Source organism: Hirundo rustica, chromosome 5, assembly GCF_015227805.2.
Source record: "Hirundo rustica isolate bHirRus1 chromosome 5, bHirRus1.pri.v3, whole genome shotgun sequence".
Taxonomy (NCBI): Eukaryota; Metazoa; Chordata; class Aves; order Passeriformes; family Hirundinidae; genus Hirundo; species Hirundo rustica.
In genome coordinates, this window is record NC_053454.1 from 43460088 (window position 1) to 43696954 (window position 236867).

General features: G+C 38.3%; 1 protein-coding gene across 7 annotated transcripts; it reads left to right on the top strand.

Annotated features, from left to right (window-relative positions):
• The first annotated feature begins 3126 nt into the window (after positions 1-3126).
• RAPGEF2 (Rap guanine nucleotide exchange factor 2) lies at positions 3127-187415 on the top strand. 7 transcript variants are annotated; one of them, XM_040063645.2, is made up of 30 exons: positions 3127-3246; positions 60485-60555; positions 64059-64115; positions 77849-77932; positions 97408-97483; positions 99601-99768; positions 102424-102441; positions 140155-140286; positions 149471-149648; positions 151344-151480; positions 152042-152200; positions 153836-153988; positions 154335-154499; positions 157400-157507; positions 157601-157804; positions 157907-158015; positions 160203-160449; positions 164576-164733; positions 169175-169415; positions 169643-170026; positions 171571-171782; positions 171863-171986; positions 172602-172625; positions 173661-173884; positions 174706-174891; positions 176593-176745; positions 178753-178978; positions 180699-181258; positions 183835-184140; positions 185300-187415. In XM_040063645.2, exons 1-30 carry the CDS (start codon positions 3178-3180, stop codon positions 185323-185325), a joined length of 4959 nt encoding a protein of 1652 aa, XP_039919579.1. In that variant the 5' UTR covers positions 3127-3177; the 3' UTR covers positions 185326-187415. The 7 variants fall into 7 exon arrangements, with proteins under 7 accessions (XP_039919579.1, XP_039919582.1, XP_039919580.1 ...); XM_040063648.2 differs by having other exon boundaries at positions 180765-181258; XM_040063647.2 differs by lacking the exon at positions 3127-3246 and adding an exon at positions 11778-11795.
• Positions 187416-236867: the final 49452 nt, after the last annotated feature.

Below are 236867 nucleotides of genomic sequence, written 5' to 3' on the forward strand. Positions count from 1 at the left end.
ACTCCCTCAAAGTGGCAATGTTTTATTTCTTACCGGGGCAGACTGGTGCATGCCAAGCAAACCAAGCATTTAACTGTGGGTGACTAACTACAGGTGTAAGCCATGTGGCTAAGCCAAATGCAAGTTTTTTGAAGTGTGCATATCTTCTTAAAAATGAGGTTTAGCAAATGAACAAAATGCTCCCAGAACTGCTGAATTTGTTTCCTTAGCATTTTAGTAACTGTTTGACCTGACCATTTCAAATTACCACTCGAAAGAAATGGACATATTTGGGGGGGCAGATATCCTGTATTTCTAAGGCAAAATACTTCTATAAAATAACATAGTGATTACTTATAGCAATCCAAAAAGATGTTATGCTGAGCTGTCATATTTTGTGTTGCAGCCTTTTCATACTGTTGAAATATCAACACTATATGTACTGCATATGTATAGTTAACTCTTGGTTTCCTGGTATAAGATGGGTAGGAAGCCTGTGTAGTGTATAACAAGACCAGAAAAACAGCTCCCCCCGCACCCCCCCCCCCAAAAAAAAAAAAAAAAAAATAAGGGTAAATAAGGGTAAACTAGATAATACAGCCTGAAGAGTAACCAATAAGCAAAATGAACGGCATGTCCTGGAATATATGTGTAGTTTAAATCATACTGATTTTTTTTTGTTGAGGCTGGAAAATAGGAAGATAGTGAGACTAAGAGGAAAAATGTAAGCCACAAAAACATCTGACCCTGTAAATTATATTTTTAAAAATATTTGTAGTGAAAAGTTTCACTGCAAGGGGAGATAATTGCATGTTTTCTCTAAAATTAACTATCCTTACTCTGAATCTTGATGATTATTTACTGATTATTTTTTTTTTCTATTCAGAAATAACTAGACTAATTTCAGCAAGAGAAAAAGACCAGCACAAATAAAGGACAGGCTAATATCCGCCATGGAGGATATGAATAATCAGACGTATTTGCATTATACAAATATGTTGCTTACAGACACTAAAAAAAGGTGTTAACACAACACATCCTTAAATATTATTGAGACATTTTTGAGTATATTTGTACATAGTTCTTTATGTACAATTCTCTTCTTTCATTCATTCATTCCCATTTATAACAATACACGTTGTGTGTAAATAGGCCTTTGACAGATCTACAACCATTTGTGACACTGCTCAGAATACAATGAGAGCCCCCAAATCCCATCCTCTGAAGTGAAATATCCCTATGAATCACAGGTATTGTGTCAGCAGGCAGCACAGCAAAAAATTAACCAGAGCAAAACACTCGACTTGATGCTGTTACAACTAATAGCACTGAAATGAAAGATAATTGCATATTAAAATAGAGTGGGTAGCTCTGTTTTGATGTAGAGATATAAAGATGTCAGGCAAGCTAGGCTGCAACAGCAAGCAATGGGTGCCCTGAAGTAATTGAGGAGTGAAGCCCAAGAGAGCATTCCTCACATTCCTGTGGCACTCCTCCTATACATATGACCCCCCAAAAAAAGGAAATTCCAGCATGCCGGATTGGTAAACTGAGCTTCAGAAAACTGGCACTTTTCTATAGCTGCAGGCTTGATTAATTTGAAGGAATTATTATCATCTCTGGATGATGAACATGAGGCATATTTAAACTGTTATTTTTTAGGGCAAAGGACATGACATTTCCAATCTGTTACTAAAAAATAATAAAATAATAATAATAAGAAAAAAAGAATCCCCCATGAGGACTTCTAGTAAGCACCAATAAGCATCATGTAGAGAATGTGGAGCACTCCCTAGTATTTTCCCAAGATCTTCCCAGAATAATTAGTATTGCTGCAAAAATATTTTGCTGACACATATGAGTGGGATTAGCCCAAAGAGCTATCTTTGTTAATGAGCCATATCTAGAAATTCAGTAGGTTTAGTAGTTTACTGTCTGAAGACACAGCATTTTTGAGAGCCACTTATGTCTAAAAGTGTAATATTTTTTCTCTTGAGACTAACAGTGTATGTTTTGCAAGGAAAAGATGGTTATCCCTGGGAATTTTCACATATTTTTAAAAAAATCAAATAAAGATGACACTACGTTACTTGGAATTGAAATGTGACTGCTAGTGACTGGGAATTAAAGAGATTTATTAGTGTTGACATTATTTACACTGCGTGATCCGTATCAGCGAAGGGTACACATCACTTGTGAAAGCAAATACATTAATAGTATTACCCCGCCGTTAATGACACGTTAATAATACTGCCATGGTTCGCGTTCGTCAGGCTGCGGCTGAGACGTGCTCGGTGTCGTGGTAAACAAAGAAAATCAGCCATGTTGCGAGACCCTTTATTCTTTAAAAACTTAAGTTCACGTGAGAAGAATCCGCCGCTAGATAACCCCCAGAACAGCGATAAATTAACGATTTCACACCCTTCCTTTCCTCGTTTTTACCCCACGTAGCAATGACAGAGGGGACAGCCGGCCGATACGGATTACTTTCGAGAAGCGTGACAACAGGTGGCCTCCCCGAAGTCACTAGAGCCAGCAGATCAAGCCTTTATTTATTTCTTTTTTTTTTTTGGCGTCCAGCTTGCCCGTCACCAGTATCCACGCACAGGGCGCACGGCCGAGGCCGCGACGATGCGCGTCCCTCGGGACCATGGCGGCACCGATCGGACTTCTTTTTTTGCGGTTAATCCTGGCGAGGACGCGTTCCCGGGGTGAGGATGCTGAGGCACCGCAGCCGGAGAGAACCCCGCCGGTCGCGACCCCCGGCGACCCGCCCCCCCTCTCCCTCCCTCCCTCCTCCGTCCCGCCTCGGCCCGCCCCCCGCCGCTCCGCCTCCCCGAGCCGGCAACTTCCCCGTCGCCGAGGCGGGCGCGGAGCCCCCCATCAGCCCGGATGGGAGGAGGAGGAAGAGGAGGGAGGAGGCGACGACGACGGTGCCCGGGGGGATGCGGCGGAGCGGGCCGGCGGGAGGCGTAGAGCCGTGTCGAGAGGGAGCGCCGAGCGCTCGTCGCCGCCGCTGCCACCGGCGGGGCTCGGCCGCCGCCTGCAGCTCCGGGCGGCGGCGCTGCTGAGCCCGCGGTGCCCGCGCGCCGCCGCCGCCTCCCCGCTCCTCGCCCAGCGCTCCGGCCGCGCAGCGCCAGGCCGCGGCCGCCTTCCCCCGGCGCCTCCCGGGCGGCCGCGGGAGGCAGCGGGGGCGCGATGGCGTCCTACGTGGATAACAGCTTCCGCCAGGCGGTGATGAAGAACCCGGCGGAGCGGAGCCCCCAGGTAAGCGCCCCTTCCCCGCGGAGCCCGCGGCTCCCGCCCGCGGCCGGGGGGGCCGCCCGCCGCCCGCCCCGCGCAGCCCCGGCCGGAGCGCCACGGCCCCGCTGCGGGGCGGCGCGGCCAGGGCTGCCCCGCTCCCGGCCCCCGCCAAGCTCCCCAGCGCTGCATTCCCGGCCCGCGGCTCCCGGGAAGGGAGGCGCGCATGAACGCGACAACTTTCATCCTACTCCCTAATTTTGGGGGAAGGAGAGGGAGAAACGCCAGCTGGGTTTGTTTTGAAGGTGGCTTCCGGTAAAAAGAAAATGAACTTAGAGTATGATTTTTCGGAGGTGGTTTTTTTATTTCTCTCTCTCTTTTTTTTTTTTTTTTTTTTTTTTTTTTTTTTTTTTTTTTTGTCTCTGTGTGCGAGTGTGTGTATTTTGTTATTGCCCTGGAGTACGGGTGGCTCGGGATTTGAATTCAGTCCCTACTTTTACATAGCTGGCTGGAGCTGGCAGCGCTGTTTCATAATGTAGGGGCTGAGGTCAGTGGTATTCTTGGCAAGTCCTTGCTCTCCAAAGTAGGGTGAAATCCTTACACAATGGCACCAGGCAGGAATTTTTTAGATACCTGCGCCGGGCTCCTGGAGCCCTTTTTGTCAGAGGAGTGTGTGAGTTGAAGCTGTTTGTAAGCGTAGTTGCGCTTAGAGAGGCTGGGAAAGGTTAAGCTGGGGACTGGAGTGCGTACAGAAACATTTTGACTTAACATGACCTGAAAAACAACTAAACTGAATGAGTTCCTTCTGCTCCCGAACGGTTGCTGCAGTGGCTGTTGCTGCCAACTGTCTGAAGACTAATAAGCTTTACACTGATCCCCACATCAAGCCGCGGTTCAATAGCTAATGATACAAGGAGTTACTTTGCTTGGAGTTGTAATGCCATCTGTCCTATTTTCTAAAGGCTTGTCCTGCTCTCTGAGCAGTCCCTGTGTTCGGGTTCTGGGGAAAAGATGCTGTTATTGATTATTTTGGCAGGCGTCTGACTGGCTGGTGATGATTTCAAATTGGGGCAAAGAGGAAACCTTGACTTTTGGTCAGCACCCATAAGTCATTCCTCCTACTATAGATACGTCATTGTGGTAATGTTATTTTTATCCCGGTGCTCGTGGAATATGTGTGAGAAAATGAAACTTTGCATGGAAAAACATACTGACTGCATAGGGACCGTATGTGGCATGCCTTTTTGGCAACTCTGTTTTTGTTTTTTTCTTCTTCTTCTTTTTTCTTTCTTTTTTTTTTTTTTTAAATAAAAAAAAAGGAAGCTGCTTCTGAAACATGTTTTTGTGGTGCTAAACTTGTTTCTCTGTCCTTGTTTGACCTTTTCCAAATGTCTGTTTGCCTTCAGTGCTGGACCCAGCCCTTCAGTGTGTTGTGAAAGCTGAAGGAGGCTGAGTGCTCTCTCCTGGGGAAGACAGTCTTCTGCAAACTTGTAGTGAGGTTGCTTGACTTGGTAGAGGCGTAGATTCCAACTGGGAGAGCCTACCAGCAGTGTCCAGCCTCAGGATATGGTTTTTGAAGCACGGTGGGGTGCTCAGGAGGAGAGAAGAAATGCTCAGAAACCACTAGGTCAGGCTGTGGGGCCACCAGGCTGGGTTTTGGGGGATGATGCTTCCCCTGTGGCATGATCTGTGCCATGTGAACTGTTAAACTTTGTCATGCCCTTGCTATTTGGCCTCGCTGTCTAGAAGGGATAATAAGGAAACACAAAAAGGCAGAAAGTAAGAAATGACGCAGTGAAGAATCCTGCCTGAATGCAGGGATAAAGGCCAGTGAAGGGCATGGAGCTGAGAGCTAAATTGGGAACACCAGGGTTGTGTTAGTGCTGTAAAACTTCCCGAATCAGCACACCGGCAGCCTGCTGTGGCAATCACTTCAGGAAAAGAAGCCCACCCTTAAATCCATGAAACTGACACTGGCCCGAAATAATCCACATATAAGACCAGATAGGTGGGAAATCTAATGTGTTGTTAGGACTGGAAATACTTGAAACTGGTGGTGCCCTCCTGTTGCTGCTGGGGAGACTGGGCTTGCAGCAGAAAACTTGGTTGATGTTTTTGTAAATGGCTCATGTTGAATTGTGTGTGTTCGTTTTCTACTGTTGGTTCTCTGTTCAGGAAGTTTGATTTTATTTTACAACAGTATTGGAATTTGAAAGAAATATGCTTATGCACATCAGCTTTCATTATTACGCAAAAAGGAAAAAATATATAGAAGGTACAAAGACTTTGTTTTTCCTTCTTCTCTTAAAGTAACTTATTGCCTCTTTACTTGTATTTTCCTGTCCTTGCTATGCTATCTCCAAAAGATAGCTACTTAATTTTGGCTTTTGGGAAGTCATGAGGCTTCTTTAAAGTTGAGAGAGGGTTGGAAAGAAAAAATATATTTATCATATTTATGTCAGTACAGGAAATAGTAAGAGAAGTATGTTAGTAACATATTTTCTTGTTTCTTGCATTAACAAACTCTTTGGGGCTCAGCTTCCCCTAAGTCACGATGAGGTAAATATCTGTTTGACGTTGCTGTTCACCCTGGACTGTCAGGGTGCAAATTTGGCACCGTGCCTTCACTGCAGGCTCAGAGGACAGGAGTGACAAAGTGATAGCCAGTATGCACAACTTTGAGAAGTAGGTTTGATAAACATTGTTGGGGAAAGCAAACTTAACTTGGCATGAACTTTTGTAATGCAGAAATCTCTGGGTAATTTTGAAGTGGATTGATTTTTTTTTTTTTTTCCCCTTGAGGTAAACAGTGTATTCTGCAATTGCTTTCGTAAATTTATAACCTTATAGCTCTTTGGTATATCCTCCTTTACAGAGTGTTCCTGAATTTTGTGAATCACGTCTCAATATATTTTTGGCTAAAGAAAATGAAAAATAAAATAAAAGTATATATATGGCCTGTACTTTAATATGCCTATTGTGTAACTCTTCTCTTTAATTGATGTATTAAACTATTCATTTTCTCTTTGAAGACATGAACTAGGAAGTTAATGTAACTACTTTGGGGAATCTAACTTTTAAATGTTCATAAATTACAAATGGTTTTATGCCCTTGAGCTGTAAGTAATAGCAATCTATTTCTTCTCCCTCCTAACGTCCTCTGGTGTGGACTGTTATAGCTTTAAGTCTTTACAAGACTAGTTCTTTTTGGCCATTTTAGAAAGCATGCAGTTTTATACTGGTGTAGCTTGGTCTGAAAAAAATTTGCTTTTGTTTTCAAACAAGAGAAACTGAGCCCTAGTCTTTCTTTATGCTAACAACTTATTTGCATGGCATGGTATGTGAAGAGCTAGTTGCTTTAGAAACTGCATACTGTTCAATGTTTTGATGCCATGTGGTGGCGATGGCAGGAGGAAATTTTTTGAATGTGTGCCTTATATATGTTAGATGCCGAAGGTTTGCTTCTGGAAACTGCTGGTGTGGTACATGAAGGCAGTTCAGTACATCAGTACAGGAGAGCAGAGATGTAACAGCATCGGACCAGGTCTTCTGGGCAGAGAGGCGAGCTGTGCAGTAGCCCTTAGTTTGATACTAATGCGTCATTTCATGTCAGAAGACATCTAAACAGGATGCTGTTGTTGAGCAGATACTCCCTTCTTGAACACTTGAGAGGAAAAATGGTTTAATTATAGGATGTACCTATGCTTTTTCCAAATAAATGTTCAGCTTGTTCCCCAGTTGTGTTATTTTTATACTTGTAACCAGTGATAGCATGATTGTGTGCAATCTTCAGATAAGCCAGAAACGAACATTTCCTTCTTGCTACAGTGCTCTCTTAAAAAATAAATACAAGGCTGTGTAGTTTAATGGAATCAAAGAAACTAAGCATTTTATATGTGAGTCTAGCAAAAGAATATTTAGTCTTTAAATTCAGGCTGATTGTGTGACTGTATATCAAATACACTAAATACTAAAATGTTCTTTTTCAAAAGAGCTTATTTGGGATTTCTTTCCTTTGGGGAAAAAAAATATTTTGGAGCTTGTGTTTTGCTTTCAGATTTTCTTCACTGTCAGCATGGTATTTTGTTGCCATCTTTTTGGGGTGAGCATTTACAGAGGAGGATAACCCCCGTTATCAGGCTGCTAACAGCAGTATAATGCTGAGAACTGGTTTTGTTGCTAAATTCTTCTCCTGCTCCTTGGTAGCTCTGAGAAGTGAAGGACTGTGACAGCTGATGCCTGGTATTTGGCTGTATTGCGCTGATACAGTGGTCTTTCCATGATGCATCTCAGGGCTTTGTTATGTGGTTATTCAGGAGCAGCCTTACTTTGCAAGGTTGGACATTCTGTTTCTTTCTGGGGAGCCCATTTGGCCAACAAAATTAGATTCCTAACTGTGCTTCCCATGGTGGTGGTCAGGTTTTCAGCTGACTGCAGTGACTGATTCTGAAGTGGGGTCATGAGCCTGGTGTGTTTTGTGTCAATGTTGGGACCATCATTAATAATGCAGCTTAATGAAGAAAGGTTGTTGCTGGTTCTTGATCTGGGCTTTTTTCTTGCTCATCAGTGGGCTTCAAGTAGGATGGCCATCGTAAAGTCAGCTGTAAGGCTAGTTGGTCTGAACAACAACAAAAAACACCCCACAACAAATCTTAGACGCAGTAGGGTTTTGGAAACTTGTTCAAAATAGTTAGCATACCCTGAATGCGTCTGAAAAACTGTAGGTTAAGTGGTGTCTTGGGCTCTTGGGCTGTAAGTAGGGGAGGTGGATACAGGTGAGACAAGCTACAATAGACTATCTAGAGACCTTTAAGCATAGGGATTTTTCCTGCTCTATTTCATAAAAACCAAAGGAGCTATTGGGAAAAAGTGAGACCTTTACCTGACAAAGCAAGCAATTTATTACAGAAGTAATACAAGAGAATGTATTTTGGAAGTAAGTGTACATTTTTTTTTCTCTTAATGTTTTTCTCAAGCTAGTATTACTATGCAGCATTATTTCATGCCCAGCAAACTTACTTGTATGAATATATCTTTTTGTGGCTGATAAGTAAAGCTGAAAATCCTTGCATAGCTCAGATTTTCTTGTGAACTCTCTAATCTCAGTCTATTGAAACAGCCCTGGAATGTTTGATACTGAACTTGTGGTGTCAATTTTCATGTAATTTTCAAAGCTAAGGGTACGTACTGAAATTGACTGCTTAGTATCCTGTTTGTTTTGAAAGAGATTATGCTTATTTCCCAGTCTTTCTAATGGGGGGGGGGTGTGTGTGTGTGTGTATTTTCCCATAGCCACTCATATGTTCATGGCTAAGAGCTTTGAAAATGGCAAGAGTGTTGACTTTTTAATTTCTTTTGCAGTAGTTCTCCCCTGTCATAGGGCTAATACTTTCTGCATTAGTAGATTTCTGTATCTTTTAAGCATATGAGTTTTGCCAGCTCTTGCAAAGACCTTGGTATGATCCGGAAGCCTTCACCTGTAGCATAGAAATAGCTGAGTTGAAGCCTTATCCTAAACACTTGTGTGCTTTCTCATTGTATCAGAAGATTGCGGCTCGGTTAGCTGTGCGTATCTGAGCCGGTCTGAAGCTGGGAAAGTGAGGGTTTAACTGTAGCGCTGATAAGCTCTGTGCAATTTCCTTCTTGATTAATTATCTGTTTGGTAGAGTTTACTTTTGATTTCTGCCCTGCAGTGGCTGCAGAAGTGTTTGCCCTGGGTTTGGGCTGAATATGTTCCTGTGAGCAGGTTTTTGTCAGCCTTTGTAGACACAGTCTCTTTCCTGGACCTGAAATTGGGAGCCTTTCCATGGCATTTTTGCCTAGGAAATGTACTGAAGTGAGCAGTGCTGGGCCCAAAGCCCAGGGATCTTCTACTCAGTCCAAGCTTGTTTTGTCCACTTGCTTCCTGAGGTGCTGTTCAGACATCAGAGCATGTGTCTGTACCGTGGTGCCAAAGGGCTGGGACCTTCCCACCCATCCTCACCCACCCACTGGTGCATGGCGTGTAGCCCGTGGTGCTGCAGGAGGGGCTTTGGTGGAGGAGGATTATTGTAAAGCAAGACTTGCTGGGGACAGGCTTGCTCTTCTGGCAAAACTAGTAACGAGCAAAATCATCTCTTGGGCTTCTGAGACCAAAAGGGCTGATAGCTCTTTCATGTCTTGGGTGTAGAAGTGTAGGTCAGCAGAAGTAAAGGGCACACAAGCATTTTCCCAAGATTGTGTTTTTCTTTAGTAAGAAGTTGGAGTCTCCTGTGGGTTATCTGTTTATTCACAGAGAACCCTTGGTACCTGAGGAAAAAAAAAGATAATTTAAGTGTAACCTGTAAAGATGATTCATTTATTTTGCGCTTATTGCAATATCCCTTAGCTAAGTTGTTTTTTTTAATAAGTTATTGTTTCTTGATATCATTGTTTTAAAAAGCCTGTATGCGTACAAGTTTTTAAAGTCTATGCTTATGCAAATTACTGAGTAGCAACTACTAGCAATAGCTAGCTATTCCTTCTGTTGAACTACTGATCTGATTTTAATATTTTTTCTCTAAATCAGAATGTTGCTGCTTAATCTGTTAGCATGTTTCAAGAATAACTGTATGTACACTGAACAGTCATTGTAAGAACTTTGACTTCCTCATTGAGGGTTTTTTGTATCCTCATGAGAAAATATATTTTGGCTTGTGTTTTGGGAACTTTCCCACAGTAGGAGATCTAATTTTTGCGAGGTATTGTTTGGGAATTCAAAAGGAGCACTGGCAGAAAGATAGCTCTACAAAGATGCTTTGTGAAGGGCAGCTGAGCCTGCGCGCCTTGGTTGCTGCAGCCAGTGTTGCAGATTTAATTTGCTGGGTATATTTTGCATGAAGGGGTGTATTTGAATAAGTCTCAAAATGGAATTGGTGCTCTGCTTCCCTTTTTCTGAAGTTGGTGGAGTTGGCCACTTTTCTTGAAAAGGGAGAGAGAGGAGCCCTACTGCAGTGCTTTTCTTATAGCTTTGTTTGCAGTTAAAATTAGCTATTTGTTCTCTCTGGGTATCTCTGTTACGCCCATAGAGCAGTAGATGTGTTTCTTTGTGTGTCTCTGTCTTGTCTGACCTGAGTAAGAGTGATTAAATATTTGATTTAGAGCAGTTCTAAGGAATTCTAGTCAACAATAAAGAGCAGCATGCATATCATTACTTGAGCAAAACACTGAAGGAATAAGAAAATTAAAATATTTAAATATTTTTAGCAGGGGGGAAAAGGGCATGAGTTTGCTTTTCAGCACTTATAAAAATTGAAGGAATATTCTGATATTAATATTTCTGTGGGCAGCATGATTTTCCTATTTTTCCTCTTACTTTTGTGTATTCTGATGAACACGAACCACACAATGAAACAGCATCTGGTTTCAATGTAAATTACCTGGGAATGGGTATTAAGTTTCCTGGAAGACACATTTGTGGAGCTTGCCTGTTGTTGACTGTCTTTACTGGGCTGTTTGTTTCTGTTTGCTTGCTTTTTGTATGTCTTAGAGTTAAAATAAACTTTTCTTAATAAAAACATCTATTACTTAGTCGTTTTGGGTTTCTAAAAGAGAAGGTGGTTCCTGTTACCTGGGGATTGTTTGCTTAGTCGTTTGTTGTTTTGTTTTTTAATTTATATTTGCAGTTCTGTTGTTAGGGATATTGTCTATTGTTAGGGATACTGGTCTCCTGTCTTTATTTTACTTTTACTGTTGGGAAAAAAATATTGATACAGCCTTTTGCATCTGAAAAGTCATTCACATTAGTCATTCACACTTTTTGCCCTGTTATGCAAAAAATAACTCAAATCGTAGAGGGGTGAGAAAGAATGTTACACAAATGTGGTTTGTAAGCAGTTGATGGGAAAACAAGGCTGTACCACCAATATCTGCTTGAGGTTTCTCTTGCTGAAACCAGAGGCTAAATCTTTTGTGGTACACAGTATTTCCTTAGCAGCAAAACTAGTTGTAGTGGGTTGATGCTGGCTGGATGCCAGGCACCCACCAAAGCTGCTTACTCACTTTGTTTCCCCTGCTGATGTTCTCTGCTGCCTCATTCCTGCCCGTCCAACTGTTTGCGAGGCTACAATAAGCACGGCATAAGTGGTACAATCCTGTTAGCTGAACAGAAGAAAAGGATCTTAATTTTGAGATATAGTGTAGTAGGGTTTTTGCTTTCTAAAATTTAAGTGACCCAGTTTGGTTAAGAGTATGGCTTCAAATGTTTATGTTGGTGCAGCTGAAGGTGCGAAGACCTGTGATACAAGAGATTGAAAATAAATGCTTATGGCTGTGTGTGGGAACCTCTGAAACAGCTTAACCTCTCCCAGAGGTGCTCCATATTCAAACACTGTCTAGAAGTATTAAAAAAGTAAACTGGATGTAATGTTATGACATTATTTATTCTTGATGAATTTCCTAAAATGAGATTTTTTTTTTTTTTAACTTAAGAGGCACGTGTGTGAGATGCTTCTTAAGAGAGATCTTCTATTTTTGTTTGTTCTGAGGTTTAACGTCAAAAGAAACTTTGGTAGGAATTTTCTTGCTCTAAGATTTTTCCCTGGTGGAATATAGCAATGGTAAGATGCCTGGGTTTTAATGCTACCTTTATATTCATTGAAATGGGTAGGGGAAATGCTACGGCCTGGGGTTTGTTTTTGTATTGTTATATTGAATCTTGTCTGTATTTACATTGGTTTGTTATATAGTAGTTGAAAATTGTATGCTGGTGGGCTCTCTTCCTGGGGGCAAAACAAAGAAGTGACACTTAATTTTATTGGCATGCAAGTTAAAAGATGTACACATTTTTCCATTTGGTATGTGAAGTCTGTTGGGACGTACCTAAAATATGTATCCTCATTTGTTTTTGTTTTGACTTTGAGGTAAGTGCTTAATCTCCTCAGGAAGCCATTCCCTTGCCCACACAGAGCATTTCCTCACAATACGTGACCTTGCAGAAGTCAGTTACACATTGCATTATGTGAGTAACCAGCGCTCAATTGAATGGTTCTGCCGAGTTTTGCTATTTGTCAGAAGACATGTCAGAGTACACAGCCTACATGGCAGTAAATATTTAGATACATTTTGAACTGAGAGGCTTGTCTGTGCAGTATTACAGCCTTCTTTTGTCCTTTGCTAGTGGTGCTGTGGGTGTTCAAAATGAATTCCCTCACCCGTGCTGTGGGACAGGCAGGCGCTGCCAGAACACAGCACCCCATTGCTGACTCCTACTTGCGTGCAGTAGCTCTGCCAGTTTTTGAAGGTGCCACAGATGGGCTTTGGTTTAAATACCTATGTCAATATTTCAAAGTTGTGGCATTTTATTGTGTTCATGGATGGTGGTGCTGTATGTTGAAATAGCTTTGAACTTTATATGCTGTCAACTGCAAAATTAAAATGTAGTTGTTCTTACCTCGTGATCTCAACCCGTGGTCTTTACCTTTTGTGCCTCCAATTCCCCTTTCCATCCTGCCACAAGGGAGGGGAAGGGGAGAGTGAGTAAGCCCTATCTGTTTTGGAATGTTTGCATAAGAACACTAAATTGAGGAATACTATTCCTAAACCACAACAGGAGTTCTCCTGTGGAATTGTTCTTCAACTCTGGAGGAACCACAGTCTCCAAAAAGTGTCAAAAACTGGAAGAAGAAAGCAGGTGTTGAATGGTGCCAAAGCCAAGGTGTGCAAAGGCGTGTGATGTGGTGGGACTTTGATCCCAGTAGCTAAATTCCTAAAAAGATGCTGAAAGCTGAAGTGATGTAGTTGATCGTGAAACATTTGGTGATTTCCTGTTGAGGATGGCTGATAACCAGCAGTTTCACCAATGAAGGCAGTAAGCGGCCCATCAATTGAAATTGTATTATCTTAAGAAAAACAGTAAGTGGGAGTGTAGTTCATAGATGATGCTCTGAGTATGAATCAAGAAATAAGATTTTGCACCGGTTAATGATGAGTGGTGTTTAGGTGGTGTCTCCCTTGAAGCTTGATTAGTGCAGTAACTAAGTAGCTTGAATATATTCACTGCTGAGGAGCTGGTAAGCAGAGGGTAAACACTCCCAGTGAGGCAGTTTTCACTCTGAGTTACAGGGAAGTTGTTGTGAGGGTCTGTCTGAGTTGTGTTTTGTGTTCTCCACTGATCTTATGGTACACATGGCTGCATAGCACATCAGATTTGTTGTGGTTCTTCAGTGGATTTGTTACAAATTTGTACAAAGCACAATAGGTCAGACCTCTGTGTGAATGGCCCACAGTGGTCTGATCGGAAGACTGAGGTATTTCACATGTGCCGTAGATACAAAAAGGCAAGTGGCTCCGCCAGCTACATGCTGACCGGGAACAGGCGCTCGTTGGAACGAGGGTAATTGCGTTTCCGTCCTTGTCACGCTTCTCCCTTACTGCTGAAAGCTGCTAATTGGCGCCCAGGCCTTGTTTTAATTCAAGATGACTTAGTTGGAAGATGCCAACTCCTTGGTCGTAGGCCACTGAACAGCTATCAGATGGCAGCATAATTCCAGCTCAGCTGTTAAAAATGGCTTGAGGTAACAGTGCCAAGGGAAGGGTGGTAGTTGTTTTAGCTCTGTTGTAGGTGTTTGCCAAGGTGGAAGAGAGGAGTATATTCCATCTCTGCTGTGTTTTAGACAGCCATTTATTTTAGTGCTATTAGCTTGTATTTTACCAGACTGAGTATTGATAGATGTCTGGTCCGCACTAGCCCTAAATCCTTTTTAAGAATCCTGTTCAACTTTAATTTAAGAAGAGTTTTAGAGTAATATCACTTTAGTAGTTGAAAAACTTCTAGGCTACAGGATATTGCTGAAAAACGTGATTGATGCAATGTGTGACACAAAGGGGGGAAAACGCGCTCTTATCTTTGTAAAATGGTTCTAAAAAGCCATTTTAACAAAGAAAATGGAATTTTGGGATAGAATACTTCTTCTTGAAGTATGTTTTTCAATGTCCAGGCAAATTATGAGTTGTCCTCTTTTCTCATAGTCATTCTTTGTATTTAGCCTTGTGCTATGGTTTAACCTCTGTCTTATTAATTTGATGTCCTGTAGTTTCTCCTTTCTAAACCCTTTCTGGAGTGCTTTTTGAATTTTGTGCCTTAGTCATTACTTCAGGTATTTTTTGTACTAGGTGAGCACTTAGAACAGGGTGATTTGGCTAATAATTTATTTGACATTTATTTATTTCTAGGTGGGAAAGAAACTCTCTTTTATTTATAAATTGCAATAGAGTTTACCTTGCACAGGTTATTTTTCACTTCTGAAACAAAATGTACAAATACTTTTGAGTCTGTCATCATCAGAATTGTCATATGTCAAATTTCTGCCTTTACCCGTTTTGATAAGCGAACACTGTTGTTTAAGGTCTGATGTTCTTACGTGAATGTGCATTTTCTATGAATTTAAAATTGAAGAGAAAATAATGGCACTTTCTTACAATCCATCTTGTCTTGATTGTAAATGAACATTTAGCCATGACGAAGGTAACGCGGTTTATGGTGACACAACCTACATAAATCCAGTTGGATTTGCTGTTGACATTGGCCCCCATTCCAGCATGCGAGTTACCTTACATTTCTTTTGAACAAAGGAGGTCTGTCTGAAACAGGTGCTCTAATGGTTACTCTGGCCTTCATAAATAGCTTTTAGGTGAAGTATTGCTTCTGTTAACCATGAGTAACTTCACAAGGCATCTTGGTTTACTGCATGAAGTTTCCATTTTATATTAAAAAAAAAAATGGCCACAGCTTTATGATGTTTGGTGCCTCATAAGTTGCTGCTTATTTTTAGAGCAAACTTATCACAATTTGTCAGCCAAATATTGGCCTGTCCCCTCTGCTATTAGGTAGCTGCTGAAATGCCATTCTCAAGATAACTTTGCCTACCCTGGTTGTTCCAGGGTAGTCTAAGTTTCAAAAGGAAATAATCTAAAACTTGCCAACTCTGCAGAACACATAAAATAGTAGGAGAAGGGCTTATTAAATTTGAGAATCATATCATAATTCGTTAAACTTAATGAAACAAAATGGTTTTGAGAGGCTGTGGTAAATTACCTGAGTGTATTGAAAAGTTTGAATGTTACTTATAAACACTAGTAAAGAATAGTTTTAAATTGGTTGTAAAATGAGCCCGGAGATAATGAAGAAATAGCCGGCCCAGTCTCTAGGCTGGTGAGACACGGCTGCTTAGACACTGTGCATTGCTTTAGGAAAACTGTGTCACAGTTTCTTTTAAGGAGAAAGGAAAGTTCTGCTTTAAACAAGTGACATTTGATATCTTACTTGATTTCTTTTCCTGTTTCTTCTATTTATAGATGTCTTCAGTTTGGGATTTATCTGAAAGCTAAAGTCAGGAAGTGCCTTCCTCCAAAAATGCTACTTGTTGTGGTTTTCTGGCATGTCCTGTCCCCTCTCCTTCCCAAAAGGAGCTGTACAGAAAGTATTTTTCCACAATGAAACACAGATCTTCAGCTCTGCAGTGTCATGCTGTGACTCTGGCATACGCTGGTTCACCTCTGAAACCAAAACTTTTAAAAATCATCTCTTGGTGTCCACAACATGTACGTGACTGATTAAAACACAAAAGACAGTAACTGCTTCAGCTTCTTTCAATTATTTCTCATTTTAATAGAGTCTACATGTGGAATGGGATGTGGAGGCAAAGGAGCATAGGCTGCATCCTATTTGGTAGGACTCATTTCCCATTTAGATTTTCATATGACCTTAATGACTTTGCTTTAGATAGGGATACATTTATACTCAGGGGAGGTGCTCATCTGTTCCCTGCTTCTACCAACCATGTAAGGTCTTGGAGGGTCTTAAATATGAAAGGTCCTTCCACCTCCTTTCACCTTGGAGGTCATGGAAATAACAAGCAAATGGTCATTAATCATGTACTTTTTTGTGAGTTCTGGTGTATGTTTGTCTCCCCAATTTAAAACCAAAAGGCTTAACCACTTAAACTAGTCCTCTGAGAGAGTACAGCAGTCATGAGGGCAGCAAGTATGTTGGGAGTGCAGTGAAGGCTTTTGACGAAACTTTTTTCCAGAGTCAGGGTTTAGTGCAAGGTCTTAAATTCAGGATTGTTTTCTCACAAACAGCCCTATTTAGTCATTCAAGTTAGCACTATTGTTTATGCAGCAGTACAACTGAACTTGTATGCTTGTGGTATGACCACTTAGCAAGCATGCCCTGTAAAGTACATCTGAGGAATAAATAAGAAACTTAAAATGAAGTTATATTTGAAGGCATGATTAAAGTCTTTAACAAAACGAGGGTCACGCACCCAGGTCGTCTTGTGATGTTCCCCTTTTAAAATTTATTTAAACCTATGTTACTTATTGAAAACTCTGATGGCAAGTAACTCCTTTCTGGAGTATGGGTTTGACAGTATGTTATGTAGTCTATAATGACTACTTTGTCATCTGACTTGGTTTTTATGTTGTTTTGTACTTCCATATGCAGCAAACTATATTTAGAATCAGGACTGTCAGCAGTAGTTGAACATTCTGTTTAACTTCATATTTGTGTATCTGTTTTTTGTATAGCTTTTCGTAATGGGCCTGATTAGTGTTTAATACTTTGCATTTGCTTTGGGAGACTTTGCAATGCATTGTCTTCAGCAGGTTTCAGGAAAACAAACGGTGAGTTTAATTGTCGCTGTTAAATTGTCTCATCCTCAGTGTGCAGTGCCAGTAGAAAGAGGCTTATGAAGCAAGCTCTGTATGTCTGAAAGTTTTCATAGCTGTTGAAATTCAAAGTACTGAACAGAATGTTCTAAATTCATTCTAGAAAGTAGCGTGGCACTTCTTAGGAAACAATCACAAACAAAATATTTTTCTATATTGACCCTGTTTTTAACCTTTCTGGTGCCCTGATAACTGGGATATCAGTTTTTAATTCTGTATTTAAGTAACAGAGGGGATAAAACCCCAAGTGTCATATGAGTTCCAGTAATCAGAGGTTTTGTGAACCAGTAGGCTTGTTCCTTTTTTTTTGTCCATAATATTCTATGGACTCTGCAGACAGAGAGTAACTTTTTGTTTTTACAATTTTTCTTTTGCTTTCAAGTACTCACCATAATAATTAGGCTGCTTTCATGTTTTTCTTCTATTCCAAATGCTAACTGTTTAAAATAACAGGGACCTACAGCTATGACAAAAAGAACCCTTTAACATCTACCTAACTTCTGTCTTGTCTTCCAGCTGTAAATTGTTGAGGGATGGTAAACATCTTTTTAAGAATTTTGCTGTCTGCTAAAAGTTGGCCTGGAAACGACTGGAAGTTAGTTTCATGTTAAAATGAGTGATTCTGTATTCCATTTAATGAATGGATTTTTTAACTTTAAGGCTATGTGTTGTGTGCTGAAGATGATCAGTTTTGCGTCTGTTACCGGGTTTCTTATCTGCTGTTTAGTATCTGCTGTCTAAAACATCAGAATGGACATTTGTTTTTCAAGATGGATGTGTGGGTTTGTATTTTTTCTTTTCCCAGAAGAAAATGACAAAATAGTGTCTGTAAGGAGTGAAAAATGACCAAGTAGTGTCTGTAGATGATCTATGACCGCCTCCAGTGACAGACCATCAGACGTGGTGGTCTGCAGGCAGCACCACGGTGTTCAGCAGCGGCTCCTTGGCGTTGAGTCATTTCAGCAAATTCCAGCTCTAAGGACAGCATGGCCCTGCAGTGCCTGCATTGCAGCTTCTCTGGAAGGATAACCTGCTCAGAGTACACTTACAAAACTTGGAGATGCTGCAATCATGAGTCATTTAGAAAATTTTAGTTAGGAGCCTGCTGTTCAGGGACAAACACTTACATGCAGTAGCTTTTCAAATGGATTCTAACTTAATTCATTTATAAATTCTTTACTTTGACAATACTAAAAGGAAATTATTCCTGGGGGATTAATTTACCATTTTAATTAATCTTCTCAGAAGATCTTCTGTGAAGTTCTTGCTAAAGGTCTTTCCTGTAATTAAAAAAGTCTGAACTAACTAACCAACCAACTAACCAACAAACAAACACAAAAAGGAAAAGAAGAAAAACCACAAAAGGGATCTCTTCGTGTAAATAGGTGATGTGTAAGACCACCTGCTAACCAGAAAATTGTCTTTTGATCTGAGACAGATAAAGAAAATAGTGAGAACCTTCCAGGTAGGTGTGAGATAATGACCTGATAAGAAGCCAGATGCAGTAAAAATGGTTGCACTAGTTAATACAACATCGCACGCACAGTGGGTCATCTTTTGTGCGTTTCAGCTTGCATATCATACCACTATAACCCAATTTTGTGTCTTTGAGGAGCAGAAGGCTTTTTTTCCTTTTTTCAGCTGAGAATCTCCCAGTTACTATCAACTGTAATTTTAAATTTTTTCAACCCCTGTTGCTCTTCTCATTCTACTGTTTTATGCCCTCTGCTCTTCTTATTCTTTTCATAGTTGCAGTCTTTCTGCGTGTGGAACTTTATTTCTGACTGGTTTGTCCTGCTAGGACTCAGCTTTCTAAAATTGCAACATTATTCACTTTGGTAATGAACAATGCAAGAAAAATGCTTTAAGGGGTGAAAGGAATTCAGCCTGTCATAAGCACTAAAGCATACTTGCTCCTTATGGACAGATTCCTCCTTCAGCCTAAAAGCTATATGAGATTTATAAATCCATATAGTGTCAAAATCTGAAGGGTAGTTTAGCAATTGCCCTGACATCTCTTAGTATGCTGAAATTAAAAACAAAACAAAACTACTTTTTTTTTTTTTTCTTAGCTTGTTACTTATGACATTGCTATTTAATCAATAGTTTGTAGTTTACATTTGTTTTTTATTAAAAAATAAAGTTTCCAGTAACAACAACACGATTCTGAAATGACATACTTTAGAAATGGTTTCTGATTGTGTTTATATTAAAAAAAAAATACTCTATTCAAACATCTGTTTGCACTTGGATAAAATTAAGAAAATGACCTTTCTGTTCCGTGGGGTGTGTGCTGTTTCTTTGGTTTTGTTTTATTTTGCATTATGAATAAATGTGTTAGGGCAACTGGGACTAACACAGCTACACTGAAATGGTATTGCTTGGCAGTGTGGAATGTTTGAAACAGCAGGAATATGCTCTATATGTTCACTTGTGGAGAGTTTTTTGTTATTCTCTTCTCATGATGCTGTCTTCAGTTAGTGTGAGTTATAGTAACTATTAATACAGACCTAGCATTTCATAATCATGCTCAGTTTGAACAAATAAAGTATGTGTTTCAGAAAGGAAACAAAACATCTCCACTTTGTGTAGGAGGACTATAAAGTACCTTAAATGAATGTAAGAATGAGAATGTACTTTCCAGATGATTATTTCATATTTGGAATTGTGGGTAGCAGTTTGTTGGTCTTTCCCCATGTCTGTTAAAAGATGTAATCTGGAAAATCAGCTGACACCTAAATTATTCAAATGCCATATTCCAGCTTTAAAAGTATAGATGGCATCCGGAATCAAGTATTATTAATTTTTAGTAGAACCCTGGAGGAATTTAGTTGGGTTTCCAAATAGTTTTGAGAAATAAAGCTTTATCTTGTAGATTTTCTGTGAGCTGCTGCTTGTTTGACAAAGTAGGGGTGGGAAAAATTGTGGATTTGTATACTAAGAAATGCTTTAATAGTCAGTGTTAGAATGGAAGGTAAAGATATATTTTTTTGTGTGTAAACATATGTTTATGCCAGGCTGCTTTGCTGTCTACTGCCATTAGAGCTGGGACATCAAGCTGAGGACCTGAGTGCTCTTTTTTCCAGATAATTTGACTTCTTGTAAATAAACTCTGGCGTGGATTTTTGTGTCCAGCTCCTCTGAGCATCTTTGGAAGTTAGAATACTTCCAGTGATAGCAATGTAGAGAAAAAAAATCTTTTGGTGTTTTTGTGCTCTGACTTGTCTGTAATTGCTACGCTGTGGACAGCTGAAAGATGTTGCCTGTTTCAGAAGGCAGATCTTAAGGCTTTTTTTGTGATAGGCTGCTGTTTGGAGTCTCCTCATGGCTCTTTAGCTGAGTAATTTCAAAATTAGTTTTAAAATACCACAATACCTTTATCTACCCCGTCTGACTGCCACCCATGTGCACTTATTTTCAGGAGAAACACACCCAGGAGAAAATTATTTTTGTGTATCTTCCAGGTCCTGCAGTTTGACTTGGTAGGTGAAGGTGTAAGAATCGCAGTCTTGGGTAGCTAATTCAGTTACAACCTATGTTTTTGTCGGTTCTTAGTTGTCTATGGTTAGTCTGTAAAAATAAACAAAATTGTGAGAATGAGATGAAAATTTTCGCCAGTCAATCTTGATAGTGACAAAAATGATTAGTGAAACTATCTTTGCAATCAAGGAAACTTCAGCAGATTTTTGTTAGGGAGCCTGCTGCAGTTTCAGGTAACTCTGACCTTTTTTTTCTAACTAGAGGGAGGGAGAGTGTTTTATCACGGTTATGCTGGCTGGGTTGAGGTGTGCATACAGACGTGGTTGCTGACGGAAGTGGATCTTTTTCTCTTGCTGTGCATCAGCCTGAGCATCACTGTGCTGCTGTCTGTGGGAGGCTTTTGTTGAAATACCCATCTATAATTCTTTCCCCCCTTCAGAATGAAGAGACTGTTGTGCAACTCTGTTGCATGCATTCTGTATACAATTAGTGCTTTTCCATGTTAATGTGACATTTTCTTCCTTAAGGAATAGTTTCCATAATCCGAACCCCAGAAAGGTAATTTTGTATCAGTATTTTGTCCTGTTTCTCTTAAGAGGAATTTAGTGTGGCTTATTTAGGGGGAAAAAGTGTTTATATGCAAAATAAATGTCAAGTCCAGCTTGAAAATATATGTTGGATTATATCATATGACCAAGTGCTAATATTTAACAATAATGTGGGCGATAATTACTGTCTTGGACAACTTGGAAATATTAGCTGCAGGCATTTTAAAATGTTAATAACCTTCAGTCCGCTAGTCCAGACAGTTTCTGAATGCTGAGGAAGTTGTTAAATAATGAAGTGCAGTGATGTTTGCCAGAAGCAGCCTAACAGCCAACAGAGTAGGTACTACCGTATGTGACATTTTCACGTGTAGTAGATGAATATTAACCACTTTACCAGAACAATGTCTTTTTAAGAGGTTGGTGGTTTTTAAAGGCTAAGCCCCAGATGAGAAGTACAGGAAAAGGAATGAAGCAGAAGAGGATAGGAGGTCAGAGTATGTGGTGCATATTTCCAGGTAGCTTCTTTTTCTGCCTGTTAACTGTCCCCTCCAGCACTTGGCACTTGATCTGCAGTTCTTAAGAAAGACATACTGTTTCATTTACTGTAGTGGCAGAAGAAACTAACTTTCAGAGGGAGGTTATATAAGGAGAAAGAAGTAGACTTCAACTTATATTGATTCATCCTATGTTTCTGGTTAAATACAACTGAGATAAGTTTTAAGGTAACCTTATTAATTTTCATTTACAGAAGGAAATATGTGAATATCTTTTATTGCAAAAAATCGTTTTAAAAGCTTTTTCACTATGACCAGGTTTTTAGCCTGTTTCTACTCTTTTTCTTCTCTCCACTATTAGTTGTTTTCATTCAGATTCAGGTAGAAATGTGCTTTAACTGTAACTGGATTTGAGCATCTCCATGATTTAAATTAACTGTATTGGCAAAGCTGTTCATGCACTGATTTAATAGGCTCTAATGTCATATATAAATTGCATGTAGTAGATTGTGGGAGTTTCTCAAGTCCAGACTGAGATGCTCAGAAAGAAGAGGAATGTCAATTATGCTCTCCTGTACAATGGTACCAGTCTAGTTTATGCTCCAATCAAGTTTTCATGCAAGCAAAATTCTTCTGATCGTGTCATATCACCAGATACTCATTTTGTTCTGAGAAGAGATGTAACTGGCAAAGCAGCTTTTGCAAATGTCTCCACTTGTGTCAGTTAGGTTTGACTGCTTTGCAGGCTGTTACTTTTATAGACCTGCCTGGAGAGAGTGTAGGTGTGATAATAACAGCTTTCATTTTAATAAAATGTAGTGAAGTGTCTGTAGTCTCCTTGCTCTCTTTCTGTACAAGTATTACTTCACCTATGAATTAACTGGCTGTTTAGCTAATTAATGACTAATTAAATGACTGTTAGCTAATTAAGCTAATTTTTGGATGTCTATGTGTCAATAGCTATGTCTCATCTCAGTATGCAGTTATTCATACAGGGAGCAGTCTATAACTTTCTGATAGGTTACAAAAACATGGTGCAACTCACTACAAACCATGTTTGGAGAACAGAAAGGGTGAGGGAAGAATGCTGAGGTGGTAAATATTGCTGTACGAAACCATTAGGCAGGCTGACTTAAAAGTAAAGCTTGGAATAGTGACTGTATTTCAGGAGGATGAGCAGGAGCATGGATTGACTGGGCCTTTTGTATTATTATTTCTGATTTTACTACTCTAGCACATCTTTCAAAAAGAAGGGCTGCTGTTGTAAGGGGAGAGAGGGGAATCCATAGATCCATGATTGTATGGTTTGAGGAGGATAAAATTTTCCTATGGGGAGACCAGACATACTTTTAGTGAATTAATAAGAAAAGCAACCTTCCTATACGTTTATGCTTGGCTACCAAACAGTGCTCGTAGAGAGAGCTAGTTAACGTTTTTTGTCCCACTTTCATTGGCAATATAGTACCTGCAAATACAGGTTTAAAATATTAAAATTATTTTGCTGCTTAAGAAGTGGTTATGCCAATTTGAAATTGAAATTAACACTGTCAATTAAAACAAGCATGAGCTTCCAATTTCAATGAGACGTCCTTACATGGAATAATTACATTTTTAATTCTTTACTTAAAACCAGGCAAACTGAAAGAAAACAGAAGGAAATTATTGGTACTGGCATTGGATACACTGCTAGAACTGCTTCAAAACATGAGCAACATTAAAAATTAATGCATCAAATAAAACTGGAAAGTATGAGAAAAATAAATAACACTTCAAGATGCCCATTATCTCCAATTTGTTCTTTTACAGTAAAGCTTATAGGCTCTTGTATTTCTGTGCAGGAACATATTCTAAAACCTGACAAAGACTCAACCTTTGGTTGCTATTGGAAATAAAATGTATTTACTCCTTAGTATCTTAAGACAGCCAAGCATTTATTTGACTTTAAATGATCTTGAAGTGTTAGGAGTAGCATCTGTATTTGTGTTTGGGATGTTCTTGTTCTCTGAAAGGCTGTATTGCATGCATAGGCTTGAAACAAAAATCATGGCATAATGTTCTTAAATACATAAATCTCTCAAGTAAAGTTTTTCCTAATTCTTGGTTCCAGACTGTACTCGAGAGAGAAGTTTTATTTTGGTAATCTGAAAACAGATCTTTTTCCATCGTGGCTACACAGTAATTTTAGAGACAATGCTACTTGTGTAAACTGTGGAGGCAAAAAATAGACTTCCAGTAGTCGTAAGAGCTTGTTTTTCATGGCTGCATTGTTGCTCATAGGAAGGTTTGCAATTTGTTTAATTACATCTTATGCTGTAGACAGTGGAAAAAGTTACAACTCTTTTTTTTTTTTTTTAACGTGATGGTTCTTTTTATATACTTCGAAAGCTGACATGCCATATTTGACAGGAAAAATATTTGTTTGTTTTCTACACCTGCAGTTAAGAAGCAACTTCTTCAAGCAGTCACTATCTAGATTTACCACGTTTAAAAGTGAATCATTTTAGCACCTTGGCAGCATGCATTTAACAGCACGTGTTAAGCGTAGCAAAGAGGGAGAAGCAAGTAGATGGAACGGTCCATCAGCAGCTGCCAAAACTGTACATTGGATTTAAGCCATAGCTATTAATCATTTCTTCTGTGAAAAGGAAAAAAATGCATCAAAAGCCTTTAGGGCGTTGGGAGGGGAAATTCCTTCCCTCTGCTAAGCAGAGAAATATACTTTATTTAGTCATACAGCAGCTTCTTAAGTTGTCTGAACCAGTGGAGTTTGCTTATGAGATGTTTCACTTTTATAAGTTTCATTAGTTGCAAATATACTAGCAAAATTTTTTTCTGAAAATGCAGCTGTGGCCATTAGAATTAATTTATTGACTTTTAAAAAAAGCTGCAAAAATTTAATCTATTAAATGTTCTTTCTGTCTTTCCAGAGAAGAGAAAGGGAGGACACGAACCAAAATTGCTTCTTTTGCTTCTTTCAGGCATTGAAGATCATTTTCTCTCTGTTGTAGCCTGAAATTTATTTTTTTTTTAAGCCTCCAAAAATAATGTAGTGGTTTGGGTTGGAGGGCACTTCTAAAGGTCATCTAGTCCAGCCTGGCAAAAAAACAAGGCTACCTTTAGCTAGGTCACGTTGGTCAACCTGACCTGGAGTATGTCCAGGGAAGGGGCATCTTCCACTCCTCTGGACAACCTGTGCCAGTCATTCACTGGCCTCATCATCATAAAAAAATTCTTCCTTATATCTAGAAGATAAATATATAGTATTTCTAAATCTGAAATCTTTGCAGCACTTAAAATGACTCAGACAACGTCCTTTACTTGTGCGCTATCACCATCAAAGCATGAGTTGTGTTTGATTAAAAATAGAATGCTAGAAATGGGCGTGTTGCTGGAACCTGAGGAAAATGTTTTTCTTCAGATTTATATAAGCTACCCAGACCGCCTGACTTGCTCAGATTTGAAGGGATGTGTCTTGCAAAACCCCTGCAGTGAGTCACAAACATTTTTATCTCAGGAAACTTTGAATTTCCATTTCAGGAAGTGGAGTATAAATAACCTTCTGTAAGAAAATCATAAATTCTTTAGCTAATATAAAATTTTAATAGTAGGTAATATATAGCTGATATTTTCAAGGCCAGGAATTAGTCAAATGCAAGTCAATGAGATTTATAAAATTTTCAAAAAAAATTTTAACATGTTAAATGTTTTTCTAGATCACAGATACTAAAATAATTGCAAAGCCTGGAGCTGGATATAGCTATAGGCTATAGAGACTATAGCTATAAAGAGTCTCTGTTTTTATTTCCGTCTTTAAAATTTTGAATTAGGGATTTGAAAGAGGGGTTTGAGTTATTTAAAAAACATAGTAAATGGCTTAGTATGCGTCAGTATTTCTCATTTATGCTTGCACTGGTAAAAGCTGGACTTTCAGTCAGCGTAGACTGAAAAGAAAATGTATTTTGGGTCCTGTAAGGAATGGATGCCTCCCAATAGTCAAAAATGTCACTTCTGTTGCACCATGATTTGCAGAAATACCTGCACAGATCATGATTCCAGAAAAGTTCCTGCTCCTTCGTGCTGCAGAGCTGTTCAATTACTTTCATGAACTTAAATATTTACTCGAGTGCTATGAGGGGTGGTATTATTTCACATGAGACAGACACCTGAAAATTTTTTGAACAAATTTTGCAGCTAGAATACTAAATTGGCAGCAGGAAAATGAGAAGAAAGATGCCATTTATTCAGTGAGATGTAGTTTTGTTAGGCATTCACGGAGGAAAACTTGTATGTTTGCTCAGGCTGAGAAAGGGGAGTGTGGACCAGGTAAGAAGTTAGAAAGCAGAATCTTGGAGCTGCTGGTAAAGACAAACCAGTTCCTCGAAGATGAGATGTCTATTGGTGAATGATGCTACTGCTTGCTTTTGAAATGAGTAGGAGTGGTGCAGCCCAAGCTTATTTGGCAGTGCTGGCTTTTAAGGCCTTCTCAGTGTTCCTCTATGGATTCCTTGTTTTTGCTCTAATAGCGACTGGAAAGGAATCTTAATGAAGCAGAATCCTAAATTAATACTAACGTGTGGCAAGGAGGAATGTTGCTGGTATCTCTTTTGGTCCCAACCCTCCTCATGTTTTTCACGTTCTCTTCAGCAATTACACTGTCAGGGATGGTAACTGATTGACAGCTATGCTTTGCATATTGGACAAGTGAATGACAGAAGAAAAGCGGTCTTTGTGGCTTTGGGGGAGGCCTGGTTTGTGTTGGGTGGAATTGATGCAATTTTATGCTGTTATTTAAAATGCAGGATTTAATTGCAAGAAGTAATGCCAGCTCACTTGTGAAGCAAATAGGAAGGAAGTAAACACTGTAAAATAAGTATGCAAATATATTCTTGTGCTCTGGGTTTATTAGCTTGCTATAATATCTTTACGGTACTGCCTAGTAATGGCAAAGTTATCAATCCTAGCAGTCTCTTTGAGATGGACTTTTTTGTGATACTTCCATTGTCTCAGCCCTTAAAGAAGCTAGAGAGTATTATTGTGGGAGAAAAATTAGTAGAAGTTTAATATTAGAGTGTCATTAAATAACAAGTTAACAAGTCTCAATGGCAGACATAGAACTCTTAACCTGCAAAAGTGAAAGACTTAATTCTGTAGTTGTTGATATTGACTTGATGAAAAATGCCTTTCTTATGGCACCTTCCCTATACGTGATAGTTTAGGAGCCTTAGCTGAATTTTTTATAGTACTGAAGTATTTTGTTGTACGTGTTTCTTCTGTCATTTTCCCAGGGGCAGGACCTTCCAAGCGGAACCACCCTGGTAAACAGAGCTCTTGAAATGCCAGTGTCTTTCTTCATTGGAAAGGCTATGCTGCATCCTACAAGTGCATTTTTCATGTTACAACCTTGATACTCCTTAGATGCATGTTCAGAAATATTTTAAATGCATTGAAGAGCATAAACGCCCTTGCAATTTCTCTGTTTACAAGCTTCAGGTTGACTTAAAACCTTTAGTGGCTAATTAATTTGAATAAACGGACAAGAATTTTTGCTAAGTACTTGCAGAAGGGCTTCTTGAGCCATGTGGTGTGATTATGCCACTGTATTAAACACAATATTGTTAGGAAAAAGGATGTGTGTACACTTTTTGTTGGATAATTAAATAAGGCATAAAAAGATAGCCCTCTTTGGTCCAGATCTTGTGAATTCATTTAGCTTGCAGTTCTTTTAGTTGAGATGTTGTAATGCTTGAATATACTTTTCTCAGAATACCTATATACCTTTCTCAGAAGCTTTCCAACACTATAGTGGTTCTTGAATATATAAATTTTATATGCATTTGTTGGCATCTGCCATCTATCACCTTAACCTCTGAGCTCCTTTTTTCCCAAAACCTGTCCTTTAAGTATTTTTTTTTCCCCCCTCTGCTTCCGTAGTCCATTGTGGATATTGTGGGCATTGACCTGCTAAAGTTTATAATAAACTGTGTCAAGTCTGTAGCTTGATTTTGTGGCCTTGTTTTATACAAAATGTTGTAAAAATGAATTTTCACTGAGAGAGAAAGTGAGATATTTTACCCCAAAATAATGTATGTAATGCACACTGTCCAAGGGAACTTGAGTTCATTAAAGGTCATTAGTCAGATATCTTAACTTCTTGGCTTTCATTGTCATGAAAATATTTCCATGTTGCTGTGGCATGTCTAAAAATACATCCCCATATTTTTGTGCAGTTCCAAATAAAAATGCATCCTGTTGATCATATAAAAAATATCCAGTGGACATGTACTTAAAAAAAAAAAAAAAATCAGTTTTGTTTTCTTGAAGATTTATGGGAGGTTCACCGAGCAGGAGGAGTTGTTTGCAGATGGGAACTCTTCAGATTTTAGTGGTAAAGACCTATCTTTCAAGAAAAAGGAGTTCTTTTATTCTTTCAGTTTAGTTCCTTCAGCCTCAGAATACTATACAATCTAAATGACAACTGGCAAACAATGTAATGGAGGACATTTTCTTACAGTGTTTTTTTTTCTGAAAACAAATGAAAATGATGCATGGGGGAGAAGTCCAACAGACAAGGACTTCAGTGTGCTCAGACAAAATGCAGCTCATTACAGGAGTACGGATGTTGTAGAGACTATAACTTACTTTAGGGTATGTTTATGTTCAGTCATGGCTTCATCTTTGCTCAAATTTTGTAATTTTTTCAAACAACAAAACTTTGCTTTTCCCCCCAAAATATACAGTCCAAATAATGTCATAGTCAAGAACATATTACCAATATCCATCATGATTGAGGAAGACTGGGGTGGTATGAGTGCTGGCAAAAGACGTAAACCTGAAACTGGAAAGCTGAGTTGTGTCATTGGGATGGGCACAGATTTGTTAGGAGGTATTAGGATTGCAGAGTGTTGGAAAATTGTTGGTAGGTGTGGTAGTGTAGGAAGGTGGGTGAAACAAACACTTGTAACAATACATTTCAGTGTATCAAATGTATCTTTTATACTGTGCGTGTTTCCGGCGGGGCTGTTGGAATAGCATGGGTGAAGGAAAATTAATTTCTACAGAGTAAACAAAAAATGACCACTAATTCCTGTCTCCCTTGAATGAGTTGCTGCCAAAGATAGTTCTGCTGGTCTGTAACCCATCCTCTGAAGGCAGACTTGAAGGGCTTGTCTAGCTCCTACTCAGTCTCACCTAGAATTGTTTTGCTTCTCCCCTTCTCATCGTAACCCTTTATGTGCTCTTACCCTCTAACTTTAAATACTTGTTGTAACTTATCTGATTTTCCTGGTAAGGTGTCCCTAAACCTCCTCATTCTGAGTTTGAAATTTAGGGAGGTAGAGTGAGGATTGACTTCACTGGATGCTTATCTGGTATATTTGCATAATTTAATAGAGGGAAGGAAAGAAGAGAAGGATGGTTGTGATGACCTGTGAGTTTTCCAGCCTGGAATTTGGAAAACCTTAGAGAGGGGAGTGGTGGACAAAGAAGTGCTTATAGAATTAATGAAAAAGGGGAAGGAGGACAAATGGAATTAGAACGTTCAGAGACCGTATTTCGAATACTGCGCAGAGAGTGCTGCAGAGGACGTGGTAAATAAAGCAGGTGACTCACCAGCTGCCTGGTGCACGAGGTGGCCAGGGCCCTGCTGCAGAGGCAGCCGCCGTGCATGTGCTTGTGGAGGATGTGCCAGCTGATGCTGTGGGCAATCTTTTTGGCGCTTAATTTCTCTGATTCAGTTTTACGGCACAGCTGCTGTGTGGGACCAGCTCCTGGGTGCAACTGTTGCTATATTTATGAAGTGCAAATTCACAGGATTCATCTTTGACTGCGGCAAGGAAGGTTATAGGTAATAAATGCTAATTGTTTGGTAATGAGAGAGGTGTCACTTCCCACATCAGCTTAAGCTGTGCTTTTCTTATAAGCAATTGTGGTCCGTTTGCTACAGCAAATAACTTCTACGCAACAGAAAAAGATGGTGTACAGAAATTATCCTAACACCAATACTAATATCTTCAAGTTTTAGTCTTGTTCAGTTCCCCAAGTGGATTTTGTCCTTACGTCTAAGGCAGCAGCTGGTGGAGCTGAGGAGTTTTGATGCCACCGAACAGTGGCCTCCCAGAAAGTACAGCAGTGCAGATTTCTCCCTTCCTGCGCCTTTTGGAGCTTTTGCCTGTAGCAGGAGTAGTTATTTGTAAATGAACTGAACAAAAACATTCGGGATTTTTCTGATCATAGTGAAACCTGGGGAAAAAGAGGGGTAATATTTTTCTTTTAGGAGTAGTAATTCCAGGTAATGGGACTCATCACTCAGTTGCTATGCAAAAGGTAAGCACTATGCTCTTAATGTCAATATTTTCAGTGTTGGGTTCCCCGTGCATACTATTTAATGCTGAAAAATTAGTTTAATAACAGGAAATCCTGTTTGGGTGCTGCTGGGAGGATGGCAAAGGAATGTCTATCAGAAACAAACTTCTTCAGCAGAACCAACAGCTGTTTTTGAGCCTCATTTGACAGATATGGATAGCTCTGACTGTCAGGCTTTGGTTTTGTTTTTTTGGTCCTCTAGTTTTGAAAAAAATCTCAAGCTAGTAATGCCTCTGTATTTGTCAGGATCAGCTGGTGTCTGGACTTAGTGAATGAGTCTGAATTATATTCCTTCTACATTTCTCACTTCAGATCTATAGACTCTGCTTATAACAAATCTGGGCTTTTATTAGCAGCTTAGTATTTTAAATATAACTATCTTTACTAGCTTTTCTAAGTTTGTAATTGTGTGCCTAGTCTCATTTGTGGGCACTGAACTTTGAATTTACAGAACCATCTCTCCTTCCTTCTTTCAAAGGAGCTTATTTATAGTTCAATAGTGCAAGCAGCAATGTTTTTCAAACTGTATAACTGCTGTGGAGCATGAGAATTAGAGAGCTGAGGAAATAGCGTTACTATTTTCCTAACTGTAATTGATTTTCCCCTTCTCTCATTTCTTATGAATAAGAGAACCAAATTGTAAGCTTAAGTGACAGCAAATACATTCAGTAGAAATAATAAAAAAAAAAAGGATAGATTGGGGAAGTAATTCTTTCATCTTCAAAGAAAATTTTCAGGATTTTCCTGTCTTGTTGATTGTGATGGGCTTATTGCATGCTGAATGGCGCTAGAGTTACCTGTGAGGCAACCCTGCTTCTCTGTGATCTTAGGTGTTAATCAAAAGGGATATAAATATATTAAGTTAGTTTTGGTTTCCTTGTGGTTGAGCAAATATTTCTAGGTAATACTTTAACTCAAATTTATGAACAAATCGCTATTTCTGTGACTTGTTCAGAAAGTTGTTACATGGACAGCTTATTTTTTTTCTCAGTGGGTGAGGCCTGCATAGATACTTCTCCTGATCATTCCTCTCTTATCTTTTTAACATTGCTTAATACGCTAAAGATGCTCAGCTAGGAAACATGAATTTAACACAATTGCAACCATTCTGAGTTCTTCTGAGTCACTTTGAATAGCCCAGAGCTGGTGGGAGGAGGAGGCAAAGCGGGAGAAACAATACTTTGTACCACCCAAATTGAGCAATGAGTTATCGCTGCATGGGGTTTCTGAGAAATCCAGAATTGTTGGTCTCCAGAAGATGAAGCTTTAATTATACCCTCTGAAATATTGCTTGCCCTTATTTATTTTCTCAAAATTCTGGTCTAGGTTTTCTGTCCAGTTTTATTCCAACTTTTGAACTCCTTTCACAAATGCGAGTGGACTTAATACTAAATGTCTTACAGAATTGGTATCAGTTCAGAGTTGCAGAAGGAGAAATAATATGCTTGGCACACAGTGTATCTTGACATAGGCAGCTGATGAACAGTGGGAAAAAAAGGGCATTTGAAACTTAATATGTGCTCATCAGAAGAATCCTGTAATTGAAATTATTAAGTGGAAGTGGAAAAACCCCACTTACATTAGGTTCAGTGTTGTTTGCTCTACTGCATGCAGTGAAGTTTTTCCTTCTCTTTCAACTGTTTTCATTCAGTAGTTGCTGCAGTCTATGAAACTCTGTTCTTGCTGACGGCATCAGGTAGGCATGTTTATTATGGTGGGGTGTTTTGAAAGCTTTAATGGCAAGAAGAGTTCATTCACCTATTTGTAACTCATGGCATTCAGGGTGTGGGTGAAGGGTGAAAAAGGACTCTGTCTCAGAGGTATGCAAGAACTACAATTTCTCCATTTCACCTTATGGAAGAAAATGTTCTATGGTTAATCATGGTGCCTTCCTTCTCCTCATTGTGCTGCTGAAAGGTAGGAAAGATAATAGGTGTGCCAGTGCTGAAATGGCAAAGAGAATCCAAGGGAACTCAATTACTGGTTTGAGAATCCTGAAACCAATTACCGTGCCTGGGCTGGTACTAAAGAATGAGGAACTGGGGAATACCTCTCTCCTTAGTAGTATTAACTTCATAATTGTCAAATTGACACCTGAGTGTATTCCCAAGTGTCTGTCACTTGCTCATCTGCATGTCCTGTTTCTTAACCTGAAAACAAGCTGCTTAGCTTGGGACAGACACGGGGCAGGGACTGAAGAGGAGTGAGTGGTACCATTCAGCAGCAGGCAGCATTACCCTTGGTGAGTTATACAAACTTCCTACCTAATCTGTTTAACTATGTTACTATTCCAAACAGTAAGGTATGCAATATAAACCTTTACCTATTAAACTCCCCTGAGCAAGGCATGGCACCATTCTGCCTGCTAATAGTACTAATAGCAGGAAATGAATGACTTAATTTCCCTCTCTTCTGCTGACAAATTACTCTTCTAAAGTGGCCTGGGACATTGAGTAGGAATGAAAAAAACCTTTGCTAGTCATGGTGGTTTTTATGATTTTTTTTTTTTTTCCCCCCTCCCTTTTTGTTTTTCAAACTTTTAAAGAAGTCTTCCCAATACTACAAATAGTTAAATATGCTGTACTTAACGCTCTTTGACTTGGTAGAATGCTTGTGCTTGGTCACATGCTCTCTTTGTTCCTTTTTATTTTATGGCAAGGGTAACCATAATCTTAAAAGCCAACCATTCTAATTATTGAGGTAATAAATAGTTAAAGTAGCTGTAGCCCAATGATGCAAGCCATTGTACCATCTCCTACAGGTGTTTTCTCATAAAGGGCAGATGGCTGATATGTTACTGACTCCTCAGGGACAGCAAATTAGGAGAAGGCAGATATATTTACTACTTCTAGAAAACAAATTTAACTCCATGTAATTTCATTCTTTTAGAGGTTTCTCCTTGTTTCTGTCCTTGACAAAAAGGTTTATATAGCCTCTATTAAAAGTGCAATGAAGAAAAAAATACAGAATTTTGATCTTGCTGTTTAAGTTACAAGCCTTTAGAATTGTTTATGTGGGTGGGCATGTATAAGTTATAATGGTTTATATATAGAATTTGTAATATAAGTATTACCAAATCTAAGCAATCAAAAATCACGTGGTAGTCTTCAACTAATAAACTTATTTATTAATAAAATGAGAGTTTGTTTTGTTTTTCTACATGATACACTTGGGCCTTTTTTTAGGACTGAAACAGAAGAAGCCACTGGGTGACTGAATCCATCTTTTGCCCTGTCAGACTGCTATGCAGCAGAGTATTTCCTAAACTGTTTGTATTCCTTTCCAAATACCCATTACAGTGGTGCTTGTGTTACTAGGTCAGCTTTGTCTTTTAATAGCCTTGTGTATATTCTAGTTAACTTTATTTCTAGAGAGCTGCAATAGCCTGTGACCTCTTCTGTGTTTTACCAGAGCCAGTGTTTTGGGAATACTCTCTTGCAGAACAGATTCTTTTCTGCAGCTCTCCTGGTTTTGAATTAATCTGAAGGAAATTACTGGATTGGCTCTTGAGAGCAATTTGTAGAAGAGCTCAAATAGTTTTGCTGTTATCATAGTATTTACATCTCTCATGGCCACATTGTGGGCTCTCAAAACTGTCATGTTATCAAATAGTAAGCAAGTATTTTTTATTAGTTCATAAAATGCTTTTTCATCATGGTTTTTAAACTTGTTTTTTAAATGCTTTCATTTGTCATAGGCATAATTTGGAAAGAAGTTTAATAATGAAAAGGTTACAGTGATACCTTTCTGTACTACTTTGCTGTATTCCTTTTTAACTAAATATTTGGATTTTGTGTTTCTTTGTAACTTGTTATGTTCTAAGTGTTCTGTGTGGCACTACAGCGGTAGTGGTGTTCTGTGTGGTGTTTGGTAGAACCAACTGTCTTTCTGGATCCTGTCTAAGGAAGCAACAAAAAACCATAACCAAATGTAACTAAAAATGTGGGTTTGGGTATATTGTTGTCTACGTGTTCTAATGACTTTTATTTCTCCCTGTGACCTCTACATTTGGTCAAAACCCCTATATTCTTGTATATGATAATAATAGTCGATGAGACTCTTCTGTGCCGTGTCTCAGTGAAGCTACTGCAGGGGCTCTGTGCCCTGTGTGTATGTGCCCATCACTTGACAGACCCACTGGAAGCCCAAGCATGGGTGAACTTGGGCTTGATCAGCCTCTCAGATTTAGAACCTTTGTCCTTTGTGCCTTTTGCTTGTGCTTTGCATCTGGTAGTTTACACTTCTGTATCCATTTTTTTTTTCTTTTTCTCCTAATGACTGTTATCATACAATCCAGTGTTGTGTTTTGTTCATGGCTATAAGTAAAGATGTAAATAAGATGATTTCTAATCTCCCATTAAACATTTTGGAACAGCCCTGTTGCTCCCTCAGCAGATTTGCAGATGACACTGAGCTGAGTGGTGCAGTTGACACGCCTGAAGGATTGGGATGCTGTGCAGAGGGACCTGCACCAGCTCGAGAAGAGGGCCCATGGGCACATCGTGAGGTTTAACAGGACCAAGGTGTTGCACCTGGGTTGGGGAAATCCCCAATACCAACACAGGCTGGGGATGAACAGGTGTGGGGCAGCCCTGCCAAGAAGGACATGGGGGTGCTGCTGGGTGAGAGGCTGGACATGACCTGGCCATGGGCACTCCCAGCCCAGAGAGCCAAACGTGTCCTGGGCTGCATCCAGAGCAGCGTGGGCAGCAGGGGAGGGAGCTGATTCTGCCCCTCTGCTCTGCTCTGCTGAGACCCCACCTGCAGGGCTGCATCCAGCTCTGGGGGCCCAGCACAGGAAGGACATGGACCTGCTGGAGCAAGTCCAGAAGAGGCCACCAGGTTGATTAGATGGGTGGTATACATCTTCTGTGAGGAAGGGCTGAGGAAATTGAGACACTTCAGCTTGAAAAAGAGGACTTCAGGGTGACTTAATTGCTGCCTTCCAGTATGTGAAGGGAGCCTACCAAAAAAGATGGGGCAAGAGAGTACTTGCAAGAGCATGTAGTGACAAAACAAGGGGGAATAACTTCAAAGTAAGAGTAGGTTTATATTATATATTAGGAAAAAATACTTTATTGTGAGGATGGTGAGGCACTGAAACAGGTTGCCAGAGAAGTTACAGGTGCCCCATACCTGGAAGTTTCGGAACTAGATGTTAAGGTCCCTTTCATCTGCAAACCATTCTATGATTCTTTCTTTACTGTCTACTAAGGTGCTTGAAGAAGCTTTGGATGTTTAGTTTGCTTTGTAATTTTCAGCTCTGTTTGATTTATGATGATACTACTTTCTGTCACATCCAGGTGACAAACTGTGGCTGCTGTTGTGGAGCTGCTTATGCAAAGAAAGAGAGGAGATGAGTTCTTGGGCGTGTGGGAAGGTAGTAAAAATATATTAGCTAAAAATACCTGTCAAGATTTGTTGTCATTCTTTTAAGACACCGGTATAGCAAAATGAGTTCTGAAACTGCATTGGTAATGTTTGAGCACTGAAACATCTGTAAATGGATGTAAATACATGGTGGCTGAAAGTAAAGAGATTTTGGCAAAATAGGGATCTGAAAGCCACGTGTCTCAGTTTGTCCTTGGTCTCCAGTATACTCCTTCCTTTCTTCTGAGGGATAAATAAATGATCAAATTGCACCTGTGTATGTCTTAGGTGTTGCCTTGGGATCAAATTTTTGAGCAGGCTGCATTGATTCTGTCAGTGCTTTTTTCAAAACTATTGTTATCTGGAGCATATAGGCAAGCTGTCATATAGCAAATGCTGTAGGCTAAGTATTGGTGGTGCCAGATAAGGAGAAAAGTGTAGACTTGTTCAAATATTCAATTTTGTGTAAAATGACTTATTTTTTCCAAATTCGTCTGGTAATTGTAAAAAGAACAACAATATAAGAGTTGCTTGTTAAAATTATGGTAATTCTTAAAGAAATTAAAGAATGTTCAAGCACTTAATAGTGAAGATAATGTACCTAATTTCATTTAGTAAAATGAATTGTAGTGTCTTTGTAATTCTTGGGATTCTAGGTTGAGTGCAAAATCTTGAATTAGTTGGGCAGGAAGATTTCCTTTTTATGGAGGATCTTAACCACCTCTGTCACACCATTTCTCAGAGTGTGCTCCTGCAAAATAACAGTAAGTCTTAAATCCTAACATTTTGCACTTGCAAGTCTGTGTTCCAGAAGATGAGTGGGAAAATTTAAATTTGAGCATCTACAGAAGTCCCTTCAGGAGATAATGCCTATTCACCTTGAAAAAGGAAAGAAATATTTCATAGAAAAGGAACGAAAGATGCATTTTTTTTTTTGTTCTCATTCTGGAATAGCAAGTTTTCATTTTCATCTTAAGAGACACTAACTATTCAGTGTGTGCAGCATGATAACTGTACAGAAAACTTGCAAATGCTTATCTATTGACCACAAATCCAGTGACAGGTTGTATGGCTAGTAATCATCTCTATATTCTCTGCACCATTTCAGCATTCAGATCTCAGATGCAAGTACAGAGTAGATTTGACCTTAAATATTTGTGCTGTTTGTGAGAAAATTACGTAGTATGGGATTTTTTTTTTAAAGCAGGGTCAATAAAAATATATAAATGCAAAAGGCTACATAAACATGTGTGTAGCAAGCCGATGGGGGTTGGGAGCAGAGGAGAGGAGGAAGGAGCGCTCCTTTAATTTGCTGGTACTGTGATACCTTTGGGAAATAACAAAGTAGGGAGAACAGTATAGTTCATGATCTTTCATAATCCTGTCTTTGCTGTGGCGGAAGTGCTCAGAGGGGTTGTACTGCTATAGCTGTTCTTCCACAGAGCTTGTTTTGCTGGGAAGAAGGTGATATTTCCTTATGCAGCAAGGAGGGTGCTTCCTTTTACCCCCGTGCCTTTGTGTTTGTGCTGCAGCTGACTTGCTCCAATTATGCTCTCTATTTTAAGTGGCTATTACAGCGCTGCTTTCTTTTGGCAGTAGCTCATACCTAACAAAGCAACCTCAGTGTATACAATATATGGCTTTGCCTCTTTTATGCTTATAGGGGTTGGAGTAGGAAAAAAAACAGCTGGAGGAAGAGGAGGACTTGCTTTGTACTGGAACACAAGAAATATCTGCATTAAAATCTGCCCAGATGTCACCTGGCAGCTATAGATTTGGACAGCCTGAAATAGTTATTTCTAATGAGAATGTTGCATGGCCTTGTTACAGGGAGCAGTCTTAGAAAAGGACTTCTAGATACTCATTTCAGTCATGCTGTGTATGGTACCTAATTCAGATTATGAATTTGGTGCTGCAATACCTTCTCTGGTATTCAGTTAAAGTAGACCCACCAGACTATTGCTGTGCTTTGAGCGTATGCTAAAGCAATAATTTTTTTTTTTCCTTTGTTGTAATACAACTTCTGTCGACTTGATCTGAAACCAGAAAAATACCTCTTTTTGTTTTATGGTGGATGATGCTTCTTGAGCATTGTAGTGTTCTTTGTTTACCACAGCATTTTTTTCTATGTGAGGAAATGGGTGCTACGGGCAGTTGGGAAAACAAGCAAATAACCTTATTAAAAAATGCACTTTTGAAACCTTGTCCAGGGCTTTGTCCAAAAATAAGAATACTTTTTTTCAGGAAAAAGATTAGTGACAGGTAACTAATATGTTAAGGTAACTTTTACAAGGTATTAAGAGTCTTTACACCAGAAAGTTAACATTTGACTGTCTAGCTGATGAGCTTGTGTAACTACTGTATACTATTGATATATCTGCGAGCTATGGAAGTAATTGAAATCCTTTAATTGATACTCCAATGTTATTTTTTTCATGAAGAATTAGAAAGTTATACTCCTTTCTGGAAAATGATCTGAGAACTTAAATAATTCTGAGTTGTATGATGTGCATACTGTTTGCCCTTAAAAGCCAATGAGTGACTTAGCCTGTTTTGAAATGGGATTTTTTTATGATAGTTCCAGATGTTTGTAGATTGAGTGATTCAGCACTAAAAGGATTTTTCAAAGGGTTTTAGCCGTGACTAAAAGGGCAGTAGATCATCAGTAATCTGTGGCTGTGTGAATTAGTGCAGACTTCAGTTTTGAGTCTAGGCTTGTTTCTGTTGGAACTTTTGTCGGAGGCATGAGTATGTGTGCAAGTAGCACAACTTTCTGTTAGCAGCCTTTAATGCTGTTCTTTAATTAAAAAAAGCAAGTCTATTATCTGAAGAATAGTGTAAAGCACTTGGTGAATACCGATGTCACTTTGTTACTGTTGATGGAAGTCACATTTTTCTGCTAAACACAGTCACCGATGCTGGAGGCTTCTCGCACTACTGTAAAAATAGTGTAAAAATAGGGGTTTCCTGCTAGCAAGCACAAAAGCTTCCTCCAACATAGTGCATGTAAACTTTTGATATTAAAAAGCAAAACAGAATTGTGTCCAGTGCTGTTTTTCCTATATTTATGATGAATTCACTAAGTTACGAGCCCATTCTGGGTCTGTTGGGTTGTGCTTTTTACTCAGTCAGAATTGCCTACAGTTTTCATTCTGACTGCAACGCTTGTGTTTGGGTCAAGTGCTTCTAAAAATTCTTTTCCCTAAGAGAACAAGGAAAAAAAATTAACTATTTTTAGTTATTTTTTTTTCCTTGCTGACCCGACCATGTTTCTGAGGAATTGCCTGCCTTTCAAATCCACGAAGAAAACCCAAAACTTAATTCAAATTTGCCACAGTGGTATGAAGCTTAGTACAGAAAAAAACACCACCAAAGGTTGTATATGGTTTTTCAGGCTGTTTATCTGACTTCCTTATACACATATAGGAAGGTACATCATATATATCTTAAATTGAGGCTTTGTGGGAAGGTACAGTATTTTTCAGCTCAGGTGTCCCTGAATTTGGAGCCGGATTGGAATTTAATTGCCTGTGAGTGTGTGTTCTAGATGCATTATGAAAGATGGAAACGTTTTTGTCGGAGGGGCTACTTTCTCTGTAGGTTTGGGGTGCACCCCTGCTGTAGTAGCCTGGCTGGTAGGAGCTGCTGGGAAGACGGAGCTAGAAGACATCTTGGTGAGGTGTACGAGCTTTTTAAGGAGTGCTGCTGCTCTTCCAACTGTCTTCTGTGACCAACAGCTCCAGGGTGGCACACAGAGCAGCCAAATCCCAACAGTGAGCGTACTGTAGCCAGTGCAGTACTGTTACCTTAATACATTTTTTCTCAAGAAAAACTTAAATTATACTTTTGTAAACTAAAGGTACTAATGAAATGTCTGAGTATTTCTAATGTTATTTAATTTACGATAGTGCTAATTTGGATTGGGGGTGGTATGTCTTAACAGAATTGGTATCATCACAAGAAAAAGGTACATCAGAGAGGAAATCTGACAATGGATCAGTGAAGTTTTATTATTTGATGAGGGTAGGAAGTGTGGTTTTTTGGTTTGTTTTTGTTTGTTTGTTTTTCTCCTTTCTTTGTATGTCCTCTGCTACTCATGACCCTGGGATCCATCCTTACCTTCTTGAGATGCAGTTTTACCAACCAGTACTGAAAGCAGTTGGATTTTCTTGTGCTTCCCTACTCTTGTCTCCCTTGTTCTTTTCATCAGTCGGGAGTGAGCTGAAAGTACTGAGTACCTGCAGATTGGACTGGAGTGTGATGTATATTAAACCCATCCTAAACTCAGGTTCCTAATAAAATGTTCCTAAACTGCCATCTTGGTTGATGAGTAATACAGGCTTTATTCTATGCTTCTTCTGTGTCCTCCTTGAAAATCTGAGGTATGATTTAAATACAAGTCAATATGTACAAATAGGTCATTAACTAAAAAAATCTTAATGAAAGCTCAGATTTACATTTTCCCACCAGTGTTTTTAAACTATCACTGGATGTACAGTATGTGACAGTTCTGTAATCTCATAAATTATTATTAAAATCCAAAGCTAGTTCCACTGTTCAGTGTTTTTTTGTGTTCCAGTTCAGGTTTGTCTTATGTCAAGAACCTGGAAAATATGAGACTTGGATAAACTATTGCGTTTCTCTTCTGTTCACCTTTTTGGTCTTTGGTTTTGGGTTTTTTTCTTTTAAGATAGTGGTCCTGTCAATTCTAAGAAAGGAAGAAGTACACCTTGACCCTTACTTCTAATCTTCTCATGTAACCGATGAACTGCTGAAACAATAGCAGTCACATCTGATGCAACATCTTATTTATAGATGGAAGCAGCTGCATCCTCTGTCTTTGCATGCAAGAAGACCTATTGTTTTCAAGTCTCCTGGTTAATGAGACTGTGCGAAAATGAAGGCCTACCATAAAAGCACTATTAAAGATAATTATTTAACACAAAAAGAAATGGAAGATGTGGCTGGTGCAACTGGCTCTTGAGCTAGGTGTAAATGAAGAAGTTATCAGTGCTGACAGTTACGGCTTTACTCATGGATTCTCATGTCGTATTTAGCATTTAGCTCATTAAAAATACCAATATCCACGGGCCTGCAATTTCTGATGACTGAGGCCTGAACATTGAGTAAGTTCAGTTTGTAGGAAAACCCCCTGCCCTGTTACATTCCTTTGCCACCACTGAACCAGTTCTTCCTTCCACACTGCCCCAGGTGGGTGATGTGCCGGCAGCAGGCGCCTCTGTCCAGGGGCAGGCGCTTGTCAAGGTCGCAGTGGGGACTGGGTGGCACTGTCTGGTTGTACTTTTCACCTAGGAAATGCTCCTCTGGGACCAGCTGGCTGACCTCTGAATCTGTAGCATGGAATTTGGGAGCTGTAATAGTTTGTTAATCCTTCCGTTATCATCCTCATTTCCCCCCCCTCTATTGGCTGTCCTAAATGGACAGAATGATCTCTGTCTTCATGGGAGAGCTCTGCCAGGCTGAGCAAGGTGTCTGACCTTCATTATAGGTCCCTGGAAGTCTGTGGATGAGCAGCCAGATATTTTTCTGACCCATTTCAGTCAGGTGTTCAGTGGTGTCAGCACAGCCTGTGAAGCACAGACTGCAGCTCAGTGCAGTGCGTTCTCCCGTCGTGGAGCACATGCTCCTAGGAGCTGCAAGGTGTTTCTCATATAGTTCATGCTGTGCAAATTAAAAAAAATACAAATTGGTAAATGTAACTATAAGATGATAGGAGCATTAGGAGTGAGCATTTATTTCTTTAGTGCAAACTCAAGTGACAACAGTGCTAGGTTGATTTAAGGTCTTTTTCTTGTAATACTCTTTTTTTAAAGGTCATACCTTTGAAATCTGTGCAAGTGGAAGGCTCTGACTAAATAATTGCGTGGAAAGATCAACCAACATACAGGAACTCTGGTGTCTTCTGTAGCATACATGTAGCTTACAGCCAGTTTGTCTTTTGGAAGCCATCTGTCCTGGTGTAAGCGATAAAATCTGCTGAAGTCCTTGGTAAAATGAGTGAATGTTTTTAAGCAATCTATACAACAAAGACTCCAATAGCCCTTGAAATTTCTAGTTTGAATTGTCTTGTTCCATGTTCTGGGTTATTGAATTTCACTGTACCACCTTTCATTGAACTGGGATTTGGAAAACTGATACCTGATGCTTGCTTGCAGGCAATCATCCAGTCTGGGTACCTCTGAGCCTTCTCTTGGTTCAGCTAACTGGGTCATCCTTTTTAAAAAGGCTGACCAAAATTAATTTTATATTAGTTTTATTTTTATATATATATTTTAACCTTAGTAATTTTTGTGTTCTAGATCTGACACTGATTGTTTTTCTTTCCTTATAAACTGGTAATAAATATTTTTGGAAGAGAATCCAGTTGTGGAATATACTGAATAAACAATTTCTTACAATTAGCGTTTTAGACCTTTTGCTCCTATTAGAAATTAAGTTTTGGCTTTATTTTACTGATTGGTTATGCTGTTTAGTACTGATGGTCATGCTTTTCCAACACAGAGGATTTTTTTTTTTTTTTAAATGGGGAAGAGGATGGGTGTTGGGTAGGGCCTTTTAAATTTTTTTTTTTGCCTTTGGCATCTATTCTTGTACTTTTAAGGTAATTAAAAACAAAGGACTTATTTCACTGGTCAGCTTCCTACTTGGCTTACATTGTAATGTGTTTATAGTAATTTTGGCTCTTGATTTAATTCATCTTGTTGAATTAGACATTTTAAATGGAAGTCATCAAGGTAATATCTTTTTCTTCTGGAACTTATTTTTGGTTTTATAAGAAGTCATTATTAGGGAGATGTTTTGCAGTGTTTAGGTCTCTTGACCCTTATCTTGTTGAAAATCTAGTTTCAGTAATCTCAGTATTAGACTGCTTTGTTGCACAGATTCTTTGGTAAATAGATTAATCTCTGGGTCTTGTGACTATTAATCTTGCTCTGCTGCTTAGGTTTGTTGAGGGATTTCCAGTAATTAGGACATCTTTGTGCTTGGTCTCAAAACAGTTACTGTTTTTTCCTGGTGTTGTAATGGTGAAGTAGGACACAACCAGATGTATTATTTGGTTGCTTTTGCTTTTCATGTTGCATAAAAAGCTTATAAATACCTAAGTATTTTTTTTTTTCAAGATACTGACCTGAGGCAGAACCTTCTAAAACCATATTAACTGTGGGATTCGGTGTTGAAATGTTCATGTAGGGGATATTAAAAAAATAAATATACACTTTTTAAAAGTGCAGGCACTTCATTGCATTTTCTGACACTTCACAGTGGTTGCTTGTAAACAGTGAGCTACAGCAGGGCTAAATCAAGAACTTTAATGATGTCAAAATGTATTTCTCCAGTAATGTGTTTCTTGTTGAATTGTGCCTCGGAGTTCAGACAACCACACGGTCTCTTCTTGCTGAGAGTTTATACTTATCAAAAAGGTGTTATTTGATTTGCCTCTTCATGCTTTTTATTAATACAGTGTTCTGGAGAAAAGTGTTGACACCAGGGGCAGTGGAATACTTCTTGTTTGGAAATCTTGTGTGTGTTTTGTTGCGTGACTCTTTCAGTGTATTGTTTCCAATTATTGAATTTTCAACATTTTACCATTTCCTTCAGGCTACTTTAGGGTGCTTTTTAGTATCAACTGAATAGAGAATAGAAGAAAAGTTTTGTGTGATGCTGCTTGGTCAGGATTATTGTGTTCATTGTGCAAATAGTCCACCGGTAACCCTTTTTCCATACATGATGCATGTTGTGGTTTTTAATGAGGCATGTACTCACCAACAAAGCACTTTCTGGGAGTTAAGTTGGACTTACATGGGCCATCTCAGTGTTGTGAGGGAATCTTGAGACTTTCTTCTGCTGGCTTGAGGTCAGAAATAAAACTTATTCTTGGTAATAGTCGTAGTAACTAGATTCAAACAGCAGGCTGTTCAAGTGAATGAAATGCTGTTAACCAGAAGGGCAATGAGAGCATTTTTTGTTATTTTAATTTGCTTAAGAGAATGAGATTACAGGCAGAAAATTGTCTTGTCAGACAGCCAGATACTGACTTCCTGATCTTCCATTGCCAAATGCTCCAGCTTCTCCAGCTCCTCCCTCCCACAGCCCTCTGCCAGCTCGCCATGAGAGCCAACAATGAGAGCTTGGGCTAGTCCCTTCCTTGTTTGTTGGGCAAGATGTTACCTACCAGGCATCTAAGCGTTGCTTTTTTAATAAGCTCTGACAATTTGCATAAGCTGTCTCTACTTAAAAACTAGCAAAGCTCCATTTTTCTTGAGGTTACCTTTTTTTTTTGTTAACACACAAAAGTATATTCATAACTTGAAAGCAAGTAAGATGCTCTGATTTGCTAACATAGAACTCACATTTAGTTACTGGACTAAGGAAAAATCTGTATTAAATATTAACTTTTATTTAGAAAGCCTGGAAAAGCTGATGTTTTGTTTCAGGTCATTTGTGTTGGTATGAAGTACTTTACAGGTTTGGGTTTTATTAATATTTAAAGAGTTATTCTGTGAGTTTTAGAATCTGTGTAAATATTTGTGTTTTCAAGTGTCTGTTCTCAACTTGTGTCTTCCTTGTGATTCTCAGCCTCTAAGGTTGCTGCTTCCAGTTTATTTTAATTTCTTCATTATTTTGCTCTGTTGTAAATCTTCCCTGCTGTCAAAAAAGTTTGCAACTAGCTAGTGGACTCATAAGTGACAAAAAGTGAGATATATACAAAATGTGTACTAAAACTTTCTTTCTTCTATCAAAAGAATAAATATGTTGTAATAAAAGATGGAGTCCTTGCTTCACTGTTTTGATATGTGCCTTTGAAAGACTGGTTTGTTAGGAATTTCAACTCTTACTGTTTCATTTCTCTGAATTATGTTCTGACTTTTTCAGATCAGGTTTGCAGGTTTCATCAGTTCCTGTAAGGCTGTTACCATAGTGCTTTTTTGTTGTTGTTGTTTTTCCTTGACAGCATCTAAAATTAAGCCTGAACCCAGGTTTTCTTCGCTGGTAAACCTTTATAATTCCAGGCAAATTTCTTCTGCAAAAGGTTTCTTATTTCAAGACTTTGTAGGTATAAGTGAATGAAAAAGAGAATTATAAGAAACTTGAAAAGTTTCTGAAATCAGATTTGCTGCAGCTCTATTAGTTTATTACTGTGACTTGTGCTAATTTCTTTGGTTATGTCTCTGGATCAGTATTGAATGCAGTATTTGTTTCTCTTCCCCTGTCCCTTGGGAATTCTAAATCACTTGCAGCAAAACTAAGACCAGTTTGCCTTAGATAAATTCCCAGTTACCAAGTGAGACCGTACCAATGCCACAGGGTGATCAGCTATTGCCAAAGCTTCAAAAGGAGAAATGCCTAAGGATCTATTGTACAACCCTGCTTCTCAGAAAGTCCTTTATTCAACTGTTTAAAACATCAAAATGATGTTGTTAATGCCCCAAACGCTTAATACCTTTGAAGTAACTCCAGAAAGCACAGAAGGAAGAAAGCTGCAGGCTTTCTTACAGTAGCCTGAGCCTAGCACTGTCCTGTCACTTCCCTGCACCCTCACAGTTGTGACCATTCCCCCAAATGCTGCCCGACACCTCCACCAGCTCCATGATACAGTAAAGGATATCAGCTGACCCTGAACTGCCTGGAATTATCAGCTGGTTCCCTGAAGGGCAGTAGGTCTTTTCTTACGCTTTTGTGGCTAATTGTGCTCTATATGTGCCCTGTGTGTGACTGTAACCTTAACCTAGTAAATAGCTAACCTCAAATAGCTACCCTCTTACTTCTTACTCAGCTGGTACCTTCTGTAAGCTCACAGTGCAAGTTAATAATTTCAGAGAGCATGTGTTTGTGCATTAAAGCTTGAGCTTAGAGTCTTGTCATGCGCCGTGGGAAAGAAAAATGACATATCCTTGGAAGGAAACTGCTCTGTAATTTAAGGTTAGAAATCTATGACTTCTTCATATACTAAAATGAAAATGTAGTATTTCAATAATTAACTGCCTCCCCAAAACACAAAACAAGGCATTTGCTGTTTTTGAGTTGTAAGTTAACTCCTAAGTCTTAAAAACACAAAAAAAGAAAAAAAGAAGCAGAAAGGGAAGTGCAAGTCAATGGTAAAAAAAAGTGCAGACCTTGACCCCTGGGTTAGACAACTGTGCAGAGGCAGCTAAATCATGATTGTAACTCTGGGGAATCTCCTCTGGCAAAACTTGCTGTTGAAACTGGAGGAACAACTGTCCCTGTCTGTCAGCGTGGTCTTTCATCTGTACAGTACCCACCCGAGCAGAGCTGGCAGAAGACAGCACATAGTACATGTGCTGCATCAGTACATAGCTTGCAATCATCAGGCAGTCTCTGGGAGGTTGCAAAAAGGCCTTCCCAATCCTCCAGGGCAGAATTTTAATTTATCAGGGCGCTTGTGATTGCAGGTTCCCCCAAACTGCATGCAAGGCAGGTTTTGAGCCACCGTGTGCGCTAAATGTAAGTGAGCAAATAGTATTTGGCCAAAGTGGAGTCAAACTGCAGATAGCTTCAATTTGTTACATGTGACAGAGATCCACACCAGAATCCTGCCTTATTTTCGGTCCATTCAGCTGTGGGAGGATAAATATAAAGCATAAGCAGTGCAGTCTCAGTGCACTCCAAGTACAGAAGGCAAGGAATCAGAGAATACTTAGAGTTGGAAGGGACTCACAAAGATCATTGAGTCCAACTCTTAAGTGAATGGCCCATATGGGGATCAGACTCATAACCTTGGCATTATTAGCACCATGCTGTAACCAGCTGAGCTAACTGAAGCTGCAGGGTCCCCTATTTGAGAACAGACATAAAGTATTTTCAAAATTTACAAGAAAATGATTGCATTGCTGGTTGTTTTTATGGACACGTCCAGCTTATGCGCTTGTTCTAGAGCTCCTGGCTGCTCTTTGTACCTTCACAAGTGCCAAAAAGCTTTAGTTGAAAGTACAGCTGGAAACTACGTAGAACTTTTACCAGATTTTGCAGGATTTGGCTTGCCATTAAATGTGTGGGGTCTTGGAGCTGCTGCTGGATTCATTCAGACTTTTTCTAGTATCTGAGACTGCCAAGAGAGGTGACAAGTTCTTTCCTCCCCTGGTAATTTCTTCAGGGCTATTTTCCCTCTAGCAGCTGCTTTGAGACCTCTAATTCATTTCTATGCTGACCATCAGCTCTGTGTCTGCCTCTTAGAGCTAAATGCTAGTATAACTGAAACTACAGAAAGGAACACTAGAAATATAAGAAAATAATTTCTTTGAATTAAGGATGAGGGGGGAAAAAAAAAAAAAAAAAGTAGATGTATTTTTCAGTCTACAGCAATTGATAGTTTCACAAAGGAGCCCCAAACCCCAGCTCTTTTTGAAAAAAACAAACTTTTGAAATGGGTTGAGAATGCGGTGAGGGAGGTAAGGCAGAGGGGTTAATGTGACAGGGTAAAACCTTATTTTGTCAGAGGTTCTCAGCTGTAGTGCATGGGTCTGGTACATGGAAACAGTGACTTTGTAATCTGGAAATGCTTGTGTTGTGGACGAAAAGTTTGCTGTCTGACTACTGTTTCTTCAACTAGATAATTTGTCTGAGACTGTTGACTACTTGCATATTAAATAGATAAAATCTGACAGACAAGCCACTCCTTGATGTGTGACACTAGAAATAATAAACATGATCTGTGTTAAATGTAATTGAGAATGTTGTCTTCAAAGGAAAAAGTCTTAACACTTACAGGCTTCCCTGTCAGTTTATGCATGCTGTGATGATTTTTCAAAGAGAAGTCAGGTCTGCTCTGGTTGAGAGGCAGCAGGCACACTGAGGAAAGCTTGTGATGCAGGGATGGTGTAACTACAGGGCTTTATTTTTGGACTTGGGGGTAGTGAACAGGATGCAGAAAGCACCTTGGATTTCCACAGAGCTAGTTTTGATCCAGTTCTGTTGCTCCTGAGCTGACTCCATGTGGATCTGCCTTCTGCATCTCACTCCAGGGTTTCTGTGGCTTATTTCTCCAGCAGAGGAGTGCTGTCTAAATGTAGTGGAGGCTGTTGTGGGTATTGCCTGTCTCCTGACTTAATGAACGCTTCCAAGTGGGGCTGGGGAGCTGAGAGCAGAAACAGTAATTAGCTCTGTAGGTACCAACAGACAGCCATGGAAGCCAGAGCTAATAATAAACCTGCCTGGATCTCAGTTCCTTGAGCTGAACACCACTGGTGTGTGGTGTCCTTGTGCCTCACCTTCCCATCCCTCTGCAGCCATTTGCCCCAGTCACCATGGCCAGCCCTTGTAGGAGTCATCTGCTGTTAGTCACTGTCACTAGTCATCCCTCTTCCTCTGTGCCTAAAGCTCAGAATCACTGCTGGTGCATCCACATATCCCAACAGATGTTCCTGGAGTAAGGCTCCTGGATACCTACCACCTGTCTGCCTCCTGGAGGAGATGGCAGTGTTTCCCATTTTTTTGGTCATCCAGCATCACCATAGGCCATTGTATCTTTAGGAGAGGTTCACTGCTGTTTGAAATTGTGTTTGTCACTCCTATGTTCTTGTGGCAGACAAGGGAAAAAAAAAGTGGAAAGGTGTTTGTTTCTTCCATGTTTTAGGAGATTTGAGGGCTGTGCAAGAAGCTAGTTAACTTTGGTAGTATTCATTAGTACAGGCTTAGGAATGCTTAGATAGTGATGTGGTGCTGAAACCTGCTTCGAGTTGGGTTCCTAATTGCAAGGGCTTCTTGCCGCCGAATGTGGTGTTCCGATGGCAGAGATTGCACCTATTGTCCATCTGAGTGCTTTTGGGAGGGTGTGGTATTTCGCTGCCGTGCCTTACCTGAGCTCTGCTTGGAGTTGTTTTTAATGTTAAGAGAGAGTCGTCAAGCTCAGGAGATAAGCAGTAATCTCTGATGAGGAATGTGCATACCTTTAATGTCTGATTTTGGAGACAACACATGATTTTGAGCTGCTGTGAAGGTATGCACTTGGTTTAAGAACAAAATGTCCTTTGCTCAGGGGTCGATAAGCAGTATCTTGTTGAGATTTGGTAAATGGATGGCTGTCATATGCTCAGTCTAAATTAGTTTGTAAATCAACTGGTAAGTTTTTACATATCAAGAACTGGTTTAAAGTTTATTTAAAAAGAAAAAAAAAAGATGTTTAAGAACTAGGCCAAAATACTCTGTTATGAAACCAACCGTTTTATTATACAAGAGGAATTCTGTGTTATATCTCTAACACGTGTTTAACTTGCACTGAGCAAAGTCTGTGACATATGGTCCTGCTCTGGAAAGACTATGGAAAACCCTCTTTTCCCTTAATATGGGTTGGATTAAGATCCTGAGAGGCTGCCTGCTGTTGTCCTGTGGACACGGTTTCCATGTGTCGGTGTGTTGGGTTTCTCGATCCCGCAACACTTGCTGTTGGTCCTTTGGAGGCTGCACCACCTGCTGGTTTGTAAATGTCCGTCTTTGTTGGGGCTTCTGTATAACATATGGAGGGACGTTTTTGAACTTGAGTTAAAAAAAAAAGAAAATCAGCGGTGACATGACAGCCGCTCACTCACTCTCACTCGGAGTTGGTAGAAATGAAACTCTAGTTCAGTAGATGGTTTGTAGGCCAGCCTAGAGCATCACTGCTGTTGTGATGCCTTGTGTTCTTAGCTAGGAAGTCCCTGGTCACAAAAAAAACAACTGTCAATATTTCTATCTCTTTACGGTTGGTAGTAAAGTTACTGAAAAACACAGAGTCAGCCAAGTCCCGGAGCAGAATATGCGGCAGATCAGCTTAATTCAAAGCTTCCAGCCTTTTCAGAATCTCCTCTGTGTGTGATAGTGAAAATCATGTCTATGTGACCAACTCTGTACTCTGTGGTACAAATGCATTGTTTAAGGCACGGAGCTGGCTATTTGACAAAGGTGTAGGTGTTAGGTCTTGGTGTTGAGCTGTCTGATGCATGGAAGTGGATTTGGATCTGATGGATGCTTTCAGCAGGTGTGATGAGGTGAAAAGGATTTCAAAGAGCTGAGAAAGAGCTATCTAGTGCTGCTAATGGGGGATATTTGAGAAGGGTGGTTCCAGATTCTCTCCTGTGGTTTAACGGTACAGCCCAACCAGCTGAATGGTTTGTTCCCCCCAGAAGGGATATTTTAGGGGCTGGCAGAGTGAAGTTTCACTGTGTGACTTCTCCTGTATTCTTTAAACTTCCGTGCGGTTTCCTGATGGTTTTTCCCTTGTGGCTGCTGTGCCAGGTAAGACTGAACCAAGACGCTCAGGTCGGTCCCTCTAAGGACAGTGATGCGTTACTTAGCTGCAGCTGCACTGCGTCACTTCACCTTAACAGGCACAGGCAGAGCGGGCGGGCTGAACCCAGCTCGTTCGCCCAGCCAGGATGGTCCCACATGCCCTGGCGCTGGTGCGGTGTCTGTGGGGGCCTGCATGACCTCTGCCTGTTGGCCTTGGACCATTAAAGGGTCCCGGCAGAAGCCCGAGACAGAGAGCGGGCGGCCGTGGTGACAGATGCTCTCTCTCCCCGTGCCCGAGAGAGATCTTGATCTCAAAAGCGGCGGTCGCTTCCTTCCAGAGCTGACATTACTCCTCCGTGTAAAGGAGGCAAACAAACAACTGAAGTTCTAAAGTACTTTCCACAGAATAATCATCAAGCCTGAATTTATGAAAGCCCAATCCATTCAGAGATGGCAGGGCTTGTGTTTTCCGTCTGGTTTGACGGGACTCGGAGCTGCAATTACGTCTCGGTGCGGTGGCCGGAGAGGGGCCGTGCTTCACCGGCACCGTGATCCGGCCGAAGCTCGGCCTCTGGGCGTGTTTGCCCTTTTGAAGTGCAAATCTCTTAGGTGATCGGTGTTCTGCTCCAAGGGTGAAAACGTGTGCTGAAGTCAGATCAGAGCAGTGTCCCCAGTAAGCCCATGTGAAATACGGAAATTGATTCAACCCCGAGTAATACTTAAAAAAACAAACCTGAAACTTAAGTCCCTCTCAGAATTCTCAAACAAACAAAACCAAAAAAAGCAAGCAACCAACCAAACCCCTCAAAAAATCCCCAAAGGTAATAATTTAAAGTTAGGCAGTCTCTATTTCAGAAAATACCCGAGATAAGAAATAAATCCAGGCTTGATGATTACTCTGTGGAAAGTACTTTAGGACTTTAGTTAGTTGTCTGTTTGCCTCCTTTACACAGTGGAGTAACGCCAACTCTGGAAGGATGTGACCACCGGTAGCTTTTGAAATACTAATTTTTGGGTGAAGAATGATTGGTCATGTACTTCAGTATGATCATTTCCCTGATAGCCTGGGAACAGTTTTCATGTGACCTACTGTTGATGCTTCAAGTAAGATTTATATCTCTTGGAAGCAATGCTCTGAAATATGCTTGAAATGTATCTGCTAACAACAAAAAAAAAAGAACGTGACTCTTGGCTGTCTTGTGTGTTCAACTGGAAAAAATCTGCTTGTCTAAATGAATTTTAATGCTTTCTTTAAAAACATTAATATAAAGGATGTGTATTGGGATATAATAGCTTTTGCAATTAGTTGCGGTGTAACGTTTTCTCCCTCTTCCTTATGATTTTATCATATCTGTGGTTTTTTTTTTTAAATTCATAAATACTAAGAAACTGAGCAACATAATTTCCCATTAAAAAAAACCCCAAACTCTTAAAAGCAAAAAGAAATAGTGCAATTTTACTTCAGCGAATACCCACTGTCGCCTTTGTGGTTAGAAAGGGGAACTTTATTTTTGTTTTGTTTGTTTTGTGTTTTTGCTTTGGTTGGTTGTAAGCCAGCAATATAAAATGATCGCAAGCCAGCCACAGAAAGCAAGTCACTGTATTTTCTGTTGATTATAGTACTACTGAGATATTTTCGTAGTAAGTTCTGGCAGAGCACATTTCTCAACGCGTGCGGGTTCCTTTTGTTTCTGGATGTGAGTCGTCATGGTAATAAGCCAGGAGCTGCAGCCTGGAGCTCCTCTTTGCTTAAACCCAGCTCAGTAGTTCGTGGCAAGTAACCTCTGGAGGAGGGGTCAAGGTCTCCCCTGGCATCGTGGGCTTCTAGCAGACTCTGGTATACAAAGTGGAGGTGGCCCAGATGCTCTGGGTAGTTCTGAAAGGAGTGTATTGCTGGCTGGGTTGGAACTGAATTGTGCCTCGGAACTGATTTTTCTTGGTGAGCGTGGAGCTTGTGTTTCTGGGTAGTTTTGGTTGGTGAGGGAGAAAATGCACAAACCAGAGGGTGGAGCGTGATGACATTCAGTGCTCGGGACAGTGCTGAAACCTCCATGTCATTGCTGGGCTGCTCCTTCCCAACAGCACGAGAAAGCTTGCTCCAAGGTCTTGTTTTAAAAGCAAGGTATAATGCAGTTATGTCGGAGAAGTTGGATAAATGTGAGCAGCTGGGACTGTTACAGCTTCAGATGATCACAGGAGATTGTGCAGAGGTGGCTTAATGGGTTACCCCATTCATCAGCTCAGACACATTTCTGCCTTATCCTGAGACTGAATTTACAGTTTGTTCACGATGGAAAGCTTAAAGTATTCACAGGAGCAATTACCACATATCAGCTGATGAAAGGCACCTCTTCTGTGTCACTGTGACATTTTTGCCCGTGAATTGGAATACCCGCCCCGTTTAACACATCTGGTCCACCATGTGTTCATCCACTAAGAATACCAGTATGCTATGAAGGGTACGTTGTTGGGATTTTTGTAATGATTGCAACACTTAAAATGATGCATTTTGAAGAAAGAGTACTGTGTAGCTGTGGCTATGATGTTGAAGTACCACGACCTAGGCGTTACAGAAACTTTTTTTTTTTTTTTTTTTTTTTTAAATAGATTGCCCTTGCCCACTATAAGGGAGTTTGTATGATGGTTTCGTCTAGGTCAGGTTTGCAGTGATGTGCTTCCTTCCTGGCAAGTTGTTTGACTGGCTTAGTTATTCCGAGGTTGTGCGGACTATAGACCTTGTGAGTAAACTGCTATCATGGATATTAACCTGCCTGCTTTGAAACCTATAGACTACTTAAGCAGTCTTAAAAAGCCCCCCAAACCCACCACTGAAAGTATCTGAGAACTGTCATATCCTAATCTTGCTCTCACAGCTCTTGAGGAATCCTCTAAGTGCAGGTAACTACTGACCCCTTTTTGGAAGGCAATCTTAGGTGATACACCATGGTCTTCTTTTTGTGGCCACTTTAGTTGCTCTTTGTGACGTTGAGCTCTAGGCTAATGTCCTTTAAAGTGCTTCTGCCATCACAACTTGGTGCCAACTAGGAGTTACTTTTTGACTATTAACTCCATGACATTTGTGTATTACTTCATTTTTACCTTTTTAGTTCCTGATTTTTTAAAAGAATATTTTTAATTGAAAGCTGCCAATCATTATAGTACTGTATATTTGAATAAACTTACATAAAATTGGTCTCTGCTACAAGTAGTTGTTTACAAGTAAGTACCACCATATTTAGTAGCTGATCTATTTATTAGTGCAAGATTGATTTTTGTTTAATAGGATACTGGGTGCTGTTTCATAGAGTGAATGAAAAATATGAGATAAATAACCCTATCTCAAAACAATTTTAAACTCTCCTTAGCATTAAAAAAAACAACAAACCCTCTACAACAAAAGATATGAATATTAGTTCAATGAATGTGAGAATGGATTTAACAGCCGTAATGCAGACCTGCAACTACTGGCAATAAATATTAAAAAGGTGCAAAAAGACAACTACATATTTATTTTAATGGTGAATAACTGAAGTGCCTTTTATAATTATGGACTGTGCTGTCAACAGGAATGATCTTTTGTGGTGGAACTGTTTTTCTTGCATTTGGACATGCAATCAACCTTTAGATTTCTGACTACAGAACTTGGGCTTTTGTGTTAAGCGTTTAATTGTCTGACTTCTGAGAGTCCAGAAGGCAGGAAAGAAATGCACTGCACTACCCTGTAATTTCCTCTGCTCATTAGTTTGCTCATCGACTTCTATGGCATGGCAGGCTTTAATTTCCCATCTACCCTTTCCATGTTCATCCCCCCATCTTATGGGATGATTATAATAATGAATGTCTTTTTTTTTTTTTTTTTTCTTTATTCTGCTGAAAGCTTTATGACCAGCAGGATATGTTGAATCAATTGGACTATTCTTGAGACAGTGTTAAAAGTCTGTTAGTGTGGGTGGGTCATTGAACCTTCCAACTCCTTTTTGTACACTTCCAGTTATTAAAAAAAATTCTAAAATGCAGAAATGGGCATGTAATGAAATTGTCTTTTGAGGGAAGCTCTTTAGAAAGAAAATAATTCACAAAAGAAATAAAGTAGAAAGAAAATAATTCACAAAGGAAATAAAATATCTTTGAAAGACGGGAAAGTTGATTTCAGCAGCTAGCTGAAACATCGAATTTCTCTGCAGTTATTTTACTGTGATCCTATGGTGTTTCTCCAGCATCTGACATTGAAGAAGTAATTCAGTTAAGTCTTTGGAAAAGCGTGTTTCTGTTCTGTACTGGAACTACTCCCAGGAAAACGGGATTTCTCCTTTTTCTTCATAGAGTTTTGGAGTCATTCCTGATTAGCTTCATGCATGGGTGCTTCAGTTCCAGATTAAAATCACCTGTTCCTCCTCTTTCTAATCCAGTTTAAAAATTCTGCCCGTAACCCAGAACACATATCCCCATCCTCCCCATGATGGAGTTAAAAAATAACAATTTTTGTGTGTCAACAACTCTTAACAAGATCAATACAATATCTCTTTTCCACTGCCTAGAGGAAGTGAAGGCTTGGGTTGGCTGGATGGCCTGTAAGCTCCCTTCTGGTGAAGGCTGATTCCCAAGCTTAGTCATGCCTGGTTGCTGTGGAGTGATGTTTTGTCGTGAATTTCCCAGAATATAATGCATGTTAGTTGAGATAAATGCATACAGGTTAAGATGGTAAGATTTTTCAAAACTTTCAGTTAAATTTATAAAACTTACGTTCTTCCTTAAAACATAGCCCATGGAATTTCATTCATGTGAGAACCAATGACGGCCATTAAACGTATGTAATTTCTCTTAATTTTCTCTTTAATTTCTTCTCATATAGCTGTGAATTCAGCATCAATAAATTATTTCCAATATTTTCAGCTTTAATTTATTTTAAGCCACAGATCTTTATGTACAATAGTAAGAATGGCTTGCAGAGAAATGTTATTGTAGCTTACAGTAAAATTAAAAAGAAAAATTGATCTTAAATTGATAGTATAATAAGTTGGATACTGGCAGGCTTCCCTTGTGGCAGTGCCCCCACCTGAATTTGAAGCTCCTGGTGTAAGAAAAAGAATGTTAAAAATTTGCAGACAAATACTTCTTTTTAATCTCTTTATTGGCTCAGTGATAAGCGTGTACATACCTGGGCATGCTCCTGCAAAGCAGTTATGAGTGTGTTCAGCTTTTTTTCCACTGCTGGCACACTGGAGGCAAAAATGAAATAATTCGCTTTCTCATGTGCATGGCAGTGATTTTGGTATCAGCAACACTGGATTTTTCTGTCACTGTGGAAGTCAGTTTTTGTGGTTTGCTCTTGTATTTTGCAGGTCAGTATTTGCAAGATGTGAGCTCACCCTTAGGTGTTGAGTGTTCAGTCCCCCTCAGGTCTTGCCTGCAGAGGGAGGTTTGGCTGGGGTAGCTGATGTGCTCCCCTACCACATGCCCTGCCCTGCCTGCACACCTTTCTGTCTCTGAAGGCAGTGACTTGTGTCATCTCCTGAGCTGCCTGGCATTTTAGTGTGAAACAGATGTGAACAAACCTACGTGGGAGGTGGCCATAGCTCTTCTGTGCACATGGAAGTTTTTGTGTAAGCCAGATGGGATTGATGTTGCTGTAGTTCAGTCTCTTTCTTTTGGTGATGCTGGCACTGCTTTTGCCTCAGTGAGCCAGTACAGGCAGCTAGACAGGCCAGTGCTAAATCAATAGCAGAGGGAAAAGAAAAGAATGTAAGTGCTTGGTGTATCTACCTTTGTGGCCGAGAGTCATATGATTTTAGGTGCTGGGTGTGTGAAGAAAAGGGAAGAAGACAGGATCCTACAGCTCTAACGAAAGAGAGGCAGGACATGAACAACCTGTATTTGGATTGTGGCTTCGTAGCTCAGCAAGAAGAGAAAACTTGGCATTGCTGCTCTTGTTAGTACATCACAGTTTGGGGAGGTCCCAGTCTGAGCTAAAATAACTATTCAGTCAGCCATAGAGAAATGCCTCTCTTCCTGCCAGCAGTTTCATGGTCTGTTGAAACCCATCAAAGACTTTGAGGTCCCACCTCCTCCAGGCTGCAGGAGGGTTGTCTCCACGACCTCGACACTGGAGCTCATGGGTCTCATGCTTCCAAGAGAGTGGCTCGAAGTTGGGTGCCTGCGAACAGGCGCTCACCCTGGGGCCGGGGAGGTGGCAGGAATCAGCACGGTGGGACCTCCTGTCTCCACAGCAGTGAACTTGGGCTTGGGGTGTGGTCTGGAGTGGCCACGGGTGATGGGGAGCGAGTACACCCCCTCCCCTTGGAGCCTGGTTCTCCTGGTGGTTGGCTGAGTGTGAGCTAAGGATAGGTTATTTTTAAGAGATCAGCCTTTCAAAATACATTGTACTCTCAGCATGCAGATCTTTTTGAGCCTAAGGTGAATATTAGGTGCTTTGAAAAGTCTTTCTTTTTTTCGGTCCTTCAAGACCGTAAATCAAGGTGTTAGCTTGTTTTTTATTTTTTGCCTTTTTATTTGAAAGAAACCAAACTATTATAAGATGAAAGCTGCCCTCTGCTTGTTTGCCACATCACAGAAATGAGTCAATTTCTTACTTGGAGAGAACTGAATTTCTCAGGATTTTACTTAACTGTGACAAGAATGAATAGTTGAGTTTGGCCTGTATTTTCACACCTTAATGCAAACCAGGACTGAAACCAGTGTAAGCTTGCAATTTTTAGAGAGATTTAAGTTTTTCAGTCCAAACCAGCAAATTTTCACATCTCTATCATCTTAATAAAGTAAAAATGTCTTCATTAAGCTAGTATGAATTTGGGCCTGGTGTTCTGGTTTGGGTTTCTCTGGTTTGTGTAACTGGCAAATATGTTTGAAGCACAAATCAAATGGATAGAAAGTCTGGGCATAAACATAGACAGATTTTTATTAGAATGGAGAGCAGAGGTAAGATTGCAGACCAGTATGTTTCTGCAGCTCTAATTGAAGTTGAACTATGTTAAAAGTTGAGTGTTTCTGTTTTGTTTCAAAGTACAGTCAGAAATTTAAAGTGATCCATCTGACACCATGCAAACAAGTAAATTAAGAAATAACACTGAATTAAACAATTTTCGTGCTGCTTCCCACACAGCAACCCAAGCATATGACTTTGGCTGCGGTACAGATTTAAGTGTGGATTCGATTTCAGTCTTTTCGCTTTCATTTAAATAAAAACATGCTTTAAAAGCTGCGCTAATACGGGCCTTGCATTTTAATTTTTGGGTTTGGAGTTTCCGTTGAGATGTTTTTTCAAGCTGTTGAAAACAGCCACAACCTTTGCGTAGCAAGATCAGCTCAGCCTTTGCATGTTTTTTGTTTTCTTTCTTTTTCTTTTAAAAGATGCTGCTGGCTGGCTAAAACTAGAAAGCAGAGAGCTGGTAGTTCGACTGCACTTTTGGATAAGTAGTCCTGCCTGTAGCAGAACATTTAACCGATTGTAGCGGTGATGATTGGCGTCGCTCCTCTTGGCGTGTTCGAGCTCTCACAAATGGTTCTATCCGAAACAATGCAGGGAGAGCCTGGAGGCAGTGACGTTCTCGGAGGTTTCCGTGGCTCAGTCTGCCCTCCGGTGGTTAGTTGGGCACACGCCTTGTAAGAGCAGCGTCCCGGGAAGCGTCTGCGCTGCTGTCGTTTGCCCGCTTCCGCGCATCCCGTGCATTAGCCAGAGGCAGCTTTCAGGGACACTGCGAACTGGCAGAGATGTTTGTGTAAGTCACAGTGGGCTTAAATTTAGCTGCTGCTTTAAGGGTTTTGCTTAACGTCGGCATAAATCACGCAGGCATGTCATGTCCTTCAAAGACAGGGTTCTTTTCCTGAGAAATTTAGAAGTTTAGCTTTTGTCAAGTGTCTTGAATATCAAAATCAAAAACTTTCATAGCTTGAATGCTTATGTGTGTGTGTTGTTTTTGTGAAATGGTTTCATTTCAAGCACTTGGAATCTGCTTATGATATTGCAATTCTTGGCGCAGATGTTTCCAAAGGACTGTTGCTTTCTGTCAATTCACTTTGAACGAAGAAGTTGAAACAGCTATTTGCGTTCGATAATGAGTGTTTTTGCCAAGTAGGCGCAGTGTGATTTTTCCTGAGATAAATGGAAAACTGATGTGACCTAGCAACAATAACTTGACATTCTGATTTTATTTATTTAAAATTGCCTTTCTCCTCTTTAATGCTGCATTAATTACTGGAAGTGTGCAGAGCCTACTGACCATGTATGAATATATATTTGCTCTTGTGAGTCTACTGCATTTTTTTGTACTTTGCAGTATTATGGAGAAGTTGATTGAAAGGGGTGTTGTGTTGTTACTTCAATTTCAATGCCGAACTTTTGGTGCTAGAGGGAGCTGTTCCCTGCCAGATTCCTCTGGAAAGATACTGCTTGAGGAATGGGCAGTGGCTCACTTTGGCGCTTGTTGGAAACATCCAGTGCATGGCAGCTGAGATGTTAGAATGTTTTCTTGCTGCCTTTTTTTTTTTTTTTTTTTCCCCCTAGATCGAACAAAAGCCCCTCTATTAGTTCTCTCAGTGATGAGGTATCTTTCGCCGGCAATTACGGTGGAAACACAAGTAAAGACTTCATTAATTGCATTTTTTTCGTCACCTCTTCCTTTTATTAAAGTTATTTAGATTTTTTTTTTTAATCTCTCTTCATCCTTTTTTTTTCAGTCAAGGGCCTCCATCATCTGCAGTTCTTCATCTGGGGACCTATGGGATGTTGTATTTGCAAATATTTGACAAGTATGCTTGTATTTTGAAAGGGAATTACTTAAAAAAAAAAGAGTTCACTAAACATACATTGTTGCTTGTGCAATTGGTCAGAATGACTGAAGGCTGGGCTGGATTAGGGTTTGAACCACCTTATCTAGCGAACGAGGACCCTGCCTTATGACCCTGTCCAGAATGATGATCTTTAACATCCCTTTTAACCCAAAACATTCTAAAATCTCCCTTCCCTTAATTAATGCATTCCCCCTGCACTGAGTCACTTGAGCTGCATTCCTCTCAGAGCCCAACCTGTGTTCATCACTCCTTTGTACACCTGTAGGGTTGGTCACTAGGTTTGTGTCACCCATCAGTTTTGGAAACTGCATGCCTGTGGGTCCTGGGTTTGTATGCTAGCATCCTTAATGGTTCTCTATCCTTCTGTGAATACTTTACAGCAGATAGTCTCTGCCACTCCAGAGAAACCTCTGGTGGCAGAAGGTTACTCTCCCTTTTTCTCTGCTTGTTGTTAGAGCCTTGCTGGAAATGAGTTAGAGCAGCGCTTTCTGGTCAGGCTCTTTTCCATGTACGATGCTGCCACGAGCATCTGATCCTCAGTGGTCCCCTCCCAGCTTCCCGTGGCAGCTGTTGGCTTGTGCCGTGGAGTCGGGCACGTCTGGATGAGCAGCAGCGGTGCCACGGGGACTGTCTGGCTTGCGTCTTACCCTGCCGCCAGCCCAGGGCTCCCGGGAGCCTCTGCTCACCTCCAGCCTGTCTGGCGAGCGAGCAGGTCACTGACTACGGCAGGCATGTCTTTGCACACACTTTTATTTGTATGAACAAACAGTAAAAGGGCGAGCCACTGCTGTATTTTTTCTTCGGAACCTTGTATGTGCAGAGTCCCTCCATCCCAATACATGCATAATTACTTTTGTCTTTGATGTGCCCTCTCCTCTTTGAAGGACCAATGCCTCTAGAGGGCATGGGAACAGAAGGGCCAAAATTGAAGTGAAATTGCAGCACTTTGGCTTGTGTGTTTCTTCTGCTTTCTCAAACTGAACATTTGCCTTTTTCACTGTGAGAAAAAGACATTCTTTTTGTTACAGAATGAGCCTTAGCCACTGTGTGTAACTTGGGTATCTTTTCTTATCTGTACCATGGTTTTAACAAGTACGGCATGTTTCTGCACTTAATGTATTTAACGGGATTTTATTTTTCTTTTTTGAATTCAAGTTCTCTCTGCGATGTCAAATCTTTGCCCTTCCCCAAAGAACATTCTTTCATTGTGTCTGAAAACAAGTATTTCTGTACTTTCTAGATAGGGTACAATTTTGAATTCACAAATACTTCACAGTGATCAAATCTTTCATAAATTTCTAGTTTTGATATATTCTATTACTTGAAAAACATCTCACAGTAAGTTATGAGAGTTGTGTTGGTGTTAGTTTATTCTCAGCTTTGTCAGCCTCAGCTAGTGCTTGTGGACAGTTGCTCTGATTTTTAATGAATTATGGGTCATATTTGTCTCTCAACTAGAAAGTTTTAAAATAAGAAGAAAGATGATGAAACAGCATGAAATCCATGAGCTAAAATTAAATCATGCTAAATAGAGGTTGTTGGCTTCACTGAAGCTTTCTCTGAAATGCTGTAGTTATTTTAAGTATAACTTGAGCAAAGCCTCTAGCCTGGCGTTAGTGTTTCTGCAGTTGCATTTTAGGATGTTTTAGTCTTGGGTGTTGTTTTCATATCTTTATTAATGTTTTGTCAGCTGGATATTGAAGGCCCACAATGGCTGAATGTAAAACTTCACCATATTATAACTAGGATCATGTTTGTTTTTTCTTATTATCTCATGCCAATAATTTTCTGTTCTTGCCAGCTTTTTTTTTTTTCATTTAAGATTGTGGATTATCTTCTGTTTGAAGAGGATACAATTTTAGAAGTATCTCTCTACAGTGGGGTATTTTTTTAGACTGTTTCTTTTCCCTTGAGCGTGAAAAGACCGATTTCTTATGACCTTGCTTTACAAAGTAAAGGAAAGTTTTGGGGATGTTGGCTTTGGAAAGTGGGACTGTGGTGGTTGTAAAATAGTTCACTGTAATTCTGGACTAGGCTTGTTTCCTAGACACAGAGTAATGACAGCAAAAGCAGAAAGGTTTCTGCATTTGACATTGACATGCCATCATTCTTCCTCCTGTGTGGTTCCAGATTAAAAGTGTTCCTGCACTTTGCCTTTAACCTCCTGGAAGTGTCCCTGCTACCTCTGTGAGGAGAGCTTTGGATGCTTTTAAACTCAGTATTTTAACAGCTTGTACCATGAGAATGCTAAAAATGTTTTCCTTATTTTTGTAGGACTTGGAGATTGTGTATTCATATTTACATGGAATGGAAGCATTGTCTAATCTGAGGGAGCATCAGCTAAGGTATGATACTTTGTCATCAAAAACCACATATGTTAATGCGCTCACAAGGCAAAGGAACAGTAATTTTGGTAACGATAAACTATTCCTATGTACCCTACCTCAAACTGCCTATCACTGCATTCTTTTCTTCCCGTCTTTATTTTTCTAATGCTGCCTCCTTGTATGCCTGCATAATGTATCTCTATCTGTTCCTTCCTATTTCTGACTATTATGGATGCATTTATTTTCTTTTCAAACTTTTGGGCTAGAAGGAAATGCTTTACGTACAGAGTACAATACCATATATTGATGAAATCATTTATGTAATATAGTAATCATGAGAGCAGAGTCTGTTTTTCAGCTTCTGTTTCAATTTGTGCTTGTTTTTGTGTAGAAATTTTAGATGCATTATGTACAACACATGCAAATAATACTTAGTAAAGATATCCACACTTATTAAAATGCTTCATGAAGCAAATGAATTAAAGTCAAAACTTTCCTGAGAGCTTCCTTTTTTTTTTTTTTTTCTTTTTTGTAAGAACTTGTGTTTGTTTGATTTTTTTAAGTAATTGTTTCAGTTGTCCACGAGCATCTTACAATAGAGGTTTCTAAGGGTATTTGGGCATTAGTGTGAGGCTGGCAGCTAGAGCAGGAGGCCAGCACATCTCCTGTATGCCCTGTGGGTAGAGAGGGTGAATTACTGCTGTTTTATATCCTGAGCTTTGCCAACATTTGCCACATCTGAAGATGCTGAAGCAACTTTGACTGGATTAATGCTGGTTTAGGTTCTAATTTCCAGCCTCTTGCTTCGTCATTCTGTGGGAGTCCACATTCCCAAGCCAATATTTTGTAATTTGGAGAAAATAAAAGGCGGGGTTTTCTTTCTTCCAAAGTGCTTGAGACATATTTTGCAATGTGGATATTAACTTCAAAGAAGTGTCTGTAATTACTTTTACTTTGGAAGGAGGTCATGGTTACATTCAGTTGAAGTATTTTGTGTTCTGTTGTTATATGCAATACTTTTAGCACGTGAAGTTTTGCATAGCTGGAGTTGAACTGATGTTAACTTGTTTACAAAGATCAAAGTATGCACATATGATTGTGTGGTATGTCAATGTGTGCTTCTTGGCTTCCTGTGCAGCATGAGGTTCTTGCTGAGGAATGTGTGGAACTCGCGCTCCCAGTGTAGCGAATTCCTCAAAGAGAGCTTCTGTTTACAGTACCATACATGGAAAAGGCCTGGCTCCAGGCAGATGTTGGACTGAAAGCTTTTATAGTATCCTTTAGGATACAACTCTTCTTGTGGCAGTGGAATGCCAAAAAACCTCTGAGATTCATTAAAACCAAATGTATTAAATGTAGCCTCTAGTAGTGAATAACTTAGCATATGGCTTGCTGGTGATCTCATCTGTAATTTGTTACACTTGTTGAAGAAGCAGATAAAGATCACGTTTGAGTGACTGAGCAAAAACTGGACACCAGTATTGGTCAGAACTAATTCTTCAAATATTTGAGGGAGCAATCTAGTTTGTACTGCTTGGTCACTGTAATTTCTAACTGTTCGACTATAACACAAAAATTGAAATGTTTAGGCTTCTGAAAGAGGCATTTTCTCCTCTATTGCTCTATAATGGGACCAAAATGCTGTAAAACTTGGTGCCAGTGGTGAACTTGCATGACTTTATCAAGAATGTGCTTCCTTCTGTCCCAATTCAGAGAGGAACAAAACTTGCTTGTTGAAGTGATTCTGTTTCCTGTGACTCCTGCTCTTGGGTGGCACATTGCCCAGCATCGTTCCAGACCAGTAGGGCACAGACTATCCTTGAGCAGTATTTAAATTTTTAAATCTGATTCCTAGCAATGACTTCTCTTCTGGTATCTTCTCACCAGTGACTTCATGTCTGTGCTTCCTTTTCCTCTTGAAACAGGATCAGAGGGGAAGATGAAAACCCAGGAGGCAGAAGCAGGCAGTAGCTTTTCAGTGTCTGTAAAAGATTTCGACAAGACCCAATTTTACGGTGGAGAGAAATATCTGAAAAAATGGTTCTGTGCTTCAAAGTTTTTTTGCTGTGCCAAGATGGAAAAAGATTTTTCATTAGCTGAAATTTATACGAAATACATGATCTTAATTTCATACAATGGAGACATTTTTCTGTGTGAAAAGTTCTCCAGCATGGTCCAAAGTGTAGATCTAAAATACCAGGGTGTGAGAAAGATACATATAAAAATTAAGAATAAAGTTTTACTACCACAACCTATCTGCAAACAGAATTAAGATGTCAATTTTCTGTTAACAATTTTCTGTTATCAATAGTCATGATACTACAAGCCTGGCACTTCTGAACGGAAGAAACATTATTTCTTAGTGTGCTCAAGTAGTAAGTAAAATCCCGTGAGAGATGAGTGCTAAGGTGACTTTTGTAGCAGTCTGTTGGCTGTTGAAATGAATGATCTAGTAAATGGCAATTGATTGTGATGTCAAACCCAGACCAACTCTTACAGGCCTCAAATCAACTTTTTGGAGACTTTTTGCCAGAGCAGCAATTCCTAAGTGCTTTTGCCTGCTTATGATTACTGGCAGCTGGTCATTGATACACCGAGATTCTCATGATGGATTATGTGAGGAAAGAGAATTTATTTCCAGAATTTAAATATAGTTCCTCATTTGAATGTTCTTATGAGCCTCTTAGGTAAATCTGTCTGACTGTCAAATAGCCTTGGGGTTTGCAGTCTGCTTCAGAGCTACAGAAAGGCCAAGGGAGGCAGTGGGATTGTTTTGTCCCCACCCCCCCAGTAATTCACAGGGCTGTTTCCTTGAGGCCACAGACAGAAATGGCATTGTGATTTTTCTGCATCAAGTTAACATTGCATTTCCTAGTATGTGGTAAGTTCTGTTAAAGTTGCTCCTTATTATGCCACATTTGTCAGGCAGACAGTGAATACGAAAGCACTTTAATCCTCCCCTCCAGACAGAGGATTTTCCTGCAGGAAATTCTCTCCACTTTGAGCCTTCTGGGATTTCAGCATTAAAATCTCATGGTAATTTTCAAGTTGCTGAATTTCAGCAGAATGAGAAGCGTGCAACATAATTTCTTGTTTTATCTATTGGGCCTGACTTGAAAAAGACAACAGTTATTATATTGTATCTCTGAGTAGTGTTGCTTTGCACATAGTACATTTCCAACCATTTCTAAAATTCAGAATTGTTTTTATAAAACTACTTGCTTTTATCACATCATTATGGAAAATGAGATCAATGTAATTTTTACTTATTTTTATAGAATTTGTTATGGGAACAGCTACATCTAGTGTCCTAAACCAAATCTGATCTTGGATGAACTAATAACTTAAATGTTCAGATTTTACAGTTTGGTCTCTTGAATTATGAATCAGCTTGGATTTAAATTAGTGGTTGGCTTCTGTAAGTGCTGGAGTTACCTGTGGAAATGCTGAGTAACTTTAGAAAGTGAAGTCTTTGTGATGCTGATCGGAATCATAACTAATATTGACTTACTCTCTTTCAGGCTGATGTGTGAAACTGTTAGATACGAAAGACATGAAGCAAATGAAGTGCTGTACTAGTAAGTATTTCTGCTTCCTCTTGTATGAAGTTCAAAGAATTAATTTGTATTAAAGTGAGTTGAGGACTGTTTAATGCCAGAATTCCTTGCTTAGCATGCACAGTCTGTAAATATAAACGATCTACTTCATTTTCATCATCAAACACCAAAGAAATTTATTGGTGCCAGGGAGAGAGCCAGCAGTGGCTCTTGCTTGGTGGTGCATGTTGTATTAAATTTATATAAAACTAATATATGAATGTGAGATGTCTTCTCATTAATTGTCATTTAGTCTTACTTCAGTTTTGTGAAAGTAGTAGTGATCAGCTCTTCGTGCCAGTGGTGCCAAATTGACGAATCTAACATGGTTTATAATTAGCAGGGATGTGCTTTAGTGTCAACTCAGATTTACAGTAGAGATCTGAGAATTGTAATTGCTTCATTTATGGAAGCAATTCATTGAAACAAAACATTTATCAGAGTCTTACTTACTGCCCCTAATCCAGACTGTAAATTTTTCTAAGTTGTTTGGCATAATTTGAACATTTAAGCACACAAAGAATACACTTCTATGCCTTCTTTTGTACGAGTGTAATTATTTTCCTATATGGAACATCAGGAGGAAGATGTGATTGAGCAAACTGAAATGCTGGGCCTTGACCATTCAGCAAAGTTAAATTAAGGTCTAATGAAACCCAGTAATGTTATGTATGGGAAATACACAAGGTCAAACTCTGTAGGTGGATAGATAAAATCTATAGGTAGATAGATAATTTTAATTGGACTAATATCGTCTTTATTCATTTTACACACTAATTTGCTAGGGACCATTGTGCTGGTGATTTGTCCTTTTCTAGGCAGTTGGTTTGTGTCTCTCACGTAGGAGAGTTTTTGTTTAAACCCAGTATTTTTGTCGTTCTAAGCACTAACTTAAATTTGAATTATATGCTGAATGAATCCATACTGCTAGCTAACCATATACTCAATGCAGGCAAAAATCACAGGAAGTATGTGCCTGAGAAAATACATTCACAAAGAGGAGACAGTGAAATCTGGATTAACTGGAAGTGTGTTTTGCAGTTCTTTTGCACTGATTTCCTTTGTCACTCCTTTCATGTGACTTCATCTTCACTTTGGTTGTTTGCCTGTCATTCCTATTTAGTTGCTTCTTGACGTCTCTTTCCCCATGATTTATTCAAAAGATTTAATGGACAGTTTGGCAGTTTCTGGATATAGATGCTAATGCAAAATGTGCTTGCTCTAGCATTTCACATCTCTGATTTAATGTTTAATGGGCTAAACCTGAAAGTTAACAATATTTTTTATTTTAAAAAAAAAGGAAAATATTATGGAATATTTTGAAACTAAAAATATGTTGCTCTGAGCTGTAGCTTTACACATTTAATGAATAATTTGAGATCTACTTAGTAAGAAAATCCCATGAAACCTGCAGTCTAATTTCAGTGGTCTATTTTTAGGATAATGAACTCAGAGGGTTCAGTTTTTTTGTTTCACAAATTCAGCCTGTGTGTTGAAGACGTACTCTTCTAAAAAAAGGAATTTCAGTTTTGTTATGTACATGTTTGGAAAAATTCTTTGAGTACTGCAGGAGAGAAGCAAAGTGATAGCCAGGCTAGGATTGATCCACTCAGTTATGAACCATAGGAAATTACCTTGGAACATGCAAGCTGGTTAGTTTTTAATGAACTTAGCACAGTTATCGCTTGATGCTCTTATTTTCATCATGAAAGCTAAGGTATTAAAAGAGCATTAGATTTTAACATTTTAGATTGGTTTTTTTTAAGTTACAACTTCTTGCCCCTGCCCCGTGATGGTGTACTTGCGTTGATGTCTGAAATTGGGTGCTATATCTATTAAAATAGCTGCAACTGTTGGAGCTGTCAATTGACCTGTATGTTTGACCTCCCTGAGGCAAAACTTAATGTCTCAGTGCAGAAAAGCTAAATCTTTATCCCTAAATGCTAATGTGCAGACTAATGCAGTTGCATGTTTGTTTGATCAGAATCTTTTCATTGTGAAAACGGTGTGTCTGTCTGCTTTGTCAGCGGTATGTATAAAAAAGTAAGTTTCTGTTGTGTGTATGCAGTGCTGAAAGTACTTATGTGCATTCCTTAAAACCACAGCAATTGTTTTATCCTACGTTAAAACAAAAAAAAAGTTGCTAATTTTCATGGTAGCGATATAGATTTTTTTTTTTAATGACCAAAGGGATAAAATAGAGTACACTGCTTAAAATTGGCTCATCTCATCTACATTTACTTTACTATCAGTGGGTGTACATGGTAGTGACAAATTCTCAAACCCTACGGCCATCTCACTGTTTAAATGGAAACTGGGTTATTAGAAGTGGCAGTTCAGCTTGAGTTATTCTTCATTTGCCAGTCATTCTACTTCTTTCATTTGATGGGAAGTTAATAATAATAATAAATAATTATTACTAAAATAATATAAATAATAAATAATAAAAGGGCTTAAAACCTGCAAAGCAAACTTCAGAATTGAGGCCTACTTGACATGCATATTTGTTTCGGGGTTTTTTTTTTTTTAAACTTGCTAACTTTATTCAAATCTACTTAGAGATCTTATTTAAAAAATGTTTATTTTGGTCACTTAATATATATTTCATCAGTAGTCCAAAGGAAAAAAATGTTCTGTTTTCATGTCTACATGGTAGTATTTCCTGACATCACCAACAGTGAGCTTCCAGTTAGCATTTTCTTTGGAAAACAAAGTCCTAGCAGGTTTGTAGAGGGTATTTATACCTCTGGACAGTTGAACAAAATTTTTCAGATCAAAATTAACTTTTGTGCTATGATGGCAGAGGAATCTTTGGCAATAAGTCCTTTGAATATAAGCAAATGAGTATGTGTCTAATAAAACAAGCACCTCCTTTTCCTCCTCATTAGTCGTATGAGGGCAGTATGTGTTTTTCAGCCATGCTGTTTGATATTTTTGTGTGTATGCATCAGTGGTGTTTGGCTTACTCTTTCTGTAAGGAAGTATTGTATATTTTTAAGCTTCCCTTATTTTCTTCGCTAAGAATATTGGATTGGCAGAAAATATGTTAAGGTTTGCTGACCTGCAGTCCCAAGTCATTCAATAATAAAACCTTTTTCTGTATTGCCAGGCTGTAGCACAACACAGTTTTGTGATTACATTCCTTGTAGCTTGAGCAATTTATTCTGGAACTAACTTAGTTACTGCTTATATTGTTTTTAAAAAATATGAAGGGAACCCCAGTCCAAGTTATTGTGAAGTGTGGTTTGTTTTTTTTAGAGATCCTTCAAATGAAATCCTAGTAGGAGATATACTCCTACCTCCCACACGTCCCTACTGAAAAGATTTCATTTTTGATGAAAGTTCTCAACAATAACATATTTTGCAGTCTGTAGGACTTCAGCAGTGGACTACTGGTTGTGATAGTGGTAATTCTTAAAAAAGGAAAAGTGTTTTAAAAAAAGAGTAGTTATCTCTAGGACATCTTGACCTGGATGTTAGTGTTAATGTCTCTGGCTGGAAAAAGCTCTTGTCTAATGTCAAAATGTTTGTGTGCTTTTATGTAATTCGGTTTGCAACCTTTAATAAAATTCAGTGTGGAGACAGAAAAGTAGAACTTCTTGGTAGCTACTCAAACATTGATTGTTTTCTTAGATGAAAATGTTAGTGTCTTTCATGAGGTAGAGCAGAATGTCTCAAAAATGCTGCAGGGCAGTAGTTCTGTGCAAGGACAGGTGGGAAATAAATCTGTAAGTAGTCTCTCTAAGAGCGGGAATCCAAGAGTCATGCTTTAAGTCCTACAATAAAAGTAACAGTCATTGGATTCATGGTTCTTTCATGATAACATATTGCCTTGAAGACTCCTCAGGAGGACAGAAGCAGTGCATGTAAACCAACAAAAAATTATGCCAAAGTTGCTGTACATTTCTGCATAGCCTGACTTGAAGTGTGAAAAAATAAGCTGAAAACTATCTTCTTTTCTTCTAAAAACTTATCTTCTATTCACACACAAACACACACTTGTTGTTCTGAGTTGGAAGGGACTTGCAAGGATCGTCATGTCCATCTCTTAAGTGAATGGCCTGTACAGGGATGAAAACCACAACCTTGGCATCATTAATACTCTGCTCTAGCCAACTAAACTAATCTCAGAGTCTCATGATTTTTAAACAGAACAGCGCTGCTGAGACCACCTGAGACTGAATTTGTGTTAAGATGGAGTGCTTTTATGGATGCAGTGTACGTGGTCTATAGGTATATACGTTTATATCTTACAGATATAAAACTTAAATCCTAGAAGACTGCAGAAGGGATCAGCTGCTAGAGAATCTCCCAAGCAAGAAGTGATAAGACCAGAGGAACTGGCCTCAAGTTGTGCTGGGAAGGTTTAGATTAGAAAGCAGAAAAGATTTCTTTACAGAAATGGTTGTCAAGCACTGGCACAGTCTGCCCAGGGAAGTGGTTGAATTACCTTGCCAGGGGTTATATGAAAGACATAGACGTGGTACTTGGGGACATGATTTTAGTGGTGAGCACGGCAGTGGTGGGCTAATGGCTGGACTTCATGGTTGTAAAGATCTCAGCCTAAATGATTTTATGATCCCTGGGTCAGTATCAGAATTTTCAGGTAGATCTCTGCAGGCAATATATGTATTCATTTGTGCTTCTTCTACATCCATAAGTTTCTGTGGAAGTTCTGCAGCAGTATATTTAACAATGGAAACAAGTGCTGCAGCAGGGCTGGCCTCTTCTATTTTGTCCTGAAAATATTCCTAAAGGTGTATTGTACCTTCTGATTGTTGGGCAGTTGCCAAAATATCATTGGGATGCTGCCAGTTCTGGACTGCAGTAAATCAGAAACCTGATTCATGTGTTGTGGATACATTTTCTGTGGGGAATTTTTTAGGCAATGTCTATCATTAAAATAAACACATTCAAGGACTTGGCAGTTGTCTCTGTATAAACAGACACTGAATCAAGGCTTCTTAATAGTGTCAGTGATCAATGTTACGGTCTGTTGGCTTTTGCGCAGCCAGTTCCAGATTTGTGTCATTTTTTGACCTGATTTTGAGATTACGTTGAATGATGACTGAAGTAATGTTTTTGCACCTTCTTAACTGTAAATGTTTCACTATGTGAAAGCTCTATCATATTTTTGTTGCAATTCTGAGAACTTTGAGGCACTCAAAGCTTTGGTTTTGGAGATGCATTAGGGAGCTGTAAGATACAAGAACAGTTTTTTCAGTCTTGACCTCAGAGTGTTTTGGATGCGTGATAATTTTATTTTGCTGCTTCTGTAATTGTTTTCTGATGATTTAGGAGACTGTAATTTTTGTTCTGAATTTTTCTTCTGATACAAAGGGCTAATTCACTGTATGAGTTTAACATCAAGACTTCAATGACAATAGGTCAATTAGCTTGTGTGCATATATTTGTATGATGTATTTATTGATTAGCTGTTTAATCCGCTGTTTTAGACTGACTGGCATTACTGACACTCTGCAGTAATCTCGAATTTGACCAAAATTCTTGTTTTATTTCACTGATATTCTTTCAGAAGTGAAAAAAATTACAAATAACTTAAATACTCGAAACAAAATATACTTCTGAATATTTGTTTTCATGAATATTGAGGAATTGTTTCCTGTGGTTCTTCTGCATTTCCCATTGTTGCTAGCAGGAGTCAAAACACCAGTTTTCATCTCATGCCTATTTGTAAAATATAATCATGGACATAAGTTGAAATACGCACACTGCTCAGTGAAAATCAGAAGTTCAAAATTCTGAGTTATCAGTTTTGTTACTGAATATATTTTAACTCTGTCTTAAATTTATTGTTATTTCTAATCCTCACTGTAGATATAACTTCAGTGTGTTCATATAAGAAGAAAAGTATTTGAAAATTGTTTGTGGTTGACTCATCAAGTGCCAATCTTTTATTTCTGTGTTTGGGATATACCTCTTAATGTGATCAAGAGCATCTCTGGCAGATGTCAGGTAACTGGCTTAATAAGGAGGATGAGAGGCAGTGCTGGCAATGTTAATAAGCAGTTTTTTGGTTATTCTGTGTTTGAGCACTACAGTGGTGGTAAGCAGGATCTTTAGGCAGTGAGATGTCTACCTGAGAGAATTGTTCAGCTTAGACATGTTTGACATCCCAAGGCACTTCAAGGCTAATGTCTAATTCTGGCAATGATTATTCAGTTAAAACAATAAACTACCTATAGCTCTCAGCATAGAAAGGATAACCAAAATGAGCAAAGAGAAACAGACAGATTAATCTGCTGGAACGATATTCTGTGGAGCATAAGCTTGCAGAGCAATGTTCTTTGGGATTTCTTCTTGTGTAGTGCTTAAATGTCTGAAAGAGCTCTAATTTCTGACATGTCAAATTTCCATTGTTTCTGCTTCTCCCAAGTGGAGACCAGGGAACATGAGCAATGTCTTTGGAATTACTCTGCTTACTTTCTGGAGTTTATTCAACTTGAACAACACTGAATATGATTACTACATGAAAACGTAATAGGTACACCTCGGTTTGTGGAGTCCTCTCATCAAAATAATTACAAATGTTATAGCTTGTAGGATGATGGTATTACTTACAGTTTAAATGTAAGTCTTGAATGAATCCTTTAGTGGATGGAATTTTAAAGAATTATTGTCTCCATAAATCAAACTACCTTTTTCACAACCAAGAAATTTCTCTTGCCGAATTCATGACCTTGTTATGATGCAGCTTGAAAATGGCTCTGAATGGAAAGCAGTTCTGGATGTTGATGATGAGTTAAGTTAGGAGTCCTTCCAGCATCTGGAGTTGCTGGAAGTCCAGTGTTGGGGAGAGAATGACACGTCTGTTGCTTAGATCTCAGCATAGACACAAGTGTAAAATGAATGTTAAGCAGTGATTATATAGAAGTATTTTCTGTGCTTGATTCCACCGAGACCTGCATGGTACTTAGCTTTTTTCACATGCTGTTTTAAAGGAGTTGGCTGAGAAGCCAATGACCAGAAGGTGGACAGAAGAGCAAAGACTTTTGTTTAGCATGTGCTTTCAAGTCCAGGTACTGAATTTTGCACTGAAGTGATGTCTTATTGGACAGAATTAAAGCATGTTTGACAGCAGTCATCACAAAGACCTGCAAATTCTTGCCACTATACATACTTACAATGTTCATTATCTCAGGTGAACCTGAGTGAGTAAGCATGTGCTGAATATGGTTCATTATTCCAGAGGTTTTAGTAGTCCTCTGTCTCATCTTGATGGAGAATGAGAATTAAATAGATTGCTCCTTTTAAAATCTAGCTATTTCTAAAGAAGTCTTAAAGAAAAGCAATGTATCAGGACTTGTTAGGCTAGAGGAAGACATTACAGATGGTATAGATATTTGAGATTTTTTTGACCTTTTAACAGGTTAATTTGAATCTATTGTAGCTGAATATTTTGGAGGGTTTTTCACTGCCTTAAGTAATTAGGAAACCTGAAAGCTAAAATTGGAACACCCGTGCTACTGTAGACAGATGCCTTACAGAATTGATATGTATGGTGGACATGTTTTCTTGTGAAGAATTTCTTTGATATGCCATTCGTATATAATTCAGATATATAGTTACAAATGTATGGTTGCAAACATGGAAGTGCTTTATATAGAAATAAAATATTTATAATTAGAAAATAAAGCTTTTCTTGTAAGTAGTGTATATGTAGCTACTTGCTGATCTGGGAATAAGAAACTGCCCCGTCTTGGGGCTTAAATAGATCATAGCATGAAGACTTTGGTACAAGTGCTGGAGACTATGAGAAATCCTGCAAACTTCTTGGATTTTGTCATTCTGAAGATCTATAGGCATGTCTTGATTTTTGAACTTTGCCTCTGAGGTCTCAGAGAAAACTGTCATATGCTAGAAAATGTGAAAGCCTCAGTCTGAAAATACTGTCATAGCTCATCAGTGCTGCCAACCTCATGATGTCATAGGCCATTGCATAATTACACAGTTGAAGTTTCCAGACAGAGCAGTTACTGACAGCTATGAAGTTTATTTGCATTGTTCTGTCTTCAGTTTTCTGTGTAATTTTCAAAGCAGAAATGTGTCCTGTCTGGCTGCAGTTTGTAGTTATGTTAAAGGACTATGTGAAGGAAGCTGGACAGGGAAACACAATGGGAAGGCATTGCAATCCAGTTCATGGCTTTCCGTTTCTAGCTTCTGAATTCCTGTAAATCAAGTTCTCTGGCATTCTGGGAAATTATATATGGATTCCCCAGGAAATCCTCTGCTCTAGAAAGTGCTGGAGTACAAAAGTCAAGATTTCAAGCAGATTTTTCAAATTTTGTTCAACTAAAGTCCAGACTGTGAATAAAACCTGCACATTGATGGCTGTTTTGGTATTGGCTTTCAGTTTTGCACCACTGTAAGGCTGTGGCTAGAACCTGAATATTCTGGAAACTTCATCAGTAGTTACAGCAGTTACAGCAGAAGAACATAAAATCTCGCTACTGGAGTCCTTTTGTTGTTGTTTCTGCAGAACACAAGTCATATTTTCAGGATAGAATGAGTGTGTATTGATTTTGCTGTTCTTACTGCCCATAATGAGTGACTTTGGGGTTGAGTTCATTCTGATTCTCTGCAGGATAAATTGCTTGTGTCATCTAACTTTGCTGGTAATAAATCTTGTTTTCTGTAACTAGGGAAAGTGGATAGCTTTGTTGCTTTTGGTAGGCTATATAACTTTTAACAATCCTACGTTTCATCCAGATGAATACACAGAACAGTAGTTGAGCTGAAGAAAGATCCCAAAACAAACAACTTTCCCCCAGTATTAGGTATTTGCAGCAATGTATTCTGTCACTTACGGCCAACATGTGGAGTAAAATCTTGCCTCCAAAGGTCTGTGTATGACTGCTTGGAAATGTACAGGTATCAATAGTTCCTGATTTCAATTATTTCCACTCTCACTGTGCATATAGCTCTGCAAGAGTGGAGGGAGGGTGCAGAAAGGAATTCAAAACTAGGCAGGAAGTGCTATCTGACTGGGTTAGGTGACCTCTGCATTCAGCCTGATGTGGATCATGCAATCATTAAGGTTTGAAAAGACCTCTAAGATCATTGAGTCCAACCAGTAGCCCAGCAGTGTGAGATCTGCCACTAAACCTTCTCCCCAAGCACATCTGCACATTTTAAAAATACTTCCAGGCATGGTGACTCAAGCTTTTTCCTGGGCAGCTTGTTCCAGTGTTTGACCACCATCTCAATATTCAGTCTTAACCTCCCTTGGGGCAGCTTGAGGTTGACTCTTGTCCTTTTGCGTGTTGCCTGGGAGAAGAGGCCAACCCCTATCTGGCTACAGCCTCCCTTCAGGCAGTTATAGAGAGTGAGAAGATCTCCCCTGAGCCTCCTTTTTTTCCAGGCTAAACACCCCCAGCTCCCTCAGCCACTCCTAACAGGACTTGTGCTCCAGACCCTTCACCAGCTCCGTTGCTTTGTGGAGCTTTCATTGCACTTGCAGTCTCCTCATGTGTGACAGCTGCTGCTTCAGTGGTTGTGGTGATGCTGGATGGCAGTGGCATCCTTACTAAACTAGTATTAGGAAAGATCTTACCTCAGCAGATGTCTTTCCTTTTTACATCAGCTTGACTGACAGGTGTTATGGACCTTCCCTTCAACTCTCCTTAAGCTAAAAAACTCCCTTGAAGGGTTGTCTCCTCAAGGGTGTCTCTGGAAGGATGCCTTTGTGGAAAGGTCATCAGCATCAATCATGCTTCAGCTAATTCCTGATGAAGTGCTTATGTGGACTTAATGCCCTCCTGCAAACCCAGTCAAGGAAGTGTCCTGTCCACAATAAAGCCTTTTAAGAACAGTTTGCTGTTGTCTCTTCAGCAGAAGAAATACCTTTAGGACGAATAAATTTCTAGATTCTTCTCTGGGCTGCTAGGAGTAGACGCTATTCTAGTAGTGAAAGAAAACTTTATAATTAGGCTTATTCTCTAGAATGCAGTTTTAATGTTTAAAATAAAATGTAAAATGTGAATACAAAGAAAACCTTTCAAATGTGAGTGCTCTCTATTGGGTGAAATGGTATTTGCATGAGTCCTCAGGTGGCCTGAATATGTACTTTTATAGTTCAGCACCAGCTTCTTCTATAGTTCCTTCTGTCTTTCATTACAGGCACAAAAGTCCTGAAGAATGCAGATGCATTGTTAATGAAGAAATGTCAAACATAGTACAGAAAACATGGAAGCTTGATTGAAAGCCACATGATGTTTGAATAGGATTGTGAAAAGCCCAGAATCCTTAAAATGAAAGAACTGCGCGTGTTTCTTGTGACAGCACTGTCTTGCAAAAGCTGGCTGCCAAATGGCTTTGTTGTGGCTTAATTCTAATCAACTGAGTGTACAGCAAGTGTTGAAAGTGCAGGAGTTAAATATATTTTCATATGAATGAAATAGATCAGTGTTTCTTTTTTTTTTTTTTTTCTGAGAGGAGCATAAGACTATATTAAGATACTACTGGCTGTAAAAATGAAGAGAATCAATACCCTGTGTTCTTTGCTCTTGAAGACTGTCTTGGAAATGTTTATGATGTTTTGGCTGACAGTGAAAGTTTTAGAAGAATACAGAATGTACTTCAGGGAAGATACCTTGAATACAGACACATTCAGTAGTAATATTCCACTACTGTGACACAGCAATACTGAAGTTTGTTTTATTCAAATAATTGAAAGTGTTGAGTTCAGTGCATGCATAATGCAAATAGCTCAGAGCTTAGAAATTCTCAAATGTAACTGTAAAAATAAAACCATTTATTAAGTACACATAAAACAAAGGGAAAACATCCAATTTGACGGTATTCCTCAAGTTTGATTTATTTTTTGTATCAGTTATTTCAGCTGTCAAATGAGCAGATGCTTCATTTGATTATATACAAAGTGAATAAAGTATAATGTTCATGACATAACTGAGAAGGAGCAACAAGATTTGAAGAGCCAGCTTGCAGAGAAAGAGAATAAACCTGTGAATTGGCAAAAAACCCCAAAAGATAAAGCTGAGTTGGATGGTTAACTGAGTGAAAAGTCATGGTGTGCGTGATCAAATAAAAAAAAAAATGAAACCACTGCAGCTGAATGCATAATTATTCTAGGTGTTTGTTAAATGATTCAAAATCAAAAGTAGCCTTAAGAATTCGGATATTGAACATACTGACTGGTGCTTGTGAAAACCAGTAGCTGGTTTTTCTCTTTGGAGTTAAAAGATCTCCAATGAGAAAAGATAGCTGAAGCCCCTTACAAATAGGTGGTTTGAGAAAGGATTTCATAAAGTTAATCAGCTCTTAAAAGGAGGAAAGTAAAAGCTTACATGTTAGCAGATTGGAAAAAGTTAAAATGCTTTCTTCTGGCTTAATTTTTTTTCTGCTTCAATTAATTTATCATTGGAAATGCCTTTCTGGAAGCATGAGATCTTCTAGATTACTTTTGCTTTGGGTTTATAAAATCTGTGACCCCAGGTAGTTCTGTTCTATCAAACTACACTTTAATACTTGGTCAAACTGCCAGTTTTTAGGAAAAGGGGGGGAAAAAAAAGTACCCCCAAGACCACAAAAACCTATTATGTGATAATATAATGTGCTGTAATCCACATGGCAAAATGGTTATTCACATTCTAGTACAGTTATTTCCCACGTATTTGGGAAATCACTTTGTCAATATCCATTGCTGAAAATTTCTATTTCAAAAACTTTTAACTGTGCTAATTAGTCCAGATTATTGGTGTTGTAGAATGACAGCTATTAAAGAACGTAATAAAAGCCTAACAGACTCGCAGTTCAGCAGCAATGCTGTTGTATGCCTTGTTATATGTTGTATGCTGTTATATGCCAGCATAGGACTTGTGGGGAAAGAAGGAATGTTTAAAGATGTGTAACTTAACTCAGGTGTGTGTTTATGGTTTTAGGAATGATATTTTTGTTGGAAGTGCTGGTTTTCTTGAGTTTATCTGCTTTAAACTGGTTCTCTGCACTTATGCGCATTGTTGATTTTTCTAGACCCACAAGTTTGAGGGTGATACAGGCCCATGTGAGAAGCAAATGAGGCACATTTCAGAATAGGCAGCTTAGAACACTTCAGCTATGTGAATCAAAATGCTGTTGTTTCAGCTGTGGGACTGTGTTATTGCTTTATTTTCTATGGTCTATCAGTATAAAGAAGTATTCCTGAAACCTTGATTTTGAAGATGTTGTCACTTGACTGGTGTGTATGGCTGACCAGCATCACTTCACTGGTCAGGACATTGAAAAGAAAATACAAGCTCCATCTTATTTTTCAGCTCCTCTGTTCTTGGCTGTGGATTGTGTCTCCTCATTCCCTCTGAGAATTTTCTATGTTTCTGTCCTTTCTCTCATGCTTATATTATACAGTGGAAAAGGAAAACAGAGTATGATTTTTAGATTGGATGGTTTGCTCTCTACTCTTTTAGGCTAGCACATTTGTTTTGAGGACCACTGTGTATGTACTTCTTAAATTGCTGTTCTTCAAATGAAAAATACCCTGCTAACATGTACATTGCCTACTAACATTTAAGATTAGATTTTAATACTATGCTGTCATCATTGTTAAAGGATGTGGGCTGTTCTTACTTGAAGCAGACCTAGTTGTTGCTAAAGACTTGAGACATATAATTTAAAAAAATGAAGGTGCTGCAAATTAATTAAGTAATCTACATCTCTTAGTGTCACTAGGGATGTGGTTTTTGATGATAATGCTCATTCAGTTCATAACTATGAACTCCATTGGTCTTGAATTCAATTAGTCAGTTTCTCTGGAAGCCGCAGGAGGGTACAAACTGAAGTACAGTAGAGAGATTCTCAGCACTGACTGTCAACACGGAATGAGACTTCTACTGCTGCTATTTCTAGTAACCTTAATCTATTTTATTTTCCTGTCCAAACATTATTTGAACTTACTTATCCAAAAAGAGTCTAAGCATATGAAAAAGATTTTGTATTACTCAAGGAGCAACATCAGAATCTACAGCAGAATGAACTGTGACTGGATAACAAAGTCTTCCTCATCCAGTTCCTCTACAGATTGAAGAGAGGGGAAAAGAAACTTTTTGCCTCTTTTGTAGGGAATTCATTCTGGTGTCAGGAAGAGACATGAAATGGGCAGTGCTTAGCAGCAGCAGATAATGATGGCTGACAAATGTGACGTAGGTTTGCCATCTGCAAATGTTTCCGATGGCCTCTTACCTTGCAGGAAGGCATGCTGATACAGAAAGGAAAATTTCTGTCTTGAAGAAAGGGTTGAGAAGAAGATGGCAAGTATTGAGGAAAGATGCCTTTATTTATAGGGGGAAAGATGCTACAGCTCTCTTCAGCAAGAACTGAAGAACTGTCATTCTTCTTCAAATGCATTCGATAGAATACAATACAATATATTTACTGTAGCTTGGCTTCCTTTAATTACGTACAGTTATATTTAAATTGAATTAGACTGTTACCAAATAGATGCTTTTAATAAAGTCAAGTAAAAGAAATTAAGTATTCTAATAATGTATGCATTTGCAGGTGGAAATAAGAATAGTTTCATGGAGTTATTTTTTAAATAATTGAATTGTGTCTTCCTTCCATAGTTTGGAGCATTTTTGCCTCTTTGATGTTCTTTGTAGTGCATATTTGGTACTGCTGTGAGTAATCTAAATCAAGTGTTTTAAACTGTGTTATCTTTTTTTTTTTTTTTTAAATTCCAGCCCTGATGATATTGGTACCTGTTGGTATATCCTGCTGTCTGGTTCAGTCTTCATTAAAGAATCCATGTTTCTTCCAAGGAGCAGGTATGTCAGCTATGAATGTACTGCATTCTATATTTTAAACATAAATCATGAGATGTAGAGAAATTTTAGGATTAAAAGGTGGTGTTTTATATTTAATGAAACACAGAAAAACAGGTCTAAATACACATATTCTGCCTTTACTAACTGTGGTAACAGTTTCATGCCCATAGCTAGAACAGTGTGCGACTGTCCAAGTGTCATGCAGATGCTGTTGATTTAAAAAAAAAAAACACAAAAAAACCTGACGAATGGAGTGAAGTACTGAGTAGTTGCTTCCTGAGAGTACTCAAACTTCAATTTATAGGATGCAGTAGAGTTTGGATGTGGATGTTTTCCTTTACTTACTGTGCACAAGTCTTTGGTGCATGTTTTAGCATATGCTTAGGTCAAGTTACTGCAGGTTTTGCTGCTTCTGTATAACCTTGTGCTCCATGCAAATGGATTTTCAATGAAGAATGGTTTTTAAATAAAAAAAAAAAAAAATTGAGTGTGAGGAACTCACAATTTATATCACTCCTGTTTAAAAAAAAAAAAAAAAAAAAAGTCAAGTGATTGCAATGATTTTAGTCTAAAGTGACCGAACTTGATCATTTTAATGGAAGCAGAGCAGAGTTATTTTAAAATACTGGTTCAGTGCATATTCATTCATACTACTGTAAAAGGCTCCTTTGAAGTACATGGCACGTAATAAAATTTGTGAGGGACAGAATGAAAGAATGACCTGCCACTGTACAGTATCATGATAATGAAAGCACTGGGAATTTTTTTATAATTTTAAACAGTGGGAAACCACTTCATGGCCAGTGTGGGTTAGCGTAGGAAACATTAGACCTTCAAGTCTGCCTTCCAGTGGGAAGGAGAGCAGTGCGTATCTTGGGACTTCCATTTGATGATGGTGGCATGTTCTTGGTGCAGTCAAGTGTCTTGTGTCTGTCAGGCACTGCTGATAAAAAGGTTTATTAGATGTGCCATCTAATAGTTAATGTTAAAGGTGTAAAACTGATTACTGGAAAAAGTATTGCAACAGATTATAGGGCCCCTACTTCTGGAAGAGTGAAAATCGTCCCCTATGTCATCCATGAGCAGGCAATGCCAGGAAAAAAGCTGGCAGAAAGTGCTATATTTAGATACCAGGAAACAAGATATATAATACCTGAATTAATTGGGGGGATTGTATACAGTGCATGGCAAGAATCTTCTGTTCCTCTGAAATACAGCAATGCTTGTGCCTCACTCACTTGGACACTTGAAGAGAGGGGATATTTAATAAGATAAACAATGAGCTTGAGACTCTTCTTGGGAGAATGAACAAAAAATTAGAGCTCCTGTAAAAATAAGCAGAACATTTAAGTGCTGTTCATATGCAGAAATGTGTAAAATGACATCTGGGACGGTGTCTGATACCTTAGTGAAGTACAGGCTTGGAAGCTGGCATGTGAATTGGTTTTACAGTTGTGGATGAAGTCAAGTGGATGTCAAAGCTGGTGTCTTGGGAAGCAAATGCAAGAGAGACAATTTGTTAATTAATAAAGATAACTTAAGCCCATGAAAGCAAAATAAGGAAACTTTAATTATATAAGATAGAAAGTATTTTGGGAGAGTAAAACGAGAGGCTTTGTGCTTAGAAGCTGTAGTCATTGAAGGATAGGTGAGGGCCTTATTAAAATTTAGGACAAGGTTAATCAGGATTTTTTCTTTGTAAACGCATAAGTTGTGACTGGGCTTTGGGCTCACCCATGAATAAGAAACTTGACAAAAGTGAGAGGGCACCCAGGTTAAATTTCTGATTTGGAATACTGGTGGCTAATAAATATTTTGTTGATTTATTTATTTAGTAAAAAAATGGCCTGAGAAGAAAATTCAGTTTTTCAACTTTACTTATGCTGCCAGTGAACTGCTGGGAGAGAAATAACAAGCTGCTCAGATATACATACTGAGCTGAAGAGACTGATTAGCAGAAATGCTAAAATAAAATTTTACGGTGCTCAGAAATAAGGGAGCGAGACCTAAAAAGGCTGCTGTCCAGAAAGAGCTGATAAGGTGGTATTCTGGAATCTAAAGATTTGGTTTGCTGTAAAAGCTGGTTGGATGAAACCAACTGTTTATCTATACGGGGAGTAACAATTTCTAGAGATGTTTTGACCATTGCATAATTTGTGTGTCGTGATGTCCTATTACAGTTACTATTAAAAGGAACTGGCTATGGTTTAGCAAGTGGAGCACATCCTCATGCATCACTGACATCAAGTGATAGAAAGAGACCTAAACATTGCAAAGTAGAGAGCATCTAATTTTGACTTTGTTTGTCATTTGAGTAAACTAAATTTGCAATAGCAAATTAATATTTACATTATTTTAGTGTGTTTTTTTCAGTTTAAGCCATTATCTTTGCCCATCTAAAAAGCCACTAAGATATTATTTTGCAACATGTGAAGCCTGTGATTTAGAGAGCAGGATGGAGCCAAGAAGTCTGTGTAAGAGCAATCAAATATGTAGAAAGCAGGAAGTATGTGCCTTTCTCCAAATCTGATTTACTCAGAAAATTCTCATTTCCCTTTCTTTTCCCAGAGCTGAGCATAATTCATCCCTAAGCATCTCACCATCCAAAACTCTTTTTTTCCCCCCACTTTAAAACTAATCTCTCTTTTTTTGTCAGCCTGCTCCATGCACCTGTAGTAGGTCCCTTTAGACAGGTTCTCTGGGTTGCTGATCCTGCTCAGACTGAGAACTTCCCCTTGTTTGTCTTCCTGATCCTCTCAAGCTCACCTTCATTGAATGATGGCTGGACAGTGGCTGACCCAATTTAAAATAAGATACATGTTGTCATCCCACAAATTCTACCCCCACCCGACCCTCTGAATTTCAAGAATTTCTATTCTTTGTTGGATTTCACTCTTCTAAAATGAATGTCTTTACATGCCAGAGCAAAAGTAGTATCTCTGGGTAATTTAGACAGACCTAGTGGATAAATCTGCCTACAACTTTGCAGGTTTGTTCTCAGTCCTGTCCAGAATTCACTCTTACTCTTCATGGCAGCTGGCATGTGAGTCTGTACAGAACAGGATAGAGGGCTGTCACTAGATTTGAGCTGACACTTGCAAGTACCTTAGTGCATTTGACTGCATATGCTCAGCATATTATTTGCATTTGGGTCCTCTATTAGCTGATTTGCTTGCATTAGTTTAGATACAGCATCCCCAGACTGGTTGCCAAATAACACTGGAAATGCTCTTTTGTTATATGAGTTATGTCAGGTAAACTTCCTGTATTTCTTTCTTCCAAATCACTTTTTCCATGGCTTTCATTTTTAGTGTTAAGATACCATTTAAAACTCTTTCACAAGAGACAGTAGGTTTGGAAAATAGTTAATATACAGTTGGGGAAGAATAATATTTTTTTAAATATCCCCTTTACCCACCATGAAGCTGTGTGAAAGCATAAGAAATGACCACAGCCCTGCTTTTGCACGGCTGTGGTTTAGAAACAGCACACCCTAATTTACTGCCTCCCCTCTCAGGGAGACTCCCCCAAACCAGACACCTCTCACTCTCCTCCCCTCTCAGGTGGGAGACACAAAGGCAGAGATCACAAGCTGGGAAAAGAGCAATTTACTGGAATCAGCAATGAGATCAGAAAGATGAACAGTACCAGCAGGAATGCTACTAAAACCCATGTAAATAAAATATAGTACAGCAGTCTAAAATTAACTAGTTTTGTAGTTTATGAGATATAGGCAAGTAGCTACCTGTTGAAATAGTTTGAAATGAGTGTCAAAGCTGCCAGTTTTTGACGAAGTTTTATAATGTACTGGATGACTTGTAAAATTATTTGTAAGTAGCTACTGGACATACCTTTCATTCCAAATTAAAAAAAAAAAAAAAAAAAAAAAGGGTTGTTCAAGATGGGATATTGGAATACATGAAGTCCTAAATTGAGTATTTAGCTTTGGAAACTTTAACATCTAAACAATGTCTGTTCTTTTTGAAAATAGCATGAGTTTAATTTTATTCCCCTATTGTAATACAGTTTAGCTTGTATTTGTTCTAATTCCAAGCCATCAGCTAGCAAATAGTGTTCATAAGATAAGACTGGATTTTATTGTCTTTAATTTATTGTTTTGGGAAAATATACAATCCACAGTTTCAAAGAATTGTGCTCTGAACAATTAAATCTGCTGTTTATTTAGTGACATAAGGTAAAGCTTTATCTTGTTCTCCTATTTAATTTCTGTGAATTACAATGGGGAAATTTGACAGTTTAATATGAGGAAGATCATCTCTCTTCCCTTCTACCTCTTTCCCCTCGATCTCCCTATTAATATTTACAACTTCTTCCTTTACTTTTGCGTATCGGGCGTGTATTATGTTAAATTTAACATTCCTAAATTCTTTCCTCCCACCATGACCATCAAGCTAGCACAAATTAACATTCAGTCCCCTCTTCATTTCCCCTGAGCATGTGTTCCCTGAAGCAGTTCACATGGTAGAATGAGGTTTATGTATGAACTCCAGAAAATAAATGAGCAGAAAATGCAGTTCCCTGAGGGCTGTCGTGGTTCTCCTGTGTTTTCACAGCAACTATGTGGCAGTCCCTCAAAACGTCCTTTGGAGTGGCCTGCAGCTTGCCTTGGCCTGCTCCATGTTCTGACCACATTTGGCCATTTGCTTGGCCTTGCTGTGTGGTTTTTGTACCAGAACTTTGCTCCTAGTGTAGACTCCACTGGCTTCTTTTGTATTACTTCAATGGGAGCTGCAGTACCAAAAGGCCTCCTACACCTCCCAGGGCTCACCTCTCCCACTGTTTGCTCTTGGCCTCCACAACCAGAGGATGCAGCTGCCTCTTAGCAGCAACAAAATACAGAATTGCTGGCCCGTTTTTATCAGACTGTTGGCTCTGGTACTTGGGGACTTCAGCCTTTCTCCTGGAGTGCTTCCGAGCCCGTCAGTGTCCTGTGTGCCGTGCTGCTCACACATCCCGCTGTGCCGGCTGGCCACCCGCAAACCTGGCTCTGCGCTTGGTTTCCACTGCTTGCTCATCCTCTGTTCCCTCGCTGCAGCCTCTTTTCCTTCGCTGCTGCTGCATCCAACCAGTTGTGCCCTCGCTGCCTCATGTGGCGGTGGAGAGCTGCTTTCCCTTTGGCAAGTTCACAGATTTTGCATACAGGAGCAATTATTTAAGCTTTTTCCTCTAATTTAAAGATTTATGTTTTGAGGGTGAGAGAACATCCGTTTTTCACTATTTTTAAAAATAAAAGGGATGTATATGTTTAAATATTGATGGTTTAGCCCTCTGGTCTTTCCCATACTAACGCAACTTAAAAATGGAGTATCTAATCATACTGGAGAGTCATTGAACAAATTATGGACTTCTTTTGAATATGTGTAAAGGAAGAGCAAAATTCAGTTTATACAGAAATGTTTTGTCTTCATCCAAGCGTATCCTGATTAACTTATGAAAGTAACCTTTCAGGATAAAATTTGTTAGGGATTTTGGCTGACTTTTTAATTTTGACAGGTAATGAATGTGCGTGTAATGGTGCTGGAGCAGAACCTTTGGCTATCTACATGTATTTATACAGCTTTATGTATCTGAAACAAGTTTTGTGATGTCTGAATCATGCTCTTTTGTGTGGTTTACATATATCTAACTGATGGTGTGTTTATATTCTGAATACAGAATTGCCTTTGATTGATCATTTGAGTCAGTAAAATTATGCTGATAGCTTTAATCACAATGATAAAATCCTTCTCTCAGTATGACTCATATATTTGCAACTTAGTGTTTATTAATAATGGCTATTACTGGCTGAAATCTATGAGATAACAGAATGAAACTGGGTTTTTAACTGAGAGTGATCAGTATACACACATATTTAAACCATGATAAAATCCCCTAAAAAGGGATTTTTTTTTTTTTTTTTTTTTTTTTTTTTTTTTTTTTTTTTTTTTTTTTTTCCTTCAGCAGGAAACAGTTTTAGAACAATGGACTTCTGGGAGGCTCAGAGTTGTATTTTAGGGAACTGCTAGTTTAGTTGTTTAAGCTGCAGAGGGAGTTGATCAAGAGCTGTGTGGAACTTACTTAGCTTTTTCCAGGTTCTGAGTTGCTTATGGCTAAGGATTTGCAGCATTGTGATGGAAACATCAAGACCTTACATTGGATATTCATGGAGAAGAATAACTCCCCAGGTTATAGCTTCAAGTCTGTTTTAGAAGTTTCTTGGAAATGTATGCTTTGGATTTAGTTTGCCCTTGTAACTCTGTCTTGAATAGAAAACTTTGCTAGATTAGCTGCTGCTGGATTTTCTTGTGACCTGTTTGTTGTATTGGCATGTCTGTATCAAGCTGGTGGTGTTCTGAAGCCATGCTCACGATTATCTCTGAGCTGGTGGGAAGGCACAGAGCGTGGTACTGTTGTGGGCTGACCCCTCTGCTGCCTTGTGCTCTGTCTGGTTTGAATGCCTTGGTTCAGTTCAGTCCTATCAATTGAAACTGAAGCATGAAGGAATATGATCTTAGGGTTTAATTGAGGAAAGACTGAGATCATAAGCTAAAGGAGGAAGTTGGAAGTAGTAGTGATGTCAGTCCATTTATGATTGTGTGGCTATCATTAATTACTCACAATGAATTTTAAACAGACATTGAGAAATAAACACTAATTGCTTTGTACTGTCTGCATTTACCCCAAAGACTGCATTTGTCCTTTTGGGTGGAGATGTTTAATGTTACCTGTAAGCAGAAAATTAGACTTACCACAGCACGTATGACTGTTTACTTACTGAGACTCAATCTCCTAGAGAAAATAAAATCTTGCTTACAAGAGGTAGCATTTTACTGGGGGTGCCTGATCTGGCGATCTGCCTTGAATTTGTTAATCTCCTGTTGGTATCACGATCAGTATAACCAGTGAAATCCAGCACTTGCTTGTGTGTGCCATTGTGGGCTTCCTTATGAGGTGCTGGAGGAGCTGGAGCTGCCATGGGGCTGTGCCTGAGCCCAGCTCCCTGAGGGCAGGCACGCAGGCAGGGCATGCAGGGAGGGTTCCAGGTGAGTCTGACTTCATCACGTCAGCCACAGTCAGCTCTGGCTGTAGCTGAATTAGCTGAGCCGTAAATTGATGGGCCTTGTGATGTCACCTGCTATTTCAGCAAAATTTGGGATTCAGAGCACAGGCTGCATGTCACCCAAAAGTGCCCTCAGAGTTTGAAGAAAAATGTGTACAGGTTTCTTTGAATGTGAATACTTAAAAATATTTTAATATTTTTATAGCTAATTTATCCTTTATCCCATCCATCTTCTGTTCTGCTGAGTAATTGAAGGGTTCATTGAGGTCTGAAACTGATCATGACAGTATCTGAGGTGTTGGGGAACAGAAGAGGAGACAGTTCCTAAATGATTGGCTGGTGTCTGGTGTTGTTCCTGTCATATTTCAGTGCTACTAGATTTTTTTTCTTCTTTTTTTTCGGTGGGGATAAAATGTTAAGAGACTTAATCTATTACACTGGCATCCTTTGAAAACAAAAATAGAAATTCAGCGTTGTGTGTCTGGTGCCACCAGGCTTCCTTCCAAGTTTGTAATGACAAGATAACAATGAAGCTGAAAGTGTCAAATGACCTGAATATGTTTCCAGTGAGCCTGGGTTGTTTTGATTCCTCTTCCTTAAGAGGAAAGCTTTCAGGGATGGAAATGCTCCTGGTAGGAGAAAAGCAAATTTCAGGAGCTCTCACAAATGCAAAGCTTATACCAGTTTCTAGCTGTATATACTTAGAGCTACTGACTTCTGTCTCTTTCAGTGCGAAAGATTTGATGATGGGCTTGAGAAGGTCTGTATCACCTGCTGGTGCTCAGGGACATTTGTGGGATGTTCAGAACAATTTCATTATGCTTTCTGTAGGGGAGACACCGTTAATTGGTGTGCAGAGCTTGCAGATTCAAGAAATCCTTGCGTTTGGTTTTTCATTGTTTCATGCATGGTAATTGTAAGCTGAGTCAGGATGACACTTCTTGCCACTGTCGGTACATTTCAAATAAGGAAAGAAGTTAGGCTTTTCTTACATTGTGCATTATTCACTTCAGTGGTGTTTGTCTTTCCCACTGAAACTGTGAAAATATGTAAAAGTTAAGGGTATCTCCTGTAATGAAAAAACGGCATTTGTAATATACAGCATAGAAACCAAGTACGCAACATTATAAATCCAGACCACTGCTTTTATGGAGAGTTTTGCCTGTGAACCAACTGAAGTTATTTTTTATGTTTACTGTACAGATTAGTTATAATGAAAATTTTTCAGTGGAATATTGCCCATGAAAAAATCTGAGGTAACACGGGCAGTAGATTTTGTCTGTATAAGCATGAACATATCTTAATAGCTCAAAGTAACTGAAAAGGACCATGAGGAAAAAATAAAATTAGGCAGAAGAGTTTAACAGCCTAGATTCTTGGGGCATGATTTTTTAGCAGAAAGACAGGAGAGAAAAAGAGAGAATCCTTTAAGGTAGCCAACAGAGGAAACGTGGTCTTTGACAACTCTGACTGATGCCAACTCTCAGATCCCATTTCTTTAAATCTTAGAAAGTTTGGGTTAAAATTTTGACTATTTTTTAAAAAAAATATGCAGGAATACTGGTGGGTTTTTTTTGGCTTTTTTGTTATCATCTCCCCCCTCTACCCGCCTGGGTGCAAAAAAGATTAATTCTACTGAAAACACTCACTTTCTCCCTGAAGATATTGTATTCTCATTGTTGAAAAATTTTGGTGCTGTTTAGTTGATTATCTGGTTTCTTAGGTGTGCTGCAGTAAAAGCTGTCCTTGAAACAGTGGGGTTTCATTGCTGACTCTTTTTTTTTAACGTGTGTCTCATTGGCTAGAGGCACCTTTCTAATCCCAGCGTTAGAGTTTCTGGTGGAGCATGTAACAACTTGAAGTCATTGAGAACAACATCTAAGCGATCTTGGAAACATTGTTTGTCTTTTCTTTTTACTGCTCTTCTATCCATTATAATTATGTGATATATATATATATTTCAACTGTATTCACACTTGTATTTTCTTTCTGAAGTTTCAGTTTTGATTTAATATTAAAATGCTGTATTCTGAAATTGTAGTAAATTGCTTGCATACAAATGGGGACATGGAAAAAAAATTGAGAGCTCTTTCTGAGAAATCAAGGAGGAGAAAATTCCCTGTGTAATAAAGTAAATGGTTATTTAAAAGTTGAATGTGAGACCTATTACATCGGGGTATCCACTACTGCTTACATTGTTGATTAGAGGTATCTGTCTGAAGAAAATGGTTACTTTTTCACAATTGATATTGCAGCTTGTGAGATGTCCTATTATGTAATATCTTTCTTCTGATTTAAGAGTTCCTCTGATTCAATTTAATTTTACTTAAGGTTTTGAGTTTTAGCACAAACTTGCAAAACATCAAAGCCCCCTTCAATTACTTGGGAAAACTGCATTATAGGATTCTTGATGAGGTCAAAGGGAAGACCCTGTTTGTTTTACGTGCCCTCAGAATCTCTGGACGAGTTTTATTAGTGAAATGAACTGAAGTAATCTGGTCATTGCTTACCTCAAAATAACAACAAAAGGAACTGTGTGCAAAAATATCATGAAGAATACCAAAGTGAGAAGTTATACCCATGTGGAGAGAGGGGACAGGGGACACTGCCTTTTCTTTGCCTCATGTGAACCTCTCAGAATCTAAACTTTGATAAACTTAATTTTGCTGAAGGACAATCTTGATAAACTGAAGTAATGGTGTTTACTTATGTATTTGGAGGACTGTAGAATAACTGAAAGGAATTAGAATTACTGTCTTGATTCTTAGTATGAGGCCACTACTGTAATTCTTCCACAAATGGTCTTTTTAACAAAATGTTGCTCCATATTGTAGAAGATTTGAAAATGTCTGAGAGTTTTCTTTCAGTTGATACTAAATTTTTCAAATGTGTTTGAAAACCAAATCCAGGGATACAAGAGGTGCTGTAATATTTGAAGTGGGGAATAATTTATTTTTCAAATTTTAATATAAAACAAAATTGTCACTTCTACTCCACTGGTTTGTTTTGTTTATTCATTCACGAATATACAAATTCATCTTGAATACATCTGCTTTGTATGCTAATAGATTTTTGGAAACCCATTATTGAGGTAATGTGTTTAACTCTCCATGTGAATGAATTAGTTGTATCGAATGAGATAGGGGTGTGTGTGTGGAAAGTCTCAATATATATGATCTTGTTTTACTTCGAAAAACCTAGATGACATGTCAAGTTATTTTAGTAATTTAAAAAAACTGACAATCTATAATACCTTAACGATAAAAGTCTCTAGGGGGACTTAAAAATGCTTATTATGTATTTTTCAATATAAAAAGTCTTCATTTAGAAACTAGCATCTAAAGTCTTTGTATGACATTGGAAAAATACTCCTCTGTTTTAATGAATTTCATGAATGTTAATAAGCCAAGCTGTGTTTAGACAAGGTCTTGCCTCTTAAGTAATGTTTTCCAACAACTTCTCAGTCTTTGAGACCATTATGTAGATCTTGTGATGTCAGAGTAATCGCCATGGCAACACAGACGTCATTAACATGAAGCATAAGCAAAGCTGTCTTCATTCAAACCATTTATTTATTTGAAAGAATAAGAAGAAAGTAGGTTAGGAAAAAAACCTTTAATCTTTGGATGTTTTCTGAGATAAAATAATACGAGAACTTCTAATTTAAAAATAAAATTAGGATAATTTTCCCCAAAGAAGGATCTATTCCCAGATGTTCTCATGATGTACCTGCCTTCTAGCTTTCTGTACTAGAGGTGTTGAAAAGCTGAACTGCTACAACAAGCTAAGTTTGTTGTTGCCTCTACTAGCAGGTTCCAGTTATTGTTTGTTTATATGATTATATATTTAGTCTTTGAACAGAGATCTTGAATTCAAGAGAAAAGTGCCATCCAAACGTTAATATTGTGTAGTGTATATAAAAGGCTCATAAAGGAACACTAAGTGGTATTCTTGTCTGAAAACTATTCAGGATCACCTGCTGCTATAAAGACCCTGAGTGTCTACCCTTTTTAGACTAAATTTGCAAAACAGTTTGTTATTTTTAAAAGCACTTTTTCAGATTGGGTTTTTAACCATTTTTCAGCTTAATGTTTTAGTTTTGATGTTACATTATGAAAATATAAAGTGAGAAGCAACAAATGTGAAACTTTACACAATTACTTATTTTTTTCTGTCTAAACTGTCAAATTTGCTACCATATTCACACTTGTAACCAGGTAAAATTTTAACATTAACCTCACTTTTCAAAACAGTAGTCTGTTCTAAAAGAAAAACTGAGTGAAGATAATAAAGCTTTAGTTTCAGTGTTGACTGAGGGGACTTTCTATGGAAACAAACCTCCAGAATTTAGCTCATTTCAAGTTATTCAGTGTGGGTTTTCAGGAACTTCTTTTGAAGTGCTTTCAGTAATCAGCTGTAAATGAGCAAATTAATGCAACCTCTGATCTGGGTTGCATTTGCATCAGAATTAAATCCCTATGAGTATTACGTAGCTAAAGCACTATAGTCTGTCATCTGTAAGGATGCTAACTAAAAGTGTTCAAAATACTGAAGAGGTTCTCTAAAGTTTTCAGCTGGAGTTTCACTTCTACACATTTTTAGGAGGAATTATTTAAAGCATTAATTTACTATAAATGTGCTTATTCTATAATTTTAATATGGTCTGGTTATTCATCAGGCATTCTCTCTGTCTGGCTTGCTGGGTTCTTATCACCTTCCTGCTGCAGCAGCACTGTGATTCCTCTTCCCCCACAGGCAGCGGGTGGTTTGGGTCCCAAGTCAAGCAAGGAGCTGCAGTGATGTCTGAGGCTTTTTTCTCTTGTGAAACACTCCTCCCAGGTGTTATTAAGTGGTGTGTACTTAGGTGTGATATTGAAAGTGAGCCCCTTCCCTGACACATGAGCTGTTGTATATGAGACTGTAAACATCTAAGCTATCCTATGACATTGGATAAGCCTAATCATCCTTATCCATGGTATGCAGTGAGCTCATGTCTCCAGGATTTGCAAGTAGTGACAGGTCTGCAAATGCCTCTTCAACTTGCCAGCATCTCAATTTTCCTTTCAACTGAAAAGCATTTCTGTAAAGCAGCTACTTGCTCTTGCTGGGGGAAGAAAAAAAAAAGCAATCTAATCTAGTTACTATTTTGATATGCAGATGACCAGTACATTTTAATTAAAAAGAATAGTTATTACAAGTCAAAAGCAGCTTGGGCTTCCCTTGCCATTTTTACTTGCTTTTCCTAAAAGACAGGCACTAATTCAAATGAGAATCAGAGAAGTCAGCCTATATTATCAGATAATTTGATCTTCTGTATAATGATGCCCTGTCTTTTAGTTGACAAACTCTTGCTTTCATAGTTTCCAGTGTGTAGCTCTAAGAGTGGGGAAATCTGCTGCAGCCTTCCCTGCTTGCATCATCCCCAGTGGAGTGCTGTTCACGTTAGAGCGGCTCTGCATGCATGAAGGGCTCTGTCTTGTTTTCTGAGGGGTCAGAAAATGGCCATGCCAAATTTAGTTTTCATCAGAGCACTTAAGCGTTCCCCTGGGAATGGCTTGTGCATGTACAGGAGCTTAATTGTAATTTTCTTCTTTTCCTTGGCAAGGATGAGTTGTGTGGGGGTCTGGGTTTCAGAGCACTGATGTGAAGCCCAGCTAAAGCTACCTAGCTAAACCTGGCTAAAATAATCATGTAGAGGGACTAACGCTTTTAATTCTGGACCTACCAAAATGAAATATAGTAGTTCTTAATGGAAGAGATGCATGAGGAGAAACTTGACTGAATCCCTTATTATCTCTCTGAATGGCAGATAGAAAGTAGCCCCATTTTGTTTCTCATCTAGACATCTACTTACTACTTGCTCTATATTTCATCAAGGAATTCAGTGTGACTGGTTGGCTTTACAGCTAAATCTGACTAATTAATGTTTTGGTGTTGTTGCTAGCTGAATGTTGATTATTACATCAAGATTTGATTTGGGTATTTTTTTTTTTGAGACCAGACAATTCTGCTCATGTTTATTTCTGTATAATCAGATAATACCTGATGCAGTGATTGAAAGCAGGTGCCTGCCATGACCTCCTCAGTCATGGCACTGCTGTGAGGAAATGGCATGTGCAGGTGGGACATGCAGCACATGATCCATCCAATGGGATGGGGATTCCTCTCTGTTCTGGTATTGAGGATAGCGGGAAGATTGGAAATGCAGTGGGTGGCACTTGAATGTAAATGGTGGTGGTAATAATAGCATTTTCAGGGTGAGGGCTACCCAAGAGCAAATGAAGACACTTTGGCTTAACTTCAAATTCTAAATATGCTTCATGCAATACCTCTGTATTTCTTTTTGTTAGTTTTCTATGAGTCTCCTAAATGTGGGTGTCAACTGAAGCAATGTAATTTTCACAGGAAACGCTTTGAAGTGTTGGGTTTATGTAACTTAAGATCCATTTTTACCATGAATACGTTAAAAGTTTGAGAAACTAAACTGAACCGTGCATAGCCTTGTGCTTACAGATTTATTCATATACAGTCTTGAACCGGTACGGATTGGTTGCAGTGAAGGTGGGAGAAGGATAATGCGTACTTTAATCTCCATGTTTATTTAGATTTTCTGCATTGGGAAATATTGCACAGTTGTACCTCCCGTTCGAAAAATTAAGATGAAGAAAGTTTTTAATATCTTGATTTCTCGAGTTTTGGGATAAAATATTTCAATATTCATGGATTATATTTCTGGTTTAATTATATTGTGAATTTACTTATTAAAAAAAAAAAGCAAATTCTGTATGGAACTTGTTTCTTTCCATACATATACCGTATAAGATTCTAAGAACTTGAGAAACAAGAAAATCTGCTACTTGTATTTTTCCTTTCATTACAACTTGTCTAAGTAGAATATTCTTTTTGATTCAGAGGAAGGGTCGATTAACTAGATTTTATTCTCACTCAACCAGCCGCTTTCTTCAAAATATTGCAATGACATATATATAAAACTATAAAAGTATTATTTGCTGAAGAATGTGCACCATAGAGATGACCATCCTTTGTGGTTTTCTCTGTGAGACTTAGAAATAGTTTTACTAAAACCTTAAGCTAATGTAATGTAGGGAATATCAAAAGAAATGAAAGTTAAGATTACATTGTAGAGGAAACCCTAATTTTTTGTCTGTCCTTTTTGCAAATTAATTGTCATTAGTGAAATTGCATTTTCTGTGTGAGTAATCTTAGATTTTTAAGAGGAAAATAGAAAAGGGTTTAACACTGAAAACCCTTTTCTTGGTGTTGTGAGGTTTCCTTCAGATTCTGCATCACTTTTGATGAATGCATTTACATTCCAGTGCTGAGAAATAACTTTCCATTTGGGAGCTGGGTTGACGTGAAAACAGGAATGTGGAGGCCCAGGGTGAGGGGACAGGACTGAATGCTGATAGAGAAACATTCCCTCTTCAGTAGCTGCTGCCTCTCCTGCGAGCTTTGCAAAGAGCATCTGTGTGTGCGTGTATGAGGATGCCTGGGGACCTGGGGAAATGGATGGGTCGTGTCTGGGGAAAACTGCCTTGTCCTCCAATGTCATGATGATAAGAGAAAGAATAGAACAAGTCACCTCAATACCTGCAAGTTTTTGGCTGTCTAGACGTGTAAGTGCTTATAAAAATTCCTGTGTTACTTGTGGCTTTATATGTTTCATTTAATTGAAGTACTTTGTTGTTTTGTTTTATTAGTAAATCTATAGTACATTTGAAGGGGAATAAATGCATGCAGTGGTCCTAAATTATTCTGTTGTTGTTTGTTAGCCACAGGCATATTTAAACTACTGTAGTTTCATAACAGCAAAGAGGTTTTTTAATGAAAACTGAGAGTGTAAACTTGAGAAAAAAGAAAAGCCTTAATTTCCATTTAAGACTTGTCTTCTGTTATCAAGCATGAAACCTGAAAACTGATACCTCTGTTCTTTAGCCAGCTATGTATGTGTTCAGTATAACAAGTTGTAAGCTGAGAAATGCATGTAGTAAGATACACTTATGGATAAGGGAACTGTCATCTCTGATCAGTGTAAATTAAATTTAAGAGTGCATTAAAATGCAGATGAAATTGTAAACTATTTACATGGGTTAAAATACCCGCTTTTAATACATGGCGAGAAAACCAATTTTTTTAATACTAATGACTTTATTTGGAAATAATGCTTTTGAATAGTCAAGTGGGAAATTAGACTTTTGTCAATTGTTTAAAGGAATAGTATAGTTAGGAACAAATTGCTTGGGGAAAGTACCTGGCTGTCCACTGTAAAGTGGATTCCTGTAAATAATATTGTTTTGTTAATGTTTAGGTTGTTGTTTGTGTTTGGGGGTTTTAGTTTTGGTTTGGGTTTGTTTGTTTGTTTGTTTTGGGGGGGAACAGGGACGACTGTGTTGTTGGTGGTGTTGTTTTTTAATTAAAATAGGTTTATATTCACATCATGCATTCAGTATCCCTATGGGAATACAAGTACTATGACAGAAAAGGACTCCAGAAGTGAAATTATCTCTAGGACAGGTACTGAGGAGGAGGAGAGCATCTGTGAAGCTTAATGCTTGGGGAACTTCAAGTCAGAGCCTATGTGGTAGAAGGGAAGCAAAGTGTTGGAACAGCTGCCGCAAAACAAGGTTCTTTGGGGAATTTAGGTGAGGCAGCAATATCCTGACCAGGCAGCTCTTCTCGCTGTCTTGAGTACTGTATCACCTCTGCATCCCATATTTACAGGCACAATTGCAAAGATACCTTTAAACTGCTTTATCTTCCTTCGGTGAAATTCTCTTACGCACATCACCAACTTAGAGAAGATAGTTGCAAATCTGTGATTCTTTCAGGTGTAACATTGACTTAGTAGTTGCAAACAACCTATATTTAGGAGTTGAAATTAATAAGACAATTTTGATTTGAATTATTAGGGAATGGTATGATCCAACCAAATGTGAAGTGTATATCTTGTAAATTTCTCTACTGCATTTTAAAAACAAAAATGGGGTTTAAGCTTAAGCTCTCAAATGCACAGGCTTATCTCACCCTACAGTAAGGGAAGAATAAATTTGTCAAATCCCTGATCTATTGAAACCTGCTAATGAAGGCTCTCTACATTGTACTTTAGCTAGCCAGTACTTATGTTGACTATTTTGTGAGAAATCTGGGTAGTCAAAGTCACTTTCTATGGAAAGTCTGGCATCAAAATTTTGTAAAGAATATTGTTTAGTCAAAGTTACTGAAATAGAGTGGATATTAAGAAGATAATCTATAATTCCTTCCACTGAAACTGTATTTGCTTGGTACTGTTTCTGTGTGATGCCTAACTTCCCACAAACCAGCTCACAAGCCTGCTCATGGTCCCTTGTATGAAGTTCTTCAGCTGGTATTTCAGAGAATCACAGAATGACTTGGGTTGGAATGGACCTGAAAGACTTATCTGATGATAATTCTAAATCCCCTGCCATGGGCAGGGACACCTTTCACTGGACCAAGTTGCTCAAGAGCCCCATCCAACCTGGTCTTGAACAATTCCTGGGACGGGGCATCTACAGCTTCTCTGGACAATGTTCCAGTGCCTCACATTCTTATAATGAAGAATGTGATGGAAGGTTTTACATTTTGGACTTTTATCAGCTCAGTAAGCAGACTGTATCGTGTGTTGGGTATTTGCTGCTTCTTATTGCATGCTAATGTTTCAAATAACATGTTTCCAATAAAACTGAGTTTGTCTGATGGCTTCCTCTGCTGAATGGCTAGTAGAGAAGCAGCTAAGGCATTTTGGAGAAGAGTGTCAGTGAAGTACTTTTTTGTTCATCTTTTAGTTTTGCTCTTGTGGGAAACTCTAATTAATTCAGATGCAGCTTACTGACTTTGATGTCAGTCTTATGAACTGAAACAGCAGGATTAGCAATGCCCTAAGATGCCAGTTGTTTCTCAGGGCTGCATGTCAAACAAAACCTTTGTTCGAGTGTGATTCTGCAAGAGATGGTATGCACTACTGTGATAGATATTCTACCACAGTCAGAGATGGACAATTCTGAAGTGCCCAGATGTAACAAGAGAGTTCCCCAATTTTCACTGATTATGTGAATTCCTCACTGATGATGAATTTTCACCAGAGATTGGAAGTCAGGAAGTTTAGCTGGTGTGGCCGTCTGAGAACAGCAGTGCTTGAAAGGTCATTTAACTTTATTGTGGCTTGATTTAGTTGTCTTCTTTCTTAAGCACTTCACAAAGTTTAGAGAGTTTGTTTGCAGCCTGAAGTGCCTTGTGATCTTTGGTCAAAGATAATATGCACATGTGATGCACTGTCTGCTCTGATAAATTTCATACTGTTGCAGGAGTCTGAACAGTCCAGGAATGGTGTAGTTATTTTCCATGAGAACCGCTGTGTCACTTGGGGCAAAAATTGAGAATTTTCTTTATAGTAACTGAATTCATGCCTTCTATCTTAATAATGTTGACTATTTGTTCTCTGGTGCTAAAAGGTGAAATCTAAACAAGTTATTCAAGAATAGGAAAGCATATCTAAAACACAGTTTTTGTTTTTACTGTGTTTGCTAAAGCTTAAAACTTTTCCATGTCAGCAGTAATTAGCAACAGACAGAAGTTTAAAGTGGATACTTACAGACAGCAATAGAGGAGGAGGAAAGGTGGAGTTGAAAAGTGTATATACATTTTCTGTTGAAATGAGTGCTTGCTCCAAGGCTACAAAAATGGGTTGGCAAAAATACAGCAATATGTGTTTTCTAAGTGGGAAGAGAATATTTCTGTGTGCTTCCAACTAGAGTATCAAATAAGTTGACTTATTAATTGCCATTTTTTTCATTTTTGTTTTTCAGTCAGTGAGTTGATTTACTTTCTCCTTCCTTTACTCCTCCTTTCTGTTTCTAGGGAAAAAGTGGGGTATGAATCAGGCTATTGGCCGAGGAAATAAGTTTTGACACTTGTACAACAGTTTAATGGATCGGTATAATGGCTTCATTTTCTGGTGTCTTTAAGAGTAGTTGAAATAGTATAAAATTCAAGTTGGTATTGTAGAGTAAAGAGCCCTGTGTTTTGTTGCTGGACTGTAAGATGAAGCATGTGTTTGCCTCCAGGAAAATAAGCATTTTGTCCAGAGACTTCTTTACTGAATATTTCTTTTTAAGAGACCTAGTATTCTGGAAAATTTTTTCTATTGTAAAAGTCCCATGTACCATTAAATGCGATTATTATTTTGATGAATAAGCACAGCTGGCATTTCTTTTCAATATCTGACTGCCTTCTTTTTGAGCCTATAAATGTGCTGTTGTCAAGAGATTAGCCTTTGGGGTAGCAGTTAAATTGTTCATTTCTACTAAACGCCAGGCAGGACAGGAGCACAGATATGAACTGGCTAGATAGACTGTTCTGAATGATGTGTGAACTGCAGTTTGTGAGTAAGGAAATAAAGCTTAAAACAGTTACCTTTCACAAACACCATAGCTTCAGTGTGTTACCACAGTGTGTTACAGCAGACTTAAACAGGGGTCCTGAAGTTGCATCATTTTGGTGTCTGTTTTGCCCTCCAGTCTGCGATGGGCAAGGTCTGGCGTTGACCTGGCATTCTTACCCAGAGGAGGAATCACACACCCCTGAAACAAACTTCAGCTGGCTGCCTTTCTTCCACTGTGATGGTGTATGATTAAGGATCTAACTGTAAAGGTCCTGGATTTCACTGAATCATGTACTAGTTCTCTGCTCTCCGCCTTTATTATGTGCACTTTGGGGATTCTTTGCAGTGGACCCTGCAGTGCACAGATTCATCTAATACAGGCAGAGCACTCCAAAAACTAAAATAAAAAACCTTTCAGTTTTTTTCTTACAGGGAACAAAATAGTATCATGTTTAATTATTGCACTATGATGAGAATGTCTCAGGAAAGGGCAGAACAACCTTTTGTCCTCAGCTATTTAATTTGGGAATACACTCATCTTCTTTATTTTATTAATTCATTTTAAGGAGAAAAGATCTAATTGAAGTTGATCAGCGTTTTAATTATTTCCTTGGTATGCCAGTTAGCTTTTGTTAAAGAAATGCAGATAGCTTAGGTAACTTAATACTGTAATGTCAGAAGATAGTAGATCAAACTCTGATGCTGTTCAGAATCAACTGCGCCTCTTCAGTTGGCAGCTCTTGATTGACACTTGTTTTGGTGTTCATAGACTTATTTAGCAAATACTCTTAGGGAACTATGTAAATACAAAATAGACAACTCTCAGTGTCCTTGAGTCTCAGTTAATTGTTGAAGTATGTATGCATGGAACTTGTATTGTGCACAGGTATGTATGTTTTTTCTCTGCTTTACAATATCTGGATAAGATCTGAATATGCTTACGACTTCTGTTACTGCTCTGATTTATTTTCTGATTGAAATATTTTTGTTTTCCAGTTTTGGCAAGCGTTCTGCCGGCAGCTTCAGACGTGGATGTGAATGCATTGTTTTAGAGCCATCTGAAATGATTGTGGTAAGAATATTTTCAGTCAGTTGCATTCAGATTTTACAGATGGGCTTTGGTAACGCTTCAGCTTCCAGAAAGATTTACAATTTTCTGGTTTCCACATGATCTTTTAATAAATATAAGGTGTCATACTTATAATTTATTTTTTCAGATTTCTTGTAAAACTAAATTTTTCTTGTGCTGGCAGAATAGTTTGTGGGGAGTTTTTTTAAAGCCGCTTTATTATTACTGGTAAACATAGGTGCTTTAAAGTATTCATCTCAGGTTGGTTTAAGTAATTAATGTTTGAATTAAATGTAATCTCAACCGTCTCAGGTTTTTAAGAATAAATTTGAATGTTTTTAAATTCTACCAGCCTCCCTGGGTGAAGGTGAGGGTCTTTTGTTAACAGCATCTGCTGTAGACCAGTGGCAGAACATTGTCTCTGAGGGCTCACAGCCTTAAAAGTTTTAGTTGTTACCCCAGGGCACATCATTCGAACAAATGCAGAATCAATGGGCTATTTTTTTTTTTTTTTCTTCTCTGTCACAGAGATAAAGATCAGTTCATAATACAGGCATGACAGTTATCTAAGCCGTATAGATAGCTTAAATATAGACTGTGATACTAACCATTTTTTTTCCTAAAAAGTAACAGTTTCTGTAAAACTTGTGGAAGCTTGGAAAAACGTAGTATTACTTTAGGATTGTACTTGTTTATTACCAGTTTGTGTAGCTTGCATCTGACTGTTTGGGAAACAGTTTGTTGCCCAGTTTTGTTTTCTAGAAGTATACAATTTCACTGGTTGTAGCTGTGTGAATGTCTGTCTGCTTCACATGAATTCCTTGTTAAGTTATAAGGAAGAGTGGTATAAAGAGGGGCATTGGGAAAGGAGATGACTAAACAACAAGAAGTTCTTTTGGCTGATGAATAGTGTTGGGTCAGAGGCACGTGTTTGCCAAAAAATGTAACTTGTACAGTTTTGGAAAGATTAAACTGAATGCTTCACTCAGGCTTTCAAAGGAATAATTGTACTTTGTATAGAAAGAATCCCATCCCCAGAGTTGTTTAGGCACACAAGAGGTGTAGCAGGGTGTGAGTGTGAAGGTGTCAGACGTAAAACAGGCACTCCCTGCGGAGGGGGTGAACACTGCCTGCTCTTCTGGTGAGCCAGGGGCTGTGCTCATCCATTTCAGTCAGTGCAGTACTGAGTCACATGGGCTGACTGATGTGTGACGCTTCTGACTCGGGTAAGCTGCAAATACATAGGAGGGTTTTGTCTTAACATTTCCTTGTTGAAGAATATGCAGGAGTCTTGTGAGGTGCCTCATCTCTCATTCTGAGGGATGGAATTGAATAACAGGAATTAACTGAATCCCCCTATATAGCCAGCGCTGGAAGCTGTGATTTTTTTCTTCATTTCCTTGTTAGTCTCAAATAACTCGAGTAAGGTTTCTATAGTAGGGTGAACACAGAAGAAATGTTGTATTTCAGCCAAATTACTGCAAAAGTATCATTCTCTTTTGAGTAAACCAGAATTATTAGTTCAAGTATTTTCATCACAGCATAGTGTTGTGTAGTAAAGTAGTCTTCAAACTCTAGACAGTGAAACCAAGAAGACTAATTTTATACTAGGATATGCCTAATAGGTATTTTTTTATTCTCCATGTTGTGATTTTGAAGTATACAAGTAAATCCAGTCTATTAGAAATCTTTTTATGCCTTCAAAATATTTGAAATAATAAAACCAGTCCTGCCTGAAGAGTGAAGCTTTTGCCATGGATCAGTTAGGGAAGATGCTGAATAGATGTCAATAGGGAAACAGCCAACTATTCTCTTGTACCAGTTTTCTTTCTGTAATGTATTGATTGGTGAAATGTTTGTATTTGTGCAAGAATACGAAAGGGGTGAGGAAGGAAGAATTTTTCTTCTGTCATTTTTGAAAAGTGGTCATATTCAGTGATCCTTTTCATACTCATGTTGTTCTATTTTTTTTAGTAGTGATTTCACACTTAGTGCTGAGAATGCAGGAAACTCAAAAGCTGGCTGCTGTTTTTTGAAAATAGAATTTCTTCTGTTTCAAACAAGAAGAAACATTTTTCTCTCTTGAGGGGAAAGACACACTGTCTTGCGTCTTGTTGTAGGTTGATTACATGGAAGAAAATGAGGAATATTTCCAGCGTCAAGCATCTCACAGGCAATCTCGAAGAAGATTTAGGAAAATCAACCAGAAAGGGGAGCGGCAAACAATTATTGATACTGTTGACCCTTATCCTGTGGGGAAGCCGCCTCTGCCTAGAGGCTACCATACGGTAAGCTGTCTGTATTTATGGTTCACAAAAAAAAACATAAACAGGAAAAACTACTGAAAATAACACAGTCAAAATGGCTAAACTCGCTGATATCTTTCAAGTGTGCTTCTGTGGGGAGGTTTCCCTTCAAAATAACTGTGAATGTGGCTCCATCAGTATGTGAACATGTGTGCTGCTTGCATCTTAGCTCAGAGTTGAAAGTATGTTTCTTATGACTGTGAATGTTGTGTATTATTTTTTAATGTTGCAATCATTATGGGAAATGGTTAAAGAAATTCTGTTCTCATTTCCTTTTGCTATTACATTATAGAAGAATTAGTTTCGTGTACTGTGTTAAAAAGTCAGTTAGTGTAGCACTCATTCACATATGTGATAACAGGTGTTGCCTGAAAAGGACTGTGCTGCATTGTAGTACACAAGATTGGGTTAAATCTGTAGTTTCTTTTTGGAATTGAGAACTTAAATGTAAAATTTAAATTAACTTCTTCTGGTAGTTGCCTTTATACTTGGATTTTAGTGGATTTTATGTTGTTGGCCCATCATGGGAGAAATCATTTGGTCATTTTACTTGACTGCTTTTGGGGGTCAGGGAGGGAATCTGTCTGTGTTTCCAAACCTTCTCTTGAGATTAAAATAAACTAATAATTAGAACTTATTCTACAAAATATTTTATATGGCTTTTAAACTGAGAAAAGCTCTATTAGATTAATATATTTCTTTTGTATTGATTCCAACTGTGAGCAAAATACTGGAAAAGCCTGTTTGTCTTTGGCTCTCATTTTTTTTGTTTAAGCTCTAAATCTGGTACAACCATAAAGGCATAGGAATAAATTACTTTGTGTATATTTAATCTGAGTTCCAAGGGCTGAATTTTGTACAATGTAAGCCACATACATATAAATTTGCAGGATGAGAGCTTTAGTGTTTTTAAAATGCCATCTTTGGTACAATGCAGTTGTTAGCTTTTTCAATTTTTCTTCCTTACCCTTATTCCTTGATTTGCTTGCCAGTTCACTGTATATTCAATGTGTGTCTATAAGTGTGTTGATGTTTGATTACATCTGTTAATTATACAGGATTTTCCTCATGACTTGAATAATTACATTTTATGCCAACAGTTTGGTTTTGTTTATACAACAGCTTTCCATGGTCTAATTTTCAGTGCAGTTTTAATTGGCTCTAAATTTAAGGTGAATTGAGCCAGTTCAGTTGGTTTGAAGATAAACACTGTACTGGCCTGTTTTTGCAAAAGAAAAAAAAAAAAAAAAAAAAGGCATTGTACTTTGTAGGAATTACAGAAATAATTACTCTTGTTCATATTATTTAGATCTGTGTGTTGTGCTTAGCAAACAGTGGTAGTGTGATTTGTACCTAACTCTAGAAGGGGCAACATTTAGGTTACATAGTGCCATTTGCATTTGTAGGTCCTTGCCTGTTGTATAAATTTCACTTTAGGTGTGCCTGATGAGTTTTTGTAAGCTTAACTGGTACTAAAAGCAAAAGTCCATCCTGTGCTGTTCTGATGTGCAAGTTCATAATGGTTTTGTGTATGTGCTGGGAAATCCATTGAAAGCGAGATTTCATACTAAGATCGAAGAGATTGCCAAATAAACTGTAAAATTTACAATAATTGCAGTCAAATGTTGCTTATCAAAATGTATTATAATCATATGACTGGCTTTATTTTTTTTTCAAGGCACATAGAGTCAAGTAAGCTCAAATGAGTTTTAAAATGTATTTAAGACTTCATGCTGGTCCATTTCCTCCTATTTTTACAGTATTTGGTGATCTTGTAGACATTATTCTCTCATTCACTTCTACTAGCAGTGTTATTTCTATTGCTTTAACCATACGTGTTATAGGCTGCGTTGTCTTTTCGCCCTTCCTATTTCATGTCCTTTGACCTCATTTTATTGGTCTTAATTTCTTGAAAATTGACTGAAAAAGCTGGATTTTTTTGGAAACACATAGGAATTCAAGACCTATTATGACACATACCTTGTGGATTTGTTGCCCATCCGTTCTTTGGTCAGCAACTGTCAGGATGTCGTCTTTGTTTCTACTTTATAATTTTTGACGAAAAAAAGGTTGGAGGCATTAAATTAGGTTAAATTGAAAAAGTATTAATACGATATATTTTTTCAAGTTTGCTCTTCCATGTGCATGTATTCTAGTTCAGGTGGTATGTATATGAAACTCAGAGTAATGAAGCTGCTTTGATAGTATCCTCAAAATCTTCACCATGTGTAATTTTCTATTCTGTTTTATCCTAAATCCACAGCGTTAGCAAGTAGAATTAGTATTTTGCTTGTTGATAAATAATTGCACTTTATTAGCAGTAGTCTCTGAATGCTTTTCTTCAGAAGGTTCAAACAGTATTTTCTGAAGAAAGTTTTCTATATCATAAGAGCATAGAGCGAAATGTAAAGATGAAATGCAGATGCATGGTGTGCTTTTCAAGAATTAAGAGTTAAATGCAGTGCTCTCAGTTGCAGCATGGCTTTCTGCAGTAGAGCCAACTTGTATGGGATGGTGGACCCTCATTAACATGATTTTAACATTATCTTCATAGTGGTGGAATGTACTATGGCATGTCTGATAATGTTCATCTTTTCCTTTCCTCCTATATGGCATTCATTTCATTTTGGCTCACAGGAATGCACTAAACCTCAGGTATTGTAACTTACTGTGTATGGTCCACTAACAATGTACTCGTGGGTTTGCAGTGTGATATCATACTACTGACGTGACATTAAGACTAAAATTGCCTTCTAGCCTTTGCTTTGATAGTTCAGCAATCTCATAGTGATACAAAAATACTTATGTAAGGGTGAAGTTTACTGACAGCACAGTGTCTCTTGCCCAGCTTGATTGACCTTCCTTGCTTTGACACCCTGTGATGTGTAGGAAATGAGAACTATAAACAAAGGGTGTATATCAAATATTTAGTGTTTGGCAGACACTTTATTCAAGTATCTTCTTCATGACACAGAGGACTTTATCTTCAATTTTCACTTAAAAAATTGACCCCTGTCACCATTTAGTACCTGTATGTCGGTAAAATGGGGAAATGGAGCGTGACAGGATGAGCAGTAAAGGAACAAAAAAAAGCTTTGCAGTGGCATTTCTTGCTTGTCTTCTGTTCTGATGGTTTCTACTGACTCAGTATAAAGAGGCTGGATTTTGTAGGCAAAGTATGTCTGAATGGCCATTATCTGAAACACAGCTCTGCCAAGCTAGGGAGAAGAAGGTGCCCAAATAAGTCAAGTATCTTGGAATGGTACCAAACCAAGCAAAATGTGGAAGTTTTTTCTGATATCAGACCTCAAATGCACTCACAGTGCTCTGAAGATTGGAGTGGCATCTTTTAAACTCAAGTGGCATTTGCAGTTGCACTTGTCAATGCCAAAATAAATACTGAGCACCTATCAGATACAATATTTGAGAAGAATGTGTATTATCAAAATGGTTAAATTTCCTCACTTTTATGCTTGAGAAATATCTTGTGATAGAGCTCAAAACAAATTGAAGCTACTTAACTTTCTTTAGGTTAAAAGTTCTCCCTTTCTTCAAACATTTCTATGGTCAATTCTAGTGATATTTTTTTATCAGGAAGTGTGTTTATGTTAAAAGTTACTCCTGTGTCACATTGTTGAATTAATTTATCTAATACATGTATAGGGTTGAAATTTCAATATGTTTCCAGTATCATAGACAAGTGATTTCTGGGCTGAAATGTTCTTTTTCTTCAAAATATATAGTACACTTATTTTAGGAACTCAGTTCCTTACCTTCAGATCACTGCTCCCCAGTTTTTCAGTGGCATGATCCTAAGTAACCCATGGTTACTAAAATACTGTGTTTGAGTGATAACGTACTTCTCAAATTATGGTAGGAATTTGAAAGACTTTGCAGTATTTTATAACTTACCCTAATGTTTGAAAGATCATTTGAAGTGTAATCTAATGTCGAGTATTGGTACTTAGGCATGTTGCTTTTGGAGCGAGTATTGGTGATTTCTAGGGTAAGGAAAACAGAAATGTCATTGTATATAGAAATAATATGAATGTGTTTTATCACACAGATAAAATTACATCCTTTTTTTTACGATCTTTATAGTTTTGTAAAATTGTTAAGTTCATTTTCAGGGGAAAAAACCAAAACTGATAAGTTTCAGCTGCTCTCACTTGAATCAAGAAAATGTTAGTTTGTGCTTCTCATGTGTCAGAAATATCTTTAACTAGATTAGTTTTAATGCCTCTTTACTTAATAGCAGAAATAGGATTTTAACTCCTGAATGCGGATTTTCATTCTATGTGTACCCGTACTTAAGGCTACATCGTATTTTCTGTGCAAAGCCTTTGTTTAGAAGGGTTTGACTGAAACAAGTGTGAACCCATTCTCCTGAGAACCTACATGGCTTTACCTCTGCTTTGGACTATTGTTTTGATTTTTTTTTTTTTTTTAAATACTTTCAAAGTGAATAATCATCTGTGGAATGATTTTAGAAAAGGATAGACTTTCTTGTAATATCTTACTGCCACTAAACTTTGTGGCTGCTTCAGTGCATCTGTGAAGAATTAGTCAGGCTCGGTCTGAGCGTTGCTGGGCTGGCTATTATGTATATAATGTATGGAATATTTGGCATAAATTGACACAAGCACATAAAGGAAAAATCACTTTGTCCAAAAATAAGGTGCTGAGCTTTAGCGACATAGAGATTCCAAGTAGTGATTTGTAACTCCCTGTTTTGTGGTAGTCTGTGTCTCTAGACTTGATATGTAAACTGAGATGTGGGCTTTTACTAGTCTCTGCTATAGTCTTTAATTTGCTAAAGACAGAGTATCAAATCTTACTGGAGCATGTTTAAAGATGCAGGTAGGTCTGTAAGAATAATGGCTGAAGCACCTGCGGATAGCCCTGAACAGAAAGATGGTGTGTGGTGTTCTACTCTGTGTGAATCTCTCTAGATTTGAATTAGTTAACAGGCTTATGAAATTTGCTGCTACTGCATTCTCAGCTGGGCTTTCTATAGCCAGCTGCTGAAATCACGGCAAAAGGGCTCTCTGCCTTTAGTAGCCTTCCTTATCCCATTCAGCTTGAGGTTCACGTGGGGTGACAATCCGTTTATCCCGTGTTGGAAAGAAAAGAGCGGTGGGCACAGAGCCATCAATAACCCCGGCTTCTACCCCAGCTACAGGCATGTAACAATTTTATCCTCACACACTGCTGTGGAGCATTGTGAGATGTGTTTAGGGCAGACAAGTATTCCTTCTGGATTTTATTTGAAGGAATTGACTGAAAATGTGAATGAGAGGAGGGCTGGAAATGATACTGTGTCTAATGTTGCTGAGTCAAATCTGATCTCTGAATTGCAGCCATGACTCCCTGAAAAAATAGGCCTGAGAGTTTTTTCTAGTTTTTTGGTGTGTGTGTGCTATTTTTAGAAAAGGGTAAGAGCCTACTCACTTAGTAAATTGTAAAAAACTTTCTTCCTGCCCCTATCTTCTTTTAAAACTAACAGTGCAAAGCATTGGCAAAGTATTTCTTTTTTCCTGATAATGTTTGGATTCCCATTGTCTGCCAAGAATCTAAAATAACTGGACTGAAAATTTATGTTCAGATTGTTGTTTTATAAAACAAGTTTGACTTTACCATTCTTTTTTCTTCAAAATGACATTCTAAAACTGTTGTATATCATATAGCTACATTTAGGGAAGATTTAAAAACCCATGATTTTTTTTTTCCTACCTAAATTGGATGCAAAACCCTGGTTGCTTTCCTTTATTCAATGTGTGGCTGCTGAAGTGATGTGGAAGTTTATAAGATGACAAGCAGTGTTCTCTGGTTGATAACACAGTAGATGAGAATTACAAGAAGTTGATTCAGTTTTTAGCTCTTTGTTACAGAAGTCCAGTATAATTTGGGATGAGGTTTAATGTTTAAAACCAGCAAAATACCATTGCTTCTCTGCATGTTTGCTATGTTGTAAAATACATGTTGCTGCATGTCCTTCCATGGACCACACTACATGCAATCATGATCGTGACATACGTCCTATGTACTTGCTTTTCAACAGTGTGGACTTTGCAGTATTCTGATGTGGCTTGATAAACTGTATTCATGTTACTGCATTGCATTTTACATAGTAAATTGATGCCAGTGACATAATGTACTTAGTTGTCTTGTGGAATTTCAGTTGTTTTAAATTAGTTTGAATCAGTACAAACAGTTGCCAGATACCCAGTCTACAGGAAATCTGTTTAAAGGAATGCTGTCAATCTTTCAAGCCTGTAAATAGCTGCAGCTTTTAATGTTCCCGATGATGTTTAGAAATATCTAGAACTGCCATTCTAATACAAGATCACTTAATAAAACAAAAGGCAAACAACAGACTCAGTCATGAGTTATTCACATGAACAGTAAGAAAAGCTTGCTTTAAGGAAAAGGAAAGCACATCTAAGAAAATTATGTGATAGGACAGTGGGCAGAAAGGTGTGGTAGACACAATGAAAGCTTGACTTTGTGAAAAGGTGTAAAGGATGTGGAGAGGTCAGAGGAAAAAACATTTTTTTAAGCATCCTTGACCTTAGAAGTGTTGCAAGTGTATTTACAAAGGAAAAAAGTGCCCAGAGAAATGAGTGGGGACAAATACACTTGGTTGTCAGAAATGTTTGGTGCGCAGGATGTTCAAGGGTTTTGGCTTTAGAGATTCATGAGTTGTGGTACGTGGACCTATTTAAATAGATTCAATTTTGGAACTTGCTGGTAACTGATTTTTCCCCAGATAGAGGAAAAATGTGAAGAGAAAGGAAGCTGAGAAGGTTCTGCTTTGTGGCTTATGCAAAATGAAAGCAAGAAGGTTGCCTCACGTAAATAAAAGTTGAACTGAACTTACTCTGTTCCTGGTTATAACACAAATTAATTTAAGTAATGTCAGCAGAAAAACATAATTGTGTACGCACCTAAATTTTCAGAGTATTGCTGATGAGAAGTAGCATGGTATGCAAAGTTTTAAACACGTTAGCATAAATAATGCATGCTTGTTTGCCCAAACAAATTTGTCGCTATTAATAGCAAAACCGTATACAATTATTTAACATTGCTAGTGTTCATGTTGAAAATAAAATACACTGTATTGATTGTTCCATTAATAAAAGAAAGGGGCTAGTTCTTAACACTGCCGAATGTGAGTGTCCTTTTATCAGGAAGGATATTTGTTAAGTTGCTTTCCTTCATCTACAAAATCCAGTGTGTAATTTCAAAAGCAACTGCTTTATTATTCCATGATGGGGATGATCTACTCGTAATTTCAAATGAGGTTGGTGTGTACATCATAATGGGAAGTAATACAAAATACTTAATAGATATACATAGTCTGTATATTTGAATACATCCAGTAACATTAATTCCTGAAGAGTGTGACTCTGTTATACATGTTAGGTGCATTTTGAAGTGAGACGCTAGAAAAATTGTGGGATAATTTACCATGAAATGTGAAATGCTTGAGATGATTTGGGCAGCTCATGGTAACCATTTCTTTTTTAATGGAAGTTGGGTGTTTCTTCATGGGGACATTCACTGAAAACTTTATAATGGCAATAAGTAATTCCCATCCCTGTGTTGTGTGTGATTTGGCAAAACACCACCTTTTTAACCTCACAGCTTCTTTCCTTCATCCATGTTTTAGGGGACCCTTACTGTTTCAAGTTATGTATTAAGTTTTATGTTATTATGAATATATGAGCAATGCTATCATTTTATTTTGTGTAGCACCCAAAGCAAAGCAAAATTGTTAGTTCATCATCCTTGTAGTAATGACTACTGGCAAGCTAATGTAAAATTAATGACATGCAGTGTGTTATTTACTCAACTTGCAGCTTCTGTCAGAGGCTGTCTATTTTTATAAATTACATCATCCCTACTGCAGAACTCTTACATCCATTGGGGTTTACTGTTCTTCCATTCTCTTTGGATGGACTCACATTGATGTCATAACTGGACTTGTAATTGTGATTAGATTTGGAAACTCAAAGAAAAACATTGAAGCTATGCAGTATTTTCTCCAACTGAAGTGTCAGTAATATTTCCGAGGGTTTTTTTTTTGACGTATTAATGATACTAGGTCCTGTTTATGTCTTGTAGAGTTGCCAGTGACCACACATATTTAAAACTTTGGTTAATAACAGCCTAGATTTTCCAGAGTACTGTGATTTTATTGCTGCTACTGATTTGTGATGCACTCTTTTATTCTATATAAAGGATTGCTTTTCTGAGATGTAGGGTATAAAACTAAATGTGAGGTATGTCATGAAAGCAGAAAAATGTTCGTGCAGCAGAAAAATGGATTGTGTAAAACTCTTTTCTAAATTGATCATTGTAATGTGTAACTAAACACAAATACTGAATTTCTACCAGTTGGACTCGATGATCTTTGTGGGTCCCTTCCAACTGAGCAGATTCTGTGATCAGAGCTGAGGAAAATTTTGAAAGGAAATATATACATGTGTAAAAGGATATCCTCATTAACATGGGGTTGTTCAGTTAGAAACTCTGTTTGTATATAAAGTACATATGGGGAAGGGGGATCTGCCATATTATATTTGTAGAATGCCAATACAGATCCTTTCAATGCCGGGATTTCTGTACAGACAAGTATGAGTGATAGTAGTAATGCAGTTATTTGCCCTTGAAAGGATGGAAAAAAGCTGTCAGTTCACCTTTTTTCCTGAGCATCTGAGCCACTATTATGTGACCTCAGCTTGACATAGTGACTTAGAGATAAAATTATTAGTGTTATTAGGTGTTTCTGAGTACTTTTAAAAAAAGCCTTGTATTTGACTTGACTATTTCAAATTATCATTTTGCTGAATGAATTTCAAAGCTCTAAAAAAATTTAACAAATTTAGTGGTAAAAATATCCTAAGCAGCTAAGAAAGTATAGAATTGAAGCATGGGGAAAATGTACTGTTCCAAGAAGGCAAATGGCATTCTGGCCTGGATCAGCAGTGATTGTTACCTTGTACTTAGAACTGGTGAGGCCACTCCTGGAATCCTCTGTTAAGTTTTGGGTCTCTCACTACAAAAAGTACATTGAGGTGCTTGAGCATGTCCAATGTGTGATGGGTAAACCCTTTTCAACTTTATTGGGTAGATATGTGTATTACAGTGCCCAGGCTAGATCCTGCTGAGTGTAAATGCCATTATCCATGGCATTTACATTTACTTGCATCCTTCATTGGGTGACAGTTCAGTTCAGGAGAGCTAACAAGTCCTAAGTAAAGCAAGGTAGTTACCTTGAATTATGTGTAATGGGCATTGGGATCTGGGCTTTAGATTTGAGTGGTTAGCCTTAATTGTATTCGAATTTCCAGAAAGTAAAGTTTTGACATGCAGCTGGAACAGCTGGCAGGTGTTTGTTATGTGTATTGTTGATGTGGCTGGCAGAAAACCTCTACAGATTGTGTTCTCTCTCTGTTTTGCATTATTTTATGTGCCTCTATGTGTGCACGTGCTAAAACGTAAAATATTTTACTTTTCCTTTTTTTACTTCTAAGTTATGTATTACTCTTGTACACTGTAATTTGGCAATTATAAAAGCCTCCAGCTTACTGGTTTTAAAGTCTTCAGATGATCTGTGGTGTGCAAAAGACCACTTTAAAAGTAAGAATTCTGACACCAGTCTTGGAATACAAAACAGTGTAGAACCAAATTACAAGGGAGACTCAGTCTGGTAGGTGCACTTTTACCTATTTTTCTTTAACACTTTAATGTCTAGGTAGCTGATCTTGAAATTGCAAGAAAAAAAATGTAGTGTTACATTTGCAAAATGGAACGTCCATCAAGTGATGGTTGTTGGCTTCCTGATTTATTTGATTGGGGAAGAGGAAAAGGAAAGGGCATTTCTTAGAATTTTATATTAAGTTCTCTTTATTTGAAGGATATAATCTTGTGGTTTGACTTTTTTCCTATACAAAACCAATTTGGCTCATTTTGCTTGAGAATTATTTTAAAAGTAAAGGACAACTGAAATTGCATGGAGTTTGTTATTGGTAAAAGGTCTGTATAAACTATTTCTGTACAGTTGCTAGAGGCAGGGCACAAAGCTTTCAGGGTATGTTAGTGCATGGTGCATTACACAAGAGGGGATATGCAGGAACACAAGAAGAGAGTTCTCCCAAAAGAAAATGATCTTACAGTGGTGAGATTTTAATTGGGAACCCATGGAGTAGGCTCTTCAGAGAGTCTCCTGGCATGCGACTGTGGCTAGGGACAAAACCAAGAGTTATTTCCTTTCAACAGACAACTGAAGTGAGTGAAAATTCTCAGTAACAGCAACCAGCTCTTTCAAAGTTAAACTTCCTCAAAACACCAGAGATAAGTAGTAAGTTACTCTGGGAGATGTCCAAATACGCATTAAAAAAGATGAACAGTCTGGTGGTTTTCTCCTGGCCCTATGTATGTCTGCACCCTGAACAGAATTTCAGATTCCTCTTTAAAGCTTCTAAGTATGGAACTTAGAAAGCATGTTGTATAGCTTACAACAAAAATACTGCCCCTCCACTACTGCTGAAGTCACCCAGTGAAGAAATAAACAACAAAAACCAACAGAAAACCAGCTAGCATTTATAGGAAATCGAAAAATCTGGGATTTGTTTGTTTTTAATCCATTAATATTTCATTTTGAGACAATAATTGTTCCCCTGTCTTACTTGGTCTCAGATACATTCAGTCCTGTGCCACAACAATCATCCTTGTTATGCAAATATGTCAGCATCTTTCAGGTAACAGGTTTCAATGGGACTGCTACTGACCATAACAATATAGAATTTGGACAGTTGATTGATATCAGAAAACTCCCTGAGTTTTATTTTTACCTTTTAACAGTGAAGCAGTAGGGATACACATGAAACAGTTATGCAGTCATCCACCTTCGTTGAAGTTTTCCTACATTGCTCTGCAGCAAAGAATGTAAAATTTTAGGGTTGCCTCACAATAAGTGAAGGACTTGTGTTCCTGGATTCCTGCTGTGATATTGGTATGCACAGGATGAAATGTGGGAGTTTTTGTGGATATTTTGTTAGTTTGTTTTTCCTCCAAGAGAGTGGGCCAATTTGTTTCTCAGTAGTGAACCTTGTCCCCAGCAGTTCTGGATGTCAAAGTGCTTTTTAGATCTGGTAAAGACAACTTGCTACTCCTGTATGCTTGACATCATGATTCTTGACCTTAAAAGTGTGTTTGCTTTCATGCTTTTTCCCCCAGTTTAAAAACAGAAAGCAGATCCTCACCTTCTCTGATGTAATTAATGTGCCATTGTTGAATCTGGTCATTACACCAATGTGAGAAAATTTTGTAAATGTTAGGAAAAACTTCCATCTATCCTGACATAAAGCATTTTTTTCCACTTCTGAAGTACTGAAACAGTTAAGGAAATGAAGCTAATCTGTGACCATTTTGCCAGCTGAAGTCATTAAAATTGCATTAATAAATTTTATCCCTAATTTTTAACACGTGATAACGTATAGTTTTAAAGCCATGTTAATATGCATTCAGCTTTAGGCTTGTGTAGGAACGAGCTCTTTGTTTTGTGTACAAATCACAGGTAAATCAGTTAAATGTCACGTTAAGTGCCTTCATAAACGTACATATTATATATGATTTTGAAGGAACACAGAAGATTTTTTTTTTTCCCCCCCTAAAAGCATTGTTAGATGACGAGCATAAATAATTATGGAGCTCAGAGAAAAGTTTCTGTGCTCTGGTGCTGTGCTGAGTCTTTGCTCAAATTAGTTCTACACACTAATTTAGATACTCTGGAAATAAGATGTCTAGTCGCATTTTGGATGAGTGACCATCTATAGGTCTTCTTCATATTTCTTGTAATATAGTTGTTGAACATCAGAGAATTCAATAGCAAGTATTTTAGATGAATACTATGCCTTTCTCCCATTTTAAGGTGGATGGCATGCAGATAAAAAGTTTGCTGTGCTGAAAGCAGAGCTGTGCACAGAAGGTGACAAATGAGTGTGCTGTCAGAGGGAAGATTGGCAGGCTGTGGCACATACGCCCAGCTGAGGCACCAGCCCGACTGCTCTGGGCCTGTCATTATTTTAAAGATTTGGCTTATAGATTCATCTGCAGCAGCAGTTCAACAGAAGGGCATTTGTTCAAATGGTCTGTAACATTAGTAAATGTGTTATCAAAACAGCACACACCACTCCATTATAAGTCTGGCTTTGGTGTCACCAGCTGTGCAGTGAACATGGTTACAGTGATGGCAGTGCCACAGCCTTACGAACTAAAAAAATAATGTGGCGAATACTGGCATTACTTTATCTGGTGTTTAATGGCGTTACTTTATCTGTATGTTTTGGCCAAAGTGGTATTTTAGTACCTTGGAGAACATACGTGGTAATATTCTTTTATTCAACCATTTTATTTAAAGTTCTCTTAAGTTCTTGAGACAGTACTAATGGGGATAGGTATGCCTGGACCGTTCCACGTCTGCTTTATGCTGATAAATAGGAACTCGCTTGCTTGAAATCAGGTCATACGGCCAGAGATTTAAATTGTTGGCAGTAAATTTGTCTGAATACTTTAGAATGAGACTTATGTATCGTATGACATTTAAGTGTGTCGTAGCATTTTGAGTGAATTATTGTTCTGGGTTTTTAGTGGTTTCAGTTGGTGTTTTTAAATCTGATGGGAGTGACAGATTGTTACATAGTAATCTCTCTGGTGAGGTTAGTGAGAGGCAGAGAACCACCAGCATAATAAAATTCAGAAGCATGGTCTTGGGAGCTTAGCACTTTAGTGTCCAATAGCCCTGAGCTTAAATTTAAGTTTTAAACTTCCACTTGTGAGAAAGTGGGGAGGATGGGGGAAAGAGAAGATAGCTTTGCCTTATTTCCCTTAAAATTATGTACTCCATTCTTGCACTCTTCAATTTAGCTGTTACTCTGCCTACACAGCTGTGTAATATCTGTGTAATTGTCCCTTCACTGTGAATGTTTTTTCTAGCTACTGGAGTCATGCAGTGGCAGTAAATTCAGTGACCTTAGAGTGTTCTGTTGGTTTTTGACTAGGTATTTGAACGTGAAGGAAATGATACTTTACATTGTGTTTAAACGGAAGGGGAAAATGTGCTGATAATTTCTGATTTTGAGGTACTTCAGGAAAAGAAAGGTCTCTATGTATGCAATCTGTATAAAAAATTAAGTACTTCTGTAAATAGTTGTGAGTTAAGGTAACTGCTTGAGACTGAAGAATTGTGGTCATCTGTTACAGCATTTGTCATTAACCTACAAAGGTTTAATACTCCAGGCATTGCTGGCACTGCTTAGAATGATATCCATGTGAGATGGTGTTCTAGAATGTAAAATAGTAGAGAGACATTACAGTCAGATGATACATGCTGTTGAGATCTCTACCAATTTCTACCTAGGATTCAGTTTTGTTTGTGAAACCCTAATTCTATGGGGTAGTCCTAGGATGTCCATACATTTGTAGTAGCTTTTCAAATGGCTTTTTAATATTCTTTGCTGTGACTCATAAAGGGACACTAGATTTTTAAAATAAATACAGTATTTTGAGTGTAGCCAGGGATACAGGATAGATTGCTCATAATGTGCAATTATTGCATGTCGGGTTTATTAACATTTCACTTTAATAGCCTAAAAACATTTGCAAAACTGTCTTGCCCTTTTTTTCCCCCCCAAACTTAAGTCTAAGCAAGGAGTTTTTACATAGGTTTTCAAAAACCCATGCACAGAAAGTTGCAGGTTGGTTTTCTGTGATGTATTTATACTTGTTTATGAAAGTTTCCACACTATATTTTTCTTGTGTTATACACTGATTTAAATTCCAATCATTTTTCACTGTAACCTATAACAATTCCCTGGACTTCTACTTTAATTATTTTTCATGAAAATAAATGATACGTAAGTATTTTCTGAACTGAAAATGGGCAGAACATACAATCACACCATACCTGGAAATGGTGGCAGTTGGGGAGCAAAGAGTAGGGAAATGGAATCGACCATTTATTTCTTAAAATTGTTTTGACTCACAAATTGTCTGTGAGTGGTGTTTTCTTCACCTAATTTCTTAAATGTCACTTTTCACATTTTGAATGCAAAGAGGCTTATTTTTCTGTTTTGGAAACCACGATGTTGTAGTCGGTCTGATGCATGTGAACATCAATTAAACTTCATTAGGTAAATAAAAAGTTTTGCATTCATATACTGGTTTAATGTACTAATAGGATGAGTAGGGGTATATGGTGGTGACGAGCATAAGTAGTAAGAATGGGTTTAATGGCAATGTTATATGAAAGTTTTGTGTTTCACTTCTGTTTTGATGGGTTTAATAATGTTTTCATGTTACTTGTGAAGGCTTATGGCACAGAAACCTATGCTGGATTTTAGTTGGAAATACCAACTGGTGCAGAGAGGATGCGTGGTGATAGCTGTGTGTGTGACAGAGTTCAGAAGGTGGTGTGCTGCCTTCCTGTGCTGGGGAGATGTTTCTGTTTTGGCAAAACTTCATTTTTTTTTCCTGACATGAGCATAAACTACTCAAATTCTGCTCATGGTGTTAACAACAAGGCGACCCAGTCAGACTGAAGAGGATTTTAATTGCTTTGTCAACAAGTAGTATTTTTAAATTTTGTATGAGAGGGGGTTTGCCTAAGCTTCCTAGAATTCAAAACTTCTGCTACTTCTAATCAGCACTTCATCAGAAAATTGATTGTGCTCAGCATTAAACTGTTTTACAAGGCTTAAGCATAATTTAATATTTTAAAATCATCTGTTGCACTGGCACATGGCAAAGACTTTCAAAATTCTGAACTAATTGTTGTAACTGAATAATTTAAAGAATAACTTATCTTTTAGATTATACTGAAGACCAAGGGTATAAGTGTCATTAATCTCATGTAAATGTAAATACATTCTATTTAAAAGGTGTTGTATATGAAACTGTGTCCATTGAAAAAATGTGCAAAAAATAGACTGGATTATTTCAGGATCTTCTCTGCTGTTACTAGAATTCATTTCCAGTAATTTTTATAGCCTCATTTGTTAGCAATCATTGCCAGAAGTGAAGGAAATCAATGTGTAACAAACTAAACTCATTATCAGTGTACATGTTAATTTGGGGGAAGGCAGCTGCAGATTGTATGACATAGTATTCTGTAGCATCCAGTTTTTTTCTTGTGCATTTTGCCTCTGTACCAACTGTTAAGTCTTTTCTTCTATTGTCCTTGTTGGGGAAAAACAAACAAACAAACAACTTTGAAATTACTGTAAGGCTAGATGGTCTCTGATTTTAAAGAATGTGTTGTAAAGATGTTACAGGGAACGGTACTAAAGTTGAAGCCTAATGGATGTATGTCATGTGCCTGGCTTGGTCACTACTATGTCAAGTGACACAAACCTGTAGCACTTAAGAGGTGCATTGTATGGGGCTGACAGTTTATTACTTTGGCTCATCCCCGTTGCATTTCAGCTCCTCTGCAGCATGATTTTATTAATACAGCGTGAGAAGGGATGTAGTGTAAATGGGAGTGACTGGGCACATTTCTGCATTTGAGATACAATTACATTCTGAGGGGAGAATTATCAATGCCATGTTTATGTCAGTCTCTTCCACAGCCCATATACCCATGTGCTTTTAAGTATAACTTGTGTATTCGGTGTGCAAGGAGCTCCATTCAGAAAGGCTTGAAATGGTATGTTAAAGGTGTCTGGACGTGTACCTCCCACACCCCATGGATGCATGTCTCTGGCCTGTGAAAGGGCGAAGCTGCTGAAAATCTGAGAGAGCTCATCAAGTGCACTGTTTTTAAATACGTGATAAAAATGCTTACAGCTCTGCAGCAGCTCTCTTTTGGGTGTGGGGAGGAGGGAGGTGATGTCTATGCTCTAGCATTATCCTCTTGAAAAGTCGTGTTCAGTTCAGGATTTGGCGAGGTAAACGTGGGTCCTCATTCCCACCCTGACTTCAGTGATTTTCTTAGGAGCCGGCAGCAAACGGATCCCTCCCCTCTGGGGATGCCTTGATCTTCCGAGGCTGATACCAGACACAGGCAGGAGCTTGCTGTTTTATCTGCATTGTCCATCTCTACCTTAATGAGTGAAACAGTTAAGTATCACAGGGGGCGAGCCTCTAGGAATGTGTCTTCCATTTGACTCGAAGAATATTTCGGTGGATAAAGGGAGAGGGAGGGAGAGGAGAGAGAGAAATCCACTTACATCACTCGAACTGCATTGAGTGTGTGCCTGTGTGCAGGTTAAGAGACAGACTTCAGTGTCTTTGCTTTCTGCAGGAAGCAGCAATGCCGTTTGTATCCTAAGAGGAATTTTTTATTTAGAAAAGGAAGCATTCTTTCTACCCAGGAAATGGCTTTCCTTGTGCGTTGCTATGCCAACTGCCTGCAGCCATGGTCTTCCAAAGTAAGCACAATAACGTAATTATATTGGCGTATTGCATTCAGACTCATGATTCTCTGGGTTTTTGTGTGTGTAACTGTGTTGTATTTTTGTTGCTGACTTTTTGGGCGGTAGAAGTGCTTGTCTTGATTGTGAGGAACAGGCATCATAAAATTGAATGTCCATCAATGTCATGCTGCTGAGATTAATTGTGCAAACTTGGTTAGCTGAGTGGAACAGAGATCACTGGTCACTACTCTGTCAGCATCATTAGCAGCCAGGGGAGGAGGTCCCTATTCGTGTGCGCTACCCTGATTTTGGGGGAGTGGAGGGTAGTGGTGGCAGGAGGGGGGAGGCTACATTTGTGAGTGTGCGATTGCAAATGAAACAGGAGTGTTAACAATGCTTGGCTGAGTGCTGGAGGCTGGTTCCTGCACCCTGACCAATATAATACTGTATTAAGCCTTTTTGTGGGAGTCTCTGTGCAGTCAGCCATTTTAGCTTTTTTTCGTCTTTTTTTTTTTTTTTTTTTTTTTTTTTTTTTCCTTCCTTCCCCATTTCCCATTCCTCAGGCTCAGGGAATGGTTTTGTTCCCTTGAATGGATGCTGGATATGTAGGGTTTCATCAGGCTCCGTACGTCCTGACATGCTTAGACTTTCAGTGTTGCAAAAATGGAGACTAAGGCTGTCATTTGGATTGCTGCTCTGCACTACAAGTGCGAGGGGGGTTTTGAGCTTACCAGTAGTGACACTTTTAGCTCCAGCTTGGTTTCACCCCCTCCGCCTCTTTTTAATTTAATGCTGTAGAGGGTGACTTGCCATCCATAAGAAATTGGTACATGATGTGTAAATTCAGTTCAGCTTATGTTTCTTCATTATGAAACCACTTGCAATCCCAGCTAACCATGGAGTTATGGGCCAGCAGGAGAAACACTCAGTAAGTATTGCAAATTCTGTTTGTTCTATCAATAACCTGTCACGGGCAAACTGCATGGGGATTGAAACTGCTTGTCGTCCTGCTCGCTGGCTTTCCTGCTTGTGGATTTAATAGCGGGTTTGGAGGGAAAGCTGTACCTGAGGTGGCATTAATGTCGGTGGCTGTATTTGAAATTGTTTTTAGCTTAGCAAAGGCAACTCTGTAGGTTCTTTTTGAATGTTAAAAATTTACTGAAAAAATGCTGATGTACTTAGGTTGGGCAGGAAGCTTTGAGCATTCAGTTAAAATCATTATGCATTTGTTAAAACTTTAAAACAATATGTAAGCTATATAACAAGTGATATAATTGTAGGTGATGATAAGAATAGATTTATTCTGTCTAGTGTGTGCTACTAGTGTACTGTTGCCTTGTAGCATGGCATTTAACATCTGTGATACACTTATGCTGAAATGCAGAAACTGTTAGTAAAACATGGAATGAACAAAAGGCATAAGTACTGATGCTTTCTAATTGATCCCATGAGTCAGCTACACCTTTGTCATGCTTTAATCCCATAGGCTGCCTGTGTTTATTGTTTGGGAAAATGCATTCATAAGCAGAAGAGCAAACATTATTTAACAAGGCCTCAGGTGTCAGGAATTAGAAATTCAGGTTTTGCATGACAAAAAAGGTTCTGTAAGTTCTATAAAAATGTCCAGAACCTTATTGCTCAGTTAAAATGTTTAAATCTTCATGCAAGATTTTATATGGTTCAATACAGTTTTCAGTCTTAAAATTTGTTTCTGGAGAAGATATTTATATGTTCTGTGACTACGGTGTCTTAGAATGTGCCTGGGTATGTGAACAGGATGTTCAGCAGATACCGTTAAAGAATCGTAAATAGTGGGAAGAGGTGATAGCAGGAAGTTTTTGAAGGACGAACATTTTTTTTTGCAAGAATTCAGTGTTGATTGTGTAGAAATACAGAAAGTAATCTAGAAATGTTTTAAAATGTGTCCAGTGAATTTTTCTTGCACATGTAGCTACATATCACAGTTTCTTATTGTACACTGTTTTGTTCCTTTCCCTTGTTAATTACACTCTAAGTATATGGGAGTTCATGTAACCAAACTGTTTGGTGTTCATGAAATATTTAGAACTTAATCTAAAAAAACCCCAAACAAGACCCACCTTCTTTCCTCCTGAAACTCAAGCACTGAAGAAGTTGAAATAGAATAGGATACTTTGAATTTGCAAATAGGAATAAAATTAAAAAGCTGCATTAGGTTTTCTGGCTCCTTCTACTCTCCAGAGAATGTCAAATGGAAAGTTCTAGATTTATTCTTGTAGCACAACAAATTTAACTGCTATTAAAGAAGTGCTTATAGATAAAGGGAAAAAATGATCTAGTTTTTTAGAAACTCTACATTAGAAACTCTGTCATATTCTAGTTGTATAACTTAGAGTTATTTAAATCACAGAGATGAATTTCACCCTCCAGAATAGAGAATGGACTACAGTGTAGGAATAGTAAAAGGAAAAAGGTCAGGGTATTGCTTTACAAATGTTCCCATATATGCAGGAGAAAGAAATCATACTGTCTGACATGCAGTTGCAGATTTTGCATGAAAAAAAGACATAGTTTAAAGACTTTATAGAACTTTAAACTGTTAGGACCCAGACTAGCTTAGCAAAGACCACTGCTTTGACAGTGCCTGTTCACCAGGTAGACGTTATTTTCCTTGGAAGGTAAGACTGAAAGATGTAAATTTTTCGTGGGGAGGGGAGGGAAGCTTGGAGTTCCAAGGCATAAGACTTTCTCTTACTTTGTCTAAGAGGAAAACTTCTTGAATTAATCATTTCTGGTAATGAGTTAGTTTTATGTTAGTATGTTCCCAGAATTCTAAATATTTTATTGATGTCTGACTTGAACTTATTTCAAGGAGAGAGGCTTAATTACTTCTGTGACATCCCCACCCAGAGTCTCACAGCTTGATTTGCTGGAACTGAATGCAAAATTCAGTTCCAATCTGAAAATGAATGCAAAAATCTCCTGTGCAAGGTTTAACAAATTTCTGTGAATTATTTTACTTAATGCTGTTAAATCTTAATTTCACACTAGTTTAGTTAGGGAATGAGGGATATGGTTTAAATCTACTGTTCAGTGAAAAAGGTATGCAAACTGGCCATTGTGTTAATCATGGTGAAAATGGAGAGAGGAAGAGTAAAAAATGCCCTTGGGTTTCCTAGACTTTTTTAATGCAAAAAATAAAGTCAGCAGCATCAGTCAAGTGTATTGGTCTTACATGCCTCATGTTTCATAAATTGGAAGAGTTTGAAGCAATGCTACAAGCCCATATCTGAAAGGGATGTTCTTTGATACACAGCTACTGTTGTCTTTTTAACAGGGAGTAAAATTATGCTCTGGATGAAAGATGGCAGAGAAATGAAAGCAGGATTGTCGCAAAAATACTAATGCTTAGTTCTTGTATTTGATGTACTTTACCAGATTTTGTGTAATTAAAGGAACCGTAGAATGGTTTGGGTTGGAAGAGTCCTTAAGACTCTTAAGACCATCTTGTTCCAACCCCTCTGCCATGGACAGGGACACCTTCCACTAGACCAGGTTGCTCAGAGCTCTATCCAGCCTGGCCTTGAACACCTCCAGGGATGGGGCATCTTCAGTAGGTTCATTCTACTTGGCTGTTTCCTTGCTGGTTATAGGAGTCCTCTCAACCAGCTTTATAGGGCTTTCATTATAATTTTGCTAATCTTAAATTTTTGGAAGATGAGTGATGTTTCAAAAAATATTGCTTTGTGGGTGTTCAAACAATCTCTTGAAAAACTTCACACATTGCATCTTATACCTGGTTTATTATGTGGAAAAAATCACATGAAGGTCTAGTACAAGAAGGTTCCCATTGTAGGCTTGGGCCTTGTAAGGTGTTGGCTTTTGATCTCATTTCTCTTTTTCCTTTGTATTTGTTGTTTGTAGGAACTTTACTCAAGGTCAACTAAAAAAACAAAATGAAAAATTTGACAGATATGATGACTTGTAAAAATGGGACTTGAGATGCGTAATTCTTACATGACTGTGTAATGATTAACAACTCATGAATTGCACAGTACATTGGAATGACTTATGGACAACCTGTATGTTTTTACTTCAGCTGTAATTGAAATCAAGTCTGCTAAAAAAGGACAAGTTTCGCTGCTGGCATAGTGACACTTCTTTAGTGATCATGGGTGTTGCTGTCTTTGATGTGCTCAACATGTCTTGAATTACTAAAAAATATTGGAAGTGGCAAGTCAAATTTTTGGGTTGTTCTTAACCATATTTTAATTCACAAAGATTTATGGTCTTGTGCTAGGGGTCCCCTCCCTCCCAGGAAAGAGAAGGAAATGAGTGCTATTTTGAGGAAAAGTCTTGAATGGGGATTGTTCAAATATAGTTATTTTAGTTTGATGCATAGTAAGGGTGCCTGTTGGCATGCTTTCCTAAGAAATCTAGAACTATACTAGAAATAATTTTCTGTTACTGGAAGACATCAGTATTTCTCCTTAACTCATATAATAAATGTAATGTGAAATAGTTATTTGTCCTTTGAGTGAGCATCACACAGCACAAATAAGTAATGGAAAAGAGGTGTCGTGTTGTTATCAGATGGCTACAGTTGCTAAGCTTTTGCCCATTTGTATATACATATCTGGAAAAAAAAATACATGTGTGAAAAAGCTCTGTCTAGGTAGTAGTGACCTGTTAGCTGCTGCAGCTGCTCATGGCTATGATTTTGTTCATCTTGATGAATTACAGTGCTCTGGAACTTGATATATATTATGTTCTTTTATTGTTAGGCACCTTTATTCTTAGCACATTGAAACTATATTTCTGGTTTTTCCCCCTTCTGATTATTCCTTTCCTTTTAATTTGTGTATTTTGAAAAAAAAATTCCTCTCTGGAGACCAATAAAGGGGTTGTGGATTTTTCATGTGATTAGAAATAGTGTTTCACCTCTTTATAAGTGCATTATGATAGAGTCTTTAATTGCACAACTATGTATCTTCTGCAAAATTTATCTCAAGATGGATAGCTGTGTAATGAGCAGCTGTTTGATGTTTTGGGCTAGCTTCATTGCTCAAAAGGCCAGGTTGTGTTTATGGTGTACTGTTCAAGTCTTACTCAGAAGAGAAAAGCATAAATATTATTCTCTTCTGTGGCTTTTCAAGATGCTTGTAACTACAGTGTTCAGGCAATTAATTAAGGTATTGCAGGGGCAGCATTATCTTAATTTTTCAGGTAGGTCTGCTGGAGCAAGTCTTTGGCAAAACACAGACAGAATTTTGAAAGCTTAGAGATGGTCATTCCACAGCATAGGAAGGTCTAAATAAGCATTCAAAGGATGGATTTTGTTGCTTAAGTTTTCTGTATTGGCCTAGTTCAGGCACTCACAACCTAATGATCACATGAAAGGTTGATTTTAAGTGACTTGCCTGGCATCCTGCCAGGGATATGTGGTAGACTCTGGCTAAATTCCTGTTCTGCAGGACAGCATTTAACTGCAGATTTCCCAAAATGCTTATAAATGGCAAAATTTTGGTTATTTCATAGGAATGACTGTGAATGCATTTAGTGACCTGTAGAGATGGCAATGAGAGCATCCTTGGCACTTAGAAGATGTCCTGCTATCTTTCTATTTTGGTTTCAATGCCTGGGGATTGCACAGCATATTTCAAAGTGAGAGGAGAAGAGAGAGAAAAAAACAGAGCAAAACAGAAAACCCACAAAACCATACCAGAAAGGCTGCCATCTATATGTAATGAAGTAGCTAAATTTTTTTCAGGTCAGCCTGGGTAGTTGATGTAGAAGATTGCACAGGGCGTTTTTTAGCAAGTTTAGGAAGTAAGAGAGTTTCAGGCCTCATAACATATTCAGTATTATGGCTCTGGTTTATATTCTAAAGTGGACAAATCTAGTGGTGCTGTTGAAGTGTTTGCAGAGTGATGTTTTTGATGGTGCACACGGGAATGTGGCATTTATAGTCACAATGCAGATGTGAACCTGAAAAGGAAAGTCAGCTTCTTCCAAAATGCTATTTTGAGACTGAGAGACTGAAGCTATTTATTATTACTGAGTTGTTGGCACTCCTGCCTGATGATCAGATGTGCTGAAAATCTAGCTGAAATTTAGAGCTGCTGATACCCAACAATTATAAAAAAACCAAAAACTATCCAAGCAACCAAAAATCCCAAACATCAGAAGAAGTAAAAAATCCAAGATCGCTTAACATAGTGTTTACTTGCTCCTGATTCTATGAGTTAACAAAAGCATAGGAAGAAGAGAAATTCTAAAAAGCAGAGATACGTGTTAAGTAGCCTAACTTAAAAATAAGTCAAATGTGGACTTCACAATATGCACAATGAGTAGCATGAAGTTGATTGTAACTAGAAGCAAGCACTAAGGAAACTAAGGAAATCCTGTGCCTCAGTATCTCAAGTTCATTATTCCACCTGCAAAATAATTGCAGTCCCTTGCTGAATAGTGGCTCAAGGGTTTTAATCAGTGATACTTAATGCTGGTACTTCATTTCCAAGTGACGTAAACTCAACAGTTTAGTGAACCAAACAGTAAAAATACTCCAGTGAAAGGAAGTAAGTTAGATTTTTTGTGAAAATTTGTTTTTAATTATCAAGGGCAGGGGATCTCAGAGATATGTAAAGAAACATGTAGCTTCTAAGAGGATTAGGAAATGCTATGAGTTGTGCTCTTTTTCCTGCAGTCGTGATTGCTGCTGGTACTACTCCAGCAGCAAAAGCGAGGGGAGGTGTCTCGTGTTCTGTATTCTGCTCTTAACATGACCTGAAGCTTATCTGCAAAATACTTCTGTACTTGATAACTTTGCAGGTTGTTTGCAAAATCAATGGAATATCAAGAGAGAACAGGAATGATTTAACAATATGATTTATAAATTCTAAACTAGAAGTGCATAAACTTTAGGCTATGTTCAGACCATCAGCACTCTGGGATCATGATGTTGGTGCTGGAAACTCTTAAGTATAATTTTCTTTAAACATTTTTTTTTTCCTTCAATTATCTTGCATATTTTTTATTCCTTTTTGTATTCTAGGCTTTAAATTGCTACAAATTAGCCCTTAACAGCATCCTTGTTGTTTGAAAAACTGAGCTAATTTTACTAATCCCTCAATGAATACACAGTGGTATGATTTTTGCTTGACTGAAATAGAGACAAGATTTTCAGGATCTTAGGGTTATTTTATTAAAGTCTGATTTTTATTTTTGATACCTTAAATGCAACAGCAGATGTATGACCAGACTACTAATGCTTTTCATTTGCTATTACTGATGCATTCTTAGTAGCTTTTTCTAAAATTTGAAATTAATAGAAGTAGTACTACTAGAAGGAGAGAAAAACTGCCTGATAGGGTATTTCAGGAGTTTTCAAGTGAGTGTAATACTGAAGCAGGGTTTCCAGTGTTTGAGAAACAAGGTTAATATTAAGGATTTGAGAAACATGAAATATTAATGTCTTGAGATTTACCCTTGACCAAAGAACCTTGTACCCACTACACTTCATTCTCAATACTGTGTTTAAAAGTGTGGTAGCTGTAGTGCAAGAGAAGTGTGGTATGACTCCAGCAGTTCTGCAGTGTTTTTAGGATTCTAACCTCTGCATGCTTAACCCATCAATCTGTAACAGAAATGTCACTGGCACTCATATGGTATCCCAGAATTGGATGGTTGGTGGTTATTCCAATTTTGTCAGCTTGCCAGTAGTCTTTTTGCTGTTCATTTTGAGATGGTGATGATTCAGCTGAGAACCAGGAGAAGAATAAACTGTGCTGAAGGGGTCCCTGCTCAGTGGGTTACTTGTGAAAGCTGATTCTGTGCCCAGAAGCTAAAATTTATTGGAGTGTTTATCATTCCTCCCAAACCCCCTCTTTCATATGAGGATACTGGAAGGACAGATGAAGGACAATAGATTACATTGCTGTTATATAGTTGATGTTGAAGGAAAACAGCTTTGCATTATAATACTACCTGACACAAGCAGTTCTGCTGCTTGATCCCTAACAAGTCTGAGGTGTAGGGATGGAGATGGGCTATTGTCTACATTTATTTGATTTTATTTGTCACTCAGGAAAGATGAAGGTTCACAACATTTGGTGAAATAACTGGAAGACAGGAAATGTGTGCATGTTGTTTGTAATTTACTCTTATGTTGCTGGACTTAGATACAAGACTGCAAGATTCTATTAATTCTATTAACAGGAATGTTGGTCCTTCAGGCAAAAGGCTATATTTGTCTTTTTTGGTTGCTCTCACTGGAAATATGAAGCTTGCTGCCATGAACCAACTTCATGGTATTTAGCTAACCTGACATTCCATACTTGGCCTAAACCTTAAGCTGCTCAAAAAGCTAAAATTAAAGCTGTTGGTCCTTTTGCAATCACTAGTCTCCATTGCAGATGTTGGAACACGAAATCCTGGCATGTTTAGTTCCCTTTTCATGAAAAGTAAAAGAGTATTTTCCTAAATGGGAAGTAGCTTGCTAAACCTGTGCAGCTTGGACTGAGTAGTTTTCTAGCCCTTCCCAAGTCCTGAGTTATAGGTGATCAAGTTGATGCCTCCAGTAGTATGATGCTCCTTCCAAAGCCTGTCTGGAACGCCTTAAAAAGGCATCAAATAATTTGATCTGCTACAATATCAATTGTTCCTGTCCTTTGTGGTGTATAGGGTGTGACTGTCCTTCTTTTAATTCAAATGGGTTTTCTGATTTTTCCTTACATGTCTTCTGTATACCAGCTTAGTGACTTCTGTAAACAGCAGAAAGCTCTGAACCATTTGACAAAATGTCAAAAAGATTTTGCTTTGAATGTGAAAACAATTGTGACTCTCTACACTTAAATGCATGCATACCTCCATGGCACTTCCAGATCTTAAATGTAGATGGAGATGACAATTCTCCTTTGGATTGGAAATATGCAAATGGGTTTAATACCTCCTCTTTCAATTCCAGCTTCTCAATATGAATCAAGAGCCAATTGCTTTTCAAAATAGAGAAAAAGCAGGCTTGTGAGTTAGAATGGGGAGAAGAGCAAAGTATTACATTATATGTGCATTTAGGATCTGTTAATAAGCTAATGAATGCCATGGCAGGCATGAAATGTAGCTCCATGTAGCCCTTGTAGCTTTCCACCTGAAGATGACTTATTTCAGCTGTCCTGGGCTTGGCTGGTCACATTTGGTGACAGTAATGCATCTTCTTGGTAACTGCAGTTACCTGATCTTCAGAGGCATAGGAACAATGCTGCAAACCCAGACAATGACCCAATGGTCAAAAACCTCAGCCTGGGATTTTGTTCACTCAGTCTATAAATACTGCCTCATTTTATCTGACTGCAGCCTGTCACTTGCAAGCATAGGTGCTGTGTGCTGGGTCATTTGCACAAACAGACTGAGTTGGATTTATTAGTTTATAGCTTGACTCCAAACCGTGACCTTGCAAGTAAGAAGAATTGGTTTAAAGCTTTCTTCTTTTATTCCTCCTCTGAAGAACAATTTCATAAAAATGACGTTGTTCTATTTTGTGGGTCTCCCTTTGTGCGTGTAGTCATGTTGGCTTGTTTTATCGTTAAAAATAGGCTCATACTGTTCCCTGCTGCTGCTCTTCCTGCAGAGCCAGAAGAATGGGAGCTGGGCTGTGCTCTTAGGCCTCCATCCATAGCATTGTTTCCTAAATGCCTATCCGCTGCTGTGTGCCTGCCAGCCTGCCAAATGCTGTAGGAGTTGTGTGAATGTCAGGAAGGTCTAATGCAGGAAAGCCTGAAAGAGCATGGGAAAGCCTAAAAAAGAGAACATGGGTGCAGAACCAGGCCATACATTTGCTATTGGTACTGGGATTGATGGCTTGAAAATGGGGTGATGAAGAACATGGTGGTACCTGAATGTATTTAGTCACGGTTAAAGAAAAAAGAAAAAAGAATTCTAGATTTTGTGAAATTTAAACTGAATTTTGGGAATTATTTCTTAGTTAGCTATATTCTAGGTTTGCTGAACCATCAGCCCTGTTCTCATTTTAGCCCAAGTAAGTTCTTTGTGCTCTTCATTTGTTGAGGAGTTTTTTGGTGGTTTTTTTCCTTTGTTTGTTGGTGTGATTTGTTTTGTTGTGTTTTGTTGTTGTTGTTTATTTGCTGGTTTGGGGTTTTTGTTTGCTTGGGTTTGGGTTTCTTTTGTTTGCTTGAACTCCGGGTTTTCTTTATGGGGGGTTGTTAGGGTTTTTTCCTTACATGTAAGGAGCTAAATAAAGGCTCTTCAAAACAAGCACTCTTTGCCTGTCCTGTTTCACCAATCAAGGTACAGCTTGACCTCTAAATCTTAATGTATTTCTGATAACAAGCTAGGGAAAAAAGGAACCTGTATTTTCCAAATTCTTGGCAGGCAGAAGCTCTTTTCTCTGCTAGGTTGCTCAGGAAAAAGATGTTAGAATTGGATGGGTCTCACTCACCTTTTCAGCCTTGACCTGCATCACCAGTAGATTTTCAGCTGGTTTTTTTTGACCTTTGAATAAGCAGCTGATTATATTTTTTCGTAATACACATAAATAAAATAGAATATTCTTCTTTTCTGTTGTCCTCACTTTCAAGGAACCTGGAGGAAAAGGAAAATGCATGAATTTATGGATTTTGGTGCTTTAGTAAAATGTACTACTCAAATAATTAACTCTATGTCTGGAAATGGTTGTTCACTGGATTTTTTTTTTTTTTTTCAAGCAGCAGAGAAGACTCATTTTATTTTGAAACTGAAGCTGTTCACAGCTGTAGGAGCAGACTGAAAACCAAACTAAAATGAGAACAGTGTTAGTTTCTTTTAATAACTGCGGAAGCTGGTATGCTAGGTGTACCTTTCCTTGCCTCCTGTTGGTGTATGACTTCTGCAAATATTTTCTGTGTTCTGACTCTGGGAATTTCTGTCCTCTTGGAGTTCAGTCTTGCTAATTTTCAAATCAGTAGGTTCTCAACAGTTGGTAATACTGTTGTTGTTGGAGTTTAGAGGGGTTTTTTTTTTTGATTGGTTGTTTTGTGTGTGTATGTGGGGTTTTTTTTTTTTTTTAGGTTTTTTTTTTTTTTTTTTTTTTAGTTTTGTTTTTGAAGTGGTGTTTTTTGTGTCTTGTGAGAAGATTAGGAACTTCTTGCATTTCAGGGCAAAGGATTTTTAGAAATTTCCATTTAGCAGATATTTTCCAAGGTCCCTGAATACAGCTGCTTTTCCTAAATAAATGGTTACTGAAGTTGCGTTTCCCAAACAGTGCTGTGCATGTCAGCAGTAGGATACAGAAAATCTAGTTATCTACTTATTTCCTGTTGAAGGAAGAGGTTGTTTAGGCAGTTAAATGTCACTCCTACACCTGCAATTTCCATTAGTATTGTATATTAGTATTCCTTCTGTGATGATGGTACCCAGGGAAAACTAAACTTAGGAATTCCTGAGTTAGAGTACCATGATTATTTTTAGAGGTTTTTTTTAAGTGGAGGTTCCATGTTCCTACTGGAGTTTTATTTAGTTAAGCATCCAGAGATAACATGCTTAATGTAGTAATGACTAAAATGTCTACCACTTTTATGAAAGTAACTTTCTAAATCTCTTGCACCATGTGTTACAGCAAACAACTACTACCATTTTAGTGCTGTTGTAAAGGAGCAGTTGGTTTGGCTCTTAAATTATCTGGTTGTTGCAAGGGTGACCTAATGCAGGAGTTGATGTAAATGCACACTCCTTGACCATGTAAATGCATACACTACTCCAAAGTTTAACTTCTGGTAGATGAGAGAAAAAAGTTGAATATCACTTGCTTGTGTTTGTAGAACGGGCTGCCGTTACTGGTCTTGGTATTTCAACCTGATTTCTCTGCTGCTTATTTTTTTGCAGCTTGGCAATCTGTGGTGTAAACATCTCTTCTTGTTTCTGTGTTGATATATGTAAAAAATTTTAAATGGCTTTGCAGAGTTGTTCCTGCATTTTGCTCCAGAATTGAGAGAGCATCTTAGCACTTCCTAAAGGCTCATTGATGAAAGGAAGAAAAATGATCCTTTACTTTTTCCCTTCCTATGATCACAGTGAGCACACACTAACAAGTCTTTTGCCCAAAGCAGTAAATAGTTGTAGTAGCTCATAGAAGTTGGAGTCTTGCTCTGCGTGACAGAATAGAAACTATGGAGGTATTAGGAATGCCTGATGGCACATACAGCTTTAAAAGCTTGTATTACTGTGAAATATTTTAAATCATTTTGACTACTATCCGAGGAAAAGCGTAAAATAAAGTACCAAGCGAAGCTTGGGGTGTTACAGCAGCACTCACTGCTGCTGTATTGCCATGGCATCAGTACATTTGCACTTGCAAAACTCATCAAATAAGTAATAAAGATGTTTGACTAGTAGTCATGTTAGTATAGCATTACAAAATTATAGTTATGGTAAAATCACACTATTTGAAGATTTTGCAACATTAGTCATGTATAAAGGGAACTGCTTGTCATTACAAAATGGTTTATCTTGTTACTGTACTATTTTTTCATTTGCCAGAAAAATAAGGAAGACTGCCTATACTGTATGTAATGCAAATATGAAATCTTTTTACTCTTTGCATTGTTCTCAGAAGTACTGTCTACAGACTCTTAAGATTTTTAAAGCAATCTTTCTTTTGAAATTCACCTTTGAAAATAACATCGTCCCCATTTTCAATCAAAATTAATTGCCTTGTAGTTGTCCAACTTTTAAAAAAAAATTTGTAGCTTAGTTTTTTAAATGCTCAATATTGTGCAATTAGCAAACTAAGACTAATGATTGTGGCAATATACATTTTTGCCTTATATTAAAAAATGCTGCAATCAGAATATTTGGAAAAACAAGCTTTAGCAAGGGCTTTGATGTCCACGTGTTATTTGTAATATTGCAATTCTTTTTTGTTTGTTTGTGGTGAAGCATAAGTGTGCAACTTCCATTGTCAGACAAGGCAAATAGTGGAAACTTCCATTCACTTTTCTCCTGAACTATTCCTTGATACTCTAAAGCAAAGATAATCCTTTACTTAAAACTCCAAGGGTGGCATTGACATGGCTGCAGCCATCAGACTTCAAACAAAATTTCCATTTAATTGCTTGTGAATAGTCACGTCTCTCTTTAAATTTTCATTAAATTTCTTTCAATTAATGTGGTGTTTTATAGAGACAGGGCTCAGTTTTTGCATCTGTGCACAGCAGCTCCCTAAATATTTATATCTTTTAAAAATTTTTTCTTTGGAAGTATACAGAGTACTTAGGTGTTTACTAAGAAGCTACCAATAAGAAAATCTAAAATGTTTTTATGTTAGTCATGTTGGGTTTTGTCTTTTTTCTTCCTCGGTTGGTTAGTCTGCTTCTGAACAATAAGTATATAAAACAACAGGCTCACTTTGGATTTTTCTGCTTGGATGAGTGACATGGATCTGGAAAGGATTTTCTGGGTCACTGCCATTACACACTTGTGCAGCACACTCATAACTTTGCCTCGCTTCAGTTTGAAAGCCTTCTCTACCACAGCTCCTGTGGAGTCTGGTTTGGAGAATCTCTGTGGTTCATTAGATAGCAGCCTTCTTTCAGCTTCCTGCTCATTAGGCTTTACACCTGCATTGCCTTTTACTGGAAATACTTCTTTTTCCTCCTTTCTATTTCTGCTTAGTGATCATTCTCTCAGTGTGGGCTGAAAAAGCTGTGCTCTTCCTGCACTTTGTCAAGTATTAGTTTTTCTTCTTCTCATAATCCTGATAGTTTTTTTCTGACTCTGTGTATGTGTATGGCTCTAAGCCATCTTTATTTAAAACACACAGCTGGGAATGTGTGCAACATTTCCAAATAAGGTCTCTGCTGGGGTTGTGGAGAAGAGCCCAGAACTGTATTTCTGGAGGGTGCAAGCTGTGATCATATTGGGTTCTCCTTCTGCTGCATCACCTGGACAATTCAGTTACCTTCTGATCAGCCGATACATGGAAACTTTTTCACAGTCATTTCTGACAGGGAATTTCCCAGGTTGTTGGTTTTTGTTTTAAAGTGTGTGATTTCACACCTCCTTACTGCTCATCTCTTGTACCAACAGTGTCTTTTTGCACAGTGATGCCAACAGTTTTTTTTCTTCCACTTGGAAGGTGGGGAGTTCTAAGATATTTTGTATATCCATCTTTCATACCTCATCTTTTAAAAATTAACGATTACCTGAGTAGCCCTTAATTTATTTTTCTTTATTCTAGAATCAATTAACTTTTCTTTTACTATCGTAAATTAGCTCAGTGCAGTAAAATTCAGTAAAGTAGTTCAATATTGAAGTGCAGTAGTTCAAACTGAGTGGCTTTGGTTCAAAACCGAGCTGTCACTTCGTGAATGTTTGAAAAACTTTACTAAGCTTTGTTAGAGTGGCTGGAATGCCGTAATTGTGAAGTATTCTGTGATCAGGTATAGAAAACCCTACCACCAACATATGGTTTGGGGTAAGAACAGCCTGCTGATGGGGAGGCTTCGGCGCTTGGAACTGTAGGCATTTCATAGGTCTTTGCTTTAACCATTTAAGATGTGCCCAGGTTAGATGTTTTCGCCTCTGGGCTAAACTCTTTACTTTTCTGTTGTGGTTTTCAGTTTTGAGTGGTGCTTTAAAGCTGAAAATAAAATCTGGGTTCAAGTGCCATCATTTTTACCCCTGCTGGCGTAATTGCTTTTTAGCTTTCCTCATGTCCACTTTTGAGACTGCTGTGTGAGTAATCCAAAAGGAGTCAGTATATGAGGTATACACGAGCATTCTAGTATTTATTTAAAATATTCTGCAGGGTTTAAAACATCTTCCTTGAAGATGTTTGATTTAACATTTCCTGTAAACATATGTGCCCACATAAAGTGTTCTTGAACCTTTTTTTTTTCCTTTTATTTCCCTAGGCATGAATCTTTTGTCTGGTTTCCTGTGGAAACAAAGTTTGTGACCAGGTTCTCTGTTCCTTCCTCTCCCACAGTTACTTGTAATAGGCCAAAGAGTTCAAAATTTAACCTTACAAGCCTCCAAAAGCCCTGAAAGTGGGCTGTTTAGTTTCCAACCCAGCAGTAGTTCTCAGAGTATTAAGCACCCAAACAGCCACAAAAGGAAGTATTTAGAAATACTTACTGTGGGAAAAACTTCAATGGGAGCATGCATTTTCTTAGTAAGAAAATCAGTTACTCCCAAGAGAGAGATCTCTGCAAAGCCAAAGCTTTATTATTTTCTTGTCCACGTATATTAAATAATGGGGAGCCTTTACAGAAATTCAGTGATTCTACTCTCTTTCCCTAGAGATATTTCAGAAGTCAATTGAAATGCCTCAGAACATTCTTTTCCTTCAGCCTGAAAAGCAGTCATCAGTGAGTGCCTGTGCCCACTTGTTGGTTTTCATTATGTAGATTTCCACAAGATGAATTCCCTTCCCAGTTTTATTCAGTGTTATTGGGAAACTGTTAGTCTGTGGGAGGGTGTGGGCTGTGCTGGCTCTGTCAGGATTCTTCAATGCAAGTGGGACAGCAGGGTGCTACCAAGAGTGATAGCCTGTGTCCCTATGGAATAGGGACTCCTATGATATAGGGACGTATGCAGACATAGTGCAATGGATCAGAGATTCTGCTACTCACAGGAGTTCAAAGTGACTGAGAATAGGATTTGACCTAAATCTGATCACTTTATGAACTAAAGCAATCAAAATAATACAAAATACTAGACCCTTAACAAAAAACCCAAACAAACATGCATACAAAAAAACACACAAAACCCCAAACCCCCCAAGCCTATTTTGAAATTTGAAAATCCTACTTACCTCCTTTCTTGAAGGTTTAACTTCCATTGCACTGTTTGGAACAAAAATTATCAGACCACCTTTCTATTAGTGGTTAAGGTTGTCAAAGAGTTGTCAGCACTTAAATGTATGTGCACAGTCAAAACTGTTGTAGAACAGTCTTTCTAGCTTGATGCCTGCAGCAGAACTGCTCTAACTTTAAAATCAGAGTCCATATTTTAAAAGTACTGAATTATTTTTGTTGACCAATGAAGAATTTCCACTTTTACCAGCTATTTTCTGAGACAGGCTTCTGAGTAAATGCTGAAATGTGTTTTGATCTTGCATATTTATTCTGTTTATTGTAAATATGTTATAAATGCTTGAGTTTGGATTTTCAGAAATCTGAGAAAAACATTCAGAAAATTATTTAACATTATGTAGTTTAGTTTAGCATGATTCAGTTCAAATCCATCCTGCTGTTTTTGCTTTTGTATTTGGGGTTCACTGGCACTGTAAACACCTGTATAAAACAGGTTTTTTCTCCACTTAATTTGAGCTGTTGCCAATAAACTGACATTAGTGTTTCCTGCAGGAATAGTGTTTATGCCAGGTTTTCTGGAGAAGACACTTTTGAATATGAAATGTTGCATTGAATCTTGGATTCAAATACTTCCAAAAGGAAGAAAAAATGCTAACACATTCAACAGAGAAAGTAGTTAAATTAAATAAGAATGGATGTGTTTCAGTGATGCATTTCTTACTTTTCCTTTAAAAAAAGTTGCTTCTGAGAGGTTTTTCTTCAATCCCCAGACAACCATTTAAATTTTACCACCCCTGTCTCTCTGCAGAAGTCAATAATCCTTCAAGTAAAGGACTCAATGCATGAAGTGCTCATAGGATTAGCTGCTGAGAGCTATGAGATGTGCAGTAAGTGGCAGTCGGTGTGTGTTTTGTAATGGAAGCAAAATGAAATTCCAGTGCATTCACTCTCTCGCTCTCTCCCTGAGACCAGCAGCTCACATTGCATTAGCTTGAACCTCTGAAAAGTTTTTCTGGGAGACTAGCTATAGCAAAATATCAGTGGATAAAAGAATTAAGGGCTTGCTATGAAGGGTCTTTTCCTTCTTTTTGTTTTTCATTGGGTTTGGTTTTTTTTGTTAGAGGTGTTCTGCTGTGGGCTTTGTATACAAACAACTACTTAGCAGCAATAGTATCTACAGGCAATGTTTTCAGAACATAGATTGTGTCCTGTGCTGGATTCAAGATGAAGAACATTCTTAAGAGTAGGTCTCTATGAAGTTTCACAGTTTCACAGAAGGATGTCTATTTGAGGAAACTCTGGAGACTGAAAATACAGGAGGTATTGTTGTGTAAAGTGAATGATTATACAGAAGACATAATTCAAGTCAGGAGGTTTTTATTTAAGTCTTGCAGAAGTTTTCATAGCAACTATATAGAAACTTCTCAATCTTTTCCACCCCAAGGTGCAAGAAAATGCTGCTTCCCTGGGAATTGCATCCTAATTTAATTGTATATATTTTACACTTTTAGTTTAAATTTAACTCTGCATGGACATGTCAGCCTTCATCAGGTCTGTAGACAGAATCAATAGAAATTACTTTATTATTCTGTAATTACTTACATTGACTGCTGTGTTTAAAATCACTCAGACATAAAAATGTTTTCCTTGATGTCTCTCTTGGTTAGTGAAAGAATTATGTTGAAAGAGCATGTTGATGAATCCCCAGCATTATTACAAATATTTCTTCCTTATCTTATGAAATACGATAAATGTGGGCACAGCCTTAAAATACAAAATACAACAAAAGATGCACAAACATTTAACATAAAAAATGTTTGTATAAAATATTGAAATTAAATGTTAATAATTTTATAGGATAGTGAAGAATACTGCCTTTGTGATCTACACTTTTGTAGTGCAATAAAAATTTTAGGATTTCTATCTTGAGTGGGGAAAAAATAACGAGAAAGACTAAGACACAGTATTGCTTTTGTTTTTCTGCTATTGTTCTCTATGGAAAAAAAAAAAAGAGAATCCCAAAATAAATTCATTGTAGTTTACTTACTTAGATTTGTGGGACTAAGTGTTTCATCTGTAAAAGGAATAAAAAATGTTTAAAATTTTTTATTTATTATGGTGGCTTTTATTGTATAATAGATTTTATTATTTTATTAGTGAAGAGCTGTTAAAGAATAAATGCTCAGATGCATGTGTTTGGAGGTTGAAGAATCAGTGCTTGCTTGTGTTTCTTTAACCTCAGAAGGTGGAAATTGCGGCTATCAAGGTGATGGTTTGTGTTGCTTTATGTCTACTTGCTTAGCCTGTCTCAGTGGCGCTTAATTACATAAAAAATCATTCATTGGGAATTGCATAACAATGTTACGCCTTTGCTCTCTTTAGTCCCATCTTTTTGCAGATGTACTTCAGTCACTTTGCAGGCTTTATAAATCTTTCATAATGTGCTGAGCAGCCTTCAGTAGAAGACCTTGTTTATAAAAGGCTTGCTGATACGTTTGCGTTAAAATGAGTGGTATATTGAAGCTTTCCAACCAGAATTCATCTGGTAATTTAAAATTACATTTTTGTATTTGTCTTTCACGTTGTTGCATTTATACTTGTTTTCACATAACTGCATTTAAAAAAAAAAACAAAAAACCAACAAACCCAAACAAAACTAAAAAACAAACAAACCAAACAACAAAAAAAAAGGAATACTGTTTAAAGAAAGAAAATGTTTAGGTATAATTTCACTTATTTTTTTGTTGTTGTCATACATTTTTATGCTGTATCCCGGGATTTTCATTTCTTGTCCAGTAAACAGTTCCAAAATTTATTTAATATATTTATAAATATTCATAGATAAATACAGTGATTCCTTGAGTAGAAGATGCCTTTTGTTATAATGAAAGGCATGCTGTAGGGTAGGAGAAAATCATGATGTTCTTAAAATAGGAGAAACATGTTCAGAGCAGAGTAATTGTTAGTTTTGCGTGCATAACACGGTGACTCACTTTGAGGGTGGAAGTAATAAAATGATGCTTTTGAGATAGGAAAATGTGATAGAGTTTACGGTATTGTACAGTTCTAAATGGATGTATGTCTTTGCCCTTAAGATAGTCTCACATAATTGTTTAAGTTTTCTTTTGGTTTAGGGTTTTCAAGAAGTAAAAATTGGGAGTTCCTGGATGTATTGTTTTAACTCTGGTTTCTATCCGTGTGTGCAATCTGTGTGTTGTATGTTTGTAGGTATACCTGTGTATTAGGAGCAGCATTATAAATACAAAATGCTGTTTTCACCTCTGTCAAATTAAGACTAGAGCTTCGAACTTAACTATTTTATTGGGTCATAGTTTGTACTAGAAACTTTTGTCCCTGTCACACATGATTAGAGCTATGCATATATCACCTTAAAGTTTGTCACTTACAAAGGTTGTGATTGAGGCTAGGTTATCAGGACAGTTTCTGACCCTTTAAATTATTATTTTTGTTAAAACTAGTGTACATATACCGTGTTTTGAAACTATATTTACTTAAGAACAAATCATGCATTAATTATTCTAAATTACCCTGCTTAATTTTTACTCTGTGTGCCAGTTCCTTCTGATGGTGTGACTAAAAGTGTTCAATAATGAAGTTAAGAAATATTGTAGGTGTTGGCTTCAGCAAAGCTCTATGTAAGTGTGGCGCTTGTTATGTAAAATGTACAAGTTGCTTTTGATCCTTATTACTTTGAATGACTTCTTAAAACTACCTCATTTAATTGTCATTTAATGGAAATGGAAAACGAGATAAAAGTGAGAATTCAATTCTGACGCCATTTGTGGTGGTGTCAGTCTGTGATAGGTGATGTTTCTGAGGCAGGGGGTAGGTCCTTGGGCTTTCTCATACTGCATATGGTCTGGTGGATAAAGCATGTGCTAGATGTAGCCAGTATGCGCTTAAAAACTTCTAATTTTATTAGTATACTAAATACTAAAGTCAGTCCTAAACTACTGAATGGAGTGATAGCTCAGTACAAGCACAGAGTGCTTAAAAATTTAATAATAAAGTGATACTCAGTAGCGCAGCAAACATACCTACTGTCAGGAAGTTAACTGCCCGGAGATGGTTCCTAGCAAATTTTTTCACTGACTTATAATAACATTGTTTCATTATGTTGTTCTCTAATCATGTACCACTGCAAGAAAGGACTTGGATGTAAACATCCTCGTTTGGGGTGGATGGCTTTTTGCTGGTTGTTGAATGTTGCATTTTGTCCTTGTTCTGCTTAACTGAAAAACATTTACCAAACGTTGTGCTCCAGGAACAAAGGCTTTGGCTGGTATTGGGTTTGTGTGGCTGGGTTTTGGTAGTGTGGGCCCACAGGTTTGGCTTCTGTGAGAAGCTGCCAGAAGCTCCCCCGTGTCTGATGGAGCCAAAGCCAGCTGATGCCAAGATGGACCTGCCACTGGCCAAGGCTGAACTCATCAGTGATGGATGGTAGCACTCTGGGATAACATAGCTAAGAATGTGGGTGAGGGGTGAAAAAAACTCTGCAATTGCAGCCACAGAAGAGAGGAGTGAGAATGTGACAGGAACAGCCCTGCAGACAGCAAGGTCAGAGCAGAAGGAGGGGCAGGGAGTGCCCTGGGTGCCCCAGCAGAGATTTACCCGGCTTGTGGTGCAGATCATGGTGAGGCAGCTGTACTTCTGCAGCCTGTGATCCACAGGGAAGCAGAGATCCACCTGCAACCTTTGGGGGACACCCACACCAGAGCAGGTGGATGCCTGTGGAAAGCCCATGGTGGAGCAGGCTCCTGGAGGGATTTGTGACCCTGTGGAGAGAGGAGCTCGCACTGGAACAGGTTTAATGGCAGGACTTGTGACCACAGGGGGGACCCACACCAGAGCAATTTGTGAAGAACTGCAGCCCATGGGAAGGGCTCACTTTGAAGATGATAATGGAGAAGTGCCTCCTTTGGAATGAGAAGAGTGTGAGAGTCCTCCACCCAAGGAGGGAGGAGCACTAGAAGCAATGTGAGGTGAACTGACCACAGCCCCCATTCCCTTCCCCTCCACGCCACTGCAATGGAGGCAGAGAATTTGTGAGTGAAGTTGAGCCTAGGAAGAAGGGAAGGGTGAGAGGAAAGCGTTAGTATTTAGTTTTATTTCTCATTATCCTGTTGACAATAAATCCAATTAATTTGTCCCCAGATTGTTTTGCCCATGACAGTAACTGGTAAGTGACTTCTCTATGTCCTTACCCATGAGCCTTTCGTTGTATTTGCTCTCCCCTGTCCAGCTGAGGAAAGTGGCAGAGTGGCTTTGGTGGGCATCTGGTGTCCAGCCCACCACACTTGCATATGAGACTTAAGCGGGTGTGGGTTTTCATTGTCATCAGTACTTTGCATTTTTCTCCATTGTGTATAATGCAAATATCAAATAATTTAAAAAACAGTGTATGACTAAAATAGAAATGCATGCATTTCTCACACATATTTTTCATTGAGTTTACAGTTTAAAAGTTTCAGTTTATTTAATTTTTGTATTTTATTTTTTCCTTCATGCAGTCTCTCACCTTAAATTTGGGGGGTAGGGCAGTTGAAGTAGATGCTGCTTTCGGGCATGTAGCACAGAGATGTAGTGTTCTGCAAAGATGTAAGCATGTGCTTTCTGCTTGTAAATAGTCCTATTTGATTAGGATCAAAGTGACTAGTTAGGTTGCCTAAAGAAAAATGCCTGCTTCTGATCTTCTGTCACAACTTGGCAAGTCCAGCTCATGCGGCATGGCTTTGACTTGAGGAGTTACTCTGAAACCAGTTATCACCAAGCATTCAGCTGATTGTCTACAGCCAAAAAGATTCAGAAGGCTTGCTTTTATTTGCTGTGTATTCCATCAGTTATTGTGGAATTCCCTGCCTCTTCCTTTTGCCTGTGCAGTACCGAAACATAAACCCTTGCTGTTCATTTAAAACACTGAGTGCAATCATTAAATTGAACATAGCTTGATTTCACTTTTTAACATACTAACTGGATTTGTTCTGATTAAAGGTTTTTTAAAATTTTTAATGCATTGATAAAAAATGAATGCTGTTGTTTAATGACATGGAGATATTTGCAGGGCACTATAAAATTGAACATGTTTGGCTGGGTGCCACACTGTGTTCATATACAGTTCCCTATAGAGTTAATATTTATTTGGGATTGCAGTAGTTAGTGCTTTATAAAAGGTAAAACTCTCAAAATATATCTGTGTAAGTTATCATTAAATGTGTAAATCTTAGACAATTTGTGCTTGTATCTTAATATGTAGGATTTCTGTTTTGAAATAAATGTGGGCTGCTTCAATTATGAGAGACTCAACTTTGAGAAGTGGTCAGCGACACATTACAAAAGCTGTGGCAGTTCATTTCCCTTGCATTCTACCTATGGAATATGTACTTGCAGAATGGCTCAAAAATGATGAAAAAAAACCCTGTGTAATGGCCTGAATATCAGTATATATGGTTCCATTATGTGATAATTCAAACTTACAGATTGAAAAGTAAAGTAGCAAAGAGAATAGATGCTATAATGCACTCCCTAGTGCTGTATTTTCTCCTTCTGATCCTTCATTAACAGTAGTGAGCATAACTAGATTTTTCTGGAGGCAGCATTCATGGCTGTGTGTATTCGAGTATTGCTTTTCTTAATTGCCTTTTCTTTGTTGATGAAGATCAAATCTAGCTCTGGGCTTACTGTAGCTTTTTAGGATTATTAGTTGGTTGCTGGTTTTAGCCCCTCTTTCTGGTAAAATACTAGGAAGGAATTATTTAAAATGTAGCCATTTTTGCTGTCACTGATGCAGTCGTTCTGTCATAATGAAGAAATCCTTTTCAGATGTATTAGAATAGGAAATGCCAGTCAGTCGAAATAAGACTAAAGTTTGCAGTTGTCTGTAATTTCACTGCAAAACCTAAAGCCAAGATTTTTTCAGGGCATGTTTCATAAACAGAACTAAGCAAGGCAAACAGCAGTAAAATCATTCAGTATCTTTAGCTGTGTAGAGCTAATAATTTTTTCAAGCATGCTCTCTTGTGACTTGGAGTTGACTTTTTTCCCTAACCTTTTATACTGATCAGCTTATTCTCTCTTAATGCTGAATGAGGTCTTATTTCCATTTCCATCCAGGGAGAATGAGCTCCAAGGTAGCTCATTCAAAATTGACATGGATTGACAACACACTGCATATGACATTTTTCATACAAACACAGCTCCTTAGAGATGAGAGTATTTGCCTTGTCTGAGTTGAAACAAAACCAATGAACAAAGATTTTTGGTTTTAATTATTGAAGAATTTGTTGCACTCCAAAATAGATACATTAACATACTTTTGTTATCTAGCTGTGGCATGCAGGCTTCTTGGGGAGAAGAGTAATTTGCCCCTGAAATAGCATTTAAGTATTTCTTCAGACAGCAAGTATTTGTCAAAGTTCACTTTCTGCAGTCTGGAAATGTTTACAGTTCTTAAAGATTTCATGAGAGCTGTGGGCATAAAGCAGTAGTGGAAATATACATCACAAATCTTGGTAAACAATTGTTAAATGATCAAATATACTGTCTCAATTCATTCTTCAGCACTGCATGTGAGCAAACTAATTTCAGGATTATGCTCTTTGTAATTGTACCAGTCTTCCCACATTTCATATTTGCTGACATATTATTTGGCTCAAAGTATAATGGATAGCTCGGTGGCTTGGATTTTCCTTGTCTCTAATGTACTTTGTCAACTTGAGAAAGTTTACCAAATCCAGAGCAGTTCTTGTTGATTTTTGAAAGAAGTATGTGACTTTACTCCCTTGTTAATTCCTGTCCTGCAGGATTGATTTTGGAAGTAGCACAATATTCATATGCATTTTAATTCTATCCAAACCCCATAGCAAGCTACTGAAGAATTTTGCCATATTGCTTCACTAATGTTTGTCCTCAGATACGTTTTTCTTAAATCTCTTAGATCTGCAACAATTTAGTGGTATTTTGCTGACTTCTGCATGAGTTAAAAAAGCTGCCTAACTCAAAATCTTTATGCTGCATTCTCAAGCCCCAGTGATTTTCTTAAATACTTGGTACTGGCAGAGAGTAAAATGACAAATATGGTTTGAATTAATTTTGCTGTGTATCTCCCTCAAATTGTAATGATGCTTTTTCTGCTCCACCTATAGCTTCCTGCAGATTTCACAAAGCTGCACCTTACTGACAGTCTCCACCCACAGGTGACCCACGTTTCATCTAGTCACTCAGGATGTAGCATCACTAGTGATTCAGGAAGCAGCAGCCTTTCTGATATCTACCAGGTAAGACTGGAAGGGATGCTGATGGGAGGTGCAGTTGCCAGCAGTTTTGCATTTAACAGCTGAATGCCCTTGCTATTGCCTCTTGTCAGTTTTTATCTGAAGAGGCACACAACAGACTTCAAAAAACTACTTTTTGTTTGAACTGTAATTATTTCAGGCTTTAGATTTGTTGGGTTCATAATGTAGAACCTATTCAGTGGTGGGAAAAAACAAATATGGAGTGAGAAGCCTGTGCTGGCCTGCCATGAGTGGCATATTTCTATTTCCCCACCATGCAGAAATGCGATGCCAACCTCTTAGAAGTGCTTCCTCTCCTGGCCATCCTCAGGAAGGTGGAGGGGTTGAACTGGTCACACTTTTTAAAGTTATGTTTCTGAGGTGGCCTCTTCTTGTAAAGCTCTGTGGTACTCATTTGGAACAGCTTGAGTTTAGAGAGACTGAAGCTGATCCAGAGTTTAAATAAATTGGAAAAAAATTCTAAAGTGAAATAAAATGAAGAATTACGCCTTTTTCACTTGATGTTTATAGTTCTTGCAATGTTGGAGGAGGAGCTGTCCTGATAGGGAAGTGTACCAATTTGTTAGTCTCAGAGGAAGGAATCAAGTACAGTTAAAATATATTTCTATTAAAATAATCATAAAGTAGTGAGACCACTTCAACATGGAGTGCTGTTAACTAGAAGAGGAATAATGTTTTTCTGAGATGCTTCTGAAATTGGAAATGTAGTCATTTAAACAACCGGAAAAGCATATCTGCAAATGCATAAAAATTCAGCTGTGGTCATAGTTTTAGAAAATAGTCTCTTTCAGGTGAATAAGCTTATAGGCTTCTTTTTGTGAAAGACCGTAGATTATAAAAAGGTCGCAGTTCAATTTAGAGAGTAATTACAATAATGCAGAGGTTTATTTTTGCAAAACTATCTAATTAGCTGAACACTTCAGGCATAGCATGTGTCAAGTATGTTTGTCAGAAATTCTTCTGAAGACAGGATTACTTTGAGACAGGATTTAGGTTTATAGTGTGAGAGTGAAGAAGATGTAAAATCAGTTTCGTTCTTCTAGTCTTCTATGGATTTTCATTCCTTTCATTACAAAGAATTCCTCTCTAACAGAAAAATAACAAGTATGGAGACACAGCTGTAAGTGGCATGTAGTTACAGTCATACAGTTTCTCCTGAGATAAGTTGGAAGTAAATTTTTTGCAAAGACTTTCAGCTAAACTTTCATAACTAAAAAAGGTCATTGATTTAATGAGAAAATTATAGAAAAAAACCATTAACCAAACAACATAAAAAAAAAATAAAGAAACCTCAAAAAATATTTTTCTATGTAGTTGCCAGTCTGGTCTGTGACTCCTACCACTTTCATTTGCAGTGTTAGAGTCAACATAATGGTTGGTGTTTGGAGAGAGTTAATGATTTACTGAAGTATTTATATAGAGTAAAATTACTTCTTGAGTACTATTTTAAACTGAATTTACAAAGATAATGCATAATGCATTCTTAAAAATATTATCTAGTGTCTTCAATTAATCTGCAATTAATATCCCATATAAAGGTGACTTGGCACAGACGTATCAAGAACTGTGTAGTTGCACAGTGTCAAAGTATGAATAGGAAGCTATGTCCATATTTACATCCAGAAATATGACCATGTATTGTAGAATGCAACCTCATATTTTTGTCTTAATACGTGTACTTGAAGGAATGTTTATTAATGAAACGTAAATTCAGGTGTGAAAACTGATAAGGTTCTTAAATTCTTGAATTTAACTTAATGGTACCAAATATTGTTTGCCTTGATTTCCCTAATTGTGGTAAATCATTAATTTCTGGTCTCAGTTTCAATGATAAAGGACTACAATGTAGCAGTGTTAGGCTAGGTTAAAGTACTGCCAAAAAAAAGCCCCAAACCCAAACAAAATGGCTGTAATTTGAATCCTCTAGGGCCAAGTTAAGGATTAAAGAGACAATATTTTTTAAACCAAGAGAATGGATCCATCATTCTCTCTCAATTGTTTGCCCTGTAATTCTCTCCCAAGTGTTCGTTCAAAAAGAGTAAACCATAACCAAGACATCAAGATGTGAAATTTTTTACTTCAAATTTGATAAGTCTTAGGTAAAGCTCATGATCATTGTTCCTTTGATTCTTATTTTCTGAATATAATGACATTTTTCTGTTCAGTGGGGTGGACTTCTGTTCATTATGGCTAAGTAGAAAGCAATGATTTAGAAAGATCATGATCTTGTCTTGCAGTTGATAGGAAAAAAATGGTTTTAAAAATTATACTGTTATTTAGAACATTACTGTTGAAATCTGAGGTAATATGTTTTGCATCCCGTAAGTTTTAGTTCTGTAGCCTTAAGAGCAGATGCTTCCAGTGATAATACGTTCATGGCCTTTTAAGATTTTTTTAATAAGTCATGAAGCTGAATCTTCAGATGCTTTCAGCATTGAACTGAGAATACTTCCTTTTAAATATTAATGCAGTATCTAAATTTGTTTGTCAAATGTTGCACATGAAAGGACTTTTAGGATAAGAAATACTTACCAAAATAAAATTAACCTTTCTATTTACCACACCCAAGTTTCAAAAACATATCAGGTGCCAATTAGTAGGGTCCTAAAATACTGTTATTTTTATTTTAGGAAATAAATTCAAATGATGAACTCTGTAGGGTGACTTCAGAGGAACGGGATGCTGAATGTCAGTAGATCGTGTGTTGGCTTGTATTTGCCAAGAACAATTCCTTGCTTCTGTCTTTTTTTGACTTGGCGAAGGAAGCAAATCACTCGGTGTTGCTGCTTCTCATGTATGGCTGCTTGCTCTTGATTCCTAGGCTTAGTTCATGATTCTTAAATGAACACATATACCTGTTCCTATATGCTACTAAATGTTTCCTGTACCTGCTACATATATTACCAGATGATTGGGGAGTGACGAGATGTAAGCTCATGAAACGTGTATGATTCCCCCTCCCTGTTTTGGGAAGCATTGTTGTGTTGGCACAGATTGTTGCCAGCCTTTCTTTGCCTTTTCCTGTCCTCAGACTGGTGGCTTCCTGCCACACTTACGTACCCTCTGGTGCCTGCCCAGATACCACTGTCGGTACAGGAAACCAGGAACATCCTTTCTGAGACCCTCCCAGGATGTCTGTACTGCTTGGAAATTTTCAAGATGTCAGCTTTGTTTTCTCATGGTTCTGATATGGTCGCTCCTAGAAGAAAGGTCCACCCTTCAGCAACCCTTCCTGAGGGAGACCAGTCTTCTATCTCTCGTGTAGCCTGCCCTTTAGACACTGTATGCAAAATAAAGAGGTTTTACCTTAAGATAAAGCCAGTCTTTTTGACTCTATTAGCTGCTGTATCAGGTCTCTGGCTAATGCCAGAATGGCTGGAACAGTTCAGGTAAATTGTCCTGTGAACTGCTACCCCTGCATTTTCAACGAAGCCCTATGGAATTCTTTTTCAATCCTGTAAATTCAGGGGCTCTTAATCTACTCTGTAACTTCAGGGTCCATGTTCTGTATGCCTGTGATGCTGGCAGACGTTGCTCCGTTCTGAGAAAGAGGCAATTACTGGCAATAAGGGAGGATGCTGTTCCTAGCCTGTGTTGTCTGGATTGCTACACATTTCTATCTTTAGTGAGGAAAACTGCTCAGACTGACTTCTGTGACACATGTGGGTTGCTGTGTTGTAAATTTTAGGGTAGATAATGAAAGAACAAATATGGAGAGCACTGTGAAAATCTTGGACTGAAGGAGCTTTGAGGTATTTCATGGACATTTGCACTTGTGTCAATATAGTATGAAAAAATGATGTTACTATCCTAGATTGTGTATGATTTCTATACATGTAATAATTATAGTTGATTGTAGTACATATGGTAGCTATTTAATAAACAAATACATATATAGTTGCATGGATTGAATTGCATCTTATTGATATTGTAAACTATTGCTCAGTCATCTGAAAGCCAATGTAAAACAAAACCCCAGACATGATTTCTCTCTGTGGAGACACTGAATCCAATGTGTCTGTATGACATAAGGGAATATTTCAAGCTAATGTGGCTTTTGCAAATCATATAATGAGACAGGTTGAGCCAGTGTTCTTGGTGTTTTGTATCCATATCAGCTTAAAAATTAGAAAGTAAAAAGTGAGTAATAGACATTCTTATTTTAATTTTTTTAGTTTATTTTTTAGCCCTTAAGTGGCAGTAGTTGAAAAGTAATGTGGAGATGGTGTTTTTGAGCTGAGCATGGCTTTTCTCTGTTAGCTTCACGGAACTGAAGGACTGCAGCAGGCACTGAACATATTTCTGGTTTGTGCAAGTTTCTTCTGTTTTTTTTTGTTTTATTTTGTTTTGTTTTTTTCCTTCCCCCCCCCCTTTTTTTTTTTTTCTTTTTTTTCTCCCCCTGCCCCCCCGATATTTTTCTCTTGCATGTTTGGAGATTTTGAATAGTTTATTTAGGTGGTAACAATAGTTACTAGGGGAATCTAGTCTTCAAAATGATACGATGTTTCCTAAAGAAAGTAATTAAAATAAATTTTAGAAAATGAAAGTTTAAAATAGTCTGTTTAAAATACTAAGATATCAGTGTGGTTACTTTTACAAGTTTTCAATTTTTTTCTCTTTATGTTATGATCAGTTGGAAGTTTTTCCCAAACCCGTATAGAAAGAAAACCATGAAGGCCACTTAAACCAGAGACAGTCATCTTGTAAGCAGCTCTCCAAGTCTTCCCAATTTCTTTCTTTTTAGTAAGGGTTGGGTGTGTATGATGAAGCAGTTGTTTCACTGGAGTGAGTTACTTGGTTGTGTAAAGGTAGAGATCACCCTTGACCTCTTCTGTTTTCTCAAGAAACTCAAAAATTCATTGGAGATGGAGGAGGGGAGGTAGTAAATGGAGGCATCTTCTCTAGCTGCTCATGTAGTCCAACACCTCTCTCATTATGTTCATCCTCATGATGCCTCTAAAAAATGAAAGACCAGTGGAGTTGGTATTAACCAGTTTCCTCTCCTGCCAATCTAAAGCGACTAGAAGGGTCAACCATTTCCCCAGTCTGCCCAGTCTGACCTAGGGAGAATGAATGCTATCCTTCTTTTCTTAATCCTCTCCTTCTTCCCCATGTCAGTTAAGGAACCAAGGGCTAACCAAGAACTTAGACAAGGCTTCTTTGAGTTTACATGTTTTCCCTGATTATTTCACGGTATTTGTTTAATTAGCTGTTATCACTCAAATCTGCAGGTGTGTTTGGATTTCAAGATCCTCAGCATTCTTGAAGCAACTAGTTTTTTTTTTGGTGCAGTATTAACCTTTATAGCCACTGCTTAAAATTGGTCAGATTCTCCTTAGGTGTCAAATATGAAATACTCCTTCAACTCAGGCTTGAAAACATCTGTCTTAGTCTCTTAACTCTTGTGTTGGTGATGTGACAAATAAAATATTAGGTTGTCACTATTATGAGATTCCTTTGAGGCTTCAAAAATTTACTCCACAGTTGAAAAGATTACACAAGAAATTTGCTATTGCGGTTGGTGTTCAGACAATGGAGAGACGTTGTTTTGTTCTTCAGGCTGCAACCAACATTTTTCTTGCATGCAAGCTTTTCAGATTTATTTAAGTGAAACTAATTTCTCTTATTGCCCAAGAAACAAAGTACAACATGCACCCAGGAATGGCAGTTTTGAGGTATATTTCATCCTTGATTACATGCCCTGAGAAGATCTAAGCTTCGTGATTGACTGTAGTACAAATTCTGTTGGATATTCGTCTTGTGTTTGGGTTTTCAGTGGCTGAGGTTTGTAAGGAATCCCCTATTCCCAAAGGAGCTCATGGGTTTTTCCCCTTTAGTCTTAGACAAATGCAAGGCTATTCCTTAATAACCAAGGGTTCCTGTGCAGACACGTTTGGTTTTTCTCACACAGGAGGGGGTGCAAAAGCACTCAGAGTAGTTGGGTCATGAAGTTTAATGTCTCAGCAAGAGGACCTTGAATACTTGATATCATATGTGCTGCTGCTAGACCTGAAAAACCTATTTGTGATGTATAAACACAAGGAGCCCTCGAGGTTTTCTTGGTTTTCTGGTTTGTTTGGGTTTTTTTGTTTGTGGCGTTTGCATTTGTTGGCTTGGTTTTTGTTTTGCTTTGTCATGCAGAAATGCTACATTTGTCTTTCTTTGTCATCTTTTGCATGATCATAGCAATTTCAGAAAATAGTTTGAAAACTTCCCCCCCCACCCCCCCAAAGGTGTCTTTAAAGGTGTCCTAAATTAACAACCTTTCTTATTACTTTGTGGATTGTTGCATTCAGTGCATGACACAACGCTCAGCCTTTGTCAAAGCCTCTCTTGCCAGCCCAGTGGCTGTGAGAGCTGTGCCAAAATGAGCAGCTGCCCCTAACAGTGCCTGGCTCAGGCGGCAGTGCTGAGCAAAGGCTGCACTCTGCTGTAGGGTCAGGTGGCACCTCGTGCCCAGGAGCAGTGGCAATGAAGGAAGGAGGGATTCTTGTGTGCAGTACCCAGGAACAGTTTCTTCTCGGGTGGGAGTCAGGGACAAGAACCAGAGAACACTGACCAACAGAGGGTTTTAGGTGGGGGAGGAACTGGCAGTGGTCATCAAACATCAACCAATGAGGATTGTTTGGGGGAAGAACACCAGGTGGAGACAAGAAAGTGCTGCAACCAATAAAAGTGACCGAGGGGAGGGAACAGTCTATACTAGCCACTGGGGCTTCAAAGACTGAGGGGTTGATGTGGAACATTCCATAAGAATGGGAGGGGCCAGGGGAGGATTGGCAGTCCCAAAGGAGGCGAGAAGGGATGGTTCAGGGTAGACAGCCAGCTCAGCAGGTGTGGCTAAGGGAAGCATCTAGAATAAGGACAAGATTGACGTGGGGTTGGGCGTTGTTCAGGGCAGGAGGGTACAATGTGTAAGAAAGGGGAAACCCAAAAGATTGAAAACAACATAGGGATTTAAATTGGACATTCAAGCACATCACCACAAATGCTGAGCTTCTTTGTTGCAACGATTTGGATTTTTTGATAGGAAGTTAGAAATACTTGCTTTCCATACAACGATAACTTCAGTTTCAGAAAAAAACAAACCAGCAAGTGTAAATAATGATCATTTTGGGAAATCTTGTAGCCTTTTTTTTGTAAAGTGTTTTCTGAGTCCAAGGTTACATTTAATTCAATGTGAGGGCTTGTTTTAAGTAGCATCAACTCTACTTGATAATAGACCTTCAAGAGTTTTCCAGTTTTGTTTTATTGCTTTAAGACACTAAAACAACTTTTCTTTTAATAATCAGATGTTGTACGATAGGTGGAAGTTTCTCATCTGTGTTAGCATTGTGTGACTAAATTGAGTTCTGCATTCATTTTGCTAATGTATTTTTGAGAGAGCTTAATCTGGGCAGGTAGGAAGGGCTCTTGTTAGTGATGGGAAGGTTTGCAGAAGTGACTGTGAATCAGTCCCGCTGTCACTGGAATTGTCACTGTTGGAAACTTCAGATTCTGACAGATTGGTGTCATAAGCTGTGTGTCTACTGACTCATCACCACTAATTTTTCCACCAGTCACTTTTGATGAAGGCTATTTTGAAAGAGTAGTTGTAGCAGCTGTTTCAAATGTATCACAGGGAAAGTGCATGTTAAACACAGTAAGACTGCTAATAAAAATACCACTATCCTTGCTATGTTTTGGGATTTGTTTCTATGCCAGTAACATCTTTCCTTATCCTGGTTAAAAAATGATCAGCGTTTTTTCTTGACAAAAGCAAAACCAAAACCAAATGAAGGACAACAACTAAAAGAACCCCAACCCAAAACCATAAAGTGAGAATAATTTGAACGTTGTGTATACACTGTTATCATGCTTTTATATTAACAAGGCCCAGTTACAAAGCTTGTGTTGTGCTGTAGGACAGAAGCATTTAAGTCTCTCACTAGCTGCCCCCTGATCCGTCTCCTGCCATATGCTGCTGCTCATGAGGTGGCTGTGTATAGTGGTATTAAAGTAACAGATGTCAGCCACAGATAAAGGCACGAATAGGGGAGATGATTCTACAAAATTACCAATGCAATTTCTCTTACCTTCTCTGTGTTCAGAGAGTGACCTAGTTTTGTGGGTTGTCTTTTTTACCTGTCTGAGATAGATCAATGAAACAAGCTTTAGTAGGTGTATTTGTCCCATGTATTATTTTTTAAGTAGATGTGAATGCATTCCAGAGTCTCAGAAACAAACCATCCCTTTAAGGCCTGGATTTCTCAAGCCATGGCTTAAAACTTGCTCATTAGAAGCTTGCATTTCTTTAAAAATTGTCATTGCTAGCCTTGGCAGCTGCTGGGGTAATAAATCAGGTTCTGAGAAGAAGCAGCCGTATCAGCCATGACAGACAGATGTTTGTGGGACTTATTAAAGTGTTCGGTCTTCAAACTGATTCATTAAAACATATTTACCTTTAGGTGCTGTACTAATAGACCTCAAGCTATATCTGGACTATGTTTTCATTCATTTTAATACAGTTTAAAGGAGGTTGAGTTTGACAGATATTCTGAGTAGTCCATCTGTGGTGTTTAAGCAATGACTTAGCGTTTCTTTGGCATCTGTAGATTTTTGGGCAGTTTATCAGTGAACAAAAGCTGTATTTAACTATGTTTAACTGAAATTGTAAAAGAAAAATAGAATCCTAGGTGACTGAGAGATAGCAAAATTCCTGTTGCATTTTGATGCTGTTCTTATTTCCCCAAACTGTCTGTTTAAAATTACATTGTTTTCCTAAGTGTCTGAAAATATAAATTTGGGGTGAGCACAGAAATTGTCAAATGAACTCTTTATTGAAAAAAAAAATTATTCATCTAACAGTCCAAGACATTGTTGCTTTAAATGTAACAGCCTTCAATCCCCCCAAGACCCACAGATTAAATAATGTCTGTTGATGCCTTTGTATGCCTGACTGATTGAAACAAATGTTAAAGGTCCTGTTTAAACACAGTGGGTTTGGATTAATCAATTGTTAGTTGTTTTAAAAAGATATATAAAGGAAAAAGGCAATATTAAAATATTGAATAAATTTGAGTGATCTGCTAGATGATAGAATTCATCTCTGTACATTTAACCAGAAAACTGCAGCAGTAAAGAATACATTTGAATGTTTGAATTTAATTGTTTATGCATTAATTAGGCTACAGAAAGTGAGGCTGGTGATATGGATCTCAGTGGATTGCCAGAGACAGCAGTGGATTCTGAGGATGATGATGATGAAGAAGACATTGAACGGGCATCAGATCCTTTGATGAGTAGGGATATTGTTAGAGACTGCTTGGAGAAAGACCCAATAGACAGGACAGATGATGACATTGGTAAGTATTGCGATGTAGTAAAATATTGTCAAACATATTCTTCACCTCCAAAAATTTACTTTTTGAGATTACGGTTTTATTTTAATCATTGGCCTTTGTAGTTGGTAAGTTTAGTGTTTGTAATTATTGCTTTTTATATAAAGATACATGTTATGTGACCAAGTACAGCCAAAGAAGAGGAAAATGCATATAACATGGGTGAAACCTGTTACTTGCTGGCCCTTTTGATCTCAAGCTTCAGCTTCTAATTGATATCAGAGCCGGTTTATGAAGGAAACGCCGTTGAAAACTGGAAAACAGACAGAACCTTGGCAAAGGCGACATTAATGTCAACACTACTTCTCACAGTATATTTTTAATTGTCAGTTGTGACATTGTGACTTGACATTTGTTGCAAACATTGGAGCCTTTAGAACCTTAATGTAAATGTGCATCTAATCAAACTAATTTGCTATGCTAACATACAAGTAAATATGTTGAAAGCAAAGCAGAACTAGAATCCAAATTTTAATCTAATCTGTTTCCCTGGGTGAGATATTTTTCTTTTATTGAAGTATGACTAAATGATGACTAAGGTTGATTATCAGATGATTAAGGGACTAGAGCATCTCTTATGCAAGGAAGGTCTAAGAGAGCTTGGGACTGTCCAGCCTGGAGAAGACTTAGGAGGTCTCATTAATGTATATAGATACCCTGGGGTGGGGATGTAAGGATGATGGAGCCAGAGTCTTCTCAGTGGCGCCCAGTGAGCAGACAGAGGGCACAAACTAAAACATGGGAGGCTCCATCAGAGCACTAGGAAATGCCTTTTTTTTACTGTGACTGAGTCCTGGGAGAAGTTGTCCAGAGAGGTGTTAATATGCCTCATTGAAGATTCAAAAGATGTGTTCCTGGGCAGCTGTCTGTAGGTGGTTCTGCTTGAGCAGGCAGGTTTGACCAGATGACTTCTGGAAGTCCCTTTTAACCACAACCTTTTTGTGATTCAGAGTAAATAAAAATTCAGGAAAACTATGTGAGTACTACTGAACTCTTTCAGTAGACATTTTAGATCAAACTGGATGCAAAAACATTTTTAGGGCATATAATCACTTGGCAGGACTGCTGAAACTGAGTTCTGTAGTTATGAACAGTATAAAAAATGAAAATACAGGAAGTTCTCTGTTGAGTACAAGTGCAACTCAAGTGCATGTACAAGACAGAGCAGCAGTAGTGCTTTAAGACAGTAATCCTGTCTGGTCCATCTGAGAGGAATTTTGTGAAACCATCAGACAGTGATCAAGTACAGTTTACTGTTAAGTCTAGCCTATGAGGGGATGGCTTTACCAAACAACTTGCTCAGTTTTGTGAAATTTGTCTTGCTGTATTTTATATAGTCCTGTTCTAGTCACAATGAAATTATTGCCCTGACTGGAGTATTAAAAATATCATTGGTTATATGAGCTCTTTGGTTACATTACAATTCTTCCATTATGCTGACTTTTACTTTGCTGGGTTTCTATTGATGGTGTGACCAGCCAGTCTGCATCTACAAAATACCCAGTAATTAAAACAGGCCACTGTACATGATTTATTAGTATACAGGAACGATTGTGCAGCATTTTAGCTTAAGCAGCCTCAGGCATCTTGCTGAAGAACTGTCTTTACTGTGCTTTGTTGTTTTGACATGCACGACTCAGTGGGCTTTTTCTCCTTCAGAACAACTACTGGAATTCATGCATCAATTGCCTGCTTTTGCCAACATGACAATGTCAGTGAGGAGAGAACTCTGTGCTGTAATGGTGTTTGCAGTTGTGGAGAGAGCAGGAACTATTGTACTAAACGATGGGGAAGAGGTCAGTAGAAGTTGCTTTTGACTCTATTATATCAAACACCCTAGATTCCACCCGGTTAAGGTCCTTTTTTGTTACTTAAAAATAAGGAAAAAAAGAAAAAATAAGGGAAAAAAACACGCCCACAAGAGAAAAAAAAAAAAAAAGGCAATATTCAGGTAAATTAGGTCTCTTAGTCTGAATTTTCTGAAAGCTTTTGTTTAGGCACTCACATTTCTTAAGCAATAAATGAAACAAAAAATTCTCTGTACTGTATAAAATGCTTCCTGCCCATTTTAGCTCATTTGGGGACTTTATTTCAGTGTTCAAGTGCTGTTTTAAAAGTTCCTTTATTTTATTTTTTCAGTCTTACATGACCTCTTAATATTAAAGGTAAACTTAAGATCCCAGTTTTCTTGAGCTGGAAATAGCTTACATTTAAGGAAAATGAGCTGGTAAAATTTTTAATAGGTGCTAAAATAAAACCTTTGCTTTAGAACAATTGTGAGAGTTATATTTCTACAGTATGATATTAAAAATTTAAGTGATTTGATCTTTATGTATCCTGCAATGTTTGATTTGTAGCTGGATTCCTGGTCAGTCATTTTGAATGGCTCTGTGGAGGTGACGTACCCTGATGGAAGAACAGAGATACTGTGCATGGGGAACAGTTTTGGTGTTTCCCCTACAATGGAAAAGGAATATATGAAAGGAGTGATGAGAACCAAAGTGGATGACTGCCAGGTAGAGTGTCTGTGGTACATGCAAATTCACCCCCACGCTGGTGTAGTGCAACTCAGTGATGAGACCCACTTTTATTTTAAACTGAATATATGTAAAACATCCAGTGTGTAACTCTGGGCAGTAGTTGGGCAATATGGCTCTTGCATACCCAGAGTCTGTGAAATGGAGTTTTATTTATCTGGGTTAGGGATCATTTTGCATGAAGATGTTTGTCTGCATGCTTTTTCCAGAATGTGAAGGCCACCAGCCTCTCCCATACATCCATTGCTTCCAATGTTCCTTAGCAGGATCTCAAGGTCCATCAGCCATTAAAGGCTCTTTTACTTCTGCAGCTGATAGCCATTCTTCCTTACTCAACTCAGCTACTGAATATGAGAGTAACACAAACTTTATCTCCCATGGTTTGAGTGAAAGATCTAATTTTGGCTAATCTGACCTTTCAAAGAAAAAGCCTTGATGTTTGCTCTAATACAAGCAGTCAGGTGTAAATAATGTTCTTCATAGCATAACTACTGGCTGAATCTGGTTATGTGGTTGCTCTTTGCTTATTCCCACACAGAAAATAATAGCAGGGCTGTGGGTGAATTAAGCATTTTGCTTGGTCCTGATGGCTAATTAACGTCAAGTAGATGCCCTTTGAAAGCGGTGTAAATGTGTGTTAATAGAGTCACCTGGTTTAGCTTGCTTATCTAACTCCCAAAATGTGCATAAATGATTTCTTGTTAGAGTAATGTTTTCAACAAATCCAAATGGTGTGACTTCTGTTTCAGCTATTACTAGCTGCTGGAAAAAAGAAATGGTGTGTAAATGAATTTAAAGAGAAAATACTGTCTCTGATTCTTGGGCCCTTGTTCTAAGTACGTGGATGAGGATTTAACAACTTTTCAATCAGAAGAAACACTGTTCCTCTCACTTAAGTACCCAAATTCATACAATAAGGCAGTTTAATCTTGCCCCCCAAAAGAGACAAGTGTATAACAATTTGTGTACAATGTAGTCTTTTTCTAATTTGTTGTGGTTGGTCTTAATTCTATTTGCATAGTGTAAGTATCAGGAATACTCCTAAGATATTTATTCTTGCACTTACTCCTGGCTGAACTGATGACTGTGGAAAATAATTTTCCTGCTGTATGCTTTAAGCCAGAAGTAATTTGTCTCTTTGTGCCTGCACTTGTTAATTGAATAAATGTTATTTTTCTTAATAATTGACTTCAAAATAAAATAGCTATAAAAAATGAAGATTATTTACCAAAACAATAGGCACAAAAAAATAAAAGCTTGGTTTTCACTTAACCATTCTAAACACCACAAAGGGCTTTCATGTAAGAAAAAATTGACCGGCTATGATACTGGGCTTCATCTCCAGCAGTGGAGAGGTCAAAGCAGCTGAATGAAAATGGCTGAGAATACTAAATCATACTGCTCTGATGGATCTTGGTCTCCTCTAACTGCAGGAGTGTGGTGGCAGTCTGTTCATCTGCTTGCTGCAGCTGAATTGTTGGAACGGCAAATTTGGCTCATTGCAGGTTGAGGAGCTACTTTATCTTGCCTGTTGATAGATTACTTGCGCTTTAAGTGTAAATGCTTTTCTGAAGATTTTACCTTTTAATACTGGTGTGCCGTGATTCTTTCCAGTTTGTGTGTATAGCCCAGCAAGACTATTGCCGCATCCTCAATCAAGTGGAAAAGAACATGCAGAAGGTGGAAGAGGAAGGGGAGATTGTGATGGTGAAGGAGCACAGGGAGCTTGACCGCACTGGAACAAGGAAAGGTCACATTGTCATCAAGGTAAAAGGAAAAGAGAGAGTCTCTTGCAAAAAAGTCTGTGCTCCGTAAACCTCTTGGCAAGTTAGCTCCAGGATTAGCTGAGATATATTGTAGAAGAGAGTATTTGAAAACAGACTGTTAATAGTTCTAGATTTTTTTTTTTGTAATGCATGTTGACAACTAGGTGATTTAAAATTTGTTTTTTTACATTTTCTTACCACAGTGATCAAGCTGTTATGTTTGCTTAGCTCATCAGTTAATGGATGGCCGTATTCTTTCTAGTGTGATGAGTTTTTAGTATGTTACAAGAATCTGTTGAAAATGTGTAAATAACTATGATTTTCTTCAATTTTTTTTTTTTCAATAGGGAACAGCTGAAAGGTTAACAATGCATTTGGTGGAAGAGCACTCTGTGGTAGACCCAACATTTATAGAAGACTTCCTGTTGACGTATAGGACCTTTCTTTCCAGCCCAATGGAAGTGGGCAAGAAGTTGTTGGAGTGGTTCAATGACCCCAGCCTCAGGGATAAGGTGAAAATCTCCTGAATCATATATTGTTACCATTTGCATTGAAATACAAGCTAATAAGAACAAAATATGCTTTAGAGAGAATGACTAAATTGAATAAGACACAAATAAATGGTGACATATTTTAATGCCAGAATCTATGGCTAAAACTAAGAACATTTGCACTTATTTTATTGTTACTGTGTTCAGGAAAGGTAAATCGCCCATGTTTCACCTTGCTGTGTTTTTACAACTTAGCTGCGTTTATTACCAGTAGCGAGTATTTTTATTTAATGTAATTCAGTAGAATTTTATTGTGTCTCCAAGTCTGAGAATATAACTAAGTTCTGTGTTTTCTGTACATGATGCTAGTTAATTCAGTGTGGCAATGTGGATTTTTTTAAAAGGGAATAGAAAATTCATGCATTGTTAAGAATCTGTTATGCTTTATGTAGCATTAAAAAAAAGCCACCAAGCCCAACCCAAATGCAAGACAGGAATCAGATTTCTTCTTCCCTAAACAAAATTTCCATGATGGAAGAATAAGGCACATCCAGTTTTGGTAGCCACTGAGTCTTTATCGTGCTTCAAACTGTATTGCTTTATTTTTCTCTTGTATGCAACTTTTTCTTATGTAAAAAAATTCTAAAAATTTCCAGATGCCCTTTCCTTTTCCGTAAATTGGAAACCACGGGAATTGTATTAGTACATGAAAGAGAAATTTGGTTTTCAGCTTTTATTTAAATCTGGATATTTCTTCCAGGAAAGTTAGTATAGCTGTGCCCTGAAGGAAGGATGTTATATTTGACAGGCTTTGCAGCTAATACTGTTCAGAGCTATAATATTGGAGTTGATCTTTAAAATTATGTTGCTTGTCCTCCAATGGGCAATCCCTTCAGCTTCTAAAATGAGCCAGCACAGTTGCTTGTATCAGTCTGAACACAGAACAGCTCTTTGTTCTGCTGCCTCAATAATCAACCTTTTCTGACCTCCAGTAGCACTGACAGAAAGGCAAGAGGCAGAGAACAGCTTGGGACAAGTGGAGATAAGGAAGTAGGGAATAAGGAATCTGGAAGTTTTGGGCTGTTTTGTACTGGATGCTGATAGGCATTGATGAGAGTGAAGGGGGTGAGTGAAACTTGCTGGGGATGATCAGTACTCAGGAGTATTCAGAGTGGGACACCGGACATCCAGTCTTAGTGGTGATTTTGCCCTGCAGCAGGTTACTTGATTTTACAGCTTTAATCCTCTTCTAATGCTATTCCTGATTTGTGACACAAGTAGTGGCATTCCTCTGGAAATCAGTGTTCAGCTCTTCCCAGCACAGTGTCCTTTGGGTGCAGATGAGTAAGTCCTAGCTTTAAAAGCAGCATTGACAGTGAAGCTGTCACTGCAGGAGTTTAAAATACATTGCGTGGTACAGCTTGCAACTTCCCAGACAATTTTAATAATCTGCAATTACCCTAAATTTAACCAGACTTTGTCTGGGTCTTCCAATGTCATCCACAATATTGAAAAATATCAAAGCTGTTTAACAGGAATGAAGTTCACCTTCAATTTCAAAGGTGAAGAAATCTCAACTATTTCCTGTGGCTGGTAGCTGCAGCACATAGAGCTGGGTAGTTGCCTTCAGTTAGAATGTGAACTTGAGGAGTTCTGAAGTGTTTGGGTAATTTGGTCATTAATTTCAGCAGTTCTTCTGAATTAATCTCCCTTCCGGGGTAAAAGGAAAATTGCATAGAAACTTTGGGTGGCAAGGATTGGTTTTCCGTCCCCGGTGTCAGACCTTTAGCACATGAGGCTGCAGAGGTTGGGTTTTGTGCAGACACAAAAAATGGACAGGAGTTAGCGCTAGCTTATTAAAATTTGTATGAGACTTCATTCTTAAACTCTGTGTTTTGAAATGTTTAGAGATTTATCCCTACTGATTTACTTTCCCAGCATAAAAGAAGAAATGCAACTGTGTTGTAGAGGCAGCATTGCGTGGTACAACACTTTCGGATTCAGCAACTTTATAAAAATAGCATGAATCAATATTAATTGAAGACACCAAAATACTTTTGTTTTATTAGGATAATTGCTGCTGATGTCTCAGGTCAAATCACATACTAAAAGAGAGAATATTATAGTAAAAGCATATAGTTTTAAAAAATGAAGCTCTTATTTTGTGGCTTTACCGTCATTAGTATTAATTAATAATATTAGTTTAGATTTTTTTTTTCCTAAGAAACTGTAAAATATGAGTTAAGAATCTTTTCAGCTTGAGGATCATAATTGCTTGGGGGGAGTTAGCTGATGAAGGAAAAAAAGGAGGAGTAAATGGAAAGACTGACTCTAAGAAAAGAAATTGCTGTTTTTGCTAAAACCTCTTTCCTGCTTCTTGCAATAACTTGTTTTTGCCTCTCTAAACACAGTAGCTCTTTTACAGAGGTAAATGCCAAATTAATGTCATGATGGTGCATCTGAAGACTTAGGAGATTCAAGAGCCAGTATTAAGCCTTATCGTAAGCTTTGTGATCATGTGCTTGGAGAACTAAGCAGATTTGGAAATGTACATGAACAGGAAATTGTTATAAGTCAGAAATGGATCTACCTTGTTGCCTTCTACCTGTGTGCACTATTCCCTACTTAATCAAATTTGATACAGCCGGTGTTTTCTGACTTATAGTATTCATTATGAAATACAGCGTACAATTGCTTATACAAGTGAGAACAATTTTAATACTTAATTTTTTTCTATTCCCCTGATAAATAATTTCATATTAGTGAAGTTTGATTTGGTTGTATTTATATGTGCATGTATATTATTTAAGATTTCAATGGAAATTTACAGGGCCTTTAATGACCAGTATTTTTAAAGGATGTGGCAGTAGTGTTGTTCTGAGTATTCCAGCAAAATATTGATAATATTGATGAATTTTCAGGTTACACGGGTAGTATTGTTGTGGGTGAACAATCACTTCAATGATTTTGAAGGAGATCCTGCTATGACTCGATTTCTGGAAGAATTTGAGAACAATTTGGAGAGGGAGGTAAGAGTGAGGGTTTTTTTCCTGACAGCTTGGGATAACAGGGAAATACCCAGGCTGTTGTTATGTATAACTTACCATACTTTTCTCTTGTAGAAAATGGGTGGACATTTGAGGCTGTTAAATATTGCTTGTGCTGCTAAAGCTAAAAGAAGATTGATAACGTTAACAAAGCCATCTCGAGAAGCCCCTTTGCCTTTTATCTTGCTGGGAGGGTCAGAAAAGGGATTTGGAATCTTTGTTGACAGTGTAGATTTTGGTAGCAAAGCTACAGAAGCAGGCTTGAAACGCGGAGACCAGGTATGTAATTTTAAAATTTGTCCCTCCATTACCCCTCCCCCATTTTTTTTGTTTCCTTTCTCTTCACTACATGAAAATTTTTTGAACTTGTTTGAATTTTAGATATTGGAAGTGAATGGTCAAAACTTTGAAAACATTCAGCTGACAAAAGCCATGGAAATTCTTAGAAATAACACTCATTTGTCTATCACTGTGAAAACCAATTTATTTGGTAAGTCTGTCTGCATCTTTCATTCTAGTTTTGACAGAGACCTAAATTATTTTTTAGTAGTTTAAAATAGCTTTGTTTGAAATTCTTTGGTACCAAAGAGAATAGAAAAAGGAAACATGAAGGTCCTAAAACACTTTGGTTCTTAATTGCAAAAGAAAATTTCTAAGTAGGGATTTACATAAAGTGACTTTCCTTTCACAAGTGTATGTTTCTGGATTAAGAGGAACTATTGTGACCATGTAGCTCAAAGTTAAAAAATGTGCTTGTATATATGATGTTTAGTTCTCTCTCAAGAAAGAAGCCTCTTCAGGCATTTCAGCTGATCAGTGGTCTTGCTCTCTCTGCTGAATTTGCTCATAGTTTTTCAGCCCGCTCTGAGTGTAACAAGCTCAAGGCTGTTACAACATTTCATGCCAGCTAGGTGAGAAGATTCTTGCTGCCCTGTTCTCTGTTCCCTGTCTATCTGTTCTCTACATTTTTCCCCTCTTAACAAGTACTAAAGTACACATGGAAGAATCTTCAAGCAGCTCAGGACCTCAGTTAGTATCATGAGTAATTAAAAGATGGGGGGTGTGGTTTGATTTTTTTTTTACCACTGGATACTTATACAATTTAGTGATGTGTTCCTTGAGTATCTCTTTCAGGACCAGGTTCTTCATCACAGGTAAGTAAGGCAGAATATTACCACAGCGCATCCCTGTGCCAACTGAAAATTCAGTTTGCCTAGGTTATCTCTAGAAGTCATTGGTCAAATCTGTTTCCTGGGGACTTTTTTATTTCTTTGGTAAAGATTCTAATATTTCTGTTTTTTCTAATAATTAAGACATTTCTTAAAATATCTGGATATGCTTTTTTAGCTGGATGTTCTTGTTTCTCTGTGTGTAAGTTCTGTAACTGTCCTTCTCACGCTGAGTGTTTGAGCCTCATGTGTTGCTTTACTATGTTAAAGATTAAACCTGATTTCTTCCTTTCTTCAGAAGTGTTTTTCTTATTTTTTTCTGTCTTGTGACTCCAGTGCAAATACTGAAATCAGATTACGGTACAGTCCCAGAGCAGTTACTTTCTGTGTATTGCATACAGAATTTCTTCTCCAAAAATCCCTAAAGGAGAGTTTCCTTTTTTCACCAGCATCTTCTTATCTATATCTAATTTATCTCTCCAGCCTCTAAGTCCTATTCAACTGTTGTCCTATTCAGTTGTTGGCTGGGTTTTCTCTCTTCCACTTTTGTGTGTCTTACTTCAAGCTTTTGAAGCCTCTTGGTAATTTGTTGTACCTCTATATATTAAGGACAAAATTAATAAATAGCAGTAAAATATACCCCCTAATACTTATCCCTAGTTAGTTGCTCTTGTTCCTATGTTTTTCTACAATTCCTTAGTTTTAATTATATCTTTCCATTCATTATTACAAATCAGCTCATCAGAGGATTTTTCCATTTTTGCATGGAGAGTTCCTCTATCACTCAGAATGCATGACTTGCTCTCCAGTTCAGTTTTGTTTGATTTATTTAAATGTATCAGCTTTTTTTTGAGGCTCAAAGTTGCAGTAGAGGAACTAATTTACAAATTTATCAGATATTTCTGCCTCAGAGATGACTCTTTGCTAGGGAGCTGAGGGAGAATGAGTGGTTTTTTGGTATTTCTGGCAGATGGATACAACAGCCCTGTCAAATATACAAGGTGTCTCAAGAGTCTTTATTTTCCTTATGACCTTGTTGCTGTTTCCTGTCTGAGTTTTTTGATCCTGTTGCTAATAATTTCTTGTTTGTCTGAAAGCTTTTGTTGCTGCCTCTCTGTTTAAAACTTCCTTCTCATTTATATTTTTCTATCTCACTTTTGTCTAATGTGATCTTTATTTACGTGCTGCTATTCTGCAGAAGCCTTTGTCCTAAGGCTGAAAAGTCAAATTCCTTCTGTTGAAACCATCCATGTAACCATGTGGGCACTTGTGTATTTCTCTTCTAGGCTGGGCCAATTAACTGTTTTTCTGATTCATACTACAGAAAATGAACGTCATTTTTAAAAGCAAAAATGTTTTTAAAGTCTTACACCTAAATTAATTACATGCTGGAATTGACATAATAGCCTATTTTTTTTAAAATTATTGATATTAAACTGGTCTAGTGCACAGAGGTTTCTTTTACATTTTTGTCCTTCTTCTTGCCTCCCTTTTCCTGTCTTGTGCAGTTTTTAAAGAACTCTTAACACGGTTGTCAGAGGAAAAAAGAAATGGTGCTCCCCACCTGCCTAAAATCGGTGATATTAAAAAGGCGAGTCGTTATTCCATCCCTGACCTTGCTGTTGATGTGGAGCAGGTAATAGGATTAGAAAAAGTAAATAAGAAAAGTAAAGCCAACACAGTTGGGGGAAGGAATAAGTTAAAGAAGATACTTGACAAGACTCGAATCAGTATTCTGCCTCAGAAACCATACAAGTGAGTTTATTTCCTCCTAAATATTTTTTCTGCATTAAATGATAAGAATTCCTAATGAGCATATAGTTTGTGATTATACTTTCTAATTTGTTAATACAAATCGTGTTTACATCTGAAAAAAATACCAGAAAAACCCATCCTGAATATTTGAACAAGCATAGACTGCTAACAGCGCAGTTCCTGACATCAATTTAGATGTATTTTGTTTCTTACAGATAAGGTACTGACACAAATACTTCTTTATGTAATTTCCTGCTTTCTTTTAAGAGGACTGTTCACTGAAATTATTTCAGAATAATTCTGCGAGTGGGTTACTTGCAAAGGGTTGGTATGAACTATGATTTCTATGTATCCACGTTCCAGTGGTCTGTAAAAATTTTTATGTACGGCTGCATATAAGGGAGAGTGAGGTTAAAATTTTAACTTGTGTTCTTTGATAGAATTGTGGAGGGTTTTTTTGTTTGTTTTGTTTTATAGTGAAAGCTGAATAAGCTGTCTGATAACTTTTTTTCTATGAACACTGTTTTAGAAATAGAGTTCTGAAAATTTCTGGCAAAAATAGAAGAGTGAATTTTATATGATATTATGGGAACTTGGTTCTTGGACAAGGCAAATGGTGTTGATGGGTGGAAGATGTATTGTAGGGGGTAGTTGTGTGATCGGTGTTTTCTCTTGCATTTTTTCTTTCCTGTGTCCCACTAAGGAGGAAACTACTCCACGTAAATTCAAAAAAAAGACACATGTGCTGATAATGCAGGGTTGTTTTTTTTTCTTGCCATTACTTAAAAAAAGTTTGCTTAACTAATGTTAGTTATTGACTACTAAATGAAACCTATCCTGAAACATTATATATGGAATGTTACCAATGGAATGGTTAAATTAGTACAAATTACTATATCCAAATAATGGAGGTTTCTTAAATTGTTGGCAGTACCTTTCAATAGAGGAAAATCTGTAAATCCTCTTTTTATATTGATTGTCTTTGGCATGTTTTCCATTATTAAACTGGACTTGCATGTTTGTTTCTCTGATGAGCTGTGCATAGTTAGGTCTGTTTTTCTGCATTGGTCACTATGGTTCATAGCATTTGCATAATATTTTTTTTTCTGTTTTTTTTTTTTTCTTTCCATTTTTACACTTTCTCTGTGCAGGGACCTCTTTGGGTAAGATTCAGAAAAACTTGACCCATTTTATTTTCTTTTAGCTAGCTCTACTTCATGTGTTATATATAGCGGTTTGTCTGCAGAGCCTGTTGACATTCGGTTGTTTTTGTCTGCACAGTTTCTGCATAGAGATCTGTAGCTATAGACTTTGGTGTTTGTGCTTTTCTTTCCCCTATTGTGTACAGGTATCAATCTCATTCTTCCTTTTAATTACTGGTTTTGCATATATTAAGGGACTTTGCCTAGTCTCATGTTTTTGCATATAAGAAAATCAAGAGAGGTGAAAATAGCTGATTTACTCTTTAGTTAAAGTAGGCATTTAAAGACTTAGTGACTCAATTGGCTTGTGAGGTGAAACTGTTCACTGTTTTTTGAGTGTGAAGACTGCAGAAAGCTCCAATGCCTTGAGGATGTACCCAGACAAAACCAATTTTTAAACTAGGATGAGGTCACTCTTAGAGGGAGCTTGTCTGCTTCATGAGACATTAAATCAGTATCAGAGATGGATCAGTTTGAATGCCTTCCTTCAGTCTTGCTGTTTAGTCCAATAAGGTTTAGTAAGTTCCCAAACTGAGCAAACAGCAGCATTTCCTCTTCACCTAGAGGGAAATCTTCTCTTCACTGTCTGTAAGGCATCTCTTGAGGGGTTCTGGGTACAACCTCCAGTGGAGCTCTTTGTTTACTTTTCTGATGCAGAGTGGTTTTGTGGTCTGTAGGTTCAGTTGGTCCAAAAAAGGATTAAACACAATCCACACCTCCCTTTCTAGTAAAGTTCTGCCTGGTTCATAGTGCAGCACCCCAGGCAAAGCAGCAGTCCCTGGCTCTCCTCTCTGCAGCCCTGCAGTGGGGTGCAGGGGATTTTGTGTTCTGAGGGAAGAGGCATTCAGATACTTCTGTCATTTCATTATCCCTTCTGTTTGTTATTCAGCAGGAAAGTTATTTCTTAGTTAATGTGCTATCTCCCTGCATACAGAAAGCAATAGAAATGCCATTTCCTTAAAACCACCATCTCCTTTCTTTGGCATAATAAAATATTTTACCTAACAATAGATCTTCATGGGACCTGGATGTTTTTTAGTGTTGCTCTTTTTATCTGATATTTCTAGGGTTCATGACTTGTTTGCTTAAGTTAGAACTCTCTCAGATTCTAATTTAAGTCTTAAAAATAGAGTAGACTCAGTGTAAAGTATATGATTTCCAATTTCTTATATGAATACTTAAACTTGAGCATGATTTTAGACACTTTTTTTGCTTAAAACCTAACATTTTCGGAGTTGATCCAGTTTACTGAAGCTGCTTCAGTCATGACGCACAGGATAGGTATAAGATTATATAAAACTGGCAAGCTGCAAAAGGAATGCATAATGCAAGTGAAGCCATTAATATAAGATTCACACTGTCTTCATTTGATTTGAATTTAGAGAAAATACTGTTGTTGGCGCACTTATGAAATCTGGTATATTGTAGTTTAGAATGACCGGAAAGCATTTTGAAGTACAAGAGCTGCAGGGTTTTTTGTTTACTTTCTTTCTTTTTAGTGTGGAGTGGTTCCTACTTGAAAGACATGATATTTGATTGCTGTCAGTTCTTCCGGTTGTAGTGAAAGACTTATTTGCTTGTGGCTTAGCATGGGGGTGCTGTGTGCTGAATCAATGCTTGTCACAGTATTTTGTGCTTGATGTGGAAGTATAAAAATACAAATGTTCAGATTCACCTTAACTTCTGATTAAGAGAGAGTCCTATAAATTTTTTCAGTGGACTTGAGTGTTTCTGTCACTCTCATGGCTTGAGGTTTACACTTCATAAAAGTGTTCTGGTAATACAGAGTTATCTTTTTTTTAAAAAAAGCAATATAATGATAAAACTCAAACACAACATAGATACCATACATTGCCTTCTGAAAAACAGTTGTTCCCATGTCATTAAAAATGTGTCTTTAGTACTCTGATACTGTTCTAGCTTTCCAGTTCAATTCGTAGCACTTAAAGTAGTGGTACAAGAGTGCAATGTGTATAGTTATTCATCAGTAAGCACAAAAGGATACTGGTGCTGTAACAGCTATCAGGGTAATTATCTGGCCTTTTATTACTTCTGTTTAGGTTTTCTGAGGATGGATAGAGCACTAAGACAAAGGCTTAAGTGCTCAGCATTAGAGTACAAGTGGTCATTTGTGTTGCATCATTTAATTTACTAGACTGACTTAGCTGTAATGTTTAAAATGAAGTCTAAATTGTGGTTTATGCTTTACTTAAATGTGTAGATACAGATTTAGACGTGCTTGGCTTTTAGAAAAGCCTTGCCTATACTTGCTACATTTTTAATTCTTTTCACTTTATTTAATGACTGCTATTCAACGTTTTACCCCTGTTGAGTATTTCATTAAGGATTTTGATCTATATATTTAGAGACAAGTTCAATGGCTGTCTCCAGCTCTACATCTTGTGGCTGGTGTTCTGCTTCACTTTATTATGAACTGAAAAACAATGAGCAAATCCGTGCCTACTATAACACGATGATAGCTCTGTCTCTGATCCAGCTAGCACTATTGACCTCCTGTGGGACCCTGCCTTACACAATTTAACGGACAAAACCTTCACCTTTGTGGTAGAATATTTTGTTTACAGCTGTCTGGTACTTTGGAGATAGCACTCAAGTGTGGCTGTTTAGCTTAGCCTTCCCTGGCATAACTTCAGTCACATTGAATGAAGAGAAACTCAGAGATGTGGTACAGGGTGGGAAAACCAAATGATCTCAAATGACCCTCTCTCATCTGTCTGCTGAAAGATCTTACATAGTATGGCTACAATATATCACAAATATAGTTGCAAATCCTGTCTGTGATGAGGTAAAATATCTATGAAGTTCCGGCTTGAAAACAGCCTGAACTCAGGGGACAGCAGTACTACTCAAAGTGTAGCCAATCTCTGAATGTCAGTCCTGATTTTCTTTCTTTGTGGCTGCAGTGACATTGGAATTGGCCAGTCTCAGGATGACAGCATTGTGGGACTGAGGCAAACAAAGCACATTCCTCCTGCTTTACCTGTCAGTGGAACCCTGTCATCCAGTAATCCCGACCTGCTGCAGTCTCATCACCGCATCTTAGACTTTAATACTACTCCAGGTAAGAATCTCTTCTTTAATTGTTGTTCTTGACCTTTTAATTTCCTTTCATAGTTCAAGATTTTTGTGTGGATTTGTAGAATCTGGAGAGGCATGTGAGTTTTTATTAACTGTTTGCTGTCAGACACAAAAATTGGTCACATACTCACACATTACAATTTATTACATCTGTTACCATATACTTTACCCACATATAATAGATGTCTGTTTCTCATGTATGCTGTATACAGAGTGCTTCTTTCTGAATGAATATTCTTGGTCAATAAAAACCTGTTTTGTTTGGTATTTTATGATTTGCCTCGACGGATTATTGTTTACAAGGCTGCAATATTTTCAAGTAGCACAGCGGATCATTACCTTGCAGTAGAGGGGAAGGACATTGGACTGGAGCACAAGGCATTTATTTCAGTCTTTTTCTGAACAGACATACAATTTGTACTACATTTGTAAGGGATGAAGTTTCAAAGTTTCTTGTTAGTCACTCTGCCCTACAGCTGTATGCCAGATTCTTTGACTATAAAATCCCTTTCTGAATTAGATAAAAAAGGAACACATTTGGAGAGGATCAAAGCACAGGGGTGAGTGAGGGAGAAACAGGAGGAGAATATGAGAAACTCGAGAGCGTTATCTTATAAGAACGATATAGCTGGAACTCCTGGTAGGGTTGGGATTTGGGCTCTTATCTGGCTGCAGGAAGGTTCTTAGTGGGAAACCTTTCTTGAGTTAAGTACCCAAATCTTTGCTATTAAAATATAGCTTCTGGAGCAGGATATGGTGATGGTAGCTCTGCAGGCACTTGGTTATTTTAGCCTAATCTTTAAAGAATTACTCAAAAGTAGGACTGAAAATTCTGTGCCCTCCTAAGACTGAGGGATTTCAAACATTACCTAAAGGATTAGCTGAAGGGGCAGTGCTGAAATACCAGCTTACGCAGTGGCCAAGTTGGTGCAATCGTTGCGCTTGAAACTGTGATATTGAGCATTACTTCATCTCAGGTGTTTTAGGGCTAGAGGAGTTTGTAAGGAGGTGGTCTGTGATTTTTGCTCCAGTGTCTAAGATTGACCCTGAGAGACTTGGAAGGTGGATATCTTTTTGTATTTTATCTAATGACTAGCGTCCAACACCTTGCAGCTATTTTTATCAGCAAGAGGCTAGCTTTTCATCAGGACTTTTTCTATAAATGGGTGAAAATTCCATTCTCTAGCTTGCCACTTACCTAAACCAGACAGTTCTAGGTAATTAGCATGCCCCTAATGCCAAGTGCAGCAAGTGGCCAACTTGCAGAGCTGTGGGCATTGCTGACTCATGCAGCTCAAACAAACTTTGAGAAGGAAAGTTTTAAGGAAGGAAAGCTATTGCAGGCCTAAAGACCTTTCAATTACAGATGGAGTTCAGAGAAGCTTAATAAATGAATAAGGTTCAACTGTTTGCATTTTGCATTGAGGAAAGGAGATCAATATGGTGTAAGCACTCCAACATTTTAACAGTTTTTCCATGTCTTTGTAGAAGATGCATTTCTTCCTCATTAAAAAAAAAAAAAAAAAAAAAAAGAGTTTTGTTTTCCTAAAATTTGCCTGAATGTCCACACACAGGATATTTTTAAAGTAATTCAGGCAATTTTTTTTTCCTGTGTGGAAAGGAAGGAAAAGGGGGCTTGAAATGAAAAACATATACCTTAAGGGCTTTAGAGATGGCTGCACTGTATGTAGAAGAGTTGAATTATATCTCTACATATTTCAAGACTTGAAAAAATTAAAGCCTGCCGTTTTAATTCCTTTTACTACCTTGGTCTAAATTAAAGATGGAAATGGAGGCAGCTTGCAAGAAATTGAATGCACTGGAGGAGAAAGAGAAATTGGTAGAGCAGCTGTCCTTTGAGGCTTTGAGAAATATCCCCCAGGATAGAAAATAAAACAACTTGCTTCTTTTAGAAGAGTGGTCTTTGAGGAGAAAGTGTGAACAGCTTGAAATCTGCAAGGAGTCATTTTAGTTTCTCTCCTGATTGGCTCAGGCTGTCTCAAATATACTTTTAAAGGTTTATTTTTAAATGTTCAATAGCGCTTTGATTTCTCTTTTCTTGTGCTGCCTTTGCTATTTGATTGGAAGTCAAAATAATAGAGTAATGATGAACTGCCAGTCGCTGGTATTTTTTCTTTCCCCTCACAATCTTTCTAAGGGAATAGATTCCTATCATACAGCATTGCATTCTTCAGCCTGCCACTCCAGTTTCCCTTTTTGAAAACCAGTGAAGGGGGGTGATTACGATTCTCTTCAAGTGTTTTATTTAAAAAATACTGGGCTGAATTACTTGCTACCATTGCTATAGCTGCAGTCATTTCACTTGCTGGCAGATGTCTGTGTATTCTGTGTAGAGCTTTTGCTCCCAGCTCTGATAGGTGGGCAGCCTGAGAAATTGGGTGGTAAAATGCAGTGCAAAGGTGGGACTCCATTATTTGCTGTCCTCTGCATTTCTTCATATTGACCTCAGTGGCCCAGCAGAGCAGGTTATTTTCTTGATATTTCTAGGGACCGTTAAACAATTTCTCACCTTGATACTGTTTACAGTAGCTTCTCAACTTCACAGCATTTCTTTGGCAAATATTTCTGTAATAGCAACAGGCAGCAAGATCTAGAGAAGGGTCTGGTTTTTAACAAGATCTCCAGAAGGCTGTGTCTTTGTCATCTGCCTTCCTCTAGATGTCAAAAAATATAGAAAGTATTTCAGAAAATATTCTCCTCTGTATCCCTGTTCAAATAATTCCTGAAGGAAGATGGGGCAGTGTAGGGTTGGTTACAAAAGGCAAAACTGGCTTGCTTGTTATGAAGTATTTGTACATTCGACTCAAATGCTTAGGAAGGGCTAAAAACTGACATCCTTTATGTGTAACTGATGATGTATTACAGTGTTCTAGTGTGTTCTGGTATTAGCACTTCTCAAGCTGCAAAAAACTACTGTGAGCTTGAAAGTTACAAGCTTAGTTGCATGAAATTTGTAAAATAATGTATTTAAGCCTAAAAAGCCTTTGTGGCGTGTAAATGAACTCATGTCAGAGAGAATGATCTTAATGCTTTCCAAATTATTATTTTGGAAACAGGCAAGAGCAGTGGGGAGGCGTAAGTTCTGTTCTTTTGACACAAAATTTCTGCTGTTGAACAGATCTTTCTGTAGTAACTTGTACATGTCATTCAGGTCTTGTGAAAAACCAAAATTCTAGTTGTACCAAAGTGAATATTTTCATTTGGCAACTTTTTTTCAGTATTTTTGTATGTTAGTCATTTCAGAGGCCTTAATTTAGAAGGCTTTCTAGTATTATGAATTTTGTTGCTTGTTTGACCTCTTTGATTTAAAAAAATATTTTTAAGAAGAAACATATTAAAGAAAAATGACTAAATGTCATGCCTCACAAAACAAGAAATGCTTATTTGTAACAGAGGGAAGATATTAAATTAATTGAAATACTTGTCAGTTAAAAATATCTAATGTTACAAAACCCAGTGATGGATAGCTGTATATTTCTTTTTTTCCTAATAATACGGTAATAACAACCAAAATTCAGTTGATCTGTGGGTCTGGATTTCGCTTCATGCATGGAAATAAAAAAATATGAGTGGATTTGGGGTCTCTCCATATAGCTCATAGAAATATCAAATCCAGTGTTAGTCTGGTAGTTTTCCAGATTTCCTTAAAACCAATTCACTGTGAGTTTCATGTCATCAGTCACTTCAAACCAGTATATATATAGGACTTGAATATTTATGAAGTTGGTTTTTTGTTTTTTTTCCTACCCCTGACTGCCTTAGCTCTTAATTAGTAAAATTCTGGCACAAAGAAAGAAAGAGCAAAGTTTTCAGTCTGTTACTGACTCATTTATTACTATGATGTAAATGTATCAACGACAGAATATTTCTGATGATTGAGTACTTGGATGTATCAATACTACTACACTTAGTGTACACGTGCACGCTGGCTATTATACAAGCATCTTCCTGGCCACTTACATTATGTGCCTTCCCTTTGTGTGTGGCATGTCAGAGTTCGGTAAATGAATCTATTTTCCTTGAAATAATTCTTAAGGAGATTGGCACTCCTGTCACCTCTTGGCTTAAACTTCTCATATGTCGTTGTATAAGATAGTGTAATTTAATGTTGTGGCTTTTTCTCAGACTTAAACAGAATCTTTCAGGACTCAACACTTGTGAAAATAAGACTTCTCATTGGTTTGTGTGTCCGAACTTTGAAAATGTTAACGTATTTTTGTGGCTTGCCCCATTTATAGCCTAACTAACTTCTTTTCCTGGATATTAGTAGAGCCAGCTTTTACCGAAGTGAAAACTGATAACACTTCTAATTAAATTCAATGTGACTTGCTCATTCTTATACCATTAAGTTTTTGTTTTTCTTTTCTTGCTCAATTGCATAACTTGCTTGTAATTTTTTCCAGACTTGCCAGACCAGGTTCTGCGAGTTTTCAAGGCAGACCAGCAAAGTCGCTACATAATGATCAGCAAGGACACAACAGCAAAGGAAGTGGTCATCCAGGCCATCAGGGAATTTGCTCTCACTGCAACCCCTGATGCATATTCACTATGCGAAGTCTCTGTCACACCTGAGGGTGTCATCAAGCAAAGGAGGCTTCCTGATCAGCTATCCAAGCTTGCTGACAGGATACAGCTGAGTGGCAGGTAAGATGGAGACTGAGCTAAAGCTGATGATGCCAGTTTATTAAGTCAAAATCTTGTTAAAGTAGTGTTAATTTTTTAATGTTCTATTTCTTTGCAACACACTGCTGCTTATGCAACTTCTCATTAATACCTAGGCTGGTGAAGTTCATTTTATTCTCAGATTCCAACTGGATCATTGCTGTAACTCTGGACACTAATTGAGTATATTGTGTATTTTGTTTGTACAGGTATTACCTGAAGAACAATATGGAAACAGAAACTCTTTGTTCAGATGAAGATGCTCAAGAATTACTAAGGGAAAGCCAAATTTCCCTACTGCAGCTCAGTACTGTTGAGGTGGCTACCCAGCTCTCCATGAGAAACTTTGAGCTGTTCCGTAATATCGAACCCACGGAATACATAGATGACTTGTTTAAACTCAAATCAAAAACAGGTTGCACTAATCTAAAAAGGTTTGAAGAGGTGATAAATCAAGAAACATTCTGGGTGGCTTCTGAGATTCTAAGAGAAACCAACCAGCTAAAAAGGATGAAGATCATTAAGCATTTCATCAAGATAGCGCTGCACTGCAGAGAATGCAAGAACTTCAACTCGATGTTTGCCATCATTAGGTACTGCCTGCTAATAATTTTGCTTCTAAGTAAAATGCAAAGCCTTACTTATGTTAGTCTAAAAAAAAAAAGAAATGTACTTAACAGAGTAAACCAATATCAACATTTGGCAGTCTGCTAAGGAGGGCGTTTTCTGTAATCTGAAATGTTTGCTGAAATGTTATTTGAAATGCCACTGTTACGTAGCTACTGCTCGAGATCACGTGGCAAGATGAACGTGGCACTAGAGAAACTAGTGCACTTATTTAAAGACAAAGGCCAAAAGAAACAACAGGCATATCCAGGAAAAGCACACAGTTGTTGCAAATGAAAGGGTTAATTTCTCCAAAGCAGCTCATTTTTATCCATACGGCCCAGTATATTAAATTCATTCATCCATGATATGTTGTTGCCTTTGGTTTTCTTTGTATCAGCAGTTTCTTTCATGGAACTCTGAAAATAATCAATAACAGACCATAACATAGTTTGTAAATAAAGACATTTTAGAAAGAATTTTAAAACGTACTGAAAATACCAGAAAACCTTTTTTAGTTTTGGAATGAGAAGGAAGAGAGAAAATTCTAATGTCTATGTTTAAACACATTTTTTAGAACCCAAACAAAAAGGAACAACCCCCCTATAATGTCTCTCATGAAAAAGCTCAAGTAAGTTGCAGTAAACTGACAGTGTTACAACTGTCTTTGACACGAGCTCTTGTCATCATTGTCTTGACATTCAGTCAACAGATTGAATGTGACACTTTTCCTGAAGATGAGTAGGTTTGAATACTATTCAGCGAATGGGGCAACTTCCAAAGTCAAGGATTCATCCTGATGATCAGTCAGCATCTCTGAGACATCAAAATATTGAGATTCTGTTCAGCTATTTTAGCCAATCTCACTTAGAAATAAAAGCAGCCTGTCTGCTAGGAAAAACCTGAGTGAAGGAAAGATTCTAGGTAACAGACTTCCCCACAGGTAGAAATTAACAGCAGGACAGTCAGTGTCATTACAGGGGGAAAAGGGAGTTTGTACAAGCTATGGCTTGAGAATATCCTCAGATACAGAGAGTGTTACGAAATTTCATCTAGGAAGAATAAAGTCAGGTGGATTACTGCAGAAAGAAGGAGGGTCAGTGTGCTGTCACCACTTGAACATTATCATGCAGGTGGAAGATGGTTTTTCCAACAGTTTGTTAATCTGGAAGTAAGTGGTGACCCTGAGGTACTTAGATTATTATATTCTTATCAAATGCAGACACTCTTCTCAAGGAACAAATACAAACTGTCTGTACGGTTTAATTATTCATCCAAGTGTAACTTTTATCTGTTTATGGTTACATCATGTTAGATATATCCAGTTTTTATGGCTTTTATAAAAATGATTTTCATTATTCTGTAATACATGCTGGCAAAAAGAAGTTTTTAATTTTCTATTACTTTATTGACACTGTTGTGATCTGGCTATATGGTATTTCTACCATACAAAATTTAACATGGTCTTTTCTAGGATTTTTTTGTTTCTTTCTCTTGTTCTTCAACTTTTTTACAATTCTTCTGTTTCAAGTGGCCTGAATTTGGCACCGGTTGCAAGGCTCCGAACTACTTGGGAAAAGCTTCCAAGCAAGTATGAAAAACTGTTTCAAGATCTGCAGGACTTGTTTGATCCATCTCGGAATATGGCAAAATATCGTAATGTCCTTAACAGCCAAAACCTACAGCCCCCTATTATCCCCCTGTTTCCTGTCATCAAAAAAGACCTTACATTCCTTCATGAAGGTAAAGGCAGAAGTTTATCATCTTTTACTAGATAAGGAAAAGTAACTTCCCTGCCTAATCACTGATGCTGTTGATTGTAGGAAATGATTCTAAAGTGGAGGGCCTGGTGAATTTTGAGAAGCTGCGGATGATTGCAAAGGAGATCCGCCATGTCGGTCGCATGGCATCCGTGAACATGGATCCTGCTCTCATGTTCAGGACAAGGTAGGTGTGTTGTACCAGGCAGAGCTTTGCCCAGCTGGGTGAGGAACAGGTGTCAGCAAAGAGAGGTTTTCATGTGCCACTTCTGTTGGAGCAGTGTGAATTTTTTATGTTAGCAATTGACCAGCATGGTGTGGTGGTCTAAAACTGGAGAAACCATTACGTTTTGTGGTTACTGATACATTCTAAAATATTTCTTACTATTCCATAGTTGATGGTCACTTCATGAAAATGATATTCTATCGGTGGGAGGGAGAGAAACTGTCTTGAAAACATATCTATTAGTGTATTTGAAACATGGATAATTGTCAGCCTTATAATTTTGATTTAGTAGGAGTGCTAATGTATCTGAAGCAGTGTCAGCTACTTGTGTTAGAAAACAAGGAGTGAATGCTCTTTGGCTTCATATTTGACAAGCTTATTGCATACTCTTTTTCCTTAATTTGAGCTAGAAGAGTTTGTAATATCTGATTGTATGCCCAAGTCAAGGCTCTTTTTAACGTTTGTGGGCTTCCAGAACTGCTTGTCCTGAGGTCTGGTCTTTTTCTTTCTGAGCTTATGGTCTTTCTCTGTCTCTTCTTAAACCCATGCTTTATTCTTCCTGGCTCTCACTTGCAGGAAGAAGAAATGGAGGAGTTTGGGGTAAGTGGTTGGAGACAACACACACAGACATTCATTCTTCCTTTACCATTTGCATTTTTTCCTACTTGCTATCTTTAATTTTCGGCTGCTTTGACATTTTTTCTTTTGTTAACCCTTTTTTACTGACAATACATTTTAATGTAGGCGTGCTTCTGATTTGAGATTAAAACACAGAAGTTGTAAATGATTTTTAAGTGATCATAGGTAGAAGTGAAGTGTTCTTTTCCACTTCCAGTTTAAATTGCTGAAGGAAGAGACTTCCGATCAAAGAGAAATTACAAAATGACGTGGTTGCAACAGCTGAAAATAGCTGTTAATTTCCTTATACCTATTAAACAATCATGACAATCAAATTCAAAATTTGAAACTTACAGTATCTGCTTGACTAACTTAATTTCATATTACAATTAGCCACCATTTTTACCTTAACAATTCAGGACCAATGCATAGCTTTCATATAGATATACATACATTTAAATGTGCATGAAATTTATTTCACCATGAACTAGCTGATCATTTTATTTAACAATTCTCTTCAGTCTTGCAAGTTATGAAGTTCTATTCTGTAAAACTGAGCTGTACATTTTGTATACAGTCTGATTTAAAACACAGAGGGCTTTCAAAATGCCTCCTTTATATATATTTGAATTTGAACCAACTACAGTCTTCTGTCAGCACTACCTTACTGCATGAGCTTTTCCTAATGCTCCAGTCCTCTCAATAGATGGCTTATGTCAGAGAGCTGCCTTGAATGCTTTTCTAGATGTGTGAAGTGTTATTGTCTGGTGTGAGCAAAATAGGTTAAAATATCCGTGCCATTAAAATAGTGCCTGTAACCAAGAAAAAAGATTTCCTGGCCCTCATCTTTCTATCTGTTACAGCTGTTTGACTTACTGGAATGAGGCATGTAAGCTTTGACCGTAGACTGACATTCATGCAATCTGTTGCACGTTTCATGTTCACTGGGTGATACTGTGTTGGACTAAGTCATACCTTTGCTCTCTTTCTTCCCCCTCACGCTCCCCTTCACTCCAGCTCTCTCAGCCAAGGCAGTGCCAATGCAGCCGTGCTGGATGTTGCACAAGCAGGGGGGCATAAAAAGCGAGTCCGTCGCAGCTCCTTTCTTAACGCTAAAAAGCTCTACGAAGATGCTCAGATGGCACGGAAAGTAAAGCAGTACCTCTCAAACTTGGATCTGGAAATGGATGAAGAGAGCCTCCAGACACTCTCTCTGCAGTGTGAGCCAGCCACGAACACATGTGAGCATTGTCATTTGCTGTGGATTTCAAGAAAACTGTTCAATACACCTCTCTTTCTAGTCCATTTAATCAATTGGGAACAGTAACTAGACAGAATTAGAAAATTATTTGTCTAGTCATTTTCAAGTACTAGACATCTGTGAATCCTAAGGAAATAATCTTGTGGATTAACAGGATAGATACATAGTATATATGCAGGTGATAAGGCTTTAAGATGATGTAGCGATGAAGTGTACAATGGCTTTTTAGATTTGTCTGTACAAAGGGTATGGAGGAGTCAAAAGTTCTTCTATATTTCTGATATACTGAGGTTACTATGGTTATTCTGAGGGAGGAGGGGATTTTCTTATGTCCAGCTGTTTCAGAGATACTTGGAGGGCTGTACCTGGGGCAGCGGAGGAGGACCTTATCCTGGATATCTATTTCATTTTGATGTTAGGAAATGTTGTATCTTGTGCCCTTCCCTTCCTGCAGAGCAGCAAAAACTAGTCATTATATGTCTGTTCTGAAACAGTTGTAGTCCTTATGATAGCCCAGTATAACTTCTGGTCTTTTTTTTTTTTTTGTAACAGCGGTCATTTATCAGCAGTTTATTTTGAGAAAGAAAACATTCACTGATAATGTACATCTTTCAAAGGGAGTTACATCTCCCCCTCTTTTCCTCTTCATCTTTTCTGTCTAAAGATACCATGCTGCATTAATTGTACAAGTATTTGAGCACCTTTTGATTGTTAATCAGAGAGCTTTGCCCTGCTCAGACTAAAACACCAGCGTGTTCTTAGCTAGTAGTCATTCCCTGTTTTGTCCCCTTTCTTGCAAAGTGCCGAAGAACACAGGAGACAAACGATCTGGGAAATCTGAAACGTCACCAGTGGCTCCCCGGGCAGGCATCCAGCAGAAAGTGCAGCAGCAGCAGCAACATAAAATAAACCAAGCATTGCAGGTCCCGGCTGTGTCTCTTTATCCCTCTCGCAAGAAAGTGCCAGTCAAAGACCTCCCGCCATTCGGTAGGTGGAACAAGGACGAACTTGGTTTAATTTTCCGAAGTTTGTTTGCCTATGTCAGAAAGACATTTTTAATCAAATAAGGTTCAGACTTCTATTTCTGGTAGCATGATATGCAGGTTATACCTGTTCACACAGTGTCTAGGCAAAGTTCTTTTCTCTAGAAATGGAAAGAGAGAAATCTAGGGAAAACATCCTGTAAATTTAATTAGTATAGGTATTTACCTGTTACTAGCAGCTGGAAAGAATAAATGTTTCTCAGTGTTTGCCCTGGGATCTTGCCTGAACTTTTCTAGAGTCATTAGGGACCTGGAGTTCTTGAGATGCCTCAGAAGTTTTAGTGTCTCTTCACAAGTTAAATTTTTGAAGTGAAAATCAAGCCTGTTCAAACTGGCAGTCTGGTTAGAAATCTGGGTCTGAACTTTCACATTGACGATTGCCCCTTTTGCTTCTACTCCCTTCTGCTTTTTATTGTTACTCAGTTGTTGCTGCCTCCATATTCTACAGAAAGGTATCAGACTATAGGAATGTCTTCTACCCTGATTTCCAAATCTGTGTCCCAACATGCGTACAGAACGTGTATGTGCTGTTAACGAACTCCTTAAATCATGGGAATATCCCTAGGAAGTATATGTAGCATAACTGGCCCTTTCTTTTTCATGATGGTTATTGCACAAGAGCTTAATTCTGATTTCACCCTTTATTGGTTTTCCTCATGCATTGCTTGGGCTGCAACAAAGCATTAGAAACAGCAAAACGAGCAAGAAACAATTCATCTAGATCTTGTTGATTTTACCATTAAATTTTAATCTTAAAAGGACTTTGAAGCTCCACAGACTGCAATTTTTTGCTCATAGTGGCAAAGTTTCTGAAAACTGACTAGGTTATGCTGATCAGGCGGCTGTGAATTATTGATAGCAAGATTGTGATCCAACAGATCAAAGATAAAAGTTCACGAATGCTTGCAAATAACCTCTACCTCAAGCATTGGCAAAACTGTCAGAGAAACTCTGTCTTCACTTATAAGGCTGTCCAAGGGTGGATTTTTGAGGGTAGGGAAAGGAAAGATGGATAAATGTGGTGTGGGAAAAGCAATTCCTGATGCCCTAGATCTTTACATCATACATCATCTCCAGGATGTTTTTACTCTGTAGTTTCCCAAAATAAGCTGGTGCAGAGATAGTTCTCAAAAATGAAAGAGAGAAAGGCAGCTGCAGGATGGCCTTGTTTCATAAGCCTAATCCTTATTAATTTTCTTTCCAGCTTCCTTTGACCTTCTAGGCTACTCTGAATAAAAAAGAAACAGGAGAGTAGTTTGAATTCTTACTATTTAAATCTTCACTGTCCAGTGAGATGGGTGTGTGTCTGTATTTAAGCTAATTTTAGTTCAAGTTTCTCAGTAACCACTCCTATGCATATCCTTATATATTGTGTAGGCAGTATTCGGCAACATCAATTCTTCATGTTTTCTGTGGCAAAGTATTTATCTTAAGTGGCCAGAATGAAAGACCATTTGCACTAATATGCAGAAATATAAAGCACTGTATTTTGCTTCATTTAAGCTAATGTCAGGAACTCAGAAATATATAGGAAGAAACTGTAGCTTTTTCTTCCTGTGGGGTGTCTGCTCTATAAATGCATTGTGAAAATAAGGATATATTTATACTGGACTTTACATCTGCCTGCTTTAATTCTTACCTAAAGGCATTAACTCCCCACAAGCTTTAAAGAAAATCCTTTCATTATCAGAAGAAGGAAGTTTGGATCGCCACAAGAAACAATCTGAAGACACTGTCTCAAGTGCATCTTCGCAGCTGTCTTCTCCTCCTACTTCACCACAGAGTTCTCCAAGGAAAGGTAGTAGATGTTCAATATTTCTTTACCCTGTTTCTTGAAGCTCATGGACTTTGTGAGCTTCTGAGAGAGCATTTGGACACTCAATACTTCTTCTCCTATTTTTGTCACATAAGGTCAGCAAGAGGGCAGAAAATGTAGTGCAGAGTGGGATTCATGAATGGTAGCTGTGAACCTGATTTCAAGGGTACTTGAAAGCACTCTGCTGATCAAAAGCCAGAACAGGGAGCCTGGTATGATACAGGATTTGATGCAGTAGGTCACTCTGACTGCAGCTGCTTCTGACAAAAAAATATTCCTATGATCAGTGTTTTCTGCCTTCAGTGGAAGGATGTGCAGGTTGAAACTTAAAATCCTTGTACAGCATTGACCACACTGATCTATTAGAGGAATTACTTGCTGTCTCACGCATCTGAATTGGGATGTGACATAAGTATGACAGAAAGGCTTAAGGCATTTGGAATTCAAATCAGAATATTTAATATTATAATTTATATTTTTTACTGGAAAATATTTTAATAGCAACCTGATTATTTAAACCATGTGTATGAATTTTTGAGGAATGGTATCGTACATAGGAGCTTTCTTGACCAAGATCTTTTTAAGTAATTTCACAGAGTTATGTTTTAAAGTGAATCTGGAACTTTACAGGGATTTTTTAAAAATTGATTTGTTTGCTTTCATGGTAGTTCTGGCTATGAATTGACAAAACGGAGCATAGAGACAATGTCCTATAGTTCAAATGACAAAAAAAGACACTTTGGAAGTATGATAGCCTAGATGTATTGCATCTGACTTCTAAGTTATTCCCTTTTCAGAATAGCATGAAAGTTCATTTTAACAGTTACATAATAGAGCATTATGGTAAAATATACATTGGGGCTGGAGTGACTTCTATTGAAGTGTTATTTACTAAGGTCAGATGGAGGAGTCTAATAGAGGATATGTCATCTTCAGTTCTTGTAAGCTGTTATCATCGTTTCTCCAAAATACTACATTAGAGTGAACTACAGAAAGAGTGAACTTACGTAAATATGGTCAGGCCTATGAAATTTTTGAAAAAGGAATTGGAATTTTATACTTGAGTCACAGTGTGAACAGCACTTCATTTTTGCAAAAAGCAAATCATAAACATAATTAATAAAAACATCCTTGGTTTGACGGTTATATGAAGCTAATGATATGTTCTTTCAGATAAAAATGATGGCATTAATTCCCAGCATTAGTTCTCAGCAACTGAATTGGGGTAGATCAGTTGAAGTAATTTTGACACTTATGAGTAGAGTGAAAGCAAAACATGAAAACTGCTGTGACTTGTGGATATGTTTAATAATCTTTAACTCATCTGGCAAGAACATTTAGCACAATTCATTAAATACAGAAAGAAAAGCTGAATTTACTTCTGTGACATGGTTTCCACATTTTATCTCAGTCAGGCTGTGTCAGTGCTACCTACCTCCAAATTTCACCATAATTCCCGTAATACAGAATTTGGAATTAATTAGTGAGCCAGGTATCACAAAGAAAACTTGAAAACCTGCTTGTCTCTCAGCTGAGATATGTAATAAGCAGTCAGCCCAGACATCTGGGCTTCATGTATCTGTTCATCTCTGAAGTGTAGCTGCAGAATAAAAAGACTCTATGAGAGTCTCTGGGATTACTTCAAGCAGTAATCTCAGCCAGAGCATCTCTTTCAGTCTTGGAAACAGTGTTTATGCACAGGCAGATTTTGAGAAGTAATGTGAGGATACAAGTATGATGATGAATTTGAAAAGAATTTAGGAGAGGAGGGCAGAGAAGAGGGAGGGAGGGCAGTTGGTTTGTAAATGAGTAGTACATGTTCCCACAATCCTCACACAGTTTTGCTGTGTACCTTTATTTTTTGCAATGCAGTGTAAAGGTAATGGTAGCTTGATTTTAGTGCCAGTTTTCTTGCAGTATTGTCAGTGGCCTGACAAGAGCTGAGCAGGCATCTTGGAGAGTCTGATTAACGCTATGTTCTTTTTGCAGGCTACACTTTGGCTCCCAGCAGCACCGTGGATAACTTCTCTGATTCTGGTCACAGTGAAATTTCTTCTAGATCTAGTATTGTCAGCAATTCTTCTTTTGACTCTATGCCAGTCTCCCTGCATGATGAGAGGAGACAGAGGCATTCTGTCAGCATCGTGGAGACAAATCTTGGCGTGGGAAGGATGGACAGAAGAATCATGATTGAACCAGATCAATACAGCTTAGGGTAAAAATTTTATTTGTGCTTACTTATGTTATACTTTCATATAGTGTGTATGTGGCATGTATATTTATTTGTCTGTGTAACTTTCCCTGTATCTCTCAAATATTTTTTCTCCTTTGCTCCTAAAAAACTGCTACTTCAGTGCTTCATTTTGTGGTAATGCTCCATTCCTGCCAAGGAAAGGTTTTGCACTCCTGAGTGAGTGATGAGGTCTACAGCAGTAAGACTTTACCTCAGTAGATGTTACCATCTGAGCATTCAGTGGATCCGTAGATTATCCATTTTGTGGCAGACTAGTACCCTAGCCTGCTCTCTCCATGGGAAATCAACTGAATTAGATGAGATATTCATACAATTATTCAGTGATCAAACTGAGAACAGAAATGGCTAGCAATTTTCCAGTCTGCTTCATGGAAAAGTGCATATCTGTCTAACTCCAAAATATTTTACTCCAAATATCTCTTCTAGTCAATAATAATTGGAAGCTAAAATTCACATTACGCTGCTGGTTGTCTAGTAATTTTCTACATAATTAACTTCTGTAATGGTGGGGAAGCTAGTGCTGTGAGGAGTTCTCTAAATCTCTAGCAGTGAGCCTTGGTGTGAAAATAATTGGAGCTCTGGCTCCTGTTTAGTCTCTACTTAGTTTTTTGGGGTTTTTTGGGTTTGTCGTGGTGGGTTGTTTTTTTGTTTTGTTTTGTTTTGGTTTTGGTTTTTTTTTTTTTTTTTTTGTGGGTTTTTTTTTTTTTTTTTTTTTTTTGTTTTTTTTTTTTTTTTTGTTTTTTTTTTGTTTGTTTGTTTTTTTGTTTTTTTTTTTTGGCTGTTATTTGGATGCTTCAGTCCTCTGAATGGTTTCTGGGGTTTTAATCCTCCAGGGTCTGTGAATGGCAGACCTGTTCCAAAACTGCTGTACTTCAGTTTTGGGAATCTCAGGCTATGAAAACTCTAATTAGATGTCTTAAATGAGGAAGAGGGTTCCAGTCTGCATAGGAAGGTGCCCTGGAAAAACAAGCCTCAGGAGTCTGGATATCTGCTAAGCAAAAGCGACACTTTGTCGGTTTTCTCTGCTGCTGTGTAAGGCTTACTTAATCATTGAAAGGCTACAGAAAATGTACTTGCTCTACAAAGTAGCATGTGTTTCCAAAAATAAGGTTAAAATACATTTCCATTTGCAGGAAATGTTGAAAAGTTAGCTTACACAGTTTCCCAAGCAGGAAAAAAAATCTGAAATTTAAACCTGAATATCAGCCAGTTCCTGCTAAATTCTGTTTCTAGCTTTTGAACCATTTGCTCAGCATGGCTGGAAAAGCAGTAGAATAGCCCTGTCTGTTTCTCTGTATGTGTGTCTGTGTGGTTTGCCTGTCTTAAAGGGTTGTTGCAAAGTTAAGATTTCTACTTTTTGAAATTACACCGCTGAAGTGTAAGGCTTCAGCAGGTTATCTATCCATTTTTGTTTGTTTGTGTTTTTGTTTTATTGAGAAAAGAGTTATATTCTCAAAATCGAATTAGCCATTCATGCAAACAATAAATACTGTAAAGTGCATCCAGATCTTCAACCATATAATCATAGAATGGCTTGGGTGGAAAAGGGACCTTTAAAATGTCATAAAGGTTACCTAGTCCAGTGTGTTTTGTTTTTCTTTGGTTGTTTCTTTGTGCGTCTTGTTCATGATTTCCAATTCCAACACTGGATTTTTTGTCCCCCTCATCAATGTGTATCCAGCTCATATGCACCGCTGTCAGAGACCAGAGGCCTGTATGCTGGAGCAACTGTGCTTTCTTCTCCTAGTACAGAAGAGCTGTCACAGGACCAGGGGGACAGAGCTTCGCTCGACGCAGCTGACAGTGGCCGTGGTAGCTGGACTTCTTGTTCGAGTGGTTCCCATGATAACATCCAGACAATACAGCACCAGAGGAGCTGGGAGACCCTGCCTTTTGGACACGCTCATTTTGATAGTTCGGGTGATGGGGCAGGACTGTGGGTCTCAGGAGGCCATATGGACCAGCTGATGTTCCCTGACCATGGCACAAAGTATGGCAGGCAAAGTCAAGGTAGGGAGGGCCTTGATCAAGCACAGTCCAGAGCAAGCTGGGCATCTTCCACAGGATACTGGGGCGAGGACTCCGAGGGTGATACAGGTACCATAAAGCGGAGGGGTGGGAAGGATGTTTCGATTGAAGCTGAAACCAGTAGCATAACATCTGTACCAGCAGAGGAGACAAAGCCAGCTCCTCTCCCGGCTCACACAGCAGCAGCATCAAGTAGTACAAAGGGGCTTGTTGGTAAGTTAAATTTCATTTACCTTCAAGTATTTTAATTCATTTGCTAAAGTTTTCTCATATTGTTCTGTATTCCTTTTGTCTAGTTTGATTCTCCTTTCTTCTTCTTCTTCTTCTTCTTCTTCTTCTTTTTAATTTTTAAAGCAAAACTGAACATTTTATAGTCTCTCTTAAATTTTTCCCTTTAACTGTGCATTTATTGTTAGGGAAAATATCATTCATTGTTGATTCTCAGTTCTGGCAGTGCTTTTGTGTTTCAAGGTAGCCTGCCATACATCAAAAAACTAGCTCAGCTGCTGGACAGTATTTTGAGAGGTTGATGTATTTAGATGTCTGTTCTGAAATTTGAATTTCTCATCACAGTAAGGCTCCAGAGGCTATATTTAGAAATCTTAGTAAATGTGGCTTGGTTTTTATAGAAGTGTTTTACTTTATACCTTTGTATGACTTGTCTGATAATTGTGAATATTCCTTACTTCTGAAAATGGGATCCCTTTGTGCTTAAATACCAACTGAAATGTTTCTTTGGACTGCTGAAACTGAGGATGTTTCAAAGACATTAGAGCTGAAATACATTTCTATGCATTCAAAATGGAAGGATCAGATAATACATAAATTAGTATGAAGGTATCTTTGGCAGAGCTTAACCTTTTTATCATATTGTTCCTTCTATGCATCCCAATCCATGGGCCATCCAATACCTCTGCCTTTTTGCCTCTTTTCTTCCTTTCATTCCCCTCCACTTTGCCTTTTATCAGGTTAACATGAAGAACTATCCAAAAGCCATTTTTTGCTGACACAGCTGAATGTCTGCTAGATTGAGGTCATACTGAGACCACCGTGATAAACTGCTTTCCATTTTCTGCCTGAGTATATTGCTTAGCAGTGGCCTTTTACCTCAAAGCTTTGGTGCAGGTCTAAATCCTTGGACTATTAAGAGGAAAAAGGCGTACAGATTCATGCCAATCTCCAGTTTTACTCTTTGATGCCCTTGGTTTCCTCCGCAATGTGTAACAGGTGTGCTTCCAAGCTTGCCTCTCAAGGCAGTGCTTGTCTACACTTTTGCCTACTACATTTTTAGAGACTTGAAAGAACATGAGAGAGACGTGAAAGTTCAGACCAGCACAATTCCATGCCCTTCACTACTATTAACTAACTGTCCTGCAAATGTAACTTTGTGTGTCACTATCCAACAGAACCCCCTGGTTTACATTGTTCTTTTGCACTTAATAGACATCCATTTTGTTGCAGTATTTCAGTAGAATTTTTCTACAATAGAATTTTTCTATAGAAACTTCTTCTGATTTTCAGAAATCTTTGAATAAAGTTTCTCATAAACCACTTCATGCTGCTTTGCTCAGTTAAAACAGTTTAACAACAAAAATACTTAGACTCTATTGGAAAGTGTTTGGTTTTGTTGTAATACCAAGGATTTACTTTTAGTTTGTAAGACTTGCATCCAAGTAGCACCAATCTGTTTTAAGCCTGTACTGCCCTTTCAGTGAAATCATGTTGCCTAATGCAGGTTTATTTGGACATACACTCACATTCTACCTGAAACTCCACTTATGCAAGAATATACAGTGTATGACAAGCTATGGAAAGTAAATTGTCTGTCAATGGTTTTTCCTGCTGTATTTATAAGGTTTGTCATTAGAAATAATAAGTGTTCAAAATCCCAGCTCACTTCTCTAAGTACTTAACTCTGAAACAGAGACTCCTGCCTATCTGTTGTGTGTCCCTGCAGATGTTTAGGATTCTTAACTGTTTTTTTCCCTTAAAGTTCTCTCTGAGAGAGTTTCTCAGTGTGCCCTGAGTTAAGCCTTGCTCAGGTAAACAGTTACATCTCAGTGAGATCCACAAGCTAGTTGGTGGTTTTTGCATCTCCTATATAAAATCATATTCAGTCATTGTTCTTACAGGAAGACTTTCAATTTTGATTTTACAGAGAATACAACCATAGGGGCTGCAGGCAGTAGTGCATGCAAATAGTATGATGATGAAGCCCACTTCTCCTCCTGACCTCTTGGGTTGTAGCTTATGCCTCATTAAGTAGTAAGATTTGTAGGATGAAAATAGTGTATCATGCAATTTCTTTTTTCCCCTCCAAGATGCTAAAAACAAAAGAGATGAGCTCTTGGATGTGAAGCCCATCTTCAGAATTAAGATAGTAATGCATTTGGGGAGATGCCAGAATTCCTGATATTTACTGCTTCTCTGGACTCTTGAGTCTTCCATGTTACTTTGATCAGATATTTTATTCTGGACAATTGATGGAATGGCTTCAGTTGTGAAGTTTGAACAAATTCCCCATGAAATTTGATGAATTTTTTTAGACTAATGTTTCACTGCTGGAAGAATAGCTACACCCTGTGTATGTTTTATATTCTGTGCCTTCTTGATTGATTCATTTTTCACAAGCTCTTTGTCTAGCATATGATAGTTAACCTTTGTCATTCAGATTTTCTCTTCCTGGGCTGTTGAGTTGGTTGATAATTACTTAGCATTTAACTGTCTGTTTTCCTTTGAGCAGTGTTCCTCATCTTGTCTCTAACAATCATTTGTTGCTTTTCTTGCAGCAAGAAAAGAGGGTCGCTATCGGGAGCCACCTCCAACTCCTCCCGGTTATGTAGGAATACCTATTGCTGAGTTTGCAGAAGGTGGCTCCCATCCAACCAGGAAGCCTCCAGACTACAACATAGCGCTTCAGAGGTCTAGAATGGTGGCACGGACATGTGAGACTCATGGGACAGCAACTCCACAGCAGCAGTCACACAGCCACTCAACTGGCAGGCCCGTGAACAAACCTCAGTGGCATAAACCAAATGAGTCAGATCCACGTCTTGCTCACTATCCATCTCAAGGGTTTTCCACAGAGGAAGATGGTAAATTTCTAGTTGTTAGATTTTGAGTGTGCTGCATGCAAAACGGGTCAGTGCCTTCACAGACATAAAGCAAATTGCACATAAATCTTGCCATAATTTGAACTCTATTTCATTTCAAAACTTGCTATTTGTTAACTTTTTGGAAGGGAAGGAATTCAGTTCCTCCTAAATAAATTTAAAATTTGGAACATAGGTCCACCTGAATCTCAAACAACCCAGCAGTTGGCTTAGGCAGCTTCTCTGACGTTGCCTATGTTCACCTTGTACAGCCCTGCCTGCCATCGTTTTCCACATTAACCATGTATTTAATGATCAAAAAAATATCCTGGTTTAGAGAATAGTTGCCCATCCACCCCGTGGGGCACCATTGTTTAGGTTTATTTGGATAGTCATTCACATTCTACCTGAAACTCTTCACACTGTGGACACTGAGTCTTCCACTCCAGCTGTTTCACACGATGAGCCTGCTACTCTCTTGCTACCTTGCCGGTCCAAATGTGTCTACATCTTTGTGCTTTAGCTCAACTGTGATTTTTTTCCATGGAGAGCATGCTTAGCTGGATTGCAGCTTAAGGTCCTCAAAATTTAGGCAGGGTGGTGCCAAAATTGCTCACTTGAATGCTTTGTGTTGCTTAATGGTAGACTAGCATTCCCCTTCTCCCTCTAACTGCTTAGTTACTAAGATTTTGGGTACAGAATGAACTTTGCCGTTGAACACAATGGGGAAAAAAAGTAGTCTACCTTAACTGAATTGCCTCAAACTTTGAGAGTTACCATGACAGAGAATTTTAATTGTTTCTACTAATGATGACTAAATTGAAGCTATATTTAAAGAAAAATGTCAGATGCCTTTCTGAAGCAATTAGAATATCTAGGAGTATCTGTTGTGTTCCTCGGGGTGAATAACTGCATCTAGTTCAGTTAAAGCAATTGTCCTATTTTCTTCAAGATCAAAATTCCAAAGGAATATGTCTCATGAGACCTGAAATGTACTGAAATTTAGATTGTTTTAGAGTATATATATACTTATACAATGAAATGGGGAACACATGAGCACAATACACACGGTTGTTATTGTATGCACAGTTTGTTTCATTCAGTAGCAGTCTTGTTCTTTATGAACTAAATTCTGTTTTCCCTTATCCTGTTATGTTTGCAGAAGATGAACAAGTCTCTGCTGTCTAAGACTTGGGCTTTTCTGGATCCAGTGAGCCACCTTAAAGGAGAGCACAAGAAGACGTCCCTAGAATAGGAGCCTTGGAACTATGATTAAAGGATGGTGGACCTATTTGCCTCCTTCCCTGCCTTAAAGCAGCATGGGGCTTCTTCCTCTGCCCCTCCCCCTTCTGTCCCCTCTCCCCTTGCATGTGAAATACTGTGAAGAAATCGCCCTGGCACTTTTCAAACTGTGTTGCTTGAAATGCACAGTGCAGCAATCTCCAAGCTACCACTGTCGCTGTCCGCCACATCACACAGTATCATTCCAAATTCCAAGATCATCACATCAGGATGACTAACTCTGGCTGCACTTCCCAATGCCTGGAAGGGTTTTTTTTTATCTTCCTTTTAGATTTTAATCACAATACTAGCACTTAGTCTCATTGGGATAATGAGATAAGTTAGTTGTCAAATTACATTTGGCCTTTAACCTACAAAGAGAAAATTGCTTTGAGATCCTTCAAGGAGGCAGTGCTTATTTGCTTGTTTACAATGCCTTTGTTACAATTTTGTATGTTTGCGTTTGGGAGATCAAATAGTGCATCTGAATAGCAATTACAGTATTATTTCACACCTGTAAGCAGGGTTGCCAGCCTGAGCTCCTGGAAGAATATTGCTATCACATGGCTGAGCAGGGCAGAAGGGAAGGCAGAGGTTGCAGGATGCAGCCTTTCCTTGAATACCTGGCTTTGCTCTTAATGTGCCCCACCCTGGAATCTTCATGAGTTTGTAAATGTTAGTGTTAACGGCATCCTCATCCGGGTCTGGTGTAAATGCAGAAACACGGTGCTCACAACTGGTCAGTGATGGAAGAGGACACGGTGTGTGTCTCAAACCTGTACCTTGGGAATACAGGGTGGCATGCTAAAAAAAGTGTCCTGTTGCAATAAGACAGATGGCAACCCCACCGTTAAGTCGTTAAGTTATATACTTTTTAAAAAAAACTATATAGTAGTTATATTAAAATAAAAATTAACTGGATAACACTGCAGTGAAGGCAAATTGGGATGTCACAGCTCATGTCAGCTGTTAACACTGATCTAATAACCTCCATCTATTGACTTCGACATTAGGGGATTATCGAGCCTTTAAGTGAAAAAAAAAAAAGAATAACACAGATTTGTCAGCCTTTGCAATGCAGAAATAGTCACAACTGTTAATGGCTTCATGGAAACACTGCATGTGTAGAGAAGGCCAATGTGTAGCAACCACCTGCTCACAGCTGCTATTAACCTTATAATGACTGAAATGACCCTCCCCTCTATTTTTGTGTTGTTTTTGCACAGACTCCGGAGAAGTGAAGGCTGCCAATCCGAGTAGTACTCAAATGTGAGGAACTGCTGGTCTTGGATTTTTTTTTTTTTTTTTCCATTGAACTCAGCTGATCATATTGATCAGTAGATAAACGTAAATAGCTTCAACTTTTAAAGATCAAATTGCAGTGTTTTTTCACTGTATCAAACAAATGTCAGTGCTTTATTTAATTCTCTCTCCAGTAATCATAGCTTTTGTCTATTTGCTTATATATCACATTGTCAATTATGCATTTGTAATTTTACACGTAATATGCATTATTTGCCGGTTTTATTCTCAAGGCTATGGACCTCATGTGCATATAGAAATACAAAATCCTAGCTCTATCACAAGTTGCACAAATGTTATATAAGCATTAAGTAATTGTAGACCATAGGACTGCTAATCTCAGTTCGCTCTGTGATGTCAAGTGCAGAATGTACAATTAACTGGTGATTTCCTCATACTTTTGATACTACTTGTACCTGTATGTCTTTTAGAAAGACATTGGTGGAGTCTGTATCCTTTTGTATTTTTAATACAATAATTGTACATATTGGTTATATTTTTGTTGAAAATGGTAGAAATGTACTATGTTTATGCTTCTACATCCAGTTTGTATGAAGCTGGAAAATAAATAAATATAACATTAATGAAGTCCATATTGATTCTTATGCATTTTACATGTTCCACATACTTGAACAAATTTATGAAAAAATTTTACTTCTCTGTGTATTAATATTAAAGGGACATTGCCAAGTGATGTGGGCAAACCACCGGTGTGGAGTTTTTCTTAATATACAGTTGTGCTGCTGATAATTTTTGAAAACTTTGGTGTGTGTACTGCTGAATGAGAATGACTGATACCATGAGCATCCCCAGCAGAAACATTTGAGATGCCAAAAAAGGTATGGGCTTAGGTGTGTGTAGAATGTAAACTGTTCTAAGGGTAAGATTATGTTGATTTTATACTCTGAATAGCGTAAAAGTAAGAAATATATGTTTTAACATATGGGTAGGGAGAAGTATGGAGGATGATCCATTTGACTTTTTACCGAACGAAGTATTTCAAATAGTAAACATCACCTAATAGTATCCCCAGTAATAAAAACTGATGTTAATTCCGTGTTGAATCTGTAGATTTTTTTTTTTCCCCCCAGAGGCTAGATCTATTATTTCCAATGGTATGTAGAAGACTGGTTTAAAATGGTGCTGCTAAAGCTATAAACAGCCGTATCTTGTTTAGCTTTGAAATGCCTGGCAGGGGGCGTTTCCAAGTCTAAAATTAGTGCAATGTAAAGAGAAGCAACAAAATGCTGTCTAGATTTAAGTCTTCCTAACATAGCTCTAGAAATGATCCACACTTAGAATTATCAAGAAAGCTAAAAATTACTGAAAATATAGGACTTGTAAACATTGTGGTTTTATTGCTGTAATCTCTATCACTGTAGCGAAAGAAATTGTGGAGCTTTAGATTTGTGTGGTGTGAGTGGAACTACTCTCTGTGAATCTGTGGCTGATACTTGTTTGGTACATTTCAACAAGCTAAAGATTAAAATTTGTTTTTACATTAGTAGAATGAACACACCTTTTTATGTATTTTACCTGTAAGATTGTTCTCCAGTAGTACTAAAGAGACAGTGATAGGGAAATAATTCCTCTTACCAAGTTGTGAGGTGTTTGCACACCTGTCAATTTTTTCTCTATACTTGATATATTATTGAATTAGGCTGCGCTCCCTATCCTCCTGTTTATGCATCCTTACTGTAATTAGTATTTTTAGAACACTTATGTAGAGTAGAGGCATCCTCAACATAGCATCCAATACAGATAGCTTAATTCATTATGGACTGGGTGATAAATAACACATCACACAGCAACTGATTCAATAGAAGTAAAGGCCTTGGTGTGACATTTGAAACAGGTTTGGTAGTTGTAGTACATGTAATATGAATTTTGTACTTACTGAGTGGATGCAGCAAGATGCAGACAAGTACATACCAATTGCTGGGATTTAGTGTTCCATTCACTGAACTGGAAAGGAACACTGAAATCTAAGGATTTTTGTGTGTGTGTTTGAGGAAATGTCATTCAGTTACTGGTTTTCTTTTATGGTGGTGTTTTGGTGGTGGTTGGTTGGTTGGTTGGTTGGTTTGGTTTGGTTTTTATGTTTTTTGGTTTTTTTACTAAAACTAACTGAGGCAGAGGCTACTCCTTTATGCAGTATATTGCACGTTGGAGTCAGCATGAATCTGTAAAAAGCTGAAGTATTGGACATGCTGCTTTAATGGATTCATCTTGTTCATTTGGAGAAGCATACATGTTTTACAGCTCTAAATCTGAGACTCAAATATTTGGCCAGCCTAAGGTGAGGAACAGGTTTTGTTTTAAAAAAGAGACAAACCCAAAAGCCTTTGAGCCTTTTCTTCAAGACTAGTAGGAAATGCAATAAATTTCCAGGCTGTCTCATATGCATTGTTGTGTAGTTGAAACAAAATCTACTCTAGAGATTTCAAGTAATGATTTAATTGCAAGTATTAATATTTATGTACTCCTTGATATGGAATGAAACATTAAAAATACTTCTGTGAATAAAGCCTATGTAGCAGCAATAGCCTCTCTAACATAAATTAAATAACACAAATCCATTGAAGAAGATATGAACATTGTTAAAATTATTCTGAAAATGGACCCCCTCAGGAGACAGCAGCCATGTGAGATGATTATTGTAATCTAAATTGTTCTTTGAGTAAGCTTTACCGTCTTGTCTATAAAAATGGCATGCTTTGAGAGAAGGCTGGGAGTGAAAGTAGGTTTATTGCTGATTTAAGGTGGAATCCATTTTTTCCACTGAAAATGTGATAAATGAAAATTTAGGGTTTTTACTAGAACATGAGAACTTGTAAAGTTCTCTCTTGCTTATATGTGGTGAATATGTAGAAATTAGTTGAAGATATTCAACTGCTAGCAACCATCAACAGCATAATCTGAAACTATTCTCATTTGATTTTCTTGGGATTCAGTTTTTACAGTGACACTCTACACAGAATTCTCTGTAGAGAAATGGGTCTTTGCTCTCTGTTTCAAAACTCAAGTTTGTGTTAAGGAGAAGCGCTGGCTTCTCCTTAAATGTAGACTCATAGCTCCCTCAGCTTTTTTACATATTGGCTCAGTCTTCTCTTTCAATTTGGAGAATTAATTTGGATTTTCTTTCTTTATTCAGTTGATCCCTAAAGACGTAGTTTTGGCCTAAGTAGTCTAATGTCTGAAAGGAGGATTATTTTCTTTGCAGCATTGTTGCCCTTGCTGGCAATGAAATCCTTTGTGTACATATATAAAAACATTTTATATATAAAACCCCATTTTATATGTGTATGTATGTATAGGGAAAAACGCATTGTATACTGTTGCAGCATCCACTTTTTTTAGCTAGGATGTCTGCACTGGAGAAGCCAGTGCAGCACTAAAGTAATTTTTTGCAGCGAAACTTACACTAGAATAGTGATGTTTAAAATGTTTTCTCAGTAACCACTGAACTGTTTTGACATGCAGTTGTTATCTTCTGGTACAGCTCCAGGAAAAAATTTGCCACTTGCGCCAATAGGTGTGGCAGAGATAAATTTGCCTATGTGCTGTGTTCAATATGTTTTGAGGCATTTCTCATAACTAGAGAAGTTAGTAGTTTTTTTAGCTAGTTTTACTGCGTTTTGTGTAACAAGTAAGATTCTCTGAACTGTGGCTTTCTGAGAGAAGGTAGATTGTAAGGCCCAGGATGGCTTTTGTGCTTTTGTGTCTCTGGTCAAAGTAAAACACAGGAAATTGCACTGATAAAAAGCAACCTTCCACACTGAGGCCCTACTTCCAACATCAGCATGGAACTGGATTTGTTCTGGTTTGACAGTCCTGGGAACCGTCATATGGCCTTGATACACGTTTTGCTCTTAAGAAGATACAGTGCTGTTGCTGCATTTCTTACTTGGGAAGCCAATTCCTCTGGTTTAAAAAGATAATGACCTTCCATATGTTTGTTCATACGTGTATGTGGTTTTTGCTTTAAACATTCTTGGGCTGAGCAGCTCACTTCCCTTCTCCTTGTACCTATGCCTTACAGTGGCCGTATGTTCTTCCTATCTGGCCTGTCAGAATAAGTCAAAATTAAGTAGAATGGAAACTTCTGTATGCACTCTGCACTTTGTGCAGTTTCTTTGGGGTTTTTTTGTTGTGTTTATTTGGTTTTTTTTCTGTTTTTGTGGGTTTGTGGTTTTTTTTTTTTTTTTTTTTCCTTTTAATGTAGATGTTTCAAAATGCTGCTTAAAATGAAGCATGTTCTGTTCTACTTTTGTCACTGTGATTATCATGTCATCACGGTCTCCTCTTACAATATTCTGATCTGTTGTCAGTCTCTTCCAACATGGTATTCTCAGCCATTTGTTCTATGATGATTATTGTTTGTTATTAAGGTAATAATCTGATCATCAAGAACTCCAGCAGTAGTCTCTTTCCAAACTGATACTTCCATGTCTTGCAGCACATAAGTTTATTCCCTCCTGTGCAGGTAGGTGGTTTATTTTACTTGATATTGCCTCTACCTTTCATTTTATTCCTTTCTGTATTTTCTCCAGGATCTATACAGTTTTCTATTTTGAGATGTATTCTCAAGGTTTTATTAGGTCAGACTGATGACTTGTTTGTTCCTGCCACATTTCTCGTGTTTGTAATGCTTCAGTCCCCTGGTGTGGCTCCTCATGTGACAGCTCCACCAGGTCTTGTTATTGTCTGTGGTATCAAATACCAGCTCTTTCAAAACCAGTAGCTATAGCACATAGCTATAGATGGATTATTCCGGAGCTTTTTTCTTTCTTGGCCATGTAGTGGCACTGCAGACTCATTTTGGTTTCAAGGTACTAACTCAGTTGAAGAATGTTTGGCTTTTTGTGTCAATGAAAAATAATTCAGATTGACTTCTGTCCATTTTGATTTTTCTTCTCCATTCTCCAAGGTACTAATTTGTCAGTCTTTCTCCTTTGCTTACTTTGGTTTCGGTTAAAGGATAGAGTCTAGGTTTTCCTGGTTACTCCAAAAGTTTGTTTTGGTTTTATTTCTTAACCCTTGCTGTTGACACATTCTGGACAGCATTTGTCTCTTGGGTAACCTTTGAAATAAGTGAATATTTCATTCTAAGTAACATCAGTGGAGAATTTTGTTCATGTTCTGGTACTGTGCTTTGAGGAAGTCTGAGCCTTCTTAGTAGAGGAGAAAAAGAAAACCTGTGAGATGCGACTTCAGGGAAATCTGGGTTCCTGTTTCCAGTAGCTCCCTGAGAGGAGGTAGTAGCACAGTGCAATGTTTAGGCTGAACAGCACTGAAACTGATAGAAGTCTTTCTGTCATCAAGGCTAATCATAAAGGTTTCTGAAGAATGTTGAATTTTGTTTTATGTTCAATTAATGTTGACAAAATCGCTGAGCTTCCTGCGATTTTTGCATGCTATGTGAAGTTCATTTGGCAAGTCAGTCATTGTATTTATGAAAAGCTCGTAACAGAGACTTCACCAATATTCTTGTTCATGTATCTTATATATTTATTGCTCTTGAATATGATTCAACAATTCATTCATGTTTTAAGTGCTTTGTTGACTACAAAAGAGTGTACTTTGTTGCTTCTCCTCTTCCCAGCACATACGTGCTTTTCCTCTTTCTCATGCTTCCCTTGTTGTTCTTTAGATGCATAGTTCGCCCTCCCTGTTAACATCTTCCTGTTGCTTATATTAGCAGCTTTCTCACACAGCTTCTCTTCGCTCCTTTGTAGAACACAGCACCACCCATTTCCTTCCTCCCAAAGTGTGCTTTGTGTGTAGTCCTCAGAAACAATGGAAGGAGGCAGCACTTTTGTGCTCAGAAGGCTTGAAAGGAGTGTACCCAGACAGGACAAATTCAGACTCCAGTTCTTTGTCTGCATGTATATAGCCCTTTTCTCAGTTGCTGCCTGAAAGCTGGATTGTTCATGTTTCTGTGTAGTGCCTGTAATATATTCATAGCATAACTCTTACTTTGTTATGATCTGATGAATACAAAGTTTGGGGTTTTATGTGCTGAAGTCTTTGTCAGATAGAAATGGAGTGTGGCTCAGGGCTGATGAAGAGAGTTGGGAGGAGGGGACTGAGGGAGTAGCTGTGGTTCTGGCCAGACTTTTTCAAGGCAGAGGGGTCTGTTGTATAATTGAAAGGGTCTATTTAGTCTTGTTATTTATTTTTTTTTTTTTTAATCACATTTTTTGTTGCTTTTCGTGTTTAACCAGTATGCATTCTCTATAAAAACAGGCTTCTTTACAAAATACTGTTGAAGACCTGTACGGGACTGAACTACTACCTCCATGTTGTGTATTACTGGCTCCCCAGGGAAGTGGGCACAGCACCAAGCCTGCCAGAGATCAAGAAGTGTTTGGGCAATTCTCTCAGGCACATGGCGTGACTCTGAGGGCTGTCCTGTGCAGGGGCAGGAGTTAAATTCTGATTATCATAGTGGTTCCATTCCAGCTCGGAATATTCCGTGATTGCAACATTTGTTTGGTTGGGATGTCTCCATTCTGGCACTTGCTCTTCAAGCAATTGGTTTTCCAGAGTGGTGTGTATAGGCATTCTTTTTTGGTGTAGCTTTTTGGTGTAGATTTGTGTTTTGCTCTTTTAATACTTTTTATGAAAACTGGCATGTCACACATTTAATGTCTTTGAAATCTCATGGGTCTTCTGTCATTCACTGAAGATTGTGTCCAGATCTTGGTTGCTTATACTGTAGAGCTGCCTCGGTTAAGGAGTCAGTTGGATACATCCTGTTTCTTTTCATGCTGCATGTACGTGGGATGTAACATTGCCATTTCATCTAGAATGCAGGAGTTTGCAAATTCTGATAGTTTCTGAGTAGGTGCAATAAAGTCTCTAGGCAGTTAGTATCACACTTTTCCATTAAGGGATTGGACTAAGGCTTGCAGAGATTCATGAGTGTCCTGTAGGTACTATTGCCAATTTTAATTACACTTCTCCAGATATTTCTGGCAGGTATTTGAAGGTTATGGTTATCCCTTCCTTCATGTTATCTTTGCACTAGGGACATAAAAATGTTGTCACTTGTGGGCAAAGATCCTTTAAGGGCCTATTTGAATATCTGGTGAAGTCACTGTGCACAAATATTAATTTCAGAATGTCAGTCCACTTGCAGAGAGCAAGTTATTCCATTCAATCAAGTGATCCTGTCTATAATTATCACTAAGAGTATGAGGTAATTGTTTGTTTAAATCACCTGGATCTGATGCAGACATCATTTTGGTGTCTGCAACTGATTTTATTTTGGTGTCTTTAAGTTTCTAATTTCAGCCTTTGTTTTGCAAGATTTTTTTTTTTTTTTTTAATTTGAGTGCAGTGAATTCTCCCTAAATTAGGTGTGGCATCTTTCTTTTAATCTTTGCTGACCTCTAAGCTGCTGGGATGTCACACTGCATTATTTGTTCTTAGTACTATTTTTGACTTGTTTTTTAATCACTGAAGTGCTGTTTGAATTTTTAATTTCAGGTTTAGGGTCATTGAGGTCTCTAAATTTGTGTTTTAACCAAAATCAGGAATTCAGTGATGTTTATGTAGTGTGGGCAGTGTCAGGCTTTATTTCTTTCATACTTTTAAGCTTGTCCTTGGTTTCAGTGTCGTCCTGATGATAGTGTCCTCATAATTCTACCAGTTTTGGCTGAAATTTTGCTTTCAACTTCTGTATACTGCTAAAGAAATCTTTGCAGCTGAATGTATTTGCGGCATCCTGATGTGCCAACGCTATTCCTCTTTGCATCTCCTGCTAGCCTGAGAGTCACAAACAATTTCTCTTCCTTGTGTTGAAGTGCACTAATGCTGTATGCACAGGCTGTCCTTGACACTTAAGATGGACTTTTCCTGGGCATAGTTTCATTTGCAGCAGTTGGTGTCTTTGGACAACGGGGAGACATTTTCTCTTGAGGATGCATCTCAGTATCAGACAGATGGCTATGAAAGAAAATGTTGATCCTGTCCTACCTTGTACTGTTAGAATTCTTAATTCTTCATGCAATTCACAGGCACCTGAGGAGCTTTTGCTTGGCAGTCTGTACTGCCATGTTTACTTGCTGATTGTTTTCTTAAAACAAATCTTTTATATTGTTTACTGGTTGTCCTGATAAGATGTTACTAAAGGAATAGATTTTGTGGCTGGGATATGGAGTAGCCCGGATTTGCAACTGTTTCTCCCACAGATACGCTAGGCCTTCCTTAGTCCAACTGGCAAAAACAAAGTAAGAAGTGCATAATTATCCAGGCATGTAGTTGGCATTCTCAACACTTTATATTGTGAAGCAAATAAACTTGCTTATTTCTAAGCAGTGGGGAACCAATAATGATGTGTTTTAAAGCAAGATTTCTAACGGCAAAAGTTATACTCCTTTTTATAAGGGTATCCTTTTTATAAGGATAATCAACCTTTAATTCCCTGCTCTTGCTCCTTGATATTGCAACTATATTATCCAGTGTTTTAACTCTAACACTCTTTGATTATGATGTAGACCTGTATCGTATTTTCCTCTAGTGAGCCATCCCAGTGGTTTCATGATTTGCTACGTAATTTCATCACAGAAGTCCCAGTTCATTCTGTTGTGCCTGGGGCTTGAGCTGAGAGGGTCCTGCCCTCAGGCATTTATGAAAGTCGCCATTTGGTGTGGGTCACTCCAAAAAGACATTGTGGTTGAAGCAGGAGCTTCTTCGTATTTCTGATGCTCTGAAAGTGTGCGTAAGTAAAAGGCACACGTAAATAAATGGGAAGGATGCAAATTGCTGACCTGCTGAAAGTGGTCATGTCCCCCCTTCATCCAAATGAGCTGCTGGACAGTAGTTCAGGCTCCTGTGGCACGATGGGCTGAAGGCTCTCTTGCGGGCTGTCGCGCTTGCAGTGCCTTGTTGGATCCCTGCCTGCCGTGTGTCCTTGTGGAGACAAGGGCATAGAGCTGACTTAGCTAGTCGTCAGTGCTGTTCTTTTGATTATTCACCTAGGACAGTCAAGTAAATTGCTGTTGCTGCTGTTTGGAGTTTCGGGGTTGTAGGTTAATGTTTTACACATTATTTTACTGCTTTTCTTCTGTTTTCGGCTATATATCTTACAGACTTTGTCAATTTAGCCTATACCAATATTTGTTTCACATATAATCTTTCACTGCACTGTACCAGCACAATCTGTCCTTCATTTCAGTCCCTCCTCACTATTTACCTTAATTTATTACATCCAATTTGTATGCTGAATTTAGAGTGGAGACCCTGTGAGAAAGGCAGTATGTATTTATAAAATAGTATCAGTGGATAACTCTTGGCTTTTTTCTTTATCAGAGCGTACTCTGCATTGCCAAGGTTACCAAGAAAGAAAGAAAGAAAGAAAGCCCTAGTTCTCTGCAGATTTCTTGAATCATAGATGCACACTTAAATAGTTAAAAAACCCCCCACTGCTTGCTCTGTGAAGGTCACCTTTTTTTTCTGAAATATTATTTTATAAATGAAACGTGCTGGGATTTTAGAAACATGGAATAGCCAGATGTACCCAATCAATACCTTTCACAAATCTGCTAAAAATATATACTTACAGAATGCTGCATGTTGATGACATAGCATTTATTCTTATTAGAATAAATTGGATTTTTCAAAGATGAGAGTTCAGTTAAAATTATTGACCTCTTCATACATACTTAAGAAAGAAAAATAGTGATAAATTGACTTTGACTGATATTGGTATAATGGTCTGAAGAATTTGAACAAGTTGAATGCTTACTTAGTCTAAACCATGGAACAGATATCATGCTAATCTGACCTTCACTCAGTGATCTGTAGGTATACTCAAATTCTGGCGAAAGAGCAAGCATGCAGAACATGTGTAATACACACAAATAAAGTCTTAAAAGCAGCTGGTTTTGCAAGACAGGGTGAAGGCAATTATTTCCCTAGCCATTAGTGCTAGAAACAGCAGTCAGGTGAGATTAGATTTTTTTAGTTTAGATGTCTCATTTCTTGTCATAAGTGAGTGATAAATGTAATTCAAACTAATACAAAGAACAAAATAGAATTCAGAAAATAAGGCATAAAAAAATTATGAGAAAATTATTACTTAAAATTATGTCATAAGAATGAATACCTGAAGAAAACAGTTCTGGAATCTTGTTCTTTAAAATCAAGTGATCTGTATTCATAATGATAATTTAGATGTTCAACTTGACAGGTTGATTCTGCCTGCTGATCATTACTTTGAACTGGTTTTGGGTCTCCCTTTCATCTAAGATGTGGTAAGTAGTAAGTCATCTATCTACACATATTTTCAGAGGAGTAGGGGGCTGGGTCAAACAAGGCTTGTGTCAAGCACCATATGCTTGGCATGTCTATGGTCTCCTTTGACTGTAATGTACAGTGCAGCTATTGCCAAGGCCTATTCCCCTGGGATCCAGCTTAAGGACAGGATCACCAGGAAAATTCCCAGCCTTGGACTGCTACCTGTTATTGCTGCTCCATGTGGGTGGTGATGGAGCTGCAATGTGTAGTCCAAGGGCAATCAAAAGAGACTTCAGGGCCTTGACATGGTTGGTAATGGAATCTGGAGCACACTTTCTTCTCTTTCCAGTTTCAGGCAGCTACATGGGATGAAACAGATGGGACCATACCATTAAAACATGGCTCTATGACTGATGCTACTAACAATTTTGGATTTTTCAGTAATGGCATGGTCTACACAGCACCAGCCATCCTGGTGTCAGATGGGATTCACATTTCTCAAAAGGGGAAGGGAGGTCTTTCCTCATGAGCTAGTGAGGCTCAGTGACAGAGCTTTAAGCTAGACTTGAAGGGGAAGGGGGGTAATACCAGGACTTCATGTGACAATCTGTGGGATGACATGCCAAGGTTGGAGGGACAGGGTGCTGGTGAAAGCCCTCAGCCTGTTGCTCAGAGATCTGCTGGCCACACTGAAGCACTTGAAGCTTTACAGATGTGAGCCACATACAGGTAGTCAGCTAGAAAAAGAAGATCAAAGAATGTGTCCTCCCCATGATGAGCAAAGCTGGCAAGTGAGTAACAAGGGACAAGGAGAAGGCAGATTTACTCAATAAGATCACGGAACACATGCCCCTACAAGCTATGTTAAGGCACATAGAGGACAGGGAGGTGATTTGGGACAGCCACCATGGCTTCACCAAGGGTAAGTTCTGCCTGACCCACCCAGTGGCCAGATCAAATGATTCCTCTGCTCCACTCTAGTGCAGACCTGGCTTCAGTTTTGGAGCCCTCAGCACAGGAAATACATGGACATATTGGAGCAGCTCCAGAGGAGGGCCACAAAAATAATAATAAGGATGGAACACCTCTGCTGTGATGAAAGACTGAGGGAGTTGGGGCTGTTCAACCCGGAGAAGAGAAGGCTCCAGGGGGACCTTACTGTGGCCTTTCAGCGCTGAAACTTTTTAACAGGACTTGTAGTGATAGGAGTGAAGGAGTAATGGTTTTAAACTAAAAAAGATAGATTCAGACTAGATATAAAGAAGAAATGTCTTACAATGAGGGTGGTGGAACACTGGAACATCTAAGAGCTGCCCAGAGAGGTGGTAGATGCCCCGTCTGTGGAAACATTCGAGGTCGGGTTGAACAGAGCTCGGAGCAGCCAGATCTGGTTGAAGATGTCTCTGCTCACTGCAGGGGGGTTGGACTAGAAGACCTCTAAAGGTCCTTTTGGACTCAAACTGACCTATGAGAATCTACATGTTGACAAAATATCAGGTTCTTACCTCTACCCAAAATATCTGCTATCTTTTTAAGACGCCTAGAAAACATCTGGAGAATAATATGGATGGGATAACAAGGCTTTGGTTTATTGTGTTTACAAAAGTGGCAGAGAGAAATGGGGAAATCAAGGCTGTATTCCTGATATTCCTGATACCAGTTTGTGCCTGAGTATTGCAATATGCTCCAACAGGAGCATGTGAGTATTACAGATAGATGATATAGTTGCATATAGGCAGAGTAGAAATTAGGGAAGGGAAAGGCAGGATGAAGAGGAAGGAAGTTTGAACTCCAGCGATTAGAGAAACTAAGAGAACTGGACTGTTCTGAGGATGTGCCTGTGTGCCTACAGCTGATGGGCAGCAATGCTTCCCATGTCTGTTTTGTCTTTTCTGCAAGATTTGCAACTTTTGCATATTGCTTGGCACCTTGCATATGTGGGCTGAGATGTTTCAGGGAGAGGTAAGCTAACCTGGAATTGCTTTATGACTATTCCGTATATATGCATTACGTATTATTCCTTTTTATGTATGAGAAAAGGCTCAGGGATGAGTGTCAGGGTGTGCTGGGGACCTCCTGTGCTGGGTCTGCAGAACTGCGCTTCTGAGAGAGACTGGAAAGCTTGTTTCAGTTTCTCTAAATGTTCGCTAAAATGCTGCATGTCTCTGCCTAAAAAGTTCTGAGGTGATTACTTTGTTGTAGTGGAAAAAGTATTTTGCCTGAAGATACTGCTGCAAAATCCTTCAATTTTGAAGTAATAGTTTTGTAAAGAAAATTAAAAAGAGAGTCTTCTCCTAAGGTAGAAACAAAACTAAAAATGTAGCTAAATTTTAGAAAATGGTATGATATCCACATATGGTAACTGTTTGTGTATTAAAGAGCTATGCTTACCATAGAGTAAATTTCAGATGTGCCGAAATTGCATTTTTTTGTCTCTCTTTTTTTTTTTTTTTTTTTTTTTTTTTTACCTCTTTGACTGCGAGCCAGCCCTGAGTTCCTGGCAATGGTTAACATGTCCAAGGAGAATGGAAAGGTTGAGAATGTGATGTTCTAACCTGTCTAATTCTACTTAAATTATTACAAATAATAGAACTTCAATGTTTTAATTATTCCATTTTGAGTAGTCTGCCTTCAAGCCCAAGTTCTAGGATCACATGTATCCTGTTTACATTTGGAGGTTGTTATTCCAAAGATGAAACCTATGATGTAAGGTGAGTGAATGAAATTGTTCTTTTCAGGACTTGCAGGAATCTCTGTGTATGTGTCCAAACCTTATTGCATCAAAAATGTACTTTTATCACAGAAAAACATGTTCACTAGTCAGTAAGTGATCTCTAGAACTGAGGTCTCATTTCTGGAATGAAATATTTGTCTCCGTAAACTTATTTCAATTATATTAACTTTCCATTGTAAGTTAATGAATGTGCCACTTCTGATTGTTTAAAACTTTTTGGCTACAATAGGTGTCTATGTCAGGTATTGTTACTGCACCAGTATCAAAAAACAACCTAAAAATGAGACAGCAACTGCAGAGTGATAAAGAAAATACTTGATTTTTTTAAAAAATTCTTTTTTCCTGCACCAATTTTCTGATATTTCAAACCAAATAAGCTTTTCCATGCAATTTTCTATACATCAACAGAATCCTGACCCTACATCCCAGGTGTGCTGTCACATTTCAAAGAGATGAGAGTTGCATATGAGTACAATATAGTATAGAAAACTTTGTTTATTCAGGAATGGACATTAGTATCTTAAACACATCGTTAAAATTATTGAAATTTATGGATTTTCTTCAGAAATTACTAAATCCTTGGGGGAGCAGTTACCTTCTGCAAAACGTGCTATTAAGAAGCCTGTTTCAAGCTGCTTTATTATAGTATCAGTACTGGGAAGCAAAAATCTCGGCACTGGAGTTTCTTGGAAAAAACATGCACCAAATACTGTGAGCCTTGTTTAGAAAAACAACATCATGCAAGCTGATAGCAGGTGGCTCTTTTCAACTTGAACTATCAGCAACAAGTGTGTGACTGAATTTTCTTGGCGGTCAGCAGACCACCTTGGATGGGGACTGGTATGCAGATACTTGGCAAACATGCCAATTATTCCCATTAGCTTTGCTTCCAAGCTGGTGTTCCACTTGACTACTTGGTCATCGCCTTTAGATGAAAAAATCCAAAATCTGAAAATATATTTTAGTAGTGAAAGATGCATAGAAACAGTGATGCATTAGGAGCTGTCAATAGCAAGACAAAAAAATATTTGCTCTGGGAGGTAACAAGGGCTATGGCTAAACACACAACTTCAAAACCTGTCAAAAAACTAGAGTAGCTCTAAAGATCGCAAAATCAAGGGTAAATGCTGCTCAGCAGAATGGGCTTTGGAAAGCCTAAAGAAGAAACAAACTCAGTTCATGAGAGATGGAAACAAAAAATTTTCTTGTCAAATAATTTAAACTGTTTGCATTTTTACTCATTGCTGAACACGGATCTGCCTTTAAGCTACTTGACATTTGGAATGGTTTTCTGTGTCTCCGCTTGCCAACTCCTCGTGCATGGTGTTTAGCTCTGCCTGTGTACATGTTCTTGCCTGCAAAAAGCATGTAACCTTTGCAAGGCATAGCATGTGTAAGTTTTCACAGAATCCCAGAATGGTTGAGGTTGGAAGGGACTTCTGGAGGTCATCTGGTTAAACTCACCTGCTCCAACATGATCACCTACAGCCAGTTGCCCAGGGCCATGTCCAGATGGTTTTTGAATGTTTTCAAGGACAGAGACTACACTTCTCTGAACAACCTCTGCTGGTGCTCAGCCACCCTCACAGTAAAAAAGCATTTCCTTGTGTTCAGGGAGTCCCTTTTGTTCCAGTTTGTGCCCATTGTCTCTGGTCCTCTCACTGGGCATCACTGAAAAGAGCCTGGCTTTGTCACCTTTATACCCTCCCTCCAGCTATGTACACATAAACGTGACACACCTTGAAACTTCTCCAGCCCGAACAGAATCATATAAAAAAACCCCAGCCGCTCTCAACACTTCCTAACAGAAAAAAATGTCACATTCCCTAAATTATCTTGGTGATTCTTCACTGAAGTTTCTCTGATATGTCCATGTCTCTCTTGCACTGGGGATGCCAGAACTCCAGGCATTGCCTCACAAATGCTGAGAAGAGTGGAAGAACCGACTGCCTCCACCTGCTATCGACACTCCTAATTCAGTCCAGGAATCCACTCTCCTTCTTTACTGCAAGTGCACATTGCTGGTTCATGGTTAACTTGGTGTCCACGGGGTTGCAGGTCCTTTCCCTCAAAGCTGCTTTCCACCTGAGTGGCCATCAACATAGATTGGTGCATAGAGTTTTTTCCTCCTCAGACACGAGACTTTGCGCTTACCCTTGTTGAACTTCACGACGTTCTTGGCAGCCCATTTCTCCAGACTGTCACAGTCCCTCTGGATGGCAGCAGAACCATCCATCATGCCATCCACTCCTACCCAGTTCAGTGTCACCAGCAAACCTGCTGCCCCATCATCCAAACCATTATTGAAAATGTACAGGAGTGTCGACCCTAAGGATACACAGCTTACTATTGCCCTTCAGCTAGATTTCCAACAACTTCCATCCCCTGGGCCAGGTTGTTCAGCCACTTTTCAGTCAATCTCATTGCTTGTTCATCTTCTCTATGAGGTTCTTACGTGAAGCAAAGTCAAAAACATTATTGTTGTGCAGGTAAATATCCACTGCTCTCTTTCCATCTATCATTCCAGTCATTTTATTGTAGAAATTTATCTCCTTGGTGTCAAGCATTACTTCCCCCAAGTGAAGTGATGGTGATGACCCCTTAACAGTCTTGTCTTTGATATGCATGGAAATGGTTTCTGGGAATTGTTACTCCATCACATTGCCAGGGATTGAAGTGAGGCTGACTGGACTGGAATTCCTGAAGCCCTCGTTCTTGGAGACAGGAAGGATATTCACTTTTCTTCAGTCTTTGGCTGCTTTTCCCAATTGCCATGATCAAAGATTATCAAAAGTGGCCTTGTGATGACATCTACCTGCTCTCTCAGCACTTCTAGATCATCATGGACTTGTAGGACATCAGGGCCCATAGACTTGTGTAAATCCAGGTTGCCAAAAATTTTCTTGACTTCATCATCACCTACCAAGGATACAGCTTCCTTGCTACAGTTTTTCCCAGTGATGTCCAGCAGCTGGGGGTCCTGAAGGCCAGACTTGCTAGAATAGGCTGAAGTGAAGGCAGCATTTGGTACATCAGCCAAGGTCTTCTGTCACCAGGGACTCTGCTTCATCCAGCAGGCCCACATTTGCACATAATTGCATGTGTAGTAAAGCTCCTAAAAATGTTAATGGGCAATATTTTTGGAGAATTCATCTTTGAAATAATTTACTGTATTACCATAAAGGCCTTGCTAGAAGCATTGTGTACTAGCAGAACTCTCTTCTGTTACTGTATTAACATAAGGGCCTTTTAATAAGTGAAACCATCTCTTCTGTTTCACAATCTGTTACCTTATAATCATTCTCTGCATTCTGCTGGTGCTGTTGGGGATACATCCAGCTGGTGCTTATTATCTCAACAGATTCATTGTATAATAGGAAACTCCCTATACTTGTATCAGTTGACTATAGCCTATTTTAGGTGTAGAAAAAATATAGTCTATTTTAGTTGGAAGATTTTTTTTTAAAAAAAAAGTTTTGAGAGAATTAGGTAATTTTTTGTGTGTGTGTGTGTGTGTGTGGTTTTTTTCCCCTCTCTTCTCCCTCTCACATGTAGGTTTTAAAAATGCTGTAGTTATGATTCAAAGTAATATTTATTAGCAGATTCATTCACAAGCCTAACAAAAAGCTGTTGGCTTAAAAAAATGTACTTACAGTCATCATCCTAATGTAGGATAGTCTAATAATAAGTTTTCAATCTTTAAATATGAGGGTATAAATTAATAGAAATTGGTCTATTTTAAGAAGAAATTGCTTCTCAGACGACAAGTTTCACTCATCCAAAATAGGACATAAAGCAGTGCATCCTTTCTGCAGAATTATTAGACATTTTTATGAAAAATATTTGAGCTTTTCTTTTTTATTTCTTTTTATTAGCAAAATTAGCTTTTCTTGCTTTTCCTTTCTGTGTGTCCCTTCCTATCCCTCAATGTGCAGCTGCCCAATGTTACTTAAACCAATCCAAGCCTCATCTTGGGCAAGCTGTTCTCACTTTGTGTTAGCACAGATATTTGATATGCCAGATACAGAAACTGATATGCCCAGAAGCAACATCAGGAAAAAAAGTGTAGCTGGATCAGTTTCCCAGAGTGAGGGGTAAAAGCAGAAGAAAAAGCAATATGTGGCTGGGGAGGGTGTGGTGCAGAGGAAAATTATTCAATTTTGGCAACTGCAGCCTTCACTGATCCTCTAATTCCTTATCTCTCCAGGTTCTGTTATTTTTGCGTGGTGACTGGCTGACTCACTGATCTGTGGAAATACACAGCACAGCACTTGACTGGTCCTGCCACCTTGTTCTGCCCTGTCCCCAGGCCCAGGCAGGCAGTGCAGCCAGGTGTGCAGAGGAATGTAGGGCTCTGTCTGTGTTGCAGAGTCTGCTTGCTTCCCAGACTTGTAAAATGCTGGGTTAGATGATGCTGTACTCAAACTGCAGCCAAGCTGTTTGCTGCTTTTTCTGGAAATGATGTGACACTGCAAGTGGATCTTCAAAGAAGAATGAGAGCGTTAGAGGATAAAGTGGTGCTGGATTAAACATGGTGTTTACTTTCTAATCACTTTCTAATTTAGACATTAGATGCAAATGCAGGCGCTATATGTTAATATTAGTCTCGCTACTTTCCTTGTATTTCATCAGCGCTCTTTCTTGTATTTTACTTAAGCTGCCCATGTGTCCATATGACAACATATTTATACTCTGTATGTATTTAGCAAGTGAATTTTCGATTCCATCTATGGTGTTTTTTCTAGACATAAACTGAAGATATGTTGTTAATGCAAAGACAAAAGGCTCATCTTGCTTTCAGCAGGGAGGAACTCCTGATGACACTTACATAAGAATCTGAAGGGGGTAAACAAATGTTTCATAAAAGTGACTCTCAACACATTAAAATAAGATACAATTCCAATATAGATTATGTACTGAAAACAGTGCCAAATTTAATGAACTCCCTTAATCCACTCCAAAAAAAAACCCCTAAACCCACCACCACAAAACAAACAAACAAACAAAAAACACATACAAAAAACCCCCAATGAAAGCAAAAAACCCCCCCATTAAGCAAAAAAACAAACAAAAAATTCTGTTCTCAGTTTCAGGTAGCTGGTTTCAAATTGGTTAACTTCAGTTTACTTTCTCAGAAGTTAAGAGTTAAACTCTGGTATCCAAGGAGGTAGAGGAATGCAGTCAATCACAACATTTAATATCACATCAAAAGCCCATGGCTTTGTCAGTAAAGTATTATGAGGAAATGCAAGGATATATATTCCAAGGAAATTAGTGTCTGTGAAGAACATGGAGACTATCTTTAGTGAAAACCCTCAAATGTGAAAGGGGACACTGCCATTCAAACTCATTCACCACTCTATGACAGATTTTGTAAATTTCTCAATACTGCAAGAAGTTAAATCAGGTGAAATTACATTTATTGCCAAACCAAGCACATTAACCTAATATGTCAGTGCTATTTATCTTACAGCTGTGACACTTGACTTTGACCATAACTTGGAAGGTGTGCTCTGGGGCAGAGTTAACGAGTAATGTTGTGCTGGTACCTGGCAACTGGGTTGACGCGGTCCTTGGGGTGCCAAGCTGAAAGGGAATATTTCTTTGGATAATTTTAAAGCAGTATGTTTCTCCTGAGGCCATACTTTTTTGTGTGTTTGTGAGCATGTTGTCGAAGGTATTATCAGCACCTGTGTCAGCAGGTTGAATACCATTGCAACAGTTCTTGGTGCCTGTTTAACCCCCTATGGAGAACTCCAGAAGCAACGGCCCCCTGTGCACCTGCAAGTCCCAGGCCGAGGATCTGTGTATTCTTTTGTTGGACCTAAAAAGATTCAGCTGAATAATGTTGTTGCAGTCATGCTAGAGAGAGGAAGATGATTACTGAACTTAACATAGTGGCTGATTGAACTAGGAGAGATGAAGAAGCATTTAACACTTTTGAGCTGGGTTTGTGGACAGTAGAAATTTATTCTCCTTCCTCTCGGGCCTTTGAGCTTTCAGAATGTAAAGTAACAATTTCTTTTTTTGGTCTCTGTGTATGTATGAACATATATGGGTATATGAGTTCTGAGTTTGATCTTAATCAACACATCCCTTCTAACGCTGCAGTTAATTCCATTCAGCCCTTAGAGAATTTCTGTCTTTATATATGCATATTCTAGGCAGAATGACTCTTTTTTAGATTTTTTACTGCTACACAGATGAACCACAACACACAAGGTAACTTTTAAGACCAGCTAAGTGTTAAGAATTCTTCTTGAAAAATGAAGCTTAGTATTGTTTGTAAAATAAACATAGAGCTAGAATTCAAGTCTGAAATTAATGTTATTTGGAAACAGTTCTGGCCCTTTTTTTTTCTATTGGTTTTGATCACCGCAACGTGGGGGAGCGGGGAGAGGATGACTTCAAATTTTAAGCACACGCTGTAGGAATGTGATGCCGATTTAGACAGCCCGTTTCTTTTTGTTCCGCTTTCTCCAAGGCTTTTGGAATGTCCCGCCCCCTGGCCGCTCGTGCCGCGGGGAGCGGGCGCCTCGCAGCGGTGACTCGCGGGAACTGCAGAGCAGCGCTTCCCCATGGCCGGGGGACGCGTGGGAAATTCACACGCGGGGGAAGCCGCAGTCCAAGGAGAGTTTAAGGATATGTATTTAAGCAGTGCGCTGTTCTGTAGATTGCCGCTTCTGCAATCTAAACATCGCCTCTCTCTGTAAGCTTTCAAATGTACAATCTAGGTAAGTTACATATTAATAAAAGGCTTACAGCTGTTGACTGCTCAACGTAACGTGAAGCATATGGTACACTGGTTAGTACCTTCCCTAATTATTTTTGCACTTAATTAAAAAAAAAAAAAAACCTAACCAAGCCAAAACCTCGTATTATTTTGAACTATTTGTTGTCTATATTTTCTAATTAGGCAATATAATATTGCAGGCTCGTAGTAGAGAGCTTGCAAAATATAGAGGTGCTTTCTATGTACTGTGCAGTTTTAGTGCAAAATACTGATACAGCTAAACTCCAAATAGAGACCCAGGGAGATGAGGTGAATAAGTATTAACATTACTCTTTATCAAGTAATTGCCTGTGTCTATTCTCCATTCAGACAGTTGATTCAAGTCCCTGTTTTCTTCAATGTAAATTTAGGTGACTTAGATACCTACATTGGGGATCTCTGTTCTGGAAGGGCTCTCACTCTTGGAGCTAAGTTCAGTTGTGCGTGCATCAGTATTTATTGGAGGTGCCACAGGGAATCCCATCTGGTCTCTGAAAGGCTGTGGACCTATGAAAGTTGTCTGGCATTGCGGTGAGCACATGTATACTATCTTTGGACACAAGCTAGGGGCAACTAAACTGAATCCTAAATTTTTTTCCACCCCAAATAGCTACTGCAAATACCAGCTGTTCTGTGATGTGAACCTGTTTCTTTCTCTTTCTAGTATTTTCTTAAAGCTTTCTACCAGCCAAGAAACTTTTGCTCACTGATTCTTTCTTATGTCTGATCTTCTAAATCAAGTTTTGATTTTAGAATACTGAAGTACTGAATGCTACAGTAGCTGAACTTTGTTGCTATGATATTGCCACGCTACAAGCTCCATTGTTTCCACAAGCTTTACCGCTTAAATGTGTCCAAAGTGACCTAGAAACTTCTGATAACTGAGCTGTATAACAGATTGGAACAGCCCAGGCCTTGCAGTGTTGGAAGGAACTACTGCAAGAATCCAGTGTTTCTGCAGACAGAGGCTGAATTGACGGTATAGGTAGGCTATCAATATAGGTTATATTTCCCTGAGTCATGGAAACATAATATTCTGTTTGAAAATGTGTTTACAAAAAAATGTTGTAAGTATCCTTATACTGCTATGAATCAGCATTGAGTGCAAGTGATTTAACTTAAATTTCACTTTTGAAAACAGGTCTCTGGTGTGAGACAGCTACATGTTTGTTATCTAGTACTTATTCTGTGGCAGCGCTCAGAAGATCCAACTCAGAATGGACTCCCTTATAGCTTGAATGGTTATAAAAATATACACATTAAAAGACAATGTCTGGCTGAAAAGGAATCTAATATTATGATCTGGATTTAAACAAAAGTTACTGGTCACAAGCATGCGTGCATCTGAGTAGGAGGGACTTTGGTGTTCAAGGGCTGAGCTGATACCAGTGTGCCTGTGCATATTGGTGTGTTCTTTTTAGATCAATCTGCTGACTATTCCCATCTACTGTACTTTGCTTTGCATCCTTGAGCAGCCTCCAAGTGAGTGAAATGGATTCTTCTTGGGTGAAACACTGACAGAAGTGCTCCAGGAACCATTTAATGCTCTCCAGACATAGATGGGTGTTCTGTTTGTGAGGAAAAGTCCAAATTAATAAACAGATAAACCACGTATGGTGTGGATGTCAGGTTCACAGGACCAAGTAGTTTTCATTATAAATTTCCTCCTGTTTTCCCACAGTGACTCCTGGTAGTCTACGGTGTCATGCTGTCACACTCCACTGGTAAATTGTGACTTCAGAGAAGGTTGTCCTGACTGATAGAGAGTTACAGCAGTGCTTGGCAAGATGTGAACTAACCTGAAACAAGTCTTGGGTAAGTAGCCTGAAACTTGAAGTTAGAGTGAAGAAGCAGGGAGGTATAGTAGCTGGGAGAGGGGACCCCTTTCAAATACTCTTTTCCAATTCACCTAAACCTCTCTCTCCCAAATGAAAGCACTGTCATGGATTCAAACTAGTGTATACAAGTGGACAGAACTTTTCTCTCAGGAACTCATGTCAGATAAACAAAACTTAAAAATAATTAAAATAGAGCCTACAAGAAAAAGAAAGATATCTTTATCCTGAGCTAGAGCAATTTATTTTCAAGAATATGTCTGCATTTAATCACCCTCTGCTCTTTCTACAAACAAATTATACATTGATTTTTGGGGGAAAGATCTTGTGTATACATTCCTCATTAAATTAGTGATGTTTCAATACTAAATGTTTTTTTACTGGATTCAAGCAAATTGATTTGCACATGAATGATGATGATCTCTTTCAGTGTGGTGTATCATACTTAGTTCCACAGAAGGCTAGGATGGAGGATCAACATGCTGCAATTCTAGAAAAAAGAGAATTAAAGCTTACAAGAGTGGTTGCTGTTGGATTCTATTATAATAGTGAAAATGAGATCAGATGTTAGATATTTGTATTTGCTATGAAATCTAGCTCTCAGACCTTAGAGATGGTGGAGTAGCAGTGCTTTGTTGGTATATGGGCAGGCAAGTGAATGATTCTTCACTGTACCCAAATGTTGCTGCTACTCTGTGGTCTCTGGACCTACCTGGAACACACACAGATTCATTCTCAAACTTTCAGTGCTTGCTAAATCCAGGGTGAGCAGCCCATGTGCATTTGGGTTCTCCCACCAAATCTGAAAATACAGTAATGGTAGGGACTGTTCTCTGTGTGTGTTAGCAATAAGGTTGGAGTGTGGAGCAGTCCATAAGGAATTCTTTTAAGCACCCAGCATCATTATCTCATCTGTGATTCTTGTTCCACCATTAAGTTCCACAATTCCCCTCCTCTTCGGTATACTTAGAGCTGAAAGGTGTCTCGCTACTGCCAGTTGTTGGGAGCTAAATTCACCAGGTAGCAACATTGACCTCTGCCTTCACTGAGCAGAAAAAGGCTGATTTGGTGGGTGATTTATGGTGTCTTCTGAATTGCACAAGGCAAAACCTTCTTTCTCCTGATTCTAAAAAGTCTGTAGATCAGTTAAATTGTTTCATTTAGGTAACATGAACTATTTTCTGTGCTGACAATGCTGCAATCAAGTTATTTATTTCAGATACCTACTAATTAATTCTTTATTTTCATACAGAAAAAATTTCTCTTTATTTCCAATAGCTCCTTCCCCTACATGGAAAGGTTGTTTCTCTAGCCTAACCAGAGAAAGCTGATCTCCACTGACTGAGCACTGAATGACATTGGAACATTAAAGGAATGAACAAGCAAACTCCAAAGATGGGAAAATGTGGCAACAAAAACTTCTGTTGTTTTTGAGATTCACTAAAATCTGGTGGGGGACCAGAAGGATGAGCTGTAAATAATTGCAGACAATTTTTTTCATTTTACAGGACATGACTTTTAAGGGGAACATGAGCCCTAGAGAAAACAAGCAGTTGCAAGAAGTTAAGAAAAGGCCACTGGAAAGTTCAGAGCAACATTAAGTACCTATAAATCTTACGAGAAAACTTGGCATTGGAAAATCTAATTGAGAGAACAGATTTATATTAGGGTCTAGGTAATGAAGACATTGCAAAAATTCTTAAGACTTTCACACAAGCCAAAAATACAGGTTAAATTGAACAATATACCTCATGCTTTCTGCTAAAGGAAAAGAAAAAAAGTTACCAACAATAAGGTATACAGAGATTTTTTTTTTTTTTCACTGAAGAGAAAAAAAGACCACAAATAACCTACTTGTTGTGATATTGTGTTTATTTCCTTGCGATAAACTCACCAGATACTCTTACAACTAAATAAGTGATCACGCTTAGTAAATTTTTTTTTTTTTTGCCATATCACCTATTTTCCAGATGCTGCAATCTCTGACAATAAGACAGAGTTTGCTGAAAATGAATGCAGTAAATTGGTGGAAAAAGGAAGGCTTAGACATGAAGCTGCTAGAACAAATCATCTCCAGTATAACAGGGTGTCCTGGTTCCAGCCAGGGTAGAGTTAATTTCTTGTCAGTAGCTGTTACAGTGCTGTGTTTCAGATTCGGAACAAGAATTATATTGATAACACACTGGTGTTTTGGTTTTTTTGCTAAGTCTAGTTTATCCTAAGTCAAGGACTCTTTTCCTTGTCTCTTTCTCTGAATGCAAAAACAAAACAACAACAACCAAACCGGGAGGGAACATATCTGGAACTTGAACTGACCAAAGGAATATTCCACATCATAGAATGTCATGCCTGGTATATAAACAGGAGGGAGTTACCTGGAAGGGGGGACCAGGTTTGGGTTCAGGAAAGGAGGTCTGACATTGGTCATCATGTGCTGAACAATTGCATTGTGCATCAGTTGGTGTTTTTTTCCCCTTTTTATTATTTTTGTTATTATTAGTTAGCATTATTATTGTATTTTTCTTTATTTTCAGTTATTAATCAGTTCTTATCTCGACATACAAGTTTTATTTCAGGGCAAGTTTTACTACTGCCCACCTTTGTCTGGGCAGTATTGACAGAGACAGATTAGATTATTCTGCTCTTGATTCCAGTGGGATGAGGGGGGAAGAGAGGAGGGTTTGAGTGAGTGGCTGTGTGGTGTTTTATCTCCAGCTGGGCTTAAAAACCATGACACGGGCTATTGGGAAATGATATCAGAATAATTAAGGTCATGCTAGCTAGAAAAAACAAGAAAATCACTCTGATCCACATTTAATATTGGTAAATTGCAGAGTAATGTTAATGAAGCATAAGTTTTGTGCTAGTAATTTGGTTGCTACTTAGAAAGATATCTGTTGGGACATGAAGACTCAGATAAGGAACTCATCCCCAAACACCCCTACCTAACAAAGCTTGTCTTGATTTAGTGTGCAGGGAGTTCTCCCTGTTTCATGAAAATAATAATGGGAATGAATCTACACTGTGCAATGAAGCACTGTACAATTACCAGGACAGTTGAAGAGGAGCAACTTCCTATAATTATGAAAGTTTTCATCTGCTAGAAATATGCAGTGCAATTTACTGACCCTCACAGAAAGAGGTTAAGAATAAAAGGTTCTGGGTCTTCTGTTTATCTGAGAAAGCAGTTACTGCAGAGGCTGTCTGCAACCTGTCTTTACAGCCAGACTGGATGTGGAATGACTTATACCTACTCTTAGTAACTGGTGTCTACCTGACACCGCAAAGATGCTTGCTTGATTTCTGGAAGGATTGTTCCCACATTATCTGCATTATTTAGTCTGGCAGACTGCTGTGAGGATGTTACTGCATTGCTTTTGTTCAGGGCTGGTTCAGGGACGCATGCGCTGCTAGCTTTTGTGCAGCATAGACACGTCCCATGTATAACTGCTGGCGGAAAAAAGGCCAGGGCTGCCACAAGAAATAACCTTCTAAGTCCTATGACTTTGACATCCAAAAGAGCTACATGTTTTGTAGAAATAAGCAATGCTTATTGAAGTTGAGATAGCAGGGAGCAAAGTGGATCAGACGGGCATTTTTCCTGCAAGGGCACAACCTTTGTCTAGGCAGTATTGACAGAGACAAATTAGAGACAGTTTCATTACTGAACCACAGAATGCTGCAGCCAAGGAGCCAAGGTCTCAGGGAGCTGTCCCTGCTGTGACAGCCAAGCCTACTGTACGTTTGTTTTTTTTAAGTGATATGTAAAAAGAACTCATCTCTCTTGGATAATTCAAGAATTCATATGTAAGGATTGTGAAATGAAGGATCAGGTTCTGCAACCTCAAACAATGCTATAGCTGTGATGTAGTTTTGGACCAGTGATGTCTGTCAGCACTGCTACCTTGTAGATTTCCAGAAGTATTTAGGCTCACAATCATTTATTGTTCTTCTAATGCTGTCTTGGAATAGCTGCATATATCCATCCATTTGTACATTCTTCTGAATACGGACATGCAATTATCTCAACCTTATTCATATATTTGACTCTACCTTTCTGGGGCATATTTTTAAAGGAATGCATAGTGGACTGAAGTGTGAGAGAGCATGATAAAGAGAAACCCCCAAATGTTACCTGCAATAGATCCATGTCTGGTATGAAATAACTTTCTCTACAGTTGGAAGAGATAACTTTCTGTACATAGTTTTGGGGCAGAGCCACAGCTGTAATTTGAAAGTATTTTATTCTTAGCTAAGTGTCACTCTTTCTAGAAATGTATTGGAGAAAGGTCAATAGGACCACTGTGCAATTTCAAAGAGAGGTTCTTTTTACAATGTATTTTGGAGAAGACACTGAAATAAATATTTGCAGTGAAGCTTGGGAATTCCAAGCACCACTGAGTCGCTCAACAAAATGTTCAGTTATGTAAGGCTTCTGTAACAGAGGACCTGATTGTGTGCTATTGAAGGTGGTTTAGAGAGCAAACAATAGCTAACGTCAATGTACAGTACAGCAGACTAAATTAATGAGGGGTGTCTTTGACTTCAGGTTTGCTCAGTTCACAAAAGAATTTGTTCACTTCAGTCTCAACAGTTGGCTGTGAGATATGTTTGCCTACTGGTTAATGCATTCTTGTTTCTTTGTTCTAGGACCTGTAGGTGACTTGCTGATAGAGTATGTTATTGATTAAAATAACTGCATGTTTTTTCCTTCTCTTTTTTTCTTTTTTTTTTTTTTCTTCCTGTCATTGTAGGGCTAAATGACTTAGGTGGTGTCCTCACCAAAAATCTTAATGTAATTTCAGTCTGGTTTATGAGGAAATACGGTTGGTTCCACATAGTATGTCCTGTTCCTTTATCTAATATTTTGTGGAATTTTAATGGAAAAGCACCCTATCACTGATGAAAATAGTTGTTTGGTACTTGTAGGACTTTTTAACAGTATAAAGTTAAACTCAAGTAAACTTGGGCAGGTTTACTCAAGTAAACTTGGCAATACCAAATTTGGTACTGAGGTCCCCAAAAGTCCTCACTTCTTAAAAAGTGGTAGTGTGAAATGTTGGGGAAAAATCCATAAACCTTGCAAGATATAAGTAATTTGGATAGCAAAGCTCCATACTTTTTGCCCAGGAAATACATGAAGAGAATATTCCGAATCCCACCTCAAAGACATTTTAAAAAATATCCTTGAATGCATCTCTGTCTTGCTTATGTGCTCATATGCAAAGATGACCACAAAATCATGGTTAAAAGGGTTTAATAATTGTCATCTTGACATAATATTTGATATTACTCTCTTCTCTACCTGCTGTTGCAGGTAGCATTCCTTCAGCCCTCTTTCTCAACAAGTGTGTGGTTTTACACCACCCCAGCTGTGTCTCTCTCTTGGAGGCACTCAGGATGCAAACACCAACACTCCTTCCCTTCCACCCTGCAGACTGGGAGCGAGGTGGGTGTTGCTGCACAGCCACATCCCGACGCCGTCTTGCCGTAGGGAGTGCGACTGGCTGGTGTTGGGAAAGGCGGTGACAGCCGGACCGATGCACGGTGTCGCACTCCGAGCCGCACAATGAAGAACCCAAAAAGTAATCCAAGGAACTTTGAATTACTGAGATTTTTTCCGGGAGAGCGGCTGGAAATTACAAATTTGCTTACAGCGGGCCTGTTCGCTGGGTTGCGGTGAAAAAGGGAGGCTGATATCACCATCTCACCCACGCGAGATGGGTCCAGGGCCCTGACAAATTCATCCGGGGACACATCGGTCCCCGAGGAGGGCGGAGGGGCAGCGAGGAGCGGGGCAGCGAGGAGCGGGGCAGCGAGGAGCTGAGCGCTGCCGAGTGCTGCGAAACCCCCGAGGGACAAGGGCTCGCCTGGACCTGCCCGCTGCGGGGACTCCCGCAGGCCCGGACTGGGCACGGGGCTTTGCCGCTGCCACCCTGCCCTTGCTCTGCCAGCGCCTCGGCCCGCAGCAGGGCAGGGTAGGGGCGCTCGAAGCGCTGCTTTAACCCCGTTTCGGCGGCTCTGCTGGGCGCTGCGGGCTGCGCGGGGCCGCTGCTAGGTGGCGGTGCGCCCCCAGGAACGGCGCCTCAGCGCGGCCTCCCCGCCACCCTCCGGGGCCTCCGCCGTGACAGCCCCGCTGGTCCTGAGGCGCTGCGGGGCGGCCTCTGCCTCAAACCACGCACGCACATAGATAAAATATATATACCGTTACATATTTATAATTTTTAAACCGCTCACATTAGATGACGGGAGGTTTAGAATAGATCATTAGGATGAAGTTCTGCTGTGAGGGTGGTGAGGCACTGGAACAGGTTGCCCAGATAAGCTGTACCTGCCCCATCCCTGGAGGTGGTCAAGGCTGGTTTGGATAGGGCTCTGAGCAACCTGGTCTAGTAAAGGGTGTCCCTGGCCATGGCAGGGGGATTGGAAGTTGATGGTCTCTATGGTCCATCCCAACCCTTCCAACTCTAAGGTCCCATCCAACCCAAAACTTCCTATGAGTCTGCGAAACCCTGTTTTGTTGTATACCTAATCGATGTGGTGAGGGAACCAGAACCCAAATCCCTGCTCTGCCTTAAGTTACCACACAGGTCATATTATGGGTGTGGGTGCCTCTGGAGCCAGGGTGCTGCCAAGCCACCCCATCCAGCCCCAGCCTCTCTGTGCCACGCATCAGTGTGGTTGGGAGCCAGCAGGAAGGGGCTTGTGGACAAACTGTAATATAAGACTTAATATAAAACTTAAAGCAACTACTGGCAGGGATAGGCTACGACTTCAGCCCCTGTATTCCTGGGTTTTGTCAGGAGGTTGTTTGTTTGTTTGTTTGTTTGTTGTTGTGGGGTTTTTTTTAATTTAATGAAATAATTTCATTTAATAATGAAAATGCTGCAAGATGTAAACCAAAGATGTCTCCATATCTATCTGCAACCTTTGCATGTTAACAAGTGTGTTACCTTCAAAGTGCCTTTAAGTCTGGCTCGCCTCTTGGTAAGAAAACCTTATGTTAACTTGGCTGAACTCGAATAACCCTGTGCTAATTAATGTGCTGGAGGTAGCTCTTCTTCTAGAAAGAGACAGTTCTGGGTTGAGAAAGCTTTGCTCTGTATAAACAAGTGGCATTTGTTATAGATGGTAACATGTGTTCCAGCTTTTTGTTCTGAGCAAGATATGCCAAGGAGACATCCAGTATTTTTTCTTTTTTTTATGCTGGTAATTGGGGGTGGAAGGGAAAATTCTTTTCATCTATCTGATCCTGATTGTTATTTACTCATAAATGACGATTATTTTAAAGAGAATTAATTAGGAGCCAGTCACAGAACTCTAGTTCAGTGCAGCTGGCTGGCAATGACTGATTGAAAAGTAGTAATTATTACAGGTTTTAGAAGAGAGCTGAAATGACCCATATGTCTAGTCTGATTAAATTGATCTAGAAGTCACCAGAAGCAGTGCTAATTCTCTTCTTCTCCTGGGTGAAGCAGTGCGTTAATACCTGTGATGTCAGGGGACAGGTGCTAGTGAATCAGCTTGAGGTGACAGAATTACATCATAGCCATCCTGCTGTAAGCCAGCTCGATAGACTTTTGAAGCACAGAGGCCCTGATGGTGAAAAGCTGAGAGGTTAAAACATAGATGCTGAATGAAATGGACTCCCTCTGCCAATCTGTGGCCAAGTAGTGATTGGCCCCTACACCATAAAGGGATAAAACAAACCAAAAAAATAATCTGAGGAGAAGAATCAGAGCAAGAAGGGAGCTATTCAGAGTTGAAACTCTCTGAAGAATAATCAGGACACAGTTTAAGTAGTCTTTTGTTTTCTGTCATGTCTGCAGGCATTATATTACAACAAGCACCCAGATTGTTTGGTATTAGTCTTATATGTGACTAGTTTGGGAGCACTTCATGTACTCTGGCAGTTCTACTTGTACAAATGTGTTAGCAGAAGCTGCTTCTCTATGATAAAAATAAACACGTGACAGAAATGTTTAAAAGAAGTAGGAAAGAAGCAAAAAATGTTTATGTGGAAATGGATTTGTTAAATCTGGTAATGCTGAGGTTTAAAATAATGTAGGAAGGACCCTTAAGACTGAAAACAATATGACCAAATTATCATAGATGCTATGCCCTTTTTACAACTAAAGAATAGCATTGTGGGAGCTTTTAAAATTTGCCAAGCTTTTTCAAAAAAAATTGGGCCACTCATGGGAAAGAGCTGTAGTAGTATCAGAGAATGCACCAGTCAGGAGTCTTGAGGTTGTAGTGAAGTGGTGGTATAGCATATAAACTCTGTGAGTTTATACATAATAGTTTGGTGGAAAAGGACATCAAAATACTTGACTGCCTGCTAAAGGAGTATGTCGGTTTAAGCTGTGATCCCTTCTTAACTCTGCTAAATGACATGATGGGGACAGTGAAGTGTGTTTTATCACCTATGACATTTGTTCAAATAGAAATTGAAAACAAAAAATGGCTCCATAATAAAAAAAAACCCCAACCACAAATGTCAGGGTGAGCAGGGAATTTCAGATATAGATTGAGGCAATGAAGGCAAATCAAACCAAACCTTGGTATTTTTTGAGATCCTGATCACTACCCTTAATCCATGAAAATGAGACTAGAAATACCTGCTACAGAAAAGAAAGGCTGTGAGCAGCAGGACTGTCTTGAGATGTGGCCATTGGGTTGAGTGAGATTGTCATTCCAGACAGTGCCTGTTCAAAAGTGAGTTTCTGCTGGTTCCAGCAGGAAAAAAAGACAGGGGATATGAATTAGCTGGCCTGACCAAGGAATAGGCAACTGGCAGAGCAGGGATAATTTGTGGAATTAATTACCCTGGTATCACCTGATAACTGTGATGCCCTTATGACATGGAGATCACAAAAATGAAATTATCCAAAGAGACACCTTAACATTCCTTTTAAGCTAACATACATATACATATATTTCTGGCATTCAGATAAATACATGGCATATACTGGTAGTTATTTCTTGTTACATTTGCATGGGAAGGTAAGCCATAGTCAGCTGTCCCCCCAGAAGTTTTTGGAACAAGCTGCCAGTTGTTTTGTGCCTACTTGTGTTGAACAGATCTGGAGCAGATCTCTCCTTGTATTAGATTTCTAAATTCTACAGTGTGCACAAGGCAGACACGTATGTGGCAGATATAGGTATCATACCAGTCTGTCCTTTATAAGGAAGACTAAGTTCCAAAGAAGTAATGCCTTTTCATAAAAGCTTAATGTGAATTAGATGAGATTGTACAGTAAATGGCAATATACTTATATTTCAAACAATTATATTGGATAGTTTGTCTTCAAATAAACAATCTCATTCTTGTCCTCTATACTTATTGCTTTAGAGCTTAGAAAATCAGCAACTGCTCTATGCTGTTAATCCCATATGTTTCTCTATATACTTTACATTATAAATATTAAAAAAGTGTAATTACCTGAAACGTCAAGATGAATTGATCTTGGTTGACAGGCTGTAATGACTTCAATTATCTTCTTGTCCATAACACTATCCTTGAAAAGAAAGTGGTTAAAAAGCATAATTTTGCCTAACTACTGTACAAACATTTTAGAAAATAAGGTCTTTACACCAAAAAATATCTGTTAAACATATACTAAGCTGGCAAAAAGACCAAATCAAATGGAAGAGATAGGGAAGGCTGTTAAGAGGAAGAATTAAGTTATTCATCTCTGAATGGCGTTTCCATTACTGTGAAACTATTTGGAATGAACTGGGCAAATAGCTTTGTCTGAAGAAAAAATAGCTGCAGTGTGGTGGTAGCATTTGCTGAGGTTATTATAAGATGACTTCGAATCAAAAGAAGGGTGAAGAAGAGTTGGAAAGGAATTTTAATCAGTGCTAGCAGCAAAAAAGACAAGACATAATGTTAAGTGATTCATGTAGAGAAACATACCCTGTGCAACAGGCACTTACACAGCTGGGCAGACTGAGTTAATTTCCTTGAGTGTTGCTTTTCTCTTCCTCTTTCCAGCCAGGCTGTGCATAAACCAGTTAATGTTTACTCGGTGCCTTGTACAGCCTTTCCAAACCTCCTTCTGTACTGGCCAGTGGGACTGGCAGTGCACCACGCTTCCTGAACTGAGCATGGGCAAAAGAAGAAAAGAGGAAAGAGTTCAGAGAAGAGCAAAGGAGGCCTGTGTGAGGCCAGACTGCTTTGGATCAGACTGCATTATCACTGGTGACCTAAGCGTGGAGCCTAGATTTGCAAGGCATGGTTCAAAGATTATAGTGAGTGTTATGGATAGTGGGAAAACTGAACACTAGTGGAGGGAATGTGATGGGAGTTATATCAGGGATAATACAGTGGTTGATGCTATGTTCATTTCTATTCCTTGAAGCTCCGTACAAGAGACTAGTTTGGGTTCAATCACCACAGCAACTTCTACGTAGAAGCGAAGTAGGCTGTGGTTCTGGGAAAACCTGCAAGCTTCTCAGCACAAAATAGTCTATATTCTGCTGTTCAAGGAAGACCAGTGTCCTGTGGAGAATAAGGGAGTGATTACTTTGAAAAGCCTGATTGCTTCTCAGAAACCCCACTTTTGATCTCATTGCTTTTATCACTGTTCAGGAAAACTGGAAGGGCTTGTTTTTGGTTTACTTGGTGTTTTCCCTTTCCCTTTCCTTTCCCTTTTTGATTTCCATTTCCTGGCTTTTGAATCCCTTCTGTACTTTTACCCTATTCAAGCGCATATACCTGTCAAACAGGTTGGGATACAAATATATCAATTTTTCACTGGGAAGCAAGTATCCTAGGAAAGAAATAGGCACAGTTGTTTCAGGATGTCATAGAATTAAATTTGAGACAGAGGAGCAATTTCTGTTTTCCCCTTTCCCCCTCTGCCACCCCTGCCCCCAACATTAACAGTGTCAAAGAAAGCTTAGAAAATTGCTCAGTTTAGTAGTGTTGTTGTTCCATTTTGGTCTATTACTTCTCTATACTGTATAAGAACCCTTCAAAGCCATGATGTTCTGATACATTCAGAGACACTGCTGTCTTGATTCAAAGATCCTTCTGTTTTTAAAGAATCTTGTAAATGGAGTTTATCAAGTAAAGAAGTCAACAAGTCTTGCTGTCTCTGTGAGTAGAGAGGGGGAGCCAGGCCCCAACATATGATAGAGAAGGGGTAGAAGGGTGATAGATAGTTGGTTGCTTGTTGCATGAATTGGAGAGGACAGAGAGAACTTATGGTATATTCAGTCTAGAAAAAAGCATGAAAAAATTAATAAACCTAGGTCATAGTCCAGATATACATGCTTGCCATCATGGAGATCCCACATGACTCTATTCTACAATTTAGGGACAGCTTGTGGTAAGCGCTTATTGCTGTCTTAGGACTTGGACCCGGAAAGCTCTGGTGGCTTACTATTATGCCTGCTATAATAAATCGTGCCACTTAAAATTTTTTTTAACCTTTTTTTTTAAAAAAAATTAACTGCTACCTTTACATGATAATTTGCTTTATTGTCTGTATGACCTCTTTTACTGAGTTCAAAATAGTTTCCTAACGTCTTGTGATTTTGTACATTTTTAGTGAACAGAAACAAAATTTAAAGCAGCATGCAATAAGGTAGTAAAATGAATGCAGTAATGTATATCCTCATTAGTAGATTCTATGTGCTACCATGAACCACTGCTGTTGAACAGTATATTTTAGCTATAAGTATAAACATACAGTTGTTTGTGTTGTCCAAAACTAGCCAAGCAGGAATTACAAATGGACTTTCATTCCCATGGCTCTGCTATACTGATAGTCCCTTGGAGTTTGTTTCCAGTATAATTCAGTATCATTTCTTTCATATTCTGACTCAATGTTCTCTTTTCGTGCAGCAAATATTCTGCCAACTTTATTACTATTTTTACTAATGCTTATCTAAATGCTTATCTAAATGCTTATCTAAACACTGTAGCAGGACAGGCTCTTACACTGCAGACATATGAGTGTGTGTTTCAGTATTGTTTTTAACATTCACTTAAAGTATCATTAAGGTACTTCAACCAGGGAACCATATATTGGATCACATTTTGACCCTATAGAGAATAAATGTAAAATATATACGATGGACAGAAACACCACATGAATAGTCTGTTGGGAAGCAAAGGAGCACCTCTTTATTTACTTATTACTGAGCCAACTTTATGATAGGTCTTCAAAACAGACATCTCTGTGTAGTGGGAGGAAGGTGAAAGACGCAATTGTAGTTTATAGAGACTCATTCACCTTCTGATGGGACAGATAACAGTTGTGTGTTTTATATTTGTGGACTTGGTTTATGAGACCTAGTAGGTATAATTATTTTTATTTAAAATATTAAATTAAAAATATTTTCATTTATTAAATATATTTGTATTAACTTTTACTATTTATTAAATTGTTAATGATTGTAAGTTAAATGATTTCAAAGATGCCAACTTCATCCTCTGCAGAAGCAGCAAACTTCTATCATCACAGTGCAAAAAATAAGTAGTCAAGAATATAAGCATCCATCTGCACTGCAGGCAAAACTGGGACTGGAAGCAGAGAATGTCAGGCTCACACTCGCTTTCTCCAGGGTCCCATGCTGTTTTCTTTCTTTTAATAGACCTTCTGTTCCCCATCTTTGTTGCTCTCCAGTGGTTCTACCAAGGTGTGCACATGCTTGATCAAGTAAGATGCTAGTGTTTAGTCTCCTAGCATCACAGCACTGTGACTCTCATTTCTGTTACTGAAAAAAATGAATCACTTCTACTTTCCCCTTAAAAGTATTTATGTTGTGTTCCATCTTGTTGCTCTGCAAGTCCAGGTTAACTAGCTGTTACTAGAGATGCATTGACATTAAAACTTGAAAATGTCTCCTTTTCCTTCCTATTCTTGTCTGCTTTGGAGACATTGAACTGATACATCTATAAAATGTTTGCCCTCATTTTCAAGAAATCCAGGATGCTGGTATTTTCAAGTTTTCAATATACCTTATGTATGCATATATGCTGTAAAGCCTTTTCAGCTTCTGTATTCCTGCTGATCTGTAATCAGTTTGCTCTGACTTTTTTCCTGTTTTGTAACACTATAACAGAATATTAGATTATAATGATGTAATGTTATACATAATAACATGAAACAGGTAAAACTTAGAGCTTTGCGTAGCCAATATGCTTATATCTTTAAACCCAGACTTGATTTCTTTTCAGAAGTCTGCTTCAATGATTAAAACATTTTGAGTCTTTCCATAAGAAAAAAATTCAAATAACTTTTTTAGAAGTAGACTTTTCAAAAGATTCACACCTTCATGAATCAGACATTGTGCACTCTGGAGCAGTATATGAATGGATTAGATTCTTGCTAGAAATTATTTAGTAAGTTGGACTGGCAAGCACTGAATCAGCGCTTAAAAATCTGAAGTCAGTATAGTGGTCCGTATGTCAGACCTTGAGTTTGCTCTCTTCTGTCTTTAGCTATTCCTGCTTAAAATCTCCAGAACCACTAAGGCTCAAACAAAAAGAAAAATTATAGTGAGATAGGAGATCTCAAGACTGGAACTTGAGCAGAGCCTGAATGAATCCTGCATTTGTTTTTTTGCCTTTCTCACAGGTTTTCCTTTGGTAATAAACCAGTCTTAGAACTGTGGAAAAAGCAAAGGCATAAAATATATATGTATATGTGTAAAAGAAGACAATGACAATTTTATTGTTAAGGGTTTGTTTGAAAGCTGTCATTTCCAGGTTTTAGATGCCCAAAAGATTCCCTACTACCTACCATGTATTCAAAATACCTATTCTTAATATTTGGAAGTTTTCTCTGACTAGATTTATGTTGACTGGAGTGCCCTGCAGACCCTACAAATATTATCACTTTATCTTCTTTCCAGTGTAGGTTTTTACCCATTTACAGCCATTCTGTGACAGTTGTTATAGGTTCCCAGAGGTTCATTCTTGGATTTCTTTCTATTTTTGCTTGGCTATCATTAACCATTTATACTACTTGCCTTTGACTTTTTTCCAAAGCATGGAATCTGTTGATTACCTTCATATGGTCACAAAAACCTGGCAGATCACTATAAAGAGTATCCAATGGAACATTCCCTTAAATACATATATATATATTTATGTACGTATAATATACATATTGAAATGTATGGCTAGATTTTAAAACTAGGCAATCTTAGCCCAAGTGATACATATTTATGATAAGAAACCCGACAAAAAGACTAGAGAGAAGGTACGGGGGAAAAAACATACCTGAACCAAAACCTGAACTTATTTAACGTAATTGGCTAAGAGAAGAAATATTCTTTTAGCCTGTGTGTAACATGAGCCTTCTGAAAAGAACCAAGGATTTCAAAAACTGCAGGGGATGGCAGAAATTCCAAGTGACAGGCAAGAGTAAAACAGAGCACAGATGAACATTAGGTGAAAGCAGGCCTCTCTACATTTGATGTCATTTAGAAGGACCTCAACGGGTTGGAGAGATGGACAGAGAAGAACCAAGTGAAATTCAACAAAGGAAAATTTAGGGTCCTGTACCTGGGGACAAATAACCCCCTGTACCAGGACAGGCTGGAAAACAGCTCTGCAGAGAAGGACCAGGGGATCCTGGTGCGCACCAAGCTGTCCATGAGCCAGCAGTATCCTTGTGGCCAAGGTGTCCTGGGATGCATCAGGAAGAGCATTCCAGCAGGGCAAGGGAGGTGAACCTGTACCTCTGCTCAGCCCTGGTGAGGCCTCACCTGGAGTGCAGTGTCCAGCTCTGGGCTCCTCAGGACAAAAGAGACATGGAGTGGGTCCAGCGAAGGGTGACAAAGATGATTAAGGGACTGGAGCATTCTCTCTTATGAGGAAAGGCTGAGGGAGCTGGGCCTGTTCAGCCATGAATAGAGACAATTGAAAGGGGACCGCATCGGAGGTCAGAAGATGGACTGAGCAATAGGACAAGAGGCAATGGGCAGAAACTGATGCCCAGGAAATTCCACCTGAATACAATGAAGAACTTCTTTACTGTGCAGGTAAGTGAGCACTGGAACAGATTGCCTGGAGAGGGTATAAAAGTCTCCCTCACTGGAGATACTCAAAAACCATCTGGACACAATCCTGTGCCAAGTGCTCTTGGGTGACCCTGCTTGAGCAGGGAGGTTAGACTAGATGACCCATTGTGGTTCCTTCCAACCTTACCCATTCTGGGATTCAGGTTTTAACATGTTCCTTGAGTAGGAATGACATTAGTCTTGGGAAAGATACCCTGTAATGGTTAAATGATTCAGAGAATAAAGCTAGCAGTTTGGGATTGAGACAGCTGGTTGTTTTGGTTCAGTGAGTGAAATGAGAGGAAAAAAAGTAGGAAAGTTACTGTCTCACGACAGCTTAAAAGCAAAATGTTTTCCCCTCGGGTAAAAGAAAGCAAAAAACCCCAGAATAATTCACTTTCTCTTAAAATTTTTTTCTGATTGTTCTGATTAAATGTAACCAACTTTGAAAGGGAAAATTTATCCATTTTTTTCCAAGGTAACCCAAATTTTTTTAAGATATTAAGTATTTCTTGACTATAAAGATATAGCAATCTTGAATTGAATTCACAAGGGCAAAGAGTTGAAACTTCTCTCAATTTTATTATAGAAATGCAGAATTGTCAAGCTGCAATGGCTGCTTTTCAAGGCATTAAGAACATACCAGATGTCAGTTGAAGAAACTGGAAGAAATTAAAGCATCTGGAAAAGATTATTTAAAACCTATCTGGCCTGCCTACTTCTCTCATGGAAAAATCCCCTGTTGCTTCATTGACCTCCACTTGTTTGGCTGTGTGTTCTCATGTTGAAATACCCATTGAAATCAAGGGAGAGTCTACAGGCACCGGTAAGTTTGCAAGTGTAGATTTTACTGCTGCATTGTTGACTAAAATGCCCCTGTAAAATATGTGTGGCTAAAAAATACATCTACCTCTGAAACCACCAGTTAGGTCTCAGTTCATGCTTTCACCTTATAAAGTAAGGAATGCAACCCAGAATAAGAGACACCAGAAAATTAGTCATGATTAAAAAAAAAAATATTGCTTCCTCTTAGTGTGAATTAGCCCTTTTTAGAGCTTCAGGTTTACTCCTAATTTGTGGTACAGCTTTTTTCTGCATTAAACAGAAGGGATTCCAAAACATTAATTGATATGGGGATAAAAATTGATGTCCCTCAATATGTACAAAATGACTGAAAGGATGAATTTTAATGCTGTAAAAATAACACCAAAGGGTTTATTTTTCTGATGGGTGGGATGACGTTTTCACTCAGCAGCAAAAAAGAGTGTGAGCTAATGCTTAACACTGATGGGATGGGGAGGCTATGCATCTAAGTGGAGGTCTGTATAAAACGGCTGTCTGCAGCCTTAACTGTTAATTAGTTCTAATACTGGTTCAGCAATCACAGCCGTGTTTTGTGTGACCTCCCTGGTGTGGCATCTGGGCAATTATCTTTGGGATAATGAGCCCCTTCATCCATAGCAGAACAACAATGTCTCCACTTGGCTTGCAAAAGATCAGAGCCAGTCTGCTTCTCATCAGGGTGCCTGCCATCCCCTTTGTATCACACCTTATTGCAAGCTTAACCTTTCACATCCTACATTAATTGTTTTTAGATTAAAAATTAATGAATCAATTTCAACTGCGTTGTGGGGTGGAGTTAATAAGCCCTAAGTATCATCCAACAGGTAATTTAGATCTTAAGTATTCCTGTCTGAGTTCTGAAATGAGAGAAACAACATTCCAGATCACTAGTTACAAATAATTGTAATCTTTTTCATCTATGAAGAACTGTAATTAGCAGAAAGTATGGGTCTTCCTACTCAACAATACACTTTTAATGAAAATGATATCTACTAACTATTCATATAATGTACAAAAATTATAGAAACAGCCATAAAAAGGCTACCACTTTTTAATATGTTTGTATTCCACACCATGGTGTAGAGCAAAGCCTTTAAAACATTTGACCCTTTGAGAGGTTTTTCTCTTATTTCTTAAAGGGTAATGTGAAGATTTGCATGATTCCACTGAAATTGTTGAACATGTTGTGGCTAAATTTCTGTAAAGCTACTCTTTCATTTTCACTGATGAGCTATGAAGCTTTTCCCTTGCTTAGAAGAGTACTTATAAAGACATTTTGCCACTTCACAAGGTGTGGCAATCAGTGCAGGAACAAGACATGAATTACTAATGTTTTGGATTGCTTTGTTTCAACAAAGCAGAAATAGGAAATACTTACTGAAGCTTGGATTCTGTCTCCATCCCCTAGGTTTTGCAGTTATACCTTTTCTCCCTACTTGCACATTGCAGATTGGCTTCTGCAGACTTTGATTAAATGAAGGAGAGCTGCGGTTTAATTTTCCTCATGATATAAGCAAAGGTGCTGTTTCCAGCTAAGAGTAACTACTGAGTCCTTGGAATGGCAGCTAGAAAGTTACCCAATGCCTAATAAAAAGAGGAATTATCTTTTTTTTTTCTGTTGTCTTTTTTTTTATAAAGCTAATGCTAATAATGCATTGTCGTGTTGTTTAACCTACAGAACATATCTTTGATGTCTCTGAAAATATTTTCCTTGTTTTTATTGACATAGATACCTTAAATTTGCTTTTATATTCATTCAACTGTAACTCTCTACTTATGGTTTACCATGTCTTTGAACTGTGTTGGAGCTCGTTTTTCTTCCCTTTGTATCAAACTAATCAAATACTATTAATTAATTTACATTGTAACCCGCAGACTTTTCATTATCACACAGAGAAGATGAGAAACTAAGAGACTAACTTGTATGGGATATGTGCTTAAGAAAGTCAGAAGGAGATTTTAATATGTTTATACATAAAATATAAAAAATTCTAAGTTGCCCTGATAATCCTTCTTCATGGCTTAAAAATGACTGAATTTCATCTAGTCAATTTTTACGAATGCAGAAAGTTGAAAATTCTGATATGGAGTTTAAATTACATACGTATCTTAAAGGTAAAGTATTTAACCTCAAAAGTTACCTCTGTTGGTGACAGTTCAATTTTCTCACTTGCTTGCATGGTGTATTATGAGGGATGACAGCAATGTTTTGAGAAAGGCCCTTGTCATGCTGGGCTCCCTACCTCATGAGCTAATACTGATGCCATCTGATGGCTTCCTCTCAGAACATGTTGCCTTTTATTTTGGATACCAGCTTCTGACACTGTGCCTAGATAGCCATTTCCCCACATTAGTTATCATCTGTGCCATTCCTCTATTGATCCATTCCTCTATTCAGTTTGCTCTTTCGAGGGCTGCCACTGCTTTGACGAGAGAAAAATAAAAAACTCTACCATTTCTTGCAGCTGCTCTTCCTTTTTGGTGCATAAGCAATTTAGTATACAGGCTCTTTTGCCATTAAAATTCCTATTAAGAATCTTTATGAGACATCACAAATGTGCAGAGTGCAAACACAAGAGCACAGTTCGATCAGCAAAGGTTAATGAAGACAGCTTATTAGTATCCTGCTGGGTTTGTTGCTGAATGCGTTGTAGCAGTGCGCGGAGGCTTTGCTCTCAAGGGAGCTCTGGTACAGAAAGGCAGAGAATGTACCATATGTGGACAGAGAAATGGAGAATGCTTGTAAGTTCAAAGACAAGGCCAAAAAAAGTTATAATTAGATGACTAAATTATAATAATAAAAAAATTAAATAGCTTGCAAAGACCATTCAAAAGGGTCCCATTCTATTTGCTTTGCTAAGGTGGATATGTGAATGGGAAAGTTATTAAGTACATGGTACAGGCTGAAGTATTTCTTTCCTCCTTTTGTGTTTATCTGGGAAAAGCGCTCCTCTTTACAGCCAGGCCACATTCAAGAGTTTGGGTGTTGGCAAAGTCATTTGAAGGTCATTAAGGCCCAGGAACTAGCTGCTTTGTTCAATATCTCAATTTTTTTTGAGATCTTTTATAACTGGATGTAGCTTTGAAATAGAAAATTTAATTAATCTCTGTCCTTTTAAGACAGTACGTCTTCACTGAAGTAGCCAGAATGTTTCCCTGAGCTTGGAAAACGTTCCTGAATGTCTGTAGTACTAGACATCTACCCCACAGGGAAATTCATCGGAACATTTGAAAATGGTCGCAATCGCTTTAGGTATGTTAATTAGAATTTATGCTTTGTCTCTTAAATTTAGACATGCTGATAAGGAATCTTTTCAACCAGATTCTTTTCCTGGTTAAGTCATCTTTTATGATCCCTTGGTAAAAATCCATGACAGAGGCAGAATTAAAACCCCCAAAAGGATAAAAATAAATGTTGAGTACTCTCTTTACCTTAAATACACCCTCTGCTTGGCAGTTTCTTTTATGTCAATATTAAATGCACAAAGGAAATAGCAGAAAAGGCTCTTTTCCAATGCTTAATGAAATGCCATTGTAGGTTCAAGGAAAGTAGATTTTGAATAGGTCAGTTCTTTGTGAGATGATTGTTCTATGCTGTTAAATAAAATTTGGAGTTGTGTATATCCAACAGTTAGATATATTTGGAATACTGATCAAAACTCGTTTGTCTAGAGAAATTGCATCTGTCATAATACGTACAATTGTCTTGTAATGGCACAAGGAAAATGGAAATATCTCAGTGGAAAATTCATTTAGCAGAAATAGATGGAGCTGAAAGTAAGGTGGAGTAGTGGTATCTTTCCCAGAGACATACTCTAGAAGAGGATTTACTGTCTATTTGCAGTAACTTCATGAAGATCAAAAAACCCCAGCAAAGTAAAAGATCACGATAAAAAACAATTCTCAGAAACATTTCCTTCCGATTAAATGTGTGCAACTTGCAGATTCTTCGCACAGAAGGAGAAAAGGTAACAAAACAACTCTTTGATGTGTACAGGAATAGAAGGAATCAGCAGAACCTGGGTCTTTAGGAATCTGCTGGATTTGCTAACATAGGGAAAGAGAGTGTATGTAATTCCAAAGGGAGTTTGAGGCGCAGGCTTACCTCTTGATGAAGACTGGAAATGAAAAGAAAGGAAAACTGGAACAGTAAAGGAGGAAAGATATTTACCAAACTCTGTGGAATGTCACTTCAGCTGTAGCTAAAGTAATTTCTTTATCTATGCAAAAGCCAACAAGTATTTTTAGGATCAGTTGACCATGAAAGCCAGAGTCCAGTTTAATTCAACACTGGGTTTTGAATTATCACACTGATATGCAGAGGAATGAAGATAAGGAAGGCAAGTTTTACTTGATGACTGAATATGTATTGTTATTTGATTGTCATATTCAATGACATGAGAATTGAAAATATACTACTAAGTCTGGGGGGTTTTGCTTGTTTCCATGTTTGGGGTTTTTGTTTGTTGTTTGTTTTGTGTTCACATGGCTCCTTCTTCTCATGAACATGGGTAATGTCATCTTTATGTTTGGTGTTAATTCAAATAATAGAAAGGACAGAAAGTGAGGCATAACATTTACTTGGATGTTTGGAGGCTCCAGGATGTTATTTGCAGGTGTCTGTAATACTAAGTGGAGATATATCTCTGTCTCTTACATGGTCTCTTGGCTTATTTCTAGCTTACAGTTCTAGTACAGCATTTGTGGAGGAATGAGTTGCACATTCTTTCAAAAGCAAAACCAACCAAATAAAAAATCCAACACAGAATCAGATTAACCCCCACCAGTCTGAAAAAGTAATTGGATTAGGTAAGGGTTCAGTAGTGATCTTTAAATGTTTGCACACTCTCAGGAATATTTGCAACAGTGGAAGTGAAAATTATGATCTCTCTAAGAGTTTATGGGTCAAGGATCAGTGAAGAGTTATAGAAAATGAAGAACTGAAGTAATACTATAATACAAGTGGAAAGTCCAGCAAAAAAACTCTCTTTGAATGTTGTCATTTAAATTTGACTTCAGTCAACTGTCAATTTTGTATCAAGATTGGTACTATAAAGAGTGCAAAACCAGGGGCATCACAGCTGGAAGGGGACACAAGAACTAATATATCAGGGACAGGAAAACCATATATTGTCCCAAGGGCAATATTACTCAGTATTAGAAAGAAGTCCACATCTCTTGAATATCCCCAAAGTGTAAAAAATTTGTAACATTGAGCTGATATCACTGGTTTAAACTCACATTATTCTATGAAAGTGAAAGAACAAAAAGTCAGAACTGTAGTGTGTATTCAACCCAGGCTTTAAACTTTTCTGAGGATGTTCTTTTGTGTGTGTAAGGCTGCATACTTAGTGATTGAAGAAGCAGAGTACACCTCTACAGGAATAATCTGGTGCAAATGTGGTATTGTTTATGCATAAATTGCTTACTAGTTACTCTACTACCAGTGAAATAATGTGTATAATGTTAGGACTCAGAAATGACTGTCTGGGGAACTACTTGTTCTTTGGGCCATATTAGAAGTTGGCTACCTTTTAAAGTTATTCTGAATATTGATGAGCATCTAAATGGGTACATTTTTATTTACTAGGAACCAAAGGAATGCTGAGTTGCAAATATACCTAGGCTCCAGAGACTTTCAACTGAGCTATAAAAAGAGAACATTTCAAATTGGCAGTCAGAAAGAAAACACAGACTCCTCAAAATACTAAGTTATTTAAGAATTAGGTGTCTCCTCAGTCTTTTCACAATTTGAACTAACAGAAACCTTGTCTACTGGTCAGTAATCACAGGTGAAAACTAGGCCTTTTGGGCGTCAATAAGAATTCTGCCAACAGCATCAAGGAAACCAGGATTTGCATATGAATTTCTGGATGTGTGTGCATTACATTCATGAATAGCTAGAGTGAAACTCTCTGTCTATATCCATAAATCTGCATTTCATGTTTCCATATACCAAATAAATATAAAATTTTGTATACTGTATTCTAGAGCTGATACCTTTGAATATGAAAAAATTGGGTTCTAAATATGTCTGTTGACAAATATACAGATCGCCTGAGAAAATCCTTAGATGCAAAAATTTACTGCTGGCTATATGCAGTATGCCTGAATATCAATTGCAATGATACAGTAAAATTTATTATGGATTTTCAGAGGTGTAGTGTGATATCAAGTTTAAAAAGTGCTTGAGGAATATAAACTACCAATGAAAATTGTAAGGAAGAAGAAGTACGCTGTGCCTTATGCATTAGAAGAATGATGCTAGGAGCATTACACCTGATGCAGTTATAAACTAGCTGCATTAATGTATAAAATTTACAGTGTATATAATACAGCCCAATTTTTGGGAACAGTGAATAGCTGACTGGAAATGTCTGTTTAAGGTCATGACTTTGAAGAGGACAGAGATGGCTGATTTTTTTTCTGGTAGCAGCAGATTTGAAAGGTCACTCATATTTTTAAATCATGGAATTTTTTTGTGAGTTCCTTTTTTGTTCACTTTCAATCTACATTTGTGTAATGCAGCTTTATTAGCATGACAGTTTGGAAAAAGTGAGTTTCAAAGTCTTCTGCTTGACAATTAAAGTAAAATGGATTTTAAATTTACATACATAAAGTGATCCCACTAGTGGTGTCTGGACATTCATCTGCTTGGGAAACAGGCCTAATGGTGATATTCATTTGTTCCTAGTCACAGTGAATAAAGTGCACAATAATTTGTGATGTCTTAAAACTGCATTGAGAACTAAGGAGTTTCTCAGAAAACTTTAACAGTTGGGTCCCTGTTTTAAGTTGTTTGCAAAGATACTGTCATTTGGTACAAAACATTGGAAGGCTCAAAACTTTGTCCTTTGTAGTCTATTAATCTATCTTCTGTTACTCCACATTCTTTCTTTTAACATACAGTTGCATCATGTTGTACCTAGATGAAACTCCAGTCTTAGGAATCAAAATATTTAAGGCTCCTTGGCTTGCAAATCAGCTTTGTTTGGTGTTTGTTTGTTTGTTTGTTTAAAATCTCTGTCAAACTAGGTGTCCAAATTGTGGAAGAATTGTAGCCTAAAACATCCTGGTAACACATAAGTATCCTCAGCTTGAGCATGGTTTACAGCATAACTATGTAGTGCCTATGTCACTTTAGAAGACAGTGAATCCCAGGAGAAATCCTGTTGTCCTTTGATGGGATGAGCTTGTTGATCAAAGGTTTACACACACCTAAAATGGAATTGATCTTTACATGTACTTTGTGCAAAGACAGTGTGCGCACCCCACTTGATATTTTTTCTCCTGTCTTGCTGTATTTTATCTTTTACAGATACAAGTACTTCTATGTTCATATTTTAAATGAGGTTATTGAAATCATAGGGGTCTCAGACTTCTTCAGTGTATTTTCCTCTAATTAGAGATATTTTTAGAAAAAAATAGCTCTGATATTTTATCTAATTTTTGCTTTACCAATTTATATTGTAGGCAGAATGTAGATAGATCTCAGGTTACTAGGTCAGGAGAAAATGTATGTCCTTTCTTAGCCAAGGACATGCTGAATACACACTGAATTTTTTGCATCACTTTATAATTGAAATGGTAAAAGAGTGTTTTCTTCAATGATCATATTTCCTTTGTGTTTTTCTTCAGAAAGGTATATGTTTTTGGATATGTTTATCCCATGTCTGACAGTAGAAGAAGTAGAAGTTGAGGCAGCGAGAATCTTATTTACATGGAATTTTGATTCCTACAGTGCCTTGCAAACCAGCTTGCAAAATCATGAAATGCCAAAATTGTGCATTAGCATCCATAGCCTGTGTCTTTGTGCTTATTTGGGATTGATAAAGCTTCTTTTTTATAGTACAGTATAGCCAAACATCAGTATTAAGCACCTCCATTCAGTCTGATAAATAGAACTAATTTAAATTTAATTGTCTAAAGGGACATAACTAAGAACATTATAGGCAGCTGAAAAGCGTGTAAACAAGCTATCTTTTCTTCCTTCATCTGGATAGTTTTTGTTCTCCTTCAATAGTTTCTCTTTTTCTGTGTTGTATTTAAAAGAAATATTTCTGGTATCCAAATAACAGAGTACTTCACTAGACCCACATTTCTTGCATAGGAGGAAGTGACAACCACAAGAAAACTAAGATACATCACATTGTATAAAAGGATATGCAAGCCTTTTCTTTCTGGGGGTTGTATATTCTTTCCCCAAGTATATATTTCTTCTACCCTTGTATGTATAATTCAGTTTATTATAAGCTCCAATTTACACTTTAGTAGTTCTTGTAAAAAAGTAATTTCACTAACTAACAAATTGGATGCAGGACTTGAAGGAATACTAAGTAAGTTTGCCAACAACACTAAATTGGGAGGAGCTCTCAACTCCTCTCAAGAGAGATCTTGACAAATTAGAGAGATAGGCAATCACCAACCATGTGAAGTTTAACGAGGGTAAGTACTGGATCCTGTGCCTGGGACAGGTCAACCCTGGCTGCAAGTGTAGACTGGGGAATGAGAAGATGGAGAGCAGTGTTCTAGAAAGTGCTGGGGGTCCTGGTCGATGGCAAGTTGAATATGATTCATGGTGCCCTGGTAGCCAGGAGGGCCAGGTGTGTCCTGGGGGGCATCAGGGACAGCACAGCCAGGCAGGCAAGGAGGGGATTGTCCTGCTCTGCTCTGCACTGCGGCAGCCTCATCTCGAGTGCTGGGGGCAGTTTGGGGTGACACAATAAAGGAAAGGTGTTAAATTATTAAAGAGTGTTCAAAGGAGGGCAAGAAAAATAGTGAAGGGTCCAGAGGAGAAGCCGTGTGAGGAGAAGCTTGCTCTGTTCAACCTGGAGAAAAGGAGACTGAGGGACCACCTCATTTTTGTCTTCAGCATTCTCATGAGGGATGCAGAGGGGCGAGTACCAATCTTGTCACTCCTGTGACTGGAGACAGGACTCAAGGAAATGGCATGAAGCTGAGTTAGAGGCCCTTTAGATTGGATATCAGGAAAAGGTTTTTCACAAGGAGGGTGTTAGGCACTGAAATAGGCTCCCCAGGGAAGTGGTCATAACATCACATTTCTATGAGTTCAAGAAGTGTTTGGATAATGCTCTCAGGCACATGGAGTAAATCTTGGGGTACCCTTTGCAAGGTCTGGAGTTGAATTCGATGATCCTGATGGGTCCTTTCCAATTCAGCATATTTAATGATTCTATATGTATGTAGACAGGTGAAAATTCACTGGATCCACTTTGAGGGGTATCAATAGTTACCAACACTATTTGCACAGGATTTTTTTCTTTCATGGGGAATTACAAACAGGTTCAGACATGAAGACATTAAATATGTTATTTAAAAAAAAAAAAAAAAGAGAGAGAGAACATAAGTTTAGTATGACTTCTTATTACCAGACTTCTTATGTATTTCCTATCTCCAAATACATAATACTGGTTTCTGTAACACCACAACCCAGCTTTTTGTGAAGCTCCACCCTTTTGTAAAGCTGTGAAACAGGTTGTCCTGAGACAATCTCTCTGTTCTTGATTGTGCGTGTGTTTGTAGGTTGGCTTACATGACCTCCAAAGATCCATTCCAGCTTAAATTACTCCATAACAATATGATACGGCTGAAGGGGGAAATTTGTAGCAAAGTAATGCCAGATGATTTTAAATTTATATTGCAATAATGAGTATTCACGCAAAATCACCTGAATGCCAGGTGTCCTACCGGGTTCCAGTGGGATAGTTTGCAAAGCAACAGTCATCCCATTTTCAATAAGAATTGCAAAAAGAATGGGTATTTACTTTGGAATCTTTCCAGTGGGAGCAAAATAAGCAAAATCTGTCTCTGGAAATGGGGAGACTAGTATAAAGCATCATTTCTATGTAACCACGTGCACGCAACCTGAGTCAGCTTGGCCAAACAAAAATAGCATTTTCAACCTGATACATACTTACTGGGACTGCAAGTGAATAAATTAATTCTGAAATTATGTGAGTTCTGTTTGAATGCTCTTCTGATAAGCAATCCAATTTTACAAACACCTGTTACCTCTGTTGTGGATGATCCATACAAAAAGAAAAATCTTGGATGTAAAAGTGAGTCTGAAAACTCCATAAAAACCTTTATTTTTTCTTGGAGCATAAAGTGAGGATATAGCTTTGCTAGGTCAATTGAAACTGTAAGGGATTAAAAGGATTCTTTAAATGATTGCATGGTATCTATTACAATATAGGGAAATAGCAATATATTTTTCAGTCAACTGTACATCTTTCTCTCATACTGTTTCCTCCTTTCAACCACAGAATACTTCCTTACCCACGCTTCATCAGGTTTTTCTATCAACCAGGTATGAATTTCAGCTCTTATTATGGAATTGTGATCCCTTCTTTTGGTTGCAGCAGCTATAGCTTTCAATGGAAGTGGGAATTATCTATCTCTTTTGATGTCACTTTTCATCTCACTCAGTGTTATAGCTCTCTGACAGAGTTTTATACAGCTAACATTCTTAGCAAGCTTTTTTTTTTCCCCTGAGTGTTCAGCAAATTTTCTTCAGGTAACTGCCAGATTATGTTTTATAGAATTATTTGGGAATTTTGTATTATTTTTCATGGGAGCAACAAGCAACACCTAAGGAAATTCAAGTGTTATCCTACATTAGCCTTCCAAACATAGTTAATCCTAGCATGTTTGGTTACATACCAAATCCGGAAGGCAGAAGATTGTATGCATGGATGTTTGGCAGTAATGGAAATAGTGAAGTTCAGTGAAGCCAATGCTTATTTGCAGCATACTGGTTAAAGGAGACGTAATGATATAAAATGCAATTTTAGAATATGAATGGTTATAGTTTTCAATTTAGCCAGAGGAGAGCAAGTGAATTTGCCCTCCAAGCACTACAAGAAACATCAATTTTCAGGCAATTCAAATGGTTTGGCGTTGTTCTTACTTGTAGCCTTTAAAACTTCCTTTTTTTTTTTTTTTTTTTTTTTGAAGAAAAGTGATAAGATTAAATATTAGTGATAAAAATACACAACATCTGGGATGAATGTATTTGTTATTGATGTGTATGTGTACTATTAGAGTGAGGTAAGTGAGCAGATTATATATTAAGAAAAAAGATAGTTAAATCAATTCATGGTTATTTATTTCCTTCCTTAAATATGATATGCAGTCTTAGAAAAAAACTGATAACTTGTTTTTGCTTAATAAAACTGAATTAAAATAAATGATACTCCAGCTGAATTCTGCACAGGATGTTGATTTTTCCAATTCCAGAAGAAATTAGTGATCGAAATCGGCTTGGAAAAAATCTGCAAAATTTTAAACCACAAAGTTGTCTTACTTTTTTTTCAACTCAACTTTTCAACTTATTATTAAAATAAATATTCATTATTTAAAACAGACCATTACCAATCTGAAGTGTAAATAGCTATTTATTCCTGTTCTCTGGAGGAAAATGCATCTAGTTTAGGCACTGATTTAGCCCTGAAATTATAAAAGACATACAAGAAGAAAATTAATTAATCTGATGGTCTAGTAGGGATTTGTATTTGTCAATGTCAATATGGTAGGAACAAGTTAGAGGGGTTAACAAACTATGACTTGTCCTGAGAGAGATTCTTTGACATGAAACATCTTTTGCTAATGTTTACATCCTAAACAATGCAGTCTTCAAGAACGATGTGGGATGGAGAAGCATGTCAAAAAGTATGCAAACATCACCAAGCTGCTAAACATTTAACTGTGCTACGCAGAAACCCTGCTGGTGACAACGCCTTCTAACTGGCTTAGATGTGACAGGTAAGGAAAAGGCAGTTTTATCAGTGTTTATGCATTTGATTTCTTCATTGGGAATGCATCTTTCTTGGAATTTCAGATTTTATTTGGAAAATAAGTTTTCTGTAAAAAGCAATGGTCAGGGAACTAGAGTCTCCTACTGATCTATCATGGAATGTGCAGTTAGTGAAAACACAGGAGCAGGTCAGACCAGTTAAGTTCAGCTCATGAATGTTTAAACCCTTTGATCAGTGTAACTATGCATGGAAGCACCAAATCATTTGCCTGAAACCACAACAGCAGTAAACAACACTCCACAACCTTTAACACATTTCCATATGGTTGGTCTCTGATTAGCCATGCCAAGGCCTCCATGAGACTGATGATCATGTCAAGCCGTGGTTGTGTCACACACAGCTGACACCATCACAATTGAGAAGGGCAGCTGTCCTGGGCTTGGTTGGTGTTGAGGTCCTGTCTTGTGTGGTCCCCTCTCAATCCTTACACCTTTCCTGCTCCCCTTCTGCACAGGAAAGGACTGCAGTCTCAAGGTGCCTTTAGGTATTGGACACTTACTTCCTTGTCTGAAACCAAACATTGCTGGTATGTAATTGTTGCAAAGAGAAAGAACTACCTTTTTGTTCTTCTGAAATCTCAGGTCACTTTTTCAATATTGGCAAACTTGAAAAGAAGAGGTTCAAGATTGTTCTATTTCAAACCTTTCTCAGGCTTCACCTGATCTTCTCCCTCCTCTCTTTGTGTATGTAAGCAACCAGGTCTGTTTTGATAGTATGTAAACAGATGGTAATTTATTCAAGAATGTTTTGTATTTGTTTGGTTTTCCAGCTGATCTGACACTGTTTGAATACAGTATTCTGTAAAACTAACAGGAAGGCTGGTTTCTACCTTTCACTGAGCATTTATAACCCCTCTC

Coding starts and splice junctions, on each gene's coding strand:
- RAPGEF2 (XM_040063645.2), top strand. CDS start 3,178: ATGGCGTCCTACGTGGATAACAGCTTCCGCCAGGCGGTGATGAAGAAC. Junction 170,027..171,570: donor TCGATGTTTGCCATCATTAG/GTACTGCCTGCT, acceptor TTCTGTTTCAAG/TGGCCTGAATTTGGCACCGG. Junction 178,979..180,698: donor CCAGATCAATACAGCTTAGG/GTAAAAATTTTA, acceptor ATGTGTATCCAG/CTCATATGCACCGCTGTCAG.